General features: G+C 45.6%; 7 protein-coding genes across 16 annotated transcripts; 4 read left to right on the forward strand and 3 right to left on the reverse strand.

Annotated features, from left to right (window-relative positions):
* Positions 1 to 7,988: 7,988 nt before the first annotated feature.
* HSPA5 (heat shock protein family A (Hsp70) member 5) lies at positions 7,989 to 12,904 on the forward strand. The gene is made up of 9 exons (XM_054007412.1): positions 7,989 to 8,055; positions 8,146 to 8,275; positions 8,371 to 8,602; positions 9,236 to 9,373; positions 9,744 to 9,856; positions 9,936 to 10,326; positions 10,680 to 10,917; positions 11,182 to 11,349; positions 12,019 to 12,904. The coding sequence occupies exons 2-9, from the start codon at positions 8,160 to 8,162 to the stop codon at positions 12,573 to 12,575; spliced, it is 1,953 nt and encodes a 650-aa protein (XP_053863387.1). The 5' UTR covers positions 7,989 to 8,055; positions 8,146 to 8,159; the 3' UTR covers positions 12,576 to 12,904.
* A 3,159-nt stretch (positions 12,905 to 16,063) lies between these two features.
* On the reverse strand, positions 16,064 to 23,200 carry RABEPK (Rab9 effector protein with kelch motifs). 3 transcript variants are annotated; one of them, XM_054007414.1, is made up of 8 exons: positions 23,043 to 23,200; positions 22,024 to 22,086; positions 21,516 to 21,673; positions 20,319 to 20,471; positions 19,143 to 19,304; positions 18,374 to 18,472; positions 16,766 to 16,915; positions 16,064 to 16,396 (listed from the first exon to the last, which is right to left on the reverse strand). In XM_054007414.1, exons 2-8 carry the CDS (start codon positions 22,080 to 22,082, stop codon positions 16,086 to 16,088), a joined length of 1,092 nt encoding a protein of 363 aa, XP_053863389.1. In that variant the 5' UTR covers positions 22,083 to 22,086; positions 23,043 to 23,200; the 3' UTR covers positions 16,064 to 16,085. The 3 variants fall into 3 exon arrangements, with proteins under 3 accessions (XP_053863389.1, XP_053863388.1, XP_053863390.1); XM_054007413.1 differs by having other exon boundaries at positions 18,323 to 18,472; positions 23,043 to 23,199; XM_054007415.1 differs by lacking the exon at positions 20,319 to 20,471 and having other exon boundaries at positions 18,323 to 18,472; positions 23,043 to 23,199.
* Positions 23,201 to 23,365: 165 nt separating this feature from the next.
* PPP6C (protein phosphatase 6 catalytic subunit) lies at positions 23,366 to 33,244 on the forward strand. Its single transcript, XM_054007416.1, has 7 exons — positions 23,366 to 23,626; positions 25,197 to 25,292; positions 25,948 to 26,013; positions 26,601 to 26,742; positions 29,209 to 29,288; positions 31,051 to 31,260; positions 32,313 to 33,244. Exons 1-7 carry the CDS (start codon positions 23,552 to 23,554, stop codon positions 32,559 to 32,561), a joined length of 918 nt encoding a protein of 305 aa, XP_053863391.1. The 5' UTR covers positions 23,366 to 23,551; the 3' UTR covers positions 32,562 to 33,244.
* Positions 33,245 to 40,424: 7,180 nt separating this feature from the next.
* Positions 40,425 to 51,677, forward strand: ARPC5L (actin related protein 2/3 complex subunit 5 like). Its single transcript, XM_054007147.1, has 4 exons — positions 40,425 to 40,651; positions 45,351 to 45,423; positions 46,132 to 46,308; positions 50,610 to 51,677. The coding sequence occupies exons 1-4, from the start codon at positions 40,512 to 40,514 to the stop codon at positions 50,670 to 50,672; spliced, it is 453 nt and encodes a 150-aa protein (XP_053863122.1). The 5' UTR covers positions 40,425 to 40,511; the 3' UTR covers positions 50,673 to 51,677.
* Positions 51,678 to 53,162: 1,485 nt separating this feature from the next.
* On the reverse strand, positions 53,163 to 82,818 carry GOLGA1 (golgin A1). Of its 4 annotated transcripts, none has more exons than XM_054007145.1 (24): positions 82,799 to 82,818; positions 80,601 to 80,920; positions 78,306 to 78,396; positions 76,530 to 76,604; positions 75,967 to 76,064; positions 75,196 to 75,228; positions 73,293 to 73,421; positions 70,816 to 70,985; positions 70,253 to 70,364; positions 70,012 to 70,107; positions 68,400 to 68,525; positions 67,262 to 67,357; positions 65,972 to 66,067; positions 65,725 to 65,820; positions 65,252 to 65,404; positions 64,855 to 64,950; positions 63,284 to 63,373; positions 61,477 to 61,579; positions 60,819 to 60,970; positions 60,242 to 60,397; positions 59,250 to 59,309; positions 57,109 to 57,279; positions 56,461 to 56,547; positions 53,163 to 55,128 (listed from the first exon to the last, which is right to left on the reverse strand). In XM_054007145.1, the coding sequence occupies exons 2-24, from the start codon at positions 80,733 to 80,735 to the stop codon at positions 55,048 to 55,050; spliced, it is 2,502 nt and encodes an 833-aa protein (XP_053863120.1). In that variant the 5' UTR covers positions 80,736 to 80,920; positions 82,799 to 82,818; the 3' UTR covers positions 53,163 to 55,047. The 4 variants fall into 4 exon arrangements, with proteins under 4 accessions (XP_053863120.1, XP_053863121.1, XP_053863118.1 ...); XM_054007146.1 differs by lacking the exon at positions 82,799 to 82,818 and adding an exon at positions 82,646 to 82,741 and having other exon boundaries at positions 70,816 to 70,973; XM_054007143.1 differs by lacking the exon at positions 82,799 to 82,818 and adding an exon at positions 82,646 to 82,741.
* A 2,205-nt stretch (positions 82,819 to 85,023) lies between these two features.
* On the reverse strand, positions 85,024 to 179,758 carry SCAI (suppressor of cancer cell invasion). Of its 5 annotated transcripts, none has more exons than XM_054007347.1 (18): positions 179,427 to 179,758; positions 178,128 to 178,172; positions 136,554 to 136,685; positions 121,747 to 121,842; positions 120,979 to 121,065; positions 119,637 to 119,735; positions 118,130 to 118,226; positions 116,487 to 116,585; positions 114,855 to 115,007; positions 108,113 to 108,214; positions 107,240 to 107,341; positions 105,926 to 105,986; positions 103,547 to 103,646; positions 101,188 to 101,269; positions 96,271 to 96,343; positions 94,344 to 94,517; positions 94,024 to 94,124; positions 85,024 to 92,469 (listed from the first exon to the last, which is right to left on the reverse strand). In XM_054007347.1, exons 1-18 carry the CDS (start codon positions 179,477 to 179,479, stop codon positions 92,320 to 92,322), a joined length of 1,806 nt encoding a protein of 601 aa, XP_053863322.1. In that variant the 5' UTR covers positions 179,480 to 179,758; the 3' UTR covers positions 85,024 to 92,319. The 5 variants fall into 5 exon arrangements, 3 of the variants coding, with proteins under 3 accessions (XP_053863322.1, XP_053863321.1, XP_053863323.1); XM_054007346.1 differs by having other exon boundaries at positions 105,908 to 105,986; XM_054007348.1 differs by lacking the exon at positions 85,024 to 92,469 and having other exon boundaries at positions 94,035 to 94,124; positions 94,344 to 94,435; positions 105,908 to 105,986.
* A 2,342-nt stretch (positions 179,759 to 182,100) lies between these two features.
* Positions 182,101 to 184,942, forward strand: RPL35 (ribosomal protein L35). The gene is made up of 4 exons (XM_054007681.1): positions 182,101 to 182,206; positions 182,678 to 182,814; positions 183,761 to 183,842; positions 184,719 to 184,942. Exons 1-4 carry the CDS (start codon positions 182,204 to 182,206, stop codon positions 184,866 to 184,868), a joined length of 372 nt encoding a protein of 123 aa, XP_053863656.1. The 5' UTR covers positions 182,101 to 182,203; the 3' UTR covers positions 184,869 to 184,942.
* The last annotated feature ends 47,719 nt before the right edge of the window (positions 184,943 to 232,661 follow it).

Genomic DNA, 232,661 nt, shown 5'->3' on the forward strand with positions numbered 1-232,661 from the left:
ACCCTTCTGACAAATGCCTCATAAACATGCCTGCCTGAGACGTGTATCTTTGTATCTGATACTATTCTGATTTTGTAAACATCAGTTCAGGATTTCAATTTCAACTTTTTATTGGACTCCTCATAAATGTAATTAAATATAAAGACTGGGTATCTCAAATGAGATCAGAAATGTATGAAGTAAAAACAGCAAAAGAAGCTGTGAGTCAGCCAACAAGGACAACACCCTGCTCAACTAACAATACTGTCTCAGGATGAAATTGTCCTCAAGTAAGCTTTGAATGCTAGAGCTGAATTTGGTACAGTTCCTATGTTTGGCAGAAGTGTGACATCTTGTTCTCTAATACAGATTTGTAAAGAGAAAAACTCTGGAATTTTTAGAATTCTATTTTGAACTTTTTTTCTTTTTGTAAGTAAGAATGCCTGTTCACATCAGAGCTACATAAATGCATACTTGGATCAGACTGATAACACCAGGGCCAGCTCCAGGCACCAGCCCACCAAGCTTGTGCTTGGGGCGGCAAAAAAGCCAGAGCTGGCCCTGGATAACACCACACACCAGCGTCCCTGGACTGACCAGAAACACTGAGAGGAAACCAACTGATCTCTAACAGAAGAATCTTTGACCTCTTTCAACAATTAAGAAGCCACAGATCAATTGCACATTTGTGAAAATGGTTTTCTGGCTTAAGGAGGAGTATCAGAGAAGCAGATGTCATGCCAAGATTATACCTGGCACTGAACAGTTTCAGTAGGCTATGTTTTGGCTAGTTCTTACCCTGTAATTACACTGAATCAGACTTCCTGAGTAATTCCTAAGTAATAAGATAAGATGTCTTACTATGTATGACACTTGTAGCAGCAGGACATTTTACCAACCATCAGTATACGCTATTGCTCAGGATATACCAAGTCAAGCAACAAACTATGTTTAGATACACGAAGTAAAACACAAAACTCCAGTTGTTTGTATGCAAAAATAGCCATGCTACTGTTCTGTTACTTATTGCAGCCTACAAATAGATCAGTTTATCTGAAAATTGGAAAATGTGAAGAGTAGCTGAAACTACAAGAAAAAAAAATGGAGTTTACACATTAAGCCCGTTATGGATCTTACATATACAAATTTTGAATTTTACCTTTTTATTCGTATAAAAATAATTATTGATTTAAAGCAATTCTCCCTTCAATTTCTAACAGGGTGGTATCTAGACACTATTTACATAATTGAAATTCATAATGAATCATGTTTGAAGTAGGACCTAACTGCTTCACTTCCCTCCTCTCTTAGCCATTGGTGACTGTTATCCAGGAGACTGTTGCTGCGCTCTCCCATTGCTTCACGATTGGAGAAAAGCCTGTGCAAAGAGACGAGTCATGCATTGTTATCTAAATATATAAAGGCTTTGTCTCATCCTGATTTCTACTTCAGGAAACTCCACAGGCTATATGTTGTGATTCCAATCTCTGATTGTTTTACTATGGGAGACTGCCCTGGTCAATCTAGCTGTCACAGCAGAGAACAGAGGGAGAGAGAGTCTCTGAGATAGTTTGGACTTACCCCATCAAAGGCTTTAAAGATCAAAACTAACATCTTAGGACTTCAGGACTATGCACTACTTTGTGACTTTGTCCTCAAAATCCTTTCTCATTCCTACTGTCAGCCTCATCTTCTCCAAATTTAACTTGACCCACCTGTCTCATCTGGTTTCCAGTTTCTTTCACACACAGTGGTTTGGGGCAGAGGCCCTGAGATTTGCCCATGAAGATATCACTAGAGGTCCTGGTGAGAGCAGTTTCAGTGTGGTGGAGAGGATCAAACCCAGCTTGGAAAGGATCCAGGATGGAAGTGGAAGAAAGAAATGTTAGATGGTGAACTGGGAGGAGCTGGGAAGAAGGAAGCTGGGGCAGTATTTGGGGAGGCTGGTGGGTGGGGTCAGGGGTGCTTGTTTTAGGATGGAGACGCTACGGTGTACTTGCGTTCTGCATGAGGATGAGGACCATAAAAACAGAGAGAGAGATTAAGGATGAGATTGGAGGTAAAGGAAATGATGCTGAGCTGATGTGGGATAGCAGGCAAAAGACTATAGTGTTGGTGATTGTAGAGAAAGAGAAGGGTAATAACAGGAAGAAGGAGAGACAAGGTACGTGATGGTGGAGGTAGTCCATCTTCTCTTTAAAAAGTAGGCAAGATTTGGTATGGAGATGGAGGAGGCAGAGATAAAGGAGGATTTGAGGAGGGAATCAAAGGTGGTGCATAGGCAGCTGGAATTATGTAGTCAAGGAGAATGGAGAAGTAGTGTGGCTTGACCAAGAAGATGAAAGAACTGAAAGAGGATAACTTTGCAGTGAAGAAAGTCCACATGATCATGGGTCTTTATCCAGAAGCATTCAGCAAAGTGGGAGAAGGAGCAAAGAAAGAGGATGGGGAGGGAAAGTTATCCAATTAGGATGGATTCTGAAATAGGAGAGGGGGCAGAGAAGTGGAGGGTGGTGGAAAGAGTGGAGTGGATGGATTCAGTGACTGAGTCAGTAAAGAGGGGCCGGGGACAAGGGGGTTTTACAGCCTTTCATTTTTTATTATTTTACATTTCAGTGGTTGCTAAATTTTATGCATCTCCAGAGAATATAAATCTGTGATTACCAAGTCTCCAGGGGGAATGAAATTTCACCAGTGACCTGTCCTTTTTTGATTAACCACTATTTGGATAATATCCTCTAATATCCTGGGACCGACAGAGCTACAACTACACTGTATATTTGGATAACAGACATTTTACTAAGATGCAGAGTTGCCAAGCTAGGGTAAGTGATGTAGAGCACAGAAACAGCATCTTCAGTTCAGGTAAGCAAGTGGCATGGACTGGAGTAGTTTAAATCTTGACATATAGTAAAGTGCAAGATTTAGGCCAGTCAGATCACATGACTGATGATGTTTGAAGTCACTGTTCCTGTAGCTGTATGCTTTGTGTCTTTTCATCCAATACCTTCCCATTTCTCAAGATGCAGTCTGATTTGGATATGTTTAAATAAATTATAACTGCTCAGCTTGAGTTTAAAAGACCCATCAGACCAAGAACTAGTTATTCCTTCCCCATTTGAAGGAGTTGAGGATATGGAAACTTGTCCTATTATAATTGAATCCACGACTAACAACCCACCTTGTGGCGACTGAGAGTAACAAATATTTTTGAACTCAATCACATACTGCAACTGCATATCTTGTGCTTCCTCTGACACATATCCCCTCACCTCCAAATCAGTGGGTTTATAGTCCCTCTCCCTCCCCAACTGTGATGATTTTTAAATGGCACCAATAACACTTTCTTTATACAGCACCTGCTAACCTGCCTATTCTGAACATTGTCTCCCTGTACTGTATATGGAATGTGATCCAGAGCAGAGCATGGCAGGATTGCTCAGTGCAGCCACCTCTAGGATGGAACAAAGCAGTTGATTAACAGTTAACAGCTACGTTACACAACAGTTTAGGATAGGAAATTAATAATAATCATACTATCATAGTAATAATGTTACTTAGCCCTTCTTTAGAACCTTTCAACTCAAAGAACTTTACAGACATTAATTTATCTTCACAACTACCCTGTGAGATAGAGAAGTATTATCAACATTTAACAGATAAGGAAACTAAGGCACAGAAAGATTAAATAATTTGCTAAAGGTCACAAAGTGAGTTAGTTGCAGAGCTAGGAATAGAACCCAGAGCTCCTGACTCTCAACCAACTCCCTGACAATCGTCACTGATGAAGGAGAATCTTGTATCCAATTGACAGCAGGGAGAATTCAGTGTGGTGGAATGTAATTACTCGCACAAAATGTTATCAGGACAGCAGGTTTAACACATTTACTCTTCTGAAAAATGCTTAAGTATTTGTAATAACCAAATGTTGTCGGTAACTCTATTTAATTTCTCATTTACATTTGGAAGCTCTAGTAATAATAGGAGTACTTGTGGCACCTTAGAGACTAACAAATTTATTAGTCCCGTGGCTGTAGTCCACGAAAACTTATGCTCTAATAAATTTGTTAGTCTCTAAGGTGCCACAAGTACTCCTGTTCTTTTTGCGGATACAGACTAACATGGCTGCTACTCTGAAACTAGTAATAATAATAAATTAATTAATAATGCTACCTAACACTAAGAACATTCCATTCCAGGACCTCAAACCTTTTTACAAATATTAGTATGGTATCCTCTAGCATCATGATTGAGCGTTCGGGTCAGTACTGATTGAGGGAGAGAAGCTTTTACTGAATCATCAGCACCATTTTCCTGCAGCACCAGAGTTATCCTTGGAGATTTCCCTTCCAAGCACCCTTTCATGATGTAACATGAAAAATGTGCCTATCTAACACCTCCAAAGCTCTATTCACCAGTCTTTTTGTGAATCATCACACCCTAACTCCTTCAGGCCTCCTTCTCTGATCAAATGAATCTTAAAAAAAACGGTATTAGTTTTTAATAACGTTTTAGAAACGATGATAAATGTGGCAAATTGAAATATGCCCAATAATGGCAGTCAAGCAAAAACATACAGCATATTACACACTGTTAAGGTTGGGTACAATACAGTCAGCTGCCACCGTATATCCAAAAAGAAACCCAGAACATTTGCTAGTATTATGAGATTGCTTCCTCTAGAGCTAAACAAACATCAATAAACATGTTCTCAGCTAGGAAGAGAAAAACATTCCCCTTATATACACAAGTTTTGCTGAGGAGAAATAGAGTATCCAGACTACATCCAACTCCCAGGAAGCATAGATATATGCCAGGAGAGAGTCCTCTTCTGAAGAGTAAGTACAGTATTTGAATCAGTAACTTAAGGTCCCTTAAAAGAAGGAAATTAAATAACAATACTGTGTCAACACAAAGTAGAAATAATGGCAAAGAAAAAATAAATAAAGTGCATATATATAAACTACCCAAATCCTCCAAAGTCAAAGATTGTATAATGCAGTGGTGGGCAACCTGTGGCCGGCGGACCAAACGCGGCCTGTCAGGGTAATCCGCTGGCGAGCCGCAAGACAGTTTGTTTACATTGATCGTCCGCAGGCACAGCCGCCCGCAGGTCCCAATGGCCGCAGTTTGCCATACCAGGCCAATAGGAGCTGCGGAAAGCGGTGGCCAGCCTGCACTGCTTCCCGCAGCTCCCAAAGGCCGGGAACGGCAAACCGCGTCCACTGGGAGCTGCGGGCGGCCGTGCCAGCGGACGGTCAATGTAAACAAACTGTCTCGCGACCCGCCAGCAGATTACCCTGACGGGCTGCATGCAGCCCATAGGCTGCAGGTTGCCCATCACTGATATAATGTAAAGGTTAAAAGAAGATATTTGAAAAAAAGGTGAGTGGGGAAATAAAAATGGCAGTGACTTACACATGTAGGGAGTAGGGACAGCACAACATACTGTAGATTTGGCCTCTTTGTCTCTCCTGATGGTCTCCTGGCACTGTTTGAACCTGTGTAGTTCACTTAATGGTGTTAAGCAGTTGTTTTCAAACTGTGGGTCGGGACTCCAAAGTGGGTCTTGACCCTGTTTTAATGGGGTTGCCAGGGTTGCTGTTAGACTTTTTGGGCTCCGGGGCTGAAGCCAAAGCCTGAGCCCCACCGCCTAGGGCAGCCCGAGGGCTTCAGCCCTGGGTGGCGGGGCTCAGGTTATAGGCCCCCTGCCTGGGGCTGCAACCTTGAGCTTCAGCTTTGGCCCCTCCGCCTGGGGTGATGGGACTTGGGCGGGTTCAGGCTTCAGTCCCCCTCCTGGGGTCATGTAGTAATTTTTGGGTCGCAGTGCAATGAAGTTTGAGAACCCTTGGTGTTAAGAAAGCTGTCCACTTAAGCAGAGTGCAGCTCATGCAACAATAACCAGTCTGGATATAGCATTTTTATGTTTAGAACAATGTACAAACATTCTCTTTGTATAAATCTAATCTATCTGTATATGTACTTATATGGCTTCCTGCACTGTGAGCGCTTCTCGGCTATTTTTTTTTAAATATAATATAATAACAATCCCTCTCTTCTTTAACTTGTGAGAATAGCTTCTTTAGTATGTATTTTTGGATTTTTTCTTGTGTGTGTGAGAAACAGAGAGAGAGAGAGAGAGAGAATGTTGAATGTCCGTGTAAAGAATTTATTAAGGGAAAGATAAATGGAAGAAATGAGTTTTGTATTTAGTCTAGTCTCAGTCCAGCTCCTCTGAAAGGTTTGTCTCCTCACAAGTCAACGGTTTAATTGTTCTAAAATGTTGCTTTCTTGGGCATTGTTTGCTTGGGTCTTCAACACAACTACAGGAGAAAGACAAACAATATCAGAAAATGTGATTGTAAAACTGCAAAAATTGACAGGACGACTTGAGAATTGGTACAATCCCTGAAACTTCTTTTAACTTAGGTTTCCAAACTTATTAGGTTCCGAGCTTAATGCCTTTTAAAGGATGCATAACAGTTTTCATTCTAGCCTTTTATTTTGTCACTTTTAACTTCCTGAAAACTTTCTTCTTTCAGCTGAAACATGACAGACATAGATTTTGCCTGAATGTGATTTTGTTTAAAGTTTAGCTACATATATAGATTAGATAGGAGGGCACAAAAATCTACTCTATTGGTAGTTCAGGGGTATTTTAGGGGAGTTAAATGTGTAGTGACAGTTTATTTTATGATTAACTATTGAATTTCCACCTATCCTGTGATATCTTGAGGCTGATGTAATGCGAGGGAGTGAGTGATATTTGTGTCAGGATATGGTGGTGCAATAACAAGCCATTGTGACTCAATAACAAAGCCTAAAAAGTGCCAAACCTAATAGGAAGGACCTGTTCATTTTCCAGTTTGAACGGGGCAGCAAAAACCAAAAGGGTGTGATTATATCAGCAAACAGACCTCTTTTTTCTGTTCAGAAAGACCTGAAGATGAGAATTAAAACCCAGTTCTTGACAAGTTAATGCTTATAAGGCAGTTTTACATGGAAATGGAGGGTTTTGTTTTACTCTATGTCAATCTACAATGCAGATAATACACTGACACCTGACTCTCTCTAACTTTCTCTATGGGATGCATACAATAACATCAGAGAATTTGTGGTGTGACATAATGTGCATGGAGACATCATATCACCACATCCTAGCTCCCACGTGGGTAGTCAAGTTGCTCTGCGGTGCCTTCCGTGCAGGGCTTCTCGTCATGGCCTGCATGAGGGATGTCATGCTGTCACCAGTCGTGCCCTCGATGCGGGACATCACGCCGTCCTCTGGCCCATCGAGGCCCCTGTGTGGGGAGCGTCAGGCCGTTCCCTGCTCCACTGAAGCTGCCATGTGGGGAGGTCACACAGTCTCCAGGCCCGCCGTGACCCCTCAGTGGGACGTCACCGTGTCCTCTGGCCCATCGAGGCCCCTGTGTGGGGAGCGTCAGGCCGTTCCCTGCTCCGTTGAGGCTGCCATGTGGGGAGGTCACACAGTCTCCAGGTCCGCCGTGACCCCTCAGTGGGACGTCACCGTGTCCTCTGGGCCATTGAGGCCCCTCTGGGGGGAGCGTCCCAGTGCCCCAGGCCCCGCGTGGCAGTGGGGACAGGAGCTGTGACCCCGGGGCCGTTCGCTCCTTGGTCTCTCCTGCCAACCCCTCGCCCCCATTTCCCCCGTTCCCGACTCCCTCCCCAGGGGCTGGTAACCATGGAAACTTCCAGAATGGACCAGCACCGCCTCTCTTTTCCTGCAACGTGACGACTGCTCCCAGCCAATGGGCTCACTCCGCTTGGCTGTCCCTTCGAAGCTGATTGGTCCGCGACACGGGTAAAACGGGCCAATGGAACGATGACGGAGGGGTGCGACGCCACACGTCACTGCGGAGAGCTTGATCTCCGCCAATCAACAGTGGCCAGCTTAGTCGGTGCCAACCAATGGAAAGGTTCCAGCGCGGGTTCCGCAGCCAATAGCTGGCCTCCACGAAGCCGTGAGGGAGGGTATATAAGGGTAGGCGGCCGGGGCGGCCTGGGCATAGCGGCGGCAGTAGCGAGCGGAGCGGGTGTGTGCGAGGCGCGGTGACGGTGAGTGCGGCGTGCGGCCTAGGGCGTGGGGCTGGGTCCGGCCGCTGGCGCGGCGGGGCTGAGCCGCTCTCCTCTCGCTTGGCTCCGCAGGTCCCCGGTTCAGCATGAGGCGGGCGCTGCTGGTGCTGGTGCTGCTGGGCAGCGCGCGCGGCGAGGAGGACGACAAGAAGGAGGACGTGGGCACCGTGGTGGGCATTGACCTGGGAACCACGTACTCCTGGTGGGTAGCACCGGGGCGCCGCGGTCCGGTCCCCCCCCCCATCTCCCCCCCGCGGGGCCGGGCCCGTCTCACCCCCCCCCCCTTGCTTTCCGCAGCGTCGGCGTCTTCAAGAACGGCCGCGTGGAAATCATCGCGAACGACCAGGGCAACCGCATCACGCCGTCCTACGTGGCGTTCACCCCCGAGGGCGAGCGGCTCATCGGCGACGCGGCGAAGAACCAGCTCACCTCCAACCCCGAGAACACCGTGTTCGATGCCAAACGCCTCATTGGCCGCACGTGGAACGACCCGTCGGTGCAGCAGGATATCAAGTACCTGCCGTTCAAGGTACTGCCGAGTCACACGTGGGTGCTGGGCCTGGCCCTGGCCACGCGTGTCTGGGGAAAGTGACCCCCGGGCTCAGGTGCATGTTGACGCTCTAGGGGACTGAGTTGTGACTGGGGTCTGATGCATCACAGATACAGACTATGGTACAATAGGTCTTGTGGGTCTTAGACCCACGCTCCAATAGGTGACTTACGTTTTCGTTGTATCTTCCCTTATTCATAATTGCAAAATGAATTCTCTTGGACATCCCAAAATCATTAACTGCTGTCCAATAAACTCTAACTTTTTTTACTCCCTAGGGAGGGTGATTAGGATGGAAATAGTTACCATCATTCACCTAGTCTGTCCCATAGCTGGAGTACTGTAGTTCAGTATGCTAAATATCTTGCCTTGAATGAAAATGAAATGTATAGGTTGTGGGAATGGAACTGACATGTAATATCCATGTACCTAATTGTAATCAATGTGGGCTCTTGACATAAAATATTACTGGAGAGAATAGTGGTCTTCTGCTCTTATCTCCTTTTTTTACTTTTGAGTAGTGAGCATTGTTCAGGTTTCAGTTCTCTTCAAAGATTTAAAATGTCTAGAAATATATTTTTTCTTCAAACTGAAGTGTTCTTGTCCTTGTAGGTTGTTGAAAAGAAGACCAAGCCATATATACAAGTTGATGTTGGTGGTGGACAGACAAAGACATTTGCTCCAGAAGAAATTTCTGCTATGGTTTTGACAAAGATGAAGGAAACTGCAGAGGCCTATTTAGGAAAGAAGGTAGGTTAACGTAACAGTCAATTGTGACATCTTGTAGAAGCAGCCACTTTCTAGAATGATAGTAGCAGGTGATGAAAATCTCTCAAGCTGCAGACCAAAGTTTGAATCTTAATTTCTACCCAGTTTGTCTGGGAGCATTTGCAGATGTGAAGATGAGCTCAGACAGGACCCAGTGAACTTTGCTTAATTCTGTTATTGTCTGGGCCCTCTAGAGGTAGCCTTAAAGGAAGCCATTCTTCACCTGGAAGGTGAGAAGGCACTCTCCAGGCAGTGGCAATCCCTCTAACCCTTTGAAATTGTCAAGCTTTCAGCTGCTTTCTTGCTGCTGATTATTGAAGTTGTTACATTAATCTTCATCCTGCTCCTCTAGGTTACCCATGCTGTTGTCACTGTCCCAGCTTATTTCAATGATGCTCAGCGTCAAGCTACAAAGGATGCTGGTACCATTGCTGGATTGAATGTAATGAGGATCATCAATGAACCGTAAGTAGTTTAACTGTTCTACAGATGTCTTGCTGTACTAGGCCTTGTGAGTTCTCTAACTACTATTTCTTCCACACAGTACTGCTGCTGCCATTGCTTATGGACTGGATAAGCGGGAGGGTGAGAAGAACATCCTTGTATTTGATCTAGGCGGTGGAACCTTTGATGTCTCCCTCCTCACAATTGATAATGGTGTCTTTGAAGTTGTGGCTACAAATGGAGATACTCACTTGGGCGGAGAGGACTTTGACCAACGTGTTATGGAACACTTTATCAAGTTATACAAGAAGAAAACTGGAAAAGATGTTAGGAAGGACAATAGATCTGTACAGAAGCTACGGCGGGAAGTAGAGAAAGCAAAGCGAGCTTTGTCCTCTCAGCATCAGGCTAGAATTGAAATAGAGTCCTTCTTCGAAGGAGAGGACTTCTCTGAGACACTGACTCGGGCAAAGTTTGAAGAACTGAATATGGTTAGTATTTTGAAGCTAGAGTTACAGTTGCTTTGAGATAAATCAGTGGCTGGAATTACTTGCATATTTAGTATGTTCAGCTATTGCTTATACTGAATTAAATTTACAAAACACATTTAATGTAACTTTGCTATGAAGCAATAACTCCCCAGTTCACATGGGAGTAGGGCAAGTCTCTTGCCTTAGTTTCTCTTCCTAAGGACACATGGTAAACTCACATCTGGCTGGAGTCAGTACTTGGTGTGTTTTGGCTTGCTCATGGTCATTTGTCAAGACCACACTGTCAAGATATATTTCTCCAGCATAAGGGAGAAAGTGCCTTAGCTTACTATTGTAACTACTTGTGTTTTTAGGATCTGTTCCGTTCCACCATGAAGCCTGTGCAGAAAGTTCTAGAAGATTCTGACCTGAAGAAATCAGACATTGATGAGATTGTACTTGTGGGTGGCTCTACTCGAATCCCCAAGATACAACAGCTTGTTAAAGAGTTCTTCAATGGCAAAGAGCCTTCTCGTGGCATCAATCCAGATGAGGCCGTTGCTTATGGTGCCGCTGTTCAGGCTGGTGTCCTTTCGGGTGACCAAGATACTGGTAGGTGCAAAACTAAACTAGTAGCTTGCTGAATGTTTTTACACTTTACCACTAGTATTGGAGCAGGTTTTTGTAAGCCTGGTACACTATTTCTGTTCTCAACTGGGAAGTTAAATTCTAGTTAACATTGTCACTAGGAACAGTGTATACTTGCTGTGCTTTCATAAGGGTACAATAACCATGGGCCCTTGTAACTTCTAGTATAACAACTTGGTGTGAATCTCTAACTGTGAATAGGAGTAAAGCTAGAAAAATGTCTTTTAGGTGACCTGGTGCTACTTGACGTGTGTCCTCTGACACTTGGCATTGAAACTGTTGGCGGTGTTATGACCAAGCTCATCCCAAGAAATACTGTTGTCCCCACCAAGAAATCACAGATTTTCTCCACAGCTTCTGATAACCAGCCAACTGTAACAATCAAGGTCTATGAAGGTAAGTGTCCTGTATCACTGAACTAAAATAGGATGTATCCTGTACACCTCTGTCTTGTCAAAACTTTTTAAAAGCCTTACTAAGTTAGACATGGAGCAATAAATGACCATGCCTCAAAAGAAAGGTCATGTCAGAATTCCTCATTATAGCCCTTGAGAAGAAAAACAACCCCTCTAGTGGGGAGACCTTGGTAACAGGCCAATTCAAAAGGCTACTTGTAGCATCTTCAAAAATACTAGTGTTCTAGTAAGAGTGCTTGATTGGATTTGTCCAGAGTTCCTCTCCTCCCTTTTCATGAGGGCTCTTAATCATGTGGTCTCTGGAGGGAGAAGTCTAAATCACCCCCATTCAGTTTAAAAGACTGATATTGTAAAGGCTTTCTACTACAAACCTGGGTGGCTCAGTATTCCACTTTACTGCTACAGGCAAAGGAACATGCTGCTCCAGGCAACTAAAAGCCAAAATTGAACACTTGGCCTACTCTCAAACAAGTAGTTTTATCTGGTCATCATTCAAAGATTCAAGTGTCCCCAAACTTTAGCTGGGCTTTCACCCCCCCCTTAAAGTGTAACAAAATACAGGTTCAAAAACTCAAGGTTAGTCATGTCAAACCACATGTAACCCCTCCCTTTAGACACAGGATAAAAACTAAAACTTTTACCTCTGTAGGTGAACGTCCTCTCACCAAGGATAACCATCTTCTGGGTACTTTTGACTTGACTGGAATCCCTCCTGCTCCTCGTGGTGTCCCACAGATCGAAGTTACCTTTGAGATAGATGTGAATGGAATCCTCCGTGTTACAGCGGAAGACAAGGGCACAGGAAATAAAAACAAGATCACAATTACGAATGACCAGAACCGTCTGACACCAGAGGAGATTGAGAGGATGGTTAATGATGCTGAGAAGTTTGCAGAGGAAGACAAAAAGCTTAAAGAACGTATTGATACCAGAAACGAGCTGGAAAGCTATGCTTATTCCCTGAAGAATCAGATTGGGGACAAAGAGAAACTAGGTGGCAAACTCTCATCAGAAGATAAGGAAACAATCGAGAAGGCAGTAGAGGAAAAGATTGAATGGCTTGAAAGCCACCAAGATGCTGAAATTGAAGATTTCAAAGCTAAAAAGAAGGAGCTGGAGGAAGTTGTCCAGCCAATTGTTAGCAAGCTTTATGGAAGTGCAGGACCTCCTCCTGAAGAGGAAGCAGGAGAGAAGGATGAATTGTAAATCTTGGGATCTCTGAATGTTAACTTGTAAATACTGGACTCAGGAACTCTTCTGTTAAGATAATATTGAACTCTAATCTGGAATGTAATTGGAATCTTCACTTCTGAGTGGAGATGGAAATGTTAGCCCAAAGTGGCTGTTTACTGCTTTTCATTAGCAGTTGCTTGATGCTGTGGGGGAGGCGGGAGGGAAGGGTAGTGGGGTGGGACTGTAAAATGAGTTGGGGTTTAGAAGTGTTCATGTGGAAAACATCCTAACTGGTCATGTGCATTGTGTGTGGAACGTTTTTCTACCCAAGTGACCACAATAAATTTGTTACTTACACTGGATCTAGCTTAACTTATTTCCTGGCATGTCTGCTCAGACTACCAAACTCACGGGGTGCAGTTCACTTCCTTAATGCTCTCTTCAACTAAAGTTCTGTTCATCCTGCAAATAGTCCCACAAGCACTTCAGTGTAAGCATTTAACCTGAAGTGCTGTTAGTAACTGGACAGCTGTCATGCCTAACTTGCTAGAAAAAGGACCTACCTCCCTTAAGGTTCAGTGAGCAGTTAAAGTCCAAATCAGTGCTTCTCTAGGTAACCAAGGGGTGAGAGGACCAAGTCAGCCTCAAGAAGGCTGGATGATATTTACTACTCCAAGTGATAAGATTAGTGCCTACAGCCTACTCAAGTTTAGTGTCCCTGAAGCACATGTAAAGCACCCATAGGTACAAGGTACTTTTTGCAGGGGTGCTGTGTACATAGCCAGCTGGTCCTTTTCCTCCCATTAGCAGGAAAGGGACCTACTATGGATCAGCAGAGTTGTGTGTTCAGCTGGACAGATCAACAGAGGTATAGTTGAACAATTGGCTGCACTTGTGATTCAGCACAAGCTTGGTCTCATGGAGAGAGACAATAGTACAATACAAAACATACATGCCTGCCTTCTGAGAACTACTGGTTTTGGCATATTCTCCTGAAGTTGTGCTTCGATATGCATTTTTGCTAATATTTATAGTATGGTTTTACAAAACTCTGCCACATTACTAACATCAACCCACCCATTTAATGTGCTTTGTTCTGTACTTTTCTTATTGCTGTTTTGGATATTGCATTCCAAACCTGGTGTAGGTAGAGGCATATCCCAGCCTGTGCTAAACATACTGTTCATCTATCTTGGCTTTGACAGGATTTCTATTTTCTAATGCCAAAGCTGATTTCCACCTTTCAAAGTGGTGATGTGACACTCCCAGTGTCCTTTGACTTTGTAGCCTCTTAAGAGCTGTTGGATATGTGCAGCTTTGAGGCACAGAAATGTGATTAGTGTGTGTGGTGTAGCAGAGGCTTAGCAAACAGTATAGCATAGCTGCATGGTTCAGCCAGGCATTTCCTAATTATCATGTACTCCTAGGCTCTGGCAGTACTGATTTAGCTCCAGTGTTCTGTATGGCACTTAACCCAGAATTAAAGTTTCCTTACCCAATCCTACAAATGTCACTAGAAAGCAGTCGTATGACTTGAAGAGAAAGTTAAATGTTTTATATGCATTGTTTTCAGCTGGGTAGAGAGACTATTTAAAGATGCAGAAGTACTGCACTAAAAAGCAATCTCATTCTACATTACAGGGATTTTCCTCTTTAAGTGTGTACTTCAATAGAATAACCTCCTCCATTAGTGTGAAAAGGCTGTATGTAGCTTTTACTAGATCCTGAGTTTTTGATGCCCTAGTCACATACCCTCTTATTTCCACACTAAACTCCATTCAATTGAACAACCACTTCTTGGCCTTTTAACACACTAATGGGGTAAGTCAAACCTGGACACAGTACTGTAAAATAAGGTATGGTTACTTTGTTCAGCATAATACCATATTTGTAATCCCTTAATGCATCCACTCATCCAGTTCCTTTATTTGCTGAACCATGGGGAAAAAGCTTCATGAGTAATGAACTTGCCTTCCCCCTTCATTCACTTGACAGAGCCACTATAAGAACTATTTGGGCAGTGCATAGTACCTTTTGATTCAGAATAAATTTTTATTTGCCATCACTGTCCAATTATGTTAACTAATATTTCCACTTCACTATCCATTTCCTAGTAGTATTAAAATGTCCCACCTTCCCTAGACCTAGCAACCACTCATAGCTGAATAGGCTTTACCAAGTTTCACTTTAACATTGATCTTACAGGGAGAAAACCACCAAAAATCGATTTCACAGAGGGCAGCTCTCAATCCCCATTGTTAGTTTACAATTTCATCTTTGGCTTATCTAGGAATACACTTCAGTTTTTTTAAATGACAAACCTTCCTCCTCCTTGAAGTTAACTTTTAGATACTAAATGAAAGGCTCACTGGCATAAGAATTAGATTTGGAATAATTAAAATCCCACCCACTAGTCTTATGCTGCTGAGGTTTAAATGTAATTGAGCAGTAGATTAAAAATAAGGTGACTGCCTATATGGATACTATGCCCATCACTGGTATCAAGTTAAATCCAGGACCTTTACACTTCAGTATTGAGAGGATTGTAGCTACCCAGTGGTCACAGCGGAGGGGAGCTATGTGTAGGGGCTTATCTACACACCCAATTTTAGTGTAGTTATACCACTGTAGAACACCCTTCTGTTTCTTTCAAGTTTAATTTATACAGTAGAGCCTCAGTTACAAATTGATCTGTCAACCACCCCTCATTTGGAACCAGAAGTACTCAATCACACACCAGCAGAGATCAAAAAATAAAAGCAAATACAGTACTCTTAAAATGTACAATAAAAGGAAAGGAGCATTTTTCTTTTGCAGAGTAAAGTTTCAAAGCTGTATTAAGGCAATGTACAGTTGTAAACTTTTGACAGAATTGTTTTGTGCAGAGTTAAACAACCTCCATTCTTGAAATGTTCATAACTGAGGTTCTACTGTATACTACTTCCAAACTGATAAGAAAAATTGGAATAAGAGGCAAGCTAGGGATTAGACCAATATAGCAAGAGAGTTTTAACTATGCTGACATATTTATGCCAAACTTTCTCCATGGAGACCAGTCCTGAGAAATGAGATATGGAGAGGACTTGCTAACCAGAAGGCTGCTATGGAAAGGTTACCTCAAACAGATGAAACTGTTTTTCCTTCAAAGCACATTCCATCAGCTCATCTTGATCACAAGGCAGATTCCACAGCCAGCCACCTGGGCTTCAGCTCCACTCTTGCCAATAGCAAAATATGCATTAAATCTACCTCTTAGTTGCATATCCTCTGAAGGAGACTATAAAAGGTAGCTGTACACATTTCTGGAGTTTGTGACCCTTTAAGGTGAAGGACATTACATACATGTAAATCTACACAGCAGCCCAGGAAGGTAAAGTAATAAATAGAGACATCTATAACAAGAGAATTTTAATAAATAAGATTTTCTTAGCACAACACTCAGTTCATGCCAGAATTTCATTTCTTGGAGTGATCTTATCAGTTATAAACACTGAAAAAAGAATTAGATTTATACAAGTGGACAGTTTGAGTACTCTGGTTTTATTACTTAATCAGATTCACAATACAGTCCCTGTGAATCTCCCCTCGAGTATCCATCCCACCAAATATTAAAAACAAATACATCAATTTGTCTTCTGTGCAGTCTTTTCCTATTCGTTTTTTCTGATCAGAGTCCCCCTCATCACTGACTGTTTCAGTTGCTTCCTTCCCGATTGTATTTCTGCTGGTTACAGCTTCTGAATCTCTGTTCTTAACATTGACACATACTTGCCATGGAACAATGCACATGGAATGGTCCAACCTTCCAGGGGGCAAAGGAGAATCAAATTCTAATAGCGTCCATTGTTGGTTTTCTGCAGTTCAAAAAAAGACATAAAACTCACTGTGAAATCAGTTTGAAATTCACAAAATTGGAAAGAACAACAAGGATAGTGGCATCAAATTATGGACTAGTCTGCAATGTTATAACGCCTTAAAAAAAAAAGAGGGTAGGGTGGGGAGGTCGTGCTGATTAACCATAACATTATACCAGTATAGAATTGGAGTAATGCCACTGATTTCAATAGACACACACTGGTGTAAAGTTGTGGTAACCAAGAAGGGAATTGGGTTTGGAGTTTCTAGGGAAGATGTAATAATAATTCCTATGATAAAAATATATTTTTCATACAGTAATTAAGGGTAAAAACCTTTGTAGAATTTTATGAAAAAAAACTTCCCACCTATGTGGTATTTATACATTGTATCCAGTGCCCCAGTCGGGTCCATTCCACCAAAAATGTACAGATGGTCTCCAAAGGCAGCAGCTGAGTGAGCTGCCCGTCCTCCTGGGACATCACCAGCAGCTGGTAACTTTTCCCATCTCATATCATCTATAGGCAGAAAAATAAATCCGTGGCTACATTGTATAGAATGAAATAAACGGCTATTTATTAGCATTAAAAGGCCAACAGTTGGGCAGGGTCTGAAATCCTCTGAATCAGCCCCATCTTTGAGTTTGCTTTTGTTTTAAAGCTGTCATACTTGGGCTTTGCTTGTAAGAGCTCAGGCTAGTAACAAGACTGCTGTTCTTTTTGGATGTGAACAACAATTGCAGGTACTTCGCACTTTCCTGCATCAGAGGTACTGTCCTTCTGGGGAGGTGGCATTGGGGGAAGCACACAGATTTTCCTTCTATGGGGATGTGCTAGATTTCTTCTTTCCATTGCATGGGAGTTCCTGGTGGTACCAACAACCATCAAGCAGCAGGAGTACACTTGGTTGATGATGTTCTCCCTCCCATATATAATAGGGGAGCAACTATAGTAGAACCTCGGAGTTACGAACTGACCAGTCAACCAGGCATCTCATTTGGAACCGGAAGTACGCAATTAGGCAGAAGCAGAGATTTTTAAAAAAAGCGAATACTGTACAATACTGTGTTAAATGTAAACTACTAAAAAAATAAAGGGGAAATTTAAGAGAGACTTGACAAGGTAAGGAAACTTTTTCTGTGCTTGTTTCATTTAAATTAAGATGATTAAAAGCAGCATATTTCTTCTACACAGTAAAGTTTCAAAGCTGTATTAAGTCAATGTTGTAAACTTTTGAAAGAACAACCATAACGTTTTGTTCAGAGTTATGAACAAGTTCCAGTCTCGAGGTGTTGGTAACTCTGAGGTTCTACTTGTATAGAACATCAATAGGATGGATAGAGCTTTCACTGCCATTCTGACTCATGAGAGTGCCTTACACAGTAAAGACAGAGCATTGTTTTAATTAATATTTACAGAATATGCTACTGCAGCCATTTATGAAAGAAACATGGGGTGCCAGTCTTTCAGATACTTTGTGGTAATTAATCACTGTCAAGCAGTTTTTCAGCAGTCAAAAGAACCCAAACAGCAACATACATTCAGCTCTTGGATACGTCAAATAGTAATTATCTCCAGAGCCATATTACAGAAATGCCCATATTTCTCAGCTTGTAACCAGCAGTTGGCTTTGACAGAGGGGAAGCCCCGCACACACACTTTTGCATTGTCACCACCAATCCCAGTCCATTAGACCTGTAGACAAATCTCTCACTGAAGCCAATAGGATTTCTGCCTGCTTAAGAACTGAGGATCAGCATGACAAATAACAAAAGCAACATGCCCCAGCACCAACCAGCCACCCTGGAGCCTATTTACTGCACCTATCCAATAGTTATTTTAGTGGTTCTGTAAGAGATGGTCTCTCTCAAAGCAGACCACATCACACTACTTATTAATGCAGCAATAGCTACTTTATATACTTACTTGTATCAACGCAGAACAGATCATTGTAAAATTTATCACCAGATAACCCACCATGTATGAAAAGCTTGGTCCCAACTGCAACCACCACATGGCCATGCCGAGGTGAGGGAGGATTACCATGTACTTCTGGCTGCGACCAAGTCAAAGTGGCTAGAAATGGGAATACATATGATTATGTGGTGCATTGTTGGAGTTCTGTAAAGACATTAAACCAGAAACACTTGTCTAAGGACCTCTAGACCAAGTCTGACAAGATGATTTTTAAATAAATAACAAAAGCCTCAAGCGTCTAGTTTCTGGGATTGTTGCAAAAGGCAATTCAAATACATACTCAGCAAAGAAATGCAGCTCTTTGTACATCTCATCTAGAAGTAATTACACACTGTTGGTGTAGTAGAAAAAAATCATTGTCTTTGCTCTACATATTGTCCTTTCATAGTGAAGTGAGCAGCATATGTTCCCACTTCTGAAAGAAAATGGCTACTAGCAGCAAATTGTAGTAGAAGTTGGAGGATTCTGACAATACACCTCAATCCCGTCCCGCAATGCCAATGATACTTTCCTCTGAAGATACTACCCAGTTCCCCAGTGACTGTGAGGTGTTGATAAGCTTCAGGTAGGGTGTACAGCTCATCCATCTAATTTAAACCTGTAGCCAAAAACCAGTGTCTAATAATACACTATACCACTTTACCTAATTCTTTATGTATTATTTGCATTTCCAGGCCTTTATTCATCTCTGCCCCACACAAGCTTTCAGTCCAAGTTGACAATGAATCATTTAACTCAGTGTAACAAAATATTAGTTATTTAGAGGTACCTGTGTCAAACACGTGAAGTTGTGGATCTTTAACGGGCTCTGCTCCTTTATCTCCCCCTCCAAGAACATAAAGCCGGTCTCCTATAGCCGCTGATGACGTGTGGAATGTCCTAGGGAGTGGTTGAGTCCCAGTCACTTTAGGACTTTCCCAGATTCCTGTTTCTAATTAAAAGATGAAATGATAATTATTCACAAATAAATAACAAGAAGTTACCTTATTTATATGAATTCTTCAGAGCTGAGATTGACTTGACTAGGGAGTTATTAAACACACAAAACAGTGTCAGGAAAAAAAAACGTCAAAAGTGGCAAAAAATGACTTTTGGGAAATGAGTGAAAAATCCAAGTTGCAAGTGAAAGGTTGGTCAGCTTCATGTTTCTAATTCAGGTTTGTTTACACCACCTGACAAAGTGCTATGTCCATTCTACATTAGCCACATAGGATTTTGTGGAATGTATTTGTATGCTGAAATCAAACATGGTTCCCAGGATTTCCCACTAATGCTACAAAGCTCCTGTATTTATTCCACACCTAGAGATTTTTACAGGGAATCTGTCATTACATAAGTTGAGACTTTTAAAAAACGCTCTTTACAAGCAATATATATGCAGCACCACTGAAATGCTGTCACCTGTGTAGTGGAGGACAACAGATAGGTAAAAAACAGGCACATAAGACAACAGAGAAGGGAGAGTAATTTTTGGTTAACAACTCCAGGGCAAACGCCTAGTTTCTTAAGAATCTTTAATATCCATACAGAGCAGACCATCAAATGGCCCACACACATTGCACTGCATGGTGGGCTGATACGGCTCTGTTAGGACCCACTCATTGGGCACAAAAATGCTCCTGTTAATGCCAAGCATGGGATTCGTTGCTGTGAAGCACTAGTGTACAGTGCATTCCCTGCGGCAAGGAACCTGAGGGTCACACTGCAAAAGTCACCACAGCATTTTAGAAAGTCGTAGATTTGATTCTACCTAGTCTTTAACGCTCCTAGGAGGAGATAAAGGAAATCGTTTTCCTGTAAATACAGCTTTTGAAGTTGTAACCTGTACTTTACAAATCTAACAAAGTAATTCAAACAGTTTCTCACATGGATAACAGGTGCATATCCAGTTGTCCAACAAAGAAAGAGAGAAGGCTGGGATAGGTAGATTCTACCACACACTTACCTAGATTCAGCACTTGAACACAGTTTCTATTTCCAGACTGGTCAGCCCCTCCAAACACCCAGAGGCTAGTGGGGCTGCTTGTGGGAATGAAGGTGGCATGTTCATATCGAGGCAACAGGCCCACCCAACCAGGCATTGCCCACTGGTGTCTATCTGCAATGGAGGGAGTAAGTGCAGAGTTCCATTTGCAACAAGACTGGTGTTTCCAGTACTGCTACAGTTACCTTAGGCTGAGGCATAGTGTAATCCATGAACAAATTTCAGCTAAATACAAATGCTACTTGAGGACAATCAGACATAGATAGATGGCTGATGGCCACCTCCTCAAGGGGTAAGTCTCAGGGCAGTTAGTCCTTTCAATATAAGACAAAATAATTCAACTGAGCTAAGCTACTTTAGTCTATCAACACTGCCCCTTGATGTTAGCCTATATTCTAATTTTGACAAGAGTGTGGAGTCTAATACTTGAAAGCGTCCCCATAAACGCACTCCAGCACAGACGCATATGACAGATCACCCAATATCTTTCTTAGCTCACCTATCCCACCCCCCAACAAAATGACCATGGATGTCCATACCTCACGACACAGACATGAGATTCAAGTCCAGAATATAAAGAAACTTGAAACCCTATTTCCTTCTAGGCTCTGATCTTTCAATGACATCCACAGCCATATTCAGACCCATGTGGCTGCAGGATTGGGTCCTTCATCCATCTGGACAGATTGTAACACTCAAGACTAAGGCTTGGTCTACACTACATCCTTACTTTAATAGAACTACATCGCTCAGGGGTATGAAAAATCCACACCCCACAGCAATGTTGTTATGCTGACCGTCGCCTTGGGTGTAGACAGTGCTACGTCAGTGGGCAAGCTTTTCCTGCCGACATAGCTACCGCCTCTCGCAGAGGTGAAGTTATTAAGCTGATGGGAGAGCTGCCCCCATTGGCTTAGGCTGAGCATCTTTACCAGACGCAGTGCAGCTGTGCTGATGTAAATTTGTAGTGTACACCTGCTGTAAGAAGCTGTCTCACTGTTTCTAGGCCTTATCATCACAGTTTTTACTGTCCCATTGAGGTTTTTGCATGGATCTGGCCTGATCTCCCCAAGTACAGCGAAGATTGAACAGACTTTTGGTTTCCAAGGACAGACAGTGTAACAGGCAACAAAACTGCTAAACACTTCCTGTTCTTACCCAGATCTATGATGTGAGCATCGGAGAAGCTGCCACTGGGGTCTGCTCCCCCGACGATGACCACTTTGCCTTTCCCAGCGGTTGGGACTGGAGGCAAATATAAGCAGTTATGGCCAACGCGTGCACTAGGGCTTTCTCCAAGGGGAACAAGTGTGTACCTAGAATAGGGAAATATAGGCATGAATCAGGCCTGGTGTGCACACAAAGGTTTGGGGAGGGAAGGACAGGGATATTTGTAGTGCCTTCAATGGGGAAGTGCTGTGCCAGAGAAGAAGGGTATAAACCACTCCTGGAACAGTGAAATGAGGGGAAATTAAGTGAAAAGATTGTGTCATTTATTGATGGGAAGAATGTAAAAAACACCCCCCACATTCTAATATGAACCCCATATAGTCATCAAAGAAGCTGGTGCTTTATTGGGCTTTAATAGGGGAATTTGATGCCACTCTAACACGATAGCCATGGTGGGGGGACTGAGGATGAATGGGGAATGTTGGGGTGCACTGACCATGTGGCCCTTTGGGGGACAGCTCCAGGCTCCAGAACCGGCAGCAGCTTCGGCCTCATGAATCTTGAGCAGAGGAAGGCAAAGCCAGAGTCATGGAAATCCCCCTAGAGTCTCTCTCCCTGCAGGCCCCCCAAACCCCTCCAGTGCCTGTGGTGAAATCTCACCCCCGAGACCCCCAACCCCCCCCCAGCGCCTGTGGTGAAATCCCCCCCGAGACCCCCAACGCTTGGGGGGAAATCCCCCCCAAACCCCTCCAGCGCCTGTGGGGAAATCCCCCCCCGAGCCCCTCAAACCCCTCCAGCGCCTGTGGGGAAATCCCCCCCGAGCCCCTCAAACCCCTCCAGCGCCTGTGGGGAAATCCCCCCCCGAGCCCCTCAAACCCCTCCAGCGCCTGTGGGGAAATCCCCCCCAAGCCCCTCAAACCCCTCCAGCGCCTGTGGGGAAATCCCCCCCCAGCCCCTCAAACCCCTCCAGCGCCTGTGGGGAAATCCCCCCCGAGCCCCTCAAACCCCTCCAGCGCCTGTGGGGAAATCCCCCCCCGAGCCCCTCAAACCCCTCCAGCGCCTGTGGGGAAATCCCCCCCGAGCCCCTCAAACCCCTCCAGCGCCTGTGGGGAAATCCCCCCCGAGCCCCTCAAACCCCTCCAGCGCCTGTGGGGAAATCCCCCCCCGAGCCCCTCAAACCCCTCCAGCGCCTGTGGGGAAATCCCCCCCGAGCCCCTCAAACCCCTCTAGTGCCTGTGGGGAAATCCCCCCCCCCGAGCCCCCACCCCAGCGCCTGCGGGGAAATCCCCCCCGAGACCCTCCCCCGCAGGCAGGACCGGTCCCGTCCCATCGTCTCCACAAGGCCGCTGATGGCGCGGCCCCACGCGGGTGCCCGGCGCTGCCCAGGCGGAGGAGCGGCCGCGCCGGCGGGCTGGAGGACCGGGCGACCCGCTGGGCACTGCCCGGCTCCAGTCCCGGCCCGTTCGGCCCCCGGGGACAGCGCAGCCAGGCCCCGGCCCAGCCGTCCCCGCTCACCGCCGCTGCCCCCGCGGGGCGGAGAACCCGCGAGCTGGGAGAAGTGACCGCGCCCCGCGGGCTGCCCCAGCTACAGCGCCCGGCCCGGGCCCTCGCTCCCCTCCGCCGGCCCCGCCCCACCCCGCCGGCCCGAGCCTCGCTCCACAGGGCGGGGCGGGGTCAAGCCTCTCTCCTTGCCGCCCACCTCGAATATGGAGGGCCCCACAGAGACTACATTGCCCAGCATGCACCGCAGCCCGGGCAGCCATGGCTCCCAGCATGCTTTGCGCAGCGCGCCAAGGGCTGACGCAGAGCACGCTGGGAGGTGAGGCGGATGCACCCCCCTGGTGGAGGTCTGTGGGGGGCGCCTCCGTTTCCTGTCCCTGGGTAGAACGGACCGACTGAGTTCCGGCTTCCTCCCCGAGCGGAGGGGGCGCCCCGGAAGTGCCCCTTGTTTCCGGCTTGTGGCCGCGGCAGAGGGGCTTTACCGCCCCCGGAAGTTGCCGGACCCCCACAGCTGCTCTGCTAAGATGGCGCCTCTGGACCTGGATAAGTACGTTGAGATTGCGCGGCTCTGCAAGTACCTGCCCGAGAACGACCTCAAGGTGAGGGGCGGCGGCGCGGGGCCGGGCCGGGCGGAAGGTAGCGGGAGAGAGCCGGGGGGGGGGGCGGCTTGGCCCCTGCCCAGCGCAGACCGGGCTCCGGGCGCTGGGGCCCCGCCGCGCTGGGGTGCGGCAGCAGCGCTGTTCCCGGCCTGGGCTCGCTCCCCTGGCGCCGGCAGTGGCCTGGCCCGGGAGAAGCGGAGACAGGGGCGAGCGATCCCCGCCTCAGCGAGCGGCTGTTCGGTCAGGCGCCCTGCCCGGAGGTCCCTTCGAGAAACAGGGTTGTTGCTAAGGTAGCCCGGCATGTTGCCAGTGTCAGCTCTTCAGGGCTGGGACGTTGTCTGCAACCTTGTGCACAATGCCAGACCTGCAGCACAGGCCCTTCTGCAGATTGCTTTGACTAGGTACAAGCTGGAAGAAATATCCTTGTCTGTGTGGTTCTAGTCTGAAAAGTGACTGGCCTCTTCTAATGCTGCAGACCTCACACTATTGTACCTTAGAGACATAAGCTAGTGTAAGCTAATATCTCTTATTGGGCCAACTTTGGTGAAAGAGACCAACTTTTGTGTTACTGAGCTCTTTTTCCATTATGGAAAGCTACTCAGAGCGTAGTCTACACGAGAATCACCACAGGGGCATAGCTGTGCCATTGTGAAGACGCTCTATGTCAGTGGGAGAGCTGGCATAAGAAAACCACACTGCCACTTACAGTCTAATTCATACCCCGAGTGACATAAGTTATACCAACAGAAGTGGTAGTGTGTACAAGCCCAGAGTGTCTCAGCTAAATAGGAAATTGGAACAGCTTGTTTAACATAAGTAGTTCTCTCACATTGTGAGACCATTAAAAGAGAAGTGGTCCATTAACCATTGTACATGGAGAGTCATGCAACAATAAATGTGGTACTCTGCTTCTATGACTCAGTGGAGTCAATGTGCCTGAGTATGTGAGTAGGATTCTATTCTTTTCTTGTACATCATCAATGGAATTGTTTTCTAAGTTCCAGTGAACTGTATCTATGTACCTGCAGTGAAGAACATGGGGTTGCACAGGTGTAACTGAGACCTTAGTTGTTGATGAGTGAGAAGGACAGAATCCAGTTTGAGTCTTTCATTCCAGGATAAGTTTTTAGGGTTTGTAGTTGGAAATTAACTCCTTTCCTTGTAAACTGAGCACATCTAATACAGAAATCATTGATACAATAAACATGAAATAGCCACAGAGGTAATCAGTTTAATTTTTTAGAGCAAAACTGCAATTTAATGTAGCATTTAAATAATATAATTTACACTGATTCTGTGAACTGTTGCTCTGAGCCTCACTGAGACTATAGTTAAACTGTATGAGTCTGTAGTGGCGCTTTAAAACATTAATTCAAATGTAACCAAACTTTCTCACACGTTTCTCATCCCAAGTCATGTCAGCATGGTTTCTCATTGATGTCTAGAGAATTTGGTACCTGAATAAATCCTAAAGCAAATAATTTAGTTCATTAGTTTAGAAATCTGTTAATACTTGATATTACAATGCACAAAACCCACAGGCTGATCAGTGTAAACTTTTTCTCTGTAGCGCTTATGTGATTATGTGTGTGACCTACTGCTGGAAGAGTCAAATGTGCAGCCAGTATCTACACCAGTTACAGTTTGTGGAGATATACATGGACAGGTAAAATGGCATGAATACTTGCATGTTATACCCCTAGAGAGCAAGCAGAGTCTGTCACTTGCAAACATTTCTGTAAAGCTTGATGGTGAATATAAATATATGGTTGGGGAAGCATAGTTCGGGGAAGCAGAACCATCTGCTGAATGTTCAGTAATTTGCAATATTTTGTATGAGCTGCTTTTGTGCAGTGGAAGAAAAACGTCCTGTTTTTAACTTTCCCAGAGTGTGCTTTTGGGAAGTCAGCCTCACAGATTAAGCAGCATTGCTGAATTAGCCTCACTCACTCAAACTGCAATTGTTGAGCTGTTCAATGTAAAGAGGGGCCTCACCCTAGAAGGAGGGAACTCCGTTTGAAGTTGATGGGCGTTATGCATACGAGGGGCTTGCACACTGTAAAGCTGCTCTGGGGAAGTAAGACCTAATCAGTATTTCAGCAGTTTACATGTGGCTTTTTAACACCAAGTGGATGAATGGGAAATCTGTCCGTTGAGGCCATAATTGTTCAGCTGAACTTTTTCAGACCTACTTTTATCTTGTTCTTGAAAATAATGATTATTTCTCTCTAAACCTAGATAAATTCCAATTACTTGTGCTAACACACTCTTAACTAACAATGATAACAGAACCCTTAATATGGACAAACTCTTTTTTGCAGTTTTATGACTTATGTGAACTGTTCAGAACTGGAGGTCAGGTTCCTGACACAAACTACATATTTATGGTATGTACATATTAGATGTTAGTTGGTCATTCAAAAAAAGTGTAAGGAAAGCACTTCTACAATTACACTGTTGATTTAAAACAAATTTCAGACTTCTTTGGTTTTAGTTTCCATTTTAACTCTCTTGCTTGTAAACATATTTTCCACTCCCAAATTTACTCTTTCACTTGGTTAATGTGTGTGGCTTTTATTTTGTCTACCTAAAATTTGAAATAGGTAATGCTGGTTCACATGAAAGGAAATGCATTTTATAGCCTGCTATCTAAAAGCTCTAGCTTACGTTGGCAGTAGAAGGGAAGTAGAATATTTGAGTGGCTAATAAAGGACCTCCCGGAATGTTGCTTGGATGAATGGGAACATAAGAATCACAGAAGTAATGCTTCAGTTTTAAATGTGAAATTTCAAATATCCATTTAAATGTTTTTTGTTTTTTACTATTTGAATTCTGAAAACATATTTAATGGTGCTACGATGCCTCGTGGTGTTGGGCCTCTTTACGAATTGAGGAATTAGAAATAGATATGTTACTGTGTGCACTTCTGAAACCATTTTTCCATTTATTATGTAAAAATATTTTTAATTTGCAGGGTGACTTTGTAGACCGAGGTTACTATAGTCTTGAGACTTTCACCTACCTTCTTGCACTAAAAGCTAAATGGCCTGATCGTATCACACTCTTGCGAGGGAATCATGAGAGCAGGCAGATAACACAAGTATATGGATTTTATGGTAAGTCTTTATAAACTGTTTCTGAATTGTGGTTAACTAACCTAAAAATGCAGTGAACTGATTCTCTGTCCTTTCTTTGGTAAATTTGATTTTGAATACAATGTGTTTAGCTTTTCTAGAGCCCAAGTGGATTGTGAAATAGGATTCATCAGAGAAATAAGCCAATCTGAATGTATACACTGTCAAATAGTGAAGTATTGTAGCATAGTATGGGGAACAGTAATTATAGTCTTGAAAAGGACTATGTTCTAATCTACTGGGTAGAGTTCTATTTCCAGGTCTGTCACTGACTTGCAGTAAGACCATAGGTCTTCACCTCTATGCCTCAGACTTCCTTATCCCAATTTCACAGATAAGAGCTTAATATGGGAGTTGAGGTTTAATATTTGAAGTGCTTTGGGATTGTCTGAAAAGTGCTGTAGAAAAACAAAATATAGAGAATTCTCTTTATGGCTAAGGACATAATAGGTTTTAATTCTAATTATACCAACTTGGTAACAAAGATGGCTTATCTGGTAAGTCACTGCTGGTGCAGTAGAGGAGGCAATATTAGTGAATGAACACAAGATTAGTATTAGTCAATAACACACATAATATAAACTGAGGGAGTGGGTTTGCCTGAAAGCTTTGGAACTACAATTAAGTTATGACAAGACCTGAGGAAATCTTTCAAGGATCTAATAGTTGCCTCAAAAAATATGTAATCAAAAATGGACTTGATTTTGGATCCCTCTGGAAATGAGGAGAAACGGGTATAAATCTTGATATCTTAATCCATTATGCCTAAGGAATCCTTGCTTGCTAGGTCTGACTTATCTAGATCTATTAGAACCTAGTATCAGAGGGGTAGCCGTGTTAATCTGAATCTGTAAAAAGCAACAGAGCTCAGCAACAAGTTGTGCTGTGTCATCATCAGGGATACTGTTCCTGATAGCTTGTATTCCATCTGTGTGTGGGATGTTTGTGTAGAGAGCCTCTACATCCATGGTGGCTAGGATGGTGTTTTCTGGGCGGTCACCAATGCATTGTAGTTTTCTCAGGAATCAACCCATGCAACAAACCTCGATGCCAACTCTGCCCACATATCTACACCAGCAACACCATCACAGGACCTAACCAGATCAGCTACAACATCATCGGCTCATTCACCTGCATGTCCACCAATGTTATATATGCCATCATGTGCCCCTCGGCTATGTACATTGGCCAAACTGGACAGTCACACGCAAGAGGATAAATGGACACAAGTCAGATATCAGGAATGGCAATATACAAAAACCTGTAGAACACTTCACCCTCCCTGGCCACACAATAGCAGATGTAAAGGTAGCCATCTTACAGCAAAAAAACTTCAGGACCAGACTCCAAAGAGAAACTGCTGAGCTCCAGTTCATTTGCAAATTTGACACGATCAGATCAGGATTAAACAAAGACTGAATGGCTAGCCAACTACAGAAGCAGTTTCTCCTCCCTTGGTGTTCACACCTCAAGTGGTAGCAGAGCACCTCACCCTCCCTGATTGAACTAACCTCGTTATCTCCATACTGATTTATACCTGCCTTTGGAAATTTCCATTACTTGCATCTGAAGAAGTGAGGTTCTTGCCCACGAAAGCTTATGCTCCCAATACTTCTGTTAGTCTTAAAGGTGCCACAGGACCCTCTGTTGCCTTTTATTAGAATCTAGTTACTTAATACTACATTGAGGCTCTGTCCTCTTTGACCCAAAAATGTATTGCATGGTTTGGTTCTGCCTGTATAGATAGGGCCATGCTGTGCCACTGTGACTGCTTTAGGGGCAGTAGCTAGCAGAGCCTATTTGTGAGGCCTTTTCTTTGTGTCTCACAGTACGATCTTCAGCAACTCAAACGTGGAAATAACTTCTTTATTTAAAAAAAAAAACCCTAAGATTTGTCTGTTCAGTTTCCTTAGTGGCCTAATGGGGGTATTAGTTCCTATAGCATAATTTGGACCAGGTTGATTTTCTAAACCAAACAAAGCAACTGTAGCTCTCTTCCTCTCCTTTGGTAAGAGCATCTTCAGAAGCATCTGTCTTATTTAATCATCCTAGTAGCATCTGACTTATTTTCATATCACAAGAATTGAACCAAGGACTTGTTCATGGTGAACTAAATTGAGATTTGAGTTGTGAAGGGCGTGAAGATGCTTTTTATGGAGGCAGCCCCTTTAGTCACATTCAGATGGGAGGAAACCTGTGCCAAAATATTGCTTGAATATGCAAGAAATGAGAGAACCACTGCCAGTGGAGTGGACAGATGGCCATAAGAAAAATCCTCTCTCATTGTACTACAGTCAGTGTTCCTAACTGGTGGCCCAGCATATTTCTTTGTTCATCTGGTTATTGAGATTTCAAGTTCTAGGGTAACTATTTGAGGGTTTTTTCCTTAACAGAATTGGGTGTGGGGGGGGAAATGTCAAACAATAAAGTGATTTCTCTATTTAACAGATGAGTGCCAAACCAAATACGGAAATGCAAATGCCTGGAGATACTGTACCAAAGTCTTTGATATGCTCACAGTAGCAGCTGTAAGTTGTTTTTTTTTTTTTTTTTTTAACTCACTTTAAAAACATATAGAGCAGATTATTTTGCATCATTGTTTCACTAGGCACATGTCTAAGAGGCCTTTGTCACATAGTGTCTAGAGACAAACTGAAATGAAAAGTAAAAATATTCCAGGCTTTACACATGAATCCTGGACTAGTGGGTGGGGGAGAAGTAGACTGATGTATCATGACTTTTAGAAAGTATTTTTATACACTCCTGCATAACATTCTCATAAGCAGACTAGGGAAATATGGTCTAGATGAAATTACTATAAGGTGGGTACACCAGTGATTGAAAGACTGTACTCAGAGTAGTTATCAATGGTTTGGTATCGGGGGAGGGGCGGGGAGGAGGCTCTACAGTGGTCCTGCAGGGAGTTTGTCCTGGGTCCAGTACTAGTCAATATTTTCATTAGTGACTTGAATAATAGAGGGAAGCGTGTGCTTCTACAGCTTGCAGATGACACCAAGCTGGTATAGGGTACAAGCAACTGGAGGATAGGATTAGAATTCAAAATGAACTTGATAAATTGTTGAATTGGTCTGAATTCAACAAGATGAAATTCCATAAAGACCAGTGCAAGTACTCAAAGGAAAAAGTGAAATACAGACCTACAAAATGGGGAATAATTGGCTAGGCAGTCATACTGTTGAAAAGGATTTGGGGGTTATAGTGGATTGCAAATTGAATGAGTCAGCATAAGAACAGCCATACTGGGTCAGACCAAAGGTCCACCTAGCCCAGTATCCTGTCTTCTGACAATGGCCAATACCAGGTGCCCCCACGGGAATGAACAGAACAGATAATCAAGTGATCCCTGTCGCCCATTCCCAGCTTCTGGCAAATAGGCTAGAGACACATCCTTGTCCATTCTGGCTAATAGCCATTGATGGACCTATCCTCCATGAACTTACCTAGTTATAGTCTTGGCCTTTCCAACCTCCTCTGGCAAAGAGTTCCCCAGGTTGACGGTGTTTTCTGTGAGGGAAATTTTTTTTTTCCTTTTGTTTATTTCAAACCTGCTACCTATTAATGTCATTTGGTGACCCCCTAGTTCTTGTGTTATGAGAAGGCATAAATAATACTTCCTTATTTATTTTTTCCACACCAGTCATGATTTTATAGACCACTATCAATGTGAAAAAGGCTAATGCACCCCAGAATTATATTAACAGGAGTGTCATATGTAAGATACAGGCGGTATTGTCCTGTTCTGCTTGGCACTGGTGAGGCCTCACCTGGAGTTCTGACTAGTTCTGGGCACCATGTTTTAAGAAAAATGTGGAGAAACTGGAGAGTCCAGAGGAGAGCAGCAAAAACAAAAGGCTTAGAAAACCTGACCTATCAGGAAGGGCTTAAAAAAAAAAAAAAAACAGGAATGTTTCTTCTTGAGAAAAGAAGATTGAAAGAGGACATAAGCCTTCAATTTTGTTAAGGGCTGTTATAAGGAGGATGGTGATCAACTGTTCTCCATGTCCATTGAAGGTAGGACAAGAAGTATTGGGGGTTAATTTGCAACAAGGAAGATTTAGGTTAGATATTAGAGAAAATGTCCTAATTTTGAGGATAGTTAAGCACTGGAATAGGCTTCAAATGGAAGCTGTAGAATCAGTGTCACATTCTTAAAGTGTTAGTCAACACCTATCAGGGATGGTCTAGGTAGGCTTAGTCCTGGGTGGATGGACTAGATGACCTCTCGAAGTTCCTTCCAGCCCTACATTTCTATGCTATTCTTTCTCTCAGTTAATAGATGAGCAGATTCTCTGTGTACATGGTGGCCTATCTCCTGACATCAAGACACTGGATCAAATTCGAACCATTGAACGCAATCAAGAAATTCCCCACAAAGGAGCCTTTTGTGACCTTGTCTGGTCTGATCCAGAGGATGTTGATACCTGGGCAATTAGTCCCCGAGGAGCAGGCTGGCTGTTTGGTGCAAAGGTCACAAATGAGGTAAAATCATCATCATCATCGATAATGTAAAATTATTGAGGAACCAAATGAACTAAAACATTGCTTAGCTTTAAGTTTGATGCTCTATGGCACAACAGAAATAACATTGTGTGGTTTGACTATGCACAGTGCAATCGTTTTACAAGGGAGACCAGTAGAGTAAGCTAGGATGGTTGCTTTTAATACTAATCCATAATAAAAGATCTCAAGATAATCTTAGTGACAAGCCATTTCAACTTCTACAACAACCTGCACATCTGTTTTGTTTGTGAACTCCCTATTTTGTTCCTAAGGTGAGATGGTGATCAATCTTTCTATCGGGTGGTTATCCTAGTACAGGAGGTGATTGGCTTTGGGAGAATACTGGGATGGAAACATTTTTCATTTCTCTTTCTCACCAAAGCTCCCACTTTAGTCTTCCATTGAACAAAAGCTTCAGTAACTCTGGGAAAACCCATTCACTAAAACATGTCAACCTTTTTCAGATTATTGAAATACCAGAACTAGTAGTGTCTGATTTATAGTATAACCTGGCCTTTGGAGCTGTTGTAGTGTCATAATCCAAAAAGCCTGAACATATTACACATTGTATGAGCCTTAAAAATATGCAAATAGAGGTGGTGCTTGTGTAGCCATTTTACTTATTTGGGTTGATGGCACTCAACTTGTTTGTTTTTTTTGGGGGGGGGGGGGAATCTCCCTGTCCATTTATGGCACCACTGGTTGTGTTAACACATTCTTGACTGGTTGACTAGTTTCTAAGCTTCTGATGAACTAGATTTTCTGCTGTGAAAGAGAACTATCTCAATTTGGTAGGTCTCAGGAGTTAGAGGCAAAAGCCAGGGGTCTGAAATGAATGGTATCTCATCTGCAGTTAAACTCAGTGGTGATTCCTGTAGAAGGCTTTTGTCTGCAGGTTTACCCAGCAGACCTCTTCTTGAATAAAATACTGAAATCTTGAGACACAGCAATGTTCTAAGTAGTAAAGAGCTGTTATGTACTAAGCATATGTAACTATTTACTGTAAATATTTATATTTTTTTAAATTACAGTTTGTTCATATCAACAACTTAAAACTCATCTGCAGAGCACATCAGCTAGTGCACGAAGGCTATAAATTCATGTTTGATGAGAAGTTGGTAACAGTATGGTCTGCTCCAAATTATTGTTACCGTTGTGGAAATATTGCATCAATCATGGTCTTTAAAGATGTAAATACAAGAGAACCAAAGTTATTCCGTGCAGTTCCAGACTCAGAACGCGTAATTCCTCCTAGAACAACTACACCGTATTTCCTTTGAGATCTTTTCCCATCCTGCTGTTTCCCCATTTCCTTGTACTATCCCTCTATACTTTTTATTGAGCACTTTGCTGCTGAAATGCTGCCTCTTGCCTTTTTTATTTTTAAATTATCTAAATGTATTGTGTATTATGGTGTCTGTAGCAGTGTCTCGATTTCCTCCTCCCCCCCCCCCCACATGCCTTCCCTCATTTGAGAATGCTTGTGAAATGTCTTTGACATTTATTTATCCTGCTGCATGTAGTTCTTGCATATGTCTGTTTTTAGGTTAAACATTTTCCCTTTACAAAAAAAAATCATAATACATTGGAACTATTTTGGCCCCATTATATCATTCAACTTTTTGTTTGGTAAGTTTTAAGAAATTTCAGCAGCAAAGTTATTACCTAGTGTGCACGATGGGACTGTAAATGCATTGTGTTGTGTACACATGTCTGAGATGTAAAATTGAATCGTCCTTGTTAGATCTTGTTTTAAGTGAAAATAAAAGTGGTCTAAAGGGCTGTCTTCCCCCCACCTTTTTTTAGGATTCCAATAAAAATACAAAAAACTGCTACAGCTATTGAATTTGTACATTATAATAATTGTTCTGATTTTTCAGATACCTTGTATTTTTAATAAAGTCATCTTAAATAAAACCCACCTCTAGGTTAAATATTGCAAATAAAAATCCTACTTTGTTGATGTGAGCATGTCTTTTTTTTTCCCTACGCAGTAAGAACTACTTAACCCTTTGGCTATCAAGTATAGAACTGACAGTTTTAACAATAGTGTTTTTTGGAAGCAATCCTTAAGAAAGAGGTTCTCTTCTGAAAAGTGACTGTGTAGAAATGACATGATTCAGTACATCTGCTCCTTGTGTGTATATAAGTCATTTACTCACTAAAATAAATTACTGCTTGTCATTCCTGTTAGTAGTTGCAGAGTCAATACAGCTGCAGGAGACTTGAGCTTGGTCCAGTTCTTGCTTGCAAATCAACAAAATTGTTAAACCATGTTCTGACTGTAATATCTATTTCTGGATATAACACCAATCTTGACTTGTAGATGGCTGGAAGGTGTAGGGATATTTGTAAACCAAGTGGATTTGACGTAGAAGTCAATGAGAAACAGAAGTCCACAAATCCACTTTTACAGTTACTTATCAGAGAATCAAACTGTTTGTGCTTAAAATACCTAATTACATATCAAAATTTTGGTAAAAGCCTCTGTAATAAAATTGTAGTGTTAAATATCTGCAATTGGGTCAGCACCGATTCGACAGGTGGAAAGTGATACACAGTTGGCAGTAGATAACCTGGTACCTACCAAAGAAAACTTGAGATTTTATTTTAATGTAGTAGACATTTAATTCTTGAGTGCAAGTAAAAACATTTCTGAATCCAAGACTTGTCTTGAAACAAACAATCTACCCATTTTTTGGATAAGTGATTAAAAAAAAAATCACCACTGTGGCTGTTGTGTCTGTATAACACATCCAGGCAGCACCAATGGGTTCTGTTGCATTTTTATTCTGTTTCTTTTCTATATTAAAGACTAATAGCATCTCTAATGACTCTAGTTAACAATTTAAGTGGGATTTAGCAATCTGATTTCCCTTTCACTTCAACTACTTTCTTAACATTCCAAAAATATTCTGGTGAAGCCAGTCAACAATAAAGCACTTTAGTTTTTTAATGTAGTTTTGAACATCCAATAAATTATTTTTATAGGATAAAACTTTCTGGCTTCTGGAAATGTAATAAAAGTTAAACTGCTTCCTATTAAATTTTCTGTTTTTTGACTTCATGTAAAATGAAGAGCAAGATACTAATTTATGACTAGATCAGGCAAAGAGCACTGAGCAGAGAGACTCATTGGCCTCCTATTGACTTCATTGCTGGTACAGTGACCAACAGGTGCAGTTTTTACTGGGATCTGGACTTTTTTTTTTATTTTAAATGGTATAAACTGAAATAGGAGAAGCACACTCACTTCTCTGCAGACATTTTTGAGCTCTATTTGGTCAACAGCTGAAATATCCATGTCTTGAACCCTGGAATAACTTGGCAGGGGGAGGAGTATTTTTGTTTTACAAGAATGTGAATCTAATTACTAATGTAATTGTGGAACACTGGAAATTCATTTAATTCTTGTTATGTGATTAAAATAATTCACTTCATTTACTTCAAAACTCCTCTTGCAGCAATTCTTCCATTTTATCTTACATTGTGTATTTAATTACTGTCTTTAATGCTTTTGAGTGGTACAGATTACCTACGTAATATCAAAAACCCTTTAACTCCCCTCTCATGCTATATAGCATATTTTGATGTTTCAGTGGTGGCTGTTCCCCCTCCTTTTCCCCCCTCATAATACTAACCTTGTTTTTGTGTCTGGTGGAAGGGCACCTTTGATGAAAATCTAATATAGTAATAGAAAATGTTACACGTGACAATGTGCTTATTTATTTTAAATAAACTCAAGCAAGCTGTTTAGCATCAATATTAAAACTACTGACTTCCTACCTTTGTGAAGTGTAGTACTATAAACAAAGAGGCTATCATCCCTGTCAATTACAATTGAATATTATATTATGGAGGAAAAGCAATCCTGAAATATGTAGTTCTATGCATTAGTTTAATGGCTGGGATAGAGAATAAATCAAATAGTCTGACCTGTTATAAACTAATTTGGGGATAGTAAGGCATTCTCTGTATCAAACCCTTATTGTCACATAATAGGATTAACCCTACCAAAATATTTGGTTGCCTTTTTCTATCAGGGAAGTTAAGTGGTTTTTCTATGACTAATGAATCAAGTTTTATAGCTCCTTTCTGAGGTAGGGAAATATCCCCATTTTTAGATGGAGGAAGGGGTTGTAACAGGCATAAAGAAACTAAATGACAACTGAAGTTGTGCTAAATCTGATAGAGCTGGAAATACAAATATGTTCACTTGGGTATCACTAGACAATCTTTCCCTTTTAACGATCCACTCCACTAGTATGGAGCAGCCATTCAACCATGGAACTTTGCTCCTAGATCAACCCCTCAACATTTTGTAGTGCACAACTCTAACAGTATTTCTGTAAACTCAGCTTGGTGGAAGGAAGTGGTGGTGTGATTATTCAGGGCGCTGTCCTAGCACTTATGTGTAGTATCATACTAACCAATCCATTAATCTAGTAGATACACTTCAGTTACAGCAGGTTCTTTTTTTAGTGTGCAGTAGTTGCATTAAAATCACAGCTTTCAAATCTTGATTAAAATTGTACTGACTGGTAGCTGCTCTTATTTCCCTGCAGTGTCCAACTATGCCTTTTCTATTACGAAAAAAAAGTTTGCATGAAAAAATGTTGGAAAAACAATTCATCTTGATTGCATTGATAAATGTTATCCCTTAGACTGACATGAACTTAACTGTTCCCTCATAGCTCCAAAAGACATCTTATTCTCCTCTTAAGAACTGATACTCCTGGGAGAATTCTGCGCAACTGTACGTGCACAGAATTCATATCTCCTGCAGCTTTCTTTGCTTCTCTGCAGAAAAGTGACTTTCTGATGGGGAAGTTGCAAGAATGGTCATGCGCTGCTCCCCAGCAGTGCAAGTAAATTGTTTTGCATGCCAGGAGCAGCTAGTGGAGAGGTAAATCAGTGGGGGTGGAGCTGGGGTTGCCCCAGCCAGTGGCTCCTAGCCTATGTTAGGCTAGGCTGCTAGTCCTGGCTGGGCTGGGGAGGACAGGACTTCCTCTTCCCCCGCAAGGAGCAGCCAGGGCTGGGTCAGACCCACCCCCAGAAACCTCTCTGATTGCAGGAAGCTCTGCATCATCCCCCCACTTCCTGCCCCTATTGCTCCTCAGCTGTGGGGAGGGAGGGGCCAGTGTACAGAGAGCTGCTCACCCATCCTCCCAACCCCCATGCATCTGGACCCACCTCATAGCCAGATCACCCTACCATGCCTCACCTGCTGCACCCAGAACCTGAACACACACCTTAACACGCCTCACTCTCTGCATCTGGAGTCCCACTGCACCCAGACCCCCACAACAAGCCCCACCTCCCTGCATCTGGACCCCAGCCCTGCACTGAGACCACCCCCCACACTCAAACCCCCACCCCAACAAACCTCACCCCACCTGCACCTGGACCACCCTGACTAGCTCACCACACCCAGATCCCCACCCAACCAGCCCCTGGACTCCTCCTGAGCATTCCACAACCAGACCCCCCCAGCTGAGCCCCAACCACATTCACCTGGACTTCCCTGCAGAGTCGCATTATGTCTGCACCCCTGTTCATCCAGATCCTCCTGTGATGTTGTACTCTATATGATTTTATGAAAATACGCTAATGAGTTTAAATATGATTTAACTAGAATATGCTTCATGCAAAAGGTCTCTTGTAAGGTATCATTACAAAGCTTATAATCTGTTGAGTGTGGTCATCCTATTTGTATAAATGTATAACTTTTGTATATGAAACTAGAAATATGAAATATTATTCTGAGGGCCTATTGTAATTATGCAAAGTGTGGGCCATTAATGGTGGTTTGGAATCTTGATGACTCCCATTAACCAGGACAATTGTCTGCAGATGGTTCTGTTTTACTTGTAAGTCTGCCTGTATACATGTGTGCTGGCAAGTGGGTAATGAAGTCTTACAGTGACATGTGATCATGTCACCTGAACTTGGAATCCATCTTTAACCTGGTGCTTTTCCATTGAGAAGGAGGGGGTGGGAACCCAGAGAGGGACAAAGGATTTCTGCCTTATGCAAAAGATATACAAATGGGTGGAACAGAACAAAGGGAGCAGCCATCATGAGGAATCCCCTAGCTACCACCTGAGCTGGAACAAGGGCTGTACCAGGGGAAAGGACTGTCCCCAGACTAGGAAGGTGTCCAGTCTGTGAAAGAGACTTACTGAAACATCTCTCAGGGTGAGATTTTATCTGTACTCAGTTGTATTACTGAATTAGTCTTAGATTAGTGTGTTTTATTTCATTTCACCTGGTAATTCACTTTGTTCTGTCTGCTATTACTTGGAACCATTTAAATCCTACTTTCTGTGTTTAATAAAATCACTTTTTACTTGTTAATTAACTCTGAGTATGTATTAATACGGGGAGGGGGGGCGGCAAACAGCTGTGCATATCTCTCTATCAGTGTTATAGAGGGAAAACAATTTATGAGTTTGCCCTGTATAAGCTTTATACAGGGTAAAATGGATTTATTTGGGGTTTGGACCCCATTGGAAGTTGGACATCTGAGCGTTAAAGACAGGAACATTTCTGTAAGTTGCTTTCAGTTAAGCCTACAGCTGTTAGAGGATGTGGTTCAGACCCTGGGTCTGGGTTTGCAGCAGGCTAGCGGGTCTGGCTCCAACCAGGCAGGGCACTGAAGTCCTAAGCTGACAGGGCAGGAAAGCAGGGGCAGAAGTAGTCTTGGCACATCAGTTGGCCATTCCCAAGGGGGTTTCTGTGATCCAACCTGTCACACCTTCCCCCACCAAGTTGCCTGCACCCAGATTGCCCCATACAGAACCCTATCACCCCACACCTGGATCTCCCCACACTAAGCCCCTTCACACTTGGATCCTGCTGGGCTGAACCTGCCTGCCTACATCTAGTATGCTTGGCATAGAGGGACAGGGCCCCAGGGTGTTTCTGGGACAGGCCTGGTCCTTGTGCTGTGTCTGGGTTGGGTGCAACTTTAGGGCCGAGTCTATATCTAGATTGGCAGGGGGAGCACAAGGTGATCTCACACCTCTGTAGTCAGTGGCCTGTACTCCCCATTGCCATGCTGGAGCCTTCACATTTATTTATTGACAAATAAAATTTGCAGATTTTATTTTTTGGCACAGAATTCCGTCAGGACTCAGAAGAAGCAAACTGAAATGCTTGAAAGGAGGCGTGTGGAGAAGCTTTACTGGAACTGAAGCTAAGCAATGGGGAACAGTGTGTCATGTCTTAATGCATAATTCTAGCTGTAGGAAATCAGACCTCCTCCTTCCACATCTTAATATGAAATGCTGGTTCATGAGATGGTTGAACTTAGTATCGTAACTTTAAGGGGGGGGGGGGGTAAAAATAATTTGTCATGCAAGTAAAATATTGGGTATGTGGACCTGGTATGTAAGGGGCTGGGCTACCCTAGTCCTAGATTTATTATGGTTTAGAATAGGGGTTTTCAACCTTTTTCTTTCTGAGCCTCCCACCTACCGCCAACGTGATCTAAAAACACCACAGCCCACCTGTGCACAACTGTTTTTCTGCATATAAAAGCCAAGGCCTACATTAGTGATAGCAAGCAGGGCAATGGCATGGGGCTCCATGCCAAGCTGCTCAGGCTTTGGCTTCAGTCATAGGCACTGACTCTGTGGGTGCTCCGGGGCTGGAGCACCCACAGGGAAAAATTAGTGGGTGCTCTGCATCCACTGGCAGCCCAGCTCCCCTCCCCCGCTGAGCATGCTGCTTCCGCACTCCTCTGCCTATCTCCCAGCGCTTCCCAGGTATTTGGCAGCGTTAGCACGCTTGGGGGGTGGCGCTTGGGGGAAGAGGCGAGGCCAGGGCAGGGATTTGGGGAAAGAGTTGGAATAGTGGCAGGGAGGGGTCAGAGTTGGGATGGGGACTTTGGGGGCAGGTCCTCATGGAAGATGCGGAGTGGGGGCGGGGTCGAGCACCTACAAGAAACAGGGGAAGTCAGCACCTATGGCTTCAGCCCTTGGTGGTGGGGCTTCATCTTTCTGCCCTTGGGCCCCAGTGAGTCCAATGCCAGCCCTGCTTGGGGGAGCCCCTGAAACCTGCTCATGGGTCCCCGGGCCCCTGGTTGAGAACTGCTGATTTAGAACAAAGTGACAGCACTCACCTCCTTACAGCAGCTTTTAGCCAACTTCTCCTTCCATTGATGACACGAAGGGTAAGGTCTGGAGTTCACTGTGGCTGTGCAATGCACTGCACCCAGCCAAGCCTTGACCTCATTCCTCTGGGCACTTCTCTACCAGTTGCAACTGCAGCAGCGGTGGGGAGGCCTAGCTCCGGGCTGCCCCAAGGCCCGGTAGCTGCTTGCCCCAGTTGCCTGTGTTTATAGGCAGGGCTCTGGTGCTGGGGGCTACACAGCTCCCCGAGTGGGGCAAACAGCACCTGCTTCTGCTAGGCTTACCAACCCTCCAGGATCATCCTGGAGCTTCCAGCAATTAAAGATTAATCTTCAATTAAAGATTGTCAAGTAATGAAACCTCCAGCAACACAAAACTGAGAACTCCCCGCTGGGGCCCCCTCCCTGACAGGCCCCGCATGGAGCTGGCGGGGCGAGTCCTCCCCAGAGTCCCTGCCCCTCCCCCACGTCCACTCAGCCCCGCCTCCCCAGAGTCCCCGCCCCTCCCCCACGCCCGCTGTGCCCCGCCTCCCCAGAGTCCCTGCCCCTCCCCCACGCCCGCTGTGCCCCGCCTCCCCAGAGTCCCTGCCCCTCCCCCACGCCCGCTGTGCTCCGCCTCCCCAGAGTCCCCGCCCCTCCCCCACGCCCGCTCAGCCCCGCCTCCCCAGAGTCCCTGCCCCTCCCCCACGCCCGCTCAGTCCCGCCTCCCCAGAGTCCCCGCCCCTCCCCCACGCCCGCTGTGCCCCGCCTCCCCAGAGTCCCTGCCCCTCCCCCACGCCCGCTGTGCCCCGCCTCCCCAGAGTCCCCGCCCCTCCCCCACGCCCGCTCAGCCCCGCCTCCCCAGAGTCCCCGCCCCTCCCCCACGCCCGCTGTGCCCCGCCTCCCCAGAGTCCCTGCCCCTCCCCCACGCCCGCTGTGCCCCGCCTCCCCGAGGCTCTGCCAGTCTCGCCTCACAGCCAAGCTCCGCCTCCGCCCTTCCCGCTCCTCCACGGGCGGGCGGGGTTTCCGGTTCCGCCCCTTCCCGGAAGCGGCGCGCGGGGCTCGCGGACGCTCGAGGCTGTGAAGCGAGGCGAGGCGAAGCGGCCTCTCCGCCGGCATGGCCCGGAACACGCTCTCCTCGCGCTTCCGCCGCCTGGACATCGACGAGTACGACGAGAACAAGTTCGTGGAGGAGCCGGACGAGGCGGCGGCGGCCGAGCCGGACCCGGTTCCCGAGGTGGAGGCGCTGCTGAGGCAATATCCTTCTGGGGAGCCCCGGGCCCGGCGGCCCCACGGGCTGCAGGGCCCCGCCTCCGGGGAGTGGGGCGCCGGGCGGCGGGGGCGGGGCGGGCGGTGTCCGCGCGGGGCCGCTCCGGGGCGGCGGTTGGACACCACCTGTCTCTGCAGCGCTCGTGCAGGAAATGGGGTTTCACGGCATGTCGCCCGCCTCGCTGAATCCAATCCGCGCCAGGCCGGTGTGGTCTGTGCTGAGGCGCTGCTGCTGCTAGGGCTAGAAAACTGTCCGGCCTCTTAGTCCGGAGTGTGACTCTGCACCTGTTCTAGCAGTGTCCGGGGGGAGCCGAGAACAAGCTGGTGAAGGGGAGGCCGGACAGAGATTCAATGTTCATTTTTTTTTTGTAGTTGCAAAGAAAACTGTAAACCCATCCAAAGTGTAATCCCAGCAGTGATGTCTGCCTGAGGTTGCAGAAAGCCTGAAGCAATAGCTCTGATGGGTGAACTGAAGCATTCCTTTCACTGGGTACTACTCAGATGATGCTGATACTGCTTTAAAAATCAATATTATTAGCTGTTACTTTGCTCAGACACGCATGTATTAGAATGTGTATCCTGTTAGGAAGATTTACTGTTACTCTGAGGGGGATTTTCAAAGGAACACTTGGCAGAAAGCTAGCTAACTCCCAGTTGACTTTCCATAAGTATAGGAGGCCTACCTACCATTTGTACTGTTGAAAATCTCTCCTTTAGCAACAGTTTATGTTGCATATGTCTTTTAACACCACACAGTCCCTGGTTGCCGTGTGGGCATTATTGCCTTTATAGCCTTAAAGGGGGTGAGGGTCTCATCTTTCAAAATTTAGTGTGAAACATGCATTTCCCGAAGTGCTTTGTAAATTTAGTCATGAATATAAATTTGGTGAGATTAAGTAGCTGTGCACAACTGAAAATACCTATAATTGGAGAAGTGCTAAAAGTATAATTTTTGATCTGTTCTGAGGTATTCCTTAATGCTCCTAGGTATGACTCATTTACATAATTCCCTTATAACATCTGTTTAAAGCTAAAAATGCTTGGCTCCCCAAAATGTTATCTTAACCCATCTCTCCTTTTTTTAATCTGTCTTTTTCTGGCCAGTTTCATGAGTTCTAATATCCATCGCACTTTCTGTTTACAAGAAATAATTATTTTGCTCATCTTTATATGATAGTTTGCAAAATTGAAAACTCCACTTGGCTGATAAAGAAAAGAAAGCAGCAAACATGGGAAATGAAAGCAAGCCCTAGACTGTGCTCTAACTTGGATTAAGATTGGTATCTCTTTGCCTGTGGAATTCTAACCAGATCCTGAAATCGGAAAGAACCTGATTTCTAGTTGCGGGTACTAGCTTTGCATATTGGGGATTATGTGAGATCTGATCTCAATTTTTGTATCAGTTGGTTGTAATTCATAGTTTATATTGAATTGTTGATAGAAAAATTGGAAGCAAATTAAGTTACCTAATTAGGGGTTGCAGACAGAAGTGGACAGAGAGCCTTATATAGAAGGAGAATGTTCCATTGCCTCATCCCATTTCTGAAATAATTTTTCAAGTAGGACAGTGTGTTTTGAAGTGAGTTAATTGAGCCAAACTGATGTAAATGTGCTTAAAATAACTCTGCCACCAGCCACACTGGGACCTAACCCAGATTATTCCTTTTATTAAGGTTCCTGTTCAGAAGATGAAAGCAAGGAGGCTCCTTGACACAATATGTTTTTAAAATGAAGCCTACAAGTGTAGGGGGGAGAGAGAGCAGGATGGCCTCTGACTGGGAGGAGAAATAGTAGTTTTAGTTTGTCTGTGCATCTTAGAAAATACCAGTTGGAGTTGTGCAGATCTTTTTTCACAGTGTAACCCAGAGTAAAGTGCTTGATAGCCGGGGAGGCTTATGTCTTCCACCCACAGGCTTGCACCCATCACTAATATATATCAATAGTGACTGCTTTACCACATGTAGAGATGACAAAGTTCATTCTCCCCATTCACTGCTCAACCTGTTAAAAGATAATTGTGGTGGTTTCTGTGATGTGGGACTTCTCTCCATTAGGGGGCTGGACTAAGCCCCACCAAATCATTTCAGATTGGTCTGAACAGCCATCAGACCTGGGCTGGATTCTAGTCTGTCATCTAAAGATGCCAGGATCTGTATTTCATTACCAATCCTCTGAGCTATCTTATATCCATATTATGTAGTTAAGATTCTGTCACTGTAAAAATTAAATTAGGCAGCAGGCCAATAAACTATTCTATGTTGTATACTTTGATTAGTAACTAGTTGCACTATGTGCTGATCTCTTTATATTGATCAGAATTCTTCCTGAGTGGCAGCTGTCACTTGGGCTGCTCTTCCTCACCAAATAAGATGGTTCATGAAGTCCTCCAAGATGCACTTTTCTATCTGAACAAGTGTTGGGAATGACTGAATTAACTATTTTATGGCAGCATTATTTCTTAAACCCAAATATGAAGTTGGGGGTAACACAGGACTGGCATGTATTTCAGAGAGGGGCTCTGCTATTAATTAAGGAAGTAGATTAGTTCATTAACATCCTGTTGTTACGTGTATTTATAAGCATGATAGAAATGAATAGCAAATTGTTTGAGTTTTCCAGTTATAGTTGCCAGTATACCAAGTTACTTTTTAGGTGACTTGTCCCCCTGGATGCCATTCTTGTTACTTGGCATCCCTGGAACTGAGCAAATGAGAATGTTGGATTGTAAGGTCAGATGGTTCCATAGCTCAGTTTGAATAACTGAGAACAAGGCTTTGCTGATTTGCAAAGTTTTAGGTTTTGTGTGGTGAATGAGGAGGTTTCTGTTTTTATAACAGTGAAGTCTTGTCGGCTTTAGTTTAACTTACAAAGGATTTCCTGTCACCTCAGATGTGAACTATTGCTTTAAAAATTATAAGTGAAGAGGAAATTGACCTTGAAGCAAAATGAGCACTTGTTTGCAATCCTTCATGCTGTGCTGTCGGGCTTTAACAATCTTACTCTTGCGGTGTAGTTTCAGGGCTTGGGATCACAAAGTTAATTAAAATCATTGTGAACATAAATCTGGTGCTGATTTCTTTGGAATCTTTTATTCATTTTCAAATTTATATTTAATTGCCTGATACTTGCGACTTCTTACTGTGCAGTATAGAATTCCCTAAACTACCTAGCTCCATTACCGTAATTTGACTTATGTAGAAAAGATAACATCTCTTCATTGGCAAAGCTCAGGTTTCCATACTCTCCTCCTGTGGGAGGATAAACTTTTTAATCCTGTTTCCTGAGATTCTCTACTGCATTTCAGTATCTTTTCCTGTGCATCTATAGCTACATTTAGGATTTGCAGGAGACCGGATTGGATGCCTCCCAGATGAGGTATGCATGCATTCCCTTTCATAAATAGATCTGTGTAATCTGTAATCATAAATAGATCTGAATCTTTCCCATGCTGTCAAATAGTGCTTAGGATACAACCAAGGCTCTACTATCTGTCTAGCCTGGGCTGCTTCTTGCATGTCTTCTATGTAGTTAAATCCCATAATTTTCTCTCTACATACTGTTCAATGGAGGGATTCTTTTGGTTGATTCCTCTTAATGTTTCTTGAGTTGCCCATAGCAGATGCTCAGGCTTCATTCTTAACACATGTTCGATATTTTCATCTTCTTCTATGGGTAACTTTGTAGATAAGGAGTAGTTCAACTCTGATTAATCTTGTCATTTGTAATAAATTCATTCCATTTAATATTTAGTATTTTCCTGGGGCATTTGTTTTCAAAAGCATTTAGATATTTGTAGCTTTGGTGGATTTCCAGCCTCCAGAACCATATGCAAGGTAAAAATGACATTTGAGTTAAAGTTGTAGTTTGGTTTTGAAAAGACTAAATCTTGTTTAAGCTGGTAAATGCAGCTGCCATCTTGCCAATTTATGACATTTTCTTCTGGATATCCCCAAGTGGACACGTTTTTATTTTTACAGCTAATCTAACATGGCTTCCTTCTGGACGCTGAGCTCTTATCCACCTACTTTGTGAATTCTAGCTTTAGGAGCTGTGAAAATCCTGCATGCCCTTTCTCAGCAAAACCCTATTGAAAGAATTGGGAATGCTTTCTGACTGAAGACAGGATAAGACCCTTTTTAGATTGCGTGCAGGTTACATGTACCCTGAGCTCCATAACGCTATTTTGGAATTTCAGTGTCTACACAGTATCCACTGTGCTCTTTCTAAGTAATGTAATTTCTGTGGCAAGCTGGGATATCTCTGAGTTCATGGTGATGCTCAGCCATTATTGTGTATAGTATGGATAGTATTTAGAAACAGTGGTAAGAGTAAAGATCTGTTGACCGTGAACTGAGTTTCCTTTTGATGTGCACACTTTGACACTCTACTTTGCTACTACAACGTCTTTTTGAAATCAAGTATTTTGTATTACAAAGCAAATTGTGGTGATCTTTAGAATTCTCAAAAGGCTATTCACAATAGTCTTAGCTATATTAAAAATGAGGGATATGACAGCCTTATCAGAAGGTGTGGTATGTTGCTACAGTTGATCCTTGCTTCCTGTTTCCACTATCTCGAGTTAGATGTGTTGGAATATCCAATGCTCTGAACTGTCCTTTATAGAATGCTTATTAATCATCTTTAAGAATATCTAAACAATTTGGGTCCTTGACTTGCTGTGCTGCACAGGTGATATGCTCCAAGCTTTCCACACAGCCTTAAGGAATTCTCCCTTGAACACGAAGAACCAAGCAATAAAGGTAAATGGAGCCTCTGGGTTTCTAATTGTGTGACTGTTAGTTCACTTTAGGTGCTGACACACTGATCCTTATAGACCTGGCTATGGAGTGTTAGTACACTTTAAAATAACATTTCTCTGAAAATATAAATAGCTGATCATTAATAACCTATTATGTGAACCACTTGTAAAATGTATATGCTGTATATTTGTACTTAGACACCCTTGATTAGTAACTGCTTCTGTTCGGTGGCTGGACCTTTACTATGCAAACTCTAGGAGAAGAATATTAGAAGCTATCCAGTATATGTGGCTTCTCCACCTTGGTGCACACACCTGGCTGGATGGAGTGGGATAGCAAGTTTATGCTAGGGCATAGCAAGTGGGAGAAACTTGCTGCTAAGATATTTACAAGTCTGGTCCACTGACCCACCAAATCCCATCATGTTTTCTCAGAAGGAAATACTGACCCTTTTCAATCCTTAATGTTTAAAGAAGTTGGTTCTTAAATGCTCCTAACTACTGAAATTTAAAATGGTAAAACTAAAGCCTGATGGTTCACAAACTGACATAGCCTTTTATATCCAGCTGACAGTTCCATTGCATGTTATCTGTTAGGCAGAAGTCATTAGCTGAGTAAATGTGCATTTTGGATACAGTTAAGATTTTGCTGTTTTTGCTCTTTGGGGCAATAGGTTCTGATGTCATTTTACTTCTCTTGTCGTTGCAGGAACGGGCCCAGGGAGTGGTGCTTAAGGTCCTGACATCCTTTAAAAGCAGTGAGATAGAACAGGCAGTAAACTCGTTAGACAGAAATGGTATTGATTTGTTAATGAAGTACGTTTATAAAGGATTTGAAAAGCCAACAGAAAATAGCAGTGCAATATTACTTCAATGGCATGAAAAGGTATGTCTCTCTTTCAGTGCTGCCTAAACATGAAGTCACAGTTCAGTAGGATCATTGGTGGAAATCTTCTGAGTTTCTAAATGCTCTATGAAACAGTACCTATGCAGAATCATATAATATAATTGTGGTCAGTGGAGGTGCTGGAGGAGGAATCTGATGACAGGGCTACACTGTTTGGGAATTCATTTCCCTACTGGTCTGCCAGAGCTTGGATTCATTAACTCTTAGTAGGCTTCAAAGTCCATCTTTTCTTGCAGCCATTTAGGAAGGTTGGGAGTCCATGGAAGGAGGAATAAGGTGGAAGTATTATGATGTAGTTGGGTAGAGTGGTATATTTTTCTTTGTGGTAGAATCTACCAACTAGGAACTTGTAAACGGAGACTTGATTATTCAAAGTATTAGACTGGGAAAGTGATTTTTCTAATCCGGTGTCTGTGTAGTGCGAGGTGCATAGGCCTCTGGATATGTGCTAGAGAAATACACACCTGTCAGAGCTTTCACCTGTCATACTCCCATAAATTGGCATCTGGATGTACAAGACTGAGCAGTGATCGTTGCACAATTCTAACTTGCAAGAGAAACTCTTGTGAAGTCTTGCAACAGAAAAGCTCCTACTTGGATCCACACTCCACCTTAGAGTTCAAGTATGGAATGACTGCTCTGACGTGTACTATCCTGAGGCAAAGATCCCCTATGGAATGGCTGTTCTGTGATCCTACAAGGGTGTGGTGAGGGCCTTGCTGCCAACAGACTGTTTTGACACTTTCCTTCCTGCCACCCCTGGGTAGGGTGCATGTTTGAGCAGGCATAGGTCTGTATGGAATGATTGTTCAGCCCCTCTCCCCAGGGTAGAGTGTAGGTCTGAGTGTGGAACAACTGTCTTGAAAAGTCTATTTAAAGGAAGGAATCTCTTTAAATTCAGGGTACATCTACAACCGCACAAGGGATGTGTTCAGACCTTGAAGGCTTTGCCCTTTGGGCATGGACACACACATTTGCTGATACCAACACAGCAGTGATACTTCGTAACTGCACTGAAGACTTCTGCAGCTGCCACTTGCTTTGCAGAATGTCATTTCAAATGTGGGGGTGGGAGGAGATGCTGTCATGAGAACATGTCAAAGAACATATTTCTGCTTGCTTTTTGTTTCCAATGAAAATGATGGTTTCTGGCTATTATGGATTGGTGGCCCATGGTGTATGAAATTACCCAGCATACTGCCTTGGCTGGGGAACTGTTACCATGCAGAGTATGCAGCCAAATGTAAAAACAGCCTACACACATCACCAGACTTCGAAAGGAATGAGGCAGTTCTGAAGTAGACTTGGCCCTGTTTCAAAACTGAAGCTTTGCTTGCATTTTACTTTATGGTACTACTGGTATGAAGAGTTATTCATTCATGGTGAGAGGAGTCATCTGTCTAGTCCTTTGAGATCTAGCACTCCCTTTCAGTACCTTTCACATTCGTGTCAGCCCAGCTTTAGCAATAGATATAGAAACCATTCTCAGTTGTGACTTGGGTTCAAGTGGGTAAAGACTTACGAATTCTTACACACCCAGCTTGTGCATTACACACAGGCTCTCCCACACCTCTTAGATAGATGCCTCAATTATAACATTGCACTTTCTAAGAGCAGCAGATGTTTGACACTAGTACTCCCTGCTCCAGGTTCTTAGGTTGTAATACTTCATAGGCTGCATTTTTATTGCATCTATCAATTTAGTCTGCTAGTCTTAATTACATACATGTATAGCTGTTTCTCCCAATCACTAGTATATCTACCTTTTAGACCCTAATGTAGGTACGCTTTGGTTTGTTTGTACACAGGGTATGGAACTTAGACTAAAAACAAAAGAACCTTGTTTCCAGTCAGAACTATGGCAGGTGACAGATTCTGTAGTTGTGGTAATGTCATACAAAGTTTTATTAATATCTCCAGTGGAATTGGTAATAGCTTTGTCGTCTGTCCTAGAGTCTTTCTGCACCATCCCCTTAAATTTGAATGGTTTACAGGCTGTCACTAGGTTACTGTCTGACAGTAATGTCTCCCTTAAGTGTCCTTGGGCGCTCTGATAATACAATAGCTTGTCTTACAGAACCAGGCTGCCTCAGATACTTGAGAACCTCGCAGTCTTCATTCTACCTATCACAACACTCTTGTGAAGAGTGAGATTATTATCACCATAGTACAGATGGGGAAACTGAGGCATAGAGACTAAAGATTTGCCCAAGGTCCTGAAGGAAGTCGGGGCAGATTTGGGAATTGAATCCAGGTCAAAAATCCCAGTTTAGCACCCTAACCACTAGCTCATCTCTCCTTGGTGATTTGGGGAATAAGTTGTACCAGGGCCTAAAGAGTATAAACATAAGGCTTGTTACCACCAGAAGTTAAATTGTTCTGTAAAATCACAACTGCAGGAGGTACCTGCACAGACTTTAGGTGAAAGCTTAATGTAACTTAAATAGTTCTATGAGGGTTAAATAATTTCCTGTTTCTATTAATGTTGTTAAGAAGTTGGGATAAACTGTCCAGTAATATAGATTCATAGATTCTAGGACTGGAAGGGACCTCGAGAGGTCATCGAGTCCAGTCCCCTGCCCGCATGGCAGGACCAAATACTGCCTAGACCATCCCTAGTAGACATTTATCTAACCTACCCTTAAATATCTCCAGAGACGGAGATTCCACAACCTCCCTAGGCAATTTGTTCCAGTGTTTAACCACCCTGACAGTTAGGAACTTTTTCCTAATGTCCAATCTAGACCTCCCTTGCTGCAGTTTAAACCCATTGTTTCTGGTTCTATCCTTAGAGGCTAAGGTGAACAAGTTCTCTCCCTCCTCCTTATGACACCCTTTTATATACCTGAAAACTGCTATCATGTCCCCTCTCAGTCTTCTCTTTTCCAAACTAAACAAACCCAATTCTTTCAGCCTTCCTTCATAGGTCATGTTCTCAAGACCTTTAATCATTCTTGTTGCTCTTCTTTGGACCCTTTCCAGTTTCTCCACATCTTTTTTAAAATGCGGCGCCCAGAACTGGACACAATACTCCAGCTGAGGCCTAACCAGAGCAGAGTAGAGCGGAAGAATGACTTCTCGTGTCTTGCTCACAACACACCTGTTAATGCATCCCAGAATCATGTTTGCTTTTTTTGCAACAGCATCACACTGTTGACTCATATTTAGCTTGTGGTCCACTATAACCCCTAGATCCCTTTCTGCCGTACTCCTTCCTAGACAGTCTTTTCCCATTCTGTATGTGTGAAATTGATTTTTCCTTCCTAAGTGGAGCACTTTGCATTTGTCTTTGTTAAACTTCATCCTGTTTAACTCAGACCATTTCTCCAATTTGTCCAGATCATTTTGAATTATGACCCTGTCCTCCAAAGTAGTTGCAATCCCTCCCAGTTTGGTATCATCCGCAAACTTAATAAGCGTACTTTCTATGCCAATATCTAAGTCGTTGATGAAGATATTGAACAGAGCCGGTCCCAAAACAGACCCCTGCGGTACCCCACTCGTTACGCCTTTCCAGCAGGATTGGGAACCATTAATAACAACTCTCTGAGTACGATTATCCAGCCAGTTATGCACCCACCTTATAGTAGCCCCATCTAATTTGTATTTGCCTAGTTTATCGATAAGAATATCATGCGAGACCGTATCAAATGCCTTACTAAAGTCTAGGTATACCACATCCACCGCTTCACCCTTATCCACAAGGCTCGCTATCATATGTTCCCAATGTTTGGCTTTAGAGTGCCTTTTCCAAAAATGGCTGCAGTTGCTGCTGACCCAATGTTCAACTCTTGAACCAGCAGCATAATGCCAAACTGTTATGCTTCCTTGGTAACACTAATACTAGATCCTGTGGGCATATTTCCTTTCTAGTGTGTCTGAAAGTGAGATTCCACAAAACGAAAACTGCTGTTTCTGCTTCATGTTCACTTGCAGATTTGTTACCCTATCATTTTCAGAAGAATTAACTTAAGCAGTAATGTTAATTCCAGCACCTATTAAGGAAATCTATTTTTCATTAAGGAACCTTTTTTAAACGACTACTTCAAAGATTTAAGAGCAAGAAAATGTAAAGTAAGAAGTAAATGCTTAAATAGTGAATAATGTCTGAATTTCAGGAGCTCTAGCAACACATGGAAAAGTGAACTATATACTGCTTGGTGTTACAATTAAGTACAGAAATGAGGTTAGCTAATATCTGCTGTTATGTTTGAGATGCCTTGTGTGTGTAATGGTGTGATTTGATGTGTAATATCTATCTTCTTTTCCCACCCTCACAGGCACTAGCGGTAGGTGGACTAGGTTCCATAGTAAGAGTTCTTACAGCAAGAAAGACTGTTTAAAAGACTTAACTTGAACCAAGATGAACAGTTTTGGACTCAGAAGAAAGAATTAGCGGAAGTGACACTGGTCCATCTTTCTAGACATTGCAATCTACTGAAACTTTGGAAACCTCTGGAATGCTTCTAATTTTAAAGGTTGGGGAAAAGATTAAATATTACTGTGTTTTCTGACTATCAAATATAGGAGCTGAGACATTCTGATCCCTTGTTTAAAGGTAAAGCAGAAGGCAGAAATTCTGCTCTTATTACGGTAAGGGGAGAGGTAATTAAATCCTGTGTGTATTGCTTATTTAAAAGAAGAGGTGCTGTGGCTTCAGTAGACACAATTGAGGGGTGGGGGGAAATGTTTATTTGAAAGGGGACTTTGTACATACAATCACAGGACTAGCTGGACTACTGGTTTGGTTTCATTGTAAAGTGCCTGCTGCATCAATAAAGCTCTTGGATTGTAAGAGTCAAATAACTTAATTTTACAATTTAGATTAACTGCCCTTGATTCAAAGGCAAATTAGTACTGAAATAGTCCTGGTGTAGGATCCCACCTCCACATTGTATTGTGCTCTTGTTTACATCTACACCACCTTGACTGTCTCTAAAGGACATGCTTTAAACTAGGTCGCCTTTTCTTAAATGGACTGAATGAGCACCTCTAACTGTACCTTTGCCTCACTCGGTGTTTACTTGAATGTTTTCTTTCTAGCCCTGATTTAATTTGTATGTATAAACAGACGATTAAGTTAAGTGCCAAATATAATATATGGTGTTATTAAGGGAGGGCTCAGTTTTTCTCTTCATGCCAGCTGAGCAAGGAACTGCTTCATGTATAACTAATGCTGTAATGGAAAGTGTGTCCTTGCCTTTTATGCATTTAAGTACAGTGAGTGCTTGCTCATCTGAATAGGAGCTCTCTGATATGTTAATCTTTAAACAGAAGTACATTCACTCCCTTTGAAGTGGACCTTTTCTGAATAGTACCCAGCTAATAAACTATCAGCACATCTTTAATGTATGAAGCTGCGTAGTCATCTGTGTGAGAGAAGACCCTGGCATGTTGTGTTAATGCTATGGATCATATAGCACCAGTCAAAAGCAGGGGAGTGGAGTTTAGCTTTAGGTAAAAAAAACAAACAAACTTGAAACTCACTGATGCACTGCAGTTATCTTTAGAAAAAGACCAGAACCAGTTACTCTAGTAATGGGTCCTGCTGTGTGATTAAAAATTAAACAGCCTATAAAGTGGCTGGTTTTTTTAATTACAAAATCTTACGTAGATCCTGCTTTCTCTAAGGACTATGACTTAAGATGCAGGGGGTTAAGGTTGGAGGAACTTGTCACATGAAAGCACCTGGAACAAAGGCTTTAGGGTAAGTTATCAGTGCACAACATGCTGTTTTTTGGGTAAAGACCTCCCTCTCCCACCCCTCTTAAGGTTAACTGAACTTAAGAAATGAGAGCTTGAAGGCTCAGCTGCTGGGTTCTATGTACTGAAGAGGCATTACAGCACTGCTTCAAGAACCATCCCTAAACTCCTGGAAGATGGCTTTTTAATCAGGTACTTTTCAGGCTAAAGGCGGCATGCAGGGATGAAAGGGTACTTGATTGTAACTCCAGGGCAGCAGTTGAACTTGGGCTTTATAAATGGACCTCACAACCTTCAGTGAAATTTGGTCTCCTGCAGTAGGTGTTACCCTCCCCTCACTTGATGCACAGGCTTGGCAGAGATACTAGCCACAGAAGGTAGGAAAAGAAAAAGCACGCACTTACCCTTGACAAGAAAGTAGGGTTCATGAGTTAAGTATAACAGTTCTCCCCTCCCCAAAGGTCAGTTAGCTCCTTTACATGTTAAGTACCTGGTACATTGACACTAGAATACCATGATAAGATGATTAGAAAGAAGGCCAGAGTTTTAATCAAAAATATTGCACCACAAATTAGTTCAATTGTTTCAGAGTTCTATAATACAATCCATATTTACAACACCAAAGGAATAGATTAAAATCCACAGGCAGCTATTCATAGAAAGGATTATATACACACCCCAGGAGCTTCTATAGAAGGAAAAGTACATTAATTGTTAATATATACACACCATAGATTATTCTTGCTCTGATAGTTAAAGAAAATTCAACACAGGAAAACTAACTCATGGTAAATTAAGGACCTTTAGGATCAAACTGAAGTTATGCTATTCAACAGATACTGTAAGTTTCTCTAGCCTACAGCTCACCTTGTTCCCTTTACCCTGATCCCCTAACCAGTTGGGGAGACTGCTTTCCGTCATGTTAAACAGCAACCCATGGCAGGTTAAGGAACAACTCAAACCAGCTTCTAAACAAGTCCTTGGGCAGCATGCTGGTAGTCACTGGTTGACAAGAACAGTAGGATAGGCATCACCGTACTGGAACTTAGCTGCCCTAGATCCACTGTCATCAAGAGACATTAGCAAGGGTCTCTATTGCAATTGAGTGTCTGAATTCCTTTGATATCTTATGGAAATTTTTATAATCACAGTAAAATGAACACTTTAGATCTAAGTACACACAGGCATAGCCCTCCTTACTCCATTTGGAGAGGGAAGTCTCTGCCCCTTAAGATTCATTAAATTTTCTAATATGAACGCACATTACATTTGTATGTTATTGTACGTTAACTGAGGTAAAGGCAGCCCTTGAGCCCCTCCATTGAGAGTAATGTTGTAGATGAAGCTAAAGCTATTAAAGGTGTTTACTTAGGTATAAGGACAGAGCCTGTTTACTGAAAATCTTGTTGCTATTCTTCCCCAATAGAAGGGTAATGTGATTCATTCCACAAGATTTATAAAACTCCTTTTAACATTACTCCTACTAGCACAGGCCAACTCCTACATCCTCAGTAAGGTTAAAATACTACAGTGACTCTTTACGGTAAGACATTCATAAGCATTTGGTCTAAAATTCTCTTATGTATATGTTGAATTTTCATTAACAAGATGTATTTTTATCAAATACTGTTTTCAGCAATAGCCAAGAGCCTTTGTGCAACTTGCTGCCTGTTTAAGTTCTATATCTTCTATGTAGTTTTTATAAACTTCAGTTTTTTTTAAACAAAGCCAGACAAATTGCTGCTTCCCATTTTTAAGGTAATTTGTGGTTAGTGACTAAGGGCAAAATTCTACTCCAGCTCTGTATGGCAGATCAGGGCTTAGTCTGTCCTTCCTCTCCAGGGAAGTTCGTAGTATTCAAGCCACAATCTGCTGCGTACAAGCTGAATTCTGCCTTTACATTAAAAAGACTAACATGCTCCAACTAAAGAATAGTATGACAGGAAAGAGCTAATAAGCCCACTACCTTAAAATCAAAGTAAATTTAGTTGCAGGTAAATGTAAAGTCTGAAACAGATCCAGTCAATACTGCTTTAGAGGGAAGCAGATGTTAGTTATAGAAGTCTGCTACTAGCAAACTTGTAAAGAAAAAAAACCAAAGGTATTATATTGACGTTCTTTGCCCTTTGTATCACTAAGATTTTTTTCCTTTCAATAAGAACTCTGGAACTCTTCTTTTAATTATGTTTACAATAAACTGAAATTCAGTTTTAAAAAGTATTTAAAATGGTTTACTACCTCTCTTCCCACCACTAAACCTATGATACAGACTAGTACATTAGTTTAAAAGGCAACTGAGTATTAGGTACTATAATTAAGACCATTTTAAATATTAATTTTTTCTTTAAGAAAAGTAAAAATCAGACAACTATAAAGTTGTGCTCTCTCTGAAAATTAAATAAATGTCATCTGTGCAGTTTTCATGACCGCAGGCCAGGATATATGCACTGTAAAATTTACACAGTGATATGAACAAATGCTAACACGTTAGGTCAGTATAACAAGGCAACACTTTGTTTTTGGTTATACCCCTTGTTTGTGTTCTCCAAAAAGCTTTTAGAACAGTCAGGAATTGAACACAGGACCACCAGCAAACACCCCTTCATTGCCACCTGTGCCCGATGAGAAAGGGAAGCTTTACAGTATGTACCTAGAGTTATGGACCTTTAGTATTTCATGACAAATGTAAAATGTCAAAATCCTGAACCGCCACCAATGTTTAGTGAAATTAATATAACCCTTTGGTGCTAAGACACAGGATTTATGAGCATAAGGAGATAGCTGTTACACAGCTAACAGGCGATTGAGACAGAGTCCCTGAATCCACCCCAGAGAGAAAATTTCAATTTGCAGTGAAGGATGCTGCTTGTACAGTATATCTTTGTAAACAATTAGTCAAAATTCTTGTACAAAATACTGCAATGACAGTGATTAAGACACACCTGAACTAGTGTGTGAAGAGTCCTTTTCACAGAAAAAAGAGGCTAGATGCTGATTGCCCATTTTCCAGTTCCCTTAAGACCATGCTGTCCTGGGATTCGAGATGGATGGCCGGATACTGCCTTTGGGAGATGGCTTTGACCCAAACCACGACATCTGGCATGGGAAAGCACAACACACATTAACCTAGACTCTTCTTTTAAATCATGAGGATTTAACAAGGGACATCAGCCCATGGGGGCCTCCATGATTTGATAAAAAACAAAACAAACATACATTTATACAACATAAGCAACAGAAAAGTATTTGCGTCCCACACACCTCAGAACTAAGAATCAAATTGAAACTGGTTTCACTGATTTTCATTGTCTAAACAGCACATATTCCTTCTGCTTTCATAAATTTAGCTGATTATGTATAACAGGATTATTTATTTACATTATTTCAACTGAATGTTCCTTTAACTTCATACAGTTTAATTTGTAATCACAGAACCCTGATTAAAATCAAATGTAAAATACCCGCTGTGAAACAGCACCCCGTATCCCTCTTGTATACTCAGATATCTAGTCTGAACATAGGTAACTTAACTCTGTTGATCCAAGTAGGAAGAGACAATGACAGAACAGTGGGCTTGGGGTAACACCACCTAGCCCTTTACAAACATCCATTAGTAGAATCTCCCTTATGCCCCCTGTGAGAATTCTCATTTTACATAATGGGAACAAGCAGAAACAGGTTATGCGACTTCCATGGTCACACAGCAAATCGGTGACAAAGGCAAGAGTAGAACACAAGAATTCTGACTCTGCTCCCTGCTCTGAACACTTAAGCATTTCCTCTGGGAGCCAGGATTAGAACTAAGGAGCTACTAGCGTCCTACCCAAGACAGTCTATTAGCCCACAATGCTGCCCTTAGTACTTTTCTGGTGCATGGGAAAGTTGTCCTGTATTTGCCTTTGCTGTCTTATACATCACTTCCAGCAACACTACAGAGAAGAATTTATCATTGTGAGCAGAAATGGAGTGAGTATGAATCACGAATAACCATGTAATGCAAAGTGCAGCTCGCTATGCCCTGGGGTACAGCAGCCAGTGATCACTACCACATGAGAAAAAGAGCAGAGACTAAAATAAACAGATGATTTGAGTTCTTTAATCTCTGTGGGGCGGTAGTGGGTCATTATTAAATGAGATTCAGGCACAAAACAGGAAGCTGACTGGGGCTCGGCTGATAGAAAATAAAAATGACAATTGTCAGCAAGAGGATGAAATGGCAAACTACTCAAAAGGTATGTTCTTGTTTAATCAACGAAATTTATCTGCTCTAAACATGTTTAAATGTTTGTAAACACACTGGTCTGCTAACTGCATGAAAACAGCGATTGTCAGATACAGAACCTAAAATTTGGGAAATATGTTGCTGAACATCCTCACTGTTTTGTGCTGGGACATCTAGGAGAGGACACAAATAAAAACAAAACTTACCTTGTATTCCAACGTTTCTTTGAGCATATTTTCTTCCTCTTGTGAAAAGTTAAGTAACACGGACACAGCTTTAATTAGGTGGAATGCCTGAAATAAAAACAGATTTGACAACATTTTACAAGACTCCCAGCTCTCTAGGTCCACTCTGGGATTATGGGGTAGCACTGAGAATCTGTGCAGGTTTGGTATGAAGCCTCTGTATCCTCTCTCATTCACAGGGGTGGATTGTGTTAGCTCACTTCCTGTGCATTTGGCAGGTCGCTTTTCTTGATTCTCCAGTCTCTGTTGTGGTTTGCATAGTCTGGGGGAAGCACTTAATTTACCTGGTTTATTTGAATGAAGAATGCACTTGGTTCCCATGGTAACCCTGAGTAGTTCCTAGGATTAACCAAGCTGGTGTATAGGCAGGATGGAGACATACAATATCCTAATGTATCTTTAGTGTTGAGTGTCTGTTCAAACCCTCTACTAATATTTTAAATGGATGAATCTTACCAGGACACCAGAATGCAGCTGGTGCTTCAAACACTAAAGCAGTTAAACAACACTGCAGCTGCAGATCTCTTTCTAGATCTTAATTACAGTTGGAGTTTTTGTTTATTAGTAAGCATGAGTGAGTCAAACTTAGATGTGAGAACACGTCTTTACCTCAGCTTCCCGGCAGGACATGAACTTTAGTACAACATGTTTAAGGTATTCAAAGTTGATCTCCCGTGAATCATTTAAATCAGAGTTGTTTGTGACAGTCATTGCAGCATTAGGCACTTCAGAATTTGGTTTCTCACGTACTTCAGGGATCTCGTTGTCAGGCCTTATTTTCTGAAAAGGAAAAACTGCATTTTATACTTAAACGTGGTATGAATTTAGTCCCGGAGGAAGGTGCTATCCTGATAGCACTGGAGACTGAAGTCCTCTATCCACAGGACAGGTATAGCCAGGCAGGAACACTCAAGCAAAAGCTTCTCCTCACCTTACCCTGAAAGAGCCACTTGTAGGGAGAAGATCGTGATTGTCTCCACATCCATTAGATCCTTGGTCCCTCTACCCAGACTGCCAGCACAGACGCTACTAATGGTGTCTACATCACACAAACCACTTCTGGAACTGGACCTAAGCCAACGAGTATTGCCTCTAACCTGAGCAGGATTCACATTGGTATTGTAGAGGGGAAGGCTCTGTATCCCATTATCAACTCCAGAGCCATCCAAGCCTAACAAAAGGACATTTAAAAACTTTCAAGGCAGGTATGTTACAAAACTTAATAAAAATGACTTCTTAGATGACTGCACCAAGTGGTCTAATGCTGATCAAGACAGGGCTCACCATTCCATCCCCTCTATCTAGGATTTCAGGGGAGAGTCTTTCCCAAAGATGGACACCACTAAGGCTGTGAGATTGACCTGCAAAGGCAGCTAAATAGCAATTAAATCTCAATGCTTCCCTCTCCAAGGAGAAGCCTCAGGGAATCCTGAGTCACCCTGGAGCCAGGTCTTTTATAACCCACAGTAACTATCAAGCAAAAGAAAAAACCAAGTGTTGAGAGATGCTACCGGTATGGTGCTTCTGCTTTCTCCTGTTGATATCACTCGGCTGCGTGCGTGTGTTCCCTCTGTGTGCTGCCCCAGCTCTGCGCAGATAGCTGACACAGCAAACCCGACGAGAACCCCCCAATGACCACAGAGTCTAGTAAGGTACAAAGGCACCTCGGCCAGGTTTATTGCGATCTCGGACACAACTGCAGTTCCCTGTAGGTTTCTGAGCCTAATTCAGGGCATACTACGAGAAAGTGCCTCTTGGCAAGGACCCGGCTCAGTGGCGGGACTTTCCACTGCCCCCGTGGCCGGACAAAGACACCACCCCAGGGATCCATTTTATACACAGGTACAAACAAGTTACACATCACTCCTGACGTATTGAGGTGCAACCCCTCCACGTAGTAAGGAACCGCCTCGCACCTTGTACCTTGTTGGTTCGATCAAAACAACTCTATCCATCATTTTACCCTTTTGCCCGTCATTGGGATGGGTCGGCCTGTTCCATGTTATCTGTGGAATGTTCCGGTATAGTGTATCTTGGTACCATGTTTATACTGTAACTATGCTAAATGGATATATATTTATGCAACATCAGCCCTTTCCTTGCCAGCTTCTGTGAGCAGGGCCTGCCTCTTGCTCACAGCTTAATTTTGCTTTATATTAGCAAAGTCTTGACCATTACTTTAGTTTGGTTCAGGCCTCAGGCCTCATACTGGGCCTTCATTAGGGCCTTCACTTACTACACCAAGATGTGCCCAAACCCTGTTCTACCTCCTTTTATTCACTGTGAAGTGAGAGCAAGGAAGAGTCTATGAAGAAATACATCATCTCTTGTTTTCTAGTGCAGGTTTCCAGAGATGAACAAAGTAACCCTTGATTACCGCAAAGTGCAGTGAACCAACCCTCAGCCCTTACATCAGAGGAGCTGCAGTGACCTGGCCTCACCAGCTCTGGCTTCTATCTTGGATTTCCCCTAGGTGCAAAAGAAAAGATCAGGGCTGGCATAATTATTTACTTGTGCTGAAGTTCTTGACTGACAGTACTCACATCCTGGTTACCACCACTTAGAGCATCTGTGGGATTAATGAATATTTATATCCCCAGACTGGGGATTTGTTTTGCTGGGCACTCTGTAAACATATGAAGACAGTCCCAACCCCAAAGGGTTTACAATCCAGATGGCAGCAAGTTTTTAAAAACTGGCAGCATGAGTACCTTGTCAATGTCACAGGGCTGGAAAGGCTAAAGACTTACCAGCTCTTTCTGCAGGGTCTTTTTGAGCTCTGCCATTCTCTGCTGTAACTGTTTTATCATCTACACACACAAAAGACAGAAACTGATATTAACTTAACAGCATGGAAGCTTCATATTTGAACACGCACAGACCTACAACTTTCAAATGGAAAAACCCCCACAATTAAAGTTTAGCTAATGGGGCAGACATTGAACAAAGTTAATGGCTCTGGAGAAGGGTAATCTGACAAGCCTGAATACTCTGCTCTTTCAGCCACACAGTGCAGCAGGAATGGGATGAGGAGGCTATACTTTAATTCCTGGTGCAGATTAATGTGACATTAGAGCGATAAAATGTGAGGTTAACAGAAAACAAAGGGAACATGGCTGCCACAAGGGGAAAGACACTGCATCAGATTCTGATGCTTTTCTGACACTGAAGCAGGATTTTCGGTTATTTATATGGCTCCATAAGACTGCAGAGAGCTCAGCTACAATGGATAACTGTGCATGCACAAGGAGATATGGAGACAAGTCCTAGGCCTGGAACGATCCCCTTAAAGCCAGTGGGTCAATCCCCACTTCTTCCTTAAGGCACACACTAAAAGAACATTTTGTAATCCCTTATTCTAATATAAGGTAACTTCTTCCCCCATAGATCTTGTCTTTCCAGGACTGTATTCTAGACTAATCTTTCCATGGAAGGCTCTGCCTTGACTTCATATCTTGTACAACACCGAGCATATTGTCATCACTTAATAATGAGGCTTCTTAGAAGAAGTGGGTCTAAAGAAAGAAGGCAGAGCAGTGAACCATGGTGTGGGAAGCTGTTCCAGAGGTAGGGGACAGGAAATCCTTTGGCAGCAGCAGGTTTTGCAGGGGGAGGGCAGGACATTAGTACCTAGGGTCACATATTACCTGTAGTTTCATGCTTTTTTGCAGGCCTGACAAATCGGGAATACAAGCCAGATGATCCAAATGGGGAAAAGCCATTTCCACTGTATTTCAGTTACCTTGTTTTTCTCAGAAATTTGCTGCTCCAAGTCTCTATTGTCCTTCTGAAGTTGAAGGATGTCTGCAGCTGCCATCTCTCCGTTTTGTTCCACCTCACTGTCTTCTGGAGGATACAAGTGCTTATTAAAGGCTCTTGCTGCTTCTAATGCCAAAACCTTCAAAGGTAAAGAGCAAAGCAAATCTCAGAGACCACAACTTTGGCAGTCAGGGGCCCCTACCCAAAGATAAAGCTCCACTGTGTTTTTAAATGGTAAGTTTGGGCAGGACAATCTCTCATTTGTGAAACTACCCGAGACAGACACCCAAAGGGACACTAGCTGTCTAATGGAGGTGCTGCTTTTCAGAGGACACTTAAAAAACCCTGAAGGGGATTGGGTTTCTCTAGGCCAAGTGCACAGTGACAGATACAGACAGCTCTGGCGAGGTTTCAAGGCAGCAGGTGGGTTGATGAGGTGACCTGTCACATCCCATGGAGAGGTTTTGTTTGCTCTCAGGCACAGCAGGGTGAGCTGAAGTCTCTGCACATTTTGGTTTTCCTGACAAGACTAGAGGAAGCTGCCCTGCAACTTCACTCACATTTCTCTCGCTGGCCAGCAGCTGCTCCTGCATCTTCAACCTCAGAGCACTGATCTGCTTTCCTGCTGTTTCTTCCCTCTCTGCCGCTTGGCTCTTGCATGCTTCTATATCAGACTGCAACAGGTGCGTTTGCAGCACGAGAGCTTCATGACCTTGGTCAGGACAGACATGGTTAGTGCCATTCCAGAGAAGAAAATGGAGCTTCTGTTAATTTTCTGTAAACAGAGTGAGTTGCACGGAAGGCAAGCGGGAGAGCATCAAGCCTATTTCCCCTCTCCAGTGATGCAGGAGGCAAATACAATGTGGACTGAACATCAATGCAAGCTGCCTCAGAGCTTTAACCAGGTGACTCCTAGTTCTTGTGTTGAGAAGGGGTAAATAACACGTCCTTACTCACTTTCTCCACACCAGTCATGATTTTATAGACCTCTCATATCCCCCACCCCTAGTCATCTCTTTACTAAGACAGTCCCAGTCTTTTTAATCTCTCCTCGTATGGAAGCTATTTGGAACCCCAAGTCATTCTGGATGCTCTTCTCTGCACCTTTTCCAATTAAAAATGCTAGCATTGTTAGAAACTAGAGTCAAGCAATCCCTGAGCTACAGAGACTTTACCAAAGTGAAGCAGTTTGGGATGAGGAGACTCCTTTGGTCTAACCTTGACTGAGTTGGTTTAGCTCCTCCTCTTTTTTTAGAATCACATCAGTTTTTTCATTGATCAACTGGTCCTTTTCCTTTATCAGTAAGATCAGATCTGTAACCTTGAAGACGGACAAAAGAAGGTAGACAGGAACAGTTAATATGTAGAACCCACATATGCCAAAATCTTTCTGCGACTTAGCCAAAGGGTTACAGAGTATCACTACCTCAGCCAATGCTGGTCCCTCATTAAGAGAGAGAGGGTTTGAAAGCAGGCGAGAACTTCAATGAAAAAAAGATACTGCTTTGGGTGAACTCTACACTGGAATTGCAACTTCTGTCATGGCCAGCAGATGGCAGCTATGAAATAATTACCAATTTAAACCCATACAGGACTGCAGCTTAAAATGCTCTGCAGTGGGTGGACCTAGGAAGCAGGAGGATGAATACTGATCAGCACCACTGTGCGTTTACAGAGATTGCCTAGAACAAGGTCAGGTTACTGGGCTGGCTCCAGTACGGTCACTGGCTGCTTGAGATGCATCTTGGGGTAAGTAGAGGAGTTGGCTGTTGCTGCCAGTGCCTCTTTGCCCCCAAATAAAATTTTAAGACACACATACTAGTTCCAGGCCATACAGAATGCGGGTTAGAGGTCTGGGAGTACGGATTAGTTTACACAGCTAATTACTACAATGCCTAGCAAAATAATACAACTAATGGCCAAAACTGATCGAAGTCACATTGAGACTGCTGAAGTCTTCTGACCATCAATTTTTCAGAGGACAGAACAGGGCTCACTTTGGATTACAGCAAACCAAGTCTTTCGTTAGGAGAGAACAGCTATGGATGTGCAATATATGCTGCTGTTCTTCAATCACTATTTAAGCTGCAGATACTCACCATCCAGGAAAGGAAAACATAATGTAATATTCTATGTCCGCACACTTGGTTTATAATCCCATATGTCAACACAAACCCATTCAAAATCCTGTCTGTTTGCATTCCAGGACATAGGCATGTAAAAAGCAACAGAAAGCATCACTTCCACCCAGAACCTAGGCATCCTATGTGACCCTGGAGACCATCTAACGGATTCCTCAAGAGTCAGATCTGCAACTCACTCCCAAGAGCAAAAAAACCTAAAGAGGTGGTACTGAAGGCTGGATTCAGTGAGACCTGCACTATTGCTTGGCTGACAACACACCCAGGTCCCAGCAACAAACAAGCATTGGTTTATGTTGTCCAGGAACACTTTTCTAGACAAAATAACTTGGATTTGACAGTGGGTCCTTGAATGCCAAGTTGTCAGCACACAGCAAACATTTCTGGGATTAATTTGGGACCACTTTCTAACAGCACAAACAAGGCTGTGATCCAGTAGAAAAAAGAATGCAAGAAGTGTAGTGTGATGCTTATGGAAAATTGTCAAAATGATGGAGAACCTTAGCACTGGGCTCTCAGCTAGCCTGCAAGCCATGTGTTCCTATCACTGGCACCTAGCCCTCCCTCTCCTCTTCAACTGGTTATTACACCCACCTGCTGCATCCTGCCTTAATCTCTAATCCTGCAAACACACACTTAGGCACATACCTAACTTTGAGCATAGGCACAGTTCTATTGACATCGGTGTAACATCTCACATGAGTAAAGTTACACTCCTGTGTAAGCATTAACAGGAAGGCCTTAGACTGGAAACTTTTGGGGGCAGAGACTCTTCCTGGATGTTTGGGGCCTAATCCTGATTTGGGCCCCTGGTTACTAGGAATCAGGTTCAAGCTTGCTCTGTATGGATTAGGGCAATCCAAGGGTTCAAGCAATAAACGTACCTGCTGCTGTAATTCCTCCCTTTGTTTCCGTGTTTCTTCCAGTGCTTTGGCAATTTCAACACTGACTGTTTCTCTGCTGCTTAATTCCTTCTGCAAGCCAGTGATATTTCAATAATTACGCAAGAGGAGAAAATTCAGTATGAAGCTTTCACAGGAACAAGACTAAAAGCCAGTGGTTTCTCAACTCTGAGATCCAAATCCATTAACAAATGGAATGTCTAGGTGATTAGCAGACAATCTCGTCCCTCAAATCAGACTTCTTGTTAAATCAATGCTAACTTAAGACTGGCAGAGAGCCCATTTCTTGGAACTTTTCACAAACCCAGGCAATTGCATTCAGCTTACCTAAAATGGAACACTTTTTTGGTTTCTATTGAAGTAGTCAGTCAGTCTTCACTGCTCTTCTGCTGAAGAATTGTTGCCACATCCCACTCCAGAGAGAGCTGCATTTCAGGGATGGGTGAGTGATCCCCAAGCATTGGCTGGAGTGGTTTGGGATTCTTTTTAAAATATATGTGGACAAGAGGATTGATACTGGCACCATTTTTTGCATTGGCACTGTTGACAGGTGAATAGTTCTGGTATGCAAAGTCAAACCTGACCACCACATGAAAGGCTTCATACCTGCCACTTCCACTTTTGCTTTTTCCAATTTAAAAGACACTAACAAGGAAATGACTCCCTCCAGTGGCCAAGTCTTAAATTCTACATCACACACCAGAGGGCTGATATTTAGAATGTTGAGAGCTTTCTAGGAGATTATAATCATAAAGGAGAGAAGGTTTAGGCTTTAAATGACTGAACAGTGTTTTATTTAGTAGTCCTCTCATTTAGATAGCAGTAGCTGTTAAAGGACTGAAATGATGTATTGCTAATGATATTCTGTGCTTTTATTAGTGCTTTTCTTCCTCAGCGGATTTCAAAGCTATTCTTACTTGACAGGATCCCTTTAAGTCCTGGAATGTACTGTTTATGCCAGTATTTAGTAAGACCTAAGCATTGTGTGTCAAGAAAGTACCAGCCATTTGTAATGAATCTTGAATGGTTTGTATTGTGTAGTTTCAGAGTAATGGGAATGGCTGAGCCATTACAAACGTTGACTATCTCCCCTTGTAAGTACTCTCACACTTCTTATCACACTGTCTGTACTCGGCTAGCTTGATTATCACTTCAAAAGTTTTTTGTTTTTTTTTTGTTTTTTTTTTCTCTTAATTAATTGGCCTCTCAGAGTTAGTAAGACAACTCCCACCTGTTTATGCTCTCTGTATGTGTGTATATATATCTCCTCATTATATGTTCCATTCTATATGCATCCGAAGAAGTGGGCTGTAGTCCACGAAAGCTTATGCTCTAATAAATTTGTTAGTCTCTAAGGTGCCACAAGTACTCCTGTTCTTCTTTTTGTATTGTGTAGGTATTTTAATTCCAAAGAGGAAGGTGTGTGGCAGTAATTAACCGTGATCTGAACCTATGAGCTTTAAGTATGGACAAGAGGGTACAGTTTGCCATTAGCTGTTTCTCAAACTTAGTTCTTTACTTAAGCATAGTCATCAACAGAGTTAGGCCCATACCTTTAGTCTTTCCAGTTCAGACTCTTGTTTCTTTAAAGAACTTTCATATTCTTGTCTGCTTTCATTAAAATCTTCATTTTCCTGTTCCAACTGGCTCTGTAAAATGGAAAGATCTTGTGTGCCAAGAACCAGGGTGTGAACATTTACAGTACAAGTAAACATCCACAACCCCACCCCCAAAGAGATGTTGCTTTATGCATATTCCGTGCCTCTGAACGTTGTTGCTTGGAGAAAGATCTTCACCCTCAACTTCAAACCACCACAGTATGAACAGCTTTGAACATGCAGTTACATATGAATTTAGTATTTTCAGACAATACACAGAAGGGTTACAGGTGATGCCAGAGGCAGCATCTGGGGACTCAATATCCCTCTACAGAACAGTTTCTGTACTTACTATCTTATGTTGGGAGGTTGTTTTATCAAACTCTCGAGCTGTTTCCAGGGCAGCTATTTGAGCCTCCAGCCTGCTAATCCGTTCTGCGCACTGATGCTTTACCGTTGAGATATGCTGTTGTAACTTGCTGCTCTCAACCTCTAGATCTGTTTGCTTCAGGAAAAAACATTACTGTAAGTTAACACTGTATTAACCCTATGGTTACTGGAGGGTACGTGGAGCTTGCAGCCAGAGTCAGGCATAACTTCATACTGCTTTATCCCCATTCTTATCGCCAACGAATGGCAATGCTATGCTTTATTTCTGGGGTGATCTGGCGCCTACCCTCACATACAAATACATTTACTCATCTTGGAGCCATTGCTGCAGGATTAGCACGAAGAATTCTGACAACTGCAGCCTTATCAATAATGAAACGGAGAATGGTGGAGACGCTTTAGCAGGAGTCACCTGAGCGATTAGAGGATTCTCACCAGCTTTTGGATCTGTAGATCCCTCTCACCGATTTCTTCTTTGCTCCTCTCTAGTGCCCTGTTAGCGAGCTGTAGAGCTTGGTCAAGTTCTTTCAGCTAAAACAGGAGAGTGAGTTACTCCCTTGTCCATAAAGATCGATATTACTGGAGAGCAGCACACAAAATAGTAATATGGGGTAGGAAAGGATGTAGCAGAGGAGGCTAAACACAGAAACCCTTAGACGACACCTTTCAGGAAAGGGCCTACCTGGCACATGTTGCTTTCTTTAAAATTCTTCAGAAACTCGTCTCTCTCACAGAGCAATCCCTGTGCTTCAGTTACTTTGCTGTTCAGTTTAGTGACCTAGAAATAGGAATCGAAATGTGGATAAATTAGATAAGGGAATATGTCACACCATGGCCCCTGCCTCCAGCGGCTGGCTGTGGCATGACAAGTGCACCTGCCTCCGTCTGTCCTTTATTCACCCATGCAAAGGAATGTTGTCTCAATGACAAATTCAAACGCTTATTCATATAAAATGCCAAGTCCACAGGTACCTGATAGTAAAAACAGTTCCTCCCAACCCCGAAAGTAAAACTTGGTTACAATACAAGAGCTCTTTGATCCCAGTGAAAGGTCACTGGTTGCCATTAACCACTCTGTCAGAACTCTGTTATCCCCATTCCAGGGCCTCCGTCTCCAAGAGTTTCAAGACGCACTTTTCTCCCACGAGTCTCTTCCTGGAGCCCAGAGTCAGCCCCACCCCTGCTCAGGGGAACCTCCCTCCAGGACCAACCCCTTTTTCCTGGGCACTTTCCACAGCCCACCACAGTGCTCACTGCAGCGTTACACTCCCTGGGCTTCCTTGCCAGCTCCTCAGGGCCGCCTTCCAGAGTTAGCCCCTTGCTTCTGGGCCAGGCTTACGCTGACCACTCTGGTTCTTGCGCTCTTCCTAGGGACCACTGTACAAGCCTTCCTGAACTGTGGCACGGTTCCCCAGCTCCAGCCAGTCCTTCAATGGTTTTCCTCAGAACGCATCACCTGCAGCTCACCGTTACTGCTCTCCTGGTTTCCTGAAGCTCTTTCCTTCAGACAACTCTCGGCTGCTCTCTCCCCTGTGGGAAGGAAGCGCTCACAGGCCCCCTTCCCATCTTCCTTCAGGGACCTAGAAGGGTCTAGGGCCAGGTGCCATCTTTTAACAAAACTGGGGGGTGGGGAGGTGGTGTTCAACTGGCCAGTCACAGGTGCACTGGCCTCTTGCCACTAAAAGGCCAGTGTCACCCTGTGACAGAAGGGTTGGTATGAAACCAGGGCTATATATGCCACACAAAATCTCTAGTTAAAACAGACATACTAAGTGGATTTGGTGAGATAAGGTTTCCTTTCAAAGCTCAATGTTATATTCAGTCTCAAATCTTCTGAAAAAAAAGACTGAAAGGTTGGCAATTGGTATTGGGTTTTAAATAAAATTCTCTGGATACTAAAACACTCTTAATCCTTCCAGATGGCCAAAAGTGCCAACCCCACTGAGTGCACTGGTGAAGGAGGAGGAAATACCTGGGTTTCCAGTAAGTTCACAGTCTCAGCATGATTGGTTCTAGCTGTCAATAGCTGCTGTCTGGTGTCATCCAGTTTCTGCTCCAGAGCAGTTTTCTGAAGATTAAGCACATCATCACAGATCATACAGGGGGACTCAGAAGTTTAATCTCTGAAAACTGTTTTTAAGGTGAAGGCATGATGGCCAGAATCCAAACAGCAGTTACTAGGACTTGTAACACACCTTTGCACCTAGGAGCTGACACTGAGTGAAGCTACTGACCACTACTGCACAGCATTTGTACTGAAAATGGGAGACGTGGAGATGCTCGACTGAAGTCCAAGCTGAGGATGTAATCAGCATCTGTGACCAACTGCAGGGAGTCAGAGAAACTACAATGCTGCAACAGAAATACCTCCTCTACTGCCCTTTAGAGCCACTCTGCTGGGACATTACAGAACACACATGCAAAGGGTAAAATATTTACTAGCTGTAGCATTTACTCTCTAAGAGGACATTGTGCTGCCTCTACAAGTAGCTTTCAAACTGGACTTGGATTTATTTAAGACAGGTTCATTTACTAGCTGCACCAGGCTAGGGTGCTGGGCATTGCAGGCGAGTGCTACCAGGGAAAAGCAAGTGGCCCCATCCTAGGCTGGGGAAACCTGCCTTTGTTCAGAAACAATATGGTATATCAGTGCTGCGGAACAGGGTCAGGAAGTAACGGGAGATATTGGCCGTGCGCAGTTCCCCTCTGTGCTCTCTCAACTTACAGCTATTTCTCATCAGTGCTTGGGTCTTAGCTCGGTGGATACAATGGATGGTTTGGACTTTGCTTAAGAGTGCCCAGAGTTCTTTCCCATGTGCTTTGCAAGCCCATTTAGCAACCAGAGCACAGAAGAGGAGGAATATACATTAAATGTTAACTCTTTGGTTACTGGTATTAAGGCTTGCAATCTCTGTGTGCTACCCTCAATACAGACATGACCATGAACACACTTGAGAAGGTCTAAGATTCCACCCAGCAGGAGCAGAGTGCAAATACACACTGCAGGAACAGAAGCATATGCAGGATATTAGATATTTCTTCCATTACATGACAGATACAGTAATAGCCACACAATTCTCAAGGGATTTAAAGCAGTCTAAAAATGTTACCTCCTTGAGTAGCTCCCACACATGTTCATCCCCTGAAAAATTCCCTTCTAATCTCTTTTCTAGGGAAGACACTTTTTCCTGCAGATGTTCAATGAGTTTATTTTTCTCAACAACTTCAACAGTCATCTGTTGGAACAAAAAGCCAGTGTCATCTTTATAGCCAAGCTCAGTACATAGTGATTTCACTTGGGGGGAACCCACCCACCCCCTCAAACACACATCAAAAAAATTCTCTTTAATGAAAGCCACTCTATGTTATCTTAGGGTATGTCTAGGATGGGGGGCGGGGAGGGAGAAGAGGGGAAGGAAGGGAAGACCCACTGCAGTGAGTCTCAGAGTCCAGGTCAACCAGCTTAAGCACATGGGGCTCATGCTACAGGGCTGCAAATAACAGTGTAGACATTGAGACTCTGGCTCTAAAACCCAGCAAGGGGGTAGGTCTCAGAACCTGGGCTCAAGCCTGAGCGTAAACATCTACACTGGAATGTTAGCCCCATAACATGAGCCCACGTGAGTTAACCCAGGCTCTAAGACTTGCTGCCATGGGTCTTTTTTTTTTTTTTTGCAGTGCAGACAGATCCATACAACATTAAATATATACAAACTCAACTGAAGTGAGGTAGATTGTTAGATTATTCCCTTTCTCGGGGTTGTGGCTTCCATTTCTGAAGCTTCACTCAATCCACCCATTCATTCAATACTGGCCTACAGAATTTGTATTTCAATTAATTAATTTATTTATTAGGCCTATATAAAACGTACTGTCCCAAATAAAGCATAAAATAGAGAATGTATTTTAATATCTTGAGTTGGGATTTCTATAGGAAGTGTTTACATTTTTATTTCAATCTGGAAGAGAAAAGGTCATTTTAACTATTGCAATTCTACCAATCCATGTTATTTGCTCGGTCCATTCAGCCTTTCCAGTAGAGGTCTGCAATTTTATTCCCCCCCATCTGGAAAAATTATGCAGTATGGACCCATAATTAGCTTACTGAGTTGTATGCCCAACAGAAGCTAGATTTTCTTGTGGTCTTTGATACTAATACTTTGGATTTAGTATGACTATTGCCAGAGACTTCTCTGATACCTAATTTCATTACACGATTCCCTTCCCCCGGTGCTTCCCCAATTTGTTAACATATTGTCCACAGATAGCAAAGCTCCATTATCCAAACTTCTTGAATTTATTCACAAGATTGCCAGTGGGGGTATCATGGCTGGCAATTCTCACACATTTACCCCACTTTCCAGGCATTTACAACTCTCCTGGTGATAGTCCTAAATAGGGCTGAAACTTGCTATAAAGGGACTTACAAAAAATTAAGTCTTGCTCCAAGATTACATTTACTAGCTTTGGGTGTTTTTACCTGCCAGTAGCAAGTCACATGCCTGGTTCATAATTCAGCTGAGGAAGTTAATATAAAAATCTCTGCTAAACAATTCAGAAGCCACGTTGCACTGCATTCATGCCGTTCAGACTGATTAAATACAAACAATCTCAGGTATAAGAGCTTGAGAACACTAAAACCTAACCAACTTCTGAGTACCCTCCGATCACACACATAAGAACAGCCATACTGGGTCAGACCAAAAGTCCCCACATTTTCACCTTTAGCTTGTGTTGTTCATATTCCAGTTTGAGAGATTCATGCTCTATCTGTAAAGTTTCCAATCTCTTCTCACAACCAGAGGCAGCAACTCGAGCCTACGGCATATAGGAAAATGGTTTTTGATTCTAAACTCAGTTTTTACAAAGCAAATGCAAACAAACGTTTCAGTGAAGGTCCAGTTTGAACTGTCGCATTAGCTGACAGAAAGGAAGGTATCAGACTCCAATTATCTCAACTTACGTTTTGCAAGTCTGCCGAAAGATGCTGAATGAAGGTTTGTAGCTCTTGTCCTCTCTGCTCCAGGGCAGTGATCTTATTTTCTGCATTCACCTCAGCTGCCACTAGTTCATCCCTTCACAGAAAGAAAAACAGTAACTCAATGTGCCAGCAAGCAGAATGCATCTGCCAAGGGAAGGAGGCTAGATTACAAAACCTTATGATTAGAAAAAAATCATAGAACAGCCATTTTGGCCTGGAACTAATCATTCACAGGAGCTTACAAGTTAGTTACTGCATACTCCAGCACTCATAACCAGGCGGAAGAATGGTAGTGACTGAGCACAGAGAACTCTGCTAAGTGATCCAGGTTGCATACAAACAAACCAAAGTTTCAATTTGACTGTAAAAGGGTAATTTTAGTAAAGAAATAGTGTACTCCCTGTCACATGCTAGTATGCAAGTACCGACTAAGTATCGAGCCTACTGCACATGCAGGCTCTTCAAGGGGAGCTAGAGCCAAGTGGGAAATACATCAGAATATCTAGATATTGCTGACAGACTCCTTTACCCCACCACATACACACCTCTGTGCTTCCAGCTCCGAGTGCTGCTGCCGCAACTCTTCCACTTCATTGCTCAGAAGCGATGACAAGTTGCTTGTGACCTGCAGCTCTTGTTTAGCATGGGTTAGTTCCCGACGGCATGCCTCTAGCTCCTGTTCTGCTCTGCTTAGAGACTCTTCCTTTTTCAAAAGCTGAACATTAGAACATTATCTTTGACAAAGATGAACTGATGCAATTAATAAAGGCTTCTGAAGGAGGGGTCTTGCTGCCTTTATCAAAGTTATAAGCTAAATTAGATTAAATTTTACACAGAGAAGGCTGAAAATTCAGTGTCAGCTGGGAGTTTACATGATACTGCATGTAGACACATACTGTAAAGACTCCAATTGTCAGTGAATTAACATACAGGTGAACCTCAGAGTTACAAACTGACCAGTCAACCACAACCCTCATGTGGAGCTGGTAACATGCAGTCAGCAGAGACCAAAACCAAAACGTAGATACAATACAGTACTGAGTTAAAGGTAAAATACTAACTAACTAAACGGAAAGTTTAAAAAAAAAAAAAAAGAAGCTTTCTGTGCTTGTTTCATTTAAATTAAGGTGGTTAAAAGCAGCATTTTTCTTCTGCATAGTAAAGTTTCAAAGCTGTAGTAAATCAATGTTCAGTTGTAAATTTTTGAATAGGGGTGTTGATTAATTGCAGTTTTAATCACACTGTTAAACAACAGAATACTAATTGAAATTAATTAAATATTTTGGATGTTTTTCTACATTTTCAAATATATCGACTTCAATTACAACACAGAATACAAGATGTACAGTACTCACTTTATATTTTTCATTACAAGTATTTTCACTGTAAAAATGATAAAATACTATTTTTCAATTCACCTCATACAAGTACGGTAGTGCTATCTCTGTCATGGAAGTGCAACTTACAAACGTAGATATTTTGTTGTGTTACATAATTGCACTCAAAAACAAAACCATGTAAAACTTCAGAGCTACAAGTCCACTCAGTCCTACTTCTTGTTCAGCCAACCACTCAGACAATTTACAGGAGATAATGCTGCCTGCTTCTTGTTTACAATGTCACCTGAAAGTGAGAACAGGCATTCGCATGGCACTGTGGGAGCCCAGTTTGCAAAAAATTTACGTGCCAGATACGCTAAAGATTCATATGCCTCTTCATGCTTTGGCTATCATTCCAGAGGACATGCATCCATGCTGATGACGCTCGTTAAAAAAATAATCTGTTAATTAACTTTGTGACTGAACTCCTTGAGGGAGAATTGTATGTCCCCTGCTCTGTCTTACCCACATTCTGCCATATATTTCATGTTATAGCAGTCTCGGATGATGATCCGAGCACATGTTTGTTTTAAGAACACTTTCACTGCAAATTTGACAAAATGCAAAGAAAGTACCAATGTGAAATTTCTAAAGCTAGCTACAGCACTCAACCCAAAGTTTAAGAATCCAAAGTGCCTTCCAAAATTTGAGAGGGATGAGGTGTGGAGCATGCTTTCAGAAGTCTTAAAAGAGCAACACTCTGATGCGGAAACTACAGAACCCAAACCACCAAAATAGAAAATCAACCTTCTGCTGGTGGCACCTGACTCAGATAATGAAAATGAACACGTGTCTGTCCACACAGCTTTGCATCGTTATCAAGCAGAACTCATCATCAGTATGGACACACGTCCTCTGGAATGGTGGCTGAAGCATGAAGGGACATATGAATCTTTAGCGCATCTGGCATGTAAATATCTTGCAACGTCAGCTACAACAGTGCCATGCGACTGCCTGTTCTCACTTTCAAGTGACATTATAAACAAGAAGCGGGCAGCATTATCTCCTGTAAATGTATCTCCTGTAAAGTGTCCGAGTGGTTGGCTGAACAAGAAGCAGGACTGATTGGACTTGTAAGCTCTAAAGTTTTACATTGTTTTGTTTTTGAGTGCAGTTATGTAACAAAACATCTACATTTTTAAGTTGCACTTTCATGATAAAGAGATTGCACTACAGTACTTGTATGAGGTGAATTGAAAAATACTATTTCTTTTGTTTTCTTACAGTGCAAATATTTGTAATCAAAAATAAAGTGAGCACTGTACACTTTGTATTCTGTGTTGTAATTGAAAGCAATATATTTGAAAATGCAGAAAAGATTCAAAAATATTTATATAAATGGCATACTATTATTGTTTAACAGTGCAACTGATTGCGTGATTAACCTTTTTGAGCACATGACTAACCTTGTTGCGCGCTCTCCTGCTGACAAAGCTGCTGGTGCTCGTTGGGGGTGGAAGTTTTTGTTTTGTTGGTCAGCGGGAGAGCTCTCTCCAGCTGACAAACAGCAGCTACACTGCTGCTACCTGTAGCAGCACAGTGGTGTCGCTAAAAGGTGGGTAGTGCAGACAAAGCCTTAATGTTGAGTCACCAAGTAGTATATATTTGAGCACCAAAACCAAGAGACTACAAAATAATCTCACCATGTGTTTGACTTTGGCCAGTTCCTGCTGTTGAAAGCCCTCTAGTTCATCAATTTCATCTCTCTTTTGGAAAAGATTTAAACTCTGCTCCCTCATTTCTTGTAACTGAGCCGAAAGCATCTCTTTTTCCTGTTAAACAAGCACCAAAATTAAACAAGGAATCCAAAATGTCTGCCACTCAATTTCAGGTCAGCAATGTATTAAATTAAGCTTCTTGGGAACAGGATCTTGTTTTATGTTTATAACTGCAAATCCCCATGCACTCTTATGGTGCTATATAAATAACAGACTTCTTACGCATGTATTTTCAGAATGCACGTCTCAGTAAGCAACACAGGTTGCATTACTGAACTTTGGAAACTTTCAGGACTGTGCTGTGAACAAGACAAAAATAACGTATCTAAGAAGAAATTACATAGGAAGTTCTTTACACCCACCATTCAAGCATGCCATAATAGGCAATTAATACTTGAAACACTTGACAGCAAATCTAAACATCCGTTTAATGCTTCTGTGGTAAAAGATGCCTGGAGCAGAGACTTAGTTGGACAGCTGGAACAACTACAGCAAGAATGAAATCCTTTTTAAAAAATATTACTGAAGTGGAACTAATTTCTGCTATGACACTGACAACACAAGACTGAAGTCAACATACACCTATTTTTGGACAATAACTTTACAATACAACCCTGGCTGCACTCATAGCTACAGCTCTTGGCAAAAACTGCTCCTCTTTTTAGAGCCAAGATACGCTCTGGGAGTGAAGTGCTTCATGTCAAATCCCCAGTGGGGTAGGTGATCTAAACAGGTATTGCCATTGCACTTGTTTCATTTGCAGGCATCCATGGCTGTGAGCCAATAGGATTTTTCTCCAGCCAGATGTCAATTCCCTTATGCGACTAAAGCTCTGGTCTATAGTCATTACAGTGCTCGCCAGCTACTTTGGTGACAAGGCTAGAAAGGCTCTTAACAAATCTCACCAAGTCAATGCTACACAGAAAAATAAGGGGAGCGGTAATAAAGCTCATCCCGCAGCACTCTGTTCAGCAGTTGCCATAGCAAATGCATATAATATTCATGGCAGGAAATGAGCATCAACGGCAGACAGCAAAGGAAGAGGGAGCGCTTGCAAGTGCCACTACGTAGTCTACGCTAGTGAGGATTTTGTTTATACAGTGCCAACAGAGCGCTAAATGCTTCACAGACAGGCATGAAGACATGATCACTGTCCTAACGAGTTTATAGTCTGAAAACAAGATTTTACTATTTTTTTTTTTTTATAAATGTATCATCAGCTTGCACATAAAGATCTTCCTCACCCCAGAACCACTCTGTTCTCCCTCAAACCACAGAGGGATGAGAGATTAAATCACTTCCTGGCATGCAGTGTGATTTTGGAGTACCTGACTCCCAACCTCGGGATCAGACCACAGAGCTCTCACATTGACTCTGAAAGGAATAGCTTCGAGACCTTAAGCACTCACATCTCTCTGTCCCCCTCTGTAAAATAAGGATAATACCTCGGCAGCAATGCAAGGGATTAATTTACTAATACTTGAAAGCATAAAGCAAGAAATGTAAGTGCTATCTCAACACTCCGCTAACGAGACACGAGCAATCTGGGTAAAGGCTGAGCTTTTACATCTAGGCTGGCTGGCGCGCCAATCTCTCATCTCTTGCTTGTGTCTGAAGTCTGTGTTTGGTTATTTCCCTCTCCAAAACGAGTTCCAGTTTAACTTCCGGGGTGAAGAAGTGGAGAATGAAACATGAATATCAGGTCTCAGCCAGAGAACAAGGAATCAGATACTCTCGATAATTACATTTTCTGTATAAACTTTTCTTTGCCAAGTCCCAGTATGTGCATAGGCCTACATTTAACAGAGAGGTATCAAAGGAGACTTGCCTTTTCAAGATGAACCAACTTCTCCCTCCATTCCTGCAAAGGGGAGGAGAGAAGGACAGAAAAAAAGAGGGCAAATAAAAATCTAAGCACCAACTTTGAAATGCAACAATAAATGTGACTGAAGGTATTAAATTAGGATAATTGTTATCAAATGGAATGAGTAAAAGTAACCAGAGAGGATTTTAATATACCAGTAAAGCCTATGACAGGTTCATTTATGACACGACAGCATATCTGCCCTGTGCAAACAAAAATGCATCATCTACAGCCGTGGTTCTCCACATACTTACCATTGTGGGCTGCATATGCAGCCCCCTCTGTGTTATGTGGGCCACGTTCACACAGTATTTACGCTACCTGTATGACCCTGAAGATGTCACATAGGCTGCAGCTCTGAGCTGATTGGGCTGCAAGCAGCCCACGGGTTGAGAATGACTGATCTATAGACATTTTAATTATGTGACAACAGAGTTGTACCTAGACAGCAAATGTGAGTTTGAGTTCACATTAGAGACTTTCATGAGCTCTTTTAAAGAAAAAAGAGCGAGCTATGCACGTTGTCTCAGAATGAACTGTCAGCAACACTGACCCTTGCACCTTATCCCTCTTTCTTTCCCTCCACCCAGATAAGAATAAATCAAGGCAAACAAATACTACATCTCAGCAGTGATTCTCTAGTACTACAACATGTTGACTATGCCAAGATCATTGTACTCAGAAGCCTCCCACTATCAGTCAATTGTTTCATTGTGTCAACCTTGTGTTTATTACCTGGTCCTTTTTTTCTAATGCCAAAGCCATTCCTTCAGCCATCTTTGCTCTGTTGGCCTGGTAAGCCTCATTCTGCTCCTGAAATTTCTTCATGGAAGCTGTCAGAGAATCACTAGTTAAAAAGTCACGATATGCAAATGCCAACACTGTGTATTTACTTCTGTAAATATTGTAGGTCACACTAAAATTTAGAACTACCACTATCAAGATGGTCAGGCCTCCCTTTACGTTCACACAATGCCTAGCACTATGAGTGCTACCACAAACAAAGATTTCAGCAGGGCCCCATCTGGACTGCAATAATGCTGTAGATTTTTTTAAAATGCCAGTCATAAGTTCAGCAAAAGAGCTTGCTGGCAACTGTCAGAATAACTGCAAACAAACCACAGCTGCTTTGTTCACTGTAAATCAAGCAGAAAGTTGTGTGCTATTTTTACAACCAATATGTACGCAATACGAAGAGAAACATTTTTAACTATACAGCTTTTTACACTCCGTCTGCATTCAAGGCAGAACAGTTTTAAATTAAAAAAGAAAAAAGGAAAAAAAATAAAAGTACGTACAATCCTGATGCTTTTCTAATGCAATTTCAAGCTTCTCTTTTATCTTCTGCAAGTTTCGGACCTGTTCAGCATAATCTTGGATGAGGAGGGAGAAGTACAGACGAGGAATGGACAGACATTAGGGAAAAAAAATTAAAAAAAAATATGAGTGGAAAGTGACAATGATTTTCTTAACTAGAAAATCATTCCTGTTAAGGAAAACTAGGCTGACCTTAACAATGAACACCACAAGCAAATAATTCTGCCACACACCATCCATGGAGTAAATGGTCGGTACAAACAGAAGGGCCTAATTACACTAACAACAGGGAAAAGGCACTAAATCTGGCACAAAAACGGGAACATTGGCTACAGTAGAATGTGGTGACAAGCACAATGATTTGGTTTGACTTCTGCTTGTGAACAATTGCCCCAATGAGATAAAGGGAAGGAGGGTCGGAGAAATCCAAAAGCAGTTGATTTCCTTGTTCCATATTACACCTTACAATAGCTGTGCAATATTTTGGCCAGCTCCCTTGCTTAGCCAACAGCATCACACTCTTACCTTTAAAATCCAGGCCTTGATGATGCAGAAGAGGCAGTGAATGTATAATTCTGCCATTTTTTGAGCAGATATGATTAACAGGCCAGATTAAAGGAAGAAGGTACCTGGAACAAGTATATTTAGAAGCCCACAGGAGGATTTGTTTACAGATCTTGGAGTCTGGTCAAAGTTTCAGGTATTTGTAAGACTCCTGTCTCTATGGCAGCTAAGCATTGAGACCTCAAATGCCCCTAACAATACTTAGGGATTATCCCTTATGAATAGGTGAGCACTTAACAATTCCAGTTGCACCATAAGCCTCCTTTGCACTTCCCATATTCGAGAGCTGAGCAGGGGCCTGCCCAGCCCCCAGTTCAAGTTAGAACAACCTTGAGGCTGCTCCAAGTTATGATTTGTTTCCCGTGACCGCCCTATGAGCCCCGGGAAGCAGAAAATAGCAGAGGACATAGTGCACTCTAGCAATGCCCCAATCTAGTCCCTACACCCAGGACAGGGAGCGGAGTCAGCACAGGGCCCCTTTGCCAGCTGTATGCCAGCCAGGGAGGCCCCCATTACAGGGACGGTCTCCAAGGGCCATTTCTGTCCAGTTTAAGATGCATCAAGATCCAGGCCCCCACCCTTCCCTTTTTTGGGAGGCAGGTCTTTTTAGACCATTAGCTCTTTCCGGGCAGAGACTATGTCATCTTAAGTACTGTTCAGTGCTGAACACCACGGATCCCTGACCCTAACTAGGGTCTCTGGATGCTACTGAAATAGTAAATTTGAAATCAAACTGGGGCCTGGAGGGTTGACATCCAGGGCTTTGGAGCTGTGCTCCGGCTCCGCTCCAGCTCCAGGCAAAAACCTGCAGCTCCACTGCTCTGGAGCTGCTCTGCGCTCCAGCTCCGGGCTCTGCTCCAAACCCCTCACATCCAAAAAGAAGTGTTCTGGTTGGAGCATGGGGACAGAGAAAACTATACTGAACATTCGGGAAGATCCCACAGATGTGCCAAGAGAACAGCAGGAAGACAGGAAGTCAAATCTTTATTTGAACACTCTGTATGGATTTTGTATTGACTGTATTGTACAGTTCTCAGATGCTTACCAACAGGCTTATTATAAATGGATTAAGTAGAAAGTTAGCTAGACAGCAAAAAAAATTCCTTTTGTAAATAAAAAAAATAAGTGTGAAGGAAAATATTTCCCAGCACTGAAAGGTTGTAAGTTATCATTTACATCCCCAGGAAACATACCAGACAGTTTGGCCTCCAGTTTTCGTATTTGTTCATTTCTTCTAAGTAGCTGGGATGAGAGATCTTCTCTGGAGCTGCTTCCATCAGAGGCCTTGGCAGGTTAGAGAGAGATAGGTAACTACGTGGTTTCTGAACTCCAGAAAGAACAATCCTGCCACACTCAAATTTTAATGACGGCGAACATTATAAGGGCTAGAAATAATGAATGGTTTCCTATTTCCCATGGAAAGGAGAACAGATTTGCATATTCTGCTAGCTAAGTCAGTGCATATGGTCCTTGGGAGAAAGAAAGAGGGTATAAATGTCACCTCTGCAACATGGGCCTGTGACACAAAATACAATATTTTCTAAAACGAATAGTTGCTGAAAACAAGTAGCTCAAATTACTGGACTGACCATGTAATAGGATGACTGGAAAGAGATAAATTAAGCCACACAGGTTGGAAGGATTCCAAGCAGGGGAGAGGATGAATAGTTAAGTAGCGGGAAAAGGGAAATTGTAAGCCTTTCATCTGGGAAAAACAGTTTGCAAACACTGATACAATGTTAATTTCTGACAATAATATTAATTTAATTAGTTTTTATTCTCTACAGTCCTCTTATTTTTTGCTCGTTATGGAAACAAAATTAAAAGCAATTAAGTGCATACTGATAAAGCACAGAATTCTTGAAAAATTAACAACAAATCCTGAACTATTACCCATATTTTATTGTATGCAATGTAGTTGTAGCTGTGTCATTCCCACAATAGTAGAGAGACGAGACGGTTGAGGTAATATCTTTTATTCATGGCTTATTACAACAATCTGTAACCCATTAACCCCCTCTTTCTGTCCTATGACTGCAGAGATGTTAATGGTCCACTCTGCCTTGAATGGTCCCTTAGAATATACGCTAACTACTTATGCTAAGCAATCTGTTCCACCTTGCATTTAGCAGTGATGCTCCAAGTATCTTTCCCAGGCCAGGTCTACACTACAGACCTATACTGGTATAACTACATCGCTCAGAGGGGTGAAAAATCTACACCTTTGAGCGACGTAGTTATACTGACCTAACACACTATATCGATGGGCGAGCTTCTCCAGTGGATATAGCTACAGCCTATTGGGAAGGTGGATTAACTACGCCGACAGGAGACTCTCCCCCATCGGCACAGGAGCATCTTCACTTAACTGCTGGGGCCGCTGTGCCGATGCAGCGTTTTAAGTGTAGACCTGCCCCAGACCGGAAGAAGAGCTGTGCGTGGCTAGAAAGCTTGTCTCCCTTGCCACCAGAAGTTGGTCCAGTAAGAGACATTACTTCACCCACCTTTTCTCACATATATTTTAATGTCTCCCTCCATTGTACTTCTTTCTGTTCTCTACACTAACAATGCAATAGCAATTGATATAGTATTGAGAAACATTGTGGCTATATGAAAATTAGCTGAGTGGGGGAGTGAAAAACTGAGTGTAGAAACCACAGTATTTTCCCATTCACTATTTGAGATCACGATTTCCTGTCTAGCTCAGCACCAATATCTATGTTTGAGATTCAGAAATACTATTTTACAACACCCCTCCTTGGAAAAATCTATTTTACAGATGATGGAATGAAGACACAGGGGAAATCTTCTGTTCTACAGCAACTGCAGGGTCTGAAAGTGATGCTGCTGTATAATCTAATCTTGGATTTGGGTGACATAAGAGCCTTCAGAAGGCATGACTTTCAGCCAAAGCACTAACAGGTTTTATTTAATGTATGCACACCTAAAATTATTAATATAGAGTCTACAGATACTATAGTTTAAAATGAAAAATAGTTTATCCAATTAACAGTCTGCAAGTTTTTCCAGTGCTACAGAAACATAAGCATCCTATGTAGGTATGTAAACAATATGCCTGACCAGTAACTGCACCAGGAACCTAAGAGGTTAACATAGAATCAGAATACTACAATCTAAGACTTGCTTTCTTGCAATCTTCAGCATTACATTTACTTGCGGTATCTTGAGTTTTGCTGTAACATTGTTTGATATTTTATACCTTCATTTGCCATGTTCTGCACTGAGGATAATTATGTAATTTATATTCTTAACATGAAAAAATAATGTTTAATAGTTATTCATCCACTAACATCTGACTATACTTACTTCAATTTCCAAAAACTATTCTGATTAGAGATACATTTGCACATCACTCATCTCTCTCTGCCGTGCACTTGTTTTTTCAGTCACAGTCAAGATTCTTGCATGGCTTTTTGTAACCTTGTGCATTAGAAATGCTGTAGTAAAATGCAAAATATGATACTTACAAAATCATCTCCAGAATCTGCTCCCACAGACGTGATTGACTCTTTGCTGACTGATCTGGGAATTCTGGCCGCCCCTCCTGGACGAGGACCAATTGCCGCTTCCTCTGCTATCTTCTTCTTCAGTTTTGCAAACATTTTACTGCAGCTGCAGTTCTATGGCACCAAAAGAGCCAGGTATTTTGAGACACGACTGTTCCCAAATTACACAGTTAATAAGTTTGATGCTTTATTTAAAGGTTCCAAAAGTCAAGATTTAATTTTAACTCAGCCAGTTTTACTCCTGTTCCAGTTTCTTCAAAGGGCTCATAGCCTAACAGTGCCTGTGAATTAAAGAGAGATCAAGTTTCAACACCAAACCAGACAATAGACTGAAACCAATACAGCATTAAAAGACATTTTTATTATCCTTATTATAAAGTTCATATCTGTTAGACTGCACAATTAAAAAATTTAAAAAACAAATTACCTACTGAATTGAGTGGAAACACTCAAATTCATTATTGTTAATTGTCAAAAGTGGATTTGGAATTGTCACCAGTGACAAGTTTTGCAGATTTCTTCCCAGAAAGATATTTCATTTACTTTGTACACAATTTTCCTCAGCAAAGCTGTGGATAAGAGGCAAGAAGTTTGGTTAGGGGAATTTTCCGTCAATTCTCCAGATTGCATTTCCCCATTTTGCTTAGGTTTTCTAATAGCTAATGCTGTGAACAAAACGTGTGACATGAGAATAAAGCTGGGTTCTTGCTGGGTCTTCACACTGGTAATTTCTCAATGTTTTCTCAGAACTATTTTGGCTCCGTAGAGCTAACAGGAATAAAAATTCATTTGCAGTTATTAACTACACTAATCAAGGAGCCTAGTAGGAGCATATTGACATGACAATGATAGACACATCTCAGAGTAAATTTCTCTCTTGCTTCCCCCTTTCGCTGTTTTGAGTTCTTACTATTCCCTTTGACTTCTGCAGGGAATTATTACCGAGTTCTTCTAAACTCTCAATTTTGGTGTCTCAGTTTGGAAATAAATCTTTCCCCATTTCATCACCTAATTTTTAAGCAATTCTACAGAAATTTGACAATATATTCAACAATTCTTCTTTATTGTCTCCTGCAACATCAACTTTCTCACATATTCTTCTGCTAATTCATCTGTTTGTCTTGTGTTCTAAGGAAAGTCGTAGACAGAGCTGCATCTGCTATCATCATTCAAGTGTTAACATACTGCTCCTAGAAATACGGAATATTTTTAAATAAATACTTCACTACCCACCAAATCCTTGTTCAACAATCCACTGATTTACCAGGTTGATGTGCAACCTCAAGTCTTTGTTCTCAACTCACCTGGATGTCCCTCCTCTATGCTGTTACAACTCCTTCGAGTGTTGAAAACAGCAGTGTAATCCCACTGTGAAATTAGCATTCCAAGCACTGACATGGATACAAGCAGTTACTCAGAACTCTCCTGCTTATTTTGTATTAATTACTCCACTTGCAAACAGAGTTAACCTCACTTATTCCAGCACAAAGAGTCCACACAGGGACAGTTACTCCAGAATACCCTCCCTGTAGACAATGCCAACAAGAACTGAAACGAGCTTTGGGCTCCTAGTTGCTGAAGCCCCACAGCGCGCCAGGGGAGCAGCCCGACTGTGCGTCTCACACGGGGCGGTGGGAGGGGGGAAGGAGAGCACCGCAAAGCGGAGCCGAGCGGCTCCCTCACAGGCCCCGCGCCGCAAAACCCTCCAGCTGAAACTCTGAACCGTTTTCCGGGTGCTCCAAGAACGCCTCGTGCCCCCCGGCCCGGGCCCCCCATTATTATCGCCTCCGAAGCCACGGAGCCCGTGGACACGCGCGTTCCCCCGCCAGCCCCTGCCGGCGGCGCCCCACGAGCCCGGCTCCGGAGCGGCACCAGCCCGGGGGCCTCCTGCGCGGCAGCCCCTGCCTAGCCGACGCGCTGCCCGGCCCGGCCCGGCCCGCCCCGCTCGGAGCAGGCCGGAGCCGCACGGCGGGGCCCCCCCCCCGGTGTCTCAGCGTCTCACTCACCGCGCGGCCCCCAGCCCCTCTGCCCATCCCCCATCGCCTCCCACCGGCGGCAGCTGCTTCCGGAGCCGAAGGTGACGCTCCCGACACCGGGAACCAGCTGTCAAGCCCCCAACCCGGAAACATAACTCGGCAGCCGGAAGTGACGAGACCTACCGACTAGGGAAGAGGGCGTCTGGCACCAGGCGCATGCGCACAGCGGAGGGCGCGCGGGCAGTTCCTCGCCGTCCGGACTAGAGCCCTCCCCGCAGCCTCGTTCCCGGCTCGGCAGCCGTTAAGCCCGCGGGCCGCCGGGTGTGCGTCAGCAGCGTCCCGCGCGCCGGCAGTCAGGGGCGGGGCCGACCCTCAGGGAGCGGGCAGCTGGGCGGGGCTCCCTCGTTGCGGCCCGGCTGGCACTGCCGTCACTGGCCGGCGGGGGCGCGTAGGGAGGGGGCCAGGGGGAGCTGGGCAGGTAGGAGGGTGGGAGGGAGCTGGGGGGGGGAGGGTAGGGAGCCCGGGGGGGTGATAGTAGGGGGCGGGAGGGTAGGGAGCCCGGGGGGGTGGTAGTAGGGGGCGGGAGGGTAGGGAGCCCGGGGGGGTGGTAGTAGGGGGCGGGGGGGAGCCGGGGCGGGAGGGTAGGGAGCCCGGGGGGGTGGTAGTAGGGGGCGGGGGGGAGCCGGGGCGGGAGGGTAGGGAGCCCGGGGGGGTGGTAGTAGGGGGCGGGAGGGTAGGGAGCCCGGGGGGGTGGTAGTAGGGAGCTGGGAGGGAGGCGGGGGGAGCTGGGCAGGTAGGAGGGTGGGAGGGAGCCGGGGCGGGAGGGTAGGGAGCCCGGGGGGGGTAGTAGGGAGCTGGGGGGGAGGCGGGAGGGAGCCGGGGCGGGAGGGTAGGGAGCCCGGGGGGGTGGTAGTAGGGGGCGGGGGGGAGCCGGGGCGGGAGGGTAGGGAGCCCGGGGGGGTGGTAGTAGGGAGCTGGGAGGGAGGCGGGGGGAGCTGGGCAGGTAGGAGGGTGGGAGGGAGCTGGGGGGGAGGCGGGAGGGAGCCGGGGCCGGAGGGTAGGGAGCCGGGGGGGGGGGGGTAGTAGGGAGCTGGGAGGGAGGCGGGGGGAGCGGCCAGGCCTAGACAGTTAGTTCTGGCGTTTGTTAGGGGCGAGGGTTGGAAGCAAGTTCCGTTTCCCAGTTGCACGCGGCGCTCCTGTCCTGACGCCCCAGGGCCACCCCACAGTCACTGTACCTGCAGCCGGAGGAGGGGCAAGGGGCCTGTTCTCCGCAGTGGGGCCAGCTGCTGGAGGAAGAGGGCACGTAAGTTACTAGGGAGTTTCACGGGTAGTTACTAGACAGGGGAGGAATGTTAACACACAGCCCCCCTGGATTCCAGTCCAGGTAAAGCAGGAAGTAGGATATAATGATTAGACCCTTCTGCTCGTCTTCCTGGAGCCTGCCCTCTTCTGCTTGTCACCGAGCATAGGTCCCTTCTCCCCACACCTCTCTGCCGGGTCAGCCTTCTTTTGCAGTCTCTATGCTGGCTGGGTGCCACCCAGGGAGCTACTGAGAGACAGGAGAGCTGCTCCCTGTTAAGGTCTTGTGCTTGGCAGCATTAAGACCCACAGGGAGCCAAGAGGAATGATAGCAAGGAAAGTGCCTTGAAGCCTGGACCGGAGCATGCTCAGTGCAAATGGAATCAATGGAGAATTGAGCAGCCAAACTAAAAATTGCTAGGAACACATGCGTGGTACAAGTTTGTTAGAGACTCAACTCAGCCAGACTTGGCTTCCTCTATAACCCCAGGAGCAGTTTCTAAATTTCAAGTTCCTGCTCCTAAGGATAAAGGTGCAGGAGTTTCTCCAGACAACCGAGCTTTGGCCTTTTTTTTTTTTTTTTTTTTTTAAATATTGGTAAAACATTTTTATTTAACTTGTCAAGCAGCTGAACTGTTTTTTGCTGAATTTTATTTATTGCCACCTGAGGCAGACACTCAGCATGGAACATTTGAGCTTGAATGCATAAAGTTTTGCAAAACTTACAAGAAACTTGAAAATGGGGTCTTATGAAAAGTGTAAGGCAACTTTAACTCTAGGCATGCATACCAGCTATACTCATAGTATCAGATGACAGCCCTGAAAACCAGTTGCCATTAGGTACATTGATTTACTAGCACCAACACACAAAGTCAACAATTTAAGACAACGTGCAGAACAGATAGCTTTCTGTTGTATCAGGAAGAAATTGGTTTTTGCACTCTGCCCTTAGAGGACTTTGGGCTGGACATGAAGATTAGCTTCCCTTCTCTTGCTAAAAATGCCATGGACCCTTTAAATGACCATAAAGTGTTTCATCTGACACCACCACTTCAATGAGCATAAGCTCACCAAGAGCTGGTACAGATGTACACAAGGAAAACCAAAAATGTTTTAAGCAAATATGTTTATTTTATATTGGTAATACACAGAATTTGAGTGGATTTCAGATACAAAATTCATGTACAATAGTTCACAACTGATGAATGTAGTCACATTCTGAGAGAACATTTACCAATGTGAAAATGTCATCAACACACTAACAGCAAAAAAACCACTTTTCATATTGTCATTCAATGCAACAAACATTGTTACAGTATTTCGTTCCCTTGATGCTGTATCAGCTCTGTGCAGAATCACAGTGTTAAGTTGGAAAGTCTGTTTAGTGGAATAAGTCTTCCCAGCAGCAAGCAAAAGAATGGCACATACACAGACTATGCTTTTGAGGAGCAAGTCGCCACTGGCCATTAGGCAGTCCTAAACCCACCATTACCATCTTGTTGGGGTATTTGCCATTGAAACCCACATAATCTCTCACAGTTTTGCACAAACTACAGCATGAAGGATCATCAGTATCAACAGACTAAAGCTGGGAAGAGATTTATCAGATGGCATGAAACATGAGACAACATCCATGGTTGAGATATTATGGTGTAAGCAATTCAGATGCATTAAACACAGACAACAGCTTATAAGTATTGCACAAGACAGACATCAGGTTTCCACATCAACCATATGAACCAGTGTTTGTGTGTAACATTATCTTGATAGCATTTTGCAGAAAAGTGTCCTAACATTGTAAAACCAAAATGACCTCAGATTCCCTCCACACCAGAAAGGTCTCTCACTACACCAGTCAGACCAGGACTATTTTCTGTTTGTTTGTTTTTTAACCTCAAGTCATAACAGACAGAAACTGGCAACAAGACCAATGGTTATGTAACAAAGGGAAACAGGCTTTGTGAACCATTACAGAGGTTTGTTACCCAACAGCATCATCACATGCACTATTGACTAGCAGCACTTGGAACAGGATAAGTACATGTAAAACTCTTGTGCTTCCATCTCTTCAGAAGAGAGCGCCTATTAGAAATACAACGGTATATTCCCTACAAATGGCATCACAGTTCAACAACATTTTAGTTACATAGAAGCATTGGCCACAGTTTATTAAAATTCCTTTCATACCACTAAGGCAGCAAGTTATGACCTCCAAACAATACATGTTAAAAAACAAGCATGTTACTTTCTAATAACAATACAAAGCTATAAAAAAAATACATAAATCATTTGTCTCCATGGGAAAAAAATGTCAGATGCTAAGTGCAGACATGCTTGTTCCACACATGGTTGACTTCAGCGTTCTTTAGGATTGTAATATAGAGTAAATGTTTACTCACTCGAATTACAGTAAGGATTCCATCTGGCTAAGATGGCATTATTGAGTCTGAATATATCATGATCTACATATTCATATCCCTTCCTGACCTCAAACGCTGCTGCCTGATTAAAAGCTTGGCTTGTATCATGTAAACTAGAGCAGATCGTCCCATTTAAGTTGGGTGGTATAGACATTTTGGTTGCATGCAGTTCCATTTATGGAAATTTAAATATGCCTTCCACCTGTATTATCCAAACATCTCCTTATGACTCTTGATTCTCTTAAAATTGTCTAGTCACCACAACTATGAGACTAAGGTTTCTGTATAGCTAAACACAAGAGAAAAATCTGGAGAGCCACTGGTTCATCAAGGGCCAGCTGGCAGAAGCGAAAGCATGCAAGAAATCTGCAAAATGGCACTGAAAGAGGCTTAGAAATGATAATGGAAGCAATAAGCAAGCCTTGGTGTTATTCTAATTACTAATAAGAATCAAGGTGGAAACTGAATTTTTTTAAATGAAGTAACTTCAATTCTCACTTTAATCTTAGAAGCAGTAACTGCTTCCTGAAATGTCCAGTTGTCATATATATGTCATAATATCTAATATATATATGTCATAATATATTCCTTTCCTTCCAAAGACAATAGAATATTTTCTGGAATTACATTGCTTTGGTGAGTTACAGATACCTTGCAAGAAAAGTCTATTTGCTCCAAAAAAATTCTCTTTATATATTTAAGTAAAATAGGTTTGTTTGTTTTTACCAAAATAGGATATACAGGCACCTGGCTGTAAAATAATTTTGAACCAATTCAATATAAAATTACTTTTATCAATAAATATTCTGATTCCCAGACAAAGGCAGACAGCTCCCATTTCCTGCGTGGATGGGCTGCCTGAGGTGGAGTTCATCTTTCTGGATTCCCATCCCCATTTTCCTTGTACTACTTGCTGATCCTAGGGGAGGAGCAGGAGAAGATAGTGGCACCTTGTGCTTTTTTAAAAGTAAAGTACTGCTAGGCAATGCCATGCTCCAGCAAGTCAGCTCAGCACTGCTACTGAGAAGTGGTAGTAACAGAGTCCAGGGGGTTCCTTCTTGTAAGCTAATTATTAGGGAACACAGTCTGAATAGAAAATTCAAAACAGAGTTTCTGCAGCTTCAGCTCATATGGCAGGCTTTGTTAGCCCTGCAGGAGTATGTGCAGAGGAATTACCTCTGAATAAGATCTGAAAACTGCTCCAGTATCTAAACTGAACAAGTAAGCAGTATTTGAAGTCTGTGGCTCAAGTCTCAAAAGCAGGAGGTGAAGCTGGGATCTATGAGCAATGCACCTACAGGACAACAGCTGGTTGGCAGAAAAACTGAGAAGGAATGGAAATTCATTCCTTTGATCTTCTGAAAGGCCACTCAATAATTCAGAAATCCTCAGCTCTCTTCACTCAGGGTGGAGAAGGGGGGGGAAAAAAGTTACAAAATAACAAGAAAGGGTCTTTTTACGATGAAGGGTCTGAAGAGCAATGGCAATAGACTTACTTGCATGGCCCCCATTATAGCGATTCTCCAATCTTCCACACCAGCATCCTCAAACACAGACCCAGACGGTACCACAGTCCAATTACACAGCGTTTGATGGCATGATCTGGACTAGACTTTTCCCATAAGATTACCATGGTTCTTATTGGTGCAGCTCTACCAGTTGTAGCATTGGTGAGAGCCCTAGTATGGATCAATTGTAATGTATTAACTGCTACACCTCTACCCTGAGGTAACGCGACCCGCTATAAACAAATTCGAATATAACGCAGCAAAGCAGCGCTCTGGGGGGGATTAGGGAGGCTGCGCACTCTTGCATTCAAAGCAAGTTGAATACAACGTGGTTTCACCTATAATGCGGTAAGATTTTTTGGCTCCCAAGGACAGCGTTATATAGGGGTAGAGGTGTATGTTGCCTAGTCCTGCCAGCTCTATATTAAGGCTTCTAGTATACCACTGCTACCATTACGGAGCTGTAATGGTGAGAAAGTCTAGTGTAGACAAAGCCTGTTTAAGAAAAGTGTTAAGACAGAAGGGCTATTCAGAGAGTCACAAGTTTTTAACTTCCAGGAAAGAGTTTGGTTCAAAGGTTTATGTACAAGTCTGGATATGGTTCTGATGCTAATGAAAAGATAAAGGAATCAAGCCCAATCAATCAGTATGAAGCCTTCTCCACTCTCCAATATCTACAACATTGTATGGAATTTGGGCTTCTATGTATGCTCCCTCACAGTACAAAGAGCAGTCATAGATTCACACACAGGTATTAGTGTCTCCTCCCATCCTCAAAGGGTCAGTTTTTACAGAACTGCTAAAATTTTAAGATTTCCAAAGATTAATAAGTGCCCCTGCTGAAGCCTGAATTCCCATTCCTATATGCTCCCTTTGAATCTTAGGAGAGAAATGTCCTCATTTTCTCTCCCTGAAAGGGTTTCCTAGTAGCCATTACTTCAGCGCTATTTGCTGAAGATTATTATTTGAAATCCATCAGGACAAAAACTGAGACTTTTCCAGAGTCCAACTCCATTCGTCACAGGTGTTCATGCACCTTCATTTTTGTCAGAGTCTAATGCACAAGCAGCCAAGTGGTGGCACCTTTTGATACTTGGAGGGGTTAGAAATTACTGAATTCATAAGAAGCTCCACAGCCCTGTTTGTTGCTGTTAATCTGAGACACCAAGGGGAAAAAGGCAACAATAGTAACCTTGACTAGATGTTCTAAAGCCCAGATAGCAGAGGAGTACAAGGCAAGAGGGATGCCACCAATGGAGGTAAATTACACCATACCCACTACAGAGATTTCCATAGTCCTACATGGCTTCCCCAATGTGTCTGCATACAAAGGATGCTCCATGAAAGTGATGACAAAAGAAAAAACCTAAACTTTAATGCAAACACTCCACTGTGTGATTGCTCACTGGATGAGGCCTGCTGCACATAGTTTTAGCCCCAAATTATTTCATTTATCAAACATAAGCCCCTGAAAATAGAGGATTACAATGGTAATGCAAGCACAAACTTAACAGCTACAGCATCTTGAATAATGCTTCTAAAACATCCTCATGGAATGCAATCCAATTGGTGTCCATGTGTATATATAATTTTTATATATACATATCTTATCTCAAGACCTTCCTATATACAAATAGCTATACATATTTACAAGCACACCCAACAGGTAGGTGGGTGTGTACTGTACATGAACACACAAACACCGAGTATATACATATTTTAAAATAAACTCAATCTCAGCTAAAGAAGGTTGATCAAAGAACCACAGCTCCACAGACGAGAACTGCATCCCCAACTGCTCAAAGAAATAATTCTTCTCATAATGTTCCATTGATTTTTAGTGCCCATGGGAATGAAGGACTTGGCTACAGCCCAGCACAGTGCTAGCGAGTGCTTTGGAAGCGCCACTCATGCCACCTACTCTAACACCCACGCTGTTCTGCACTGGACTCTCCTACCGCAGTGGTGATGGGCATCAGTCCTGACCTGGAGCACCCTCAGGCCCTGGCTAGTCCAGTCTGTCTTAAGAAGATGGTCACATCACTGTGAAAAGAAGGACAGGAGTACTTGTGGCACCTTAGAGACTAACAAATTTATTAGAGCATAAGCTTTCGTGGACTATAGCCCACTTCTTCGGATGCATATAACACGGCTGCTACTCTGAAACCTGACATCACTGTGAGATTCTGAAAAGGCCCACTGAAGTAGGCACCAAGGTAAGTAAGCTACCAAACTCATTTTAAAAATTGAAACATTGGACTAGACCTCAAAATTAAAGGGCTACTCAAACTCCTCCCCATTTTCCAGCATTGGAACAATGAACGCAGAACAAAACAGTTTTCATGTAACAGCTTGAAACATTCCACATTGGTACCATACACTACGTTCTCTAAGGACACAACAGAGTCCAGCATGGTGTCCTTGCTCTATTGGAGGTTTCAGCATTACAGTACAGGGAGCACCTCACTGGCCTTCACTTCAGACAGCAATACAGCCATGCACAAAAAAAAGCCAAAAGACAGCCTTTCCAGCACCATACACCTTATATTCACACAAACAAGATGACCACAGTTTGCTTTGCTACCACTATTTCTAGACCTGTCATTTCAGGCCATTTGACAATCTGTTGTGCAATTTCAGATACAAAAATTACAATCCGTATCTCCATAGACTTGCCTTTCACTGGATTTAAAGTGAACGCCTTCTTGGTAGAATGAGTATTTTCAGTTAAAAGCCCACTATTCATTTTACATATATTTAAAAACCAAACACTGGAGCCTACAAAAATTTGTTGTGCTTCAGTCTTGGCTTTGGGACAAGCTGGCTTTTTTACTGCCAGTAACTGAAGTAGAGCCAGTCTCAAAGCTGAGTGTCTACAGGCTATTAGCTTAGGTCTTTAGAACATTTGCTTTGTAGAAGCCAAAATCCTTCTACTGTTCTAGTGCTTCCACCCTCCCCCTGTCCATGCCTCCTTTCTGTCAAGGGGTGCAAGAGCTCCTGGAGCTTGTTCTGAAGCTAGGAGGGCACTGCCTTGGTAGCTTTACCCTCTTACTTCTCCAGCAAGCACCTTCTCTACCGTAGCTTTTGTACAGATCCTTGATGCAGACTTTATAGAGCCCTGCTGGATGTTGTCTAGGTCTGGGTGGAATTATTGTGCAATTAAAGGGGCACAGCAGAAGCTGATATACCTATGAACCAATCCCCACTAACTGTGTTTTGGGGTTTGTTGATGACTATGTGCCTCGCACACCTTCCCTCTGCTCAGCCTGCCTGTGGCTCATTTGAAAAATGCTGTCAGAGCAGGACTCAGAGCAGACAAGTAGGGAGTGGGGTGGAGCAATGGGCCCTCACCACGCGCATGAAGGGCTGTGGTGTTCTGTGGCAGCACTTATTAATCATTATAACATAAGAAAAAAGCAGTTCTAGGGTCATAAGGATCCCATTGTTAAAGCAGGCAACAGCAGCAGCACCAAGAGGTGTCCTGCCAGGTGTTTCTCTGTTGGGAAGGGCTGGAACTCAGTACTACTACGGGAGACTGGTTTGATTTCTGGACAGACTCACCAAGGGCTGAGAATATTGTGGAATCCACTCACTTCATTCACTCAACAAGGTAAGAAGGGAGACACCCTCCGCCCCCTGCGGTGATTAAGCAGCTCTATTAACTAACTCAAGAGGAATTATGGACCAGCATCCTCAGGCAGAAGGGTGGTGGCTCTGACCCAAGATATGGAGGTGGGCAGACTGTACTATACTGAGGAAATGGGGCCAGCGTTATTAATTTTGTAATATATGCCACCAGCTTGCTATCTACACCCAAGCAGGCAGGAGGGGACTTGTGTTCTTGGTCAGCAGTGCTGCTCAGTAGAAGATTTAAATTACTAATTTACATGGAACACTAGATGTTAGGAGATCCATCTGTAGCATCACTCCAAACCCACTGATCCAACTGCCATTTGTTCTAGCACAAGTTTGTCTAATTACTCACCTAAGGTTGAAAAAAATATATATATTTGTTATGAAGGGCTGTTTCTTTTATTGCTCTTGCCGGTTTGCATTATGTGTTTCCAGCTTTACCATTTCAAATCCAAACTCTTTGGAGATAAAGTATTGGTATTCTATTGGGTTTTTGCTTCCAATTTTTTAAAACTGTATAAAAATAAAGGATTTCCATAAAGTGGGCTAAAATTGACCAATACTACTTTTATGCTTAGGATCCAGATGTGGTTGCTTTCAACCACAAAAACAAAAAACAAAACTCCAGGGATTCCTTAGTTTAACATTTAAAAGATGTGAAAAGATTTGTTTATAAAATTGACCCCATACAGAATGGGGCAGCTGGGCTAACAGCTATTTAAAAAAAAAAATCCTAAATTTTAAAATAAAATCAAGTAACTCCTTTTGTGGATTTTCACATTAGAAAACTGCACCATTCAAAGTCTGTGGCTAGGGAAACCCTATTGCAGTAGAAGTATTTCTTTTAATAGTCATCAATGGTGTTTTCCAGGAACACATTTCTAACATCCAGGATGGAAGCCAGCTCCAGAATGTGTTTTTGGAGATGAGGGTTCTCCACGGTTTCATCTCTTGGCAGTTGGGGATAAGTTTCAGGGTAATTTCGAGTTTCCTGCTAGATGAAGAGAAAAAGAGTACAATTATTTTTATAATCTAATAGTACAGAACAAAAAGTATAAAAAGCCAATTCATTAAAAAAAAAAACCACACGCTGATCTGTTTGACAGGCCACAAAAGTGGCCAGATCTTCGCAGAAATTATGAAGCTGATCTTCACAGCCATCTCCCTTGACACACAGGCAGTGGCCTAGTTTTCAAATCATGGCAGCTAAGTGCCTACAGGTGACTGTGGCAGTAGCAAAGCCTCATTAGCCCAAGATGGCCAGATGCGTAAGTGAACACACGATAAAAATGGAACAGGACAAAAGAAGGAGGAGATTTTACACATGTGCTGAATACACTGCTAATATTTTCCTGCAATGCTCAAGCAGGTAAGTTAGATCTGTGTACCAACATCCACAGCGGACATGTATAATAGCGTAATCCTAGAGGCAGACTTCATTCCTGGCAACAGAGGAACCAGCTTTCTGCCCACTGTAATTATCCGCAGTCTTTAAGGTCACAGAATCACAGAAGAGTAGGGCTGAAAGGGACTGCAAGAGCTCATCAAATCCAGCTTCCTGCAGTGAGACAGAACGCAATAAACCTAGACCATCCCTGACAGGGGTTTGTCCAGCCTGGTCTTAAAAACCTCCAACATGGGGATTCCACAGCCTCCCCTAGAAGCTTATTCCAGAGCTTAGCTACCCTTAGAATTAGGAAGTTTTTCCTAACATCGAACCTAAATCTCCCATTACTTCTTGTCCTTCTTCAGTGCACATGGAGAACAACCACATAAAGAGAATGGTTGCTCTTTATAACAGCCCTTAACATATCTGAAGATGTATCAGCTTCCTCCCTCAATCTTTTCTCAAGACTATACATGCCCAGTTTTTTTTTTTTTTTTTTTTTTAAACGGTCCTTATGTGTCAGATTTTCCAAGCCTGTTATTTTTGTTGCTCTCCTCTGGACCCTCTCCAGTTTGTCTACATCTTTCCTGAAGTGTGGTGCCCTCACGTGCCTCAAAAACATCCACCCACCCCACTTTGGAAATCATGAATTCTGTGATGCATTCCAATTTGAAAGCCCACCCACCACTCCTGTTTATAAACTTTCCAGGCTGTGTGCCAAGAGGGCCTCTTACTATATTTTTGGACATAGCACTCTTAGTATACACAGCTGTGTACAAACAGTGCTATATAAATGAATATGTACTATGGGTAGGCTCAATACTAGAATGTGTCCAAACTCAGATAAATTGTTTCATGTTCTACATGGAATCAGAAGACAGATGCACTATATTGTTAAAACTAGTTATGAGCATTTGTACACAAAAGCCTTTTCACCTGTAAGAGTAGCTAACATGATCCGCTATGTACTGCACACACACATTACTGAATACTCATTTCAGCATGGGAGGAGACCTTATGAGCAGTACTAGTGAAGCCCATGAGCAGAAGAGCCACAGAAGTTAGCTAGAAGAGCCCTTTAACCGCCAGCCAAGGCAATTCTGCATGAAAACAGAATTTGTCTGGCGACTCTTTCGCACAAAGAGAAAGTTCCCTGCATACCCGGAAAATTTTGTGCATCCTCATGGTGGCTGAGCAGAAGACGAATCTTGTTAGAAGTAAGCGAAGAAATTCATCCCCAAAAAACTGAAGAAAGGCCTGATCTGCAGAGGAAGAAGGTGACACTTAAAGAAAACTGAATTCAGAAGGCATTTTTGAAGCAAGAGACCTTTGGGAAAACACCACATAGAAAAGCTGTGCATTTCCCCCCCAAACTGTATTATTCTTTGGCAAGACTGACCAATGAGAAACAAATAAGAAATCCAACTCAAGTTGTGCCACTAAGTTTTCTGTTGAGTGTGTGTAGGTCTTTAAGGACATACCTATGGAGCGAGAATGGGTCAGCAGCTGGGCGATATCCCGGTTGATTTTTCTAAGGTAATCTTGACACTTCTCCCACAATCCTCTGCGCATGCTTGATAATCCAGAGACAAATAGGAATGCCATTAAAGGATTGTTCAGAAAGAGGGTGAAGAGGCTACCCCGCTGAGACTGATCTAAAAGCCAATAATAAACAACAACATGATGCATTCGGTGTGTGAAACAGGAGAGCTGTCCCTGCCACAGAGTAGAGCCCTGCACCCCTCCATTCCTCTCCAATTGAAGCAGTAACGTGCAGTGTTTATGGAAAGATCTTCCCAGCCTTTACGATGGGAGCCAGTTCTCCTGGTGATGCACTCACTAATTCCAGTCAAGGTTCATGAGAGATACGTGCATGATAGGAGCACAGGAGACCCCACATACTTGTGGGAGGCTTAGTTCTGTGCATGGTTTTAATACAATTCGTGTCAATCTTGCAATGCAAGATACTGTATAAGATCATAACTTGACCCACCATATAACATTTCTTTCTTTTACAGTTTATCAGCATTACCAAAAACCCAGAGAAACATCTTTGCTCTGGTAAGAAGTAGGCAAGCAATGCAACACAACACTTGGATATATATGATCCCCCACCCAAAACAGATATAATGCCCTTTTGTTTTTTCCAGTTACTCTCCATAAACCTACTCCTTTCCTTGGGAGTGCTGCTGGCTCTATTTAACAGCTTAAAACAAGAAAGAAGAGAGAAGCTAGAGAACCCCCTTTTGGTCACTGGTCAGTGTCTTACCAGAGTTAAAACAGATTTGTACAACTGTACAACAGTTACAACAATATTTACTGGTGCGTTACTAACACTAAACAGGAACCCCAGTGGAGACATTCATTGTTTTAAAAGGTAAGTTCTATTATTTAATCAGAATTCCTCTAACAGTTTTCACTTGAACAAAACTTTTAATATTTTCTATTCAAAAGTTTCTAGCAAATAATAGAACTTACCTTAAAGCAATTGTGAAGTCTCCAGCTTCTCTCAGTCATTCATTTGCTGAGCACCACTTCCTGTGTCTCAAACTATGTCAGCAGACTGGACTTCACGCTGAGAAGTAGCAGTAAAATTGGCAACCCTCACAGACACACACCAGAACCAGTCACAGTTATAGGTATTGGAAAGTTAATACGTATATATTCTTATTTAGCAAATATTTATTTTGCTACCTCTAAAGTAATGGCTGCAGTTGTTTCCGTTAAGCTCTGACAAGTGGAACTCATGAGCATAGTGCAGACCACACTGTCAACCCTGTTCTAATGGGAAAAGGCAAATGGGAATCTGACCATGGTCATCTTTAACCTAGAAACTGGCAGAAGTATTCTGGTCTCTGACTTGCTCATTCTGGAAACCCATTTTTCCATGAGATACACTAAATTGTTTTCCTTAAGAAACCCTCCAAAATCTACATTGGTGCCAGAGAGATTCTGCAGACTAGATATGAATGCAGATTCTACAACTGGCCTTTAGAACGGCTCCTGGAATAGAGTGGGCAACATTATCTTAGTGACATTCCATTTGTAGTGAAGCTTCTCAAATGCTAATAATAGAAAAAGTGAATTATGACCCCAGCACTGTGATGGCAACTTTCTGGGTCTCTGCATCTGCAAACCGAGTTTCCTCTCTGGCACTTGGTGAAGCTGCTTGGACAGACTCCTGTTCAATCATGCCATGTTCAAGTCATTTGTCATGAACTGTCAGTAAACTTTTGGCATGCTATGCCGCTTCAAGTGCTGCTCACCCCCCACTGGGGTCATCATCAAGTGAAGAGAAAGCATCAGAAGGTGATCATTTTGGAAGCTGATAAATGTTACTTTATATTGTCTTACATAGTTTCAAAAGTAATACAAGAGAAGCTGTGAGGAAGGGCAACTCCTTTGTACCTTGTAGTGCTTTTGGATACGCTGTTGGAGAAAGCAAGCACACCAGTGGCTGTCCAAATAAGTTTGTGAAATTCTGTAATAGAACAGTTAAAACATCAATTGTCATTTTGTCTTGTTGGTTGGAACCTTAATATAGATTTAATATATACAACTAAGGAGGGAATGAGTGGGGAAGGGAGAGAGACACACAGTAACTGAAAGTAGGCACTAATTTCATAGAAACAAATTGCTTTTAGGGAGTAACCCATTACAGTAATGGACTTGCTTTAAAAAATATATTCTGTACTTCAAAGAACAAATCTGTTTGTTTTCAGGCAAAGACCAACCTGGATTAGTCCTTTCAATTACTTTACTTGCCATTAGTTTGGCTGTCCAATGAAGGTAAAAAATATTGCTTTTTCCTAGCAGGACTGTTCCCACTGGACTAGGAGAGCCACAGGTATGATGAGTATTAAAACTGGCTCCATTTAAAAACAAATGTGAACCAATTAAGCAGCTGCTATGCGAAAACACTGTTTCAAGTTAATTGCTTAATCAATTTTCCTTCAATATTAGTAAAAACACACCATATTTTACAAGAATTACTCTAAAATTCAGAGCACTGCATTGTTCTACACTGACACACACACAGGAAATGCATCTTCTACTCTAGAATCTACTTATAGAAAAAAAGAGGTCATGAGTCACAAGTACTCCTGTTCTTTCTCCAGTTTAGTTACTGAACTGAGTTGTTCTTTTCCTGCTAGGAATCTTTCTAAAACTGAAGAGTTGCAATGCCTTATAAGAGAGATACCAGGATGTCTGTATGACATCAGCGCATACATTCACGCTAATGAAACAGTGGCCGGTTCAGTGCAATTCATAGTTCCCTTCAGATTACATATTACACATCTAAAATGTACATCATCAATCTTGGGTTCAAGGCCCAGAGAATCATTTACCTACTGCAGAACCATCAGTCACTTGGCTCAAAAAAGAAGGGAGGTCCCAATTCTGGATTCTTTCGGATTTCTGCCTAGCAAGCTGATATTTAAACTCCCTGCAAAAGTATTTTAATTAAACTAATTCCTTCTAAACATGTCAAAATACTATCAACAGTGACCAGGTCTAATCAAAGTAATATACATTTCCCATGCCTAGAAAAATACTGACTAGGCTAAAAGCTCTGTTCCAAGAAGAGCCCAAGCGAGATTTATGAACTAGATATTAAGATTTTGGCCTCTAATGAAGAATCATCAGAAACTATTACTGTGCAGATGACTGCAAGCCAAAAAGGAACCCATAATACTGAACTATACAGCATGGGTGGCCAAACTGCGGCTCACAAGCCATACGTGGCTCCTTTATAGTTAAAGTGCAGCTCGCGGACTCCCCCCCACTCCCCCATTCTCCACCTCCCAGACTGGGGGAAGGAAGGGGGAGGGAAAGCTCTGGGCTTCTGCCCTGTGGCGGGATCAAGGGCTTCTGCTAGAGAGGACTGGGGCCTACTTGGGGGGGGGGGGGGAAGAGGGGGAATACAGGGTTGGTTCTGCTACCCTTGATAATGAGCCTGATCTTTCCTTATGACGGTCTAAGAATCGGTTCCTGAAGGGATATGTTGGAGAACCCTGAACAGAAATAGGAGACGACCAACTAGAAGTCCCATCCAGTGGAGGAGCACCCGCAGAAAATGGTGGAGAGTCCTGCGGTACCAGAAGACAGTAGTCTGGAGATTGGGGTCTCAGCCAAATTATACCAGCTGGCTCAGACTTCTACCATCCCTCTCAGCCCTCTGTGTAATTACTTAATTGCTTCCCATTATGTAGTATAAAATCAACTCTCATGCATTTGTTCTATATAGGCTTTTCTGCCTTCTCCAGACATTAAGATATGACAGTACCCCCATTTCCTCGATTCCAAATCCTGCATTCTCTAATTGGCAGAGACCCAGATCACTGCACTTCCAACCAACCCTACAGGCTACAGTCACTGGCACACAAGAGTGTTGCAGGAGATGAGGCAAAGCACTCTTGGTAGTCAGCCTGCTCCTCTGGAACTTGAAACAGTGAAGCACAAACCTGTCTCTATTTAGAAAGAGCTGCAAGATGACTCTCTTGGTCCAGGTTTCTCCAATGGACTGAACTATGAAAACCTGCTCTCACAACTGACTGGCCAGATTCCTCCTCTGTCACTGTGGAAAAGCTGTGTGCTGCAGAGGAGCTCTTATAATGTTAATTACTCAATTTAAGCCATGTAAAGTGCACAAGTTCCATGGTGATGGGTACCATCCCCAGCTTTGGATGGGTCCAACCCAAATATAAATATTAGAGGTGTTCCTCTAGCCTTCTTGCCTCCCACTCTACCCTCATAAAAGCACAACGGTCAGCTCTCTTGCTTAAATGCCCTGCTTGAGAAGGAGGCACTAGGTGATACTCCCAGAGCATATTGCGCAGTATGACTATGCACGCTGTGTGGATGGAGAAGAGATACAAGAAAGTGAATATTTTCTTTTTAAGACCTATTAGCAGGTCTCCTTTTTCCTGCGACCGTGGATGCAAAAATGTTTTAAGAGCAGACACCTGTCCTAGAGATAACCCCTGCTGGCTAAGGAATAAGGGACAGTGCCTACATCCCTCAGAGGGCCAGTCCAAAGTAGAGTAGAGTATTTCACAGAGGTGCCGAGTCTCTCTAAGAGCACGACGTCACTTCATGGCAGGACTCCCTCCCTGTCATCACCATATAAATTCTTCAGGAAGAGAAGGAATGACAGAGTGCACATGAGCAGAAAGCAGCTTTTTGGAGAAGGCCGATGAGCAATTCGTGTTACTGTCAATACTGCTAAGCAGTGCCATTTAAATGTCAAACTAGCTACGGTCCTCTGAAAGGATCAGACCAGCAGCATGGAAAGGAGTCACTGCACTGGCTCTGACTTTTCACACAGTTGCACAGAACATTTGTCTGCGCTAACGTGCTCTGACTACAAAGCATTTCATCTCCACTCAACTCACCCAGGCACATTTGGGAACATCACTAGTTACATATTCTTTCTGCAAGTCACCAAGCACACTCGCAGAGCAATGACGTGGGACTTGCATTTACTGAGGGCTGGGAAACACTACCACAGCTGGGCACTCTACTATTTGCCTTTCATTGAGATATACGAATGGTGATAAATTTCCTGAAGTTCAGATATGAGGTCCTTAACGTTGTTTAAGGAACTATTTCAAACACTCACACTAACTCTCCTGAGTTCTCTCTAGACAGTCACAAAAAATTGAGTCCATATAATCACCAGTGTCCTACAAGTTCCTAGCAGCTAACAATTCCAAGGAACACCAGAGTATTCACTTTTCCCCTTGCACACAAGCTGGGGGCTGAGGTGTCTCCCTGTTCTTTTCTTCTGCTGGCTGGTTCGTGAGCTTTGGCATAACAACTAATGCATTGGATAAGAAGTTAGAGGTTTGGCTCACTGACCAAACACAAAGCACAATGAGGAGCAGAACTCAGGCTGAGATGGGTGCACAGAAATTCTAGTCTCCATTTGGATAGGATTGAGTTATTCCTGAGTTTACAAAGCAACTTTCTTCTGAAAATATTAAGACTCATGTGAGATGCAAGCCCAAATGAGGGAATCCATGACTTCCCCCTGCAGAGAATATGCATGATCAGAGTTGCATGTGTACTGAGGTTCCCTAGTTCTGCCCTCTCCCATACCAGGCCTACATGTCTTTTCAGAAGCTATAATAGGAAGGGAGGAAGAATGGTCTTGTGGTTAAGGTGGAATGAAAATCAAGAGATCTGGGTTTATTTCCATCTCTGTCACTGATTTCCTTGTGGCTGTGGTCAAATCATTTAACCCCCTTTCTGTAAATTGGGATAATACCTACAAGCAAAGGGGCATGGTGAAACCAATTGCATTAGTGATTGCAAAATCCTTCAAGATGCTTTGACAAAAAGGCACTAGAGAAAAGCAACACAGTGTTACGACATTTAGGTCAAAGTGTTCCCAAATTGATGATAGCATATCAGTAATCATATAATTCAAAATGAGACTGAGTTTTGTTATCCAACATCCTTCTCTAAACAGGTGAAACAGACAATAGACATTGGAGAGAGAACAGGCCTATTTGGCCACTAGACATCCCTAATGCTCCTTAGAAATACAGCTGCAAATGACTATTTGTCTAATTGTAAATAAGTCAAGTTGTAAGAGGAAGGCATCAGGAAGTGACAGTTTTGCATACCCAGCATGTTTCTGAACATTACATTCACTAATGAAATAATATCATCCAGAGGTGATTGGTGCCTCTGGAATTAATCACACTTGCTTCCACATTACCTGAATTGTAGATTGCTAATGAGGATTTGGCACTGAATAATTCTACTATGTCTCTACAGCATTCAGTCACAGGCGTTTGTCATTTTTCTAGCACATATTATACAAGAGGAGATGCTAAACTTAGATCTAATTTTTGTAACACATCTGTCTTTTAATTTATTTTTTTCTCATTCAGATATTTTTTCCAGATAAATGAACACACCTATTTACAAGGCAAAACTCTGCATTGACACTTTTCTGCTGTTTAAGGCAGCTCTGAATAGGAGGGTTAGATATCTGGAGCAGAAAAGCAGATTAAGTAATCCCCCCCGAAAAAGAAATTACCTTTGGTATATAACAAAAATAAATCTCCCACCAGTCCCAATCTTAAACTGTGTTTTTTCCTCCAGGAGGATTTATTACTTTCCAATGAGCAGCCATTCATGTGCTTCTGTTCTTGTTCCTTTTCAAAGGATCAGATCCTGCCCAGCATGCACAACCCCAACAGAAAAGACTAAATACAATGCATAAAAACACACCACCAGACACACTATAAAAACTGTAAGCTACCTGGGGGTTGGCACCGTACTCCACCACACGTCTGCTTTCAAAAACCTTACCTTATAGGCAACGCTGTTTGAGGAGTCCACAATGATAAATAGGGGCTTTCTTGTGAAAGGGTAGAGATCACCAGGGTGAAGGCTAAAAAGAGAAAGATAAGACAATTCACACAGCACTAGAACTTTCTGTGAAGCTGCTACCGGGGTCGCACTGTCCTGCTCTGAGCGAGGAGGTTTCTCCTTAGGCACATAGCTGCCCACGTTAAAGGGAGAACAGTAGGATGGAACAAGAAAGCTCACTTTACAGGAAAAACAGAATATTTAAGGGGAAGTTTTTTGCCGTCATCCACATAGAGTATTAGCCCCAAATGAGAGAGGATTTAAAGAGGTGAAATAAAACATTAGAAAGAGCTGGACAAGACAACAGACATCCAGGATGGTTTAGTACAAGTCGGGCCCTACCAAATTAATGGCCATGAAAAACATGTCACAGACTGAAATCTGGTCTTTTGTGTGCTTTTACCCTATACTATACAGATTTCACGGGGTAGACAAGCATTTCTTAAATTGGAGGCCCTGAGCCAAAAGAGAGTTGCAGAGGGGTTGCAATGTTATTTAGGGGGGTAGTGGTATTGCCACCCTTATTTCTGCGCTGCCTTCAGAGCTGGGTGGCTGTTGGCCAGGCACCCAGATCTGAAGGCAGCCCCCCGCCAGCAGCAGCATGGAAGTAAGGGTAGCAGTACTGCAGCCCTCCCTAAAATAAGCTTGTGACCCCCCCCCCCCCACACAACTCTGTTTTGGGTCAGAACCCCTACAATTACAACACTGAAATTTCAGATTTAAATATCTGAAATCATGAAATTTATTATTTTACAAATCCTATAACCATTAAATTGACCAAAATGGACCTTGAATTTCGTAGCGTCCTAAGTATGAGACAACAATCTTTTCTAGCCTTTCAGGAAAGTAAGGGGCGGGGATGGGGAGGTGTTGGAGAATGTTCATAGGCAGTACACAGCACAGGTATCAGCCAGTGTTTCACCAGTTCATAGTTATCTTACCCTCTATTAGGGGAGTGAGTCTACCTGAACCCCAACTATTAGGAACAAAGTGAGAGCCCCCGAGGTCATCAAGCCCTTCATGATTTGGGGCGACAATCCCATGGAAAACCAGTCTGATCCTGACACGGCTATTTCCTGGGTTGAAAATGCTCAATGGAAGTCCTCGTGCTGCTGCTGCACAGTGCTCCACAAGCTCTTCCTGCTTCACTACCACCTCAGTTCAAGGGGCAGACGAGCAGTCAGTGTTCTCCTTGCTGGGCCTGAAGGGGTGCAGGTCCTCTCCTTCCCCTTGACCACAAAGGACAGGGGGAGGGAAAGAAGGATCCACTCAGTCGGCAAAGTGCTCCAATAAGAGAGTCCTGATGCCGTTCCTCCTGAATATCGGGATTTGGGGAAAGAATGGGGCTGTGCAGCACCTGCCCCAAGGCAGATTAACCCTAGGAACACCTTTCAAATATAGGACTGTTCCAAAGTGGAATTCTGCTTAAGTTTAAAAATTGTGCCCGTTCATGCTTTTTAGTGAGAGACACTCAGAAGGGGGCAGGGGAGCGGAGATTACTGCCATACTTCTACAGATAGATAGTGGGGTTTGCCCTTTAAGTCACTGGCTAGAGGCCAGGAGTTTTGAAACTGAAGGTCCGGAGTTCTATTCCCCATTCTGAATGTATAATTGTTACCACCAATTGTACATCCACTGAACAGCTAAGAGCCAAATACACCATCATGGGTAAATACAGAGTTCACCTTCCACTGGTATTAGGCCTGGTCTAAATGCGATGGGGTCTCTCGTCAAAGCTGACGTACAAGGATTCAGCAAACACTTAAAGTTAAGCAGCATAGCTGTGTCAGCAGGGGGAGAGGGGGCTTTTTTTTTTTTTAAACCAATATAGCTAGATCCATACAAGCTCTAGCATAGCTGCAGTTTACACTGGCAAAAAAGTGCCTTTGCCCCGGAACTATATAAGCTGCGCTGGCAGAAGCGCTTTTATGCTGATGTAAGCTTCATCTACACTAGTAGGGTTCGCTAGGATAGCCACACCCGTAAAAAAAACTTTTCTAGTGTAATCTAGATGCAGGTGGAGATGATGGGCAGTAAATACAGCTCAACAGAAGTTAGGGGGCTCAGTCAGACTGACTCCCCCCAGGCGGGCATTCTCTTGCCCTCTCACTACTAGTTCAGACAGGAAAGTCACCCCAACTCTGAAGTTTTGTGACCTATGCATTTGATTGATTAATAAATAAATAAATAAAAGCACACATTTTCCCAGAAAAGTTAAATAGGGTTTGGTGCATCTTTACCGAGAAGAAGAAAAACTTGCTTGCCACTTATTTCCCCTTGCTGAACCCATGAAACTCACCAGTGCATCTCCTTGTAAGATTGGTTCCGTTTGTGGACAGCATCGCCATTTATAATGTCCCGGTTACTGTTCGTAAGGACCCCACCAAAATCATATGGACCTACAAATGTCAAAAAAGAGAGGAGATTAGCTGTCATGTCACAACTTGGATTAAGTGATTATAGGTGTAGGACAAAAAAAAAAAAGTAATGAATCTGAACTACTAGAGTTTCGAGAAAAAGTAATGATGGCGAGTTTACAATTTACTAGCCATGCAACTTAGTGTGTGTGTGTTTTGGTAATTTCAGTTACTAACCTTCTGGTCTGGTAATACTGAGCATGCTGTAACTTCCACATTATTCATTTATTCTTCAAATGAATGTAGAAATCAGAAGACAGACATATACTGTAACCCATTAGGCTATGTAGTAAAAGGAATGCACATCTAGGTCAACAGATGCATCTCCAGGGACAGGAAAAGAACTTGACATATCTTTCATACAGGACAAGTCAATACAAATTTTAACTACTACTTGAATCAATATATTTCAGAGTCAGAATTTGTCCTTCTAAGGAGTTAAGATCAATCATTTCAAAACTTGAACTTTTCCAGGGCAGCCATAATACCAGCCTTTGCAGGCATCAGAGCACTACTAGCAGCTCTATAAACAAAGCTCATAAGTTGAAGAAAAGTTGTTTTTTAAACCTAGTAACAATCCAACATTATCAGCCAGGTTTCAGATCCAAAGTGATGGCTAGCTAGTCTTTGGAATTCTGTTGTTTCTGAAGTTCTAATAAAATATTATACGATTTTCAAAGCTATGTTGCATTTTTTGGTCTGGTCCTAATGCAGGCTTAGTGATTATTCCATTGGGCACAGCATCTGGGCTGGCTGGTGGACAGTGTAGAAATTTAAAAAATTGCTGTCTCCACAGAAATATTAATGGTCCCTGCAAGAGTGTGCTGGTACAGACAAGGATAGATTTCTCAGTTTAGTGGGAGTAATGGAACTCCTCTAGTATTAATGGGAGAATTGCATATATATTGCATTCCTAATTCTGCACAGTTGGATTTCATCGCTGTTATTTCATTTGCAGATAGTCCTTCCCTGTCTACACCTGAAAACCCCTTCCCCTCAATAAACAATTACTTTTTACTTGTAAGAGAAGCTTTCAGAGATCAGGAACAGAACAAACTCTCATTTAGTGCTGTCACACATGGCTTAAGTGTGACCTGTCAGCCAAAACTGGTCTGTATAATTCAACATTGCAACCTGCAGCTCCCTCTTCTTTAATACAGAGCACAATGTGCTGGGAATTTTAGTTTTTGCAGGCCACACTTTCCTAATTAAAAAACACCACCACACACACGACTGACTGCAATCTGATTCATCATGCAAGCCCCTGGGAACTGAAAAGTTGCTCATGGAGCTCTCCATAGGACAAAGATTGGGTGCCTCTACAGTAGAGTAGTAAGTTAGAACAAGGCATGCAGCGAAGTTAGATACAATGCAGGTTACAAGGGACACAATATAGTTAAGACCAAACTGTCTGGGTTGCATCACACTGTAAAATGTTAAAAGTAATTTTAAAAAAATATCACTGCCACTATAGAAAGTTTGCAGGGATTTTTTTTTTTTTTCTTTTAGCATTTTGAAAGATTCACAAATCATGCAAGGAAGATGGAACAAGCATGCATCTGATAAAGGAATGCAAGTCTCAAACAGATGAAGGGTATACAATATTTAGGATGTTTCAAATAATTTCTTCCTTTAAAGTAAGTTATACAAAAGTACCAATCTTTTGACTGCATTTGCACTAGTTGGCCAGTTTTAGATTTTTAGACTGTATCTGCATCCCAATATTCTGCTGGGTTGAATAACAGGGGAAGATGAGTTGAGGGGAATTCTTAAAATCATGACAAGAGCTTGAATTGTCACATCAATAAACGTATAAGGAGTACAACAATCTCTGCAGAGAGCCCCTCAGCCCTTTGGCCACCATTCTCCTGAACATCTATTTCGATACTTCAGATTGGAAAGAAATGCCAGATGTTGTTGAACCATTTTATTACGGTAAATCTTCACTGATTGGCCAATTGAGCCACATGTCTTCAAAACTTTTGACATTTTTAACATTTCAGATCTTTCAAAAACTTGGTCACGTCCTTTGAAAAGATTTCAAGTCAGTAGGTTATTGTGTGCTAAACACACAGAATTAGCTGCTGTGTCTCCAAAAGAAAGCAAGTCTTGGTAGGTAGATGGGCTATGAAATTGGACTTGTCCTTTAAAAGGAGTTTTGCGAGATCTCTGTGGGCCACTTATCCTGAAATATAAAGCAAATTCAAGCCCTGCTCATGACAGGGAGCATTCCTTTATTGTACCTTCACTATCCGAACGACCTGAGGGAAACACGCCAGTGGCCGACAAGTAGATCAGCAGCACACTGTTCGCAGGCAGCTCCTGAAATTCAAGCAAAGGAAAGGGGCAGGAGGAAAATTCAGACATTAATTGTAACATGCTACATACATCCTGTATCAGCTTGATAAAATCATTGGTATTTACAGGTGCAACTCCTCTGCCCCGGCTGCCCTTCAGCCTTATGTGGCTGCTTTGCACGTATCTATAATCGCTTACACAGACACTTCTTGAATCAATGGGCATTTGGTACATAAGAACAGCCATGCTGGGTCAGACCAATGGTTCATCTAAGCCCAGTATCCTGTCTTCCAACAGTGGCCAATGCCAGGTGCTTCAGAGGGAACGTACAAAACAGGCAATCAAGCAATCCATATGGGTACACACAGTGATGCGTGCTGCAGAGGTACTCAGTTGTATCTTTTTAAATATCTGATTGATGCGCCGGGTTCAGAGGCTGTAAGAGCACCATTTCCCCTACATCCCCTCTTCCCTAATATCTAGTGAGACACAGACTTCCTGGAATGTGGAATCTAAGAGTTAAGCCAAGGTCCCTTTGGAAAAAGAGACTCTCCAGCTGTCCCAGAATTCTGAAGAAGGTCTTAGCTCCCTTCCCCTTCCCCCGCAAAAAAGGGCCTGCAACAAAAATAATATCCCAAAACTTCTCAGTTGGGCAACTTGCCAAAAAAACACCCAGGGTGCTGGATCCTGCACGAGTCTGTGCAAGCAATGCATATGCATCCATGTGCCACCTTTCCGTTCACTCCCTGCATGGGAGCACCGACATATCTGAGACCCCTGCTTTCTGGGGGAGAGACTGAGCATGCAGGCACGCACAACACCAAACACAGTCAGGAAGTTTCATTTTAGGCTCATCAGCTGTGACACTGCTTCCTCTGTAAAGAAACAAGTTGTTTTTAGCAACTAAATCCCCCAGTTGCTGCTGGTACAAACAATTAAATATACTGGGCCCTACAACTGTATTAACTGGAAATGAATTTAGCCACTGTAACTTTGTAGAATTCTTAGTAAAGATACTTATATATTTAGATCAGATAATCTGCCACTAAGACAGACAACCAGATAAATCATTAAAATTTCCATCCTATGAAGAGGATGGAGATTAACCTTTTGTCATTTACTTTACAATTTAAAAAGGCTACTAAAGCCTTAGTTTTCAGGAAAAATAAAAAAAGAAAGGGATTTTTCTTGACTCAGTTACTTTTCTTTAGAGAAGTGTACCATTCCAGAGATTTTTTTTTTTAAATCAACTGACAAATACACCTGATTTTACAAACCTTAAACGCTGCTGCTAAGAACGTATACAGCTGGCTGAAGGTAGGTTTATACAGCAAGTACTTATGGGGATTTTCCCGCCTAGCAGGTTTCTCAGTCGACTCCTATTTAAAAACAAAAAACAAAAAAGCACACCATGTATATTCCTAATATCGCTTTATCTTTACACTTCCATTTATCTATTTATTCATCTTCAATGTGCTTCCCTAACATATTGGTCTGTCCATGTAGCATTCTCTACTGAGTACCACAGTAACAAAGTTCAGGTCAGAAACCGTTTGACAGTCAGTATTCAGGCTTAACCCTCAATTTAACTTGCCACCCAAATCCTGCTTTTATCCTGGATTATAATTTAGAGAGAACAAGGTGAGAAAATGCAGTCTCCAATTCAGTTAATTCCCGATCCCTTAATAAAGCTCCCTGACCATATTTTCAAGGACACTCCCTGATAACAGCACACATCCGCCTCATTCTAGCTCCACGTTTTTTACTTTGTTCTTCCAAGACACAAACATTTTCTTCCAATTTTATTTGTACCTCGACATACTGCTGTGAAGTGTGCTGACAAAAACCAAGGACTGGCAATTCTCCCCTTTGTCTACAGATGAAACACAAAATGCATCCTAAATATCTACTCTAAACTATACGAACAGGGATGACCCAAATGAGAGACCGGATCAAGTCTTTCCATTGGAACCAAACAATACTTGCTACTGAAGCTTCCACATATAATAGAGAAGCCACCATTACCCAAGTCCAACTCTAGAGTTTGAACCCCCTTTCTGTAAGTATCAGAATAAGAATTATAACATAGCTGCCATGCTCTATATACAGAGAATTCTGTTGCCAAGTTTGCAACTGAAAATGAAACTCACCTGCATTCCAGGTTTGTTCATTTGTGAAGCCAAGTTCATTGGTTCCCTTTCCAGTGCTTGCAACATTCGGAACATGTCAACCGTTAATTCACTGAACTTTACCTGCAAGAGGAACACTGCCATCACTAATGCATCCTGTCTGGCATGGGGTAAATAGGTACTCTGCTTCCTAAGAATTAGCCAGGTAAGAGCATTGAACTGTGTACTGAAAAGATTAGAGTGAAAGACTATACAATATCTAAAAGTGCCCAACATTTGATTAAGATACTCGTAACCCCACTGCTGACATGGAAAAAGTATAGAGGTGAGATATGAAAGCCACTTGACCTCAGTGTTAGCTAAAAAGACAGAAAATTTCCCCAGGCTGTTTGGAAAGACATTCATCTGTTGCATCACCTGTGATGCGACCCTCATATGGAAGTGTCACACACAGGTGATGCAACAGATCGGGTTTTTCCAGATTGTCCCACAAAAGACATGGCACTAGCATGTTTTAAATGCGCATGTAGCAGGGTGGTCACCTGCTCCCGGTCTGAAAGGGTAAAAAGCCAGCCCTTGGAGAGGACTGGGGCTGGGAGCCTTAGGTTGGGCTGACTGGGGAGGCAGCCTCAGCTGTGCAGACACACAGTCTCCTCTAGCTGTAGAGGGAGACAGGCCTGGCTGCTGGGGAGCTAGAGAAGGTACCTGGAGTGGAGCAGGGCTGGGGGAAGGCCACGGGAGCTGGGGAGCTCCGGCCTGGAAACCCCCCCAGGCTGCGGCCTAGTATAAGGCTAAACAGGTACTGGGGTTGCAGGGGGCAGCCCCGCTATAGGTAGAAGCAGCAGGTCCAAACACCCCTTGCCAGTGATGAGTGGCTGATACTGCCGTCTGCCCCAGGGAGCGGGGGCTAGTTGGTGACTGGCAGTAGCCTACGACTGAGGCGAGGTGGGGATAGTGGGTGGGGAGTTCCCCTGGGTGGGGAGACCGAGAAAGAGTGGGGTACTGCCTGGGGGGCAGTACCCTGAGGAAAGGGGCACCGGATCCGGGAGGGACACAAGGGCGTAAGCAGTGAGTGGCGAGACTTCGGCTTGCAGAGGGTGCTCCAAGGCTGGAAAAAGAGCCAATTCCCAGGATGCCAGCAGGAGGCGCCGCCAGGTGAGTCTGCGCAGGACTACAGCGCACAACAGGCTGCAGGTATCAGATAGAAGAGATCATTCTTAACTAGCATAATGGATACAAGTGGTAAAAAAGATATGTGGCAATGGGCTGATATGGGGAGGTCACTTACCTTGCAGTAACTTGAGTTTGAGTAGTTTTGGCCCTATGGGTACTCTTTCGTAGGATGTGCCCATGCGCTCTTGACTAAAGAATGCAAAGTACTGTGTGCAGGACTGCACCTAGCAGCACCTTGTGCTTCCAAAGGAGAGCATATAACAGTGACAGCAGGTCCGTGCCTCTTCAGTTCCTTCTTGAGTGTGAAGCAGAACTCCACAGCTGAGAGAAAGGGGGAAGGGGAAGTGGAGCACACATACGAACAGGGCCGACTTTAGGACCTGCGGGGCCAGATTCAAACACCTGGTGGCGGTCCGGGTCTTCAATGGCACTTTGGCGGCGGGGGGGGTCCATCACGCGGCTCCGGGTCTTCCGCGGCACTGAAGAACCCCCCGACGCTGAAGTGCCGCCGCCGCCCGGTGAGTAAAAAAAAAAATTTTTTAATTTAAAAGGCACCTAAGGCGCAGGGCCCTCTTAGGCACGGGGCCAGATTCTGGGGAATCGGAGGAAATCGGCCTAAAGCTGGCCCTGCATACGAACAAAACATCTTGAAGAACTCAAAGTTACTGCAAGATAACTAACCTCTTCTTCAGGTATGTGTCTGTAGCGGGGTGAATGCCCGCTCCAGCCCTGAAGGGGTTGGAAAAGCCCTGCAGAGGGCTGGGGCTGTGTAAAGGGGCAAAACCCTGGCTGATTAGGGAAGTGGCTGCAGCTGGGGCCACGCCCCAAACTGAGCCACTCAGCCTTATAAGGCGGCCAGGGTAGCCAGGGCCAAGCAGTCTCCCTCTGACAGGAGAGAGAGAAAGAGAGTCAGGCCTGGCTGCAGGGAGCTCACTGGGGACCTAGAGTAAGGCAGGGCTGGGGAAAGGCCTTGGAGTGCTGCGAAGCCCTAGGCCAGCAACTCCCCAGGCTGCAGGGCCTGGTCCCAGGTTCATATAGGTATTGGGGTTGCAGAGGGGCAACTTAAGGGTGGGTAAAGGCAGACAGTCCAAACCCCTTGTTGCTGGTGATGATTGGCTAATAGACTACAGTCTGCCCCAGGGCGCAGGGACTAGATGGTGACTGGCAGTAGCCATAACTGAGGCGACATTGGGATAGGAGGTGGGGGTTCCCCTGGGTGGGGAGACCCAGAGAAAGAGTGGGGTACTGCCAGGGGGGCAGCACCTAAGCCAAGGGCACCGGGGTCTGGGAGGGACACGGGAGCCAACGACAGGCAGATCACCGGCCTGCAGAGGGCGCTCCAGAGACTGGTGAGCTAATTCCCGGTATGACCAGCAGGAGGCGCCGCAGGAGCGAGTCCACGCCTGATTACAGTGTCCCTATAGGTGCTCCACCATAGGAGACTCCCCAGCAGTAACTCAATGAGGAGACCAGTCCAAGACAATTCAAAGGACCATCAAAGGTAGCATCATCCCTGGAAGCAGGTAAAATGGCACAATGCTTGGCTAAGGCATGAGCAGAAGACCAAATTGCAGTCCTACAAGTTTCTGTTACAGGAACATCTTTCAGGAGAGCTACAGATGTGGACTGAGCTCTAGTGGAATGTGCTGTCACTCCATGAAGGGGCTGCATCCCAGCGGATTCATAACAGATTAAAAAGCAACCTGAAACCTATTTCAAGAATCTGCGTGGAAATCGGTTGTCCCTTCCTCTGTGAAAAAGTCTACAAATAATCTGGGAGAGACCCAGAAGGTCTTAGTCCTGCCCACGTAGAAGTCAAGAGCAGTTCAGACATCTAGTGTTTGTAGGCTGGCCACCTCTCTGGAAGCATGATGCTTTGAGTACCTGGTATGTGGATCTCTTGATTAATATGATATTCCAAAGAGACCTTTGGAAGAAGCAAGGATGTGATACAGCATAACCATATTTCTATAGAAGGTAGTAAATGATGTGTCTGCCATCAGAGCACTGAGCTCTCATATGTCTAGGTGAAGTGATGGCTATAAAGAACGAAGTTTTGAAGGAGAAGTGGAGGACAGAACAGGTAGCCATCAGTTCGAAGGAGATTTTCCTCAGGGCACTGAGAACCAAATTAGAAATTCCTATTGGGGGGCCGCCATACCGGGGAAACAAGTCATGCAAGCCTGGAGGGATCTGGCTGTACTGGGATGGGCAAATAACTGAGAAGCAGCATCAGAGAACACTAGGAATGGAAGTATTTCTAGTTTTGAAGGTAAGTTTTGCAAGTACTAAGTTTCCTGCTAGATAGGAGAACTGACTAGACCTTATCCAAACATATTAGCTCCATGCTCAAGAACCATCTAGGAACCATGCGCTCAGATTCAGGGGGGAGGGGGTTCAGACAGATCAGGGTCCCAGAGTTCTGGGACAGGAGATCCTTCGTGAGAGAAAAATCTGGGAGGCATTGCCAAAAAGAGGTGAAGGAGGTTCAAGTACCACACTTGTGTTGGCCAGAATGGTGTTATGAGGATAACCCTCCCTTTCCTGTTGCAGTTTAAGCAAGGTCTTGAGGAACACAGGTAGATTAGGTAAGCACATAGCGGGATACGGGGCCACAGTGTTGTCAGGGCACTCTCTACATCCCTGTTGAGTCATATGTAAATAAGTCTCCCCATTTTGATTCCACACTGCTCAATTTACATTGGAGACAGGTTGATAGCTGCCTTCCCTCGAGTTCAGGAGAAAACCAGTTTCTCCCTGTGTTTGGTCACAGATTTTGAAGCAGATCAGTGAGTATCCATAAATTTCTCATAGTATTTCCAAAATGTATGCATTATGATATTAATCACCAGTAAGTCACAGGCTTTCATAAAAGACCTTACTAAAAACAATTTTCTAATACAGTAATTTGTATTCAATCAGTTGATTCAATTACTTATCATCTGAGGTTCAGACCCCCATCATTAACAGTTAAGAGGTATCTTCCCCCCTACTTGCTAGGTTGATGGTTTTGTTTATCTTTTATGTAAGTATATCTTCATTATCTCTGCTTGTCTGACCAACCTGGTTGTCAGACAAATACACATTCCTTTGTCCAAGGCAAACTGTGTTTAAAGTGTGTTTGGCAACACTTGGTACTGGTAGTGTTCTGAGCCTATTGCAAAACGTACAAAATGTTTGTGGGATGCGGGGAGGGAGTGAGAGGAGGAAAGATGGCTACATGAAAGTAGACATTCTGGAGGTCAAGGGCAACAAACCAGTCTCCCATATCTAATTGGAATGACGGCAGCTAGTGTCACCATGCTGAAGTGCTGGGAAAGGATATCGGTGTCCAGGATTCTTTGAGGTCGAGGATTGGTCTCCATCCTCTGCCCCCTTGGGAATGAGGAAATAGTTGGAATAAAACCCTGTTCCAATGAACTCTGGGGGAACAGGTCTGACCGACCAAGAGTAGGAGAGACTGTGGATCCCTTGTTTTAAGAGATCTTTGTGAGGAGGGTCCCTGAAGAGGGACAAAGAATGAGGGTGCCACGGGGGGGGAAGAGGGGAGACCTAGTATGGAAGTGGATAGAATATCCCGCGTTAATCACCTCCAATACCTAGAGCCCTGTGCGGATACAAAAACGTGGATCCGCATCAACCAGGATCAACCCACAATCCGTCTTCTACCTGTATCCGTAGATGTACCACAGCAGCAAGGGGGAGGGGGGCACGAGGTCTTACAGGGAAGAGGCAGCACAAGGGCGGGGACTGGGGGTAAGAAGTAGCGTGGAGGCAAGGTCTCAAGAAAAAGGGTCAGCATAAGGAGAGAGAGTCTGAAGTGGGTTTGTCGATTTCTCTTATTAGCCGCATCCACCTCCAGGGAATTGGGAAGGAGGAGGAAAAAGAAACACTCCATTCCCTTGATCATTTACAGGTGGGCTGGATAGTAGCAGGTGTTTGCTAGACTGTGCAAATAGGCGATAACAGAGCCTCATTGATTGGGAGAACAATTTTCTTGAGGTGATATTTAGAAAGTCCACCAAGGAGTGTTGAGACTCCTGGACCTCTTGTCATAGGATCTGGAGGGATTGTGCCAGGCAGTTCGGGGGGGGAGGGGTTGGAAAGCCCAAAGGTCATCAGCATAAGATCGTATATGGACTCAGCAGGGTGTGATGGTATGGTGCCAAAAGAAAGAGCCCTGTACCAGGACCTTAGAGTCGAAAGCAGTATCATCCCTGGGGCTGAAAGGGGGAACAGAAAAGATATAGGTGCCAGTACTGGAGTCCAGCTGAGGTTCAGTCTGGAAGGATTGTGGTTGGAGGTGTTCATGCAGTACCATGGATGGAGCGTTTAAGAGGACCGTAACAGGGGAGATTCTGGTTCTTCCAGTTATAGAAGAGGTCCTCCATGGAGAGAAATCTGGAGAGTGCTCATGGGCTATGGTATCCAGAAGTCTGGACAGTACTGGAACCCGGAGAAGGGGGTCTGGGCTGAAAAGGAAAGCATGGTACCAGAGAGGCTTGTAGAGGAACTTTTGACCTCAGAGCTCTGGTGCAGGAAAGACATTGACAGTGGAACATGAGTGGGAAGCCAGCGTGCATCTCAATGCACAAGAGTGAGTCGGTACTCAGGGAAATGGCTGCATGTACTGTTTATTAGAAGACTTCTCCTCATACTGCTTCTTGTGCGGTACTGGTACCAGAATCAGACAGAGACCCAGTTGTACCCCTTGAGGAATGAGAGATCTCCTGAGAGTGGGATTTATGAGGCTTCTTCTCAGAAGTCCTAGCCTCTGGAGGTGCTCCTGGAGCTGCAACAGCCACTGGAGCACCCTGGGATTGAGGTTGATGTACGGTGGGGGAAGTGAACAGCCTCCACGGGAGCTTCTGAGTGTTCCATTAGCAGGCACTTCAGCCTACTCTCTGCCTTTGCTACCTTTAAACTACCTTTCAACAATGCACAGACCCTATGCTTCGATGGGATGTGGGTGGCTCTGAAGCAGCTCAAATGCCCATCGCTAGAGTAAAAAAGACTTGAGGCAGGTCTGGCAGGACTTAAATCCCAGGGTCTTCAGCATCACCCAGAAGGCTAATGGACCAAAACAGAGGACTGAAAGACGGGGGCGGGGGGAGGGGACACTAAGAATCACTACATTTAAGTAAGGTGGGAAGCTGAGAATGAGTGGACATGCAATCTCTCCATACTGAGCTGCAGCCGGCTGAGACAGAACTGAGTGGCAGTGGGTCCAGGCCTCCCTATATACCCTCCTTTGGAGTCACAAGGCGCTGCTCTGTGCAGTGCAGTCCTGCGGACACTGCTTTGCATTCTCCAGTCAAGAGCACTCGGCTGCGAGCATATCCTATGGTGGAGTACCCATAGGGACATACACTCGAAAGAACAGGACAAAGGACAGTTCTTGTTGGTTATCACTCAGTTTTGCCAAACTCTCAGCTCATCTACAGTCACTTATCATCATTGCTAAAGATTTTGTATTTGCCTCTTTTGGACTCTGCAATTTCCTTTAGCAGAATCAGGAAAAAAAAAATGAACTGTTTTCAATTCCAATTGAAGACTGAACATACAAACAATTCCTTGTTGTCTCCTTTACCTGGTTATTGCAATTCCCAATAATTAATGCATCTGCAAGAGTGAGCTGTCCCACGATCATTCCCTGCTCCAGCAATGGGGCCCCTGTTTCAGACAGTCGGTTGGAGGTGATTACGATGGTATTGTCATCATTTAAAACCATCACAGGATCTGCCTGGAAAGATAAACCAGCACAGAGCATGAATTCCAAGGACACCCACAGGGTCCACGACCACTAGCAAAAGGAACTCTATGTCCTGTCACTCATAATAGACATCCCATAGCTGAAGTGAAGAATACTTTATTTGTCTTAATTATTTGCCTTTTAGATCCTAAGGCCGCAGAGCAATTCCAGCTTGGAAAAGGAGCTGCTCCTAGGGACTAGAACAGTGTTTCTCAAACTCGGGCCGCCGCTTGTGCAGGGAAAGCCCCTGGCGGGCTGGGCCGGTTTGTTTACCTGCCCCTCCGCAGGTCCGCCCGATTGCGGTTCACTACTGCATGTCAATGGGGGCTGCTGAAAGCAGCGCAGGCCGAGGGTCGTAGTGGCCACCGCTTCCAGCGGGTCCCATTGGCCTGGAGCAGCGAACCGGGCAGGTAAACAAACCGGCCTGGCCCACCAGGGGCTTTCCCTACACAAGCGGCGGCCCCCGTTTGAGAAACACTGGACTAGAAGAAAGTACCTTGGATATTTAAACACAAATATTTGTGTTGTAGCACTTTAAGTGCAGTTGAGAGGAGAATGTACCCGTGCAGGATAAGCCATCTGACTTCGCTTCCCAGAATCAGGGGAAACGAACTTCACTAACACAAGCACAGCAGGCAATCCACATGCAGATCATTGGTAACATTTCTACACGGCAGAAAAATCCTGCATTATTTACATTTCTCCTCTTTCATAGAGAGAAATAATGAAAGAACCAAGCCAACAGTAGTCCAGCATTTCAATCCAATAATGATTAAATACTGGGGCGTGGGTATTCGTACATATGTAGGTGCAAAAACATTGTGCAAATGGAAGAAAGTAGGAAACTGTCTCCTATTTTATAGAAGAAATCCTCATTTTTCTTTGTAGCAAGACATAAAAAGGGCAATATTACAGCTCTGCCAAGACATACTGCCAGTATAACTGCCAAGATTATACTCTATTTTCCATTACATATTGCTTATGCATTGCCAGAATAATATGCCAGTACTGCAAGCATCAGAATAGATTTGGAAGTTACTTATACAGTCAGAAGCAGGCCTCCCACAAAGATGGGCCTGTAGCTGGCAGTCCTTCTACAGCAGTTACTATGCCAATGGCTGTGTTCTGATCCCAGGGTCACCTGAACACCAGGTGTAAGAAGAGAGGTGGGGAGACAGCAGGTCACAACCTCATGCTTCCACTAGCTGCTAGCTTTATGTTGCTTGAGCAGGTCTGACACAGATGTCTCCTTAACAGTTCAGCTACTGCAGAATATTTCATCAGCAGATTGGAGAGGAGTGTGGCACACCTGCGCACAAGACCATTCCTTACTAGCTTGCTCCCCATGGCATGGCCTCAGAGAACAATCTGCAGTGACAAGTTCCCATGTTTTACTTTTAAAACAAGAGGGCTTTTTACGAAGGACACTTTCGAACAAACTGCAGAGACCAAGGTTTCCTTCATTCTCACCTCAACAAAAGCCGCCACCTCTTGAAGAACCAGGTTCCACTCCACCTGGTCCTCAGTGTTAAAGCGGTGAGTGTAATCTTCAATTTCATCAGATAATTCCTGGAGGTAGAAAGTCCAAAGGAAGAGGAATAATGAATAACTCTTTTGAAAGTTAAGGCAGTCATCTCTCATAAATAAGGCGGTCTCAGCACTTCAGGGACGAGACATCTAAGCAATCTAATTATAGAAGTTTTAGATATCATTACCCACACGGCCATATCCAATCTGGAACATGGCCAAGAAGTTGGTCAACATGTGCTACTTCAGGAGACAGGACTCCAGGTACCCTTACTTTGCACTCTGAGAACACAAACACCTTTCAAACAAACCCAAGAGCAAGGGAGGGCACTCATTTCAGACACAAAATTAACTGGCACACCCACACAATGCTATCAGACTGGTTATTGTAAATTCTTGCTATCACAAGGGCTGACTCAAATCTAAGGTTCCTGATCTGTAAGTGAATGGTCTGTCCTTTCCAGCTGTCTCCTCTGCTAGTTTGTGCTGTGCAGCTCTTTGGTGTCTGTCCCGTTGGATCCAGACAGGCAAAGAGCAATGCAGCTTACATAAAACTGCCAACACCAGAATGTGGCTTGCAGCAGTGTAGGAAGGTTCTTGGGGAAGTCTGGCGTTCCTGTCGTTACTCTTTGGAAAGCAAGACTATTGTCAGAAACAGCCACCCAACTCCAGGCACCCATGCCTACTTGGATGTTTTCTCTTTATGTTAAATCTCGTCAAGTGGAAATCAGCAGGCCACTGGAGTGTAACGTTTTCCCTAAACACAATAAAGTATCTAATTTGGTCCAAAACATATTGAACATGCACTGCTGCTCGATGACATACCCTGGTCTGTATCCTAATCCCTATCTATCTATTGTCCCCCAAAGTTTGAAGCAGTTCTGAAAGGTAAGTCTTTCCCTCACCCCCATCATGCGTGCACACAGATTCTGTATCTTTCCTGTCCCCTAATGTCTTAAGTCTTTCCCAATCTGGCTTCTGGAAGATCACGATAGATTCTTTTCATTTGCAAGGAACACCTCAGAGATTCCAAGTACCAGATTGGAAAGGAACAGAGCACTGTGCTGAGCAGAAGGGCTAACAGAATCAAAATGGGAGGGATTTCATGGAGAGGGAGGGTCATGGAGACTTGAGGTCAGAGAGAGAGGTGGGAGCTACTGGCTTGGGAGGAGGGAGGTGTACAAGGCTAGAGAGAAGATCCCCAAACATTCAGACAGCTGAAACAAGTGTGATATTCATATCCACACTGTATGGGGTTTATCCAAACCCAACTTCATGACATCTGCCTTCCACCAATGGCAAAACCACTCTTTGGTCAAGTGCTCAGGTCATTTACGTCTACATGAGGCACAGAACACCAAAACACATCAGGATGTTGTTTCTCCCACTGCAGATCCCAAGGCCAGGTTTAGTTAAAGCTGCAAGTTTAACAGGAACAGCAGCAGCTGAGATCTTATGTGTGAGATTTCAACTGAAAGAGAGATATCCTGGATGCCGTAATATGCAGGAAGAAAAGCTCTGCATGACTAGTGGCCTGTATTGCATGGACACGTACACTTTCCATTGTCCTCATATCATTAATTTACCTTTACGAGGTCCTTCACAACATCCATTTTGTTGAGCAAAAGACAAACCACTATAAACCTTGCATAATAACGCAGCTTCTTAACCACCAGTTCAGGCCTGAAAAAGAAAACACCAATGCAGTGGTCATGGAAAAAGATGATCTGTGCTGACCCTAGCATGAATTCAAGCAACGTAGGAGATGCTCTTATTTAGACCTGTTGGGCATAATCCCTAAAGGGCCCGACATATCAGCTAAGGATCAGCAGAGCTCTGTGCTGTCTCGCACACATCCCCTATTCTAATGTGAGATGTGGATGGTTGGTGCAGGAGCTGGCTTTACTGGCTTTCTGCCAGTTTATGGTCAGAACCTGGCTCCTTTGTGTTATCTGCTGATGGATCACAAATGAGATTCTGGACCACTGAGTCAAACCATCAGAGAGAACAAAACATTAAACATCTACAAGTTCAATTATGGGACATAACGTCTTATCACATTTTTACCTTTGTAAAATAAATTTGCCACAGTCTTTAAAGAGGACATCTCTGCCAATCACATCTAGTCTGAACAAGCTCAGACACCCAGACTGGAGTGAGGAGATTCTCCAAGGAAAAATAAGCTAAGATCGGAGGCCAACAATAAAGGACACTAAAATGGTTGTTTAGTCTATCTGCAGACTTTCAGATGGTATGCTCAGAAAATCAGTAAGGCTCTAGGTCCTGCTAACCAAGTCCAAAATTCTTGAGTGCCTGTAACAAACTTGGCAGGCAATTCTATATTGCAGAGATCAGAATAAAAATCTTTCTCAAAAGTCAATCCAGATCACTTCTTCCCCAATTCTAACTAGCCACTGACCTCACCTCCCAGCCAGAGCACAGGACTGACAGCAAGAACCTCTTGAGTTCAGTGTCTGCTCATACTGAATCCTCCTAGTTGCTTGGGAGCCTGAAGCGTTAGACAACACCTCGCAGCATCCTTTTGAATGAGCCCTGCTCCGGATTGCTCCCCACAGGAGCACACCTCTCAGGCTTTCTGAAATAGTTAACGAATGGGGAGGACCACATTATCCTAGTCAGGTGTGGTAAGGCTGCCAAACTGCCAACATCACTGCACTTCGGAGAATTTTCAAGTAAAAATAAAGGGACCTATTATTTCCTCTACTTTGTTTCTGCATGAGCAAGTTAATCTCCCAGCTCTAGAACACTATGTGGGTAATTCCCAGTGACAGCACTGATAAAAAAGGCTGGGAAGGACACAGATGAGCAGCTGAAGGTCTTCCTTGCTGCTGAACCCAATTGCTAATCCCTCTAGTCTCCAGACATGGCTGGTGGTTCTACAATAAAGTGTTTAATCAGGGTTGTTAGGATTAACAACGACTTCCTCTGCAGAGCTGCTCTTACCCCAGTTATTTTCCCTTAATCGCAGTTTACAATTCAAGGCTGCTTCTGCTCATCACTTTAATCCTCAAAAAAAAAAAAAAAGGGGGGGGGAGGGGCGCCGAGAGAGACAAGATACTGGTGCAGTCATACCTGTCCTCTTTATTGACTTGGGAGTAATAGGATCTCTGTCGAATTGCTGAATAAAAGGAGAAGGCTTCATTCAGATAGCTGGTTTCAGATGTCCGCAGGCTGTGGGAGAAACATATTATCTCACAGCTCCACGTAGAGGGTCCTGTCACCCCTACCCCTGCCACTGACACACAAGATGATTGAGTGGGTAAAACATGCTCTCTCTCAAGTGAGTGCTACATTAAAAAAAAAGCAAGTTTTCCAATCCCAGCACATGATTGGAGGAGATTCCAGCGCTTCAATTTTATTTCAGACAGTCTAAGGAAGCCAGCAGCAAAGATCAGCTGTCAGTACCTCATGCCCATACATACAGATGATACGTTAACATGGGAGATTTAAGGGGAACAACGGTTTCAAATCCCAAACTAGTAACTAAATCAATATGCAAAGTCAATGCAACAGATATGGAAGACTTTAAAGTGACCCTTGAGGTCAAAGAGGCAGACCTTTAGCACCATCAACAAAACTTGCAGAATAATATTTGGGCATGAGGGTCATCTTTGGGATCCACTTTTTGATTCTGCAATGAATCTTGTTGGGTAACAAATGCTGTGAGTGGTCCCTCATGGGGCTTTCTTGTACCACTCCTGAGGGCATGTCTACACTAGAAACGTAAGTCAACCAACAATTACTACAGTGGTTCATGTCCACAATACCCCCTCTTTCTGTTGGTGGCGCGTCCTCACCAGGAGTGTTCCCACTGACTTAAGAGGGGCAGTGAGGGGGGCTGAGAGCCTGGACAGCTGTTGGTCTGGGAACCAGAAGCGGGGATCCAGGCAGCACCTGTGCTCCGAGCTGGAAGGGGGCAGCCTGACTGGGAGCAGGGAACTCAGAGAGCAGCTGGGCTCTAGCTGGAACCCCCCACCCACCCCAGTGACAGCTGGGCTTTCTTGTCAATTTCATTGCTCCAGTATGGAGCTGCAAAATTGACAAGAATGAGAGCCAACAGCTGATGTAAGTAGTGCAGTGTCTAACTACACCGACATACACCGTACATCTCTCAGAGAGAGAGAGAGAGAGAGAGAGAGAGAGTTACGTGCGTGTAAGAGGGCACTTACATTGGACGGAGGAAGGCTGTAGTGGGTACACTGACATAATTAGGTCGACATAAGCTGCCTTACATCAACCTAACTCTGTAGCGTAGACCAAGGTGCAGTCATTCGAGAGTACACATGGTTCCTCCCAACCCCATCCTTCACTGCTGGCTCAGGAAGGAAATTGTTCTGGAACTACCACCATGTGTGCTGCATGGGCCATGAGCAACACCATTGTCTCCAGCAGGCACCGCAATAGATTCACTTACTAATAATGGTAGTAGAGCTGCCCAATCTTGGAGGCAATTTCCCCAATCTGCCACCGCTTCAATCCATATCGATTGTCCAGTACTTGTCTATTTCAAGCAAGAGAAAAGGGAGAGTATCAATATATCCCATGCATTTCCCAGAACAGCAACCCATCCAAATCCAAGTCAAGACACTATTCTAAGACCAAATCCTGCTTGCCTTACTTATGTGGGTATTCGCAACAACAGCCCTTAGAGAAAAACTTTTATACTCTAACATGGCATTTACAAGCCAGCTCTGGCAGAGCTGTGCACACACTAGAAGGGGCACATTGCAAAACAAGGGATTCCACAGCACCAAAAATGTGTGACAGCTGGAGGGACCATTGTGTTTCACAAATAACGTGAAAGAGGGTCGCAGCTTCCTGAGAACACTCAAGAGAGCTGGGTACAGTGAGGTGTGAAAGGTCAGAGCTTGTGCAGCAGCAAGACATTGCATCCATTCCACATGGGCACAGGTGCACTGCAGAGACCTTCAGCAGGTTAAGGCAGTGTGCATGTAAGCAGGCTGGGAAGTTGTTTTTGTTTTTTTAAAAAAAGGTTACATAAAGAAAAGCTTATATGCAACTTTTTTGGTTTAAATTAATTTAAATTCTTCAGGGCACGGACTGTCTCCCCTTGTGCTGGGACAGCACAATCGGACCCCAGTCCAGGCCTCTGAGCACTACCATCATACAAAAAGAACACTGTAGAATTATTTGAAGATGGTTCTCAGGAGCATTTTCTTACCTATGCTGCTGTTGAAATTTCCAGAGTTTAGTGTAAACATCAAAGGTTCGCCCAAAATAGGACTGCCACTGCTTCTGCCCATACTGAGGCAAATCTCTGCAACAGATAAATGCAGAATAATTGAAGAATACATCCATCAGCCCAGGATGTGAGATGCAAACTCAGAGATTTTTGTTTGGGTGGTTGTTTTTTTAAAGTTAACATTTGTATTCTTAAAAAAAAAAGGGGGGGGACTTGTGATATTCTATGACCAGTTCACACCTGCAAGTTTATGTTCTGTCTCTGCGGGTAGATCAGCTGCAATACAGACAGAAGAGATCCTGGGTTCAGGCTGCAGGCCAGTACTTGAGTTCATACTTCCTACTGGCACTGCAGCGTTAGGGCAAGTGGCACTTTGCTAGAGACACCAGATTAAACTGGGTCATCAACTCATGAAGCAGTTTCTGCTTGGAGGAGGGGGTGGGGGCGGGGCATATATTCCCACACCCATTCTTCTGTTACCCCTTACAGTCAGGCAGAATTCTTTGGCTCCTGCATAGACAAGATTGGGCATTTCATTAACACTAACAATTCCCAGACAGACATGGACAACAACCTGAATATTTGCTAAGGGTCAGTTTATCACTGACTGAGAATGAGAGAGAATGGCAGAGTAATGCAGAGATCTGGTGCCTTGAACTGCCTGCCATCACCACCACCCACCCCATGCAATGTCATATAATCTACAAGGCAACACTAGTATCAGAGGCGGGGAGGATAGGCTGGTGCCACTTAGCATTCACCAGTCCTTGGGACAGAGTCTTTTGGGGGCTAAGAAGGTATTTTTGCCGCAGAGCAAAGACTAATAGCAAAGAACTGCCACAGTTCTTCAAAACCACCCACACACCACCACTCCAAACACACAGTGCCCTGCACTGCAGTATACACTCCTCATTTTCACCTGCACAAAACACACACAACTCTCCCAACACAACACAACCAGCATGCACAATAACCCCCAAAAATCACTCTGAAGTCTAGATTGTCTATTTCCATGAAGTGATGGAAAACAGCTACAAGTACAGCTGAGAGCTTTTTTTTTTGCTCAGAATATCACCAGATTCATTCTTCACTAGGATTCAGTCTGTTACCACCCAATTTTAAGTTCTTGGTCATTTTTGTTTTTTTGTTGTTTTTAAACTCAACTTTACGAATTACACCTGTGTAACAGCAAAGGCTTTTAGCTACCAGTGTAACACTATAGACTGTGCATTTATAATACATAGAACATATTACCATGTATGTACTTGCATATTGTGGCAGCCATCCCCTAATTCCAGCCATAGCAGGATGAGGCAAGTACAGCAACAGCGGGAGGGAACTAATGCCATGTGTGAATTCACAGAATGTGTTTACATGGTGGTGGGCTGTGCAGATGCAGACACACGTGTGCATGTGTATAGATGCATGATTTAGAGAGTGGAAAGGAATTCATGTTTTCCAAGCTCTGTGAAGGTGTCCTTTTACCACAAGGTGTCAGGTCTCTTGACATCTTTAAAACACAAGACTCTCTCTCTACATATTTACTGTAACCCTGAAAACAACTCCCGAAGGAAATGGCAGGGTTCTTGCAGCTCCTATGCTTTCAAGCAGGCAACTGGAAACTGCAACAAAAGCAGTTATATGCATCAAATTCTAAATGAGATACTAAATATCATCCACAGTCAGGAACATACTGCAGAGACTTCAGGTCTGCCCAAAAAAGAGGAGACTTTGGTACAACACATCATTGTTTGGTTACTCTTAGACACTAGGTTATGCAGCTACTATTACTGTTGGCAGAAATGGGAAGTTAATGGTCCGTGGAATGAAATTAAACAGTGCCAGTGATTGCCCCATAAGCCAAATCTCCTTGGAGCTTGTGCTGTGAAAGGGTAACTTTGGTATGAAACAATTGTTTATAGACCCCTCCCTAAATTACAAGAGGCAGGCCCATTTTCCCAACGCCTGTTCTATTCCAAGGCAGAGAGAATAGCCATTTAATTCAAAGCTCCTGTGGATGTCAGACTGCGTTTTTTAATACACAAAAGGGATTTAAGAGCTTGCATTGAGAGGTTGCCCTGAGAAATTGCCCTATATTTCCTCCTGGGAACTTCTGCTGTAAACAGGCTATAGAAGCCAGTTCACCTGGAGCCTGCCTCTCTTCCCACTTCCCCATAGCCCTAAAGGAGATTCACCCTTCTAGTTGCAGACATACACTAACTGGCTGGGAGCACAATGCTTAGTGTACACAAAAGGACATGTTTCAGAGTAGCAGCCGTGTTAGTCTGTATCCACAAAAAGAACAGGAGTACTTGTGGCACCTTAGAGACTAACAAATTTATTAGAGCATAAGCTTTCGTGGGCTACAGCCCACTTCTTCGGATGCACACTTTAACCAGTCTGGCCATTCAATGACAGACCTGCAGGTGGCTATCTTACAACAGAAAAACTTCAAAAACAGACTCCAACGAGAGACTGCTGAGCTGGAATTGATATGCAAACTAGATACAATCAACTCAGGATTGAATAAGGTCTGGGAATGGCTGAGCCATTACAAACATTGAATCTATCTCCCCTTGTAAGTATTCTCACACTTCTTATCAAACTGTCTGTACTATCTTGATTATCACTTCAAAAATTTCTCTTACTTAATTGGCCTCTCAGAGTTGGTAAGACAACTCCCACCTGTTCATGCTCTCTCTGTGTGTGTGTGTGTATATATGTTCCACTCTATATGCATCCAAAGAAGTGGGCTGTAGCCCACAAAAGCTTATGCTCTAATAAATTTGTTAGTCTCTAAGGTGCCACAAGTACGCCTGTTCTTTTTACAAAAGGACATGGAATATCTGCTTGAAGGATGGGGCCACAAATTGCATTTCACTGAGATTTAATGTGACAAAAGTATTTTGGGATGCCATCATAATGTCTCCAAAAATCAGCAGCAAGGGCAAATCAAGAATAATCCAATTCAAATCTTGGATTAGACAGATGGCTCTGAATACCTCTCAGTCTTAGGCCCTATGATTCCATATGCAAACCAGTTATCCGAGCGTCGGTTATCCGAGCGTCACTGGAGTCAGCTGGCATATGCCCATACCCAACCCTCATTGGCTCAGATTGTGGGATTACAGCACTTATATGAACAGAACAAAGGTGAGTGGGGTGACAGCATCACACTTACTATTGGAGACACCTATGCAAGAAACAAAATGGCAGAACTCACATTCCATGGGACACACTGTGGAGGCAGAGTTAAGGTGGTTTTGCTACCTTTACTGTGACTTTCCATGTTTTTGAATGTATTTGTTTTTAGCTACATTATAAGGATTTTAATCTTTAAAATTACCCAGACATGCTCCCAACTTTAATATCACCCTAACAAAGAGCCTTTTGTGAGGGTATCACGAGGAGCTTGGCATGAACTCCATGGGAGAAGACAAATATCCTTGAAGTCAACGCATTCAACACAAACCTAGGGTGGAATTTCAAGGCAGGCATACAGCCCACATGAAAAGCTACTCAAGGAGGCATTACATTTAGTTGCTCTTGAATCGGTCAAGAATTTTTTCAGAGAACCCTATCCCAGATCAGTAAATTGGTTCACCTACTCTACATACTGAATAGCAGATCAGACCTTCTATAAACAGAGGCATTCTGAAGCCTCACCCCCAACAACAACTTCAAAAAGAAGGACAATTGCAACCTCCCAGGACCAAAGTTCTTTAACAGAGTCCAGCAATGCCCCTGAGATGGGCTGTTGCAACATGAGAAGGAAACCCCATCGCCTCTCCCTTGCCACTACATAGCCTATGATTAATTTTTACAAGAAGTCCCCCTCCCCTCCCGGGAGCAGAGCTGTGCCTGGAGGCACAAGGGGAAGGGATGGCTACAGGAATGCAGCCTCTTGCTGATCATGCCAGGCTCTCTAGAGGAATTAAAAAAAAAAAAAAAAAAAAAAAGAAGGACTAAGGCAGCAGAGTGGGATTTCCACAGCAGAAAGGAGCAACATTGTTGTCTAATCTCTTTAACAGCACCCCAAGTGGGATAAGAAATTAATATTGCTTTGCTTATCAGCCAACTCTATTTCCCACACAGCATGAGGGAAACTGACTGACTCATTTTATGCAAAGTGAATCAGTTATTGGCGTGATCCCCTACCAGCCTGAAAAGCCATTTCAACAGCTGTTGCTATCGTGATGCTGCTGATGCCTGAGAAGCTAGGCAAGAACTGGCCAGAAAGCAGGTCCTGCCAGACTCAAAGTTAGCTGCTCCTAGGGTCTGAAGCAAGTGGATAGAGTCAGGTCTGAGGGGGATTCCATATGGTCACAGGGCCTACTGTGCAAGAGGAATACTGTGAGAAGCAGCCTGAGCTTCAGGACACCTTATGCAATAAACAGGACAAGTTTGCTTCAGGAAATCTTAATGAATCTTAACACTTGTTTTCTGAATCATCATAATCCTTCCAAACTTTAAAGCATTCTCTCCAGCCACAGACTCCCCAGTTGTCAAGGAATAGCTGTGGAGCATCAAAGCAAGCCCCTTGCTACAATCCTCATGCTGCTTTATCCCAGGCCCCATCCTCCCCAAGGTTGAGAACATTGCTCACACCTATTGCAGTGACAGCCCCAGGCTCCAGCTGACCAAGCAGCAGCAGTAATTCTGCCCTACCAGGCCAGGATAACAGGAGGCTAAAGGGGGGAGATCCTAGAAGCAGCTCTCCTTCTCCCCTCCCCCCAAGTACTCGTCACATTATTTTGGCCATTTCACATCCACCACAAAGTGAGCAGAAAATGTAGCTTTAAACAAGGAAGAAATCAGGCATTCACATACTACATTCTTTACTTGTAACACTCTGAATTTATGGGTCACCCCTCACTATTTTGTACATGTTGCATATCTGTGCAAGTCTAAGCATTCCTAGAAAATCCAAAGTTTCCTGGCTACTTCGGTGCTTTGGAGTCTCTCTGATTAATGGCCTCTTACAAAACTTCTGTCCTTGCAACAGGTACATGTTGGGCCACTACTACTTCTAGAAATTCCTGTGTATCTGCACGTGTACATTTCAAGCAGCAGCAGGCAAGCCTAATCACAGCCGACGTAGCCAGGTACCATGCCATTCCTGGGCTCCCCTGGGAACAAGGAGGGTCTCCATGGAAACTGACACCAGCACTTTTGATAACATCCTGACAGCATAATAATAGAATTTCACTTGTGACAGTACAACACCACAGCACAGCCAAACACTGTTCTGCAGGGAAAAGCAGCTCTTGCCATCACTATACTCCCACCCATTTGTTGTCTTGTGATCTACACATCATTCATGCTGCCTTTGTCAAGAACTGCCCTCAAAGTATAATGGGAATCAACGACAACCTGTTACTCTCCTTCCTGCTAGCCATAGCAGTCTCCCTCTTCTCTTCATCTCTCTCCATGCACCTAACCCAGAAATGCACGCCATCCAAACCACAGTGCAGGACGCAGGAGTGACGGACAGATTTGCCATATGGGATGGATGGTGCAAAGAAAGGAGTGTCCCAACCACTGAAGGATAGGCAAAATATGCTGAAGGGTTTGACTAAGAGGACAGAGAAAAGACAGACAGTCATTATCTAGAGTTTGCTACTAAGCCCTCCAATTTTAATGGTAAACAAATGCTTTTAAAAATTCAGATTTTTGACATCTCTAACGCTAAATAGGAACGAGTGAAATCCCACAACTGCTCCTGGGGCATGGCACACACTATGGGTGTAGTCTGTTGGTCCGTGTACTGCACTGGAACAGATGATGGATAAAATTGTGGTGAACTTTAGGCCCCATGTGGAAGTTTTCCCCAGTTCTTGCTATGATCTGCTTTACAAGGTATAGCACTTCATCTTGTGCGTTCAATAATTCATTTTCCATCAGCGGTTTCAACCACATTGCTGACAGAGGCCAGAGTTGAACTTGTTGAAAATGAGTTAAGGAATATTCCTTTTGGCTAACCCCACGTGGAAGCTGTCACAGAGGGACATGGCTCAGACTGAGTAAAAGACCTACAAAATCCAGGGAGATTCTCAGCAGGCCTGCAGCAGCAGTGCGAGGAGCAAAAACTACACTTGAATGCAACAGAGAAGCTTTCCAGAATGATGTGTAACACTGGGGGGTGAAGCCCAAGCGACTTGTTTGTTCACAATCATACAGTCACTCAGCCAGGACCACCCCTTGCCTCCCATACCCAGATACCAGAACTGTGCAGTAACTCCCCAAGGGGCACAACCTCCTCACCAACAAGCCACAGTGATCTAGAAACTGCACCAGCAACATCAACACCACTGCTTCAGTGGGGCAAAGACAGCACCCCAGATTAGAGGCTGACAAGGCCCTGATTCCATAATCTTATTGTGGAGGAGGGTTCACACAGTAGAAGTACTACAACCCGCACCCTCTTGCGCCACACAAGCAAAGGGCCCTCCTCCTGAGACACACTGCCAGCTGACTTAAGGATGAGCTGGAAGGGGAAAATGGGAGCACAGCCTTCGATGGGCCCATGTCAGGAGCGACTAAGGGAAGAGATGGACCTGTATTAAGGCGAGGGGTGGAGTATTTGCAAGGTGATGTCTTTGTCCTCACTCCACTTGGCAACCCCGAAGTAGATGGAGGAGTGTTGGATAGCATGCAGCATAGAGTGGATGGGGGTGGGGAGTTGTACACACTTCGCTGCTCTGCACACAATTTAGACACATGTCTAGTTCTATCACCCTTGCCCACCTCTCACTGGATTCCCTTCCCCCACCCCAAACACACACATTGTTGTAGCTTTAGTGTATTGTCTCATGTCCATGATTAGACTGAGCTTTGGGAGAGGGGCTCTGCGTTCCTAATACGTTTACACAGCAAATATGAGGAAATATAATATTAAGAGCCACACCAGCTAGTATAGAACAAAACCAAAGGAGGTTTGATCGGAGTCCCTGAAAAGCAGTGCGCAGCTTACTGGAATTCTGGGAGAAACAGGAAAATGCCACCATCTCTTCCAGTAAAGCACGTTCTTGCAGGCCACACAGTGAGCAAAACATGTGTAAGCTCCTCCCAGGACAGCATCTCTCACTTTCCATAGCACTGAACTCAACATTTAACAAGTGAGACTACTAGAAGCAATGCAGAGGCTGGCAATCCCACAGTTAGGCACTTCCTAGCATCCGGGACATCTGCAATTAATTCAGTTTTTAAATGTATTGCTAAGATGTTTATTAAGGGAGGTAAGTGCTACAGACACACACACATAATTCTAGCAGCTACAGTCACAAAAAGGAAGCATCACCCTTACCTACTGGTAAGAGCATAAAATATACTTGGGAGCAGCAACCTTTATAACAGGTTTTTCTCAAATGCTGTATTTGGCAACTGAATTAGGAAAAGAGGAAGGAAATGCTATAGAAACAAAGACGTGGCAGGCTGGGCCCTTGCCATTCTGGCAGCAGAAAGAGTGAAACAGCTGCCAACACACCCATAGGCTTGGCTTTCTACAGCTCGAGCGCCCAGAAGAATTTTCAGGAAGGAAACCCCCAGCATGAAACACTATGTGAGTGAAGCCCCTGTCCACAAAGCAGCAGAAGCCATCACCTTAGTCAAACAGAAGGTCAGGCATGTACCAATGCATGCATTATCCTATAGGGAGAAGCCAGTGCAAAGATAAGGAATTCGGAGGACACTAAGCCTTTTCCAGGCAAGCCAGAAGGGGACAGGTAATTTGCTCAGGAGGTACCACACAGAGATGTGTTATAGCAATGCTTCACCACAAACCCTACGCCCACAGGAACTGCAGCTGTGAGGAGCACTATGGGTGAAACAGTGATTGATTTCTGTGCAAGGGGAGACTGCATTCATTGTGTATTTTACTTCAGATGAACCCATGCAGTGGCATATTCAAATACAATCAATGATCCCTTGAGAAACAGTGTGAACCTGGTGACTGGAGTCCATCTTCTTACATTGATTGCTCAGACCCATTGGTATTTTTCTACTTCTTGTTATCTAGCTAGGTGAGAAAGGATTGTTTCCCCCTGCATACCAGTTACAGTATCAAAATCCTGATCCTCCGTCAATCAGCTGGAAATTTAACACAGCATGTAGCTGCACCAAAGGCTTTTTCAAAGAGAAGACACTTAATGGTACTGTAGCAGATCCCAGTGTCTGTCGGGTTCTGAGCCTGAACATTCCTTAAGTGCCAAGACACAAGAAGTTCTGATTTATTCTCTACAGGTCCAAGGGCTACAGCCACAAGCATGCTATGACCTAAGCATGACAGGATGGGACATGTGGTGCCAGAAGCCAAGTGAGAAACCTGGGACTCGGGATCTCTCCGTACCAGAGTCTGCTTCCTTAGGATGCTGCATAAGGTCAGTGAGGACATTTGCTAGTCCACTTCCCATTGCTTTATCCTTCATATTTTGCAGCACAGGCTGTTTGGTTGGAGTTTGGAAATCCAATTCACACAGCAAATTGTAGGATTATCAATAGTTTATGAGAAAAGGGAAGAGAACATCTTTGCTAACCATCTGTGTTTGAATATCTGCAGTCCATACAGCCCCCAACACACAGTATTACTCAGATCAGTAAGAATTGCCAGGGAAATAGTGGCTATAAGTGTTGCTCAAGCGATTCTACAAAGGAGTTAAGAAATAACAAAGCTTCTAACACACAAACATCAGCCCAGAGGGAATTCCTTACATTCTGGAACAAGCATGCCCATGTCACAGTGTGAGAGTTTGAACCACTATCCCACAAGCACCTCAAAATTCCATCTTTCACTGCCTTTGACAAGATAGCAAGGCTTTCAACTTTTACTAGTTGCTTTGGATAATTCCAGATTTGACCCTTGTCAGGGCTTGCTCTACAGATAAGGTTAGCTTGAGCAATGACCTTTAGCTGTGTACTGGGCATGAAAATGAATCTGTGCCAGCAGGAAATAACTCTGCACCCCTTAAAAACAAAGTAATCTCAAACATGGCCTGCACGTTATCTGAGGCACACAAAAAAGTGGCTTGTCCCAAGGTCACATGGGAGTCATTAACAGAGCAGAGAATACAACTTGGGATTCATGACTCCTGTTTCAGAGTTTTAACTATTAATCACCACCTTAGGATTCAAGATTGCCTCTCTAGGTTGTGCAATTCTCTGCTACTACAGATAGCCATTTAGGGTGAAGGTATAAAGTGAAGAACCTGAAGTCCACCGTCAGCCACCATCCTAGGCAAGGACTGGCCGAGATTCACTCTGAAGCTATTTATTCGGCTAAAGGGGTCCCTGTTAAGTTGCACAAGGAGCTTTCCCCCAGAGCTGGGCTGAGAGCACTGATTCTCAGTTTCGTTGGCCCAAGAAACAAACAACAACTAAGTGGGGCTAGCTTCTGAACTCAGATAATATGCAGAGAAGTGCAGTTCCAATCCACCTAAATACACTGCTTTAGGTCATGGGCAAGCTCTGCAATTCAGTAAAATGTCAAGCTGAATGTTGGCCTTTGTGTGGTTTACATGGAAACAGCTGGAATCTGTCTTTTTGGTACTTGGTTTAAAGGTTTCCATCTTCGACAACAGTGGGCCATCTCTCTCATTGCCGCATTCAGGATTTCTTCTAAGTGACTGAAATCCTGGTCCCACACAGCCAGACACATACTCTGAAGCAAAGTATTACTCTGTGTCGGTCATCTCATCTCACAAAGGATAGTCGACAATCAGCTAAATGAAAATATGTATATAATCACTAGTACCATGAGACCGACCAACCCAGCCTCGCTGCTTGTCCTGTCCAGCCTTGCCCCTTCTGACGTGAGGTGACAAGTCGCCTTGCAGAATCTGCTCCTTAAGGTGCAAGACATGCCACATCTACCTGTTTAAAAGTGTGTCTAATCCACCAATCTACTGTCTTAGCTCATGGGACCCCCTTTGGACAATTCATTTAAAGAACCTCAAAGTCACCTCCAGATGGTATACTACATGGTAAGGTTTCAAACATAGCCATTGTTTATCTTGTGAGACATTTGAAGCCCAGTCCCCCCCACTTTTGATCTCCCACACCATCTGTAGGCAAAACTCAATAGTTTTCAATGTAGAATTAACAGATGTGCTGCAAATGACTACTAGTGGGAACTTTTTGACTCTCTTTTACCACTGTGGCCAGTTCGAAGATTTTGATCATAAACTTGCAGGCTGCATCTGTTGGCAATGCCCGCCTGCACGATGCCCTTCCCTCAGCTACTGAGCGGTTAAGACATTTAGACGAACGTGCTTGACTTCAACGTCTATGTAAATGCAATCAATAAAAAAAAACTGGACCTTCAAATACATCCCAGATCTGCTATACATCAGTTGCTTTAGTGCACACTAGAGAAGCAGAAGCCACACATTCTTCAGACTTCAGCCTAGGCAATCAGCCTAACTTTCACTTAAGCCTGCAGATATTGATGTCAATTAGCAACATGCTTTCACTCTGGAAATACAGTCAAGCCCAAAAGGCATGTTGTCAGCTACCAGAGACAGACAGACATTCCTGAATTCATGTTGCCTAAATCACAGTCTACAATTGCCTTTAACAACAAAACTCTGCAGCCTTGACCCTTAAAGCTGCACCCAGCTCACTTTTATGCACACAGAATGGGAAGATTGCTTTATATACTAATTAAAATGGTTTAAGGGGTCAACACTAATAGAGTAGCCCAAGAAAAATATGTTTTAAAAAGCAAAGAAAGACTTGCTTTAGAAGGAGAGAGGCTGTACAGTCTCATGTAGTACTTCTCAGCCTGTCTGGGTCCACAACCTAAAAAAGGCTCAGGTCATCTTGCAAGCCACTGTATCCAAAAATCCTTTGGAGTCGGATTGTGGGATCTTGGGCCTAGAAAGAAGCAACAGGTTGTTTTTGGGTGCTGAAGCTTGAGAGTTATGGAAGATGTTGATGGAGTATTGGGAGCTGTTGCTTTGGGTATCAGAGTCTGCTGGAGTGGAAGGGGGTGCTTGTTTCCTGTTCAGATACAGGAGAATAATACTTTCAGTGGCTGCAGAATTGGCTCTACAATTCCTTGCAAATGCATTTCTGAGCCCTAGTGCAGAGCAATAGGTGGTGTGAGGGAAGAAGGGACCAAAGAGGGATTGTTGTATGATTGGGAATCAGTGAAAGCACAGAGCCAAGGTGGTGATGGCAGAGGCGGCAGCAAGATGGGAGAGGGAGTGCCTGTAGGATTTCATTGCTCATGTAACTTTACTTCTTCGGCACCCACTTCCCACATTGCATCCCACTGACTGAGAAGTGCTGGGTTAGTGGTAACTGCACAGAACAAGGTGTCAAGGACGCTAGGTTCTATTTCTGGTTCTGCCCCAGACAGCAAGTCCCTTAACCCTCCCTGTGCCACTTTCCCCCTCCAACAAGGACAATACTTAGCTCCCATAGGTGTTGTGATAATTAATTCACTGATATATTTGTTAAGCACTCTTCGATACTTATCTATGCTGACTCAGAGAAGGACAAAGCATTAACATATCTGTTTCTGGCTTGTAAGTTGGAGCTAACAGTGTTTTATTGTTGATGTGCCAGGCAAACAGTAGCCACTAGAGAAGATGGAACTAGCCAGCAGACTGCTCCAACAGGGGGTTATAGATACCACCTGGCAAAAGTCGCATAGCAGCCAGCAGCTCTAATCAGATATGTCCAAACGGAGCTTCGGCTGGCCAGATCAGTAGAAGAGATGCTGACCCATCTTAGAAGAAGGCTCCTCTGTGTGGCTCTCACACCCCTATGATATTAATCTATGCTCCCGATATTTGGATGATTGCTACATAAGGGCTTCCTAGATGGGAAAGTTAGTGTGGAATATGGTAGGATGTGAATTTAAAGCAGAATAACTATTGTGCACTAACTCCCCATGTAGACACCCGTTCCACAATAAGTGCCTTTTTGCAATGTAATGGATTTAAATTCACACCCTACTTAATTCCATGCTAACTTTCCAAGTAGACAAGCCCTAAGCTCTTTCTGAGAAGTACAGGATGTGCAAATCTCACATTAGTAAGACAGCCTGCTCAACTTCAGAACGTTTTTAGCTAATGTTTCAGAACTGGTGCATACCAGAGTTCCTTGGGAGCAAGGTGAATGGAGATGCTTTGCAAGATGTTAGAGTGTTTCCAGTATAGTGCATATGCCACCTCATTACCACAGGGTTGTCAGCTACATTATTAAATTAGAATGGTGCCAGGGCAGCATGCAGGTGATCTTATAAAAGACAGTTGCCTAACTGCCCCAGGTTTACTGTTGGAGAGGGGTGGGAGTGGGGGCAGTTTGTGCTTGTAAGGAAAATGGCTGAAGGTTTGTTTTTAAAACACGTACTATACCGAATAAACACTGCAAATAGACATGACAAGGCAAGTCAGAATTCAGAGCCATTATCCTGACAAGCTCTTTTACTCAACAGCATAGCTAGAAGTCTTTTCAGTTAAGGCTTTAGGAAGAAAGACAGTTAGTGCCACTGATGTAGCCAACAACATGCAGAGAGAAGACCGTATGTAAAGCAGACTTTGGAAAGAGTCACCTTGGCAATTGGGAGAAAACTGAACAGATTCAATAAGATACATTGCTAGCACCCAACGGACTCTCCAGTACACATCTTCTACCTGAGCTGACAAAGAAAGAACAGAACTGATCAGTAACTAGCTTTTCATGGATTCCGTTTAAGCTTTAGACTGCAGCTATAACACTTATTCAGTGCTTCACTTCTTAAGACCACTTTACAAAAACACTACCTAATACATCACCACAACTCCCCTGGAAGGTAGGCAAAGGAATATTATTGGTCTCCTTTTATAGCTGGAGAACTTTGAGACACAGAGGTGATGTGACTTGTCCAAGGTCATACTAGGATCCTATGGCAGAGCTAGGATAAGATTCTACTTCTATGTTCAAGCCATTAAGCCACGCTGCCTCTCTGATTGCCATATGTCGGAAAGAATTTTCCCCTGCAGGTCAGATTGGCAGTGACCTTGGGGTGTTTTAACCTCTCTCTGCAAGCGTATGCGTGTGGATCACTTGCTGGGAGTATTTGGGTATAACCCATTGCAGGGGCCACAGGCACTGGTGCGCCTCGGTCTCTCCTGTTCTCTACCTGTGGTACATAATAGTTAAGCTCCTGTGGGCTGTAATACTTCGGTCTAATTTCTCGTAGTCTCTTCTTACCTTAAACTCTATGACTCTCTGGGTGGCTAACATGTGTAACATTTAAATGCAAAAAATATCTGTTTAGAGAAATACTGTGAAAGTGCACAATTGATACGAATCTGTTTAGTCAGGCTAGACTCCTAGAATTTGCCTGCACCTTTAAAAGTGTTCTGAACCCTGGGGTCAGTCAACAATCAGGTATGTGGAATTTCCAAACCAGCAAGTTTTAAGACATTCTTACCCATTCTTTAATAGATGGGCACTATAGAAAACCGTAAGTGCTGCACATGCAAATTGGATCCGCAGCTTAGCAGCTTCTTAGGCAGTGTGCATTTCTGAATTAGCAAGTTAGACTTCATTTGTTGAGCTCCAACAACGCATTTGGCAACGTACAGAACAGAGAGGAGATGAAAGCCCTGCCCTCAAGGAGCTTACAATCTAAGCAAATACGGAAAAAAAAAAATCACAATGAATTCAAAGGTAAGGAATGCAGTTACTCAACCCCTCTGCCCCCGTCCAATCATTGCTTTTATAAGGAGATTAAATGTAAAGGGAATGGAAAAAAAATAATGTCCCTGAATATAAAGAACCAGAACTGGAGAGAGGAGCCCACAAGTGTCCGTATTTTTCAAGTTCACTTTTATAACTGTCAATTCAGGAAGACCACTCACAAAGACACTTGTTATATAGCAGGAAAGAACTGAATCCCATCTCCATCCACAAAAACTGTCAGTTATTTCCATCCTGGCAACACACAAGAAACCCAAATAGCCACACAGATTTCTGCAAAGGAATTTGTGGATGCAAGTTTATAGGTAGTCTTACCTATAAATGTATAGGCAGTCTTACTTAACAATAGGCTGTTGGAAGGGAGGGTTAATACATTCCCACTTTAGTCCTATAGTCCTACATCAGTAACATTAACATCACATCAATGCAACCACAGTAATTTGCTTTGTATAGTTATGCTATGATACACTAGCTGCAACTCACAATCGTGTACAAATTGCATCAGCTAACAAGTGAATACAGACTGTCTTCTTTGCAATTTGTCTACACAGTGCCTCATGCAGTTGGGCCCTTATTCTTTGTTGCAGGTCCTAAGCCCTACCAGAATACAAGAAAAACTATAGCCTTTAGTCTGCAACAACCAGATGCCCAGTGTAAACCGAGATATAAAAGAATGACCCAACTACATGCAGCGGCCTTCCACAGCTCTACGTCCTTCTCAGAAGCCCAGGAAGTGGCCGTGCAGCACTCCAGAGTGCACACTGTTGTAGGAGTCTGGAAAAGAATTCTTACAGCAATAAAAGTGATAAAGTGGCTTTATATAGGAACTGGTCTCAGTTCCTGCACCTCGGGACAAAAATGTTTGCAGAACCATAATACATATGTGTATGCACGATCTTTTCCCTACCCCAACATAAACATTTGAATTATTTTGTTTTAAAACAAGAAATTACCATTTACTCCTGGTTTGCTGTACACACTGTATATTGTACAAACTTCAGCATTGTTCATGCACCAACGTCTGGGTTACAATGTTGTCCCTAAGGAGAAAGAGGGTAATTTGCTGTTCACTTGTCTAGCACTATAAATCCACTAACCTTAAGCCATTGAAGAGCTGTTTAGATTTATCCAGTAGGTAACAAAAGTCGGTGACTGTTTTCCTCTCCCCCTGAGGGATATCATCTTCAGCTCCTCCAGATGACATGATTTCTTTTAGGGCAAATTCAGTCCTAGAAGAAAGGAAAGACCTATATGAGACAAAGATTGAATGCAACTAGGAACTCTGCAGACAGGTTTAAGCATGATGATGATTTCACAGGGATAACAAAACATATCAAACATGCAACTCTCCCACAGGTTACTTTCTTTGAGGCTCACTAAAAGTCACAACAGGAATATTAACTCAGGATCAGAAAACCCTAACAAAGCATGGGGATATTTACAGCATGGTTCACTAGTTAACAGAGCAAATGAAAATGGCATAATCATCATGAAATAAAATAACTTGTTGACAGGACTATTAACGACAAAGCACAAATAAAAAGGATTGTGTGTAAACAAAACCTGATTTTGACGACAACTCTCTCTAGGTTTGTCTATTAGCGAAGTGATGTGGTTGCCCCACAGCAATGTTTAGAGAGAGAAGAGACCCAGGCCCTAAATCTGTTTACTACATGTGTTGCCACACATTTCCTTTCCTTTAACAGTTGTTGGAACCTGTAGTTCATGTTCATCACTGTAGGACAGCATGAGGACAAGGATACCTACACAAACATTGATTTTTTTTATTATCCATCTGTGCACAATTTTATATTGTGCAATAACTGTGTTAATACACATAATTATAACATAGCAAGGATCTGTAGTGTGGCTAGATCTAAAACTGAGTAAAGGTCTAAAAGTTATAAGGATACAGTGATCTTTTTGGGAAACCTGTTTGAAATTAATCCACAGCAAGATTGTTATGATCATCCAACAATGAACAGGGAGCTACAGATTCTAACACCTGCAATAAGATGTGCTACACTTTAAATGGCTAACCACTTTGAGGCCCATCTATGCTCTTTAGAAACTTTTGTGTTTTGTAGGGTAAACACATCATATCATTATTAGGAAAACAGAGAGGACCAAGTATTTTTGGCATCTCTATGGAATCTGGCAAACTAATGGGGGTTTATTTTGGGGGGAGGGTGGGGATTTGAAATAAATTCCATTTGCACAGGAGCACTGTGCAATGGCTGTATATGAGCAGCCATCTGCAGCGCTCAATTCAGGCCAAGAGGTAGCAGGGCCCGCCCTGCAAGGAGAGCATGGCAAAAGGGAAGATTACATGCAGACACTGGAAAGTAACTGCAATTATTTTCCCATCAAACATCATGCCAAACCCTCAACTCAACCAGACTTTGGTTATACTTTCCTGTGACACCATTTCATGCACTGCCAAGTACTAAGCAGAGTGGCAACTCCCTCCTTCACCTTTTAAGGGTACGTAAGTGAACATGTCCCACCAAACAAGGAACTTTGTTTCTGCCTGTGTTTGGCAAGGGGCAGCATAGCATGTATTCACTTTCCTTTCTCACATGCCGACATAATGACACACATGGCTTTATCACTAGAATGTGGTATGCATTGCACAGACCAATTGCTGAAGAGATTCAGAGGGGAAGTTAAGAAACATCTGTCCAACTGATTTTCAATTAATTACTCCTGTGATATGCCAGACAATATGCAAGAGCTCAAAACGTATCAATCACATATCAGTGGTTGCCAGTATGAACTAAGAAAGCAGGACCTCGGTGCAATGAAGAACAAGTTTGCATTTGAAGCCTCCAGCATCAAATATTTAACATTTTATGCACAATGAAACATGAAACAATAACTATTCCAAGCTCCAGCATATGAAATTCACCCAACAAAAAACACATGGTGAGAAGAGAGCTAGACACAGATGTGCAAAGCAGCTGAGAGGTAAGTCAAGTATTTCAGGAAGAGGGACTATACCCCAGATCCTCTGTGCTCCGCAGCAAGCTTGACCTAACTCCTGTGGCAAGGCCCCTGGATTCTGCAGTGCTCCACTGTGGCAGACAGGATACTCTACAACAGCTTCAGATAATTTTTTTTTTAAATGTAAGGTTTGAATTACATATAAATCAGAATAATACAGTCAGTACAGTATGTTTAACTCAGTGATGTATTCAGTTTATTTTATGGTGCCTCAAAATTCTTAAATTTTTAATGTCTATAGGGATACTACAAGATATCCAAACGGCTACTAACATCGGTTCAGCTCCATGGGTGCAACATCAGGAGCCCTCAATTAGGCAAGCATAACAGCTATCCCTGTATTTAACATTTGCAGTTAGACCTCCTCTGAACAACAGTGTGTTTTTCACTTTCACTCTCTAAGACAGGAGTTTGAAAAATGATAAACTACAAAACTGTCAGCACAGAAAGGCCCCAAGAGACCAAAATCCTTCCTGTACGAGATAATATAATAATCTCTGCATCATAACAGCTTGTTAGGGCTGAGGGGAGAGAATTTATCAGAGAGAGTCAGACCAGGAGAAACCCATAAGTCATGAAGATACATTTGGGACAGCTACGCTCTATCCTGCTCCCGGATCTTTGCAATGTCTGGATCTCCTCCCCTTGTGGAATCTATTTCACTACCCATTTGCTCTGTCTAGTCTATGGATACACAAATCTCTCCCAGGATGTGATATGGCATGTGTGCGCACACATGGTAGGAGGAGAGGGCTTAGATAGCAGGAACTCATGTTTTAATATTTAAAATCATATTTTTGTGCTCAATGGAGGAAGACTTTTACAGTCACAGAAAAGTTGTGAAAGCCAGCAGGATCTATCTGCCTTGATCACAGATTTTGTTGATGCAGAAGTGTAAGAAGGAAGAGGAGCACATTCTGATGCTGTGCAGGGACCTGAAGAGTTATTACCATTGGGCCACTGCACTGTGACATTCAATTTACTACCTACTTGCAGCTTCAAGAACTCATGTATGCTGCAGCCAAGCCCAACACAGATGCTATCAAGCCCAACCAACAGCCTAAGCTTAGTCTAGGAGGAGAAATTATTATAAAGTTTGGGTGGCTTCAGGGCACTGCTTTTCAGGACAAACAAGACACATAAAGACAATATGTTCCATTCTATATGCATCCGAAGAAGTGGGCTGTAGTCCACGAAAGCTTATGCTCTAATAAATTTGTTAGTCTCTAAGGTGCCACAAGTACTCCTGTTCTTCTTTTTGAAGACACATAAAAACAGCTTAGCTTTCAGTTAATGGGATGGGGGGGGGGGGGGTCTTTTACATCATTAAAAGGTCGTAGAAAGCCCAATCCCTCAATACTGATATTTTGTGCTGTTTTATACAATTCATGTGCAATGTATACTCAACTGACACCCAGAGTCATTGTTTAGTCATTAAAGGTCACATTTAGATAGCAGCAGTGAAGCCTCAGGACAACAGTCTTCTCAGCTCTGTAAAATTTACATATGCAACTCCACAGGCCTACTCCAGAGCTGCCAGATCTTGATGCGCTGCATGCTGCCGCCCACCCTTACAAAACTCTGCAGACTGTCCTAAATGCTCTCAGTAGAAGTGTAAGTTTGGGAGTGATTCCTGAAGTATTTAATAAAGATATTCAGAAAGGCAGAGTTCCCTTATCAGCCCTAATAAGCGCCCTCTTTTCCCAGGCACAGCAGGTAATTCTGCCTGGCCAGTCACTGTTCCAGTCAGGGTTGCTGGATAACTTTCAGCAATGCAGTTCATATGGACACCCAGACCTGTGGATAGGCCCATTTTAAAATACAGATACTACACTTGATCAAGTCAGCCATACCCATTTACCCCATTTGGTGGCCGATGCCAAATGCTTGTCTAGTCTCAATGCACTTCACAGAAAATCCTAGACAAAGCACAAACACACATTACTACAGTTAGCCACCCTACTGCTCATCTGCAGTCTCAGCAGAGAGGCCAAGTACCTAATGGATATGCAAATGACCACCTCTCTCTCATCCCCAGAGATAGTCTCTCCACAGCAGGGGTTGAGACTGTACCTGTTCTGAAGAGTTGCCTTCAGCCTCCAATGCTGTTAACTCAGGACAAAACATACTTTAAAAAACAAACGTAAAACAAGTGATTGATGTTAAAAAGTCAGCTGCCATGAACGGACACTGCATTTTAGGCAACAACCCTTCGCAAGTCTGAGATCAAAGAAGGAACACATTGGGTAGCTCTGCAAAGCATTCTGTAGCTCGGTCAACAATCCAAAAGTGCAAAATTAACATATGGGCTAAAATACAGTGTAAGAGAATACAGTTCACATAGAGCGAAAGGGATTGAAAAAGGCTTAGCCCATGCCACCCCACAGTCCATTGAACAGACACCGAGTGCAGGATCAAACTCAGAAAGGTCTGCCTTTGGGCAGGTTTGTTCTATTAAACCAGAACCAATATTTGGATAATGACCTGGATTTGGACAATAATTATATCCAGTAAACAATCACTCAGGCAGCAGGAACCATACTTGCAACACTATTCAAAACATTTAAAAGGGTGGGGGGGAAGGTATGGGGACAGGCGGAAAGAGACGACAGATTATTCTGTGGCGAAATAAATGTTACTGTTCCCTTCTGAGCCACTCTCTTTTTAAAGCCGTGAAGTGTTGCGCAACACTTCAGCGGAATAGCCAGAAGAAGATTTCCATTTGTAATCTTGCTTCCTGAGAAGTGAAGTCCACGAATATAATTTAACCTACACCCACCCACTCTGCAGCCTGTTTGATTCTTCGTTGACTTTGGAGCTTGGTACCCTATCCTCACCTCAAACAAATCCACATTTCACCCGTTAGTCCCAGCTCCCCGACCTTTACAAAACCCGATAACTGCATAAAAACAGACACCGATATGAGATCATTTGAGCTTGGGCCACCATGTCAAGACTGCACCAGACACAAGGTCTCAGCTCAGGAAGGAGAAGGAGTACAACTTTCCTAAAAATCTCTCCCCTCCACAGCCACCCCCTCAACCTCAATGAAGTTTCACTGGCTAGTTTGCTCTCTTCAGATCCCCACCCACAGATCACCACCTTGTAGTGGTGGAGAGGCTTGCGTGTCTCAATGACCCGGTGACTCAATGTACTCCCTTACGGTCACCCATGGCAGAACGGTCAAGGGCCAGGTTCCAGACAAAGTGTGATCCAGGAAGTCCCTAACAGCAGAGCAGACGGAGGATAACTGCACAATGGAGCTGAAACTGTTGTGTAATGTTACAACGCCTATAAAGGAGGATGAAGGCTGCAGCAGATAGAGGACTGAGATTGTAGCACCCATGTAAATCAGTTGCAGAGGTAAGGCTCAATTAAGAAAAAGAAGTTGAAAAATATAACCACCAACAGCAACAAGCAGCAGGGTCAATACTGGAAAACAACATTTAAATGTGTGATTAAAACCAAAGGGTCTTAAATTTCACATGGGGGGGGGGGGAGGGAATTAAATGACATTCTGTGATGCCCTTTAGTTTTCTACAAAAAGAAGAACAGGAGTACTTGTGGCACCTTAGAGACTAACTAATTTATTAGAGCATAAGCTTTCGTGGACTACAGCCCACTTCTTCGGATGGGCTGTAGTCCACGAAAGCTTATGCTCTAATAAATTAGTCAGTCTCTAAGGTGCCACAAGTACTCCTGTTCTTCTTTTTGCGGATACAGACTAACACGGCTGTTACTCTGAAACTTTTAGTTTTCTAGGTTCTCTATTGGCTCACCTTAATAGTCCTCACAAAATGAATGGAATTTTCAATACGCTCTGTAAAATTGTATCACTCCAAGTTAAATCAATGCTGAAAATCCACACACTATTAAATCCTCTCTCTTCTGATCTTAAACATATCTGTAGATTACATTTCCCAGAATCTATCAAATGCTTTTTATACTTACATATGGGACTGTGGTCACTCTTAACATACAAAGTATTCTGTCACACCAGATACATACTAATATCTTGATGGATTCCTTCAGGCTACATGATTTATACTTAGATTTATAGAGTATAGTGATAAATGACAAGTAACCAGGATCTCATCAGGTACAGATAAATAAATCCAAGTGCTAAAATGCCCATGACCCCACAGCCTTCAGAAAGGGAGCACCTCTTTTCAATTTTCTGGAACTTTATTTTGATGATGGGTCTTCGCTTCCCATTAACACCAAGTTATCTGGCAGATCCAAGATGCAATTTGCAATTTTCATTAAGTGGTAATTTAGATGAGAAAGAATATTAGAAACAGCTAAAGAAGGCATGGCCAAAGCCCGGCTCATGAGGCACCCAGGGCTCTTTTACAGTTAAAGTGCAGCTCACAGAGCCTCCCACACTCCCCGCCCTTCTCCACCTACCAGACTATGCGGGGAGGGGGAGGGAGTTCAGGACATCTGCCCTGCAGTAGGGTGGTGGAACTAAGGGCTTTAGCGATGGGGGGATGGCGGGGGGGGGGGAGAGGGTGTCAGGGCAGAAGCCCTGTGTCCCAGCAGATGCTGCCCTGCAGGGCAGAAACCCCACGCCCTGGTAGGCACTGTCCCGCAGGGCAGATTGTGCATGTCTTGAAGCTCTTGAACATCTGAAAAATTCTTGTATGTAGCTCAGAAGGTTTGGACTACCCCTGACCTAAAGTATCCAGCAATTGAATAAATGGAAACAGAATGTTTGTTTGTTTAGAAAAAGTGCAGAGACAATGTTAAAACCTTTGTGTTTTAGCAGTAGATGAACTTCCCTGTTGTAACCTTGAAGTTGGTATTCCCAAATTCACACTTTATTACTACGGTTACATTAATTAACATGTACCACTTTCAAACTCTATTTGTAAACGTCTGAACCTACAAAATTTGAGTGAGAACACCAGCTAGCAGTTCCCACTGCTCACCCAGAGGGCAATCAAAGACAGCCTGGGTTTTGGTAATGCCAATCAAGAGGTTTTTTTAATATTATGATGGACTGTTGGTTTCAATCATCTCTAATGGGTTTAGCTACAGCAAGTTTGAGCACAGTGGGAATGGTTTACTGAATTATATTGTTTGTAAGTGTTTCTTCGGAACTTCAATGGAGATCCACTAGCAGGAAACCTCTCCCCGCTACTGGGCTGGGGATATGAGGGAGTACATTAGAATGTAAAGAGGAGGGAAACACTGCCATAAGTGATGTTGGTGGAAAGACTGGGATGTAAGGAGGAGGATTTAGAAGAGAAGACAACCAATTGCAAGAATTAACGTGTTAACAACCCAATAAAAACCCAGCCACTGGTAGAAAAAACAGATATGGATAGAGAGAAGCAGAGTCAGAATAAGGGACTTGCAGAAATGTGAGGAAAAAAAAGTCAGCGTGAATGAACACACAGAGAAAGACAAGTGTAGTAAAATGGGGGCAGATGAAGAGTGCTACCGCGATCCATCACTACGGCGTAGGAAAACAAGGAGCTCAGAAAAAAGGAGAAAAAAAATGCACAGATGGATAAAGGAAGTATTTTACAGAAAATTAGCTTCTAAACATTCAAACCGTTATGACTAGCAGCACAGAGGCCATGCCCTCTGCCAACAGTGGAATGCCCAAGAGAGTCAGCTATTATAAATTGCATGAAATTAGTAAAATTATATATATATGCGCCAGTTACTATTGTGTTTCAAATTTCAGAGCAGAAGTGAATGTTTCCATAGCTACAATCTTCTCTCTTATTTTCATGCCTCTTCTCCCCCAAGAGACGTTAAATGACCAGGATAGCAAACAGTGGGAACTTAGGACTCCATTCTCAGTATCTCATTGAAGGCTGTAACTATGTAACCTGACTAGCAAGGAGGACGTGAGGGTGAAGACAAATTAGGACAGAAAGGAAGGGAAAAAACTTAACAGGTACAGCACTTGAAATTACTACTGAACAGGACAAACAAGAAAAAGTATCAAAACAATAGAGAGGAATATAAGAAATAAAAGGAGACAAAGGCAGACATTCAGGTGCTTAGATCGTTTAAATAGCGTGACCATAAAGCTCCTCTGCATTCGGTGGTTGGGGGTGGGTGGAGTTATTTTCTATTTACACATACACACCCCTCCCTCAAATGAAAAAACCAACACACAAATGGTTGCCATGCTGTGTTTAAAACCTCCCATAGCACAGCCTTTCAGCTGTATATTAACTTGTAGGTTGTGCATGATTTTAACAGAAAAGTAAAAACTGTTAAAAACAGTGAACACACAAAAGGGTCTCATTACTACATTTCCTGCCAAGAAAATATCCCCCAAGCATTCAAAATATCTTCCACTTGGCTCCTATTTATCTCATACTGTTTTATCACATGCTTGCACACATTTAAAAAAAAAACGGAACTACTCTCTGAACATATTTTACAAAACCCTAGCGAATATATCTTTTCAATTCAGTGTATATTGAATTAGATACTTAATGGTAAAGCTACACAAAGTTTTCAGAGGAAGTCCTCTACAAAAGACACAGACATCAGAAGATCCAGGTTCAACAGCTGGCTACACCACAGACTTCATGTGTGCTTTCAGCCTAGGTTTCCTGCTCTGTAAAAGGTACAACTTGCCAACTTTGTTAATGTTTGTAAAGCACTTTGTGACACAGTATTCTATTAATATACAGAAAGTGAATTTCCTAAGATCCCCACCTCAGGCTAATTTATTAGGTTATAAATAGTTAGACTGAAGTCTATACAGATTAAATGAAACCATAAAAATATGCATAATTACATCCCTTTGTTCGGGTTAATTTCTCAAACTATCTCTAGTCTGAACAATCTGTAAACCTCATTCTTCAAATGAGGAAGCAAATGCTGAAAGAATCCTGTAAGAAATATTCCTTGTTATTTTTTAGTCTCCATAAAGATGACATTTTCCACTAGGAGTCACAAATCTGTCAAAATCAGAAGCAATTAAAAACATAACAGGTCAACAAAATGAAGAATTGTGAGGGCCCAGGTTCATTATTTTCACCACCACCCCAACCTGGGAATACATCCAAAAATAAAACCAAATCATTCATAATGAGTCCACTGGGAGAAAAGTATCAGGATCCCAAACAAGCAGAAACAAAAACATCTCCAACAGTTTCCCCAGTTTCAGGACACCAAAGGACCTTTCCAAAAAGCTTGAAAGAGCCTCCAATGCTTTATGGAAAACCAATATTCTGTTGAAAAAGGACTATGCAATTCTCAGCACCTATTTTAATTACTAGGAATACTTTCATGAAAACAGGATCTTTTGTTTGGATGATTTCATCCATTTATTCCCCTCCTCATTTAACAATAATGCAATTGAAGGTCTGGGTAAATAAAGCAAGACTAATTTTTCTAGGTCAGTTTGAGGCAATCTGCTATGCATTCATTTAAGTACAGCCACAGCCCCATTTTTGATACTTCTTACTTGTCAATGACATTTGTAGTTCAGTTGATAGCTTTACCTGAGAAGATACCTTATAGAGCAGTAGCTCTCAAACTTTCTTTACTAGTGACCCCTTTCACATAGCAAGCCTCTGAGTGTGACCCCGCCCTATAAATTAAAAACACTTTTTATATATTTAACACCATTATAAATGCTGGAGGCAAAGTGGGATTTGGGGTGGAGGTTGACAGCTTGCGACACCCCGCATAATAACCTTGTGACCCGCTGAGGGGTCCCAACCCCCAGTTTGAGAACCCCTAATATAGAGCATCCCGACAACACAGTCTCCCTAATGGGATGGTGCAGCCTGCTCCCCTTTAACTCATCTGCCAGGACAATTCCTCCAGTTCAGTTGTCAATCAACACAGAAGCAAGAGCAAAGTAGCACACACCCTGTACACAGACCCCTTGGGATGCTCGGCATTGTGTTTAACGCTATCTCAGACACACCACATTTAGCTGCCGTTGAACTATTCAGACATCAGGATGAGGGAAAGTATCAGAGCCGGGAGCTAAAGAAAAGACCCGGTTTCATGCAAAAAAATAAGTTTCCCTAGCAATAAGTAAATATGTAAGAAAACAAGATCTAGTGGCATGCTAGTGTTTAAACTAGAGCTGTTGATTAATCGCAGTTAACTCAAAAAATTAATCACGGTGAATCACAGTTTTAATCACACTGTTAAACAATACCAATTAAAATTTATTAAACATTTTGGATGTTTTTCTACATTCATATATTATATTTTATTGTAACTGAAATCAAAGTGTATATTTGATTACAAATATTTGCACTGTAAAAATGATAAACAAAAATAGTATTTTTCAATTCACCTAACACAAGTACCATAGTGCAATCTCTTTACCATGAAAGTTCAACTTACAAATGTAGATTTTTTTTTTGTTACATAACTGCACTCAAAACCAAAACAATATAAAACTTCAGAGCTTACAAGTCCACTCAGTCCTACTTCTTGTTCAGCCAATCGCCAACGTAAACAAATTTGTTTACATTTACAGGAGATAATGCTGCCCTCTTCTTATTTACAGTGTCACCAGAAAGTGAACAGGCATTTGCATGGCACTTGCAAGGTATTTACGTGCCAGATATGCTAAACATTCGTATGCCCCTTCATGCTTCGGCCACCATTCCAGAGGACATGCTTCCATGCTGATGACGCTCGTTAAAAAAATAAATGCCTTAATTAAATTTGTGACTGAACTCCTTGGGGGGTGGGGGAGAATTGTACATCCCCTGCTCTTTTTTACCCACATTCTGCCATATATTTCATGTTATAGCAGTCTCGGATGATGACCCAACACATGTTGTTCATTTTAAGAACACTATCACTGCAGATTTGACAAAACGCAAAGGGTACCAACGTGAGATTTCTAAAGATAGCAACAGCACTCGACCCAAGGTTTAAGAATCTGAAGTGCCTTCCAAAATCTGAGAGGGACGAGGTGTGGAGCATGCTTTCAGAAGTTTTAAAAGAGCAACACTCCGATATGGCAACTACAGAACCCAAACCACCAAAAAAGAAAATCAACCTTCTGCTGGTGGCATCTGACTCAGATGATGAAAATTAACATGCTTCGGTCCGCACTGCTTTGGATGGTTATTGAGCAGAATCCCGTCATCCGCATGGACGCATGTCCCCTAGAATGGTGGCTGAAGCATGAAGGGACATATAAATCTTTAGCACATCTGGCACATAAATATCTTGCGCCATCGGCTACAACAGTGCCATGAGAACGCTTGTTCTCACGTTCAGGTGACATTGTAAAGAAGAAGCGGGCAGCATTATCTCCTGCAAATGTAATCAAACTTGTTTGAGTGATTGGCTGAACAAAAAGTAGGACTGAGTGGACTTGCAAGCACTAAAATTTTACATTGTTTTATTTTTGAATGCAGTTTTTTTGCATAATTCTACATTTGTAAGTTCAACTTTCATGATAAAGAGATTGCACTACAGTACTTTTATTAGGTGAATTAAAAAATAGTATTTTATATTTTTTATAGGGCAAATACTTGTAATCAAAAATAAATATAAAGTGAGCACTGTACACTTTGTATTCAGTGTTGTAATTGAAATCAATATATTTGAAAATGTAGAAAACATCCAAAATATTTAAATAAGTGGTATTCTATTAACAGTGCGATTTATTAATCACGATTATTTTTAATCTTGTGATTAATCGCTTGACAGCCCTAGTTTAAACACAGCTCTTTTTAAAGATCTTAATGAAGCATCAGCTAATTATGTAAAGGACCCCATTTCCAGTATAATATTCATATATTAGCGAGCTACTGGAAGTGTCCTATTGACAATATAGGTGAAGATGAAGTATGGGTTTGATAGAAAAGGATACAGAGATTTACAAGGAAAGTACAAACAGAAATAACTTGACAGCTTCTGTCAGGAATTAGGAAATGAGAAAGGCTATCGGATACAAGACAGATTTTCTACTTACTTAACAATAAGGGCAGGCTGTTATCTATTACTATAACTGTGTACAGATCACCTGCACCCTTCTGAACAACTGTAGGACCCACAGCTGAACTCATTTTACCTTGCATTTACTGACCTACCAGTCAGTCTTGCATTCAACTGATAATTATTGGATCATTGTTGTGTGCTATGAGACCATGCAATTTCTATTAAGGTTCTGAAAAATCAAAAGGGTATATAGTACCATGCTTAAAAATAATTCCTCAAGTCCCTAGCTGCCCTCCTTCTTCCTCAGTATGTCTCAGAGATCACAGACCAGTCCTAGATGCTAAGGAATTGGAATCCGAGCCTCTCATTTCAAGGTCATAGATACGGACCATAATGACCAAAAGTGATTCCTCTCCTAGAATTCTCCTGTTGCCTACATGGAATAAATCTGTCAAATTAAAAGTTCTAATTTCTAAAATTCCTAGATGTGCTATGCCATTCTAGGGGTGATTTTCCTTCAATCTTCAGGAATATCTTGGATTTTACTGATGTGTATGATGTCATGATAGTCCAAGTGTTCTCAATATACCTGTTCCTTGGCCAGATACCACCTCTAGTATACCAATTACAAATTGTGCAAACTAATAGAAAATAAAATAAAATAAAAGTTGGTCAACATGTGTCCATGAAAATGGACACTGTCCCGTTAAGGACTGTGACACTGCAATACCACTAAATTCTCTTTGTAAGGAGTATGACTTAAGTATTGCTGCTGGTAACTCACATTTCCTTTCCTGTGGAGAGTTGATGCAACAGACTACAGCACAGACAAGTAGTCTAAGTTCGAGCTCTGCATTCACCCTACTCTGTTTCCTGTAGTAATCCTTGTTCCACACTATGTTCTCTGCTTGGGCCAGATTTCTGAACACACCGATATCCCATAAGCACCACACAGGAGGTGCTCAGCTTCTTCAAAATGAGGCTCTTGTATACCTCCCTCCCAATTAAGCCACGCACACAAAGTGGATTTTCACCCACAGCCGTGTGATTGTTTTACGGAGAGAGGCATAAGACCCTGTGTGCAAGTGAACATTATTGCCAGTATAGTTAAGGTTGCATCAGATTTCTGTTTAAAGGTCAACCCTTTAAAGTCCTCTAACATTGACATGCTCGGTCAGATTTCTTTGAAATTTGGTGTGCCTCAGGAGGGTGCAGGATAAGGTTAGTGATTCAAATTTGGGGTCACATGAGCTAGGGGTTCGAGTAGATAAGCCCTCAAAAATAACTGTTTTCCAAAAAGATTCTAGGTATTGTTTTTGCGGGTTTTTTGGGTGCAGCAATAGAGATCAAACTACTGCTGTTATGCAGGTCAAATTGGTCTGTCAGTCAGTCAGTCTTTACCCAAGTTAGTCTTTACTTACCCACTAAGTCTTTGGGGGACTCAATTGCATCAATGAAGAAAAGATGCAAGAGGGTTTCTATGCTGCCACTTTATGCTTGCCTAGATAATTCGAGGGAATCTGCTGCTGCCGCCATTACCCCCAGTGAATACCCTGCCACTAACGTTTCTAGTCTGAACCTTAGTACACCTGAGCAATAAAGATTTAATAACTCACATTGCTTGCTACAAGATGTCCCTGTTATATTATAACGTGTTCTTATTTTCTGTGGATAGGCAAGCCTTGTATTGCCCATGCTACCTTAACACTGCCCTCTTTCTGGAATGCCGCAATATGTCCCATTAACACATCTACCTTTACTCTGCCAATCCCACAGTTTCTAAAATGTATATGTTCTTCACCTCCTTTTACAATCCATTTACTCTCATCCATAGGATTCCATCTAAAGACTATGTAAGGATAAAATTGAGGCAGGGGTTTATCCATGCCACCTTCCCTCTACCCTCTTCAAGCAATTCCTCAATAGACACATACAGCATCAAGGGCTAGTGAGAGTAAGATTCAAGAGGTTTCATATCGTAGCATACACTCACATACTTATCCAAGTCCCCAGAAAGAAGAACCACTTCACAGCCTTTTACAACTGCCTTACACTTACTCACAGGACACCTCCACCTACACTTTCTTTTAACTATAATTAAAGCATTATAATCCTCTCAGATTCCACCTCAATGCTGCCTAATATTCTTTGTAATAAAAGCCCTATAGAATATCAGGGTTGGAAGGGACCGCAGGAGATCCTCTAGTCCAACCCCCTGCTCAAAGCAGGACCACTCCCCAGACAGATTTTTGCCCAAGATCCCTAAATGGCCCCCTCAAAGATTGAACTCACAACCCTGGGTTTAGCAGGCCAATGCTCCCCCCATTGAGCTGTCCCTCCCCCATACTGACATAACCTTCACAATTCTGGATTGAAATTATGCCTACTGGATCCCGAAGGTACATCTGCAGCTCTTCCCTTTGCTCACACGCATCTAAGAGTGCAAAACAGACCCCTTCATAGGATAATCACAGCTCTGTCAGACCCCTCAAAGTAATCTACACGTCTTCACATCACAAAGACACCTCTGCCAAGCAGGTCCAATGACTGCCTCCACCATTTAGCATAGGTACACCTAGCACCTAACACACTGTCGGCACCTGGAGTGCATGCAAATAATCTCTGTCCACTACTGCCAGCTCCAGGAGATCAGAGGAAAGATGGCATGGGCTACTTTTTTTCCCCCTTCCCTTTTTATCCTTTATTAGTGTTAGATGGAATCATGTAGGTGAGAATAGGGTGAAAAAGGAGGCAAAGAGCTTGTACATTTCAGCAACTGCGAGGTTGGCAGAGCAAAGGTATGTGTGTTAACAGGGTGTATTGTGGCACTACTGAAAGAGGACAAAAGTGAAGGTTACATGTATATCCTCAATTGTGCATTTCCTGATTTTCCGAAATTCATGTTTTGTTCAACCAAGCAATCTTAACATTGCATTAACCAATTTGCCAAATGGTGGTAATTTCTCTGAAACAAGCATATAACTCTTAATGCTTTGTATATTTAAAGCACATTACAAACTTAAGAGCAATCAAATCACTGACTTCTCAGTAACTTTAAAAGGAGCTTAATTTTCTCTTTGCCAGAATGATCCAAATTTAAAATCTTACACTTATTGAACATGGTGCCTTCCATCACCCAAGAACCCTAAAGCACCTTACAATTTATGTACTATGTGGATCACGTCACTCAATGCTGAACCACAGCCACTCAGGAGTGGAACAGGGCAGCTTTCTAACCATACAACAGCTTGGGACAGAAAGATTGAACAGCACACACCAGGTCACCAAAACCAGTTCCTCCAGCACCAAGGATTGGTGGCATTGGAAAATGTCTACTTAGATGCTAGTACTTATGATGATTAGTAGCAAGTTTTTGCCTCATCATTTATCGTTAGGGCCCTACCAAATTCACAGCCATGAAAAACACGTCACAGACTCTGAAATCTTGTCTCCCTCCCCACACCCATGAAATCAGGTGTTGTGTGCGCTTTTACCTTATACTATACAGATTTCACAGGTGAGACCAGCGTTTCTCAAATCAGGCGTCCTGACCCAAAATGGAGTTGGGGGGTGGGGGGAATGGGAGGAAAAAAAAAAAAAAAAAAAAAAATCACAAGATTATTTTAGGGAGGTTGTAGTATTGCCACCCTTACTTCTGAGCTGCTTTCAGAGCTGGGCGGCCGCAGAGTGGCGGCTGCGGACTGAGGGCCCAGCTCTGCAGGCAGCAATGCAGAAGGGTGGCAATACCATACCATGCTATCCTTACTTCTGTGCTGCTACTGGCAGTGGCTCTGCAGACCGCAGCAGCACAGAAGTAAGGGTAGCAGTACTGCAACCCCCCTACAATAACCTTGCAACTTCCCCACAACTTCTTTTTGGGTCAGGACCCCTACAATTACAACACCATGAAGTTTCAGATTTAAATAGCTGAAATCATGAATTTTATTATTTTTAGAACCTTATGACAGTGAAATTGACCAAAATGGACTGTGAATTTGGTAGGGCCCCATTTATCACATTACTTACCTCTGAATTGAGCAATATATGTATTGGCCTACAGGGAGCAGTATAAAACCCTACTGAAAATTGGCAAAGATGTGTTTTTAAATGTTATCATGAATTCTGCATGGTTTGGCCTGGTTTCTTTCCAGCTGAGAGCCAAGCCTATTTTCATGATAAAAATATAAAATAATTTAATACTGTGGTGTCTGTATAATGATCAGGTGGAACAGAAGATACACAGGGAAGCAGAATCTTGCTTCCAAAACTGAGCAAAAAGATACAACCAGGAAAACAAATGAGGATTTAAAACAAAAAAGCAACAAATGAGGAGACAAAGAAGGCAAAGCTGGGTTGTAACAAGCATGACAAGTTCCATCTGCAAAATATTTCTGAACAGAGCTGCCAGAAGAGAATTATTTCATGGATTCCAAATTCAAGACTATGGTTGAGTTAATACAGACATAAAATGGGTGCTGTTGCTGTTAGCCCTGGTTTCACTCAGCCATGACATAAACCTGAATACAAAGCAAAGAAGGGGGAGGAGGGAAGAGGGGGGAGAGAAAAAAAGGGGGGGGGAGCAGGAAAAGAATGAAAGCAGTTAATCAGAATAGAAAAACCAGCTCCACCTACCTCATTCTGCATTGGCTTCTCATTCACAGCAGAAGGCAGCATTTTGATACTGTGCAGAGACAGAGCTACTATCATAAGCTGCTCAGAGGAGAGGAGAGGAATTATTTTCCCTACTAAAGGCACAATGTGTTGTACTGCCATTGCCAGACAGGAGGAAGAATTCTCATGAGAAAAGCTACACTTCTCATAAGAACGGCCAGACTGGGTCAGACCAAACGTCCATCTAGCCCAGTATCCCGTCTTCCGACCGTGACCAATGCCAGGTGCCCCAAGGGAATGAACAGAACAAGTCATCCACTGCGTCGCCCATTCCCAGCTTCTGGCTCCTCCCTTTGCTAGGACACTACAGTTCCCTCAGAAATATTTAGAGCTGCAAAAACAAAATGAAAAATAAAATATAGCCCCAGTATAAAACTCCCATTTCTTGAATCCATCAGTTACCGCAGAGATCTGTGCCGCACAGGTGCCTGTAGCCCAGCGTGCTGGTTTTAAGAGACTAGTCACTTTAGAACGATTTGTGATACAAATTAGCCAGAGGGTCTTTTATGCGAAGGAAAAAAACAAACCCATGAAGTACAAGATAGGAGTCAGGAGCCAGCAAAGATTATTTTCTAAAACATAGCACGTGTCGTTCCTTAGAGGAATAGTTTCTACACTGCTGGCTCTGGTCTCCCTGCACACCCCTCCCCCCCCCCAGACACTTATTGAAACATTAGCTTAAGACACTGACCAAAAAAAGCCAGCAAATGGATACTTTCAACACAGTTTTATTATTCTCTCTCAAAGACTTCACTAATTCCTCAGGCTACATGAGACAGAAGAATCAGAGTTGTCAAGGACATGCCAGGTCCTTTCCATGATAGTCTCAAACACACAGTACTTTAGATTTCTCTAGTTCACTCCATTTGCTTAATGGGTTGTAGGATTACTTCTCATTGCAATTCCCAGGGCAGAAGGATTTTACAAGCATCCTGCAGGTGATCAATTTCAGCAAAGCAGTTCAGCTTGATGAGGGATAGCTTCATAATGCCAGCTGGTATTTTCAAAGGCTCTATGGCATTTATACCACACACAATTCCACTTCCTAGTGGTTTGCTGTATTTGGCTGATGTTTTGCAGGTTAAGTTGAAAGGGGGAGAGATTGGACAAACCCTGCATGCTCCCTGTTGGCCTGGGAGCAGATACTCAAGCTTGCAATGCAAAGCCTGCCTTGCACATGGCTGTAGGGAATCAGGCTGGCTCGGAGAAAGACAGAACACACAGGCACAAACGGGCTAAATACATTTGTTTTAGCCACAGGTGTGTTATCCAGCCAAAAATAGGGCATCCAGTTACCCAGTAGCCTGCTGGAAGTAATGACAGGTGTCAGAGTAGCAGCCGTGTTAGTCTGTATCCGCAAAGAGAAGAACAGGAGGACTTGGGGCACCTTAGAGACTAACACAGTTATTAGAGCATAAGCTTTCGTGGGCTACAGCCCACTTCTTCGGATGCAGATAGAATGGAACATATATTGAGAAGACATATATATAAGTGGGCTGTAGTCCACGAAAGCTTATGCTCTAATAAATTTGTTAGTCTCTACGGTGCCACAAGTACTCCTGTTCTTCTTTTTGCTGGAAGTAAGTGGTCATTATCTCACATCTAATACTGATGTGAGGAATAAAGCCTCACTCCATAAGGAGTTAATGCTGTTCTAGAGCTGAACAGTCTATTTCATAGAGCAGTGGTTCTCAAATTTTTTTTTTTTTTTTTTTTTTTTTTTTTTTTTTTTAAACACTACACACACACACACTGGTGACCCCTTTCACACAGCCAGCCTCTGAGCGTGACCCCCCTTATAAGTTAAACACTATCTATTTAACACCATTATAAATGCTGGTGGCAAAGTGGCGTTTGTGGTGGATGTTGACAGCTTGCGACACCCCCCCCCCCCCAGTAATAACGTCCCGACCCCCTGAGGGGTCCCAACCCCCACTTTGAGAACCCCTGTCAGAGGGAAGCTGGGAGTGGAAAAGGCTCTAGTGACTGAGAAGGGCAGAGAGAAGAAAGGGCACTTTCCCAGGGCTATATAAAGGGAGGAACTGGAAATAATTGCAAGGATGACACAGTGACATGCAGATTCTGAAGCTGCAGAGAAGTGATGGTTTAACACAGAACAGAGTTGGTTTTTCTGAAGTGTGGTGCACAGAAAGTCAGCAGTCTCCTGCCTTCCAGACCCTCATTGCTTGGGCAGTTTCAATACTCTCTAAATAGGAATGTAAGAATTTTCTCTGTCCATTAGCAGTGCTTTATCTGGGTCTCCAAATGGCCAACTGAGAATGCGCTGTTCTTAGCATACCATGGGTTGGGTTTGATACTTTGGCCCTTTATTGTCAGAGGCAGAGAATTCCAGTTACTAACAATTTAATCGCACATTTGTTCCAGCTTATGTTCTAAGTCACTTTTGCCTTGGGTCTTTTCATTAGATGTGTAAATGCAGGTTTTGAGCAGCACAAAGTATGGCCACATCATATACCTGGGATATACACACTTTCTTCCTTTTACAAAGTACACAATACATACACTAAACTTCGAAGCTTTCAGGTTTGAAAACATTCTCTTAAGAAAGCCTTAATGTTTGCATTCATAAAAAAACTAGAAAGTCTTTCAGAAATTATTGCTCATGCCCTGTCATTCAAGGCACGTGCCTTTCATTTAATGTATTTATTCCATACATTTCAAACTTCCACCAAAATAAGATACACAATGCTCAACAGCCTTAAACTCAGATTTTTTTTTTAAATGCACTTTTCATGAAATGCAGCCTCAAATAACCACTTATCTTCAACATCCTCCTACAAGTATATCTTGAAAACATATATTGTAAAACCCACAAACATTCCAACTACACTAATGCAGGTTCTATTATAATTATTTTATATCAGAGGGACAGGAAATTTACAGGACCACGGCTCCCAGGGGAGCTATGTCTCCACAAAGGTTGGGGTTAACAGGGATTAGCACAAAGACACTGGGTCTTGAGTGACAACCACAATATCTGCAGATTTCCCAGTGGATCTCACTATAACTGTGGATTAGCGACTGTCTAGCCAACTACCTGGTAGGGTATATATTATTAACAACCAATTATAAGGCTATGTACTTTACAATCTTTAGCTAAATTAATCCTCAATACAGCTGTCAGGTTGATAAAGGGGAAAGATCAAGTGGCATTAGTGCTATTCGAGACCCAATCAAACTTTGTGGACTAACAGAAGGGAAAACAATCATGTCTCACCACAGTCACAAGTATTCCACAATGAATTCCTCCTCTACTCAGTATTTGAACAGAATATGCTAGACTGTCAGCATGTAATGCAGAGCACTGTCAGCGGCAGAGTGCTGTCAGCATATAATGCAGAGTGCTGTCAAAAGGATCTAGTTTGCTATTGGGGTAGGGTCGTATTCTCTGAAAACCAAGCCCATCTCACACTTTACCATCTACAGGCTGCTAGTAAAGCTGTAAATCTTCACAAGCAGAAACACAATTCTCCACTTCATGGCATATGGCAGGATCACCAGGGAGACAAGGAGGAGCGGAAGGTATTCAAGGGAAGACAGCACTCTGGCAGGTATCAGAGTGGGGAGGGGCAGAAGGGAAGAGAAGAAATAAAGAGCAGCAATTCTCAGAGTCTTCACAATAAATAGGTACAGGGAGAGCTCTCCCCCCCTCCCCCATTCCCACTCATTCAGTATTTTACTTCCGCTCACGAAGCAGAGAAATCAGAGGCATTCATTTCCCTCTGAAGTGTTCGGGCGATAAGACTGTCTATGTAGTTCATGTACCACACTTAGGCATGCACACACATACCTGGCAGGCTAGGATGAAGTCCAGCTGTCATGAGATCTGTAGACATAGGTTGGTGAAGGCAGTGTTTGCAGGGGATAATGGGCAGTAGGCCTGGCTCTACTGATGGTTAAGAGCAGATTACTAGATCTGCTAGAATATTGTCCATGTCAAATGCAATCCTTCTGGTGAATGAATGTTGCTAAATCATGTTGCTATTTTCTCCTCTTTCATGTGTACTTGCAGCATGCTTTGAAAATGCAATTTAACCTTGAAAGTCAAGCAAGTTCCTGGCCAATGATGTTCCACTGATAACAGGGCTTGTCAAAGGATGCTTTGAAGGGAAGAGATCACTGTGAGTTTCAAACCACTGAGATTAATTTCAATAACTTTCTTATTTACAACAGGCAATCGGTGGGAAAAAAAAAAAAAAAAACACTACAGCATGGTGGGTAGAGCCAAAAGGGAAGTTTTGGAGAAGCAGAAATATAACAGTAGATTACTGCAACACCAGTGAAAGACCCAAAGTGCTGCAAAATGGAAAAACTCAGAAATAAATCACTTAGAGACCTTTCCAAGGAATATTCCTGTGCATTTTCAGTTAAATTCAGAAAATTTCCCTTTTCTATCGATAGAACAACCTATTTAGGAAGATTTGTATCATATCAAGTGCTTTGAGATCCTCAGGTGACAGGTATAAAATATTACAGTAGATCCCTCTTAACTGGGTCATCCTCTAGGCTAGCTTATCTTCCCAAAGAAGAGTAAAGTCCACTTCTGTAAGAAGCAGTCTAAAAAGTTGAAAAAATACGATACTGAATAAAAATGGCACTCTGCATTTCATCAGCATTTCTTCTTTTAATCTTTGGCTTAGCAACTTCTGCATTAATAAAGCAGTGTTCAATAATTCACAAACATTTAACACCTGGATAAACACCACTCAGAACCAACTAAAGACTACCTTATAGTAACATAGGCATTGCCAGCCCAGTTCAGTCCCAAGGTCCATTTAGTCCAGTATCCTGTCTCCAGCAGTGGCTTGTACTAGACGCTTTATAGGAAGATGATACCCCATAATAGGCAGATGTAAGATAATCCATCTCCAGAAACCTTGTCCAAATCCCTACTAGGTAGAGATTGGTTTAAAACCTGAAGCAGGAGATTTTACCACACTAACATAACACTTTATAGTTACTCTAGCTCAGGATATTGTTATCCATACAAATGTCTAATTTTTCTTTGAATTCTACTACATTCTTGCCCTCAGTACACTATAGCAATTAATGCCTAATTGTGCATTGTGTAAAAATGCATTTCATTATATCAGTTCTGAATTTGCTGCCACTCAATTTCATTGAGTTTTCCCTTGTTCTATGCCTTGTCTTATAACACAAGAAGTTTCTGATCTCCCTTCTCTAGACCACTCATTTTTGTATACTTATTAGGTCCCATTTTAATCATCATCTTTATAAAGTAAAAATCTTCATAAGTGTTTTTTCAGCTCCTAGATCACTCTTATAGCCCTTCTCTGAACCTCCTCCAACTCTGCAGTATCCTTTTTGAGAGAGGGTGACCAGTACTGGAATGGCATTTGATATTCTCCATATTGTTCTCCATCCCATTCCATACGGAACTGGACATCATTTGCCTTTTTTGACCACAGCTGCACACTGAACTTTAGTTTTCATTAAGCCAGCCACAATGATGCCCAGGATCTTTTCCTCAGACTGGTTATTAGAGTCCTCTACAGTGTATGAATTGTTCAAGTTTTTCTCCCCAGGGGTGCATTAATTTTCATTTATCAAACACTAAATTTCCTCTGCCACAGCACAGCCCATTCATCTTGCTTGAAGTTGCTCATAATCTTTTCTGGACTTGACTAACCTAAATAATTTTGTGCCACCTGCAGATTTTGCCCCTTAACTGTTCATCCTCCTTTTCCAGAGTAAATATTTAACAGCACAGGACCTCGAGGCACCCCACTGTTAACTTCTTGCCATAATGAAAACTGACAATTTATTTCTACTCTTAGTTTCCTGACTTAGTTTTAGATCCATGACACAACTTTCCCTCTTACCTCATGCCTCCTTAGTTGCTTTAGTCACTTTTTGCAGGGAACCTCAGAGGCCTTTTTAAAGTCTATATAAGTTATATCAAGCGGTTGTCCTTTAGTCACTACTTTGACCATTCAAAAAACTAATAGATTTGTGAGGCATAATTTTCCTTTGGGGAAACCAACCTGGTTAAAACTAATCACATTATGATTAGCGCTAAAATTTTGCCATGGAAATTGGGAATTTGAGTAAGTCAGTGAAAATTTGGAAATGTCTATAAAACACATTTGATTAGGCCTTCAAACTAAGTGGCAGTGCAACCTGGTGCACATGGTCACAGCAACACTCAGGTTTGTCCCATCTGCCCCGCTGGAGATGGGGACGGAGGGTTGGGAGAGACGAACCTGAGTGGCACTGTGACCCTGTGCACCAAGTTGCACCAGTACTTAGTTTGGAGGCCTAATCAAATGTGTTTTATAGACATTTCCAAATTTTCACTGACTTACTCAAATTCACGATTTCCAGGCCACAATGTTAAGAGCAAGGAGCTGGGCCCAGCCCCCACGCCGTGGGAGAGGAGCCGCCACTGTGGGGTGAGTGCAATGTGGGCTCGCTCTCCAACTACCCCCTCTCCCAGGCCTTACTTTTCAGCACCCCTACCATACTCTTGTGTATGCTGATGTGGCAAAACTACATCTTGTGACCTCTCTATGACTTATTGTTTTGTCTCATATCTCTGCCATGAAATTTACTGACCTTCCATCCGAAAACTGTAACCTTAATCATGATGTTCCAGGTATTCCATTATTCTATCTGTAACTATAATTACGACCAATTGACCAGGGTACATATGTAAAGCTTACCGCTCGGTCGTTAGCTGAATCACCCCTAGAGCCTTTTTAAGATATAGGTACAACAACGTTTGCTATCCTACAGCACAGTAGCAAAAATATGCAAACAGCTACCAGCTCAGCCACTTCAACCCTAAACTCCAACTCTTGCATGTACATCAGCCAAGCCTGGTAGCTTTTAATTCATCAGTTGGTTCCAGCTCTTTTTCAGACCCCTCAATCTCAGGCAGCACCTCGTCCTTTTTACCAGAAGAGAACAGCCATCACTTCATCCTCCTCTAGGAGGAACACTGACGGAAAGAAGTCATTTGGCTTCTCAGCAAAGTCTATCTTCCTTAGTTGCTACTTTTAACCCCAGTGATACAAAAGACCCACTATTTATTTCTCAGGCTTCTAGCTTCTGATATACTTAAGTAATTTGTTTGTTTTTATACCTTTAGCAATTCACTCCTTGAAAACCATCTTAGTTCACCTAATTTCCCCCTTACAGCAGACAGTATGCAATATACACTCTATTGGGTTCACTTGAATTAAATATCTAAATTTTGAAGGATCTCTGTTTGACCTGAATAACTCCTTGAACTTTGTATGCAGTGTTGCTATAGCCATGTCGGTTCCAGGATATCAGACACACAAAGTGGGGGAGGTAATATCTTTTATTGGACCAACTACTGTTGGTGAGAGACCAGCTTTCAAGCATACACAGAGCTCTTTTTCAGGTCAGCTCTGTGTGAACTCAAAAGCTTGTCTCTCACCAACAGAAGCTGGCCCAACAAAAGGTATTACCTCCCGCACCTTGTCCTTTGAATCTTGCTATTTAGCAGGTTAGTTTCACCAAGCAGTATTTGAGAATACTGTCTTGAGCAGAATTGACATTCACTAGTATTCAGATAAAAATCAGATCCTTAGTTGGAACACCTGCTCAAGTGGAATGTCCTAAGTGTGTCCAGAGTCATTTGCATGAACTACATTAAGTTAGTCATCCATTAGATTTGTATAGCCTCTTTCACCCTGAAGGATCCCAAACTTTGTGCACACAGGATCACAGAAATTCAGCCATCTTTAGGGTGGAGGCCAGGAGTCACAACAGTGGGAAAAGAAACTATTTTTGGCCAACTACATTGGAGCAAACCCCCCATGCTCACACAAGTGCTATGGAATCTTTAGGAGTCACAGAGCACAAAGAGGCTCAGTTTGAGGCATTAGTTTAGGATGTGTCTCATTACAACCAGGATTTCTCAACATATGGGTTGCAACCCAAATTGGGTTCTCCAGAATGTGTCAGAGTCTTGTCTGGAGGCCCAGAGTGGTAGTTGGAGGTGGTCAGGTCCTGCAGAGCCTGCCCGGCACTCACCCCACAGCAGCAGCTCCGAGCCCACAGGGCTGGCTGGGCTCAGCTTCCTGCTCTGGGCATTGTGACCTGGTGCATGGGGTAGCAGCATCACTCAGGTTTAGCACAACTGTCCCTCCTTCATGAGGAAGGAAGCCAAATGAGTGTATGGTGCTGAACCCAGGTTGCAATGCCACCCCACAAATATGGGCCAGCTGACCCCCAGTCAGGGAAGCCAGGTCAAACCTGAGAGGTGCTAGGACCTCCGAGGTCGCAACACCTGGAGCGGGGAGCCAATCCTAGCCAGCCCAGTGGGAGGTACCTCTATGGTACGCTCTGTGTACTTTAGTACTCATTATGTTAATGTATATATTATATACTGTGGATAAGAAACATTTAGTAAGCCAGATTTTTTTCTTTCTGCTCTAAAGCTATTTACTAGGTCACAACAGGCCATCAAGGTTTACAGGTGGGTCCTGAGCCCAAAAAGGTAGAGAACCATCAATAGATACTATCAACTAGGTAAGAAGAATGCTGCCAGAGAAAATTTATTCAGTAATGAGAGTCAGTGTCACAGCCAACCCCCCCAAGGAAATGCAGAGGAGCCTCTTACCCTCAGCATGGAACTGGCCTCCCATAAAAACAGGCAGAGGCATTTCAAAACATGTTTCATGCATCACATTGGAGTAGCCAATGGAGAGATTGCGCATAAACCGTTACTAGCACAAGGAAACAGACTGCCAAGGCTGAGCAAAAGAAGCACAGGATCAAGACCAAAGTTAAGGAATTTCAGACATCGAGCTGGGCCTAGAAGCCCACAGAGATGAACCCAAAGAAGGAATGCTTGAGAGAAGACACACACGGAAGACAGGAATTTATAGATTAGGGGGGGCATTACCTGAAAGACTGCTTTTTCTAACTTATTAATCCTCTCAAAATATTTTATTTTTCTAGACCAGAAATATGCATGAGACAGTTCAAATTAACCAACAGAGAAAACACTTTGCAAGCCTCAAAAAGCTAAAGGGAAAGTCACAAGGTAGCACACTCTTCTGCAGTGCTTGATATTTTGTGGATAGTGCAGCCCCAGTGCTTTTTCCCCTAACCTGGGGTTTATTATGTCAGAATGGTTCATCTTTTGCAGCTGCCTGGCTTGAGGTGGTATTTCATATGCCACTTATTGAACTTCGCACTTTTTAAAGGCCACTTTAATTAGAAGATGAAATACTGAATATCAGCCTAGTCATGAACATGAAATTTACTATGACAAAAGAGAACTGATCAATGTGACCCCTTGAAGCTTCTTTGGCTAAAATTAGAAAAAAAGTGTCTGTATTTTATTTCAGGCTCCAGCAGTTTCGATTACTGAACTTTTGGTGTTGTCCCTTGATAACCAGCAGGCAACCTTTAGAGCAAATCATGGATGCAAATCTAGTCTCCTGTGCATGAAGGATACTCTCCACATGGAAAGAGGGCTTTTCCTGTCTGCACTTCACCCCAAAAGGTTAGCAAACTGGCATAAAATAAGCAAAATCAAGCAGTGAAACCAGACTAGTTTGGCTGTATTGATTAGTCTTTGCCATAAGGAGAGCAGTGCTTGCATTGCTGACACACAGGATTGCATACAACAGTAATCACCTTATTTATCAGATGTCCTGGCTCTCAGGAATTTTAAAGTTCATTGTTGCAACAAACCTAAGAGAAACTTATCTTGAGTTGCTCAAGCTTTTCAGAAGAAGCTCAGATTAAAATTCTGATATTGAGCTGGAAAAATAACCCTGTGGGAAGAAATGTGATCAGAGTGCAAGACTGGAGTCTTGACTCCCAGTTTTAAGAACAGCGCTACCATAAATTTGCTGGACCACCTTGCCTGAGTCATGCCCATCTGTGCCACAGCAGACCATTGCACAGTTTAACAGTTATTCTAACATCTCATTCAGTTCTTATCCCTATATACATGCACAAGCTCAGAACAGAAAGAGGACACCTTTATTTATTTATTTTTAAGAAACAAGGAGATCGGGGGAGAGAAGGGAGGAGAAAAAACTGCTCTGCTTCCCAACAACCAAAATATTTGAGACCATCCTGCTGGTATAAGTCTCCTTGCTTGGACTCTCACAAGAAGGGGGAAAACACAAAATTAAATTGCTCTCCGTGTAGATTAACAGGAAGGGTATAATCATCATCACTAGGTTTTTGGGGAACCTCTCTCAGAGTCCTAATAACCTTGAGTCACACACACTCCTTATAATACCACTGCAGCTTTCTTTTTCCTCACTCCTTTCATTCTGACATTTGTCTTTCCTGCCAATGCTGGCTTGGAAAGATAGAGATCTCCGATACCATCGGAGAGCCTGACCCCACCTTTGAAATCTCATTAGCAACTTAAAAACTTACGGGGGGGAGGGGGGGGGAAGAGGAAAAAAAAAAAAAAAAAAAAGTCAGCTCTTGATCACCCATCCCTGTCCCAGCTGAACACACCAAAATCCATCCTCCTCATCCCTCAGGCACCCTGTAACCTGGGAGATCATCTTTACTCACTGCCCTTTGCATCTAGGCCAGATCCAAGTGCTGCCTCTTCTGCCTCCAGAAGATTTATAAAATCCACAACTAAGACAGGTTCTCAACAACTCCCATCTCAATTACTGCAACCTCCCACTTTCTGACTTTCAACCCACACCAACTCTCCCAGAGCCAATTACAAATACAGTTGCTAAAACAATCTTCCTTCCCCATTGTTCTGTTTTCCTCCCTATAAATCCCTCCACTGCCTCTCCCTTCAAACTCAAGATTTCCCTCTGCTCCTTCAAGATCCTCCACCATTCTGCCCCCCCACTTACTTTTTCAGTTGTGTCATGGCACTACCCCAAGTCACTCCACCACATCGACACATGGCGTGGACATCCATTTGCTTCTCCCACAAACATCAGTGCTTTCTTTCACTGTGCTCATTAAGTAGGGGATGCCCTCTCTGTACCAGTCCCTAGAGCCACTATCCTCTCCCTCTCTAGACCCACTTCCATCATGTCACCTACAATAAATTACTTAACCCGGAAGCACTGCTTGAAGCATCAGAGATAGTTGTTTATTTATTAAGTTCTGATTGTTTGGCTCCATGAAACTGTGCATCTGCTACATGTGTAACAATACCCTTGAACTCCCACTCTCCTTCTAGAGTTTTTAGAATGATACGAGTTAGTGTGACAAATTATATTGCAAACTAGTAGCTGAAAGCCCATGCTGCCACATGGATGGAATTCATAAAGTCATCCGTGTAAAAGAACTGAACATGGCTGAGAACTTAAAAACTGGATGCTAACAGACCACGAATCCCAGTGATGACTGAACCTGGTGATGATCCATGGCAATAGTTTTATGGTAAGCATGAACAAGGGTGGGAAAGGGTGTGTGTTATGCTGGGAGACTTGTGTTAATTTGAGTGGCAAACTATGGGTATGTGCTGCACTGAGGAGCTGTATGTGTTGGGTTTATTGTGTGCACTAGTTGTGGTTTTTGTGTCTGGAGGGACACATGGAGAGATTTGCGTGGATGGCATTTGGGCAAAGTAATTCACCATATATGCAGTCTCATACAACCAATTAAGTGTTGCATTCTAATTAGCTGTAGAGTAAGGGTGGTGATTGGCAGAGTTACCTCTGATATCACAGCATGCTAAAACTCCTGCACACATACATGCTTTACTGTTTAATTACATAGGCGTAATTCACAAACTCAAAATGGCAGAGAACTTAAAAAGCTGGATGGTAACAAACCATGTAATCCAGTGATGATGCAACTTGGTGATATTTTGTACAAGGGCAGCTTTAGCGGGGGTTCACAGGTACAAGTGCACCTACAGAAACTCCACAGCGGCAGCTCCCATCCCCCATGGGGCCACACCCAGCTCCTCATTCTCAGTGCTTCAACTTGGAGGCACCACCACTCACAGCAGCACCCTCCACCCACACACTGCCACTAATTCCGGCCCAGTGTGGAGGGGAGACAGCTGGAGATCAAGTCCTCCCCCACACTGAACTCTCAGTGGTGGCTTCTCACAGGGCTGGACCCAGCTCCCCACAATGGGCACTGTGACCTGGTGCATGGGCTCACAGCACTAAAGTTTTGCCCAGCCACCCCTCCAATCAAGTGCACCAGGTTGCAATACCCACACTGGGGAGCCAGCCCCATGTGACCAGAGCCACTGCTACAGGATGAATGTGGGGTGGGCTCATTCTCCAGCCCCCCACCCTGCCCCAAGCCAGTATTAAACCTGCAGCGACAAGGCGAAGTGTGCTGCTGTGGGTTGTCTATGCCCCTACGTTGGGGCAAGGAGGCAGCATCAGCATGCACCCATTGAATTGGGAGGCTACATCCCTTCCCCCAAAAACACACTTTGCAGATGGTTTGTGCCAATGCTAAAAATATATATATATATCCATCCAGCAGGGAGTAATTTTATTCCAGACGTTAAGAGGCAAGCCAACAAATAAAGCACGTCAAGTATGGTACAGTTACAAAGAGATCCATGAATTTTCTTTTTTATTTGTAGTAACAGCCGTGTTAGTCTGTATCCGCAAAAAGAAGAACAAGTACTCCTGTTCTTTTTTATTTGTTATTTCAGGGTGTTTAATAGCAGTCAGCACCAAGCATTAATAGGCACATCTTATCCCAAAACCACTGCTCGCCTTTGAACATCAAAATGAAATAACCTAGCCAGAGCCCAGGCTTCAGAGGTATTTCTTTGTTTATGCAGTGTACAAATAATAACCCTGAGTATGATTTTTAGAAGAAAAAGTGGATGAGCTGTTAATTCTATTTGCTTTATAATGTTCAAAGCACATTCTTTCTGCTTGTCATTTCCTCTATGACTTGCTTTTTGAGCTTTCAAACAGGTATTAAAAGGAGTGTTCGGGGTAGAGTGGGAAGAGAACAGGATTGTGGTTGTACCAGAGTTATCTGTGGATACATTCCATTTTGGCTTAAAAATAGTGCCAGCTCACCGAGGAAGCAATCTATTAAAGAGATAATTTCTAGTCAAATTACTTACTCTAAAGAGTAACAGGGGCAGTAATGGATTTCTTTGGCCAAAGTAAAAAGATCTAGCAGGTGTTTAAAGGGGGAAGGGGTGGGAGACAGTAAAGGGCTACAAGATAAAGCAAGAATAATCTTACCTTGAGGACATGAAGTTAAAACCTTCCAGATCTATGCAGTTCCAGCATGTGAAAGAGCAATTAAACCAAAAGCAATTACTACAGACAAAGCAAAGTTTAAATGGCTAGATAGAAGGAAATAAGTCAGATACCAGAATACCTTGAAGACTTAACAGTAAATTTGTATTGTTTTAAGACCACAAAAATTAATACTAATTGCCATCTCTGCACTCCCTTTGATCTCTGAGCAGGAACAATATAATGGCAGCCTCCCCATTACACACACAAATTAGTTCTATGCTACTTAAATGTGTGTGTTGTAGGTCCAAGGTATGGTTGTGAAATACATAAAGGACACTTTTACACACAAATCTTGCTGTTAACTGAATGTATGAGCTCTAAGGTTACTGGAATACTGTATTATATGCTCACTGGTCATTTTTAAAGAGGAGGCACTTTGTAGTTCCTCATTTCACACCATTCTAGACTCTAGAAAGACTTAGGGAGGGGGAATAGCCCATCCTACAAGGATCACAAATTAGTTTCCAGGAATGACCTAATTCCAAGTAAAAAAAAATAAGGTAAGGAAGGTCTAGAACAAGCTAAAGCACCTCAGGGTATAGTCTTAACTATGAGTCAGACACCTCTGTAATTCAGCATTGCCCCACAGAATTTGAGCAAGTAAGAGCAAAGGAAGCATAATCAGAAACTCATTTTCCTTTTTACAGTAGCTAATTTGATTCCCCGCATATTCAGATGCTTCAAAATATTACAATATGCTTTCAGAACTCAATGCTAACCATGAGGTTGTTTGGAAGCTCAGCACACTGGAATTTTAAGAGGCAAGGGAGTTAAGTACAGGTTTAAAAATAGCCACGAAAACTCCACGTCTTCCAGTTCTCTCTCTTGACTACATCCCTATCAACCCTCATTTAACAGTCATTAAAAACATGCATGATTGGTGTTCTGATTATGCCAAGGTTTTGATATGTAGCTTTAAGCCATTCCAAAAGAGATTTAAAAAAAAAAAAAAGCAGCAGCCATGCAACAGGCATTCATCTCTCCTTAGCCGCAGCTTGACTCCATCACAAGTAGTGGCACATCACACTGATTTATAGTTTTGGGGAAAACAAATGAGACATTGGCCATCTAATCCCTATTCATATACTAACAATACAGTAATGGCCTCTCACTACCTAACAGATATTCAGGCCATTCTTTCTTAAACATTTGACTACATCCTGTCCCCTTCCCTCCCCCAGAACAGAAACCTACATCCATGCTCTTTCAAATATATTTTATTTCTTGTCACCTGAACGAAATTGTAACAAAAAAGTTGGTTACCTGGAGATTTGTGAGCCTCAGTTTCACTACATTTATTCAATGTAAGTGACCAATAGGAAGACAAGAATATTTATTTATTTTGACAGCATCATCTTTTCACTCCTAGTACACTGGAATCAGAATTGGCCAAAAAGATAAAATTACAGACACCATTCATATATAATCTCCTTTCAAATAATTTTAAACTCATGAATTACTTTAGTGTATGGTAACAGTTGGACCCAAATAGTCTCAAAAACAGATTACAAATCTGTGTTTCTACTAATCCCGTGTTTATTAACTCAGTTCTTAAGACCAATGATATTTACACAACATGGGGAAGATCAAGCAAGTGAGAATTACAGTCTCTAAGTTTATGATTTGACTTTAAAACAAAACCGTATCAGGAAATCAGTTTCATGGGATGCACTTGGCCTTTATTTCTTCTGGATACAGATGTTCTCACTTCCTACGTATTGTTCTCTACCATTTTAAATGATAGTTGCAGGGGCACGGGATCACCTTCTTTTTGTTGTTTTTTTAATCTTTACATGATTAGACAGGGAATTTCTCCTAGTCTTTTTAATATAGAAATTGAATTTCACAACACTCATTTAACTCGAGTGCTTTGTTATTTAAGAAGAATTTCAGTATAGGTTCTAGGTTAGTAGAGCATGGAGTATTTCGAGAGCTCAGCTAGAACTGCATCTGAACTGAATGGGTTAGAATATACTTGTAGATTGCTCTGTTACCCTGTCCTGTTTAAAACTAATGGATGAAGGCACTGAGCAGGAATCTGTGGAGTGGATCATTTACAGTATTTGACCCAAAGTAAACAAGTAAATGTAAGCCAATCAAATCTGATTGGGAAGAATACAGCAGAGAAGGATATGCATAAAGTCTGCAAAAAGGGGGGAGGGGAGGGGAAAACACATCAGGAAACAACAAAATGGCAAATGAATTTAAAAAAAAAAAAAAAATCATCCACGAAAAGTTCCTTTAGGTGTGTCATGTAGTCCACAGGAAAAAGACAACAGGTATCGTATATAGAGTGGTTATAAACAAATCAGTGTCCGTATGAAATTTTAGTTTGTACTGACTTTGCTAGTGCTTTTTATGTAGCCTGTTGAAAACTAGGCAAATATCTAGATAAATTGATGTACTCCCTGGAAGACCTCTACATACCGCTGGTGGAGAACCACTGCTATAGTGGACTTATGGCAAGGCCCATCGAGCAACCACTGTGCACAAATGCAAGGAGGTGTCTAGTTCCTCCTTTCCAGGGATCACACTCCTTGTCAAAACACCAATGCTTAAATTGTAAACAGGCCCTGCCATGGGACTGGGAAGTGGAGAGCCTCCTGGAGGAAAGTAAGGCATGGATAACCTGGTTGTAATAGCCCTCATTCTACAATAGGGGTCAACAACCTTTCAGAAGTGGGGGGCCGAGTCTTCATTTATTCACTCTAATTTAAGGTTTCGCGTGCCAGTAATACATTTTAACGTTTTTTAGAAGGTCTCTTTCTACAAGTCTAATATATAACTAAACTATTGTTGTATGTAAAGTAAACAAGGTTTTTAAAATGTTTAAGAAGCTTCATTTAAAATTAAATTAAAATGCAGACCCCCCGGACCGGTGGCCAGGACCTGGGCAGTGTGAGTGCCACTGAAAAAAATCAGTTCATGGGCCACCTCTGGCACACATGCCATAGGTTGCCTACCCCTGTTCTACAAGATGCTTCATTCAAAGAGCCATGCTAAATGCGGAGATCCTGGTATCCTCTGTGACGAGCGTGTGGGGGACACTAGTGGAAAGAAAGGTTGCAGGGAAGCCATTGCTACGAAATCAGAAAATAAGGCCTTTGCAGACTCTCCAGAGCACTAACAACCTCATGGGCTATTTTAATTTGTACTGTTTAGCAACAGGATTTGTGGAAAGGCAAACAAGAGAATCCTAACCAGAGTAGGAGACAGTCCATTCCCAATGGTGTCGGGTCCTTTGCATTTGAGAAAGCTTTTGCATACTTTGTGATCAAAGTTCATTGTGAATAAACCTATTTGAGGGCAGCTGAATCTTTGTGAAGTCACCTCCAAAGCTTTCAGTTCCTACTCCATCTTGGCAGGAAGAACACCATTTTTAAGCTGGAAGTTTAAGTGGCACTGAAATTTCTTGGAGCCCCAAGAATGCTATATTCAAGTCAGATTCCAGTCCCTACTCCCTGTAACTTAACCCTGGGCTATCAAAGTCTTAGTTTCTCATATATTTTAAGCTGCTAGACCCAGAGGAATCCATTTCCCCTGCAATACATCTCTCCTACATGACATAACTGAGAAATGCTCAGAACCTCATGGGGCTGGTTTTACCCAATGCAGACATAGGCAAGAAAATCATACACTTACCTTTTTTGGTGACAAGACTGCCACTGAAATGGTTACTGGAGAGGTTGTTGTTATAATTACTGCTATCTAGTATTGTAATCATTATTTTGCCTTAGTCACAGACACGGAAAATTGTATGTGTGATCTTACAAGAGGATACATTTCAAATTAGCTACAATTTCCATGTGCAATGCAAAACGATAAGATTTGCCATGAAGGGAGCAGAAAGAGGAACTCTGCCTTTAGACCTGGTTGGTTTTAAAGTCACTTTCCAGGGCTGATGGGGGCAGGGGAGAACCAGGACCCCAAGCTCTGGGGGTCCCCTCAAATATCTATAACTGTGTAAGTAAAGTGAAATGGGAGGGGTGAGGCCCCAGTGAATATGATGTACTGGAGCCTCAAATTTCTCTCTGCAGGCCTGCTCCTTCCTCCTCTGGTTTGAAGAGACGAGGATGAGATGCAGACACCTGCCAATGCATTATAGGAAAGGTGTCTCAATTATTATTGCTTCCAGGAACCTCTCACTCCACCAGTCATCCCTCCCCCTACACCCTCTAGTGAGAGGAACACTCCTCTATTGAACATGAAATCCTCCTTGAGAGACTTGGTGTAAAGACTTTGCCTCCCCTCCAGCCCCAGGAAATATATTTTGTGGTAGACTAGAGACAGTGGCAAAAAGGGAGTGTATGTTAATGATCAGAGGATAAAGCTAACACGGTTCAGTACAGTGAGGACTGATTTACATCAAAGCAATGTAAGTCACAGATTTAAATGCTGATTTCATGTTTTACATTTGTACTGTTATTTTCCCAAACAAAGGGCATTTTCATTAAAAACATGTTGATTTACAACTAAATACAGCTTTTACACTAAGTTTGTTCTACAGATAGTATCTACCGGTATATATTCAAGCAATTATGTAGCTTAACTTACATTTATTCAGATTCTTAGTTTTCACATTTTTATGATGTTAGAAAATGATGGATGTCTTATTTTCTACATTAATTTTTACTTGTGATGCATGTCGAGCTCTCTTTGGATAGTAATTAGAATCAATGAAAATACACAAAAACTTTTAATTATTTAAATAAACTACCTTAAATATGCTGCACATATAGAAAAGGTTTATCAAAACAAGCTTTGTATTTAAAATTACCTGATATAGTAATACTTGCTTTTGTTTATCTGTAGTGAATTGAACTGATTCTTCCTGGTCACCATGTCCTTCTAGATTTTAGAACAGTTCAATATCCCCAGTTCTGCCCCAACCAATTGTGTGACCTGGAGTCATTTCTCGGTCTCATTTTCCCTGTCTATAAGATGGTGATAGTAATCACCTACCTCACAAAAAGGTAGCAAGGATAATACATCAGTGCAAGTAAGGCTCGCTGCACTTCTGTAACGTTGCATCCAAGGAACACAACATCATCGAACAACTTATAACCATCAGCCATGGGTAATACAAGATGCTTGATATGCTGATTTTCTTCGTTACTATAATCAGAAATGCCAAGTTAACTGTTTAATACATCAGAGTGTTATACAACTGTACCTAGAATGTGGAAAACAGCACACATGGATAAAACAAACAGTCACTGAGAAGCTAGTACAAGCGTGAATCTGTCCAAGCAGCTTTAATCATTCTGAGCCCATTATGCTGTACTTTAGGTTATTAATAGTACATTCACATTTACCTATTTCTAAAAAAAGCATTCTGCAAGAAGATCCAAATGAGAATTCAGCTTTTCTATTTAAAAAGAGGAAAAAAAAAAAAAAATCTTACTGGCCAGGTCATTCTGAACACCAACTGCCTCCCCGGGCTATTTCATCACAAGTGTTCCATTTAAATCCGCGCGCAAGCATCAGAGCTCTCCTGCTTCACAAGTAAACATGAGCTCAAGTTTCCAGAAAAACACCCAAGAGACAGTGTCTTGAAGAATGCAAGACTCACCCTTAGCAGGTGGAGGCTCTCACCTGTGCAGCACATGCTGGTTTGTTTATTTTGCTATAACTCAAGACCTGCCAGAAACTGCATGAGCATGGCTCCTTTCTAAATTTCTTCCCTTTCTCACTCACTGAAGAGGGCTGTCAAGAGGACCTGCAGCACCCCCTCCAACATGACACTTTGCATCACATTCCCACCCCAGAGCTGATTCTAACCAAGATCCAGCATCCCCACAGCTCACTCACCTGATCTTATTTGTCCCAAGATAAGTTGTGGCTGGGCCTAATTTGCCTCTTATGGGTTTTCATATTTTAATTAATCTAATTTCAAGAATGGAGAGTCAGCTCTAGAATTTCAGCCTCAACTAAGTCTCCACACCCTGGCCTGTTGGAAGTCAGGTCCTTTCTGGACTGGTTTTCCTCTAGAACGAAATTAAATTGCCCACAACACTACATCCTCTCGCTTCCCATGCAAGGATTTAGCCAGCTCCCTCCCATACACACTCTCTTCCTTGCATTGCTGCCTCTGGCAATTTGTTCCACATTAGTCCAGACTGTGCACTCCATGCTCTCCCATTCACTGCAGCTCATGACCCCTTTTCTATCTTGAATACAAGAGGCAAAGTCCAAAGATGTCCCCACAGCAGGTCCCCTGCTCTTCCCTCATACCAAATTAATTACCAGCATGTTAATAAAAATAAATCAGTCACTGAAGCAGCCAGCTTCTGGATCAGAGGCCTAGGAAGCCTCAGTGGATGGTTCAAAGGAGATCTGGGCTTTTAAAATACATTGATTTAGGATGTTCTTACTGAAAATGGTTGGAAAGGAGTGTGCTGCCCTGTCACCAGCAATTTGATCACAAGTATTGTAAGTGCCATACCACATCCAATGCTGCACTATGTTAGTAATTTAAGTTACATCCTAATATCTTTAGGACAGGAACCATCTCATGTGTTCATGCAGCATCTAATGCAACAAGGTGCCAACCCATGACTGGCGCTCTTAGGCTCTACTGTATTACCAATAATCATAAATGCTAACTTAGGATGCTGGCAAGTGAAAAAAAGAAAAGAATGTCTGAACAATCTAATCTGCGAAAAACCAACACCATCCTCTGTTGAAGACTGATGTGCCAAGGTATTTACATTTCACAAACTCAACTATTCTGTGGTTTTTTGCAGCCAAGTGTCAGTAGTGAATTTTGCCACATACTCAAGAAAACACACAAGCCACAAGATCACAGCAGTAGTCTTAAACAAACTACTATTCTGCTCAGGTCTGGAGCACTCCATGAAACCAGGGAGTGAAGGGGAAACAGGCTAGAAGGCAGACAGGTGGCTGAAGTACAGCAAGGGTTGAGTACGTTAAAGTGACAAACCACCAAAATGCAGCCTTAGAGCTCAATACAGTCCATGGGACTTTATGGACAGTCTCTACAGCCTAAACAGCACGCCCAGTTCAACCCACACAGGCAAGCAGAGCTAGAGCAAGACAAATCGGATCTCAGATCTCTCCCTCCGCATTAGAGATGGGGGGGAGGGGTCACAGTCAGTTCTATTTTATGCACATTAGGTGGCAAGTTGCCAACAACTGTTAGGTGAGCCAATTCTGGGCCCCTTGAACTAAGCCATCACCTAAAGCAGTGTGGAAAAGCACATGCCTCTCACATGAGCCAAGTTCCTGGAAAGCATCTGAGTTACAGGATAGGTTTTTTTGCTTCCTCAGAAAGCTACTGACGGTTTAACCCTTTGATATACAGACACCAATTCAATCCAGAGACGCTGCTATAATACCACATAATGCTAATGCTGCTTAGATCATTAGGAAATGTACTCACAGCAAGTTGGATTATTGCCTAGATAGCCCAAGTGGGACATCAGGCCAGCTCCTGAACTAGAGGGCAGTAATCATATCATCCTACATCTTGTTAGCATTCTCAGCAAGGGTGTTGGTGGCTGCCTTCCAACTGGAACTGTACTCCATTAAGACAGGAGAAGACAGTACAAGCTCAAAGAGAGCCATCAGATTGGTTTGCTGCCCTCCCTCCAGGTCAGAGAGAAGAGAAAGTAATGCATGAGAATCATGTGCAGAGTATATCAGTGTCCTGGAGATTCACTCTCCAGATCAAATCATTTCTAGACCAATTCTTTACCGCCAAGCAGGGAAATCCTTATGATTGCAGAAGCTGGAGCACAGGGAAGGTTTAATTACATCACGAAATTCAGTGTCTGGTCTTTGTTCTATTACAATAACAGTAATAATTAACAAGACTTCAAAATAGAGTCTCCCCACTGAGACTTTTTGGGATCACATTCTTCCCTTTCTGCCCAACATCCTGCGGGAACCAGACTGAATCCAATTACAGGACCCTACTGGGCTCCCTTGGCATATGTAAATAGCTAGGTAATGTTTATGTAGGCAGCTAATTAGCACACTTTATGGAAGCAGACCTCTGCGTGACCCTCTGTGCTTCTCCCACACACACACTCAGACCATCCTTTTATGCTGCCCCCTTGTGCCAGAACAAGTAGGCTAAGGACAGAGAAGTACAGTGGGTTGCTTATACTGGACACCCCCAGAGTGGAGCTTGCATACTCATGGCAAGTAACCTATGAGGAGTCTGGGGGCACCTTAAAGGCTAACAGATTTATTTGGGCATAAGCTTTCCTGGGTAAAAAACCCACTTCTTCAGATGCAATGCAGTGGGTTTTTTACCCACGAAAGCTTATGCCCAAATAAATCTGTTAGCCTTTTAGGTGCCACCGGACTCCTTGTTATTTTTGTGGATACAGACTAACATGGCTACCCCTCTTATACAAGTAACCTTTGTTACAGACTCAAGACCTGATTTCTGCAACAATCATGATTTCCAGAGAAATGAATAGGGGGAGTTTTGCCTGCACAGCCCTGATTTCCTTCCATCAGTGTTTTCTCTAGGGCACTGCGAAGAGTGCCACACCACATCCACAATACAGCTTTTTGATTTTACTTCACTGTTCATTTTAAAGTACAACATTAGACAGTGGTTAATTTTAAACATTTGCGAACTAGCCTCCTCTCAGGAGATTTCAGACTCTTTCATACTGGAATTCCTCTCCCACTGCCTCATGTCCCCAAGCATAACAGATGAGCCAGCAAAATGATGAATCCAGATTATCAAATTCATACCACACACAGAGTACGATTCTCCTCTTTTACTCTAGAGGAAGTCACAATTCCATTAAAGTCAGTGGAACTAAACCAGTGTAAAAGTGGTGTACAGTGCGAGCAGAAGTCGTGCCGCGGTGACCCCCAATCATAGACCAGAGCCCCACTAGCAAGACAAAAATTGCAGTTTGGTATGCATGGAGATCATCACTCTTAAGTGTCTAACATTTCAATGGTACATTTATATAGCACAGCCCTCTGGCCAAGAGTTATTTTTCCAATGCTGTTTTTCAGACAAAGTGTTTTTAGAACTGAAACAGGTTGCAAACTCCTTAGCTCAGGGACTCTGTCTCCCTATTTGTCTGTAAAGCACTTGGCAAACTTTGGATGCTTTATAAATAATAGCAATGTAGAAACAGACAACATAATTCAAATACGGTACCCATTTCTCCCTTCAACTGCTATAGGCTTATATCATTGTTATATTATATATCATTATATCAATATAGATCTGACCTTTCACGTGAGGTGTTGGGAACATGAACAGGGTGTCATTATCTTCACATGTCTCTACAGTTACATCTTAACCAAGTTAGTTGTCTTGGTGAGGGAAGGGAGGAAGGCTTCCCATATTTAGTTGGGAAATTGATTTTCAGTAGAATTCCAGCAGTTTCCAGCAAAGACCAATATTACAATAGCTGGTTTTCTCTGTAACACAATTTGAGAGACAAAACTTTCAGATTCTCCTTTCTTCACAAATGGTTTCTGTAAAAAGATCCTCGTTTTCTGTAGTGTAGTAGCTGGCTGCTGTAGTTGTGTATCCTGTCTGCATTATTTTGGCAGCCCTGACTGATAGAGAATGATGCTCTTGCTTGTCATTAAGTGACTCAATGTTTGTTCCAATTAAAATAAAATACTGCTTGGCTTACAAAGTCTCCCCAAACCATTCAAAGAGTGGGGGCAGGCCAGGAAGGAGCGGGCCGATTAATCTCAGATTAAAATTAAATGTCTTTTTCCACAAATCTAATCTACAGTCAGGTGTGATGCTAAGGTTCCTAATCACTTACGCATTCAATGGACTGAGCAATGAAAGTTACAACTCTGATGCAACTGTGTTCATGTAAGGTCAGTAAATGCACTCAAGAGTAGCTGCTTCTGTAAACCATTGTGCCTGTCTCTACACTAGGATATGTTTGCTAAAATTCCTCATGACTGCCATTACCATTTCAGCTTTGTTGCTGGTAGCACTGGTGAGAGAGACAGTGCAGACAGGGCGTTCCTGGGAACGCAGAGGTTTTAATTGCTATATTGTTTAACCAAGCACAGAGCAGGCCTACATGGCAAGGCATTTAGAATGCCAGCAGCTGTCTGCCCCCAATCTATAGGAGGGCTCCCACCAGTGGAACTGAAATTATGTTAACTACATTAGGAAATGTTTACTACATTTCCTTAGTGGAGACAAGTCCTAAGTATAAGACTCAAGTAAGAACTAGCCCCCAAAGCTTTTTACCACTGCAACTCAACAGACTTTGGTGGAGTAACTTCCTATTCTCAATGGCAGGAGATCAGAGTCAGACCCTTGGATCAATGGAGTTTGGACTGAGTCAAGTGTTCAGGATCAAGCCCTTCGTCACCACTATTCTTACAGTAAGGGAGAGAGAGAGAGAAGCAATAACATTGCACAACACAAAACTATTAACAAGCTTATTTATAAATATTTCTGTTTGTGAATAAAATTCTCAACCCATACGTGCAGCTTTTCCATCTCCCTTGCCCACCCAAATCTCTCTCCACACACTAAGGAAGTGAACTTTGCTGAACTGACTTTGTCCATCTGTACTGCCTAGCCCCAAAACCCATTGGGCATCCTTATCAACTGATGAAAATGGAATTCGTTTTAATAGCCCTTAAGGCACAGCAGTACTGCAGGAGTTCAAAGCATGAACAGCAGACACAGGAGAAGAAAGCAAGTAAGGGGCCCCTAAAATTTTTCCATAGGGTGGCCCACACCTTAGTAGAGACACTGTCTCTAAGACACCTCCCTTCCAATTCACTGTGGCACAAACTATCTGCTCTGCTACTTGCCTTCACATGACATTCCTGGGAGATCCAAAGCAGCTACTTGCATATAAAAAATTAGGAAATTATTTGTGGCCTCTTTTAATGTAATTTAGCAGATGGAAAAGGAAATGGGCCAGCACCACTCACTCTATAATAATCAGTCTGGAGACAGCAGGAATAAAATATTTACACACAAAGATCTCATGCATGTCAGTATTCGGACTGTTGTGTATGTTTCCCATTGTCAAACCTTCCCCCCTACAAAACACTAACACTTTTAGACTCCTGCTGTCAGAGGCTGTAACAAAGCAGAAACCATCAAGTGAAAAGAGCCATGAAGCCCACACTGAACCAGACAGAATCTGTAGAATATTCCAGACTAATAACAGAATCCCCTTCCCTCTCCTCAGAAATTAAATGTTGAGAGCAAGGGAAAACCAGCCTCCAAAAAGGTGGCTAGGTGCACAGAACAAGGCAGCAGCAGAGATTTGCAGACATTTCTCTTCTCCTGAATAAACAGACACAGAAACTTGCATGCTAAATGCAAGCAAAGGAATCTCCCTATTGGCACCTCCAGAGATATATACATATGGAGTGGGAAAAAAAAACAACCCTGTTGCCTTTAGAATCACTTCTATGGTTCTTAGATACTCAAGATCTTCTCAAGCAAAGAATTGATTTTCTCCTATGTGTGTTTTTCTATCACCTGCACTAGGTACATACACTACAATGCACTATCTGCCTCGGTCTGCAGCTTTGACACCATTTTACAATCCCCCCACCCTCTCCTAGGAAATTCACAGACATGTCACTTGGCTAGGGGAAGCCAGGGTCTCATGAGCTAACAGAGCAGTTCATTTTTTGACTGCACACACTGGGACACAGCTCCCCTTGATTTCAATGTGCTTCGCTCCTGCTTACACCGACGGAGCGGAGACGGATCTTGGAGCAGGAGGCTCTGTAGAAGTGTCTGTGAGAGCAATGAGGCACAGTGTGGAACAAGGTCTATTTTGCCTACCCACAGAGTCAGCCATCAGCAAAGTAAAGGAGGGGGATGGGAAATCACCATCTTACCTGGATTTCCGTTTGCGAGAAGGCTTCTCCACCAGGCCTGTTGTTCTGGAGATGGGAAAGAGAAAGAAGGCAGTGACCCGGGGGGCCAGGGGAACGAGCACCAGGAAGGGCAGAAGGGGAACAGGCTCCAGGCAACACACTCCAGGGTGCGCCCTGCCCTCCCTGGCATCGTTCAGCACTGGGTAGGCTCTGAGCACGGTCCCGGTCCCCAGGAGCTCACGGAAGAGGGAGTCCAGGGGGACTGAGGAGGCCGGGGGGGGGGGACCGGGCAAGGCACAGGGAATAGGGCACCGCAGGGGGCCCTGCACAGGGCAGCGGGAGCTCGGGGCAGGAGGGACAGAGCAGGGGGTAAGAGTGGCGGGGGGCAGGTGGGGGGCCAGGCGGGGGTCCCGGGCCGTTATGGGGGGGAGAAGAGTCGGGGGTTACGGGGTGGGGGGGAGGCAGGGGTCCCGGGCCGTTACAGGGCGGGGGGGGAGGAGAGTCGGGGGTTACGGGGCGGGGGTCCCAAGCCGTTACGGGGGGGAGGAGAGTTGGGGGTTACGGGGCGGGGGGAAGGAGAGTTGGGGGTTACGGGGCGGGGGTCCCAAGCCGTTACGGGGGGGAGGAGAGTTGGGGGTTACGGGGGGAAGGAGAGTTGGGGGTCCCGGGGGGAAGGAGAGTTGGGGGTCCCGGGGGGAAGGAGAGTTGGGGGTCCCGGGGCGGGGGGGGAAGGAGAGTTGGGGGTCCCGAGCCGTTACGGGGGGGGAGGAGAGGCGGGGGTTACGGGGAGGGGGTCCCGGGCCGTTACGGGGGGGGAGGAGGAGAGGCGGGGGTTACGGGGCGGGGGGGCGGGGGTCCCGGGCCGTTGCGGGGGGGGGAAGGAGAGTTGGGGGTTACGGGGCGGGGGGGGAGGAGAGTTGGGGGTCCCGAGCCGTTGCGGGGGGGGGGGAAGGAGAGTTGGGGGTTACGGGGCGGCGGGGGTCCCGGGCCGTTGCGGGGGGGGAAGGAGAGTTGGGGGTTACGGGGGGGGAAGGAGAGTTGGGGGTTACGGGGCGGGGGGGGAGGAGAGTTGGGGGTCCCGAGCCGTTGCGGGGGGGGGGAAGGAGAGTTGGGGGTTACGGGGCGGCGGGGGTCCCGAGCCGTTGCGGGGGGGCGGGGGGAGGAGAGGCGGGGGCTACGGGGCGGGGGAGGGGAAGGAGAGGCGGGGGATACAGGGCGGGGGGCCATGCCGGGGGGGGCTTTACGCGCTTTTCCTGCCGCCGGGCCGGAGACGCCCCCCCCCCCCCCCGTGCGCGCGCACTCGCACTCGGCGCCCCTCACCTGGAGGCCGGGCCAGTGCGGGGCAGGCGCTGCCGGGCGGCTCCTCTCACCATCCGCGCCGCCTCCGCCAGCTCCGCGGCGAAGCTGCTCCTACCGCTAGCGCTGCCGCTCGGTGCCGGGGGAGCGCGGATGCCGCCTCACACTAGTCTGGGAGGCGGACTTGCCCCGCCCTTTGCAGGTTCTAATTGGCTCGTCGCTCGGCGAGGAGGCGACTCCGCTCTCTGACTGGCTGCAGCCCCAGTCACTCTCATGCCATCTCCCCAGCAGGATAGGTTGAAACCGCGAGTATGGCTCTTGCTGCTTAGATACGGACAGGGGCGGCTGTGCGGGAGGCAGGGGCGCCACCGTGTGGGGAGGGGAAGAACTGCACCTGGAGTCTGCCTACACCAGGGGGCTGCCTGATCCCTAGTGCCCAAGAAAGACTCACGCAACCAGCTGGATAATTTTATTTATGGTGTGCATAGTCGTCTAGCCAAGCGATGGCATCTTCCGTGGCATGATGCAGTTCTTTTAGGCCACCACTGCTAGTCAGCAGGCATTCATCGGCAATGTGCATTGTCTGTGTTGCCCACAGCTGCACAAAGGCTGTCACAACGGCCCCAGCGATGCTGGTTGGCTGCACAGAGATCTTACCCGCTCCGGAACCTCTTCAAATAGGGACCATTGGCGATGGGGCAGGTCAAAACCAGGAGGGCAAATTGTGGGGTCGGTGTTGAGGGACTGGTTGGGGATTATAACAGATATGCATTCCTCTCGCCAGAGTGTTTCCGCCCTAAAAGCCTGGCATGGCGGATGAGACCATAATGTGCAACGTGACAGCAAATGTTCAGCTGGTGGTTTTAAAAGGTCATTGTGCAACAGCAGGCTTGGGTTGGTGTGTACTTTCTCCAGTAACTTGCCAGTGGCAACCTCTCATCTGATATGAGGAGGAGCAATATTGCTCAGACCTGGAAGCCATGGGAGTGGAGTCAGACGCAGGGTGCCGGAGATAATATGCATGGCAGCATGTAACTGCATATCCACCAGTTTGGTGTGTGACGATCGATTCCAAACTGGTTTGTAGTACGAGGTAGCAAGAGCTGACGTCCGCGAAGTTGGAGCACAAGCACCCCATGACGAACCTGCCAATTTGCTAAGAAAATTATTGTGCATCTTAACTTTAGCTGCTGTCTTCTTCAGGTGGGCATGGTAACTCAGTGTGTGGTCTAAGGTCACGCCGAGATAAACTGGTTCTACTTCATGCTTCACCTTTTCACCATTCAGATAATTTTAAACATTCAGTTCTCGGGTTGCTCTGGCATGATGAAGATGGCACAAACTGGATACTGTTTTTATGACGCTTGTCAAATGCACAAATACAAACTGAGAAATTAGATTTTTCTCTGATCTCTGTTACATCAACCTAAAGCTTCAATCTCGCAATTGGATCCATGCAGGTAGATCCTGTACCCATGAGGAGACCCTTGGTCTACCCATCTGGAAATATCTGCAGGTTCAGGGCCTCAGATGTCCCATTAATAATAGGAGGAACACCATTTTCAGAAAGAAGCATGATTTTCAAGTTGACACTACCCAGTTAAGATGGGGCAGCATTACCACAGTGGATTTTAGCATTTTAATTGTCTTTACAGCAGGTCACATCAGTGCCTTGCACAGTATCCTCAGACAGCATTAACCTCTTACTCTCTAAGGCCCTAAAGATCAGGTCTGATTATCAGCCAGGCATTATAACATGGAATGTTACAGAGCAGTAGTTATGGTACATGTATCTTGAGAGCTACTGTTACCTGTTACATTAGATACGGGGCCGGCTCCAGGCACCAGCTTCTCAAGCAGGTGCTTGGGGCGGCTGCTCCGGAGAGGGGCAGCAGGTCCAGGTATTCGGCGGCAATTTGGCGGACGATCCCTCACTCCGCCTGGGAGTGAAGGACCTCCCGCCGAATTGCCGCAGCAGATCGCGATCACGGCTTTTTTTAGATCGCGATCACGGCTTTTTTTTTTTGGTTTTGGCTGCTTGGGGCGGCCAAAACCCTGGAGCTGGCCCTGATTAGATACTCACAAATCAATCCGAATATAAGGGCTGGGCTACACTATGGGGAGAGATCGATCTAAGTTATGCAACTTCAGCTACGTGAATAACGTAGCTGAAGTCGACGTACTTAGATCTACTTACTGCATTGTCTTCACTGTGTTGTGTTGCCGGGAGACGCTCTCCCATCGATTCCCCTTATGCTTCTCGTTGAGGTGGAGTAACGGAGTCGGCACTAGAGCGATCGGCGGTTGATTTATCGCGTCTATACTAGACATGATAAAGTGACCCTCGCTGGATCGATCGCTGCCCGTGGCTAGTGTAGACATGCCCTAAGAGACACAGGGCCTGATCATGCAAGGGATCCATGCAAAGCCCCATTGAAGCCCTGGGCCTGCCGATATGCAGAGCCACTGCAGAATCCCAGCCTCATGCAATATAATTACTTGGTCGTTACTATACTTATTATATTGGTTGATTGTATGATAATGGCAGCGATTGCTATACAGTAACATCAGGACATAGATGAACGAATTCTAGGGCCAGCAGCCCCAGGACTCCCACCCATCCCCTCTGGCTGTACCATTGCGCTGCGAGTCTGCAGGGGGCGAGTTGCAGTGCGCCGGCTCCTCCCATCACCCCTGCACTGTGAGACCGGATTGGTTGATTCCCGCCCAGTCAGGCTCTTTCGCGTTCTAACTTCTGGTCTCGCTCGGCTTCCGTCCTTTCGCTCCGAGCCGCTGCCGACATGGTGAGTAGATTCAGCGGCCGGGACCCCTCGCGCTCTAATCCGGAGCCATCCGCGGGGAGAGGCGGCCCCCGGGGGGCGGGAGGGCCCCTAGGCCCGGCCGGTCCCCCCGGGGCTCGGCTAGTCCCTCGCGCGGGAGCGAGGGCTGCCGGCACAGGCCGGGGCCGCGGAGACTGCGGGGCTGACGCTGGGGCTCGGCCGCGCTGGATGCCCTGGGCTCCGAGGGGCGGCGGGCCGGGCCCGGGGCCGGGCTGGGGGGGATCGGGCCCGGGGGCAGGCGGCGGGCGGCGGGCCCGGGCCTGGCTGTGAGGCGGCAGCCGGCTGGGCCCTGAGGGCTGGGCTCGGGGGAGGCGGCCGGCCGGGCGGGGGCGGGCTGGGGGGGGGATCGGGCCCGGGGGCGGGCTGGGGGCAGCCGGCTGGACTCGGGGGAGGCGGCCGGCCGGGTTCTGAGCGGGCTCTCGCTCTCCTGGGCAGGCGAAGATCAAGGCCCGTGACCTGCGAGGGAAGAAGAAGGAGGAGCTGCTGAAGCAGCTGGATGACCTGAAGGTGGAGCTGTCCCAGCTGCGGGTGGCCAAGGTGACTGGCGGAGCCGCCTCCAAGCTGTCCAAGATGTAAGTCCAAGCCCCGGGGGACGCTCGCTCTGCTGCGCTCCCACTTAGGGGCCTGGGCGTGAGCCTGCGCGGGGAGTGGGGGGCTATCAGAGCTCCCGCCTCTGTCTCGCAGTGCTGTCCCTCCAGGACCCCTGGCTCCAGGGTTACTTTAGCCTACAGGTGCTTCAGCCCTCATCTAACCCCAGCCATATGCTACGCTGTGGGCACACACTGAGCCTGTTGCAAGGGGAAGGGAGCATTACTTGCCTCCTTGCCTGAGGAGGTTGTGAAGGCTAGGATTGTAACAGGGTTTAAAAGAGAACTGGATACATTCATGGAGATTAAGTCCATTAAAGGCTATTAGGCCGGATGGGTAAGGAATGGTGTCCCTAGCCTCTGTTTGTCAGAGGGTGGAGATGGATGGCAGGAGAGAGATCACTTGATCATTGCCTGTTAGGTTCACTCCCTCTGGGGCACCTGGCATTGGCCACTGTCGGCAGACAGGATACTGGGCTAGATGGACCTTTGGTCTGACCCGGTACGGCCGTTCTTATGTACTACTTACAACTGATATCGCTGTAACAGTTTCTTCACCTAATATAGACAGGCTGCTTCTTGTTGATATGGCACATTTGAGATATATGATGTAGCAATACCATCCTTGTCCTGAGAGTAGGTAGCATTGAAGAGAAGCAAGGGGGGCAGAGGAGGAAACAAATGTGGACTAGACAGGAGAAAAGGAGTTAGTTTAGTGTTTGGATAGAGGGGAAGCTCCAGGGTGGTAAGATTCTAATTGTTAAAGAAGAGTAAAATGACTACTATGTCTTGAATATAGTAAGAAATAATTCTCAAGAAGTGCCTCCGTTATCCCAATTCTATGGTTCTTCTTACATATTTTGTAAAGTACTTGCTAGTTTTAAGCCTTTTATTGTCTGTGTTTTGAGGCCAGTTTCTTTACTCTCTGCAGCCGGGTTGTCCGCAAATCCATTGCCAGAGTGCTGACTGTCATCAACCAGACCCAGAAAGAGAACCTGAGGAAATTTTACAAAGTAAGTCCAAACTTTCTACTTTGTTAGGCCCTACCCTACATTCCTTTCTGGACATTTTGAGGTATGTGGATAGAATTGTGAGGCAAGAGACCCAGCTAGTTGCAAGAATAATTCTGCAAATGAGATTTTGTTTCAAATGTTCTAATCCTGGGAAAAGTATAACATTAATCTCATATTATAATGGTCCCTTTTCACAATACTGTTTATTGCAAGACTAACACCCAGCACTGCTCTGAATTGAGTAGATGCAGTGTGAATCTGTTCTTGCTAAAGGATTCTTCTACTGGACAGCATGTAACTCTGTTATCTGGCTTTGTGTGCTTTCCAGTAGGCACAGATCTAAGTGCTCTTTTGGAAAATATGTTCGGAAAGATTGGCAGTCTTGAGGGATGAAGTCACTGAGAACACTGGAACAAGTTTTTTCCCCATAGCAGTGTGTTATTTCTCATGGGCCACGTTCTTTGCTGTACACCAGGATTATCTAGAGCAGGTGACCAAGTGAATACTTCCAGAGGTACTGGCAGACTCCTGGGATTAATAAAATCAGGAATCACCCAACTTTAGGCTGCAGTCCTGTCTGGTAAAACTGCTGGTAGTGACTGATGGTTGGTACCCTCCCAGCTGTTGAGTAGTGTAAAGCCATTTCCTAGTGGAGAAAGTGTGTCATACGCACGAACTGCATAGGGAAGTTTTAGCCCCTGCTCTCCATGCAGTACCAACAGGCAGGACAGCTTTCTGTACTTGTACACACCCAGATCCTTTGCAGATTACTGAACAGCGTGGATGCAGTGCAAGGGTAAAGTCTGCTTAAAAAAAAAAAAAAACACCACCACCACAACCACTTTTGAGGCTTATTTGTTGTTTTTTTGAAAACAGGGCAAAAAGTACAAGCCTCTTGACCTACGGCCGAAGAAGACTCGTGCCATGCGCCGCAGATTAAATAAGTACGAAGAAAGTTTGAAGACCAAAAAACAGCAGCGAAAAGAGCGCCTGTACCCTGTCCGGAAGTTTGCTGTTAAGGCATAAACCTTTTGCATACTATGGATCTGTCTATATTGGCCAGCTTTTTCTCATTAAACATCAAGTTGTTTGGAAACTGACAGGCATAGATACTTGTTTTATAGAGTGGATTTGGTTCAGAACTCATAACACTGTATGGAGGGAAACGATTCAGTTAGAGATCATGAGAGCTTTATGTTAGTGTAGCGTGGAAGATGCTAAAGTTAATTTCTGTCACCATTTGCATTATAAAACTGTTTAGTTTTCTGTGGTGTCCTCTATAAAGAACATGCTAATGTTTTAGGCAAACATGAGTCTTCGCAAATATCTGAATCCACTAAGCTTTTAAGTTTTGGGGCAGAAGTATTTAACTTTTGGTGTCTCAAAGTGAATTAGTGTGTGTCCAGTAGTTGAGAGGATTTTCTATTTTAAGATTTTTCTCTAGTGTCAGTCACTGCAGGATCTGAACGCTGTACCGGTAAATTAGTATAGTGAGGTCCCTTCTTCTCTCTGCCTCTTTTGCCAGAGCTTATTTTGAGCAGTGACTGTACAGCTGGAACACCTTACTGTTATTGCTCAGATGAACCCCACTATATCCAGTAAAAATATCTCTACAGCCATTTTTGATGATATCTGTCACTAAGCCATGTGGCATACAATTGATGCTTAAAAATTACTAGCATTATTAGTAATACTTAGGCTATTATGTGGAGATTCGCCTCACTTTCAACAGGTGCTCAAGTGTGGCTTGAAAGCTTATTGCAATCTTGATTTCAGAGGATTGGCCACCCTCTGAAATGGAATTGAGAGAGCACTGCATGCTGTTGAGGATTTATAGCTCTCAAGAGGTGGTTTTTATTACAAGCATGGAGGGCTCCTTTTGCGCCTGACAAATTGTCAACGCTGCTCTTGGCTGTGCAGAACTTACCCCTACTTTGTGCTTCTGTCGTGTGAAGGTGGGACAGTCTGGGTTGAGCTTTCTGCACTGATGTATCAGCAGAAACTTGAGTTATCTATGCCTGATATTCCAGAATATTCACTACAGTTACTTTCTCCGTGTAATACTTTTATATAAAGACCTCATCAGTTAGCAGGTATGCTTGTCTCCACTGAGACCAAAAAATCATGGGCATGTAGGTGGTTCTGAAAACTAGATTCCCTTACTTATTAAATCATAGCCTTACTCATCACGGGTATTTTTAGTAAAAGCTATGGACAACAAACAAAAACAAAAAAATCACAGCTCACGATCTGTCCATGACTTAAATCATAAATACCCCTGATTGAATCTTGCAGGGGAGGCAGCCTGGGGGGTCAGCCACGCTGGCGCTACAGAGGTCACAGAATCTGACTTCCACGACCTCCATGACAAACACAGAGCCCTACTTATGAGACCTGTTTGCAGGCTCCTTTCAATCCCATTGTTGGTTCATAGTGCCTGTGGCGCTAAGATGTGTGGCCTCCACTGCTAGTCAGTGACACTACAGCCACAGGACTTTTGTACAGAGCTTTCAGCTGCATGTTGGCAGACAGCAAGATGGCCTTTTGTACAACGGTATGTACAAAATCACAGTAATATGAAGATTGTGTTTTTTATGGTGCAATGCAGCTTTCAAGATGTGACCGTTCCCTTCTCCAGCAGATAGCAGGCATTACCTCAAAGGCCAGTGTCATGGTAGCCTGCACCCATAAAGAGGTATAGCATACTTCCTTACTGATGATGTTTCTTGTTTGAATAACCCATGCTGTTCTACATTATTACGAGTACTTTGGATATGATCAGGCTCCCTTCCACTCAGTACCCAGTCTTCATTTATAGGTGGGCTAAAGAGCCATGCAAATTCCCACACTTCCACCTGTAAAACAGCCAGTTAAAGAGACCCAACCAAGCATGCTTTCCTACAATGCTTATTTTTCTCCTGTAGAGTTTTCTGCAGAGCCAGAGCCGTAGCTGCTATTGGATGGGTTCCCTTCAACTGTAACATAGTGAAGCGTTTCAAGCTGCTATTTAAATAATGCAGCACCAATAGTGTGCAGTCTGTGTTGGATTTCATTAGTTTCTTTATCCCTTGAGGGAGGTGTCACAGGTTGCATTTCCCCACGCCATGTTTCATGTTGCAAGCCATCCTCACACACACTCTTGCATAAGTTCACCAGTGTGCTTTATTTAGAGTGGCTTGTATAGTTGTCCTCATAGCGAAAGGATTTACCCAACCTCCACCCTAGGTCCAGGACAGGGGGGCTGGAGATGGGAGAAGAGATCTGGGCTTCTTTCGTCATTCTTTTCCTCTCCCTTTCTGTATCCTTAACCCTCTCCAGCTCGTGAGCTGAACTCCCTTGTTAACTGGCTAAGCACCCATATCCCAGTTTAACCCATAGGGGGAATCTTACAGTGCTACTCCCACTCTGTCACAAGGGCTGATCCACCTCCTACTGAATTCAACAGAAAGATTCTCTTTAATACATGCTGCTCACACTAGTTCTGAAGGATTCGTAGGCTGGAATAAATTCTAACTAGGGTAAAGGCTTGTCTAGGGTGTGCTAAAATCCATGCCAAGGTTACTGCACTATCCCCCACCACTGCATTATGGTATCACCCTGTTAGGTGGCTACAGCTACTCTATTCTTTAACATGGAAAGGAGCCCTGCCGTAATAGCTGCTAATCTCACATCTGAGCAGGGAGTCTGGGATTTGATTTTGCCTTATTGTACTGTGCCTGGGCCAGGGTACCTGTTTTATAAAACATCCTATATGTGCACAATAAAATAATGTTAATGATAAACCATAACAGCTAAGTAATCTAGAGAGGAGTCTAGTAGTTCTTACCAGCATTCCTGCTACAGCGAAGCAAACACATCTAATATTGCCCTGATGTCCTAGTTGGGGTTTGTCTTGATTTTTGTAGGGAAATTCCAGACTATCAAGAAAAGAAAATAACACAAGTTCATGCTGGTAATGCAAATGAAAATCTAAAAATTTCTGAATGCAATTCAAGCCTCAGAAGGGTGCACTCTTGGCTAAATGGCTTGGACATTAAGGTTGTCAGATCCCCTAGCGATGAGCACAGCATAAATGCCTACCTGGATAGAATCTTCTATTTGGAAGGTCTCATCATGTTATAAGTCACTAACATATCATTCACATCACAGTAGCTAGAAGATGATGACAGGACAGTGAGGTCTAGTTACCAGATATTGAGCATTCAGTGAAAAGTCACAACTTTGCATAACATCATCATGCCCCATGAAAAGCCTCAACATCTGGCCTAACTGGAGGGACAAAAAGTGAACAGCAATTGGAAATCTCTCTCTCTCTAATCCTTCTAAGCTATAAGTCACAAGGCTAGCTTCCCCTCCCCCAGGGGTTTGCTGGTCCTCGCAAAAAGGGTGGAGGTTGGGTAAATCCTTTCGCTATGAGGACATGAAATGAAACAGTTTTACAGGCCGTTAAATAGCACCTCATGCTACACTTTCAAAGATGTTCCTTGTGTCTCTGTGAAACGGACATTAGAACAGGTCAGAGGATGCTCAGCAGGACCTCTAGCAAGTCTTCTAGTCCAACCCTATACTGTGAGGGGATTCTGTTGCTGTGCAGAGGACTTACATTCGCTTTCAGTGCATTAAGCAGCCATTTAAATTAGCAGAAGAAACAATGTTAATGCTCTGAATTGGAGGGGCAGGAAAATGCTGTTTCCTTCCTTGGACACAGGAAAAAGAGTACTCACCACTACTTTAACACCATCTGCAAAAATGAAGCCTCTTCCCTGGCTTTTGGGTGTTAAACATGCATGGAACGCAGGACTCTCCAAGCGTCAGCAGGAGTGCCTGCTTCACCTGAGTGTCCCCCAGGATCGCCATGTGGTCCCAGGCCCCTGACAGACGCTGCTTGGAATCAAGGCTGAAGCATACAGTCTCCACACTTGCAGTGACCTGGAAAATACCAAGTGGGCAACTGCGTGAAACGTAACAAACCAGACAGTGTCACATTAATGAAGAGAAGGGACTGTGAATGGCCCTAGCACAGGGATACAGTTGAGGCTGCTAACTGACAGCTTTGTATTAGCTCGACAGTGTTGCATTAATTAACCATGCTAATGCCACGTGAAATCTAAAGCCCTACAGTGTGTGAGGCAGCTGTGTGCCCCCTCGCTGTCTGGTGACGAGTGCATCTGAGCAGAGCCACTCCAGCTGCCCTAGGGCTTTGCTTTCCAGATCTCTGTCCCGTCAAACACGTGTGTTCACATAGGAGAGGGAATCCTTCCATCTATCTGCTGCAACACTCCTCCCTCTCTTGGCTCTGCTAAGCCATCCCTGCCAGGGCTGGCATTCATTCCTGGCTCAGAGAGAATGCTAGAGAACATGCTCAGGTTTTGTCTTTGGCTTTGAAAGTGTTTTCAAAACATGGTTGCAGGAAGAAGCCCTTTTCCCATCTACCTAGAAGAGCTTTCCCCCCTTCTTTGAATCGTTCACTTCCACACTCCCCTGACCTACCTACCATCCTATTGTAACCCTCAGCAGCTGGGAGGGCTGGGCCTGATTCTGCCCTTAGTTACACAGTGGCAATTCTTACTGAAATCAGCAGGGATCTGAGAGCCTGGGTCCACAGGGTTTATTCTCTTATCAGATCAGATCAGCTCCCTGCCCTTTTGCTGTAGCCTTTGGTCACAGATGTCCCTGTCTGACACTGGCAGCCTGGCTCTGTTGCACACACACCTTTCTGCACAGGGAGGCGATCAGCAGTTGCTGTTTCCCACACTGAACCATGCAGTTATGTGAGGCGCTGGCAAAGAGGGTGGAGTCAGGCAAGAACCTGCAGTCTTTCACTGGCCCTAGAGAGAGTGTAGAAAGAGGGGTATAGCTGAAGGGGTGCATGTCTCAGTCCAGAGGGCCCACAGTGTTGCTCACAGATTGGGCAAGCTCATCTTTAAAATGAAGAGTGGACTTGGAGACTACAAGTCCCAGCATGCAATGCTACATCTCAGTCCAGGCAGTGACCTCTCACACCTGAAATCTCTACATGCTGCACCTGGTATTCAAGGAGACTCTGGCTGCAGACTTCTCGGTTCCATCCAAAGCAAGGTGCAGCTCTCCAGCCCCTTGTAAATTCTTGCTGCAGGCCCCAGCAGAGACACTCCTGGGTTAGTCCATTCTTGCTCCTGAATTGTTAAATTTCATAGGTACCTGGCAGGTCAGACTGCAATCAACACAGCCAAGCCATCCTTTGTTTAACAATGAAAATTAAAGCCAAGGAAGAGGAGAAAGCAAAGGAAAATACCCCTGGATGGAGAGCCCCTTATATCTTTCCTCTAAAGCTGTAAGCTGGGTGGCGTGGACTGCATACCCCCAGGACAATGTATGGCCTGGCTAGACCAGTGACAGCTGACACCAGGGTGAACTGACCCCACTTCAGCACTGGGCCCTCTAACATGTTAGCATTTTTGGGGGGATAGGCTGGCTCTAAAGGAGACATTTGCTTCATGGCATGGTCAACCGTTTGGCCACACCTTAATACTAATCCTCACTATCTTCATGGGCAGTAGGTAGGTATCGGGGCTACAGTACTATCTACCAATAATACCCCTTTTAACACCACTAATGGTCCTAGTGTGGCTAGGCCCTGAGGGATAGAGAGTCAATGCCAGAGGGCAGCAGCCTGACTTTCAGACACTAGCCCACTGCCTCCATATTACAGGGACGTGCTGGCATTTGACTTTACAGAGCAGCTCTCCAGTTCTGGAGTTCCACAGGAAGAGTGCTGTCACTGGAGCCGGTCAGCGGAGAAAGCACAGGCATTGACCTGGAGAAACAAGAGTCGCTGGATTTCCTTTAGCCACTCACAGAGAGGAGACACAGGCCTGGGAAGGACAGCTTGCAGGTGGAGAGAGGGAGCCAGGGACCATCTGGGTCTACCCCAGAAGTTAGAGGGGTTCTCCCTGGGGGGGGGGGCTGCAGTAAGAGGAAGTGGAGTGAGGGCAGGAGCAGGCCGGTCAGTGTTTCTGCCCCATAGCCAACTTGGCTGCAGCCATCTGAGAGGGATGTCTGCTGCAGGGCAATCTTGGAAAACCGGGAACATTGACACTGAACAATTTCATCTGGGGCCCTGGACTCTTCCCCTTCATGGGCTCACAGAGGCCAGAGTAGAAGGCCAGTTAATCCCCCTCAGTCCATCCCATGGGACCAGGACTGGACTCTTCTACTTCACTAAGGTTTGTTATGGACACAGTGAGATTTGTCACCAGAGCAAAGCCAACTGGTTCCCTCAGCTGCTTTTGCCTCTAGTTGTCAGAATGACCCTCGCACCAGCTGGATAAGAACAATCCTAGCCCCAAGGAACCACTGAGAGCTGACTGGCCACATTGAGTATCACAGACCTTCCTACAGGTGTCTCTGGCCACAGCCTTGCCCTTCCATCAGTTCCTCGCAGCCACAGAAGAACGTCACCTCAAAGGGCCCCTACCTCTGTGTCACATTCATTCAGATTAGCGTAAACAAGCAAACCAGGCTGATTGCAGTCCATGGACAGCCAAGCCAGGCCATATACAGCCCACGTAACTCAGGACTTGCCTCGCCTTTGTGCCTCACAAATTCGGTTACATCCATCACTGCAAAACGTTCTGAGAGATTCCCCCACATCTTAGCCTGGACTGGCAGGGCTGGCTGGCTTGGTGGGAAAGCCAATTTTGCTCAGCTGTCAGTCTGTGCTGTCCCCCATCCTGCTCCCTGTGTTGGGGTGGGGCTCGCTGCTGTTTCTCAGCATACGCAGTAGCCTCTTTCAGGAGGCCCAGAGCTGATCTGGAGCAGCTCATGTTTGGAAATGGTTCTTGTTGCTGTGTACAGAGGCAGACTGGCTGTCTCCGTAGTTACAGGGGAGCGAGTTTGCATTCCTCTACAACCCGGCTGGTAGATTAGCAACTCCAGGTTGCCTTCCCCTCTCATTTTAGAAAAGCACCTTCAGAGTTTTGATTCCCACAGAAAGCTGCCAGTTGGAGAATGTCATTATATAGACAACTCCTGGCTGCACGTTAGTCTGCCCAAAACATAAATAGGTTTTCATTCTTGGAGTAGTTCTGACTGACAGCTGTGTCCAGGATCAGGTGAACGTACGTATTCAGAACCTCCATACATCTGAGAGTGAATCAGTTTGATCACATTAATCCTTTGCGCTTTTGCGGTAGTGAATGGACGAAAGCCTGGCCCTGCTGAAGTCAATGGCAGAATTCCCCTTACACCTACTGCTTGTAAAGCACTCAGATGCTTGGTTTGAAGGTGCATGGCTTGGTGGATTAAGTACAGCACTAGGAGACTGGCTTCACCAGGGACTTAGTGTATGGCTGTGGAAAGGTAATTTTGCCTCACTGCTCCTCAACTTCCCCATGTGTAGGATGAGGCTAATGCTGTCTGTAGCAGGGAGCCATCTCTGGGCACCCCCTCGTGGGCCAACATGGCCCTGCAGGCACACTGCCCCCACTTCTCTCAGGGCCTGAGAAAAACTCACCCCCAGGCCAGAGCACTTTAAACCAAGATTCCCCCTCCCCTGTACTTTTGTGGGATATAATTTATTCATATTGTAACAAATCAATTTTCTCCTTTACCCCTCAAGTCCAGCTCCCTGTTCCCAGGGGTTGGGGGATCCTATAGGCCTCTTTCTAGAGCAGGGGTAGGCAACCTGTGGCACGCAAGCTGATTTTCAGTGGCACTCACACTGCCCAGGTCCTGGCCACCAGTCTGGGGTGCTCTGCATTTTAATTTAATTTTAAATGAAGCTTCTTAAATATTTTAAAAACCTTATTTACTTCACATACAACAATAGTTTAGTTATATATTATAGACTTATAGAAAGAGACCTACTAAAAACATTAAAATGTATTACTGGTACATGAAACCTTAAATTAGAGTGAATAAATGAAGACTTGGCACACCACTTCTGACAGGTTGCTGACCCCTGGTTCTAGAGTCTATGGAAAAGAATTCCCAGTGGCTTCTACCCTTAAGCTAAGAGTCCCACAGCACTCTTTGTGGGGTCTCTGCTGAAAATTCAGGTCAGCTGCAACCCTCACTCAGCTTCTCTAGGTTACCCCCTTTCAACACAAAGCACTGCTCTGCACAACTCAGAAGTGTCTCTCTTACCCACCAAAGCTGGTCAAATAAAAGACCTGACCTCCTCCTCACCTCTCTATGCACCTGGGACTAACATGGCTAGGACAGGCCTACACCACAGCCAACCCTTTCTACTTTTCTTTTGTCTTTCCAGAGGCCTCCTTCCTATTTATCTCCACGTTTGGATTTATTTAACCACATGACTCCCCTGTCATGTGGCTATGCCAATTTTCCTCACCTGGGTGGAGGCCTGAACGAGTCACAGGTGGGGCTGGAGCCATTCTCTCTTAAAAGGCCAGTCAGTCTAAGGCTGGGTTTGTTAGAGGAGAGGTGTGTAGTGCTTTGACAAGCCCTATAATATAGGGCTGTTATTCTGTTGCTTTCTGGACAAGTAAGCATGCAGCCGAGCTGTTGGCTAGGGAGGGTGACAGGAAGATAGTATCTGGGTAGGTAGTGAGCATGAAAGGTAAAGGCGTTTGAGATGGTACAGTTGACAGATACGGGCAGCTCATTCTAGCTATTTTGGGGTTTTCTTCCTCTGATAGCCTCCTGGGCTCTCCATCCATCCTCAGATTCTTTCTTCTGCAGGTTCTATTTTCCCCACACCTCCTGTCTCCTTTGCCCCAGGGAGGCTCCAAATTCCCTAGGTACCCCGTATCCCAATGGTGCAGTCCTGTGAAGAAGCACCAACTTCTCACTGTAAACCCAAATCACTTGCTTCACAGGTGTGATGGGCTGTGAGTGACCATGTGGTAAACCCCCTGGTCCTCCAGATAGCTCTGTAGAAAATTGCATCTGGAGCCCAGCGAACTGCAGTTTAAGGAGAAGGCACTAGAGAGCATTACAGCCTCAAATATTCTGTAACCTGCAGCTGAAGCTAGCTTGAGTTTTGCCCTTCTGGCTAGATCCAGCTCTGAATCTGGAGGTGTTAAGGAATGGGTCTCTACCTGGCTTCAGGTGAGGTGTACAACAGGTCATTCAAAAGCCTGTTTTTTCTGCCCAAAGCACTGCCTGGGAAAGGAATTTAGACCCTAGGAAGTGGATCTTCTCTTCTCTGAATTTCAGTCACTAACCACAGGAACTTTGCTGAGAATCAAGGTCAAAACTTGTGCACACAGTGTTTGAGCTGGTATTTTAGCAATATGCCAAGCTGTGCTGAGCATGTCACCCCTTCAACAGGAGGATCTCAAAGAGCTTTACAAATAGCATTGAATTCCCAATCCCCCAGTACTATTCCTACCACACTGATGGGGCAGCAGAGACACAGACAGGGAGTGTGACTTGTCAGGCAAAGCAGGGGATAGAATCCAGGAGTCTGGACTCCTAGTTAGGTGTTGAGAACATCTTTCCCCCTCCTAACTGTTCATACTAGCCTGTAAGCTCTGAAGCCATGGAGTGATTGAGGACACACTGAGTAGCCTGGGACATGCCCAGGCTATGCTCCTTTCCTTGGTCATTCTCACAAAAGTGATCAAGGATTGAGGCCTTGACTCGGGCAACCCAGAGTGTTTTACAAGCAGCACTCTAAGCATGAAACAGAGTCGTGCCATATCCTGGATCCCACTTCCCCCGGGAGTCACCTAGCAGATTTCACTGCTGGGAAACTGCCAGAAACTCATCCTATATTTGTCCTTTCCTCATTTTCATCCCATTGCTCCTAGGGACCTTTTACTATAGTACCCTGAATGTTCCCCCTTCCCCTTGGCGCCTACATGCTTCAGACACTTGCATTTGACGGGCATACCCCAATAACCTTCTTACTAAAGGTAAATAAATAGGGAGCTAACAGAAGCCCTTTCCCACAGGGGATGAGTCTTTCTGTTCCAGATGGGCAGATACTCAGAGATCTCCCTGATGTTGTTCACATGAAGAAATTGCTGATGGGACCCAGGATTTGTGCGAAGGTTTTCCAAGCATGAAGCTGGTTATGTTCTCACTGTCACTGAAGACGTTCCATAGCATTGAAGCAGATTTCCTGGGGAATGTCAACTTCAATAAATAAGCTATTTCCAGGGTGATCAAATTAGGAATCCAAAGAGAGGCTGGCTGGCTGCCCCAACTACAAGCTATTTGTGACTGTCACCACAATAGAGGGTCCTGTGGCACCTCTAAGACTAACAGAAGTATTGGGAGCATAAGCTTTCGTGGGTAAGAACTTCACTTCTTCAGATGCAAGAAGTGAGGTTCTTACCCATGAAAGCTTATGCTCCCAATACTTCTGTTAGTCTTAAAGGTGCCACAGGACCCTCTGTTGCTTTTTACAGATTCAGACTAACACGGCTAACCCTCTGATACCTGTCACCACAATAGGGCTGTGATCTAGGGTGACCAGACAGCAAATGTGAAAAATTGGGACGGAGGCAGGGGGGTAATAGGCGCCTATATAAGAAAAAGACCCAAAAATCGGGACATCTGGTCACCCTACCGTGATCGTAGGCCTTGCAAATGACTCTCAGCAAATGCAGGTTCTCCTCTGCACCTGCACACACCCAGGCTGTGCAGGAATGAACCTGTCTTCATTGCAGCTTCTGCTTTACTTCTGCCCCATGCAGCAGAGTTTGCACTTGTTAAAGAAATGAACGGCAGCTCTTTGAACGTTTCCCACACTGTTCTCCTTCGGGAATCCCTTGTTCTGGGTGTTTGCCTCAGGCCCATTCTGCTCAGAATTTGACTTCCTCAGATCAAGAATAGCTCAGCTGAAGTCCCACCATGTGAAATTGCCCTTCCTGACCCTGTGCAGGACCCAGTGGGTCCACACTTTCCAGAAGCGGATGTGGTGTAGATTTGTCCCATAAGCCTCACCCAGGGCCCTTCTGCGTCTCAGCATTAACACTGAAGCTGGGGCAGGAAGTTACAGAACAATGGTCCTCCACTGTCTCCTAGGAGAGAGGCCCTTTAATCTGGTCCGGACTCTCCTGCCCTGACTGCACTCAGTGCAGGAGTCCCCATCCTCAGTTCCACGGTTCAGCTGTTTTCCTGCTCTGGCCCACCCCTGCAGCTAGTCTGGGTGTCGAGGGGTGTCAGGCCCCAGTGTGCTGGCCATCGCGAGGGAGAAGTGCAGTGTGTGTTGGGAGGGTGGGTGCCACCCAGCACTGGGGCTGTGAGGATTAACTCCTTCCTGTGCGCAGGTGCAATAGAAATACCAAAAGCTTTATTCCTAGCAACAAGTGGACATGAGCTGAAGCAGCAAACTGTAAGCTGGGTTCTCCATGGTCAGCTCCGACCACACTGTGCCTGCAGACGGTCGTGTTCAGAACATTGCAACATGAGGTGCGCTAATATATCCCATTTTCTGTCAAAAAACAAAGTCTAAAGGTGGTGCTCTGCATGGGAGAGGCTGGAGGCGCCCAGCCTGGCCTCCTGACCCCCAGCTGCACCTCTAAAGAGAAGCCAAATCCTCTGCGAGAGGCCAGATGGAAGCTCTTTCCTCCCACACATTTACAGGTCACCCTGAGAGGCCCCCACTGCTCTGCTGACAGCCTCGCTCTCCCTTTCACCCTGTGGGTTTCCCCGTGGCCAGGCTGCCTGACCCTGCCCTGCAGTGCTGATTGCTGACAGATATCCAACAGCTTGCTGAAGGAAGAGCCTGAAGCCCACTGCTGCCTCCCTGTGCTTTCTGATGTCTGCTGCCCCTTGGGCTGAATGCCCCAACAAGTAACAATGGAGTCTGGAAACTCAGACCCTAAAATCACCTGCCACCCCATTGCCACCCCACACGAGGGCAGGAAGTTATGGAGCAATGGTCCTCCAGCGTCTCCCAGGAGAGAGGCCCTTTCATCTGGTCTGTTACCCTCCTACCCATCCTGCATGCAATGCAGGATTCATGGTACTCAGTTCCCCGCCTCAGTGCTCTTCTAGCCGGCCTGATAATGCAGGAACCCAAGTGAGAAATCAGCTCATTGCTACGGGTGAGTTACTCTCAGCCCGTATTGCTGACTGCACTAATGTGGGCAAGGGAGACAGCGTCAGTATCTGGGCGTCTATAACTAGCATCTAATTTGCCTCCCAGAGCATCTAGCTGCACCAAACCGCTGTGTTGTTAATGTACACAGTGCTGCGAAGGGGAAATGTCAAGTCTTGCTTGCCATGCAGGCAGCGAGTCACAGGTCTGCCAAGGGCAGCAGTCCGGTCACTTTCCTGAATGGCTCATCTTGTTCGAAGGGCTTGTAAAGCAGATTGTTGGGGGAGGATTTGTCCCGTGCATCATTTGAGTCCTGCTGGTGCCATGAATAAAGTCACTGTTCGGTCACTTACTATTCAGCCTGGGCCGCGCTCCCGCCATCTATGCAGTGCACAGGATTTGGCACAAAGGCTGCTGTGTGATTTAGTTGATTCCCTGTCAGACGAGGACGTGCTTAATGGAAAGCTGCACATCCAAGACGCTATGAAAAACCCTCTCTTTTAGGGCCAGGGTTGGGTGTGGGGTCTAATGGTGAGAATGGAGGAGGGGCTGGAAGCATTCCCTCCCTGCCATTGACTTGTTATGAACCCCTAGGCAAGTCACTTAACTTTCCTCTGGCTCCGCTGCAGTATGGACAACAATATAGGTGTTCAGTGGGGCTGGATGAATGTCTGCCAGATACTTTGAGATCCTTGGGTAAAGACAAGGGTGAAGTTATCTGAGGGCCTGATTTTTGCCTTTACTCTTCCATTCTACAGAGACCTCTGTTTGAACCGCCCCACTGATGTTGGAAAGCAGTGCAGTTACCACTCCTGGCATGCCTTTGTGTACACACACACACACACACTCACTCACTCACTCTCTCTCTCTCTCTCTCTCTCTCTCTCTGATTATATGAACAGCTGCCCCAGAGCTTCATACAGACCCACCATCTCCTGCTAGCAAGTGAGTTTCACTGGTGAAACCAGCTTCTCCAGTCTGCGGCTCCCCCGTGCGGCTGCACTGTTAAGGGCTAGCAGTGTCCGCTCTGTGCAGACTCAGCCTCTGACCCAGAGAGGCAAACCAGACACTAAATGCACTGGAGACAGAAGATGGAGTTAGCCGAGGGCAACGCAGGCTTATTTCTTTCTAACTCAGGGTACAGAATCACTGCTCAGGCTGGTGGCTGGACGTTACTGGCTCCATGGAGGCAGCAGTGCCTGGTACAGAAGGATTCGGTGCACCGCCGTGGGAGTTCTAGGCGGTGGGGCGGAATGGCGGGAGTGAGAGAGGACACAAAGGGGGCAGCTGGATTGAGGGGCAAGGAGTGACAGGACAGGACCACGTGTGTGGGCTGCCACTCCGCATAGCTCTGCCAGCCTTCGAGAAAGTACCAGTGCTCTAGGCGGTGACTTGGATCAAGGAAGGACTAGTCAGAGTCTGCAGTCCCCCGAAATGGCAGCAAGTCCTGCTGTGTCCATCCCGTGCTGGACAATGCAACAGGTGCTCTGTAGGAAGGAAGGTTGTGAGCAGCCCCCAGCAGCGTACCTAATGCAGCTGCCCCTGGTTGGCTTGTGCCTGCTCCCTGCCACCTTGATTTGAATGAGCAGTTTCTAGCTAGCTCAGGGCTTGGTGCTCAGCCCTCAGGAAGGGTGAGCCGGTTTGCAGGGTGCTGCTTGGCTGCACACGCTGTCAGCGCTCCAGTGTCCTGGGGAAGCTAGCCCAAGGAATCGCACGGATAACAGTAACATCACAGCCTCCCTGCATGGAGCCAGGGGCTCAACAGACCGGGTGCCTGGTCGATGCATTAGGAGGAGAACAAGCCTGGAGTTCCTGGCGGCCGGCGTAGCAGCTCCTGGCAGTGGTGATGATCCCTCACCCACTGGCTCCCGGAGGCCCATGGAATGGACTCAGTGACGCTAGGACAGCATCCGTCAACACCACGGGTTAGCAGCTGTGGCCGAGCCCAGGGGTCCCGTTGAGCGAGAAGATTCCAGGTTTGGGTTTACCAACTAATCTCAAAACCCCAGGCCTCTCTCAGCCCTTCTCTTCCAAGGAATTTCCTTGCTAATGGATTTTTGGAAAACACCGAGCTTGGAAAAGGCAACCAGTTCCCAGCAGGGAGAGAACCAAACGGCAGAGTGACGGCAGCCCTGCATACTGCAGGCAGCCTAGGCAGATCCTGTACCAGCAAACATACCACGTCCAGGGAGATGAAACTGGAAGCACAGAGACAACCTGGGGAACCTACCAGCAGCCACGCCCATCCCCTCAGCCTCCATCTACTTTCATGCTGCCTCCTCGGTAATTTTCATAACGCAAAACTTTCATGCCACCAAGCTGTGGTGCTGCTCCGGGGGATGGACTGACTGTCCTTGGCAAGCATGAATGAGAGCTGCTGCTCCTGCTGGAGCCACTCACCGTGGAAGGAAAGACTTGCTGAAGCCTGGCATTTGTCTGCACCAGGAGCACTGCACAATGGCTCTGCTTAGGAGGGGAAGTGACAGCTGCGTTCTCCAGCGGCAATGACATGGGTACTTTGGCTAGCCAGGAAGCAGTGGGTTAGGCTAGAACAGGGGTAGGCAACCTATGGCACGCTTGCCGAAGGCGGCACGTGAGCTGATTTTCAGTGGCACTCACACTGCCCGGGTCCTGCCCACCGGTCCGGGGGCTCTGCATTTTAATTTAATTTTAAATGAAGCTTCTTAAACATTTTAAAAACCTTATTTATTTTACATACAACTATAGTTTAGTTATATATTATAGACTTATAGAATGAGATCTTCTAAAAACGTTAAAATGTGTTACTGGCACGCGAAACCTTAAATCAGAGTGAATTCATGAAGACGCGGCACATCACTTCTGATAGGTTGCCGATCCCTGGGCTAGAATTTGGCCTGGACACCACAGAGAGTACCTCATTAAATGGCCACAGTCTCTGTTTTATGAGTCATCTGGAAGACAGCTCGTCCATCAGCGTTCCACCTGGGCATCCCCCATCCAACTGCTAACCAGCCCTAAGATTGTTCAGCCGAGAAGAGCTAATGAGCTCACAGCCAGAAGGGGCTTTAGACACAGGGGGCCCTAGTGGATAACTTGCAGCTCCTCCCTGTATACTACCAAACCCTACCCGGTCTTCTCTGGGCCGGAGGATGATGCTGTCCCCTGGAGCCCCCTCCTCGCTGTGCTGTGACCCAGTCCGTTCAGGCTTAGCCAGGTTCTGATTCATGTCCTTCCACAATATAGAAACCAAACATCTTCAGTTTCTGTTTGGTGTCCTGAATTGAAGAGTCCCCGCGGCTTCTTTGCTGGCCCCTGCCCTGCCTGTGGCAATCCCAGCCCATCCCATTTAATACAGTCACGTTTCAACAAGCAGAGCAGGCAAAGCTCCCCAGCCCTGCAGGTGCACCCGACAGTCCAAGCGACACGAGTTTGCTGGTCTCCCCCAGTCATTTGTGGTGACTGGTTTCACTTCGGCTTTGACGCTCCAGGCCTGGATTCCATCAGTGGGTCACTTTCCCAAGAACTCCGTTCACAGAACAGGAGAACGTGGCCCACTGAGTGCGGTGCTCTGTCCCCATGCCAGCGACGGGTAGGGCACATATAGAGGTTGTTGAGCCATCTGAAGCCTTGGCCAGCAGCTCAAGCAGGAGGAAGTTATGTTTCCAATCCCTGCTGCCACCAACCCGTGCAGTGTAACACGAACAAGCCTCGGGTACCTGTCTCCACCTCGTTATCCTCCCGGGCAGCGGGTGAGGCTGGATTCAGTGTGTTTGGTGCACCATGCTCCCTCCTGAGCACAGCAGCAAGTCCCAACAGCTGGAAAAGTTTTGCGTCCCCTGGTATTTTTTTAATTCTGGCCCATTTGCGTTTGAATTCCCTTGGCTGCCCTGTTAGGGGGAAAGAGACGCTTGTTGAGTTGTCACCATCACGGCGAGGATCCTGCTGCGTGTGCAGCACCCTGGAAAGGGGGTGGCGAGCGCCTCCCTCTGGCCAGGCTTTGAAAGCGGAGCGGGTCACCTGGCCTTTGAAAGTGCAGAGTATGGCCACTGCGCGGCTGCCTAGCGCCCTGACCCTGAACCCAGCGTCAAGCTCTTCTTGCTGAGGCTGCTAATCAAATCTCAGCCCATGTTTCAAGGCGAGCTCCTGCCAGGACCAGGAGGGCTCCTCCCAATGCACATTGCCATGCACAGCGGCAGGCAGTTGGCCAGGGGGATACGCCTTCCTCTGAAGCCTCAGGTAACGGCTTCGACCCTCTCTGTGCCTCTGAGCCAGGGAAAGGCTTGGCCTAGACCAGGGAGCATTACCCGGTCTGTTAATGGGTGAAGGGGTCTGGGCAGCGCAGACCAGGACAAACAGTCCTCAGCATCGTCCCAGTGAAGGCAATCGCTAACAGCTGTGCTCACCACCGCGGAACTGCAGAGTAAAGCAGGCCTAACCAAAGGGATCCCACGAAGGAGCAGCACCGAGCCGGGGACAGAGAGATCCTGGGCGAGCAGCATCCTTCAGGAGTCCCTCTGTTTACATCGCTCCAGGATAAGAACACAGCCTCAGTTGCTCTCTGGAGACTCTCCTCAGACACCATTAACCAGCGACGGGCCTGGTAATTCGTGTGGGGGAGGCAGAAGCTGAGCCAGTCCCTGAGAAAGATCCTTCCTTTCCACGGGCGGTGGATGGGCTTAGGACCCCCCAGATCCCTTGGCATGGCCTCTTCCTCAGCCGGGTGCTGTCTGGCTGGGCCCAGCCCTCCCCAGCGAGCCCAGAGACAGAAGGCGCCTCTGTGTTGAGAGCAGAAAAGGGACCTTCCCACAGGTGGGGTCACGCAGCCCTGCATGGAGTGGGGGTGTGGCTGGCCGTTGCCTGGCACGTACCCGGCTGTTCCCACCGGTGTGTGGGAGTTGAGAGCTGGGGAAATGGTGGTAGCAGCTGTTAACAGTTGGAGGCAGGAGAGATGCTGAGCACTTCATGTTTCTGACTGGCCTGGGTTAATGCCATTTGTTAGCTCAGCTGCAGCCTCCATGGTTAATCTGAGGGCAACTTTCTTCCCTTCCTGGAGCCCTGCTATTCCCTCCCCTTTGCCCACCCCATGCCAGACCAGCTGCAGCTCCCTCTGCCTGGAACCCGCCAGGGCTGCCCCGAAGCTGGGCAGAGTGGTCATTGCAGGGGAGATGAGACTGGGCCACCACCAGATACCTCTCTCCCGTCAATCTCAGACAGGGGCTCCTTGGGGCAGTGACCACATCTAGCTTTGTGTGTGCAAAGCCCCCGGCCTCACTGTGTAGTGCTGGCTGGAGCAGGGGCTGCTGTGCGGAATGCCAGAGTGCCAGCTGCCGCTCCGCCAGGTCGATGCCATGCGCTGTGACCAAGGGCAAGCCCCTCTGTGCCTCCCTTCCGCCCCCTGTCTCTGGACGCTAAGACTGTCTGTAGGGCCCAGGAGCTGAGAGGCTTGGGGGACAGGGAGCCCCGGGGCTGCTGTGCTGAGATCAAGGGCTGGAAAGGAGCCTCCCACTCCAAGGCAGCTGCTATATTCACAGATCAGCGTTCTCAGGCTGCTTTGCTGATGGCAGCCTTGGCTTAGAAGCAAAAAGTCAGGCAAGAGTTTGCATTCCTGGCTCTGCTCTAAGCACTTCCTGGGAAGATGGTTGCATGCGGGACCTCTTCGTTTGCAGCCTGGTCTCTTCCTGCACAGTCGGGGAATGCAGGATCCCTGCTGTACCCTTCCTAGCACTCAAGTCCTATGGCTGGAGCCAGAGCAGATCTACCTTTGCTCCGAGTCTTGCCATAAGCAGCTCAGGGCAGAGACCAACATGGGGGGGGGCACCTTTTGTGGCTATCCCATCCTTCCTGTATGTTGTTGAGATGGCCATTGCGATCTAAAATATTGTCTGGGAAAGTGGGGAGCAGCCGGCTGTCTCCAGCAGACCTGGGGACTCAGCCTGCAGCACCCTCCACCCCCAGCACTGTCTGGCTTTGCTTTTCCAAGGAGAGGATCAGTTTCTAGGTGTGGGGAAGCGGCAGTGCAGCGCCGCGGCAATGCAGCGCCGGCAGCGCAGATGGCCTCTCAGCATGGCAGGCCCCTCCGAAAGGAAAACATTTAAGCAGGTGCTTTCCTGGGCTCCCTGCCCAACCTGGCCCAGCAGACTCCAGAGTCAGAGCCAAGCTGTCACTCACTCAGGGAGCAAATGCTAATAACAGCTTCGGCTTGATCCTGGTTGTCATCTCTCAGTTGGGCTTCCGGAAACGAGATTCATTCTGCAGGGGACTGGCCCGGTGGTGGCTTTCTGGGCCATGGGCCTGGATTGCAACAGCTATAAAACACAGGGTACAACAAGCCCAGTCGAACCTCTCCTGCTTTTCTCAGGGACGTCAGCTCAGATGACACGACAGCACCAAGGCGTTCGGATTAACCCTGGGGAACAGGCTGCATCACTCGGGGCTTGTGCGCATGGTTTGGCTGCAGCTTCCCAATGGTTGAGGCCAGCACCGTCCTTGATTCACCCGACAGTGAGAGTCCTGGGCCTGCAGCTATGTCCCTCGGCCTGAGAGCAGGGGGGGGATGGAGCTCACCGTAGTGGGTTCCTCTTGTTGTCTGGAAACAAGAGGGGCCTCTCTGCCGGCCAGCGGAGGGAGGGGGTTGGAACAGCCAGTACAGTGCTTTTGCAGGGCTGAATTCTCCACACACAGGTCACTGGCCAGGCAATGCTGCTTTGTGGCGATCAGTGGCAGTGATGGACTCTGCCCCAGAATATGCCTCAGCTAATCAGGAAACAGGTTAACGGGGCTGCTGGAAGCCACTGAGCTCCGTTTGTCTTTCAAAACAGAATTAAAACCGAGCTCCTGACCCCTGTGCTCATTGCGGATCCCAAGGCATTTGCACAGGAACAAGGCCGCAAGCCCCAGTGGCCAGAGGCAAGTCCACCACAGGCAGCTCCATTCTGCCTCCTGAGAGGTCCCTGCCTTGGGGCGTTGCTCAGAGTGGAATTCCTGGGACAGAACCAGATTAACACACCACTCAGGAGTTAAGTATGGGCCCAATCCTGCCTGTTACTGGGCCCCTCCTGAGTCCTGTCAAGCATCTCCGCTCCTGTTGATACCCGTGGAAGATGTGGGCACTTGGCACTGTGCAGTTTGGGACCTGATAGCACCAAGCCAGGAAGAGATTCCTGTCCCCACTTCTGAAGGGAATCATCTGAGGCACAGCCAGGGCCTGGCTGCTTCCAGACATTTTCCTTCAGCCAATCAAAATCCCACTTCCGGCTCCGCTCACACCCTTTTCCGTTGCATAGCCCGCCTCTCTGGTATTGGATGGCTCTGGGAAGTTAGGGCCCAGCCTTCATCTTGGTGGAGAGCAGAAATGATTGCTAGTAACAAGTCCCAGAGCAATATTCCTGGAGTGACATGTGCGTGGATCAGGATGAGTTCTGAGTCCTCTGTAACACAGCATCCTGCTAGCTACGTCCATGCTCCAGGGAGAGAGGATGGCGATTCTCTGTGGAAATCTGCAGTCGTGTGTCTTATGTGTGCCTCCCTTAGTTCTCTGGGGACGGCTACAGGCCCCATCCCCTTTGCTCCCCCCAGAAAAATCCCAGCAAACAAGGCTGACAAAGTCGCCAGGACACGAGGCAGATGCGGAGGAAGTCCAAGTGCCCCATTCTCTGCAACCCAGGACCTTGAGGCTTTGTCTGAGGGCTGGGGGTGCCCCAGCTTCAGGCCACCGCTGGCAGCTTACTTTTCTTAGGCTGCCTTGAAGCACGTCACCTGGGCAAAGCCAGGTGCAGACACCTGAGTCGTTCCAGCAATTAGCAAGCTGGGCAGTGACTTGGTGCCTTCCCACCCTCTCAGCTGGAACCCCAACAAACCCTCCTCCCCAGCCTAGCAGGCAGAGACCCAGGCGCATTGCACAGAAGCTCTTGACTAGCAGTGACCAGGCTTCCAAAGGGCGTCCCTGGGCCAACCCTGGAGAGGCCCCCAGAGGAACGGTATGTCCAGCCCACAGGTCTTGGTCCCTGCTGACCCCTCTGCGCCGGGCCAGGGGTGGTGCCTGTGACACTGGCACAGCGATGGCTGCACTGATCAAATGTTTGCAACGTTCCCAAGGTCCTCAGGAGAAACTCAGACCAGCTGGCAGCAGTGTGTCATTTCCTCTCCCCGCCAGCCCCACCGACCCCAGTGCCACCAGCCAGCCGTCCCGGGACCGGGCCTGGGCAGAGGCGCATGTGGTTTGCCAAGTTGTATTTTCTGGAGCCAGCCAGCATTCATTTCCCGAAAGATGCCTCAGCCGCTGATCCCAAGCGAAGGTCGCCCAGTTCCTGCCGGACTCCACGGGGGGCGATTAGCTCTCATTTAAGTATAAGGTTTGTGCAGAGAACAATGGTGCCCTGTGTGTGACGGAGACAGCAAGAAACCCCATCAGAGAGGTGTGGTGGCTGTGGCAGGAAAGAGAAACCCCAGCGAGGAAGCAGGACTTCCAGCACATCGCACAGCACAGCGATGTCCTGGGGCTCCCCGGTGTGGCTCAGCCTTTGCCCTGCAGTACTGGGACAAGGCAGGGCCTTTGGCCCTTCCCTGGGGTGATGCGTGCCGTGTGGAGTGGTGCTGGCTGTCTGGATTTGCAGAAGCCCCTTTCCTTGCCTGCCTTGCTTCTGCCGGGCTGGGGGCAGATTGCACGGGCTGGGAGGAGGGGCTGGTGCCCCTCCCGCATGGGGAAAAGGCAGATGGTGCCTGAGAACTGGTCACAGGCTGGGCTTAGAGGAGAAGGGACAGGAAGCCTGGATGGCAGCCTGAGGGGAGCAGCAGCAAGGGGCTTACCTTGAGCCTGGTGAGGGACGCAGACCCGGGGGCGGGGAAGGGGGAACTTTTGAAAGCACCAGCCTCAATCAATTGTCCGAGGCATTTTGGGTGTGAAGAACAGAGAGCCACGAGGGGCGTTGTGCCACAGCAGTCACATGTCAGGCCTGGGGAAGCTGCGGCAGGGACACGGTTAGGCCGACGGTGTGACTGGCTGGGATGGCAGGCCGGGGCCGGACAGGGCTGTTACAGACTGTGGGCAGAGGCACTGTGAGGAAGGCCAGCAGTGCTGGTGCACAGGAGGAGAGTGGGGAGCGATATTCCGCCTAGGACTCCTGCTGGAGAGAGCCGTGAGAGGGCTAGTCTGGAGCAGGAGGACGCTTGTCCTTGTTATTAATTATCAGTGTTTATTCATCGCCATGGACGAGCCCGGCACGTTATAGTCACACACACCGTGGTCCTTGCCCTGAGGGACTTGCAGGCTGAGGGACAGTTTCTGTAGGACATTGAGCTGAGTCCATGAATAGTGCAGACATTGGGCAACATCTGTTCCTCCCCTGCCTCTCCCCGCAGCTTGGCAGGCTCCCCCGGCCTGTGACCCCGTGGTTTGGGATACAGGAGGACGATTACCCTGTGCTCTGCTTGGCTGGGGTTGCTTTAGCTCCACTCAGGCATTTGTGGTTAGCCTCTAATCATGGGAGTAAATATAATTCTTCCTCCCTTACTTTTCATGGAGGCTCCTAAAAAGGGTTCTGCTACCGCAGCAGATGGGGAGAAAAAGCAGCAATGAGCAGGAAGGGCTGGCTAATGGCACAGCACGACACCAGCCAGCGTGGGGGGCACCCTAGGGTTTGAGGTGCCGCCGTCTGATCATGCCCATCTTGTAAACGACCTTCTGGACAGAGCCAAACCTCTCCAGGCAGATGGCCAGTGGTGGGCGTATTAACAAGGCAGCTGACGACACTGAGCCTAGCTGCAAGGCAAGATCTTCCCTGCATCTCTTGAAAGCGCAAGGCACAGTCTGCTCCTCAGCCAGATGGCCGCCAACCTCCCCAAGCCTCGTCACTAGCTGCTTGTTCGCAGCCGGCCCCTGAACCGAAGGAAACTCTGCGAATGGAGGGCTGGGAACGAGCGAATTGCTCTCGCTGGCCTGCTGTCTGCACTACCGTAAGCCGTTCCAGACGGGACACTCTGAACGCCGCTGTCGGATTCCATTGCAATGATCCTTTCCATCCCTTTATCATGGTGACTTACCCAAACCTCTCCGTGAACAGCCTCCCTGGGCGGGGGGAAGTGGGGGAGCGCCCAGCCCTGGGGATAACCCCTCTTCCTAGTTGCCATGGCCTGTACCTGTGCTCTGGGGCAGCCACGCCTGCTTGTGTCCTGCTGGGTTTATGGTGCTAGCAAGTGCTGAGATTTGGGGTGCTCCCAGCTGCCCCAGTCATTACCTGGGGCAGCCAATTACCCAGGAACAGCACCAGCGGTTTCCTCCCCCGGGGCCCAGTGGCAAGGAGGCCTGTGCAGAGACAGCTTCAGAGCTGGGGGCAGGGCACAGGGGAGCAAAAGAACAAGGAGTCTGATGGCTTCGCCCACACATCAGAGCAGGTCACTCCCGTGCTGCGCAAGATGCACATAGAAGATAACAGCCTACTACTGAGGCAGCTGCTGTTACTGGCCACACCTTTCTATTAAGGGTACATTCAGAAAGAGCTTAACAGGGTTAATAACTGATTATTCGATGTTCGGAATCCAACAGATGAAGAAATTGCTCCTAACCCATCAATAGCCGCTCCGACTGAGGGCCTTACAGCCACCCAGAGCGCACAGCCTTTGTGTCTGTAGCATGTAATCATTTAGTAACCTTTATGAACTATGAATAAATGTCCCCTTAATACAAAGTGTGTCCATGTTACCCCTTTAGCTCTGTGCCTTGGTGCTGACCGTCCCAGGTCCACCCTTGCTGACAGCCCCGCAGTGACACATCCTCAATGCAACAGAGCCACCCACCTGCAGAGGGGTTTACTCTAGGACTCTGCCTAAGGCCCCCAAATAGGGTGACCAGATGTCCCGATTTTATAGGGACACTCCCAATATTTGGGGCTTTTTCTTATATAGGCCCCTATTACCCCCCACCCCCTGTCCTGATTTTTCACACTTGCTGTCTGGTCACCCTACCCCCAAACCTCAGAGGGCCCTTGGAAAGCAGACTCTCCCCTGGCCATCCAACGGCCGATGGATCGCGGGCTTGGCACCCCAAGGAAGTGGGTGCTGACATCTTCAGAGTCCCAAAGCTGAGGGGCTAAAGAAATGCCTTCGTAGGCAAGAGGAAGCGCCTGGCCTTAGGCCGTGGCCAGCGCTTCCCCCTGCCCACAACTCACCAGTCTCCTGGTATTCAGCACCTTGAATCCTAACTCAGACGCTCTGGGAAGAGGAGCAGAGCTTAGCAATGCAGAAAGGCTAAACGCGCTTGAAGTTCATGTCCCAGACGCTAATGAAGCCATTGCCTTCTTGGCAGGAGATTTCTAATTAGTGAGGATTTGGTGTGCAGAGCAGGGAAAGAGAGTGCCCGGCCCCTGCGGCTCAGGCTTTCCTCCTTGAACTTGCTCTTTGGGCTCTATCTGCCATGAATATTTGATACCATTCCAGACGCAGAGAGTGCTTGCTTTGGAATTTACCCCTCGCAGGCTGACACCACAAGTCAAGGCTAATCTTAACCTCCCGCTGACACCCTCTCTGTAAGCCATTAAAACACAGAGCAGCGCCACTCCCACCGAGTCCCACAGATGGTGAGCAGCACACCCCGGCCGGGACAGGATTATCCCGTTCACTCTTTTCACCACTCTCCCCCCACCCCCAGCCTTCTCCAAATCTTTTTCATATTTGTCCAAATTCAGCACACCCAGCCTGTCCAGTTCAGAGAGGGTTCTCCCGACAGAGAAGAGGGCAACGATTAGGGTGACCCGACAGCAAGTGTGAAAAATCAGGACAGGGGTGGGGGGCAATAGGAGCCTATATAAGGAAAAGACCCCAAAATCAGGACTGTCCCTATAAAATCAGGACATCTGGTCACCCTAGCAAAGATATGAGTCCGTCAACCCCTTTGCATAGCCGGAGTTAGCGCTAAGCTCTTTGGGACCTCTGTAAATACTTCTCATTGGGACACTGCGCCCCAGCCCCATGATATGCTGCTATCAAATGCACCAATATTATGATTATTATTTATTCTTTGTATTGCAATAGCATCACAGAGCTCCAGTTATGAGCTGGGACCCCACTGTGCTAGGGGCTATGTGCTGCTTGCCATAGATCTCCGGCAGGCTGTGGATAATCTGCTTGTCAGCTCACTCAGTGATGCCACCAAGAAAGAAAACACTGCCTGTGTTTGTTACGGTGGGGAAGGCTGGACTTATGCTTTGTGCAGCATCAGCAGCATCTTCAGAAGTTTCCTCTCCTTCCAGGAATGGTACTTACTATAGGTGCATGTTGTAACTTTTAGATGAACACAGAGCTGGTGAAAGACATCACAATACCAACCCTGGAGATGAAAACCGTCTGCTTAGCCCCAGAATGGGTACAGCTCAGGAAGCACAAGGCCAACATCCTCCACACCAGGGGACAGGGTTCTCAACCTTTTTCTTTCTGAGCTCCCACCCTCCCAAAAAAATGCTATAAAAACCCCATGGCCCAGCTGTGCCACAACTGTTTTTCTGCATATAAAAGCCAGGACTGGCATTAGGGGAAAGCAAGCAGGACAACTGCCCAGGGCCCCACACCACGGTGGACACCGCAAAGCTATGCTGCTCGAGCTTTGGCGTCAACCCCAGGGGGCGGGGCTCAGGGCAGCGTGGGCTTTCTGTCCTGAGCCCCAGTGAGTCTAATGCCAGCCTTGCTGGGCGGACCCCCTGAAACCTGCTCGTGGCCCCCCAGGGGGCCTTGAACCCTGGGTTGAGAATTGCTGCTCCACACCACACCCTTCCTGTGTGCCCGTCCTGTCCCAGAAGGAAGACCTCTGCCAGAGGAGGTGGGGGACAGACAGGCTTTGGCCTCTCTGCTTAGACTTCCAGCAGGGTAGGATTTGGTCCTTATCTCCAAGGCAGTCGCTGGCCTGGACCCAGGGCACCTACAAGATCAGCTAAAGCTCCTGGCTGAAGATGGCTGTTGACAGCTCGGCTGCTCAGGCCCCGTGGACGCTCTACATAAGGGTAAAGCTTGTCTGTGCAGGAAACGGAGCAATCTCTGGGGCCGGACCCAGGCTGTGGCATGGACTACCCTGGGACTAAGTGACAAGGTCGTGCGGGAAGGCTGGGTCAGAGCAGGGGGGTTGAACCCAGGTTTCCAGTTCTCAGGGTCCGGACCACTGTTCCTCTCTCCTCTTGCATGGGCCTTTGCTATCTTCACAGATAGCTTTGGGGATGAGGCTTGTGACACTGGCAGGCCAGGTGCCAGCTCATACCAAGGTCCCCAAGTGCCAACTGGACACGGATAGGTACATAGCTGGAATTTCTCTGCCTTTGGCCCCTGAACTGGCTGCCTCGGGCCCTCCAGCCACCTATGCTAAGGGGACCCCGGCCCCCCTCTTGGGAGGCCAGTGGCTGTTGGCACCTGGAGCTGTGGTGGGCACAGAGGAGGGAGCAGCCAGGCTCCCCCACACCTTTCCTCCCCAGGTAGAGGGACACCTCCCGCCATCGCCTGGTGGGAAAAACCTCCCCCAATTCCAGGAGAGCTTGGCCTGAGTGAGGGCTGTCACAGCAGCACCCGGTCCCCCTCTGCGGGGAGCAATGGAGGCTCTCTCCTACGCTGGCATTTCGATTGCGCCAGGCAGACAATCTGAGCAGCTGCAGGGCCCCTGGAGCCATGGAATCACGTCCCGCACTCAGCCTCCCCCATCTCTGGCCATTAGCCGCTGCCTAGCGTGACCCTGCCAGCGGAGAGTGCAGCAGAGGCCGACAATGCGCCGGCTGCTTGTCTCTGTCGCCATGGCTCCGGAGGGTGACGGTTCCCTCGGCTGTCTCGCTGGGCTCCAGCCCGGACAGCAGGGCAAGCAGGACACACGCTGGGCAGGAAGCGCCTGCTGCTCTCCTCTTCCAGCAAGTGTTTTTGTTGGTCAGTTTTCGCATCCTGAGCCTCGCTCTGGGTTTTCAGTTGCTGCTTAATCAGCATTACAAAGAAATGTCTGCACTGACAGGCACAGCCGAAGGAAAACCTTGGCCCAGGTTTGCTGTCCCAGCACCTGAGAGCACCAGCCTTTGCCACCTCTTTGAACCCAGCTCAGAGAGGCAGTGTCTGGGAGTCATTCCCTGTCCCCCCACCCAAGCGAGTCCAGTGGGGCGCAGGTCAGTTCTTAGTGAGCACGAGCTCACATCAAAAAAGCCATTGGCAGTCGCTACAGTGAGGCCAGGGGTGGAAAGAGTCCTGGATGTGGGCCTCTCCCTGGGGACGATACAGCCAGGTCAGAGCAGAGGAGTTCTGCCCGGGTCCGCATGGCATTCCCATGGCCTGGGATGTACTGAGCCTGCCCTGTGAACAGAAGAGTCAGCCCCCGAGAGCCGATTTCTGATCAGGGCTGCTGCCACCTGGCTGGGGCACAGCCAGGTGGCAGCCGTACCAGGAACAAGCAAAAGCAACACAAGAACCCAGAACAGTCCTGTCAAGGGACTCGGTTGCTTCTCAGGGTTATAATTCCAAGGGTAACTCGCGGCTGCGGTAAACGTTCCCGAGGCTCCTCTCAAAGGCCGTGCTGCTGAGGACTCTTCGTTTGCTGGTATTTACTGGCTTTTCAAAGAGCTTCGCCATGTTTGTCAAACCCACCAGCTGGCAGGAGCTTAATGAAAGTCAGTAGCGATTGGGAGAGTGCAAAGAAATGGAGCACGAAACTCAGAGATCCGCGGAGCTGGTGGAAAGCTGCCCAGGTGTAAATCCAGCCCTGGGGCATAGGTGGGCTCTGCGAGGGGGAGGCTGTGCCATAGGTCAATTGCAGTGTAGGCACAAGGCCGGCAGTGTCTGCGTCAGGCCTGAGCTGAGTTGCTCCGTTGGCATGTTAGAGTTGGGCAGGGTGGGGGTGGGGGTGGGGGTGGGCTGGAGCATTTTCTCTTACCAATACCAACAATGGCAAGAGAGAAGCTATCACAAAATCTCCTGGCTAGGGAAGTTTCCCCGGCCAGCTGTCTGAACGTCCCTAGGAGCTGCAGGTAAATCTCACCTCGCCCCAGCCAGTATCTTGCCCTGTTGACATTAGACAGTCCAGACTCCAGCTCCTGCCAATTGCACAAAGACAAGGGAGTGGCTGGTTATACTCCCTGGAGCTGCCCCCAAGGGACAGACTGAGGCGGACCCAGCATTTCCCTGCTGTGCACTGGGGGTCTTAGAAGACGGGACCAATCATCTTTCTGGGAACAGGGAACATCAGATGGACTTTGCTTCTAGCAGCCGGTGCCCTGCATAGGGATTTACCAAACCTAGTCCCAGTGGGAGATGTTAGATATTGGGACAGGGAGGAAGAAGTCCCAGCAAGTCTACTGCTGACCTCCAGGCTTGGCACAGAGGGTGTGGGGCATATATTCAGGTGATGCCAACAAATGAGGGTCCAGGCAACCCATGTACAGAATAGCTTGTGAAGCACATGGACCAGGGCAGACATGCACATGCTCCATGATGACTAGCCGATCCCCCTTCCAAGAGCCCTCTGTTAGGGCTTGGCATGGGTCTGATAGGCTATTGTCCTGAGGACACCGACTGACCCACTAGCCATTCTCCAAATGCTGGCCTCAATTCCGGGACGCGAGACAGGCCAGCCAGGAGCCCGAGTAGTAACAACTGCTGACAGCGTGAGCGGCTGGCAAGCCGAGTTTAACCAGAAGGGAGCTGGCAGAGTAGACGGTGTGAGTCCTGCATAGTGCAGGAGGCATCAGTACAAGCCCCCGAGGGGGGAGTAAATAAGGGACGAGAGAGAGAGAAATAGATCAATGTGGTGGCTGATGCTGCGGGCTCTGACTTGGAAACATGTTCCCAGCACAGGCGAAATACCTGGTGTCCTGCCTGTTCCAGCTCAGGGAGTGTCTGAGGCCCCAGTTAGTGACACAGTAACAAAGGAGGGCTTCTCCCTGGCTCCCAAACGACCCATTGCCTCACCCAGTCTCTTGTAGACATGTGTGTTCGCCAAACGGTTCCACAATGCCCCCAGGGGCAGCTTCCAGGGCTTCCCCACTTTAGTTCTCAGGTGCCGTTTGCCTCTCATCCCAGCAGGGGACCCAGGCAGTCCTAGCTCGCCAGGGGGGCTCCCTATTCCCAGGTCCTGAACGCCCCATAGCCAGGTTCTCAGCCCTTTCCCAGACCGTCTGTCAGCCTGACTCACCCAAACACCTCTTCACTGGGTCTCTCTTTGCCCCATTACTGCCCCAGGTGCAGCCCCACCCTCTTCACTGGCAAAACTGGGAGCGCCTGTTCTGGCACAGGGGAGCTGGACCAGGCAGAGGGGCTCCCCCACTGCCCTGGGGAGGCTGTTCCATCCCTGACAGCCAGGGGTTCTCCCTGATATTCAGTCCCCATTTCCCTTTTCTCTGTCCAGCCCAGGATCCCTCGTTAGACCCTCTCGTATAAGCCAAAGCGATTGCTGGCTATGTCCTTGCTGCTGACCCCTTCCGGTCTCTGTCAGCGGGAAGCCTGCCAGTCACGGCAAGGCTGCAGGTGCCCACATGGTTGTGTGCTGGTTTTAGAGGACTGACTCGCTCTCCCCACACCCGCATTTCCCGTGACAAGCTGGGCCTTAGGCTCCAGCTGTGCAAAGAGACACACTGGCAGTGAGCAGACCCAGCGCTGGACACCGTGTTCCCGGCCGTGCCCCCTCCCACCTCTCCCTGAAATCCCGATGGGGATCTTGCCTTTGATCTGAGCCCTGCTGTGCTGCCAGATTGTACAAACACGGTCAGTGCAGCCGGTGTTCTGCTGGCATGAGACCCTCCCTGCGGCTCTCCTGGGAGATCTGCTCTATCTAGAGGAGGGAGGGCAGGAAAAGCCTGTTGCTGTCACTGCCTAGTCTGACTTCACCCCGTAACCTGGGAGGTGCTCACCAGCACTGCACACCCTGCCCGGTCACTCCTCGGCACAGATCCCGCCTCTCACCAGCTCTCCTCAGGCCAGGCCCATTCGGATCAGAACTGAGCCTGGCACGCCGGGACTGCAGGCGCCATGGGCCGTCCCTGGGCCTGCTGTGTGAAGGGGAGGCACGGAGCCCGAACTCTGGCCTCACTCCGATCTGGATCTAAACACCCCCTTGATGAGAGATTTGACCCCTAACTGCAGGGCCAGGCTTGGCAAGTGCCTCTCGGCTGCACCCTTGCTACCAAGAGGATGTGAGAGTTTGTCTTGGCCGCGGCACCCCCTCTGTTGAGGAAAGCCAGGGCTGTGTTCATCAGGCAGGATGTGGCTAATCTCCTGTACAGCCTTTGAAGCTCTAGACACTTCTCAGTGTCCCAGGGCTGACAAGCCCTTCCCTCCAGAGCCAGCACTCCCAGACCTGGCCACACTGGTTGAGCTGTGTTGGGCTTGGAGAGAGGCTTTGGCAAAATGTTCACAAGCAGCCTCTCATCTTGGGTGCTTCCATTTACGGGGTGCCCATATTTAGACCCTGGGGATGAGATCCTCAGCCCTGCACTGGCCCCTTCACGCTGGGTAAAAGAGCTGCAGTGGCATAAAGGGGCCCTAAAACATCAGCTCTGTTCAGGGAGCTTTCCCCTGGATCGGGGCTGCGGAAGAAGGCAGCTGTAGGACGGCATTACAAGGACCCCCTTGCAAGCCCTGATGTAGGGGCTGTGCTATGAGTGGCCCCAGCCCAGCCCTACGGAGATTCCTGGCAATGATGTGGTCCATAGGCATCTGTGTTACTCCAGGGTCAGCTGGGCACACTGATGGCTTAAAGCCACGGTAACCTCCTGCAGCGCCTCTAATGCATTAGCATCGGCAGAGATGTCCTACTGCTCTGGAACCAGTACTGAGATTCTTAGCACTGGGAGAGCAGCCAGTGGCTTTCACGCCCCCTGCTTACCAGGTGGTCTGTTTCTGTTTCCATGTCTCCAAGTGCTTTGTGTGGTATGTGAGGTTCAGGAGCTCTTTGCATGATCGTTTCCCTTTGGAGCCCAAGAGTGGGAGTAGCAAAAAGAGAAGGGAGGTGTTATAATCCCGCTGCTGCAGAGCGGAACGCAGGAATTCCCAGCCGGCACAGCTCTTCCCTAGCAGACCATAGAACTCAGACTCCAAACCCCTAAGCCGCAGAAGGGCCCTGGCTCCAATTTCACCCTGCTCCTGGCAGAGGATCAGATTGCTTTCCTCTGTAGCTCATGACATGGAGGTCCTTCCTCCAGAGTCTGCCCTGGTGATCAGCACAGAGCAGGCTGCAGCAATGGGATTCTGTGTCAGGAGAGACAATAGAGTCATTATAGCACTGAGCCCATGTGAGGAGCTTTTTCATCTTCAAAGCACACAGTGTTCACTCATCAATCCTCATCAAATAGGCAGAAGTGATTACTAATGCCATGTTATAGATGGGGAAACTGAGGCACCCAGAGGGGAAAGTCACCTGCTCAAGTTTATACTGCAGGTCAGTGCTGGGGCTAAAACCCAGGAGTTCCTGACTCCCAGCCTCTGCTCAGGCCACACCTCTCTGAACTGCAGCTCCCTGCAAACGTAGGGGATGATCAAAGGCTTCTGATGAGCAACTCTGCACTAGCCACGCCTCATCCTGACACCCCTTCAGCTGGCACTGCCAAGGCTGGGAATTGGGATAGCATCCCTGGCAGAGCAGTGTTTGACACTAATGGCCCATCAATGGTTAAAGCAACCAGTTTTTAAATCCAAATAAGTTGTGGAGCAGCGTCCAGCCCCTTCCCTGCAGGGTCCCCACAGAGCTGCTGTTTCAATCCGTCAGCTCAGCGAACTGCAAACGTTCTGCCCTCGTTAGCGCGGAGCTGCCCACGGGCTGGGGGCAGCACCCTGGATTTCAGGCACAGCGCTCCGTCGCGGCAGCCAGACCGCAGCAGGCCTCTGCCGTCCCGGGAGCATCCTGCCGAGCTGGGCAAAGGGGATGGGCGCTGCGCATGTAACCCCAGGATCCAGATGGCGGCTCCGCTGCTCAGCACAGCGGGCCCTTGAGCCCTGCTTTTGTTCACGTAACGGGACTGGACAAGACGCTTGAGCCCACCTCAGATCTCAGGGTACCCTTCATTTTGGCAGGTTTAAGCAGTAACTCAGCCTCACCCCGGATGCTGCCAGTGGGTGCGCGAGGAGCCCCATCCCAGGTAACACACCCATCTCCCCCCTGCGCAGGCACACGCCCTGTCACTCCAATGGGGAGGCCGTTCTTGTCTGTGTGCAATGAGTTCCCTGGGTCACCGTCCCGTTCCCAGCGGCAGGCTGTCCACGTCACAAACCCACCACACAGCTGCGCCTCAGCTAGGAGGCAACAGATTGAACGGGCCCTGGAGCTCAGCCTGGGGTGAGGCTTGGCTTAGGCTGTCGCTTGCCCTGCTGCTGCCGGGGCTGTCCCCGTCTGGCTGAGCCGAGGATACGCTCCAGGCACCTCTCACAGACGCCGAACTTCAGGTGACAGACGTCGATTCCCCGGTTCTGGACTTGGGGGTTCCTGGTGGAGTTGCCAGGGTGCTGTGGGCACGCCACGTCTCTGAGGATGTCACAGCAAGCACAGGCAGGCCGAGTACTCCAGTTCTCTCTCCGTGCCCCTGACTTGCTCTTTATGTCTGAGACATTTGATGGGGAGAAGCAGGCTCGCTGATTGGGCCTGACAGCTGAGAGCGGGGCAGGGGGCTGCTGGGCCAGTGCTGGGCTGGGACTCCATGGCAGGGCTCCCGGCTCCTGCAGAAAGCCAGTGTTATCGCCCCATTACTCTCCCCTGGGGTGGATGTCTCTCGTCTGGCCAAGGAAGGCTGCGTTGTTTTGGGGTCACGAGAGAGGTGCCCCTCCTCCCCAGGGGCTGTGGCAGAGCAGTGGGAGGTGCTCCCCCCTGGCGGAGAGCCCATCTCTCCATGGCCCCCCCAATCTTCCAGCAGACTTTGCTGCCCAGAGCTGGAGAGGCTGCAGCTGGGGAACACCTGGCTTTTGTGAAGGAGCCGCTGCTCCTACGTGTGTCAGGCGCTGGGCTGACAGCCCTGGAAAGGGCGACTTTCCTCTGTCTGGCCACAGGACAGGCTCAGCAGCCCTGCCACAACCCTGAGCTGGGGCTCGATCCCCAGCCAGCAGTGCTAGCTGGGGGGTGCTTTTGCGAAAGGGACCCTTCTCCCACTGGATTGAAACCAAACACTCCGCACTGGCCACTGGATGCTCGCCAGGCAGCCTGTGTGAAGCAGCTGCCTGCATTCCCCTCCCACCCCACCTGTCTCCTCACAGCTGGGGAACTAGAGAGGTTTCCATTGTGCCCGGATGGCCCACGCGGGGAGCAAATTTGAGCCCTGGGCCCCTTGCTGAGATGCCCTGCCCCACTCCCCATCTGTTCCCATCTAGAGACAGCTTGAGTGTCCCCGCTGATGGCAGCTGGCAGCTCAGAGTAGGAGGGGAGAGGCGTCTGTCCGAGCCAGGAGGGTTCTCTCCTCCTCTCCAGTGAGGGCGAGGGATACCTGGCTTCTCTCCCCGTCTGGGGTAAGAGGCAGGGCATGCTCCGGTGGAGGTAGCAGGGGCTGCAGAGCGAGCAGGGCTTGGTGGACACCCAGCAGCCTGGGCTTGGGGCTGGCTCCGTTTGTTGCAGATTCACAGACCTTGGTGCTCTTTGCCTGTCAGTGCCAGTGTAGGGTGGAAGGTGGGATCAGACTAGCCCTCAGAGGGCCCGGGGCACTGGAGAGCAGCAGTGGGAGCTGGGAAAGCTTCACAGCCCTGGAGCTGTCCCCACCCCCGGAGCTGACGCCACGGCCGAGGGCAACTCCCTGAAGCCTCCCACATCCCCGTAGTGGCTCCTTGTGCATCTGGCCACAGGAACAGCTCATGCACACAGCTTCTCTGCTCCCATGGTGCTCCACTCAGTCGTCCCAGCCCCCTGCCCCAGGCATCATGCAGCCTCCTAGTGATGGGGGACCTGGGTTGAGGGCAGGGCCGGCTCCAGGGTTTTGGCCGCCCCAAGCAGCCAAAATAAAAAATAAAAGCCGCGATCGTGATCTGCGGCGGCAATTTGGCGGAAGATCCTTCGCTCCGAGCAGGAGTGAGGGACCGTCCGCCGAATTGCCGCCGAATAGCTGGACGTGCTGCCCCTCTCTGGAGCAGCCACCCCAAGCACCTGCTTGGCAAACTGGTGCCTGGAGCCGGCCCTGGTTGAGGGGAGCAAAGCAACCACAGGAAACACGAAGAGGAAGGGCAAATAGAAGGAAAAGAGGAATGGGAGGGAAGGGAGGGAAGAGAGGGAGAAAGAAAGGGGCGATGGTAGCAACTGGCATGGCCAGGAGTGAGCATGGGGGGCAGGCAGTCGCCCTTCTCAAGGCACTGCGGGGCGTCTCGATGGCCCCATGAACACACCAGCAGGGCAGGGGCTGGGCTGCTCTGACACAACCAGTAGCCCCGGGCTGGGTGTGCAAAGACATGCATGAGAACACACCACCGAAGGAGGCATGAAAAGAGCCTTTGGGCACGGCAGTCCTGGTGGGAGAGGGAAGGGCGCAGACACCAGAGGAGCGACGCATAATTGCCCTCACGCAGTGTCCCTTCCTAAATAGCTGTTTAACGCCCGGTGATCAGGCCAGGCCGCCCAGCCCTGCCCAGCAGGGCAGCAGGGTCCATAGGCAAGCTGGGAAGCTCACCCCCCTTCCAGCAGCTGTTCGGTTTCCCTCCAGGTTTTATGTTCCCACTGCACAGATTCGTCAGGACTGTGGCATCTGGTGTCTGTCAGTCCTGCAGACACAGACCCGTGACTCTGAATGCGGCGAGTGACCACACGGAGAGAGTAGCATTGCGGCAGGAGTTCCCAGCCCCACATCTCTGGAGAAATTGAAACAAAAGGGAATGAGGAGGCAGAGGCCACTCAGAGCCAGACCCCAGGGACTGCAAATCGGATCCAGGTCCATGGGTGGGGCACATCAGAGCTGTCTTTTAAAGGCATTTCCCTGGATCCAGTTGGTGGGGTGTAATTCCCTGACATACAATAGTGAAGAAAGGGGATCAGGGTGACTTTAGGTTGGGAAAAAGCCCTGAAGTGGTGGGGGGTCTTGGAAGCTCAGGGGGCCTACACAATAACCCAACTGGGAAACAAAAGCCCCTTTGTTTTTGGTTGCTGGTGGTGTTTTGTCAATCAGGAGCCAAAATAACCGTGGCTGCTGGGCATTCAGTGGCGTCTTAGTATGCAAAAGAGAGGCAGGCAATGAACAGGGCTGGTTTTACAATGCCCCACACCCTAAAGCAACCCTCTGCTGCCACCGCTCTTTATTGTGGTCTCAGCAGCATTGCCCTGTCCCTGCAGAATAACCTCAGATCAAATGCAAGCTGCAAAGAGCCTTGCACCCTAACCCCTGTGCAAAGACAGCTCCATCCCAGCCCTGTGGAACCAGCACCCAGTTACTGTGACAACCTCCTACACACAACACGGACAGGAGGCAACAAGATCCCCGCTTGGGCGGGCTCCCAAAAGGACAGCGCTGTGCCTCCCTGAGCTGAGTTAAGGGGGCTACTCAGGTACGGGAGGGAAAAATCCAACATTAGCAGGCCCATCCCTGGCCCTTGGCCATGGCCACAGACAGGGCAGGTCCTCTCATGGGGCAGTGACTTTCCTAGGTACACCGGTGGCCAGACTGGTCCCCAGTGTATAAGGTCACTGGAGTAGTAGCAGGGGTGAATTTATCCCAGTTTGTGTTACATTCTCCTGTGCAGGGCCGGCTCCAGGCACCAGCCTGGCATGCAGGTGCTTGGGGCGGCTGCTCAGGAGAGGGGCGGCACGTCCAGCTATTCGGCGGCAATTCGGCGGACGGTCCCTCACTCCCGCTCGGAGTGAAGGACCTCCCGCCGAATTGCCGCCACAGATCGCGATCGCGGCTTTTTTTATTATTATTTTGGCTGCTTGGGGCGGCCAAAACCCTGGAGCCGGCCCTGCTCCTGTGATCGGCGCTATGCACTGTTTGCAGCATGCAATGTCCATCAGGGCACAGGGCCTTGGTTAGTGCGTTGACGGCAAATGACATCTTGAAGGATCACTGTGTTTAAGTGAAAAGCATTTTGATGTGTGCGAGAGCATCCAGATGTGGAACTCCGGAGAGCGTAATGCTGAGGGTCAGAGCTTCAGGTTTCATAGGCTCAGTAACATTTACACCTGGAAGAGATGCTGTCGCCTCTTCACCTCGCCCGTGCAGGAAAGTTCCCTATGGGACATTCTCCAGGGTCTGTCCATGGACTCCAGGGTGAGTTTCTACCACTTGCAAATGGTCCAACGTAAACAAGCTCTTGAATTTACCCTTGTAGATGAGCTTTGCTTGCCCAGGTTCCCAGGACGCAGCTCGCTGGTTCTCTGATTTCTTATAAGCAAACCAGCCCCACCTGTTGGTGGGGATACTGACGAAAACGCTATAGAAGAGCTGGTCTTGTTACTGTCACTACTATTGTGTAATTGATCTCACTGTCGGGAAGTTTCTCCTGTTTCCCTTTCTTGATCTCAGCTCGCTGCTCTGCTGTGAGAATGTTTGGGGTGGATCTGAGTTCAGGGAAGTGCCATAGGGAGCGGAGGAGCAATAGGAGCAGGTGATGGGAGAGAGGAAATGTAAAGACAGAACGGAAAGGTGTGTCTGTTTGAAAGCCAGGCAGAATGAGGAATGAGAAGAGAGGGCTAGTAAATGCATTCGCTGCACCACAAGATAGCCATTAGCAGCTGTCACTGGTTGTAGTTTCCCAGTAATGCAGTGAGTAATGCTGAGTTAGATCTGAAATAACCCCAAGAGGCAGGCACACAAAGCAATTGTTTAGGCTATTTGCGGTTTTAATTGCACGTAGATTACATGGAAAAAGCAGAAGATGGAAATAGATGTGGGAAGGGTCAGAGTTTGCTTGTTATGAGATGTCTGGGACTGGAGTTTGGATCCAGCAGGTCTGCAGCTACCGTGCAGTGTTTTGCCTGCAGTTTGTGTTACACACAGTTTACATATGAGGCTTGGTGGACATGATGCTGGATTAGCTCCCCCTAAATGGACCGGCAGCGCTGGGGAAATCCCAAGCGGTTCTCAGCCCAAATCTGCTAAAATAGTTCATCTGACTAAATAGCTCCTAATGAAGGGTTCTAGTCCCCCCTGGCTCTGTCCAGGGAGCCCTGGTTGTGTGATGGTAGCAATGCTTTCCCACAGGAGGCTATTCCACAGTCACACTTAGGAGTTATTGCCTTATATCCCTGCGCAACTTTTCTTTAGTTTGTGTAATCCCATGACTCCCAGCTATGCTCCTTTCCTCCCCCCAAGTGGTTCCTTTCCCTCTTTGGGCTTCATGCTCTTCCAGAGAGTTTAGAGGCTAGATATTTAGAGATGAATAAACAATCTTTTGTGGAAGTTTAAAAAGAAAAATGTGCCAGGCTTGGATCCACCCTCCAAAGCCCTGATGAGACCGAGAGCAGAGAGAATCTTCTCCCTTTCCTTCTCAGTGCGTTGTGTACTTGGGGAGGATGTGATTGTTCGGATCCCAGTACATGCCCAAGTTCCCAGCAGCCCGGCTCTGTCCCCAGGGATGCTGACTTGGAAGCTCGCTCTTAGCTTTGCTAATAACAGCCTGTCTCAGAGATGGGAAATTTCAATTACACTCGCCTTTTATTTATTTTCTTTGCCTTTTCTCTCCCTCCTGGCCTGGAGCAGGGTTTTCATTTCCTCCATTTATGCTGAAATGGGATGGAATACCCAGACTTGCTGCTGGGCCGGGAACAAGGCTTGAGTTTTCCAACGGGTGCTAACATTTCTCATGGAGAACCTTGTGTGAGCCACTCCTCCCATTGCCTCCCACACCAGCGTGTAGGAGACGCGCACGCTGACATCTTACACTGTAGTAAGCCCCATCAGACAAGTAAAGCGGCACTTAAATGGGGAGCTGCCTAAAGAAGGCTGAGATCCGCAGGCGATGTTGGTGCTCAGTTCCCAAATGCAGGACACAGACTCTCCCGGTATCGCGGAGCCAGCTATATCATGAGGCCTCTAGCAAAGAGGTGGACAATCTCAGGTTGTGTGATTCATAGGCACTTCAAGATGATTTTATGTTTGATATCTAGAGATGGGTCAGTTGTTCCAGTTCTCTACTCTGAACACCCCTGGACTTCTGGCTCTCTGTCCCCTTTCTAGGAGCAATGATAAGGGTCAGGCTGGTGGAGACAGTGCAAAGCTCCAGCCAAAGAATTTTCTCATGACCTTTTGTGAATTCCCTACACAGTTTGCCCAGACCCTGCCCACACAAGCACAAACAAAGATTTTCCTTTTCATTTATACCCAGAGTTTACAGTTTTCAACTTTTTTTTCCACTCTGCTCCCCAGATCCCGTGACTTGTGAATCAACAGATCTGAGAGTAGAAGAATGGAATAATTATAAGCATGTCATGACTCTAACCTGCTGAAGGGAAATAAAACTCAACTGAAAACAAACTAGATGCTTCATTAGTTCTGCTTTCATCTCTAATTCCCCCATTGCTTGATGGTGATGTGGTACCGTGAATTCAGGGCCTGCCGAAGTGGTTATGGCATTAATCCTGGCTGAGGGGTTTCCTGAGTTAAGGCTCAGGAAGGCTTTGAGTCCCTGGGTGGTTGGAATTCGTCACAGATCCTGCCTTGCTTAGAACTGAAGCATTCTCTGTGGGTAATGACTGGAGCTCAGCTCCCTGTTTCCAGCATGTTCCATAATTTACATGTGATTGTTTGAAGCAAAAGGAAGTGATTTTCCAGTTTAGTCATTACAAATGTTCTCAGATTATCAAGCAAGAGAAACAAAATCATCAGAGAAAATTGCTAGCTCCTGAGAAGTGCTGTGTGTGAAGCGTCTGTAGCAGAACTCGATGCCGGGCATAACTCACCAGGTTCGGGTGCAAATCGTAAGCTTGGGACCAGGTCACAGAGCTCAGCAGAGTTCCCAGGAGAAAGGCCAAGGACCAAGCCGCCCTGGGAGACTGAACTCCTCTCTTCCCCAGTTGCAAGACTGAGACACCTGGGTGGGGAGAGTGTGATGAGACCCACCACCAGTGTCCTGTCCGGTCAGCCTGACACCACCCAGCGGCACTGAATTTACACAGCAACCACAAGACAGGAAAGGACCAAACGACTGTGACAGTCATTTCCTGTGCCGCTGCCAAGGGCCACGTGTGCAGGGAGCTAGTATCGTTCCAAATCACTGGAGACCGGATGTGACTAGCAGCTCACAGGTTATGTCTTACCTCCACTCCAGGGCTCCTGGCACCCACGTTCCTGGCTTTCACACGTGGTTCATCATTGGACTTTCTGGCAATTAGTTTTAAAGCTTTCCTGGCTCTATGAGGTAAAGGCAAATCAGAGAAATGGCCCAAGGGGAGGCCTGGCCGAGCTGTGCTCGTAGGCGAGCCGCACAGACTCAGCCCAGATGACCACTTCCTGGACACATTTATTTGTTCACAGCTCAATGGTCCAAGGTTTCCGAGTGTGTTTGGGATTTAAATCCTGGTTCTTGGCCTCACTCAGAAGTGGGAGTCTCCCTGGAGGTGACAAATATCCTGTCTAAAGCGTGGAAAAGCCAAACAACGCCAGATCCGAAAGCCCACGCGGGTGCCTCCTTCCCAGGCATACGATTGTTTGCAAGGGGAAAGCTGAAAAGCATTTCCAGGGAGTTTGTTGCCCTTAACATCATGGTGGTGGAGCTGCTCTATGGATGGGGAAGTCATGAAAAGAGAGCACATCAACAGCCGACCCACTGCAAGGCTTCTGGACTGAGGGATGCTGGTCCTTAGACCGGAACCTGCCTCTGTGGGATAGCAGCCGCTGCTGGGAACAAATGCTGAACAACCACACTAAGTTTATGTCCAGGGCGCAGAGCCAGGAAGTGAGAATGACCCTACCTAGCCTCATGTATAGGCGGCTCATGCTGTGAGGTCAGCCCTGGAAGTCCTGAGCCAAATTCTGTTGGTGTAAAAGGGTGAAACGCCACAGAAGCGATTGGAGCTGTGGCCGTTTACACCCAGAGTTTTTGGAGGTGGAGTTTGCTGCTCCCTTCAATCCATCCGGCCTGCAGGGGCTGAACTCATCTGCCTGTGCTGCTCTTCTTTATGCAGCCCCCTCCTCACCTGCTTCCCTGGTACAAACTGTATTTCTCCAAGCAGCTCTCCGCCAGCGTTAATTGCTAGGTCTTTTCCAATGCAAGGATACCAGACGGGGAAATGTAAGTGGCAAATATTACTGAAGACCCTGGAAAATGCACGTAGCTTTGATTGACCAGGGCTCTAAAGCTGGTCCCCTTTTAGCTGTTTGCTCAAGGGGATATCAGGTGAAAGCCCAAAGCCTTGCCTTACACACCAACACCGGGATCCGAACCCTCCTAGGAGTCCCCAGGGACAGCTGGCTGGGCAAGTGAAACAACGTGCACTGACCGCTGAGGGACTTCTGAGCCAGACCGGGCATGCTGGCCCCAAGCCCACCTCCACCTGCTGTGCTAGTGCTGACTCAGACAAGGGACTTGGGCCAGGAGAACTTTCCTTCCTCCTGCCCCTGGTAGTTTAACAGGAAGCCAATAATGAAATTCACTCAAAACAAAACTCCAGAAACTTCATGTGCCGTAGCCAGAGTGTAACCGAAAGAGGCTGGCGATGTCTGAACCTTCAGCTCCAGCTGAGGAACCAGCCTGCCACCCTATCCAAGAGCTCCTGGGGACGGGACACTTGGCCCAGCTGTTGCTCTGTGCCACGCCCTGGAGACAGCCCCACTTGCTGTCATTGTGGAAACACCTGGGAGCCCCACAGCAAACTCCAGCCGGGAGTCAGATATTAAGGGGGAGGCACATGCCTGTTCCTGGCAGATGCTCCCCCCATAGCTCTGATTGGGCTTCACACTCTATACCGGCTGTGGAGCTGCACTGAGCATCTCCTGGTCAGGGGTCTCTGCTCTGCCACCCATTTCTTTAGCTGCCACTGGTCCGAACTTAGCTTGTCAGCTCCTTGGGGCAGGGACTGTCTTTGTTCTGTGTCTGTACAGCACCTCGGGCAGTGGGTCCTGGGCCCTGCCTGGGGCTCGTGGGCGTAAATAAATAATAATGTTCCTGCTTTGTCCCTTGCTCCACCCCAGCCTTGTTTCCCTCTTTCCATCCCTCCCTCCTTTGTCACTGGGAGCTGAGAGTCATTCTGGCCTCCTCTGAGTCCTTGAAACAGGTCGTGCAGCTGGAAGCCCCAGTGCCACTGGCACAGACACCAGTTGCATCACGCAGAAGAGTTACGGGGAAGCCAGGGAGAGAGCCGCAGGGCACAGCTGGGCTCCTGGAGACAGGTTTAATTTGCTATTGGCAATGGTCACGGTGAAGCAGCAGCAGCAGCAGAACGTAGGTGTTTTTTCTCTCTGTGTGAAGTGACCAAGTGTAGGGGCTGGGAGGGAGCAGGGCTGGGGCGTGTTGGAGATTTTAGTCGGAGACAGACACTGAACAGGTCTCTGGCTCAGGCTAGGGAAGGCTGAAGGAGAGCAGTGCCCATGAAACTGAGGGCAGGGGGCCCTAGAGAGGGCAGGTCCTGAGTCGGGGAGTGTCTGAAATGCCGCTAGAGTTCATGTTTTGTAGGGCTCACCGGAGAACACGTGATAGCCAGGAGAGCTGGAGAGGACCTGACAGGTCCTCGCAGTCCAGCCCCAGTTCTGGATTGTTCCCTAGAGTATGTTTTACCCAGTGTAATTGTAAATATCTTCTCTTCACAAGGCCTCTTTTATGGGGCTTGGGGGCTTTCAAACACTGTACATACTGAAGTGCCCATGTGGTTCTGTGTTCGGACAGTGCCGAGCGCAATGGGGTCCTGGCCCTGACTGCGGATCCCAAATGCTATTGCAACGCAAACACATAAATAAGAATCGGTAAATGGCCCAGCATCAGTGTGCATGTTAGGGTAACCAAGGCTGAGCTGTGGCCATGTTTCACTAACAGGGTCCTTTTCTCCCATCCCTTTCGGGATGTCCCCCTTCTCCGTTAATCAGCTGGCAGCGTTTGATAGCCCGCGACCGGATTACCCACGAACACCTGTCTGAAGCACTCAACACGGAGCAGAAGGAAGGGTGGCAGTTGTATGAGATCAGTGCTGAACTTCTGAGCACATTAAATGGAAGCTCAGCTGAACTAGTGATGGGCCTGCTTGGGAGGCCAGCTAATTTACATGGCTACAGAACATTTACAGAAACTTGTACCAAGCCAGCCCTTGTGCGGTTCCTCACCGATCGCTGAGAGAGTGCATTTCTGGGGGAGTAGGTCTCCTGCATTGGGAAAGCCAAGGGAATGGCCCATGAATACAAACCATTCACTAGGACAGGCCTGGTCCCCTTTCACGTCTTTTCCATTGCATGGCCCTTACTCCCAGACAGTAACTGCTTTTATATGGATTGCTCTGTAGCCCTGGGGCTTTCTACAGACAAGTGGCTTGTTGCATTTGACTTCTGGGGAATGGGAACTCACTCCCAGGGAAATCAGGGACCCATTAGCCCCTGGCACTAGAAACCCCTTGTTTTCGGGGGCATATAATCGAGCCATTGAATAATAATCTGCAGGACCCCATCCTCTGAGCTGTCAGCTGTCATTGTGGAGCACAGCTCCTCGTGCTATCTGAAGTCCACGTGTCGCTTCCAGCGTGTGAAGTCATTTGTTGAAGGGATCCTGTCAAACAGCTCAGGGGCCAAAAAGATTTTACAGCAGCTAGCACTGAAACTGTGTCTTGATCATTTCCAAACCGTTTCCATCAAAATGTTTCATTTAATCATTCACCCTGCAGTGTGGGAAACCCAGGCCAAGGAGCCTGTGCTGGGGTGCGAGAACCAGCGCAGGAAAGGGACTGCAAACTGACGGGTCTCCTTTCACTGCTCCAGGTGAGCAAATGGAGTAAAGCACAGCCCTCCTGGGGAGACCTTCTGTAGTGTCCAGGGGTCATTAGGACTCCAGGCAGGAAGGTGCTTTATAAATATCTGAATCTGGAACGCTGGCCGTGCCTTGGAAGGCTGTGCACCTGGTAGGGCTTAGCATGAATTGTTCTAACAACAGGCTTTGGAATGAACGTTTGCATGTTGGAGCTCCAGCACTTGGGCCACTGAGTGACTCAGCAGACAGGGAAAGGAAACTATTATTGCAGGAAAGACTTTCACTGGAGAATTGGGGACACAAGTTAAGGGCTACAAAGCTCTGGGGTAGGCTAGGGGCCTGCCTTGATTGCAGCTTCCTCAGGCACTGGGCTGCCTTGCCTGCATTTCTCTTTGTGTATGGACTTTGTATAGGGAGCACTTCAACTGTTTTCATTTTCCTTGTCCTTGTGACTCCTGGGTAGAGCTGGTTAAAATGTGACATTTGTTTTTTGCAGGAACGTTTCAGGGTTTTTTAAAAAGAAATTTCCCGCTACATTTCTTTGGTTTTCGGATGAAAAACTAAAAACAAAATAAAAAAGTTTTTGGTTTCTGAAATCTGGTTGGTTTTGAGAAAGAATTTGGTTTTCAAGAACCATACACTAAAAGGTTTTACCAAAAACCTTTTACCCAAAGCAAACATTTTCACCGAAATTTTCTTTTTTAAAATTTTTGTTTCCAGTGTAATTTTCTGCAGAAAGGTTGTGTCGGTGAAGCGATTTCAGACTGCTCCAGGCCGGTCTGAACTCCAGACAAACAGGCTGTGACACAGGGTGCTCAGAGCTCCTGTGCTATGTCCCCCCACACAGCTATTCCCAGGAGCAGCCCAGGGGAGAGCAGGTTGTTTTGCCTTAGGGAGGAGCAGCCCCCAGTGCTACTAGGCCCCGTAGGAGCTGAGGAAAAGGCCTGTGTTTGATAGGGTGTCCCAGGAAACCTGGGGCATTACTCACTCCACAGAAGCTGCTTTTAGCTGAGGCTTCCTACTGTTAAGGTGAGGTGGGGCTAGGCCACGACCTCCTCCCCCACAGCCCACCTATGGCTGCCCCCACCTGCGGAGGAGGGATACACGGAGGCAGGTCTGCACTGTCTGCTGGGTGGGGGACGAGCTCTCCCCTCAATGGAAAGCAAGTTTCCTGGAGGCTTGAATGTTTAGGGAGTTCAGTGAGTTTGTTCAGTGCCACTTGCCAGTTAGAAACAACCCCCCATGACAGAGCCTTATAAATACCGGCCAGAGGCTCTGCCCACATGTCTCAGCAGTGGAATCCAGCTCTTCTAGGCACGGCTGGGCTGGTTTTCATATTGAACACGCCCCTCTTCTCCCCAGTGACCAAAGAGCTGCTTCCATGGTGGCAGAGACCCCCTCTCCCCTGCCCCCGGCTCCGGTCACCATCCCGGGCCCCCTTCTCCTGCAACGTGGAGCGGATTTAGTGGGGTTGGGGATTTGCTGTTTAGTTAAAGCAGTCGCTCCAACCTGCATCTCCAGCTACTCTGCACCTTTGCTTCAGCAGCAACCCCAGCCCCTGTGGTTTATGGGAAAGCTGCTGCGCCCTCCTTTCCTCTTGCCTTGATCCCCCTCCTTCCCGTGGTCAGGGGTCTGATGGAGCCCAGACCCTGGGAACTGCTGCCGTAGCGGTAGCTCAGGGCTGGTCGGCGCAGAAATGGATTTGGTGGGATTACCTGGACAGGTGCTATTCACAGAGGCTATAGGTGGACAGGCGGCTGCGCTGGAAAGCTGGTTAATTACTGATGCTGAAGGAGACTGCATAAGCCACAGCCCAGACCGTCGGAGAGCTGAGGAGGCTGGTAGGATAGACCAGGGCGCCGCGTGGGGGCTGTAACTCTGGAAATCACCATTTCTGGAGTCACCTAAAGACCACACCAAAAATACTGCCCTTCTCCATCCCCTTCCCGCTCTCCACCAAAGTGCTGGAACCTTTCATTCATTAATCTTACCACCACCGGGGATGTAAATCGGGTTTTTATTCCTAGATGAGGACGCTGAGGCACAGAGAGGGCAAGCACTTTAACCAACATCATCCTGAGTGAGCACCAGAGCCGTGACTAGAAACCTGGGCCTGTCTTCTAGACCCTGGTTTGGAGGTTTGTCGGAGATAAGCCCTTGCTTGTCCCAATCCCTCTGTTCTGCAAATGTCAGCAGAGCAGGGGCTCTCGCAAAACATCTTGCATTCCCCAGTTGTGACCTCAGGAACCAGCACAAACAGGCTTTTTGGATGTTTCTGGCTTTGAACGATGACTCTGCTGTTCCGACTCCGAAGGGTGTCATCCCTCCCGGGCTTGCCCGGTGCTCAGGCTGCATACGCTGGGAACGCATTAGTAATTTAATACGCCCGTGAGATGTATTTGGCAGCGCTGCTTTCAAACGAATACACTGTGAGCAAACACATGCTGGCTAGAGAGCTGGAGCCTGCAGAGCGGTGCGTGGGGGAAGTTTGGAGAACATTACGCACCACGCTCCTGGAGAGCCAGTGAGCTGGAAAAGCGCTCTGAGCGATGGTTCTTTGGTGTGGACGAAGTGAAGCCATCTGCCTTCAGCCAGGGGTCTCCAGTCCCCTGGGGATTTGCGAATCCCCCAGACAGTACCAGGATTCAGTCTTTACAAGCCATGTGTCTGCCTGCCTCCCGAGCAACAGGGCAGCAGACTCTGGGAGTTCTGCTGCACCACATTCCTCAGCCTCTGAACCAATGAGTGCGTTGCAGTGAGGGGCGGGGGGCAGAGGAGCAGAGGTTGCCCAGGTGTATGTAACTGTTCACCCTGGTGACATTCCAGGGGAACCCAGAGGGGCCTGGGCCTGCCCCAAATCTCAGCAGCTTCTGAGAAGGTCCCAGCAGGTCTTGTAACACATTTTAGAGTTTGTATTTGGAACAATCCCCTCCCTGGGATCCACCTCACTCCATCCAGTAGATACTGGGGCTGTTGGTGGTGCACGGGCAGAGCTGGCAGGAGAATAATGTCTCCAAGAAGCGAGAACATTGGGTCTGCTTGTTTCACCTTTCACTGTGGATGTGAGTGGAGGGGAGGGGGCAGAGGCCTCTCAGGATCTAGGCACACTGACTAAGCCAGCTGGAGCAAATGCCCTGCCGGCACAGTGCTGCAGCTGTCTGCCCTCCCCCCAGTCTGAGTGGCGCCGCACCCCTCCGTGGGAAGACAGCGCTGTTCCAGGCCAGTCTCAGCTGTGCTGCTTGCTCCAGGCATGGGCAGCGGGCTCAGCATGGAGAGATGGGGCCTGGCCTCCCAGAGCTCCCAGTCCGAGGTGAGAAACCCAGCCATGCACACCGGGCCTAACACCCGGTTTACAGAGGAGTCCTGTCCCCTGGGACATCTCCATTGAGCTTAATCTACCCGAGTGCGAAGGGGAAGTGAGTCAGGCCCCTGGTGAGCGCTGACACGTCTCTCCCGAGAGGCCGGGTGTACAGGCATCAGGGACAGAGAGCGTGTCAAGGGGTGGCCTTCATTCACAGCTGTTTCTGTGGGGTCACAGGAGAGAGATGCCCCATCCTCTCCCAGGAGCCCGCGGCAGCCTCCGGGCTGGTGAGATGGGATTCCCAGACAGGGCTCTCGAAGGGATTATTGTGTGCATGAGGCGCGGTGAGGGTATGTTGCTGCAAATGGCTCTTGTTTTGAACGGTGCCATTTCCCCCGAGGGTGCTATGTGCCACGCCAGGCAATGGGCTGGACCAGCTCTTCTGCACCGCTCTGCATTTCCTCCCCTCGCCAGGCTGGCCCAGCTAGTCCCTCTGGAGGCCAGAGCTGCCCGTCTGGCCGTGTGTTTTGCTGGGCGGGCTGCACAGGACCCCACCATGGCAGGGCCTGGGGAATGCAAATAGAGACAGCAGGAGCTCAGCCGGGGCCTTACTTCATTTCCGATGTTTTCTTTCCGAGAGAGAACTGAAGAATGTTCCTAACCCTAATTCTATGCCTGGATTCATCCCAGCAAGGCAGCACAAAGCAAAACGCCAGCCCCTGCTGAAGAACAACAAAGCCCTGGAATTAGAGATGTGCTTGGGAGTTTGTTTTAGTGCAAAAAAATAAAAGTCAGAAATATGTATTGTTTAGACAGGGATTTGTTGGGGATATTTAGATAAAATCCTGGCACAGACCCAGCCTGGGGAGAAACAAAGCAGCCCCCTTTCTTCTCCTGAAGGACCTGCGATAGGAGTCAAAGCATTTGGGTAGACGGGACTCCTCCTGCATCTAGGCACCTGGCTGACCTACCCTGCTAATGGGAGACAGAGTGAGTGGGGGGCTGCCCAGTGCTTAGTTTGTGCCAGGGCTTGCCAGGGCTGCGCCCCGGCACCTCCGGGCCTGGCGGTTCAGAGCCCGGCCCCTCCGGGCCTGGCGGTTCAGAGCCCAGCACCTCTGGGCCTGGCGGTTCAGAGCCCAGCACCTCTGGGCCTGGCCGTTCAGAGTCCGGCCCCTCTGGGCCTGGCGGTTCAGAGCCCCGGCACCTCTGGGCCTGGCCGTTCAGAGCCCAGCACCTCTGGGCCTGGCCGTTCAGAGCCCGGCACCTCTGGGCCTGGCGGTTCAGAGCCCCGGCACCTCTGGGCCTGGCGGTTCAGAGCCCCGGCACCTCTGGGCCTGGCGGTTCAGAGCCCCGGCACCTCTGGGCCTGGCCGTTCAGAGCCCGGCACCTCTGGGCCTGGTCGTTCAGAGCCCCGGCACCTCCGGGCCTGGCGGTTCAGAGCCCCGGAACCTCCGGGCCTGCGGTTCAGAGCCTGGCACCTCCGGGTCTGGCGGTTCAGAGCCCGGCACCTCTGGGTTTGCTGTGTCAGTTGTGAAAGTAAAAATAAAAATAAAAATAAAAATTGAGCCCTGGTACTTAATTGCTTGAGCCCCAGCACCTCTCGTTACCAATTAGCACTGGGGCTGTCACACTTTATCAACTGCTCCCTGCTGCCAAGGAGGCACAAAACTCCACAGTCTACAAACTGCGTCTCCTTAATCAAGGCTACGTGTCTCTTCTCAGCCAGAGCGCTCAAGGTGCTTTATAAAAGTGAGTAAGGATTCTTCTCCCTGTGTTACAGACAGGGGAAGTGAGACACAGGCATCACCCCAAGGTCACTGTCAGAGCTGGGAATAAGGACCTGGTCTCCTGACTCCAAGCCTGATGCACAAATCAATGGGGCAAACTGTCTCCTGTTCGCATGTGAGCAAAAGCAGGCCTCATCTCTGAGCGCCATGGCCTGCATTCAAGCTCTGGCTGCACGGTGGTGTAAGAGCAAAGGAGAAGCACGTGTTAGTTTCTGACATTGCCAGTGAACAGCATCGTGTAGCTGGAGTTCTCCTGGTTTTGCAAAGCAGTGAGTGTGTGTGTGTTGGGAGAACGTCACGCCACAGCTAGTTCATCCACACAGTCTAGTGGAGAGCTCTGTGAAATGGCGTTCAGAAAGCAGCTGAACGTGTGTGTCCTCATGGACTTGAAATGCCAGTGGGCTGCAGAGTGATGTCTCAGAGGATTTCAAGACAATATACGGCCAGGAGTCAGCACAGAGCTGGGGCAGGGCTCACTCACCGGCTTCCACTAGCCACTGACCGTCTGAAGAGAAGTGGCTCCCCAGGCCGATTGACTCAGGCTTCTGGGGCTCGTGCTGCAGGGCTAACAACATTCAGGTGGGAGCCCAGGCTCTGAGCCCCTCCCTCCTCACCGGGCCCCAGACCTGGGCTCCAGCAGGAGCGTCTACACTGCTAGTTTTAACCCCACAAGCCTGAGTCAGGTGACCGGGCTTGGCGACTCACTGCCGCAGGGGAGTTTTGCTGTGTGGGCGCACCCAGATCGTTCACTACAATTTTGCCTTCAAAAGCAGGGAGAGGAAAGCGGGTGGAGACAGTGTCAATGGTCTGTTTCTTGTGCCCATCACAATAGTGTTGAAGCGTCAGTGATCAGACGAGGATGCCTGAGTATTCTTCCTGCATTGGGCCTTTTGGGGGCAAGTCTCCCACTCTCCTCATCTGACCTGCCTCCCAGGGCTGCCCTGAGGGGTAACTAGCGAATGCTTGTGAAGGGTCTG

Source organism: Malaclemys terrapin, chromosome 17 (assembly GCF_027887155.1).
Source record: "Malaclemys terrapin pileata isolate rMalTer1 chromosome 17, rMalTer1.hap1, whole genome shotgun sequence".
Lineage (NCBI taxonomy): Eukaryota > Metazoa > Chordata > Testudines > Emydidae > Malaclemys > Malaclemys terrapin.

Coding starts and splice junctions, on each gene's coding strand:
- HSPA5 (XM_054007412.1), top strand. CDS start 8,160: ATGAGGCGGGCGCTGCTGGTGCTGGTGCTGCTGGGCAGCGCGCGCGGC. Junction 8,603..9,235: donor TCAAGTACCTGCCGTTCAAG/GTACTGCCGAGT, acceptor TTGTCCTTGTAG/GTTGTTGAAAAGAAGACCAA. Junction 9,857..9,935: donor ATGAGGATCATCAATGAACC/GTAAGTAGTTTA, acceptor TCTTCCACACAG/TACTGCTGCTGCCATTGCTT.
- RABEPK (XM_054007413.1), bottom strand. CDS start 22,082: ATGAGGCCGAAGCTGCTGCCGGTTCTGGAGCCTGGAGCTGTCCCCCAA. Junction 19,305..20,318: donor TGTTCAAGTGCTGAATCTAG/GTAAGTGTGTGG, acceptor TCTTTTAATTAG/AAACAGGAATCTGGGAAAGT. Junction 16,916..18,322: donor TCTGTTCTGCGTTGATACAA/GTAAGTATATAA, acceptor TTCTGCCTATAG/ATGATATGAGATGGGAAAAG.
- PPP6C (XM_054007416.1), top strand. CDS start 23,552: ATGGCGCCTCTGGACCTGGATAAGTACGTTGAGATTGCGCGGCTCTGC. Junction 25,293..25,947: donor GTGGAGATATACATGGACAG/GTAAAATGGCAT, acceptor TCTTTTTTGCAG/TTTTATGACTTATGTGAACT. Junction 26,014..26,600: donor ACACAAACTACATATTTATG/GTATGTACATAT, acceptor TTTAATTTGCAG/GGTGACTTTGTAGACCGAGG.
- ARPC5L (XM_054007147.1), top strand. CDS start 40,512: ATGGCCCGGAACACGCTCTCCTCGCGCTTCCGCCGCCTGGACATCGAC. Junction 45,424..46,131: donor CGAAGAACCAAGCAATAAAG/GTAAATGGAGCC, acceptor TTGTCGTTGCAG/GAACGGGCCCAGGGAGTGGT. Junction 46,309..50,609: donor TACTTCAATGGCATGAAAAG/GTATGTCTCTCT, acceptor CCACCCTCACAG/GCACTAGCGGTAGGTGGACT.
- GOLGA1 (XM_054007145.1), bottom strand. CDS start 80,735: ATGTTTGCAAAACTGAAGAAGAAGATAGCAGAGGAAGCGGCAATTGGT. Junction 76,065..76,529: donor ATTAGAAAAGCATCAGGATT/GTACGTACTTTT, acceptor ATTCTCTGACAG/CTTCCATGAAGAAATTTCAG. Junction 61,580..63,283: donor GGGAGGAATTACAGCAGCAG/GTACGTTTATTG, acceptor TCCGTCTTCAAG/GTTACAGATCTGATCTTACT.
- SCAI (XM_054007346.1), bottom strand. CDS start 179,479: ATGGTGAGAGGAGCCGCCCGGCAGCGCCTGCCCCGCACTGGCCCGGCC. Junction 178,173..179,426: donor CGCACTGGCCCGGCCTCCAG/GTGAGGGGCGCC, acceptor TCCCATCTCCAG/AACAACAGGCCTGGTGGAGA. Junction 94,518..96,270: donor GTATCCAAAAGCACTACAAG/GTACAAAGGAGT, acceptor ATTGGCTTTTAG/ATCAGTCTCAGCGGGGTAGC.
- RPL35 (XM_054007681.1), top strand. Junction 182,815..183,760: donor GCCTCCAAGCTGTCCAAGAT/GTAAGTCCAAGC, acceptor TACTCTCTGCAG/CCGGGTTGTCCGCAAATCCA. Junction 183,843..184,718: donor ACCTGAGGAAATTTTACAAA/GTAAGTCCAAAC, acceptor TTTTGAAAACAG/GGCAAAAAGTACAAGCCTCT.